At 50.0% G+C, this 271248-nt stretch overlaps 73 protein-coding genes and 3 non-coding genes across 76 annotated transcripts in view; 35 read left to right on the forward strand and 41 right to left on the reverse strand.

The window, feature by feature from the left end:
• Positions 1-5925: 5925 nt before the first annotated feature.
• Positions 5926-9997, reverse strand: PC9H_010843 (uncharacterized protein; the record flags this gene model as incomplete). Its single annotated transcript, XM_036780336.1, has 4 exons — positions 5926-8308; positions 8360-9434; positions 9547-9880; positions 9941-9997. The coding sequence occupies 4 exons, from the start codon at positions 9995-9997 to the stop codon at positions 5926-5928; spliced, it is 3849 nt and encodes a 1282-aa protein (XP_036627719.1).
• A 331-nt stretch (positions 9998-10328) lies between these two features.
• PC9H_010844 (uncharacterized protein) lies at positions 10329-11414 on the reverse strand (the record flags this gene model as incomplete). Its single annotated transcript, XM_036780337.1, has 4 exons — positions 10329-10880; positions 10937-11085; positions 11163-11226; positions 11283-11414. 4 exons carry the CDS (start codon positions 11412-11414, stop codon positions 10329-10331), a joined length of 897 nt encoding a protein of 298 aa, XP_036627720.1.
• A 131-nt stretch (positions 11415-11545) lies between these two features.
• Positions 11546-12705, forward strand: POR1 (Mitochondrial porin; the record flags this gene model as incomplete). Its single annotated transcript, XM_036780338.1, has 6 exons — positions 11546-11581; positions 11645-12019; positions 12076-12356; positions 12405-12466; positions 12522-12622; positions 12676-12705. The coding sequence occupies 6 exons, from the start codon at positions 11546-11548 to the stop codon at positions 12703-12705; spliced, it is 885 nt and encodes a 294-aa protein (XP_036627721.1).
• A 4696-nt stretch (positions 12706-17401) lies between these two features.
• On the forward strand, positions 17402-18376 carry PC9H_010846 (uncharacterized protein; the record flags this gene model as incomplete). Its single annotated transcript, XM_036780339.1, has 1 exon — positions 17402-18376. One exon carries the CDS (start codon positions 17402-17404, stop codon positions 18374-18376), a length of 975 nt encoding a protein of 324 aa, XP_036627722.1.
• A 933-nt stretch (positions 18377-19309) lies between these two features.
• COF1 (cofilin) lies at positions 19310-19913 on the reverse strand (the record flags this gene model as incomplete). The annotated part of the gene is made up of 4 exons (XM_036780340.1): positions 19310-19338; positions 19390-19520; positions 19606-19859; positions 19911-19913. 4 exons carry the CDS (start codon positions 19911-19913, stop codon positions 19310-19312), a joined length of 417 nt encoding a protein of 138 aa, XP_036627723.1.
• A 185-nt stretch (positions 19914-20098) lies between these two features.
• PC9H_010848 (uncharacterized protein) lies at positions 20099-22855 on the forward strand (the record flags this gene model as incomplete). The annotated part of the gene is made up of 17 exons (XM_036780341.1): positions 20099-20154; positions 20207-20297; positions 20383-20524; positions 20585-20663; positions 20711-20827; positions 20885-20942; positions 20993-21055; positions 21136-21235; positions 21290-21387; positions 21438-21668; positions 21717-21793; positions 21844-21949; positions 21997-22203; positions 22251-22397; positions 22451-22531; positions 22588-22659; positions 22709-22855. 17 exons carry the CDS (start codon positions 20099-20101, stop codon positions 22853-22855), a joined length of 1872 nt encoding a protein of 623 aa, XP_036627724.1.
• Positions 22856-23233: 378 nt separating this feature from the next.
• On the reverse strand, positions 23234-24509 carry PC9H_010849 (uncharacterized protein; the record flags this gene model as incomplete). Its single annotated transcript, XM_036780342.1, has 4 exons — positions 23234-23649; positions 23701-24164; positions 24213-24406; positions 24468-24509. 4 exons carry the CDS (start codon positions 24507-24509, stop codon positions 23234-23236), a joined length of 1116 nt encoding a protein of 371 aa, XP_036627725.1.
• A 1096-nt stretch (positions 24510-25605) lies between these two features.
• On the forward strand, positions 25606-26796 carry PC9H_010850 (uncharacterized protein; the record flags this gene model as incomplete). The annotated part of the gene is made up of 4 exons (XM_036780343.1): positions 25606-25635; positions 25687-25880; positions 25934-26397; positions 26453-26796. The coding sequence occupies 4 exons, from the start codon at positions 25606-25608 to the stop codon at positions 26794-26796; spliced, it is 1032 nt and encodes a 343-aa protein (XP_036627726.1).
• A 1761-nt stretch (positions 26797-28557) lies between these two features.
• On the forward strand, positions 28558-29420 carry PC9H_010851 (uncharacterized protein; the record flags this gene model as incomplete). Its single annotated transcript, XM_036780344.1, has 4 exons — positions 28558-28686; positions 28741-28835; positions 28887-28960; positions 29020-29420. 4 exons carry the CDS (start codon positions 28558-28560, stop codon positions 29418-29420), a joined length of 699 nt encoding a protein of 232 aa, XP_036627727.1.
• A 206-nt stretch (positions 29421-29626) lies between these two features.
• On the forward strand, positions 29627-31311 carry TIF34 (translation initiation factor eIF3 subunit; the record flags this gene model as incomplete). Its single annotated transcript, XM_036780345.1, has 7 exons — positions 29627-29685; positions 29992-30227; positions 30279-30500; positions 30538-30794; positions 30850-30939; positions 30992-31131; positions 31185-31311. The coding sequence occupies 7 exons, from the start codon at positions 29627-29629 to the stop codon at positions 31309-31311; spliced, it is 1131 nt and encodes a 376-aa protein (XP_036627728.1).
• A 1285-nt stretch (positions 31312-32596) lies between these two features.
• PC9H_010853 (uncharacterized protein) lies at positions 32597-35401 on the reverse strand (the record flags this gene model as incomplete). Its single annotated transcript, XM_036780346.1, has 9 exons — positions 32597-32759; positions 32818-33050; positions 33105-33260; positions 33318-33532; positions 33586-33676; positions 33725-34520; positions 34570-34766; positions 34819-35111; positions 35170-35401. 9 exons carry the CDS (start codon positions 35399-35401, stop codon positions 32597-32599), a joined length of 2376 nt encoding a protein of 791 aa, XP_036627729.1.
• Positions 35402-35640: 239 nt separating this feature from the next.
• On the forward strand, positions 35641-36950 carry PC9H_010854 (uncharacterized protein; the record flags this gene model as incomplete). Its single annotated transcript, XM_036780347.1, has 9 exons — positions 35641-35760; positions 35825-35911; positions 35963-36187; positions 36236-36251; positions 36307-36416; positions 36467-36544; positions 36598-36658; positions 36715-36824; positions 36885-36950. 9 exons carry the CDS (start codon positions 35641-35643, stop codon positions 36948-36950), a joined length of 873 nt encoding a protein of 290 aa, XP_036627730.1.
• A 335-nt stretch (positions 36951-37285) lies between these two features.
• PC9H_010855 (uncharacterized protein) lies at positions 37286-46241 on the forward strand (the record flags this gene model as incomplete). Its single annotated transcript, XM_036780348.1, has 31 exons — positions 37286-37330; positions 37383-37431; positions 37489-38646; positions 38703-39148; positions 39205-39307; positions 39360-39493; positions 39548-39838; positions 39893-40270; positions 40318-40659; positions 40716-40905; positions 40955-41029; positions 41282-41924; positions 41979-42129; positions 42182-42398; positions 42454-42791; positions 42847-42954; positions 43007-43089; positions 43143-43384; positions 43436-43628; positions 43699-43851; positions 43899-44068; positions 44124-44210; positions 44264-44489; positions 44540-44664; positions 44714-44836; positions 44889-44987; positions 45037-45139; positions 45192-45534; positions 45588-45721; positions 45770-46083; positions 46135-46241. The coding sequence occupies 31 exons, from the start codon at positions 37286-37288 to the stop codon at positions 46239-46241; spliced, it is 7170 nt and encodes a 2389-aa protein (XP_036627731.1).
• Positions 46242-46421: 180 nt separating this feature from the next.
• Positions 46422-47354, reverse strand: PC9H_010856 (uncharacterized protein; the record flags this gene model as incomplete). The annotated part of the gene is made up of 3 exons (XM_036780349.1): positions 46422-46621; positions 46677-46809; positions 46860-47354. The coding sequence occupies 3 exons, from the start codon at positions 47352-47354 to the stop codon at positions 46422-46424; spliced, it is 828 nt and encodes a 275-aa protein (XP_036627732.1).
• A 443-nt stretch (positions 47355-47797) lies between these two features.
• Positions 47798-48892, reverse strand: PC9H_010857 (uncharacterized protein; the record flags this gene model as incomplete). The annotated part of the gene is made up of 5 exons (XM_036780350.1): positions 47798-47983; positions 48060-48153; positions 48223-48257; positions 48315-48441; positions 48498-48892. 5 exons carry the CDS (start codon positions 48890-48892, stop codon positions 47798-47800), a joined length of 837 nt encoding a protein of 278 aa, XP_036627733.1.
• A 1250-nt stretch (positions 48893-50142) lies between these two features.
• On the reverse strand, positions 50143-52177 carry PC9H_010858 (uncharacterized protein; the record flags this gene model as incomplete). Its single annotated transcript, XM_036780351.1, has 7 exons — positions 50143-50811; positions 50865-51087; positions 51140-51579; positions 51648-51761; positions 51841-51900; positions 51958-52107; positions 52169-52177. 7 exons carry the CDS (start codon positions 52175-52177, stop codon positions 50143-50145), a joined length of 1665 nt encoding a protein of 554 aa, XP_036627734.1.
• A 1188-nt stretch (positions 52178-53365) lies between these two features.
• PC9H_010859 (uncharacterized protein) lies at positions 53366-56112 on the forward strand (the record flags this gene model as incomplete). The annotated part of the gene is made up of 6 exons (XM_036780352.1): positions 53366-55204; positions 55262-55354; positions 55407-55530; positions 55588-55710; positions 55763-55898; positions 55953-56112. 6 exons carry the CDS (start codon positions 53366-53368, stop codon positions 56110-56112), a joined length of 2475 nt encoding a protein of 824 aa, XP_036627735.1.
• A 920-nt stretch (positions 56113-57032) lies between these two features.
• Positions 57033-59775, reverse strand: PC9H_010860 (uncharacterized protein; the record flags this gene model as incomplete). The annotated part of the gene is made up of 17 exons (XM_036780353.1): positions 57033-57106; positions 57162-57243; positions 57303-57517; positions 57575-57645; positions 57708-57731; positions 57797-57998; positions 58063-58192; positions 58243-58276; positions 58330-58409; positions 58459-58482; positions 58535-58557; positions 58614-58755; positions 58807-59128; positions 59180-59209; positions 59261-59294; positions 59499-59553; positions 59608-59775. 17 exons carry the CDS (start codon positions 59773-59775, stop codon positions 57033-57035), a joined length of 1710 nt encoding a protein of 569 aa, XP_036627736.1.
• Positions 59776-60119: 344 nt separating this feature from the next.
• RPL17 (60S ribosomal protein L17) lies at positions 60120-60974 on the reverse strand (the record flags this gene model as incomplete). The annotated part of the gene is made up of 6 exons (XM_036780354.1): positions 60120-60314; positions 60366-60493; positions 60551-60679; positions 60738-60809; positions 60868-60909; positions 60971-60974. The coding sequence occupies 6 exons, from the start codon at positions 60972-60974 to the stop codon at positions 60120-60122; spliced, it is 570 nt and encodes a 189-aa protein (XP_036627737.1).
• A 697-nt stretch (positions 60975-61671) lies between these two features.
• Positions 61672-66927, forward strand: PC9H_010862 (uncharacterized protein; the record flags this gene model as incomplete). Its single annotated transcript, XM_036780355.1, has 27 exons — positions 61672-61824; positions 61875-61955; positions 62010-62229; positions 62284-62473; positions 62525-62656; positions 62711-62925; positions 62977-63143; positions 63194-63299; positions 63350-63432; positions 63488-63579; positions 63692-63758; positions 63811-63939; positions 63992-64137; positions 64191-64305; positions 64360-64539; positions 64596-64730; positions 64782-64897; positions 64946-65050; positions 65099-65150; positions 65198-65436; positions 65490-65568; positions 65623-65714; positions 65765-65945; positions 65994-66100; positions 66156-66300; positions 66350-66495; positions 66549-66927. The coding sequence occupies 27 exons, from the start codon at positions 61672-61674 to the stop codon at positions 66925-66927; spliced, it is 3852 nt and encodes a 1283-aa protein (XP_036627738.1).
• Positions 66928-67496: 569 nt separating this feature from the next.
• PC9H_010863 (uncharacterized protein) lies at positions 67497-70827 on the forward strand (the record flags this gene model as incomplete). Its single annotated transcript, XM_036780356.1, has 16 exons — positions 67497-67592; positions 67651-67704; positions 67763-67921; positions 67970-68100; positions 68153-68159; positions 68222-68345; positions 68399-68578; positions 68633-68788; positions 68836-69129; positions 69179-69385; positions 69440-69569; positions 69624-69668; positions 69726-70322; positions 70380-70633; positions 70683-70745; positions 70802-70827. The coding sequence occupies 16 exons, from the start codon at positions 67497-67499 to the stop codon at positions 70825-70827; spliced, it is 2523 nt and encodes an 840-aa protein (XP_036627739.1).
• A 1517-nt stretch (positions 70828-72344) lies between these two features.
• Positions 72345-72812, forward strand: PC9H_010864 (uncharacterized protein; the record flags this gene model as incomplete). The annotated part of the gene is made up of 1 exon (XM_036780357.1): positions 72345-72812. One exon carries the CDS (start codon positions 72345-72347, stop codon positions 72810-72812), a length of 468 nt encoding a protein of 155 aa, XP_036627740.1.
• Positions 72813-73388: 576 nt separating this feature from the next.
• TOC34 (Translocase of chloroplast) lies at positions 73389-75346 on the reverse strand (the record flags this gene model as incomplete). Its single annotated transcript, XM_036780358.1, has 7 exons — positions 73389-73430; positions 73491-74145; positions 74206-74402; positions 74455-74488; positions 74547-74903; positions 74955-75160; positions 75245-75346. 7 exons carry the CDS (start codon positions 75344-75346, stop codon positions 73389-73391), a joined length of 1593 nt encoding a protein of 530 aa, XP_036627741.1.
• An 894-nt stretch (positions 75347-76240) lies between these two features.
• On the forward strand, positions 76241-80188 carry PC9H_010866 (uncharacterized protein; the record flags this gene model as incomplete). The annotated part of the gene is made up of 3 exons (XM_036780359.1): positions 76241-76726; positions 76777-77664; positions 77723-80188. 3 exons carry the CDS (start codon positions 76241-76243, stop codon positions 80186-80188), a joined length of 3840 nt encoding a protein of 1279 aa, XP_036627742.1.
• Positions 80189-80799: 611 nt separating this feature from the next.
• STE7 (MAP kinase kinase (MEK)) lies at positions 80800-82339 on the forward strand (the record flags this gene model as incomplete). The annotated part of the gene is made up of 5 exons (XM_036780360.1): positions 80800-81234; positions 81282-81558; positions 81659-81783; positions 81848-82297; positions 82334-82339. 5 exons carry the CDS (start codon positions 80800-80802, stop codon positions 82337-82339), a joined length of 1293 nt encoding a protein of 430 aa, XP_036627743.1.
• Positions 82340-82679: 340 nt separating this feature from the next.
• PC9H_010868 (uncharacterized protein) lies at positions 82680-84464 on the reverse strand (the record flags this gene model as incomplete). The annotated part of the gene is made up of 8 exons (XM_036780361.1): positions 82680-82779; positions 82828-82885; positions 82945-82968; positions 83032-83295; positions 83345-83392; positions 83442-83684; positions 83739-84043; positions 84094-84464. 8 exons carry the CDS (start codon positions 84462-84464, stop codon positions 82680-82682), a joined length of 1413 nt encoding a protein of 470 aa, XP_036627744.1.
• Positions 84465-85029: 565 nt separating this feature from the next.
• PC9H_010869 (uncharacterized protein) lies at positions 85030-87324 on the reverse strand (the record flags this gene model as incomplete). Its single annotated transcript, XM_036780362.1, has 9 exons — positions 85030-85175; positions 85226-85321; positions 85378-86119; positions 86170-86329; positions 86386-86530; positions 86587-86597; positions 86652-86819; positions 86875-86972; positions 87028-87324. The coding sequence occupies 9 exons, from the start codon at positions 87322-87324 to the stop codon at positions 85030-85032; spliced, it is 1863 nt and encodes a 620-aa protein (XP_036627745.1).
• An 836-nt stretch (positions 87325-88160) lies between these two features.
• On the reverse strand, positions 88161-89069 carry PC9H_010870 (uncharacterized protein; the record flags this gene model as incomplete). The annotated part of the gene is made up of 5 exons (XM_036780363.1): positions 88161-88273; positions 88327-88416; positions 88475-88639; positions 88707-88818; positions 88875-89069. 5 exons carry the CDS (start codon positions 89067-89069, stop codon positions 88161-88163), a joined length of 675 nt encoding a protein of 224 aa, XP_036627746.1.
• A 1104-nt stretch (positions 89070-90173) lies between these two features.
• On the reverse strand, positions 90174-91930 carry PC9H_010871 (uncharacterized protein; the record flags this gene model as incomplete). The annotated part of the gene is made up of 6 exons (XM_036780364.1): positions 90174-90206; positions 90267-90544; positions 90607-90776; positions 90846-90906; positions 90966-91589; positions 91648-91930. The coding sequence occupies 6 exons, from the start codon at positions 91928-91930 to the stop codon at positions 90174-90176; spliced, it is 1449 nt and encodes a 482-aa protein (XP_036627747.1).
• A 1130-nt stretch (positions 91931-93060) lies between these two features.
• Positions 93061-94529, reverse strand: PC9H_010872 (uncharacterized protein; the record flags this gene model as incomplete). Its single annotated transcript, XM_036780365.1, has 5 exons — positions 93061-93198; positions 93252-93696; positions 93746-93902; positions 93958-94278; positions 94331-94529. 5 exons carry the CDS (start codon positions 94527-94529, stop codon positions 93061-93063), a joined length of 1260 nt encoding a protein of 419 aa, XP_036627748.1.
• Positions 94530-95571: 1042 nt separating this feature from the next.
• PC9H_010873 (uncharacterized protein) lies at positions 95572-97710 on the reverse strand (the record flags this gene model as incomplete). The annotated part of the gene is made up of 9 exons (XM_036780366.1): positions 95572-95987; positions 96044-96148; positions 96207-96391; positions 96441-96599; positions 96659-96926; positions 96984-97163; positions 97217-97276; positions 97331-97419; positions 97478-97710. 9 exons carry the CDS (start codon positions 97708-97710, stop codon positions 95572-95574), a joined length of 1695 nt encoding a protein of 564 aa, XP_036627749.1.
• Positions 97711-98064: 354 nt separating this feature from the next.
• On the reverse strand, positions 98065-98804 carry PC9H_010874 (uncharacterized protein; the record flags this gene model as incomplete). The annotated part of the gene is made up of 3 exons (XM_036780367.1): positions 98065-98435; positions 98507-98592; positions 98644-98804. The coding sequence occupies 3 exons, from the start codon at positions 98802-98804 to the stop codon at positions 98065-98067; spliced, it is 618 nt and encodes a 205-aa protein (XP_036627750.1).
• Positions 98805-100129: 1325 nt separating this feature from the next.
• On the forward strand, positions 100130-101107 carry PC9H_010875 (uncharacterized protein; the record flags this gene model as incomplete). Its single annotated transcript, XM_036780368.1, has 4 exons — positions 100130-100226; positions 100278-100502; positions 100588-100893; positions 100956-101107. 4 exons carry the CDS (start codon positions 100130-100132, stop codon positions 101105-101107), a joined length of 780 nt encoding a protein of 259 aa, XP_036627751.1.
• A 1631-nt stretch (positions 101108-102738) lies between these two features.
• On the forward strand, positions 102739-103890 carry PC9H_010876 (uncharacterized protein; the record flags this gene model as incomplete). Its single annotated transcript, XM_036780369.1, has 2 exons — positions 102739-103638; positions 103759-103890. 2 exons carry the CDS (start codon positions 102739-102741, stop codon positions 103888-103890), a joined length of 1032 nt encoding a protein of 343 aa, XP_036627752.1.
• Positions 103891-104800: 910 nt separating this feature from the next.
• On the forward strand, positions 104801-106225 carry PC9H_010877 (uncharacterized protein; the record flags this gene model as incomplete). The annotated part of the gene is made up of 4 exons (XM_036780370.1): positions 104801-104827; positions 105148-105303; positions 105373-105514; positions 105585-106225. The coding sequence occupies 4 exons, from the start codon at positions 104801-104803 to the stop codon at positions 106223-106225; spliced, it is 966 nt and encodes a 321-aa protein (XP_036627753.1).
• A 724-nt stretch (positions 106226-106949) lies between these two features.
• Positions 106950-107513, reverse strand: PC9H_010878 (uncharacterized protein; the record flags this gene model as incomplete). The annotated part of the gene is made up of 4 exons (XM_036780371.1): positions 106950-107017; positions 107073-107213; positions 107278-107445; positions 107501-107513. 4 exons carry the CDS (start codon positions 107511-107513, stop codon positions 106950-106952), a joined length of 390 nt encoding a protein of 129 aa, XP_036627754.1.
• Positions 107514-108603: 1090 nt separating this feature from the next.
• Positions 108604-109622, forward strand: PC9H_010879 (uncharacterized protein; the record flags this gene model as incomplete). Its single annotated transcript, XM_036780372.1, has 4 exons — positions 108604-108770; positions 108828-108983; positions 109032-109303; positions 109354-109622. 4 exons carry the CDS (start codon positions 108604-108606, stop codon positions 109620-109622), a joined length of 864 nt encoding a protein of 287 aa, XP_036627755.1.
• A 781-nt stretch (positions 109623-110403) lies between these two features.
• Positions 110404-112457, reverse strand: PC9H_010880 (uncharacterized protein; the record flags this gene model as incomplete). The annotated part of the gene is made up of 8 exons (XM_036780373.1): positions 110404-110894; positions 110951-111017; positions 111074-111283; positions 111388-111530; positions 111587-111904; positions 111956-112015; positions 112068-112162; positions 112225-112457. 8 exons carry the CDS (start codon positions 112455-112457, stop codon positions 110404-110406), a joined length of 1617 nt encoding a protein of 538 aa, XP_036627756.1.
• Positions 112458-112818: 361 nt separating this feature from the next.
• On the forward strand, positions 112819-128735 carry PC9H_010881 (uncharacterized protein; the record flags this gene model as incomplete). The annotated part of the gene is made up of 19 exons (XM_036780374.1): positions 112819-113114; positions 113165-113635; positions 113682-115238; positions 115291-115470; positions 115524-117963; positions 118016-118087; positions 118140-120524; positions 120581-120832; positions 120880-121195; positions 121246-121343; positions 121398-121505; positions 121554-121665; positions 121713-121786; positions 121840-121901; positions 121948-122092; positions 122140-125048; positions 125099-125430; positions 125482-127108; positions 127169-128735. The coding sequence occupies 19 exons, from the start codon at positions 112819-112821 to the stop codon at positions 128733-128735; spliced, it is 15003 nt and encodes a 5000-aa protein (XP_036627757.1).
• Positions 128736-129809: 1074 nt separating this feature from the next.
• PC9H_010882 (uncharacterized protein) lies at positions 129810-130999 on the forward strand (the record flags this gene model as incomplete). The annotated part of the gene is made up of 4 exons (XM_036780375.1): positions 129810-129961; positions 130020-130075; positions 130125-130319; positions 130368-130999. The coding sequence occupies 4 exons, from the start codon at positions 129810-129812 to the stop codon at positions 130997-130999; spliced, it is 1035 nt and encodes a 344-aa protein (XP_036627758.1).
• Positions 131000-131241: 242 nt separating this feature from the next.
• Positions 131242-132724, reverse strand: PC9H_010883 (uncharacterized protein; the record flags this gene model as incomplete). Its single annotated transcript, XM_036780376.1, has 13 exons — positions 131242-131250; positions 131319-131523; positions 131573-131597; positions 131658-131715; positions 131768-131795; positions 131864-131923; positions 131977-132077; positions 132130-132166; positions 132219-132234; positions 132295-132306; positions 132360-132384; positions 132440-132552; positions 132619-132724. The coding sequence occupies 13 exons, from the start codon at positions 132722-132724 to the stop codon at positions 131242-131244; spliced, it is 795 nt and encodes a 264-aa protein (XP_036627759.1).
• A 1767-nt stretch (positions 132725-134491) lies between these two features.
• PC9H_010884 (uncharacterized protein) lies at positions 134492-135509 on the forward strand (the record flags this gene model as incomplete). Its single annotated transcript, XM_036780377.1, has 4 exons — positions 134492-134663; positions 134721-134786; positions 134838-135170; positions 135226-135509. The coding sequence occupies 4 exons, from the start codon at positions 134492-134494 to the stop codon at positions 135507-135509; spliced, it is 855 nt and encodes a 284-aa protein (XP_036627760.1).
• Positions 135510-136193: 684 nt separating this feature from the next.
• PC9H_010885 lies at positions 136194-136274 on the reverse strand. Its single transcript has one exon. It is a non-coding gene; the product is annotated as a tRNA-Asn (tRNA).
• A 2591-nt stretch (positions 136275-138865) lies between these two features.
• Positions 138866-139305, reverse strand: PC9H_010886 (uncharacterized protein; the record flags this gene model as incomplete). The annotated part of the gene is made up of 3 exons (XM_036780378.1): positions 138866-139044; positions 139094-139186; positions 139251-139305. The coding sequence occupies 3 exons, from the start codon at positions 139303-139305 to the stop codon at positions 138866-138868; spliced, it is 327 nt and encodes a 108-aa protein (XP_036627761.1).
• A 4831-nt stretch (positions 139306-144136) lies between these two features.
• On the reverse strand, positions 144137-144611 carry ATP17 (ATP synthase f chain, mitochondrial precursor; the record flags this gene model as incomplete). Its single annotated transcript, XM_036780379.1, has 4 exons — positions 144137-144162; positions 144213-144221; positions 144283-144472; positions 144540-144611. The coding sequence occupies 4 exons, from the start codon at positions 144609-144611 to the stop codon at positions 144137-144139; spliced, it is 297 nt and encodes a 98-aa protein (XP_036627762.1).
• Positions 144612-145678: 1067 nt separating this feature from the next.
• PC9H_010888 (uncharacterized protein) lies at positions 145679-148403 on the reverse strand (the record flags this gene model as incomplete). Its single annotated transcript, XM_036780380.1, has 6 exons — positions 145679-145838; positions 145892-146027; positions 146080-146202; positions 146261-146384; positions 146443-146535; positions 146592-148403. 6 exons carry the CDS (start codon positions 148401-148403, stop codon positions 145679-145681), a joined length of 2448 nt encoding a protein of 815 aa, XP_036627763.1.
• Positions 148404-150132: 1729 nt separating this feature from the next.
• PC9H_010889 (uncharacterized protein) lies at positions 150133-152329 on the reverse strand (the record flags this gene model as incomplete). Its single annotated transcript, XM_036780381.1, has 12 exons — positions 150133-150411; positions 150464-150889; positions 150955-151016; positions 151071-151155; positions 151216-151273; positions 151328-151377; positions 151442-151528; positions 151580-151619; positions 151670-151687; positions 151745-151758; positions 151818-151908; positions 151962-152329. 12 exons carry the CDS (start codon positions 152327-152329, stop codon positions 150133-150135), a joined length of 1578 nt encoding a protein of 525 aa, XP_036627764.1.
• Positions 152330-156211: 3882 nt separating this feature from the next.
• Positions 156212-156751, forward strand: PC9H_010890 (uncharacterized protein; the record flags this gene model as incomplete). Its single annotated transcript, XM_036780382.1, has 2 exons — positions 156212-156321; positions 156376-156751. 2 exons carry the CDS (start codon positions 156212-156214, stop codon positions 156749-156751), a joined length of 486 nt encoding a protein of 161 aa, XP_036627765.1.
• Positions 156752-158302: 1551 nt separating this feature from the next.
• PC9H_010891 (uncharacterized protein) lies at positions 158303-160650 on the reverse strand (the record flags this gene model as incomplete). The annotated part of the gene is made up of 9 exons (XM_036780383.1): positions 158303-158555; positions 158608-158700; positions 158756-158832; positions 158895-159062; positions 159116-159286; positions 159365-159802; positions 159852-160063; positions 160120-160389; positions 160440-160650. The coding sequence occupies 9 exons, from the start codon at positions 160648-160650 to the stop codon at positions 158303-158305; spliced, it is 1893 nt and encodes a 630-aa protein (XP_036627766.1).
• Positions 160651-178335: 17685 nt separating this feature from the next.
• On the reverse strand, positions 178336-179021 carry PC9H_010892 (uncharacterized protein; the record flags this gene model as incomplete). Its single annotated transcript, XM_036780384.1, has 2 exons — positions 178336-178868; positions 178922-179021. 2 exons carry the CDS (start codon positions 179019-179021, stop codon positions 178336-178338), a joined length of 633 nt encoding a protein of 210 aa, XP_036627767.1.
• A 251-nt stretch (positions 179022-179272) lies between these two features.
• PC9H_010893 (uncharacterized protein) lies at positions 179273-181576 on the reverse strand (the record flags this gene model as incomplete). The annotated part of the gene is made up of 1 exon (XM_036780385.1): positions 179273-181576. One exon carries the CDS (start codon positions 181574-181576, stop codon positions 179273-179275), a length of 2304 nt encoding a protein of 767 aa, XP_036627768.1.
• A 67-nt stretch (positions 181577-181643) lies between these two features.
• On the reverse strand, positions 181644-181961 carry PC9H_010894 (uncharacterized protein; the record flags this gene model as incomplete). The annotated part of the gene is made up of 1 exon (XM_036780386.1): positions 181644-181961. One exon carries the CDS (start codon positions 181959-181961, stop codon positions 181644-181646), a length of 318 nt encoding a protein of 105 aa, XP_036627769.1.
• An 8586-nt stretch (positions 181962-190547) lies between these two features.
• PC9H_010895 (uncharacterized protein) lies at positions 190548-196163 on the forward strand (the record flags this gene model as incomplete). The annotated part of the gene is made up of 1 exon (XM_036780387.1): positions 190548-196163. The coding sequence occupies one exon, from the start codon at positions 190548-190550 to the stop codon at positions 196161-196163; it is 5616 nt and encodes a 1871-aa protein (XP_036627770.1).
• A 2162-nt stretch (positions 196164-198325) lies between these two features.
• Positions 198326-199082, forward strand: PC9H_010896 (uncharacterized protein; the record flags this gene model as incomplete). The annotated part of the gene is made up of 2 exons (XM_036780388.1): positions 198326-198883; positions 199077-199082. The coding sequence occupies 2 exons, from the start codon at positions 198326-198328 to the stop codon at positions 199080-199082; spliced, it is 564 nt and encodes a 187-aa protein (XP_036627771.1).
• Positions 199083-209873: 10791 nt separating this feature from the next.
• Positions 209874-213321, reverse strand: PC9H_010897 (uncharacterized protein; the record flags this gene model as incomplete). Its single annotated transcript, XM_036780389.1, has 15 exons — positions 209874-209928; positions 209985-210650; positions 210720-210856; positions 210907-211136; positions 211192-211315; positions 211380-211539; positions 211593-211661; positions 211708-211826; positions 211888-211935; positions 212002-212361; positions 212419-212754; positions 212806-212860; positions 212916-212956; positions 213011-213146; positions 213218-213321. 15 exons carry the CDS (start codon positions 213319-213321, stop codon positions 209874-209876), a joined length of 2640 nt encoding a protein of 879 aa, XP_036627772.1.
• A 164-nt stretch (positions 213322-213485) lies between these two features.
• PC9H_010898 (uncharacterized protein) lies at positions 213486-215649 on the forward strand (the record flags this gene model as incomplete). Its single annotated transcript, XM_036780390.1, has 11 exons — positions 213486-213835; positions 213887-213977; positions 214052-214116; positions 214165-214204; positions 214254-214340; positions 214397-214446; positions 214497-214554; positions 214609-214693; positions 214751-214812; positions 214881-215306; positions 215371-215649. 11 exons carry the CDS (start codon positions 213486-213488, stop codon positions 215647-215649), a joined length of 1593 nt encoding a protein of 530 aa, XP_036627773.1.
• Positions 215650-218046: 2397 nt separating this feature from the next.
• PC9H_010899 (uncharacterized protein) lies at positions 218047-218923 on the forward strand (the record flags this gene model as incomplete). Its single annotated transcript, XM_036780391.1, has 6 exons — positions 218047-218156; positions 218227-218265; positions 218322-218337; positions 218398-218567; positions 218631-218697; positions 218753-218923. The coding sequence occupies 6 exons, from the start codon at positions 218047-218049 to the stop codon at positions 218921-218923; spliced, it is 573 nt and encodes a 190-aa protein (XP_036627774.1).
• A 243-nt stretch (positions 218924-219166) lies between these two features.
• MOB2_1 (Maintenance of ploidy protein mob2) lies at positions 219167-219997 on the reverse strand (the record flags this gene model as incomplete). The annotated part of the gene is made up of 4 exons (XM_036780392.1): positions 219167-219438; positions 219489-219616; positions 219676-219769; positions 219823-219997. The coding sequence occupies 4 exons, from the start codon at positions 219995-219997 to the stop codon at positions 219167-219169; spliced, it is 669 nt and encodes a 222-aa protein (XP_036627775.1).
• A 312-nt stretch (positions 219998-220309) lies between these two features.
• PC9H_010901 (uncharacterized protein) lies at positions 220310-221736 on the forward strand (the record flags this gene model as incomplete). The annotated part of the gene is made up of 3 exons (XM_036780393.1): positions 220310-221096; positions 221147-221672; positions 221727-221736. 3 exons carry the CDS (start codon positions 220310-220312, stop codon positions 221734-221736), a joined length of 1323 nt encoding a protein of 440 aa, XP_036627776.1.
• Positions 221737-222636: 900 nt separating this feature from the next.
• On the forward strand, positions 222637-224030 carry PC9H_010902 (uncharacterized protein; the record flags this gene model as incomplete). The annotated part of the gene is made up of 2 exons (XM_036780394.1): positions 222637-222894; positions 222948-224030. 2 exons carry the CDS (start codon positions 222637-222639, stop codon positions 224028-224030), a joined length of 1341 nt encoding a protein of 446 aa, XP_036627777.1.
• A 382-nt stretch (positions 224031-224412) lies between these two features.
• On the forward strand, positions 224413-224990 carry PC9H_010903 (uncharacterized protein; the record flags this gene model as incomplete). Its single annotated transcript, XM_036780395.1, has 2 exons — positions 224413-224455; positions 224506-224990. 2 exons carry the CDS (start codon positions 224413-224415, stop codon positions 224988-224990), a joined length of 528 nt encoding a protein of 175 aa, XP_036627778.1.
• A 190-nt stretch (positions 224991-225180) lies between these two features.
• Positions 225181-226150, reverse strand: MOB2_2 (Maintenance of ploidy protein mob2; the record flags this gene model as incomplete). Its single annotated transcript, XM_036780396.1, has 5 exons — positions 225181-225452; positions 225511-225638; positions 225692-225785; positions 225838-226070; positions 226128-226150. 5 exons carry the CDS (start codon positions 226148-226150, stop codon positions 225181-225183), a joined length of 750 nt encoding a protein of 249 aa, XP_036627779.1.
• A 2073-nt stretch (positions 226151-228223) lies between these two features.
• PC9H_010905 (uncharacterized protein) lies at positions 228224-229613 on the forward strand (the record flags this gene model as incomplete). The annotated part of the gene is made up of 2 exons (XM_036780397.1): positions 228224-228381; positions 228434-229613. The coding sequence occupies 2 exons, from the start codon at positions 228224-228226 to the stop codon at positions 229611-229613; spliced, it is 1338 nt and encodes a 445-aa protein (XP_036627780.1).
• A 124-nt stretch (positions 229614-229737) lies between these two features.
• PC9H_010906 (uncharacterized protein) lies at positions 229738-236425 on the reverse strand (the record flags this gene model as incomplete). The annotated part of the gene is made up of 19 exons (XM_036780398.1): positions 229738-230748; positions 230799-230858; positions 230917-231069; positions 231122-231346; positions 231400-231528; positions 231576-231878; positions 231931-232228; positions 232280-232494; positions 232546-232779; positions 232828-232987; positions 233046-233266; positions 233322-233427; positions 233477-233559; positions 233695-233903; positions 233964-234801; positions 234850-235629; positions 235677-235780; positions 235830-236000; positions 236053-236425. The coding sequence occupies 19 exons, from the start codon at positions 236423-236425 to the stop codon at positions 229738-229740; spliced, it is 5673 nt and encodes a 1890-aa protein (XP_036627781.1).
• Positions 236426-238183: 1758 nt separating this feature from the next.
• On the reverse strand, positions 238184-238268 carry PC9H_010907. Its single transcript has one exon. It is a non-coding gene; the product is annotated as a tRNA-Lys (tRNA).
• A 388-nt stretch (positions 238269-238656) lies between these two features.
• On the forward strand, positions 238657-242404 carry PC9H_010908 (uncharacterized protein; the record flags this gene model as incomplete). Its single annotated transcript, XM_036780399.1, has 13 exons — positions 238657-238776; positions 238834-238994; positions 239050-239154; positions 239206-239328; positions 239376-239499; positions 239551-239875; positions 239927-240136; positions 240191-240808; positions 240858-240929; positions 240984-241082; positions 241137-241238; positions 241297-241755; positions 241809-242404. The coding sequence occupies 13 exons, from the start codon at positions 238657-238659 to the stop codon at positions 242402-242404; spliced, it is 3114 nt and encodes a 1037-aa protein (XP_036627782.1).
• Positions 242405-242809: 405 nt separating this feature from the next.
• Positions 242810-246693, reverse strand: PC9H_010909 (uncharacterized protein; the record flags this gene model as incomplete). Its single annotated transcript, XM_036780400.1, has 15 exons — positions 242810-242955; positions 243006-243675; positions 243730-243997; positions 244054-244666; positions 244865-244935; positions 244996-245202; positions 245249-245293; positions 245350-245425; positions 245479-245561; positions 245610-245686; positions 245893-245976; positions 246029-246146; positions 246195-246259; positions 246308-246459; positions 246519-246693. 15 exons carry the CDS (start codon positions 246691-246693, stop codon positions 242810-242812), a joined length of 2850 nt encoding a protein of 949 aa, XP_036627783.1.
• A 5844-nt stretch (positions 246694-252537) lies between these two features.
• Positions 252538-254573, forward strand: PC9H_010910 (uncharacterized protein; the record flags this gene model as incomplete). The annotated part of the gene is made up of 3 exons (XM_036780401.1): positions 252538-252867; positions 252941-253591; positions 253635-254573. 3 exons carry the CDS (start codon positions 252538-252540, stop codon positions 254571-254573), a joined length of 1920 nt encoding a protein of 639 aa, XP_036627784.1.
• A 2020-nt stretch (positions 254574-256593) lies between these two features.
• PC9H_010911 (uncharacterized protein) lies at positions 256594-259825 on the reverse strand (the record flags this gene model as incomplete). Its single annotated transcript, XM_036780402.1, has 16 exons — positions 256594-256623; positions 256679-256960; positions 257019-257048; positions 257110-257319; positions 257379-257579; positions 257701-257931; positions 257988-258040; positions 258097-258117; positions 258171-258517; positions 258672-258779; positions 258818-258982; positions 259208-259288; positions 259327-259376; positions 259488-259551; positions 259606-259705; positions 259774-259825. 16 exons carry the CDS (start codon positions 259823-259825, stop codon positions 256594-256596), a joined length of 2025 nt encoding a protein of 674 aa, XP_036627785.1.
• A 231-nt stretch (positions 259826-260056) lies between these two features.
• Positions 260057-260579, forward strand: TOM22 (mitochondrial import receptor protein; the record flags this gene model as incomplete). The annotated part of the gene is made up of 2 exons (XM_036780403.1): positions 260057-260425; positions 260511-260579. 2 exons carry the CDS (start codon positions 260057-260059, stop codon positions 260577-260579), a joined length of 438 nt encoding a protein of 145 aa, XP_036627786.1.
• A 343-nt stretch (positions 260580-260922) lies between these two features.
• Positions 260923-262436, reverse strand: PC9H_010913 (uncharacterized protein; the record flags this gene model as incomplete). The annotated part of the gene is made up of 8 exons (XM_036780404.1): positions 260923-260986; positions 261058-261401; positions 261455-261510; positions 261580-261824; positions 261888-261979; positions 262035-262129; positions 262185-262329; positions 262383-262436. 8 exons carry the CDS (start codon positions 262434-262436, stop codon positions 260923-260925), a joined length of 1095 nt encoding a protein of 364 aa, XP_036627787.1.
• A 1371-nt stretch (positions 262437-263807) lies between these two features.
• PC9H_010914 (uncharacterized protein) lies at positions 263808-265926 on the forward strand (the record flags this gene model as incomplete). The annotated part of the gene is made up of 11 exons (XM_036780405.1): positions 263808-264024; positions 264085-264220; positions 264278-264383; positions 264434-264519; positions 264588-264940; positions 265002-265205; positions 265261-265316; positions 265372-265397; positions 265453-265581; positions 265638-265781; positions 265848-265926. The coding sequence occupies 11 exons, from the start codon at positions 263808-263810 to the stop codon at positions 265924-265926; spliced, it is 1536 nt and encodes a 511-aa protein (XP_036627788.1).
• An 87-nt stretch (positions 265927-266013) lies between these two features.
• PC9H_010915 (uncharacterized protein) lies at positions 266014-267622 on the reverse strand (the record flags this gene model as incomplete). Its single annotated transcript, XM_036780406.1, has 5 exons — positions 266014-266172; positions 266227-266366; positions 266419-266685; positions 266737-267350; positions 267402-267622. The coding sequence occupies 5 exons, from the start codon at positions 267620-267622 to the stop codon at positions 266014-266016; spliced, it is 1401 nt and encodes a 466-aa protein (XP_036627789.1).
• A 140-nt stretch (positions 267623-267762) lies between these two features.
• On the forward strand, positions 267763-267843 carry PC9H_010916. The gene has a single exon. It is a non-coding gene; the product is annotated as a tRNA-Arg (tRNA).
• Positions 267844-268318: 475 nt separating this feature from the next.
• On the reverse strand, positions 268319-268826 carry PC9H_010917 (uncharacterized protein; the record flags this gene model as incomplete). The annotated part of the gene is made up of 2 exons (XM_036780407.1): positions 268319-268655; positions 268801-268826. The coding sequence occupies 2 exons, from the start codon at positions 268824-268826 to the stop codon at positions 268319-268321; spliced, it is 363 nt and encodes a 120-aa protein (XP_036627790.1).
• A 1712-nt stretch (positions 268827-270538) lies between these two features.
• The window catches only part of PC9H_010918 (uncharacterized protein), a gene marked incomplete at both ends in the record, with an annotated part of 1304 nt that continues 594 nt past the window's right edge, over positions 270539-271248 (reverse strand). Inside the window, 5 exons of the mRNA XM_036780408.1 lie at positions 270539-270752; positions 270803-270911; positions 270962-271016; positions 271075-271197; positions 271247-271248. The exon at positions 271247-271248 is cut by the window's right edge and continues 115 nt beyond it. Coding sequence (XP_036627791.1) covers positions 270539-270752; positions 270803-270911; positions 270962-271016; positions 271075-271197; positions 271247-271248 — 503 coding nt within the window. The remainder of the gene's footprint in view (positions 270753-270802; positions 270912-270961; positions 271017-271074; positions 271198-271246) is intronic.

Raw genomic sequence — 271248 nt, forward strand, 5'->3', positions numbered from 1 at the left:
CGCGTGAGCCTCACCCCAACACAAGAAACAGCCTTGGAAATGCAATTAAATTATCACAAGTTTCTTTAAGTCCATTGAGGAACGGGGAGAATGGTTTGCACAACCAGCAATAGCAGTTTGGTTAGTGATTTCAACCACACATTAGAGGCACCGGCAGTGCTTTGAATGTGGCTGTCGGTTGCAATGAAAGTATGCTGAACTTTGAAGCCTGCTGCTGAGTTGAGTATGCTTTATAGTACCTCAACTCAAGGCATTATGCAAGGAACACAATATATTGTGGAAGTAGCCCAAAGGCTAAACACTCAAGAACATAACACAGTGAATGGACCAAGCGTATGATATTCATGAGCAGAGGAAGTAGTGGTTGAGTACAAAGGAGGAAGTAAGTATTAGTAGTCAGGTTGCATGTATATATATGGGAGGACGTGTGATCAAGGGGGAGATACAGGGGAACAGGGGTGGAAGGTAAGCATGTGCTTACACTCACCCTCACCCGGAAGACTTTGTGTTAGGGCAACACTATACACAATAATGTGTACGCGGACCCGACAAGAATTAGAGTAAGTAAGTGTTGATAAAAGAGAAGATGCAGGGAGTTTATGAAGACACTGACTTAGGCACTAGTGTTAGTGGGATTCCCAAGAGAACGAGTTAACGTCTCTGGGTATAATATTCAGTCTTATTGTCATATACCAGTCCTCACGCCCCCTTAGGGGTCCCCCCTACGCCCCTTTCGGATACTCGGACCTTCGAAGTCCCTCAGGCTCCGCCCTTGTGGCCTATGCATGGTGCGCAGCACTTGGATTCACCTATTACATGTCTCATGAACATGTGTACTTGCATACTAAGCCTCACTACATACATGTGTTAGTTAGTATTTATAGTAGCACTAGTAGACATGTATTCTTCACTCTGAATCTTAGTTCCTATTTCGCCATCTTGCCTTCTAAGTCTTCGCTGTGGACTCCTCCGTGGAGCCCGCCTCTCACCTTGCTCTCTCTGAAATTGGGACACCGCAGGGCTAGGAGAGCGCAGCATCAAAGCTGAAGCCAAGTCCCGTGTGCTCCGCTTGTCCGCTTGTCCGCGCTCCTGCGCTCCCCACGCGTTCCCGCGCCCCTGTACGGACGAGTCAGGAGGCCCCTTGACACGGTCCTTAACACTTATATACTATGGTACATGCATAGTCCTCATGTCTATCTACACGCCGTAGCCTGTCGGCATTCCACGGAATGCTTAGCACATCAATGTGAGGCATGATGTCATGTACTGTGCCCATGCGCCTACAGTGAGGTTCTGACTAAGGTACTTAATAATACAGGCCGAAGGGCATAAGTGCAATCCTGTAAGGTACTACATGTCCAATCATGTGATATATAGGAGTAAATGAAAGGAAAAGTCAGACCATAACACTTTGAGGGGTTTCTCTCTTGTTTTTGTAGTGTGCGTGTCATAGGCCTATGTGTCAATATTGAACTTGTGTGTCCCATGTCATGTTCCGTTTCTCAAAGGTCCAGAGCTTCTAAATCCTCAATGTTGCATTGCTTCAAGCATCGGTTTTCTTCGTCACCATAACCTTGCCACTGCACCAAATATTCCGGACCACTCCGCCCACATTTCTCATTGATGATCTTCTCCACAAACCATTCTTCTTCGCCTGTCCCATCAATCTGCACAGCCTCCAGTTGCTTGAGTTCCCGTGAAGGGAAAAGGTCAGAGTCATTTGCAACAAAATGATGCAGCTGCGAAGCATGAATTATGGGGAAAACACCTGGGGAGTTAGGCATCAGCAAGGTGTATGTAGAACATTCAGGAAAACAGTGAATGATCTCGTAAGGTCCATCGAAGCATGGCATGAATTTTGCCACATGCCCATCACCAGAGTATGTATATTCCTTCCGCCGGTTTTGTAAGGGCAACCTCAAGATAGCCGCACAGTGCAAGCCTAGCAGTGTAAGGGGACACTCCTATTTTCTCCTATTCCCCCTGTCCCGCCCCCTTCCTCCTCGTTCCTTTTCCCTTTCCTTTTGTCCCCTTACCTTTCCGCTTCCCTTCCGTTCACTCCCTTCGCATCCGAGCCCCGTCCGGTGACTCCGAAGTCTTCCCGCACTTCGGACTCGCCTCGGACTCGCTCGGACGCTTCGGACTCGCTCGGACTCGTAGATACACTTCAGGGCTCGTCCGGGCTACCTCTATCCTCCTTTCCCACTCCATTACTCCTTGTCCCCACTTCCCCAGGTCGCTGGCACGACTCCTGTACATTCCCCTTCCACCTCATTATCACATGCCCCCTCGTACCTTGTGATATTCGTTCGTACCTGTGGCTGGTGTACTGTACAGTTACCCTTCATTCCTCCCACGCTACTACAGTATATACTTCGCTTCCTAGCATGGAGAATCCCCATCCTGTTCTCTTTGGATTCTCCCTCTGCTAGGTGAGCAGCTCTCTCATGTATTGTAGTTAGTCTTATTCATTTCTTTGGATTCTCCCTCTGCTAGGCTTGCACTGTGCGGCCATCTTGAGGTTGCCCTTACACTCTTGGGATCACCACTGGTATTAGTGCCTAAGTCATCGTCTTCAAACCTCATCTCTCATCTTTAACTCTTTCTCATCTCGTCTCACTTGTCGGGTCCGTGTACGCTTTCATAGTGTATTTGTAAGGGGACACTCCTATTTTCTCTCCCTTCCTTCATCCCATGGACTCTTACCTACATTCCCTTCGTTCCCCTTCGTTCCCTTTCGTTCCCACTTCCTTTCCGCCCACCCCTTACGCATCCGAGCCACGTGTTATAGGCGCGTCCAAGGAACCCCTTAGGGGCTACCAGGGGGCGCGCCCACGTGCGTTTCCCGACTATGGGCTCGGGCCGCGCTTACACGCGGCCACGCGGACTTCCCGGATTACGGACTAAGTACATACTCAAGCACATTGTAGTTACTACGACCGAACTCATTACTGTTTCGTGAACGCGCGGACGCCGCGTGTTCCTTAGTATATAGTCCTGTATCGTACATACAGCTACCTTAGTTCGAATATTAGTTCCTTCTCTGCACTCGCATCTCGCCCCTCTAGTGGGTTCTCCCCCCGTCGCACCCCTTCGCCTCCGCCCGTACCCTCGGTACCCGCGTAGGACTCCTCCCGGAAATACAGGGCACGCAAGAGTGTGGGAGGCGCAGCCAGTAGCTGAAGCCAAGCCCGTACGTCCTCGTTTCCCCCGTTCCCCCACGCGTCTACGTGGAACCGCGCACCCGCGGGTCCGCGTATCCCGAGCCCCCCTGCGAGTGTGGCTCTTAACACCACGTCCAATGACTCCGGAGTCTTCCCGCACTTTGGACACTTCGGACTTGCTCAGACTTGCTCGGACTTGCTCGGACTTGTCTGTACACTTAGGGGCTCGTCTGTAAGGGGACACTCCTATTTTCTCTCCTTTCCTTCATCACATGGACTCTTACCTACATTCCCTTCGTTCCCCTTCGTTCCTTTTCACTCCCTTTCCTTCCCACTTCCTCTCTGCCCACTCCTTTTGCATCCAAGCCGCGTCCGGTGACTCTGGAGTCTTCCCGCACTTCGAACACTTTGGACTCGCTCAGACTCGTCTATACTCTTCGGGGCTCGTCTGGGTTACCCCTATCCTCTTTCCCCACTTCATTACTCTTTGCCCTTACTTCCCCAAGTTGCTGGCACGGCTCCTGTGCATTTACCCTCCACTTCATTATCACATGTTTCCTTGTACCTTGTGATATTCGCTCGGACTTGTGGCTGGTGTACTGTACAGTTATCCTGCATTCCTCTCACGCTACTACAGTATATACTTTGCTTCCTAGCATGGAGAATCCTTATCCTGTTCTCTTTGGATTCTTCCTCTGCTAGGTGAGCAGCTCTCTCATGTATTGTAGCTAGTCCTATCCATATCTTTGGATTCTCCCTCTGCTAGGCCTGTGCTGTCAGCCATCTTGAGGTTGCCCTTACAACTGTGGCCCACTCTGTGTTTGTGAGAAGAGAAGGCAGGTGATCTCCTGTTTGCAGAAGTTTCAATAAATAAAAGATACTCGCTACTTTCACCTTTTTTCACTGCTTTCGGACAGTGTCTAAGGCCCAAACGGTATTGAAGAGGTGGGAATGGTACGGTAGTCGGAGATAAGACCTTTGAGTCTTCTGATGAATTTTTAGATGCAAAATTTACGATCACTTCAATCGAGGGCACCCAGTTGACTGGGATAGAATTCCGTAGAATCCAGGAACCTTGGCGCTCCTTGGTCCATTTCCCTCGTGAGAACCTGCCACATTGGTAGTCACATGGCCTGTGGCAATCAATCCTGTGCGCCATCTTCCGACCAAACCTTCGTGCTCGCCATTCTAGACAGCGAGCTCAAGTTCTTTGTCAGATTTAAGTATTTGAGCCTGCGTCTTTTGCTTAAAATCATGATAAAATTGATAGAAAGTGGATAGATACTCAGAGCTGATAAAAAGTAGCCACAAAGCGAAGTATGTCCAAACAATGTTTGAAATAATAATGAAAATAAAAGAATCTGAGGGATTATATCATAGAATATTAATGCATGGGTGATTCAGAGGCTGTGGTAGTTGCACCATATTCCTGCTTTGTGCATTTAATGTCAAATCATCAAGTTTTCCAGCATGTTCTACTTACATGATGGTCCATTCACTAGAGTATACATACAGAAACATAATTTGAATTTACTAGCAAAAACTTGAATCCTTAGGCTCAATATTGACTGATATCTTGAGCTCGCTGGCTGAGACAGTGAGTACGACGTCGCGATCGATGGGCGGGCAGTCAGCTACCCTTGATGGACCCTTCCGCAATCAGACGGGATGGCGATGTGGTCCACCCGTTTAGGACATCCCCATCAAGGGACTTGACAGAAGAGGATAGCAGCCAGCGCTAATCACGTCAGCGGCACTCCTGCCTAGCCAATCCCATTCTACCATTTTCTCCCGTGGAATTTCTACCCCAGTGAATTCGGATTTCTGCTTCACTGGCTATGAGAGGTAAACTCGAGATGTGCTCGGAATGCTGGCTTGTCCTCAAATATTTTCCTAGACATTCGTACAGTACTGATACGGTCTTGCAAAGTCAGTCGAGAAAGTATAAAACCTCAACCAACATCTACTACCCCACCCAATCGCCTCCTCCAAATTGAACGAATCCACAAGCGTTATGTGCTACATTCTTTGTATCGGTACAATCTATGCCTGTGGTCATCACATTATTCATCAACGCCAGAAGGTTCGCCGCCTTGGTAGCTAAGGACCCGTTAATTTACTCAACATGACGAACTATGGGCAGTTGGACTGTCATACTATCAATTGTGCCTTCAGCCAACGGCATGGGTTCGGGTTCGGCGACCATCCGTGCCAGACCACATGTGCGCAAAGGTGTGCGAGTAACCTCTGGGTTACTAGTCGCCATATCTCACGTTAGCAGCCTTCAAGACGAGCAGTCATACACAAACAAAGCCGTTGCGGGGCCCTGCGAAAGTTGTGTACCTGCTAGCCACGTTGGACAAAAGTGAGCCCTTCGGGGGCCCCGCATTGTGTTTGTGCTAAATTAGTTAGCCTTCCGGCCCGCGACTTGTAAAGCAAAATATGAGTGTGGAATATGGATGTTGGACATTTGAAGTACATACCGCTCCGTAAGGTTTCCCACCACTTGCTAAGAAGAAGCGTACCCTCGAGCGGCTCCGCAATACTCTTCGGTTTGAGAAAGCACTCGACGCCGTGAGAGGTATTGGTGTTGTCATATACTTAGCGCCCCATAATGGTGGCCGCGGGATACCCATCTATCTTCGTTCGTGACGAAGATATCTAAAGTCCCGAAACGTGAATAAAGATTTATGCCGAAATAGTACAGTTATGATGGAAGGAACAAATGTGACCATACTTTACAATCCGAGTCGTTATATTGCTAGAGCGACATACTAACAATTCCAAGGGATATTACCGAGCCGCGGCGTGATAGAGAGAGCGGTTTGGGTTCGATATCCACCGTAGGCCCTTGTTCTGTATCAGGAGCCGCGATCGCGCCGTCTATTTCCTTATCAAAGACGGACATCTGTTTTGAACTTCGTCGAGGTGGGGGGGACAATGGTGTTGCTTCTTGGAGTTGATCCGGAGGTAAGGAGACAACGTTACGCGGGACAGTATTAGGAAGAGTTGGCGTTAAGGGCGTGTACATTAGTGGATCGTCAAACTCGTTTTGTAAAAGCGTGATCTTCTCTGCTATGGGTGTAGCCGGTTGCGAATTAGATATATGGAGAGGTGGGACAGAAGCTGTCATCGATGTTATTATCGATGGAGGACTACCATTGAGAACTGCTTGGGACTGTGTTGGGGTGCTACGAATACGCAGTCGCTCTTTGATTGACGTGTGGCGTGCTGGCGGTGAAGACGAACCACCAATGGGCGTTGGAGGAAGTGGCCCTAAAGGTGGCGGGAAGGGGGGCGCGACCGAAATAGAAAGAGGAGAAGAAGGTATCGAGTACAATTCGGACGAAGCACGCCCACTCCCAACCGATGCCGTGCGACGATGACTTCGGCTAGATGGTGTCCGTACTTCGTCTGGACGAGGTGGTAAAGCAGTGGGTGGCGGGGGTGCTGGAGCTGTTCGTGAGATCCTGAAAGCTCGTTGAGCCACAGCATCTCTGAATGACGACTTGGTGGGAGGTGGGGTCGACGGCTTAGATACACCTTGATCAGGGGCAGGAGGTAGGGCGGAAGTCGGCGCTGGCCGAGGAGGGGGCATAGATGCCCTATGTGTATTGGCCACACGCGATATCGCACCCGTAAGGTATGAGTACCCTTGGGAAGGGCTACTCGACATATTAACGCTAGTAGCGGATGAAGTCGATGCTCGTTTTGAGTTTGAGAACGTGGGCAACCCCGAAACGACGCTCCGTTCGCTTGCTACAGAGTGATTAGAGGTCCGACTTGGTGGTCGATCGACGGTGCCACCTGCTGCATACGGATGCACCCTAGTATTCGTAGAGAATGAGGAAGAAGCAGAACCATGGGATGGTGCGTGCGGCATTGATGGCGGGGAGGGTACATTCAGCATCGAACTACCTTGTCGTGACCATCTTGAACTCCGCTTCGTACTCGTGCTTGAGCGTTCTACGTTTAGGCCAGTTTCACCGGTAGAGGCGAGGGTTGAAACGGATTGGAGAGATGGGGCCCGCTGTCTCTGCTCGGGAGTACCCAATGAGTGTCCACTGACAGTAGGACTAGAATCAGGCAGGACTTGAGTACCCGATCGATCCTGAGTCGAAAACCCCCCGAGACCGAAACTACCTGCAACAGAGCTATTGCCGTTCACATGATGATACAGTCGGGCGTGGTCTGTTATTGTTTCTGGCGGGTTCATCGCGCCGGCAGTCCACCGTTTCCTTGGTGGAGGGTTCAGCGATGGGGATCCGACAGACAAGGACTTCGTGGATCTGTCTTTACTTGAAGTAGCACGAGAGGGATTGTCTTGTGCACGCCACCCTATGGTTTGACGTTCTGCGTGTGGAACGATCTTGCGCTCTAATTCCTGGTCTGCAGAAGGTCTTATCATAGGTGATGCACCATTAAACACAGGACCCCCGGAGAATGGCAACATTGTATGATGTCTTTGGGGCGTAGCATGACCCGACGAAGACCCTAATCGCACGGTGCGTCCGTCTGGAGATTTGAGCATGTTCATCAGACTGTTGCCCATACTAGCGAAGGAGCCGTCGCCCGATTCTCGTTCCTCGACACTTGGTCCTATGACAATTTTGTCACCTTTCAAGCTCTCTCTCTCTAGGTCGAACGAAGTAGCGTGCGAGGCACGAGAGGGCGAACGAGGGCGGTTGAAGAGACCCTTGAGGGCGGTTACTGCGTTCCCGGAAACTAACGATATACGTCCCGAACCGGGCGTCGTGGTCTGAGATCGTATAGACTGTGATGAAACAGACGCTACATCATTAGTGCCGCTATTCTTGGAGTTGTATGTTCCCTTCCTAGACTCGTCATAGTAGCCCTTGCGAGGTGAGTCCTGTTCGGCGGTGGATGCGAAGGTTGTGCCGGTGGCTGGCGGGGTAGTTGGAGTGGAAGGGAGTGGAGAGGAATAAATTGGAGGGGAGGCGACGAAGGATGGTGAATGCAGAGGTGGCTGGACCTTGTCGAGGGGGGGTAGAATGGGGCGGAAAGAATCTGGGGGTGATGAAATGATGCCTTGTCTGCGCATCGTCAATTGAACATCCATGTCCCCTCGTGGCTCGCGGCTTATAAGCGACGGAGTCATAGGGGATATTCCAGCGCGTACAGTTCTGCATCACATTAGCGTAAGGTCAATGGAATAGTACAAAAGGCCAACGAACCTTTGTCCTAGGATCGCACTCTTGATGCCACTAATCCATTTCTGTGTCTCCGCTGGGTCCGTGATTTGCAAGAACCACATGGTTTTCCCGCCTTCCTCATAATTCAGCTCCTTCTTCAAAGCCCCCACATCGATGCCGCCGACCTTGACTACCTGCCTTCTACCAGCTACTTCTTCTTCTGCAACGAAGACAACACTCTCCTCATTGATTTCTAGCCGTTCGAGCTCTTTCTCCTCCAACCCGGATGACTTGAACAGATGAAGGTACGATGGACAAGGCGAAGGTCTTGATGATGAAGTGAAGGTTGTTGGGGAGGACAGAATCATATAGCGGGATTTCCAACTTTTGGATAACGCGAATATCCGTAATGAAGTTGACGGGTAATACTTCGGGAGTATGGACGAATCTTGCGAAAATTGCGATAACGCGGAAGGAGTCGATGGGAAGGAAGGGAACGAGGCGGGCGTCGTCGAGTTGTTGCGCGAATGAGACATCATAGAGCCTGAACGATACCGTGCTTTGGTAACGCTAATTGAACTACCGTTGAGGATATTGCTGATACTGGCCTGCGTAATTGATTGTACGTCTTCCTCTGCGGCGGACGCATCGTCATGGCTATGACCCTTCTCGTTGTCACCTTCATCCTCATCTAACGCATCGCTGCTCTCACGCATGGCGTTGCTGTTGTCCAGAAATGCAGGGCCCAAGATAGCCCTAGCAGCATCTTCCTTGAGCTTCTCTCGTTCCTCGACTTCCTCATCCCGACGCGGTGCGCTGATCTCTATGACCTCAGGAAGTATAACGGAGGGGACGTAGGGTTGTGGCAATATTGTGGGTCCTTGCGAAGTCTTCGTACGCCGCCGGCCGAGCTTGAAACTACCGAGGGCATCGGAGGCAGCGCCAAAGATGGTTCCCCTTGTGCGCTGCAGTAAGCTGGGCGGCGAATACGACGAAGGAGCACCGCTCGTCCCCGCTGTTGATGGACGCGATTGACTGTATGCGGTTGAATGCGTAGGTATATGGAGGACGTTTGACTCGTAGGAGGTGAACGAAGTAGAAGCATTGAAGTCTGCGTCTGTATATCTTTGTCAGTAGCACGAATGGTGGGTTAAGAAAGAGCTAATCCGTGCATATACTGCTCGGGAATGATTGTGGTGATGCCGAACGGCGATGAATCAAAGGCGTACCTGTTTCCGGGCTATTACTGCTACTCCCATTGGATGTTTTGCCATTGAAGAAGTCCCTTTCCTTCCCCTTGGACTCTGGAGGGTGGCCAAGCGACGTAGATGCTCTTCGGGTACGGTTCAGTATGGTATGACCGGTCTCCTTTGGTGACTTGGAATTTGCCACCAGAGGCTTCGGATTGAGTAGCGTCGCACGGAGGGCCGACTCAGGCTGTGTGTTGCGCCGAAACGGAAGGAGAGCGCCACTTTTTGGCGAAATAGCACCCCGCTCAGCGGTGGTAGTGGCCATCTGAGAGGTAGAGGTGGTGGTGGTGGTGTACTGGATATGGGGGAAGGCCTGCAATGGAGGGGATCAGGAAAACAGCGCTTCGACGTGACGGTCAGATCAAAACCTCACTTTTCCATCAACGGCCGGTGCTCTGGATGTCTCCGTCTGGGACATGGACGAGCTCATCGCCACTGACTTCTCAAGCAAGCCGCGACCTCCTCATGTCGTGTTTGTACCTTTTCATTTGGCAATGTGCCTAAATCCCCTTGCGGCGTGGGGACCCTGCAGCTTCATGAAGCGCTGGTCACTTGCTGACTTGGTTGCCATCGGGAAAGACTTGGGATGACTGATACTATCTTACAGCCAACTGACTTGGGAACAAGGTAACGGGCGATGATACTGATAGCTAGAATCCGCGTGACAAGAAGAATTGGGGACAGAAAAGTAAGAAAGAACATTCGAAAAAATCCAGGTGATCCATGTCTACAAAAAAACCCTCCCATGCACATATACGACTCTAACCACCGAAAGGTTTCCTTTTGAATGTGCCATATGGCCCGAGCGATCGCGCGGCCTGTCGTTGACCTCGAGACGGATCGTGGAGATGCTCTGAACTGCCTGTAAAGCCCTGTCCTTGATCGTGTAGCGCTTCATTGCTGCCATTGGAATCGTGGTCGGATCGGGTTTGTCGTCGCTGAAGCGGTGTCACTATTCCCAGCATCCTGCGTAATTCCTCGTTCTCTTTTTCCAGTCGAGCGAGTTCGATGTCCCTTTCCAGGGATTGCTCGGCAAATACGGCTGCCCTCCAAGGTTCCCGATCCTCTAGGTCAACGTCCGCTCCAATGCCAGGCTCAGCGAGGGATATAGTGGGGGCTTGGGATGGAAGAGGGGTGCTCGGTTCGCCACATTGCATCTTCAAGACTTGTCTTAGAACATGGGACAAACGTGCAAGGGACTCTGATATTGTGGTGCTATTAGCCAGCTCACGCTTTGAATTCTCTTCTTCAAGAAGCAGTAGTTTCGTTTCATAGTCTCTAATCAGCGAGAGTTCCCGTTCCTGCACATCTTTCTGTGTCGACCACCACAGATGTTAGTCCGAAATCGAGGTTAGGGAAAGCCACGTACAGCACGGTTACGGAATTTGCCCATCAAGGACTCGAGTGTTGTTTCGAAGTCTTTGATAAGTGAATTGAGCTGCTTGTTGTCATACTGAAGGCCTTGGTTCTCCAGTGATATCCCTGCGTTCATCCGAGACAACTCGGCATCATACGCTTCTGTATCCCACACAAATTTCTTGTAAGTTGGGCGTTATGATTGACATCTAGCAAGCAAGCGATAGGTCGAGACGCACCTTTGGATTTGTCCAAATTAAACCGTCGAAGTACAAATCCCGTCTGTGAATGAACCGCCTGCGACTAGAGATCGCGCGTCGTGAGTCACGCGGCATGGACAGGTTTCAGGGCACAAATACCTTCAAATCGTTCGCCTTTGTATGCAATTCATGGGCAATATTGCGATTTTGGTTCTGCTGTTCCCCAATCTCGGTCAAGAGCCCCCATAACTGATGCATAGGGTCTTGGTCGACATGGTCTGGGATGATCATCAGTATGCTGTAACCTTAACCCTAGCTCTTTGATCAACGTGCGCGCCACCCTTTCCCACGGTCCAGCTCCCCAAAATTCCTGCGAGTTCCGCTTTTTCGTCACCAACCAACCTTTACCTCCGATTTCTACCATGTCTCTCCCTCAGCCCGTTCCCCCATCCTGGAAGGTCAGTGGTGTCGTCGCGGTCGTGAACGACGAATATTTACCCATTTTACTGTCTTTTGTATAGGACCTCGGCAAGTCTTCCAATGACTTGCTTGGAAAGGACTACCACTTCTCCGGAACCTCACTTGAGGTGAAAACGAAGACCCCTTCCAATGTCACCTTCAAGGTTGCTGGCTCGCAGAACTCGCAGTCGAACGCTATCAACGGCGATATCGAGACGAAGTACACCAACCGCAAGCACGGTCTTACCTTCACTCAGGCTTGGACGACCGCGAACGCGCTCCGTTCCCAAGTTGAGGTAGAAAACACCATTGCAAACGGACTCAAGCTCGACCTCGCCACCACTCTTTTCCCTGATAAGGGAAGCAAGAGCGCCATTTTGAACGCGGCTTACAAGCAAAGTGGAGTCCACGGACGGGCAACCGTTGACATTCTCAAGGTTAGGATTCATGTGTTTCTATATGCTTTCTGATGTTCATTTTGGGAATTGTGCAGGGTCCCACTTTCACTGCTGATGCTGTTCTTGGCCGTGACGGCTTCCTCGTGGGCGGCGAAGCTGCCTACAACGTAACCGAAGGCAAAGTCACCCGATTCGCTACCGCTGTCGGTTACAATGCTCCCGAATATGCTATCACCCTGCACGGTCTCAATAACCTCAACACCTTCTCCGCCAGCTACTACCATCGCGTCAGCGTTGATGTTGAAGCTGGGGCTAAGGCCGTATACGACACCAAGGCCACTCACGGTGGCGTCGCCATTGAGGTTGGAACGAAGGCGTCAGTAGTGCTGCTTATTATACTCACGCCGATCTGACTCTATATTAGCTATCTTGACTCGGCTGCTTTTGTGAAGGCAAAGATCAACAACGCTGGTGTTATTGCTTTGGGTATGTATTTTTCGGCCCCATCCGTAGGAACATATGTTTTACATGCGGCATACAGGCTATACTCAGACCTTGCGTCCTGGTGTCAAGGCTTCCTTCGGCCTTGCTCTTGACACTCAAAAGCTCAACGAGGTCTCCCCGGCCGGTCCGTCGCATAAGGTTCGCCCCTTTGTAAAGTCTTCACACCCATAATTCAATCTCTTTCCCTATAGGTTGGTGCTAGCTTCACGTTCGAATCATGATTTGGGGGTGTACTATTTGTGATTTTGAACTTCTTAATGCAATCAACACGTTCTACGACTTGTTCCCAACTTCCTGCTTCTTTCCATTCCCGCGTTAAGTAGTTCAAATCCGCGCGCACCAGGCCGGTTGGTGGCGATGGTCTACAATGGTTTGATCAGATGGCTACAGCGTTTTAGAATGCTTCGCAATGGGTTAGTGATAGTCTCCTGCCTGTGAAGCAAGTTGTGCCCCCACTTCTCCACAAGCACAGGGATGTTTCGCCTTCGATCCCATTGATCTCCGTCCCACCATGCAGAGTTCCCGGTTCACTACGTTCTCACGATCGCCGCCAGGACCTTGGAAGAAAGAACATCTGTTACCTTCTGTGACGAGACAGTTGGTATCGGAAGTGCCCTTCTGGCATCGACTCCTACTTTCCGGAAAGGTGGGCGCAGTGAGCCATACACCTTCTACCGCCACGTCAAGGCCGCAAGCATTCCCATATGAGCCGGACTCCGATATATCACATCTAGAACCAAAAGGCAAAGTTAAGTCTCCACGTCTCCACATCTAACTCACTAAAGGACCGCATCGGAGCCACTGGGCCTCGTTTGTCCCTGCTGCATTGACATTGACAGTCCCTTGCGCCAGGACGTCGGGAACTCATACACATGCAGTCTACATCCAAGAAACGAGCGAACTTCACACTGTGACGGTCACTACCGAGATGTACCCCAAGTCTCTATGACTATGGTGTTGAATTGAGATAGCAAATAGTACTTAATACTTACTACTTATGATTAATGAGAAGTTGGACAAAGGTGAAAGTAGTGAAAGGATACGCAGTTCAAAGGTGCTCAGCTTCAATGTTTGGATGCTTCGTCTCCAGCTCTCGTTACTCCCTGTTTAAAACAATCATGGTGCTCGGAAAAGACTAATGTCACATTGCTGGCGTTGAACGAGATTCTTGAATTTCCCTGCCAGTGAGAGGGGTTTTGGTCACGCCCACGACATTACATGTGTGATAACGTTACACCGTATGTACAACGGGTAGTACAATAGCAATTGCCTGAAAATTTTCCAAGAAAACCGCATTGAGATTTAGCTGAAGACAACGCTACAAAACGCCCGGATCATTTCAGATTCGCGGAGAGGTGATGTCGACCGTGGAAAGGTGAAAACGTGATGCACTGTCGGTCAGCCACACTAATATTAGTGTTCAAACGCCACAAAACATTGGAGTCGCTGCAGTTCGAAAATAATCTGGGTTGGTGGAGAAAATATGCGATGTACGAGTAGGTGTCCGTTTGCGGGTTTCCTGTGGCCTGTGGGCATATAGGCCTGGTTAATCGTGCTGTCAGCGGAGATTATGTGCGGATCCACAAATTCTGGCGGACGTCGTTTACTCGTCTGTAACACCACGAACTTGAGACGGCGTGAGGGTGGCGACTTGACGACTTGGCGATGGCGCAACATTTTCGCCACTGGAAGGTGGGATAACTATAGGCCGAAGATGATTATACGAAGGTGCGCACCAGTTTTTTTGCCTCATGTGACTGGGGTCTGGTATGGGGAGACTTGTTGACAGTCATTTACCGTACAACGCCGTCCTCAACCATCAGACTTTGAGTGTCTGAGAGTTTTGCTAAGGCAAGGGGCTGGCAAAAACCCAACACCGACCAGCCAAGCGTTCGCCACAGAAGCTTCATCGCCGGCATACGTTCAACCAATGGACCGACCATCGCAGACCACGGGTAATGAGGGAAGATACGTGTCGAGCTGAGCAATATGGTCGAATTCATAGTGCACTATGCGCCTGATGCTCGTCGATTGGGTTAGCCACGTGAGCGTCGGCGCTTGAGCAAAGGTGTGGGCGGGAATGTCGAGCCCGCCATCTAGAACGATGGAGCGCCATCAGCCATTGCGGGCGGGCGGGCGTCGGCATGCAGGCCCCGTTTGAGGAATCCCCAAGGCGGCCGTGATGCCGGTGATGCGCTACGATATTGAGTGGGTAGGTGGTGGTGTATCGTTCTGCAACAAAGGTCCTGAAGCTGAAGATCTAAGTGCAAATATAGGAAACTTGGTTGGTCTATCCCTGGTAGCTTCGCTGATCGCTGGTGACCTGTGTCGGCACTGAAGTACTGGAGGTCCTCGTCTCCCTCCCGTCGTCTGGGACTCCGGCGATGGAAGTCGCAATCAATGCACTAATTGAGGGCATATTCAGGCGATTAGCGGCAATAGATCGAGGCGTCTTCGCTGCAGGCCCCGGGAATGATATCGTCGCCCCTCTGCCAATAGAGGAGATCAGAACAAGTCTTTGGAGAAGGAATGTGGTAGAATACCCAACTACCTCTGCCGCCAAATCACAGCCTACTAGTGCACTGCGTTGAAGGTGTTCGTCGTCTATAAGCATGGACTGCGCCCCTCCGCTATCGCCCTCCCTGCCCTCCTTCACCCGTCTCTAGCCTGGCAACCAGTCTAGTCGTCCCGCTTCCGTCTCCGTCTCCCCCCTTTCGTTGTGGCATCGGTTTTGAGCGGTGCTTTCCAGACCTCGAGTAGAATGCCAGATCTTCTCACCAGGCAGATAAAGGCAGTGTCCCCCCGCAAAGTTCGCTGGGGTTGCTACTAGGCTGTCGAGGCTTTTGAAAAAGTCGTCGTACTGTAGATCGTAAAATCCGACCGGTGGTCTCGTCTCTAGGAACATGCGGTGTTGATGGCGTGGTAGACGACTCTTCAGGACCATTGTCAGTGGATGTTGAGAAGGAAGTGTCTGAGTGTTCAACCAGACGCTGACACTCACAACACCATCGACCGCGGCCCCATCTTCCTAGGTCCAGGATAATCATCTAGGACGGGTGCTCTCCAGTCCCACGCGCGACAACGGTGCTGGGCACGACGTCAGATAGAATATTGGGGTGTACGAAAAAACCGCAAGACGCCGAGGGGAAAGGGTACCATATCGGGTGGGAGGGCAGGGGGGTAGCTTCGAACGAGTGCGACAGTATCCCAGCTGGAACGTGGCCCCATGGGTGACACGAGAAGGGGAGGAAAATTAATCGCGCGAAAGAAAGGACCAATCTCTGGGGCAGCCGAGCGGTAAACTGGTACTGTGCATCAAATTCATAATTCCCGCATTGCAGGAAGCATCCAGGGTACGAATTGTGCACAAGTGGTATTTCCATGCGGCGCTGGTCTATCTACTGCAATCCGTTGTGAAAGGTCAGCTGGCGAGGCTGTTTGGGGGTGTCACTGTAACAAACGCGTCTGATGTAAATATGTAGGGACACCTGAGATCAAGCTGTGGTGCAAACACTATGATGACCAGCAGTGGCTCATCACCGGCGCATCTATTCACACCTCCTCGTACCCAATGAAATGCAACGGCAGAACCTATCCATTTTGACTCACGCTCCAGAGTTTTCGAAGCATATTCGGCATCCCAGCATGGCGGAGAACCAAAATTCGTGGAATATTTTCGTCTATATAGGGCCTCCTCTCTGGGCATGTCTATGATTTTCAGCCGGGTGAAGACAAGACGAAACGAAATAGCGACATTAATGGATCTGATACTGATACAAAAAAAAAAAGAAATCCTGTCCACTTATCAATAAGCGCTCGATGTCGTTACACTGGCACCTCGTACTATTCTCAAACTATTCTCCGGAGTCCGTCCGGTACTTGAACTCAAAAGTACATCATCATGGACTCCATAATGGGTGGCAAGTTAATCCATTCTATTGATTTTCTCGTGCTCCGTGAGGCCACTCGTTCAGACGGTCCCGAGCGTCGATACACGGTGCACCTGCACACCCGTTCGAATGTGACAAGTCAATCCCACTGCAATCTGTCGGGCGGGTCACAGCTGACCGAAATAAGTCTCTTACATAAACTTAATCTATCCTCAACATTCTAGAGATCTTCTCCACACTTCGCCACTCTCGCTTGGGAACGCACTCTTGGAGCTGTTCTCCATCACGGCATATGGCTTACAAAAACGAGGTTCCCGCTCTGTTCATTGACCTGGCCGTGAACCACGACGGAAGCCTTGCGAACCAAACAAACTTACATAAACCGTTTACTTCTTGGTATACAACGTGTACGCCACTTTATTTATTCATTAAGGGGCGATTGCCTATCTCATCGCCACTGTGAGAGTCAAACGCAAGCTTCCGAGAGAGTTACAGTGTACTGGCCGAGGTACGTTTCCTCTTTCCTACAGAACTAGGCTAGGTCTGGAGACAACGTAAACAGGAGGGTGCCTCGTAAGCCGGGAATAACCTTCTCTATCGACAGTCTACACTTTCCCGGAGCGGCTACTTTCTGCTGCACAGTTCTCAGCCTTTCTCTTGACGAGGGGTATTTGAGGTACCTCAGGCCAACGAACCGGAGCCACATGGTCTATCTGATCTGTAGATAGTATAGATTTAACCCCATGCTGCTCAGAGATTGATCTTTGGGCTCCTCAGTTTTCCAGATCTTTGGTTCGTTCCCTCCGTCATGGTCTCGGTCCCTACTACCAAGTCCATCACCTCTTGGTGGTTCCATTTATTACTGAATCCTTTGGCGTGTTGATGTTCTCCGCCTTTCCGCTATGTGCATGTTCCTATCATCCACGGACAGCTCCGGCCTAATGGCTTCTTGAGACATGCCATAAGTAGAAGACAGTACTATAAGAACCCCAAGCTCAAACGCGGGGTATGTCAAAGTCACCCAGCCATGGCTTTACCCGGAGCACCCCCAGAGATATGGTCGGATATCTTCCGTCTTGCTTGCACGGACGGGGGCGAAACAGGTCGCTCTCTCTCCCTTGTCTCACAAGCCTGCTCTGAGTGCTCCAGAACCTTCAAGCTTCGCTCAATTGCTCTCACAGGCATCAGGCAGTTGTCTCGATTCGTAGACATGCTCCAGTCCATCGACCCTTACGACCGCACCACCGAAAACCTCTTCGTTTCAAATTATTCGATGCCCGTCGGTAGCAGCTCGGTAGAGGCGCTGCAGAACATTGAAATGCGAGATTGGCGGAGGCTGACACACTGGACGGCACCGAGTGATGAAGAAGCTAGATGGTCAGAGAAGCTCTCGTGTCTCTTCCGGATCCTCCGCCTCCACCTCCGTAATTTAGCTGTTCACGGCAACGTCCCTCGCACTTGCAACTTGTTCACGATTCAGTTCCCAAATCTCCTCGAACTCTCCATCCACACGCCCGTCGTTAATTTGTTCCCTACACCTTCCCTACCCTTACCCCAACTACGATACCTCAAAATGGCAATATACCCTGTCCAGCCGTTGTCACTTCTCCGTGACCTTCGCGGCCTTACTCCGAAGCTCAAGGGTCTGCTTTTGGCTGTCGTCGAAAAGCATAGCGAATTATACCATCCCGTTCAGGAGGCTCTTCAGCGTGACGTGCTCGGACTCCCCCATTGGGAACTGGAGGAGATCCATATTCAACCATCGATCCCTCTCAAGTCTCTGAACAATGCGGATACGCATCTCCGTAAGATGTCGTCCCTCATATTGTCCCGCACAGTGCCGGGCGTCGATGAGAGCAGAGTCAGCATTGAAAACTTCAAGCCTCGCTGGACGGTCGAAGAAGCTTTGGAAGACTGGTTAGGATCAATCACGGGGCCTGGCGGGCTCTACAAATGGGGGGAGCGTCCAAAACGTAAGCGAGGTTCAAGGTACAGATTCTGAATGTAAAACGAGCAAGACTGCTGCTGCGATCATTTGGTGAGACCTGCGCAGTCGCCGCCCATCGAACTTATACTGATGAATATTAGGTCCCCAACTAGAATTCCGCCTGATGTAGTAATCATTCTCCCGACCTTCTCTGTTTGACGACTCGGAGCTCTGGGCACCACAGGTGCTACGCGTAGGGCTCAATCAGTAACTCCTGTATGGTTCAGTATGATCTGTGTGCATGTATGATTCGAATTCTTGTACTTGTATTTGTGCTCGTGTATGATGTTGAAGAACTAGTCATTCAGGTGCTTCGGCAATAGCAACTCTTTTAGTCCCAAGAGCGATGAAATATTGGTCGCAGAATCAATAGATATTGTGTATGAAATAAATGAGGAGACGTACTGATGCCTATGGTAAATGCAAGTAGGCACGGTGACTGTTGACCAACGGTGACTCGGAGGCGTACTCCGTATCTCACGGTGTCTAAGCCTCAAGGCAAAGGCAACACGTCCCATCCCGTTTCTTCACCTTTTGTACTTTGTATACTTCATAATCATTTGTCGGCAGCGAAGTTTCGGGCAAGGACCAGGCAAACCTCCGATTTTGTGAAATGGTGAGGATTACAGCGAAGCGAACCTACGCCCCGCGTCTCAGAACCACAAAGTTGGAAGTGGTGGTTTTTCTACTATCATTGATCTCTGCGCAGCAAACAAGTTAGCAATCCGGCGACCAATTTCCAATCACGCAACTATTCTACAAAGGCCAGTACATGTCGATTCCGTGGGTGTTCATAAGGTGTCGAAGAAAGACGCACGTTGGTTGCTGAGTTCTTCAGAAGCAGTTACGACAACGCGAATTCCAAGAGAATTTATTCATAGCGTGGCTTAGAAATACCATGATTCAAGATATAGTAGTCCGAGAAGATTGAGAATGGAGGCATTGAAATCACGCCCCACGATTAGCCTTATCCAGCACTTTGGAATTGACGTGAGTAATTAATCTCGAGGCTGTTGTATTTCACTTACCAGCCTCGTAAGCAACCTCGCTATAGTCGGTGCCTTGGATCTCGAGGGCAATGCCGACTAGAGATCGCCGCAACGCGTCCTTTGAGGACGCGAACAGCATCTTGTTCTTGATCTTAGCATCATCGGGAGACCTAATCGCCCCAGATCAGCAACTGTCGCGCGTATTCTATAATTCACCCGGGAAGCTCAAGCATATCGCCAGGGGATTCCACTTACCAAGAGAAGAAAACAATCTTGTTCCTCTTTCCGGCACCTTCCTTCTCGAAGGCAAAGTCGTACACTGCCCAACGGCATTCAGCTTCCGGGAGATCAGCCAGAAAGTCATCGTAGGACTCCGCGTTAGATTGCTTCGTTACGATGATTTCAGTCTTGTCACTGTTGAGATCGAAGATAACGTATTTGGCCTTCTTGCCTAGCTTCAGACCTTGAAATGCTGAAAGGCATTCATCGCTGACACCGACGCCTGAAGACTTACATGCGCGTCAGCTGGGAATCCGAATTTAGTGATTGAGAGCACTCACCATGTTTCCTTGTTGATTGTACTGCGGAAGAAAGAGGTGGTCGCTCGACAGCAAGAGCTTTATACAATCGGAGTGGCTGTGATGATCACGATAATATGATTACCAAAAGTGGTAATCAACCAGTGCACACCACCGGCGTCTAAATCTCATCTTTCGCCACTACGCTTTGGCTAGCAACATTGAGCCCAATGGACACCTTAGAGACGCGTTCACGCGATGTACAGCAGCGGACGTTCTGCAAATGGTATGCCCACAACTTGGTCCATTTCTCTTTGCCGATCTCTCCACACAAACAGGCTCAACACTAAACTTGAAGCCAATGGGTACCCACCAATGACTTCCCTGGTCAAAGATCTGTCGGACGGTGTACGACTCATACAGTTGATGGTATGCCACACTGTCTTATTTCCCATAGCGCCCTCGACTAAAGTTACGCACAGGAAATAATGGGTACTTCATTACCAGTTGACAGCCAAGACGCGCACTGACTCAAATAGGGGATGTTTCTCTCGGGCGGTACAACAGGAACCCGCGGATGCGTGTACAGAAAGCTGAGAATGTGAACAAAGCCTTGGAATTCATTACTTCGAGAGGCGTCAAGTTGACAAACATTGGTCCAGAAGGCACGTACTTGCCGTGTTTTTTACATGTCGCTAATGATAATTTTTGCGCAGATATTATCGATGGCAACCTGAAGTTGATATTAGGCATGATATGGACCTTGATTCTTCGATTTACTATCGCCGACATTAGGTCTGTCCCCCGGGGTTTTGATTGACCAACCACTAAGCGCCCAACAGCGAGGAGGGACTGTCCGCGAAAGAAGGACTATTGCTGTGGTGTCAGCGGAAGACTGAACCGTACAAGGAAGTTGATGTACAAGATTTCTCCCTAAGTTGGTCGGACGGTCTTGCCTTGTTCGTTCCCCCTATTTTTACACCTCCGTTATTTACCTACTGATCAACGCCCAATAGATGCGCCCTCATCCATCGCCACCGGCCAGATCTCCTTGACTACGACAAGCTAGACAAGGTCCGCTAGCTACCAGTTGACCTTGATCAGCTGTCTCAAGTCGTCTTCAGTCAGATAGGTATGCGAATACTCGGTTAGCATTCCAGGTCGCCGCCGAACATTTAGGCATTCCGGTGAGTAGGCTTCTAACCATAGTGTTATCTGCTTGACAATGTAAATTGAAAGCAATGTCCCATGTACCCTTTTTTCTCAGCAACTTCTCGAAGTGGAGGACCTATGTGATTCCAGTCATCCCGACGAACGTAGCGTCATGACTTACATCGCATCCTTCTTCCATGCATTCTCAACGATAGGTTCGTAACCTATGGCTAGTATGTTGGTACACTGATCCTGATGATGTTTGCTAGACCAAGCCGAAACCGTCTCGCGACGAGTGGAGAAATTTGCTGAATTGATGCAATCCGTTTGGGTGTCTCGTAATGACTATGAACGCCGGGCATCAGAAGTCCGTTGCGTCCCAAGTATCAGACTGCGCTGAACTCACACTCCCGCCAGTTTCTTCATGCTTTAGAAGACATCCAGAACCAGTGGTCAGCCAGTCAGTTTGACGGCACCTACGTAGATGCAAAAGAACACTCGAGTTCTTTTGCCGTCTATAAGCAAACCGTGAAGCGAGGTTGGGTGATCGAAAAACAGGATCTTGCGACGCTTTTCGGCAATGTTCAGACAAAGCTCCGGACATACAGGTTGAAGGAATATATACCGCCTCCGAACCTATCTCTCTCTGTAAGTCCCTCTGCTTTCCATTGGTAGCCATTCTGAGAATTGTCGCAGGATATTGACAAGGCGTGGAGTACGTTGTTGGCATCAGAAGCGGGCAGGTCCCGCGCAATAAACGCTCAGATTCGACAGTAGGTCTTGCAAGGTCTTGTTGCAGCAAAATGACGCAATCCCTATGAAGGATTAAAGAAACGCTTCGCAAGCAATTCGCAGATCTGGCAAACAATTTCGAAAGTAGACTGCATGATATTTCCGTTGATCTCGCCCAGATCGAGGGACCGCTGGAGGTATGATCAATGGACAGACGACTGTGCGCTTGACAAATACTGTCTAGGCCCAACAGCAAGATGTCCAGAAAATCCAAGAGCGTCTCGGCGAGTTATCGCAAACCCTCGACGTTGTAGCGAAGGCCGAAGAAGAGTGCAACGCAGCGAATGTCGAAGAGAACGATTATACAGTACTCACCCATCAGGACCTAGTTTTTGAGGTTGAACTTGTCGTACAGTCTATAGCTAAGAAGATGGCGTTCATTGATAATCAGGTAATCACATTGTATTCCTCGTCCCTCTATCTACTAAGGCTCTTTAGATCGTTTCCCGGAACATGACAAACCTGACGCCTGCCCAACTAGAACAATTCGAAAGCACGTTTCGGTACTTCGATAGGGACGAATCCAACACGCTCAGCCAACCTGAAATGGGTGCAGCTCTTGCCAGCCTGAGCATCGTGTATTCTGTGAGTTGTCTTAGTGTTGGTAATGCCTTTCTACAGGGGCTGAAAACGCACAGGAGGAAGATATGGATTATATATACGACCGACTAGTGGAAGAATATGGCGCTGTGACATATGAAGCCTTCATCAATTTTCTGGTTAGTGTAGTGTTCTTTGGCCTCCTTAGGTGTTGCGATTGACGGCGTTCTCACAGGTTGACATCACAGAAGATCAAACCTCATTGGAACAACTTCGTGAATCATTCCGTGGGATCGCGTCCGATAAGGTGGAACAGTTTCGTATCTGGTTTCGATAACTGGCTGACATTCTTGCAGCCGTTTGTTACTGAGCTTGATCTACGGCTGGCACAGCTACCCCCTGGAGCCATTGACTACTTGCGCGAGGTCATGCCAAATACGACAACTGAAGGAGGCGAGCCCGAGTACGATTATGACCGTTGGCTGTACGATGTGTTTGCATAGATGTTTTTATCTATTTGTCATCAAGCGAGGACCTCGTAAACGTTCTAGGGCTCGGACGCTCGAAGTACATCATCGTGGCGCACGACATCCACGTCAATTCCCTATTGCTATGTTCTCGCACCTCGCACGCAGGGGTCCTCACTTGTCACTTCTTATCATCGATTTATGGGTTCTGCGAGCATTCGACGGCCATCTTCTTACGGTACTCTTCGAAAGGACAATCGATTTGTTTTAGACGCGGGAATAAGAACAGTCTCACCATCAAGCGTATGCACAGATGCCGCTGCATGATTGTCACGGTTATGAATGATATTCTTTCCGCTTTCCCAAACGCAACCTACACCACTATGAACATGAGTAAGGAGATCGGCAATCCAATCATCTAAAATTGGAAGATACAAGAGTTTTGAGTCCGAAGAGGAAGCCAAGGCTTCTCAACCTCAATTCTACGAAGAGTTTAGGTTGAGATCGGCGCTGAGCTGCCAGGGCCTCGGCATGTTGTTGTTGAAGACGATGTAAACTTTCGATCAACCGCGTTCTCCCCATGTCAGAGCCAGAGACCTCTTCACGACTCAGCCCATCAGTAATCCTCCTTCTGCGGTCTGCATTTTCGCCTTCGCTTTGTTGGCAGTCAGCTTTCGATGTTTGCAACCGCCGTTCAAGCCTTTCTTTCTCCTCAGAGTAGGAGGATATCATGCATTCCGAATCGATTTGCACACGCATCATCTCGCTGTTCAGCTGAGCGGTCGCTTGCTCGAGTTCTTCTCGAGCCTCTTCGTCTTTCTGCTCTAACGCTGTTGATACCTTTAGTGACGATACAGAGTTGCAAGATAAGGGAGGAAAACCTTCATTCAGCTCGTCCTGCAGCCGCCGCCTTTCTGCCTGGTATCTCATCGCCTGTTCATGCAACTCACGACCCAGTTCGGCACCAGCGGCGGTCTCTGCGATGTCCTTTCGCTCGTCCACTAGCTCCCTTTGAATGCACAGGGCGAGAGGGTCCTTGGATGCGATGCAGTGTATGATAGCCTGCGCCGACGTGGAAGTGTTGTCATGGCGCCAGATCTGCGCCCCTTTGCCTAGAGCAGGCTTGAAGAATATGTCCCGACTCTTCAACTGTTCCTCACGGGCTTCGCCGATGTCGAGGGAGACTTCGCTCCACATGTTCGTGACGATGGCGACGTTCTGCAGCGCAGTGTCACCACATAGTTCCCTGAACATATTAAAATTGCGGGTGGACGTGCCGCCCATGCGAAAGTCTGAGATGCGGTGCATGTAAATCGCGCCGGAAAGCTTCACCCTATTCAAATACCTGTATCATTAATGTAAGAAAGAAATCGCTACGAAGGCATATACTCACATGCTAGAAAGAGAGGCAGCGATCATAGTCAGCACCTCGGTGTCGGTTTTCGTTGTATCATCGAAACCAGGCGTGTCTACGAGTATAACTGTTCGACCCTCAAGGATAAAGGGCTTGGACGTCTGCACAGCGTCCGTGCACGACATAAGTCCTGTCCCCACACGTAGCGAAGACCCGCTAGCAATATTGATGAACTATCGTTTCAATTAGTGAACCAAGCCATATTCCATATCCTGCAAAGAATGTTATATTTACGCTGGTTTTGCCGCTGCCGGTGGCTCCCATCACGCTGCGCATAATGAGCGATAGCATATGAAATACAGGTGGGCGCTTACACAATATAGACGTCCTCAGATTTCTTGATATCTGGTCCTTGCTCGCGAAAGGATGGATCAAAACTGGTATGGCTAGGTGGCGACGAAGTCATCCTGACGTCGCTGGGATGGCTTGTGGACTCAGACTTCAAAATATAGTAGATTGACCCATCCCCAACTGCGCGACGATGGTTTTTGTGCTTCGCACATCGCGCTGTGTGGTTGCTGTGCAATGAACTATAGAAGTGATGCTGCGCAACCCAATCAGCTTGAGAAGCACTAGCGCAGCTTTGAGGAAGCAGACACACGCTTGATACTTGAGGCCTATTGGATGACTGCGACAGCGTGTTCTTGTGAATAGCACGAGTACCTTCAACCGTAGTAATTCTTGAGTTTGAAGTGATAGTACTAGAAATTCCTGACTAGGAATAGCTAAGAACAGGGTCAGAGGAAGCATGTAGCTAACGAAAGGCTGCGCACCGCATCGAGCAGCATCGATGATTTGAACTTCATGAAGGTGAAGGTTAACAAGTTCGAGCGGGCCGGCACCACTGTTACCACTCACGTGCTCACACACCTTTGAACTAAGACGTAACTCAACTCAAACTTGACTTCGACCTGCACGAAGACCAGAGACTGGGAAGAGACCTCACAAACTTGTTCCCGTTGACTCGATCCCATAATGGTGATGCTATAATTTGCCTTCATTTCTTATCGGCACAAACCTTTCAAGAATGAAGCGCTTTCGCTCGCAGTCGACCTCCACATGCGCGTACGACTTGCAACTGCGCAATACGTAGTCGAAGCTTCTGCGCAGCTTCTGTATATGAAAGCTTGCTTGCAGAAATCACATCAAAGCAGTAGTTTCTATTGTCACATACGAAGAAGTCAGCATACTCATAAACCAGAACGGCAGGGCGGTTAGCGTTCTCCATCCCATCCAAGCCCCCAAGCCCGGCATTCAGCATGCAAAGGCCTCATATAGGTGCCACTGGAGGTCAACCAGATGTCGTTATTGCGTAGGTCAAGTCTTATTACCCTCTAGTATCTGGCGATACTCACCTCTAACTTCCAGCATTATGGGGGCCACGGGTAGTGGCAAGACAACCGTTCGTTATCCCTTCGTTGTTTCAACTCCAATTTGCTAATAACGCTGCTAGTTTGTCAACATGGCAAGCGGCGACAACCTCGCCGTTGGGGGGGACCTTGAGTCATGTACAAGTGTCGTCCAGATGTGCAAACCATTTGGACTTGACGGACGAAGGGTGATACTGGTGGACACGCCTGGATTCGACGATACAAGAACAAAAGATATAGATATTCTTGCTATGATAGCGGCGTTCCTTACCACGACGTTAGTCAAGTTTCTTCGCATCTACTCTGATTTTTTACTGACGACACGCGTAGGTACGAAGAAGGAAAGCTACTAGCCGGTGTCATTTATATGCATCGTATATCAGACGTCAGAATGGGCGGTTTGTCCGTAAGAAACTTCAGATTGCTCCGCCGCCTGTGCGGAGAGAAGACGCTGAAGAATTTAGCCATCGTCACGAATATGTGGGGAGAAGTTTCCCATTCCGTTGGAGAAGCTCGGGAGGCAGAGCTTGCTTCGAAGGAGAATTTCTTCAAACCAGCTTTAGACAAAGGGGCAATGCTGCTACGACACACCAACACCTTCGACAGTGCAGCGAATATACTTCGCCACTTTATCCGTAGCGAACCACTCCCCCTCCAGATCCAAGACGAAATAGTACACAAACACATGGATCTTCCTGAAACCGCCGCTGGGGTCGAGCTCCACTCCGAGCTGCAGGCGTTGATGAGGAAGCATGAACAAGAGATTCGCATGCTGAAGGCTGAGATGAGCGAAGGTGTTTATTACATTCACTTAACTCTTCCCTCGTGCTAATGCTCAGTTGCACGTAGCTTTGCGTCTCAAAGAAAACGAACTACGGGACGAGATTCGTACTGAGATACATCAGCTACAGGGCGAATCGAATCGATTTCGGCGTGACGCGCAAGAAATGGCCTCCAAGTACGAATCGGAGAAGAGCAGGCTCGAGTCCCAGATACGGGAGAGTGCAGAGGCCGCCAAGAGGGAACAAGCGAAGCTAATAAACGAGTATGAAGGCAAGTTATCGGAGTTCGAGAAGAAGATACAAGAAGGGGCACCCGCTTGGGAGGTCGTGGAGTTGCGTATGAAGATCATAGCGCTTGAGAAGGAAATGGCGGACATGCACCCTAACAATGGGGGCTGCACAATCTGTTAGCTACGATGATGCTAGCTTGGCGTGGGTGATTATTTTGCAGTTGCTGTACAACCGAGTCTGCCGACGTTCAACTTTGCCTCGTAGAGACTTCGTATATAGAGTACATACCAGCGGAAAGTTCAACTGTATATGATACTAATGATTGCTTTAGGGCAAGAGGATAAATGCGGCAAACGCATCATTTCTAACCACTACCATCGTCCAATACGACAGATCGGGCACACATTATGCTATATGAGTTCACCTCGACCGAGTAGGAACGACAAACCAGACTGCTGAAGATCAAACAACTCTCCAGACGAGACTTTGGATACGGGGACAATCAGTATATCGTACGCAGAAGATCGAACCTACGTCAAAACGTGAGTTGATGGAGGAAGGTGTCTTAAGCCACGAGCTCGGTCATTCAGATATTCAAGCGGTGGCAAACTGTCGCTCTCGAATTGTGCTATACTTCGCAAATTTTTTCTTATTGACCGTGAGAACTTACTGACTACTAACGAAGAGAAACCTTTTTCGTCACAGTGTGTCACGCGTCACGGATTTCAAGCTCAGGAGCCCAGCCCAGCCGCTTGTGTTCGGCATACCGGCAACGATCAGAACGAGCGGTAGATCTGCAAAAACAGGGCAAATAGGAGCTTCTGTGTATACAAGCGAGCAGTGATGCACACTCAATTGAATACTACTATACTGTATACTAAGGAATTTCCAAGCTCGTAGGCTTCGCATAACCGCCATAACGCTCAAGTCAATCAGACTACCTAATTCAACTACGGTCGCCGCCGCGGTGTCTCGAAGTTCTGGCTCCGATGCGAAGGAGAAACACGATAGTGAATTGATATCGATGTGGTCGCCGCGCCGATTCTCGAACGTGAGGTCGTCGAAAACGCCTTGACTTGCTGTGTCAAAAAGAAACGGACTTCAAGAGGTCCGAGTGAGTTTGGTGCGTTGTACAAGCTTTAAAAGCGTAACACTGATCATGCTGATAACGGTGGTTCAGGCAAGAATACGCAAGAATAGGCCACAGAAAGAATATACGCGTTCGCCGTCGGCTCGAAACTCCGTTCTCCTACGTGCACTCCCGTCCACCGCCCCTGTCAGCTATATTATGGGCCCGTTCAGTGTTCTCAACGTTCATTTCAGTGCCCCCACTACGTTGCTGATTTATCGCTACATGGAGTTCGGGAGGAACCACTAGAGGCTTCATGACTATTGTCCTAGCCTAGGCCTTTCCATTTGCTATTCAATGGGATACACTGTCACGTCTCTTCGCCTCAGATACCGGTCAAAATGAAAGCTGTAGAGCTCTCTGTACCTATCCACCTGCACGAGCGAACGCCACTGATGGACACCGTGACCCCGTGGCTCAACACGACGCTGGCTTATCGCTGGAGATAGCACAGGGCACACCGCCGATGCTCAGAAGAAGTACGTTGCGAACAACGCTCAAGCTCCCTCATGTGACTGTCAACCTTTGGGGCGTGGTCCTGCGGGTCCAGGCCCTCACTTCATCCAACTATTCGCTTCCATTCTTTCATTCTAGTCATGACGCGAGCGTGTTACGTGACTTCTGGTCTCTGGAAGAACCGCCTTATCGACGTTCATCTGTATCTATCAGCCCCATCTTTGACAGGTGAGCGTTCCAGTGTCACTATGTCGTACCCTTGAGCAAATGTTGGCTCATCTAGTTAAATAGGTTGGCGTAAGGTGGTATAGTTCAGTAAATACCTACGATCTTCCACCCATTTACGCCGCCCTACAATGTCCGAACTTACTCATAAACTCACCGAATCTGACCTCGTCAGTGGAAATCAGGAGTGGGAGAAGCACAAGCATGAAATTGAACCTGACTTCTTTCGTGCACAAGTCGCCCCTTCTCAAGCCCCAACTGTGAGTGACGTTGTCTCGATTATTTCTGCCTCATTCTCACGCACTTTACAACAGTTCCTCTGGTTTGGTTGCTCCGACTCGCGGGTAGCCGAGGCAACTATAACGGGTCTCGGACCAGGCGTCATCTTCGTTCAAAGAAACATAGCAAAGTCAGTTGATATCATTCAAACAAGTGTTGCTCGATACTCAACCCATGACAGCCAATTTCTGCCTGATGACATCAATGCGCTTTCTGTCCTCGCCTACGCGGTTGACGTGCTGAAAGTCCCGCATGGTGCGCTACAGCCCAATCATCTTACCTCCTTATATGTAACCTGACCGAGTGCCCTATAGTCGTTGTTGTCGGCCACACAGATTGTGGCGGGGCCAGAGCTTCCCTAGGAGCAGCGCGAAGAGAGGATTTCGATCCTGCCGACCGTCCTGTCGTGACATTGCCAAATGAGGACCCAGAAGCGCCACTCAATCGTTGGCTAGCATCGCAAACTCTTTTAGCTCACTCCCTGCAAGTCTCCAGCAAGCCTCACAATCACTCCGATCCACTCGCCAGGCTGACGGAGGCAAACGTTCTCATGCAAATTGACAATATATGCAACACTGAAACAGTCAAAAAGGCATGGGCGAAACGAAACTCGGGGCATGCACATACCCTCGAAAGCATATCTGGCTATATTTACGACATTGAGGCGGGAAAGCTGCTCAGGATTGAGGGTAGTTTGCGGCACCCACCCCACTAGTAGTTCCAGAGTATCGCATAGTATTCGTTCGTCAATAGCAATGCTCAGTCTGTAAACGGAAAGCGAAATAGACGCCGTTCGATCATGATCGGCGGCCATCGATCGAGACAGGCGGTCACAAAGGGAGGAGGAAGATTACCGTCATGGACGAAGGGCGCATTTTGCCGCAGTTTTGATATACCTTTGATTGCGTATCATCCCCGGTCATGGCTGTCCAAATGCTTGGTCAAAATAAGAAACTTGGAGAAGTTGTCACTTATGGCACGTAAGCAACGAGTAAGGCCGAGGGACTCACACAGTGTTTTGCGAGAGGTTATGAATCACGCTGCACAATCTTTGAGGGTCCGTAAAACCTCCATTTTGCTGCATCTTTTTTATCGCGGCTCATGCATCCGAGCAGGTCTGCAGGTCTTATTTCTTGTTTGTCCTTGCTTCGTCCCGATGACAATGGCCTCTTCCAAATTGGGACGTCCAAATTTCTTCAGCCGCGACTTGCATTGCACAAGTCATCAACATGGTGAGTCTTTAAACTGGCTGGGATTGACCTTGCTCTCAACCGAAGGATTCCCAGAGACCTATTCTTCTACAAGGTGACGCTCTGGCGAGTACACTTTGCCTCATCGGCTCATATCACCCCCGAGACAGGTCACGAACGGTCACTCACTCAGATCAAATTCAACAGAGAGGGCGATCTCTTGTTCACATGCTCGAAGGATCTCGTCATCAACGTATGGTTTTCGCACAACGGAGAGCGGCTTGGGACATACGATGGTCATAATGGAACTGTTTGGACCGTAGACGTTGACTGTAAGTCGTTCATAGTTATGTTGATCTACTTCACAATCATTATTCTCATAGCTGAATCAAGATTCATGGTATCGGGCTCCGCCGACAACATGCTCAAGCTATGGTCAGTTGCAACAGGCAAATGTCTACACACTTGGGAGTTCCCGACTGCTGTGAAACGGGTAGCGTTCAGCGAGGACGACCGACAGGTCGTATGCATCACCGAGCAGAGAATGGGGTACCAATGCGCAATTCGCGTGTTCGACATCAACAGAGAGGGCGATGGAACAAAACGTATGAGCTCGAACAATTAATTAACTGCGGTTTGGAGCTAATAATGAAACAGAATCGAAGGAACCATTGTACATGTTCAACCCCATAGGTTCAAAAGCAACAGTGTGCGCCTTTACTCCGACGCCCAATGTCATCGTTACCGGCCACGAATCCGGCAAGGTCGCTTTATTCAACGTAAAATCAGGAGAGGAAATCGAAAACAACGAACGAGCTCATATGGATGTTGTGACCGACCTACAACTCAGCAAGGATGGCACTTACTTCATTACATCGAGCAAAGATAAAACTGCACGTGTGAGTACTGCTTGTATTATCTTATCAGGGTTCTGTTGCTGAGATATCACCCTAGATACACGACATCAAAAGCCTCATGGTCATCAAGACGTTTTCAACTGAGACCCCACTGAATAGTGCAGCCCTCGCACCCAACCTTCCTTATGTATTTTACCCTCTTTCCTGGGTACGGTGTAACTTCTGACACGATGACCTAGGTGCTTCTAGGGGGTGGTCAAGAGGCCATGAGCGTAACGACTACCTCGCTTCGTCAGGGAAAGTTTGAGACAAGGTTCTGGCACAAGGTCTTCGAAGAGGAAGTTGGCCGTGTAAAGGGTCATTTCGGTCCTGTAAACACGTATGCCCAGTCCCTTGATTCCTGTGACAAACTCACTGATTCCCTGGTTATAGAATTGCCGTGCATCCAGCCGGGACATCTTATGCATCCGGAGGAGAAGACGGATTTGTTCGAGTGCATCATTTCGACGAGTCGTATTTCAGAGCGAAGCCATATGGAGATCTTGTAATAGAAGACTGATGTTAGTGTATCATTACCGTCACCTGCCTCGACTCCTGCTCTGTCAATGACCATCAGACAACATCCCCGCAAAACGCTCGTCATGGGTCTATTTTACTGCGAAACTGTTCCAAGGGCTTCCTTCGATCTTTCCATAGGTGAGACCCAGATCACGATCTATGTGGACATGATTTAGCTGCTGGAAGATGAAATGCTCGTGGAGGCTGCACTCCGCTGCGTCGCGGGAAGGCAACGTGTCCTTTCAACGCCGTTTCCATAACTTATCGTTCCGCCGACATTCCACGGACCCTTGACAAGGAAAAACTATGGAGCAACTTAGGGCCCCTTCGAGACATGGATGTTCTATAACCTCGTCGGCACAGTTCTGGAAATGATAGTCGAGCCCTTTAGATGGGAGGGGCTACTACGAGCCCCTGCATCCATTCGCACCCCAAAATAACCCGGAGACGCAGCAAGGACACATGTGAGGCCATACTCCCCTCCTTCCTGATCATGAAGATGTTATAACCCCACTCAGTCCTGTCTTTGTTGGTATTTTTAAGTGTAAGAGCCATTCGAGGCTCGCGGGAGAAGTGGGAAAATATGTACTTGCCCCCGATGTACTTCGTAGAACGCTTCCATGAAATCACCACCCGGCTTCCGACCAACGGTAGAACCATGACGCAGTCTGTTAGAGTTCGGAATTGCCAATTTTACTTCTGGGAAGGAGTCCACACCGCACAATCATAGCAAGTCTTGAATACGGAATGCCCTTGATTCCAGGCTTCTACTTCATCCGTAAGACAAGTCATATTACACTCTTTCATTACCGTTAGAAATAGAACCGCCGACTTGCTAATGACTGCGCCGCGTGGTCACTGGTAGTTGAGTCACGCTACGCTGATCAACCTTGATTAACCCCAGCGAGAAAAGTCCATCATCGTTCTAAGCGGGGAGTCTCGCAACTATAAAACGTACTCGAACCCAGAGGTCGAACCTATGATATACCCACTCCTCAATGGGCCGACACAAGCGGCTTCATACAAAATGCTCCTCTATATGGCATCTTGGAAGTAAGTGCTCTGGAACACTGTCTACAGTTTCCCCTACCCATTACTGTGTATTGCTGCTGCACTGTCCCATTTTATGAGATGGTGTACAAAATACACATTACATGGGAATGGAGGAAATTGTAGACAACTCACCCAGCGCTGGCTCCGGAATGACCAATTATCAATTACTCGCTATATTCATACACACAATTGTAAATGTCGGGTGTCCAATATGTCTGTATTACACAGAGCGGCTACGGGCCACTCCCAAGCATATTTGTCCAGTCAAACTTGTCATACTTCTGTTTTATTTGTGCGACCCGTTCTTTGTTTCCTCGGGAGTCTATCCGTCGCGGCCGTCGCCACTTTCGAGGTTCAACCTCCAAGACATTGCCGATGATCTCCCCCGCAAAGTACCTACCAAGGGAGCACATGTCAGCCTCTATGTAAGTACGAATGATGGGAATGAACCTACGGAGGGAATTCACCGCCACCCTTTGCACCTTCGTCGTAGTCATCTTCGTTTTCCACGCCTTCCCCCTCGCCTTCTATAACATGGCCGTAACCTTTCTCGCCCTTGTAGTCAAACTGAACCATGAAGTACGGTAGATTGGGGACCATGGCTCGTCTGAACCCACCAGGGCGCGCGGAGAAATCGATAAGCTTCTTGTGCTGGGACCACTCAGCCTCAGAGGCCAAGATAGACTCCTACAGTAGCATCATGTTAGGCATCGTCATCAACGATGGAAGAGATCGCCTGACTTTGAAGTATCCTGGAATTAGTTCAAACGACTCCCATGGCATTGGCACACACTCGATGAACGTATGCCTTTGCTGCTTGAACGAAATGACGGATTCATAGAAAACAACACCAGAATCTTCCTCCGCAAACATACGCATAAGACACTTCATGAAGTTCTGCAGATGCAAAAGTCAACTCAAGAGGACGGGTCAGGCTTTACTCGGATTACTTACTCGAACTTCATCCCATAGATCGTCATCGCCTTCAAGCATGGCGAGGTGATGTTGAATGGGGACGATGAGACAGTGGCCAGGGACAAGCTCTTCGGTAAGGGTACATGAAAGGTAGGCACGAGTTCCCATGGCTATGACAGGAGCTTTGGGAAGGCTATCGTCTTCTCCATAACAAAATTGACAAGACGATAAAGCTTTCTGTGTCCGTTTATAATCTAAGAGCAGATTTGTCAGAGTTACGATACATAGAATAGATGTATAGCCGTACCATGAATAGCAAACTGGCGCTTCAGAGCATCCGAACGCATTTTTTGGCGGCCGAGTTTATCCGCATTATCGTCCATGTAATCAAGATCATTCTACTGAAGAATTAGACATGTAACAGGCTTGAGGAAGGGCACGCTTACCTTAAATCCGCCGTCTGTAGCTATGGCCCGAGCAAACTGGGCGTTGAGATTTTTCTGGTCGGCCATCCCGGCCGACAGCTTCTCTTGACGCAGCATTTCTCCCAGTGTCATCGAATCATCATCAGCGTTGTACCGAACGATATCGCCCGTCTTGGGATCTCGTGTCTCCACCTTCTCTTTCTTCTTTCGATTACCAGGCATTTGTGTAGTGTCGGCAGCACCATGTCCAACATCGTACATACGCCCTCTACCGTCCAGTGTAGGGAGTAACTCCACCTTTGTCCGGTTACCCTCTCCGTCCTCAACGATGCCTTGTGACCGTCGAAGCTCGGTCTGATACTGCTTCTCCAGCGTATCTGCGTCAGATGCATTCATTAGCTTGGCGCGTAAGACTTTGGCTTGAAGGCGATTCAATGACGATGGGGACAATGCACGACTTTGTCCTTTCCCAAGTGCAGGGGGAGTCATTGTGGTCGGTATAGGAGTATGGGATTGGGCTAGAGGAGACGCAGCCTGTGATGGCAATCGTAAAGAATCCAGTCTCTTGTTAGCAGCTTGACCCATTGGTGCGGGCGTTGATGGAGCACTGTCGTCTCGTCCACCTGGGCGACGGAAGGAGGAACTGCGGCTTGACCCGCCGCTGACACCGACATCGTTGAACAGGAACCGCTTTTCTCCTTCAGAACCTCTGGACCGAGGCTCTGAGTCTCTCCCCCTTTGACCCCGTTTCCCTTCCCTTTCGTCAAGAATCCGTCTTTCTTCTTTCGCTTCTTCGAAAGCCTCAAGAGAGCCGAACCTACAAATGCTACGTCAACCGTCTTCCATGAGGCTAGTAGGTTGCCCACCTCTCAAGCGCAACCTGTTCGATAGGCGTGCCATCTTCCTCAGCGGACTCGTAAACACGTCTTAAACGCATCATTCGCCACTGCGAGCCAGGGCCGCCTGGTGTGATAGCTTGTTTGGGGGGCGGTAGTGGTGCGCCGGATTTCACCGGTGTCCCACTAATCATTTCCTGGTTGAGCTCCCTGGAACTGATCACAAGCTGACGACTCTCGTCAATTTGGCAGGCTCGTTGGGGACTTCGGGCAACACACCTTGTCTGGATCAGGTCTGTTTTCTTTAGGATTCTTCTTCTTACGCTCTGTACCCAGGCTTGAGAAGAAATCCACACCACCACTCGTGGTTCTCTGTCCGGAGGATGACTCTCCGTATCCGTCGTACGGGTCGTCTACTGACATGTTTGTCGACGGTTCGGATGGCATCAGCATCCACTCGTCTCGTTTCATTTTTGACTCTGTCGGCAAATTAGAAGGTAGTGGAGGTGTGGATTCATTTGGCATAGCACTCGAAGTAATCTTCAGAGATTCGGCAGTTGGGATATCAGTCGCTAAAGGCTGTTAAAGATACTTCAATAATAAGACAGTTGGGAGCTGGGCTACCTACACGTTCGCCGCCCATACCAATATCCTTCTCCACCCACATGTCGTCGCCGTCGTCGTCGTCTACGACGCGAACGCCATCCGTCTTGGCCTCCGAGTCCCTCTTCGTCTTCTTGTGGTGCCGTCGATTTCCGTCTTCATCTCTATCTTTGTGACGCTTCTTAGAACGGCGGTCGGGGTCTTTGTGTTCTTTGCGCTTTGACTTGTGCTTGTGGCCTTCAGCGGGGTTGACTTCCATGCTGACAGCGAGTCCTGAACGAAGCACTGCCAGTGTAACTTGAAGCTCGACCTAACTTTACATCACGTGAGAGACATTCCCATTTGCGGCAGTCACTTTCAGTCGCAGTTAAGTACCAGCTAGCGGCAATGCGTCTCCTTCCAGCGAGAAGTCTTGCTCGAGTCCGATGTCTTCACTCCGGTGCCTCAACCGCATCGCTGAACCGGTCGTATCTTTACGTTCCATGTTCATCCGACAAGATGCTCGAGAAGTCGCTAAATGTAAAGTCGGATGTTGTTATATACGACCTCGAGGATAGCGTGCCACCATCCCCCGCGGATAAGGACGGTGCGCGTCGTAGATTGAAGCAGTTTCTCCAGGTGCGCTGCGCAGTTGGATCACAGTGGATACTCTCCAGACAACCAGCATCGGTTCCGTCGACAGAGAGCAGACCTTCCTGAGCCTTCTAGAGTCGCTGTGCGTATCAACGACCTGAGCACACCTTTCTTTGCGGAGGACGTCGCTGAAATAGTGGGTCTCACTTCATCCAAGCCCGCAATCGAGTCCCTGAGTTGTTCGTAGTTGGCGAGCTCTGCGATCCAAACTCTAGTTCTTCCAAAAATTCATTCGGCTCAGGATCTGCACCATGTGTCGAGGGCCCTCGTCACGACAAGTCTTGAGCGCAAGTCCCCTCTTAAGATTATTCCCAGCATAGAGAGTGCGAGAGCCCTTTGGAACATTGGCTCTATCGCCTCATGGGAGTCCGAGTACTCGGTCGCTCGGAGCGGCATTGTTAGTGCATTGCTGGTACGTGCGTCATAGAGCATCAATACTGCAGTGTCTAAACGACTCTAGTTTGCTGCCGAAGACTGTGAGTGCCCTACCCACTTACATACATTGTCCGACTTTTGAACAGACATACTAAGATTGTGCTGACACCTCGATCCTCCGTTCCCGGTCTCGGCGTGAGCTCCTTTATACGCGCTCGCAGATTGTCATCGCTGCTCGAGCGTTCGGACTGGAGGCCATAGATATGGTCGGTGATCCTTGCCCGTTCGCGGAACGCGTCTCATCAGCCATGATTAGGTATGCGTCAATTATAAGGACCTAGATTACTTGAGGGAAGAGTGCGAAGACGGAAGAGCTTTGGGCTTTACAGGAAAGGTCAGTAAATCGTGTTGTTACCTCGGTGTTGAGGGGACTTGACATCACAACAGCAAGCTATCCATCCAACGCAAGTAGATGTCATACAGTCAACATTCGTCCCAACATCGCACGGTAATTTCTCGCACAATATGAATTCATGATGCTCTTACATTCGGGGTTTCATCCAGAGATTTTGCGGGCAGCTAAGATAGTCCACGCGATGAAAGCAGCGCATGCCTCGCAGCAGGGTGCTGTGGGCCTGGAAGGAGAGATGATCGATGCACCAATGATCAAACAGGTATGTGTACTATAGACCTATGCCGCGAGACACGGTTGATTGAGCCCTGCTTCAACTTAGGCAGAGCAGACGCTCCGAATAGCCGCAGCCGCAGGCTTGGAGATACCTACTGTTACCACGGATTAAACCTTAGCGATTGAGTTTCAATAACACCCATCAACTATGTAACAACTGTGGCTGAGTCCGCAAGCGCGTAGTGCATATATGTATGGTGCCATCATCCTGGGGCCTACCAACTAAATAGAGAACAAGACCAAGGATTTCTGGGTACGCTAAAGCTGTACTCAGAGAAACATGCTAGTTGAGCTTCATAACTGATACCCACTCACCGAACTTCCAACCATCTTGTGTACAACTGTGGACTGAAGCTCCTAGCCCCTGCTAAGCCCCCTGATCCACAGAGAGCCGTAGACGCCCACGGCACGGACTCATTCCGAACCTCCTCAGTCAGTACCCATGATATGGCGTCCGAGCTAGAACAATATATCAGCGACAATTCACTTCGAGTAAGTTGAACTTGCATGTTCTCTTCCCCCTACTGACTAGACTATCCGATAGCTCTTTGGTGTATCTAACAAAACCATAATCGACTATGTCATAGCGTCAGGTACTTGTTCATCTTGGGTCGTATGCATCACCACGCCACTGAAAGATTATATTATAGCAACGTCTTCCAAGTCTCCTGATGCTCTCTTTTCGTCGCTTAACTCCTACGGTTTACCAGATACTCCAGATGCCCACGAATTCATTAACGAAGTTTACTCAAGAGCGCCTAGGAAACACAAGCACAAGTCTAAAGCTGCGAGCTCAAGTAAGCAAGCGGAGAAAGAGACGAAAAACCTCCTCACTCAGAAGTTTGGGCTTCTTCTGGATGAAGACCCCAGCGTCGATGTCGTTGAACGGCCGAAGTCGAAAAAGAAGAAGGACGAGAAGGGGACCAAGGATCGGGATAGGCACACGAGGAAGAGAGAGCATGACGAAAAGGATTGGATGAGTGATGAGGAGGACAAGGCTCGGAAGCGGCGCAGAGGGGAGGATGAGGGGGGTGATGAGCAGGTTGGCGAAGGGATGGAGATTGAAGGGGACGAGGACGAGGACGTCAGAAGGGAGCGGGAACGGGCAGAGGACCTTCGGGACCGTGATGCTTTTGCGGAACGTGTTAGAGAGCGCGATAAAGAACGGACGAAGAAAGTCGTAGAGGATCGGTCATCGAAGAACGCAGGTGCTGCAGCCGAGGCCGCTCGCCGACGCGAGCTAGCGGACGACGAGGAGGCGCGGAGTCATGCTTTACCCTCTCTTCGCATTCACTCTCGGCAGGAGTACCTCACGAAACGTGAAATCCAGCAAATCGAGCTACTGCGCAAGGAAATCGCTGATGACGAAGCCCTTTTCCATGGGATGAAGATATCGAAGCGGGAACGCAAGGAATTGGACCGTAAGAAGGAACTTCTGAAGCTGGTGGAAGAACGGCTCAAGATCAATGACACTTGGGATGGCTACCAGCTTCCTGAAGACTACATCACGGAGCAGGGGAAGATCGACAAGAAGAAGAAGGAAAACGCATTGTATAAACGGTACGAAGAAGCCAAGCCGAAGGACGACCAGTTCGTTACCGATGTCGACCAGTGGGAGGCAAGTCAGACTATGCACAGTACCTTCAAGGTCGGAGCGATGGACAAACACGAAGCAATGGAAGACTATGAATACGTCTTCGACGAGAGTCAAGCTATCCAGTTTGTTATGGAGTCGTCGTTGGAGGGTGTGGGCATGAGTGCTGCAGATCGATTGATACAGGCACAGGTTGAAGAAGCTGAGAAACGCGGTCAGTTGTTTCCCTTTCTTTATGTCTGCGTTTGGCTGATTTCGACGACTTTACAGCGAAGACTATTGACGAAACTCGGAAGTCTCTCCCTATCTACACCTTCCGTGGGGACCTCCTCGAGGCCATTAAGCAGCACCAAGTTCTAATCGTTGTTGCCGAAACCGGCTCGGGGAAAACAACCCAACTCCCACAATACCTTCATGAAGCGGGATACACCGAGAACGGGCAGAAGGTCGGCTGCACTCAACCCCGTCGTGTTGCTGCGATGTCAGTGGCTGCTCGTGTCGCTGAGGAAATGGGAACGAAGGTTGGCTACGAAGTCGGCTACTCTATCCGTTTCGAAGACTGTACCAGCGATAAAACTGTGATCAAGTACATGACCGACGGGATGCTGCTCCGCGAGTTCCTGACTGAACCTGATTTGGCGGGCTATTCAGCGTTGATCATCGACGAGGCTCACGAAAGGACACTCAGTACGGATATTTTGTTTGCTCTTGTCAAGGTGCGTGACCTCTATTTTCCAGACAGACCCATTGAAACGAGATGTGGATAATGTAGGATATCGCTCGTTTCCGGCCAGAATTACGACTGCTCATTTCCAGCGCGACGATGGATGCCGAGAAATTCGCAGCGTACTTTGACGACGCACCGATTTTCTATGGTATGTTGTCGAGTACAGTACCCGCCCCCTCGTCATGCTGAGCTGCCTTTAGTCCCTGGACGTCGCTATCCTGTCGATATTCATTACACCCCGCAACCGGAAGCTAATTACCTCCACGCTGCCATCACAACCGTCTTCCAGATCCATACAACACAGCCCAAGGGCGACATCCTGGTGTTTCTGACGGTAGGACCTGTGTACTGCCAAACTATCGAATCTTGCTAATTTCCTCTGACACAGGGGCAAGACGAAATTGAAGCTGCTCACGAGAATCTGCAGGAAACGGCGCGAGCTCTGGGTAATAAAATTAAGGAACTCATTATTTGCCCGATCTATGCAAACCTCCCCAGCGACATGCAGGCAAAGATCTTCGAGCCTACCCCGGATGGCGCCAGGAAAGTCGTCCTCGCAACGAATATTGCGGAAACGTCGATTACAATCGACGGCGTAGTGTTCGTAATCGATCCCGGTTTTGTGAAGCAAAACTCGTACAACCCTCGTACGGGTATGTCGTCCCTAATCGTCGTGCCAGTGAGTATATTAGTGAATATTTTGTAGTCCCTGTTAACAACCATTTCCTTTCAGTGTTCTCGTGCATCTGCTAATCAGAGAGCTGGACGAGCTGGACGAGTGGGTCCGGGTAAAGCCTTCCGACTCTATACGAAGTGGGCGTTCTCCAACGAACTCGAAGAAAACACAGTTCCGGAAATTCAGAGAACCAACTTGGGAATGGTCGTCTTGCTACTCAAATCGCTAGGTATAAACGACCTCATTGGCTTCGAGTTTTTGGATCCTCCTCCCGGAGAAACGCTAATGCGAGCACTCGAGATGTTGTACGCCCTTGGCGCTCTCAATGACAGGGGTGAGCTCACGAAACTGGGGCGGCGAATGGCGGAATTCCCTGTGGATCCCATGTTATCCAAAGCTATCATCTCTAGCGAGAAGTACTCGTGTACTGACGAAGTATGTGTTCCGACTCCCCATCAATGTCGGTGACTGACCTGTTTTAGGTGCTCACCATTATATCAATGCTTTCAGAATCCTCGTCGCTGTTTTACCGGCCTAAAGACAAGAAATTGCATGCGGATCAAGCTCGGCAGAACTTTGTGCGCTCAGGCGGCGATCACTTCACTCTTTTGAACGTATGGGAACAATGGGCGGAGACAAACTATTCGCAGCAATTCTGCTATGAGCAGTTCCTTCAGTTCAAGAGTTTAAGTCGTGCGCGCGATATCCGGGACCAGTTGGCTGGCCTTTGCGAGCGTGTAGAAGTGGTTATACAGTCAAACCCAAATTCCAATGACATTACACCGATACAGAAGGCAATCACTGCAGGGTATTTCTACAATACGGTGCGTTCGGCTTGTGATCTGTTGGTTCATCGACTTACGCAACGTTGGGGTGATAGGCCCAACTACAAAAGAGCGGTGACTCTTACCGGACACTGAAGACCAACCACACGGTGTATATTCACCCGTCCTCGAGCCTTTTCCAACATCAGCCTCCGGTGAAGACCGTCCTCTACTATGAACTGGTGATGACTTCGAAATCGTACATGAGGCAAATCATGGAGATAAAGCCTACGTGGTTGATGGAAGGTGTGTCTTCAACCTAACGCGAGGTCCATCGTCTAATTCATCTTTCCAGTGGCTCCGCATTACTTCAAGCCTGCGGACCTGGAGCAGTTGGCGATTGGTGACAAAAAGATGCCAAAGGCTGTTGGTGCTCCCGCCAAAAATTGATCTATATCACTAGTCTATCTATTTGCTGTTTCTCTTTACTTTCTGCAATCTGCAATGTAGTGTACACTAAATCCAGGATAAGATTAATGCGATCTTATCAGTCGTGGACACGATCACGCACGGCGCTTCATGCCTTCCTCCTTCACTTTACCTATCACGTTCGCCCATGTATCGCAGTTGCCTCAAAACGATGCCACGAACTGCCACAGTATCATATCTGATAGTTGCATAGCATGCAAACCTTCGGCTATCGTGTCCTGGGCTCCGGAGAACGAGCAACGTGCAGTCGCTTTGGGCTGCCGCGACGGTAGCATATTTGTGTTTGGCCCTCAGAATTCCAAGGAAACAGGGAACGAGCGAGGAGAGAAGCGGGCTGGATCTGGGTCCTTAAGTTCGCCCTCTACACTTCGTGGTTCACATCCGACGTCTCGCTCTACTTCCCCGTCGGGATCGTCCATAGTATCTCAGACACCATTCAATATCTCTTCCCGCTCTCGCGTCGTATCGGGGATCACTGCCGCAGCTGTGGAGGCGCCAAAGAACTACGTCGATTTCGATGATGAACCGAGTAAACTCAAAGAGATGCTCAAGGGTCGGCCACCGAAGGATCGCTCAAGCCATGCGCCCACAGTCGATGCAGTAGCTTCGGACGTTCGTGGTGACGATACCCACCGTTCTAGCCGAAAGGTTTCCGCATCCTTAAAGTCGCCTGGATCACCAGCTCCACTCTCTCCGATTCCGACTCCATCGTCTACTCCCAAAGGGTTGGCCCTTCGCTATCACATCGTCCCCCGCCATTCTGGATCGGGGCAGGCAGTATCCGGAATTCTGCTGGTTGGATCGAACGGTATTCTTGTATCTTTGCATGAGCAAGGGTGAGGCGTTGCGTCTCAGCTTCAACTCGATATTCTTAATCATCACATATGTAGCGATATATATGCTTTCGCGATGCAGGACGGAAGATGCCTTTCGACCATCAACGCGACTGATCGGTTCTTGGACTCTGTACAGAGCAAACCCAAGGATATTCCTCGGCAGTCCTGGTTGTGGCAATCGTTGCGCACAGTTCAGTATGGAGAGGTGCGACCCTTCCAATCCCGTGCCCATCATGTAGCATAACCTCCTTTCCTAGTCAACGTTACTAATCGCTACCTCTATCGTTGATTCCACGGCCCCATCGGCCTCTCTCGAAGACTCTGCTGGAACTGAAGCGAACAAATGTCGTGTGGTTGTAATTGAGATTCAATCAACGGAAAGGAGTGGTTCCTTCCATGCAACATTCGTTAAACTTGGCGATTGGATTGAAAATGGTACGACTCATGTTGACGTAGCAGATAATTTTGGCGAAGGTAGGAACTTGCTCCATCTACTAGTAGCGGAAACATACTTAGTGGGGTCAATAAGACAGCTTGTTTATCTACGTTGTCGACGAAAATGGCCGCCTGATCATCAAGTCAATCCGCATTGTGGAAAACTACGAGTTAAAGCCGACCACGCCTGAACTGGCCGTAAGTGATGGGGACACAAGACTCAACCTGCCCAATCCATTCAAAGCTCTGCGAAGTCGATCCACCGAGCATCTGATTCAAGAGGAACACGAATCCAATGGGAGACGTGTCATCGTGCATGAAGGTATCCAAGCGGGGGTGGTGAATAAGCCTGATCGCACAGGATTTGGGCTTCATTTACATGTCACTGGTAGCTCCACCAGGGGTCTCCTTTGGACGACTGAAGAAGTCCAGGTGATACACCTTCTGGTACATGCCGCTTGCGTGGCACTTATCCCATTTTCTTCAGACGTTTGAGTTAGGCGCCGGCAACATCAACACTGTATATACCGAATCTGCATCCGGTTTATTAGATGCAAAATGGGTTGACCATGAATCATATGTCCTGATTTTCAACGTAAGGGATTGTTGTATCCCCACCACCACTCGCCACTCACAGTCGCATCCAGGATAGATTTGTGTTATACGGGTATCATCTAGTAGATGGCGACAATAACCGCCTGCGTGCTTCCCCGAGCGAAGGAATTATGCAGTACGTCTTCGTTGTTGAATAGAGTCATGCGTCTAATCAATTGCACTTCTCAGGCCGTACCAGCTTCACTCCACCCCTTTGCCACCATTTCAGAAAGCCTTCTCTCTCTCTAGGACTGACCTACTCGTTTACACCAGTGACAAGGCGAAGGGAGTCCGGCTTCAAGTTATTTCGGCACATTCTACTTCGGCAAGCACGATTTGGCAACCATCACCTTCTACGACACCTGGCAAGGTGGAAACTTACCTCACGGCTACGCTCCCATTGGACCAGGAGTCAGTAATCCTCGGTTACAGTACGTCATATTCCAATGGATGCGGACACCCAACGAATTCATCTCCTACAGGTGATGGCCTCATTCGACAAACCCCTTGGACGCATATGTCAGGGGAAGCTGCGAAAGAAAGCTTCGATAAAGTGTCCGACGTGCCCCTCGATGGATACATCGCTTCACTATTCCTCGTTGACAATCGCCGAACTAAAGAGCGTTTCATCGTTGGCGGAGCTGACGATGGGTCACTTGCAGTTTGGGCATCAGAGTGAGCCACTCCCATGAGCCGTCTCAAGGTGCGATTCATGGGGTAACATGGATTTATTGTGTTTGTGCAGTTCCCTTAAGTTGTGTGCACGTTGGACGATATTCACAACGTCATTGATGAATGTTCTGCGATTCCCCGACGATCGGGGAGTTTTGGGCGGATGTATCCTTTGTGTGGCGGAAGACGGCACGATAGCTGTCGTGGTGGTCGACGGGCTACAGTTGTGCGTTATCATTTTTAGATCTGCAATCGTTTCTTTGACTACCGCAGTTTGTATATGATCCCAGGCGCGCCAGCCACACTGGAGCGACTGTGTCTCGGAGAAGATAACCTCTTGCTCTACTATGCGAACCACATGGTCCGCCTTTGGGATGTCAAGACGAAGGAATTCTGGCGATCAATGGTTGCTGGGAAGGCCGACGAGTTAATGCAAGAAGGGGGTTGGGCTCAGTTGTGAGGTCTTCAGCTACATTCGCCTACACCTTCCCTCAACAGTTTTACGTAGGTCCGCAAATGATCTTAATCACCCACCTCACCCTACATTGAGGCGTTTTGCGAGCAGAAGCCGGTCGTTAGATTTCAGTGGGTCTGTTCACTACGCTCATGATGCACCCCGATGTGATCCCTTCCTGTAGCATCCACTCTCTTGTTTGACGTTGACCAATTCCTTTCCATTTCAAACTCTGTCACAAGGTCCATCAATACAGGCCTAGAGCAAACTCGGGCCATTTACTCTACACTCGATAGGCTCCGCTCCATATTATCCATCCTCCTTACATGGGGAGTGAGTCAGGACATTGACGCCATATGCCGTACTCAGCTAGGTATTTCGTCGTCCGTCTCTTCACATGGCATTATCAGGTACGGCTGCCGCAGAAGGGACATACATGAATTAACCGCTTGCTCTTAAGCCAAGAGAGCGCCGTACTGTTTGCTGGCGCAGCACCCACAGATCTCTGGTGCATCTCCGGTGTTGTGTCTGCTACGAAGTGCATAGCAATCGCCGCCACCTTGAGGGCATTAGCCCTTCACGAGGGTTCGTCTCTCCTCGAAGGGGTTGTTGTGTTACTGAATAAAACCCTTAGAGTATGCGGATGCTGCGAACACGATCATAACCTTTTATACAACTTCGCTTGCGTCTGCCGTTGGTAGTCGCTTCCAACCACCCGATCTTCCACTTCTGGCTTCGAAATCATTATATGGCTCAGGTGCATCCGTCTGATGGAAAGTCTAGCGAAGGGACTCATTCACACATTATAGGTGAAATTCGGCACGCCGCTAAACTGGTTTTCGATGCTACCATTATGCAACTCCTGGAGGAAGACACGATTAAACTTTGCGATGATTGGCATAGATTTTGTGAGTTCGCCGCTGTTCGCCATTACTTCCTTTGATTATGTTCACATAGTACCCGTCTCGAGCGCGAACCCAGAAAATGACGAAACGAGCGCATTGGCACTATTTTTGTGTGGCCATTCTGCCGCGGGGCAACACAGCCTACTGCCGGAAAGGTGGGCTATTTTGACTTATATATATTTAGCGGCTCAGTGATTCATTTCGTAGCGTCCTGACCAATATTGCAAAATCCATCTCCTTGTACATGCATGCCGAGGATCCCATACACCGTGCTCTTGCTATTGATTTGTGTTCTCGCGGCTTCCAGATTTGGCAACACTATGTCGATGCTATGGAGATGCTGAGGGCGCTGTTCACTCTATCCACGACCTCGCGGAAAGACTCGATCAATGTACATAACACTGCAGCGCAAGCACGGGCTGCAGTCCTCTCGATAGCATCTTCTAATACCCCTCTCTTCATGACAACGCTGGCCCTCGACATCCTTAACCCTTCGAATCTCGAATACCGCAAGTCCGTCATGCAGATGGTTGCATTCCTCATTCGCAAGGTATTTCACTACATAATGGGGCCAACTTTCCTCCCAACTTGACATGCCGTTAGCGTCCTTTAGTTCTCTACCCTAATCTGCCCCGATTGATGGAAGCAGTAGTGAAGTCTCTCGACCCGAACTCGACTTCACATCGTGATGCTGTTCTTGATACTGCTACGCAGATAATCGGGGACGTGGTCAAAACGTAGGCTTCTTGTGTTTGTGGAGGTTACGCAGGCTGACGAAGACTTAGTTTCCCCACTGTCGATTTTCATATGGGCTCACAGCGACTTGCTGTTGGAACAAGTGAAGGCGCCATCGTTATGTATGATTTGAAGACTGCAATCAGGCTGTATGTTCTCGAGGGGCATAAGAAGCGCCTCGCCGCGTGCAGCTTCTCGCCTGATGGGCGCAGACTCGTCTCGGTGTCATTGGAGGAGAATGTTGTACTGGTCTGGAAGGTTGGGACTAGTTTCTCCAGCTTTTTCAACCCAGGCGCCCCGCCTCGACAAGGCCACGGTGGGTCGGAGCCTTACAAAACGCTGCCATTCAACGTTGGTCAAGAAGGTGAGTTATTAGCAGGCTTCGCACAATTAAAAAGATGGTATCCCTCTGTAGCAGATATGACAATCGCCGCCACCTTGGAATGGGTTCGCTTCAATTGGATTTCGGACCGTAGTGTGAAGCTTGATATTCGCGAGAGTGTTCTCACGTTTAGCACGTAGTATTACTGCGTCTCATTGAATCGTTGGTGTATGTTATGCAGAGGATGTCTATTTTACATTCGTTCCCTAGCCTCAACATTTGAATGGCTAATAAAAGTACATAAATAAGATCTGGTTATATATACATAATAAACCGTATGAAAGAGGCATTATACGAGTAACGGCAAATTTACGGATAAGTCAATGAACAGAGTCAACTTCCATACCGTGGTTTGTCAGGTGTGATAGGTCTTCCTCGGCGTCACTCCAAGCCAACAGCTCGTCTATGTCGAGGTCCTGGAAATCAGCAAGAGCGGCTTGCTCTTCAGCGTATGCCGAGATTTCCTCATCTAAGAGGTCATTCGGCGATAGTGCGGGGAAGTCGGGCAACCGCTCTGATGCTAAGTTGAACGCTTTCAGTACAGACAATAGCTGGGAGGAACTAGATATGCGTACTGTGCAGTTCTTGCTCCCATGCAGCAACATCTTCCATGTCAGGATCGAAAGACGAGCCAACATCCTGCGCATAAGAGACACGATACGAATGTTGAGATTTCCTAGCAGCGTTATTCATGATGCGTCTGAAGAGCTGGGCAAGACGGCTTAAGTAGGATATAGCCAAGTATGCTAGTGACTTACTTCGTCCTGCAGGATATCTTCGTCGTCGTCGTCGTCGCCCTCGTCCTCATCCATCACCGTGTCATCACTCCCCGCTATGCTATCACTGGAGTTGTATTCGTAACGCTTCTGCTTGATCGACCTATCTCGAGCTTCCTTGGCTCTTTGCAAACAACGCGCCTTAAACCGCTCTCTTATCATGTCCCTATGTGCATCTTCCACAATGGGGGATGCAATACCACCGCCGCTCCCCCCACTGCCAAACACTGAGCCTCCACTGAGACTAGCAGATCTCACAACACCGTGGAAACGCGAAGAGGAAGCTAAAGGTGTGGCTGGCGACTTTGCCTTATACTGAGAGCGTCGGCGAGACTGTGCCGCTGAAACAGGTGAGGACGTGGGACTTGAAGGGGACGCGAGTGGTGAGGGACGCATTGGCCGATGAGTAGAATCTCCAGGGTTATTCCATGAGTAAACGCGCTGGGGAGAAGGGGTCGACGGGAAAGCGGTGGACATTCGGGTGGTGGTGAGAGGGAATGAAACGCGAGATGTCACACGCCGACATGGAGGTGTCACACCATGTCACACCGCGTCTAAGTAATCCAAGTCACCTTAATCGAACCAAGTTACAGTTACTTACTCGTGGACCGTCATTCACTAACTGACGCAAGGACAGGCATCTCTCAAAAGAATGCCATTCTTTCAACGAAAATACTGAAGCGATATGGCGCGCTAGCCCATCAATTATACAGGGCACCTGTCGCTCTCCCTTTCTATTCCACCAATTATAGACACATCGTTACTAATTTCCACCTGGCCGCGTCCCTCAGTCAGCGAAGACGCCACGTTCGAGACTGTCGCGAACGAAGAATCCATGAACCCCTTCTCCAGGGATAGCGCATCGAAGCCATTCACGTGTGTGCTCGTAGTGATCCGTTGAGAGGTCGAAGGCTCTACGTTTAGCCTCGGCGACTTCGTCGCGACATCGGTGCGCTCCTCCATGACCGAGACCCAATTACGATAGCTAGTAGCGAAAAGCAGTCAGAGTTCAATGCGAGAAAGATGAGGAGCCAAGGGACGTACTGCTTGAGAAGGGTGTAGAACCCAGAGCCAAGCAGGGAACCTAACAATGGGCCGACCCAGTACTATGCAAGATGGAATCAGTGGGAAATGATTACACCAAGAGCCTTGAAGCTAATGGATTGATTAATGGGGACTCACCACCCAGTGATGTGAATCAGGAAACCCAGTGACGACGGCTGGCCCAAAAGACCTCGCAGTGTTCATTGAAGCACCGGTATAATACACGGCGAAACTGAGCACAACCGCAATTACCAATCAGGGGGATCTTGCCGGAGGGATAGGAAAACCTAAAACTACGCACAGGTGACCAGAAAACAAGGTCAACCCAACTCCGACCTACGGAGCACCAAGAGGTTCAACAGATGGGTCATGTAGCAAGAGATGATGCCATACCGGAGCAAAGGATGTAGCTTGATGCTTCTCTGTTGCTAACATCAACACAGAGAGAACCAAGGCTGCGGTTATGAACATTTCGATGAAGACACCTTCAGCAGGAGATGTCCGGGGCGACAAAGTCGTGCTGCAATCACCATCAGTCACGATTGTTCGTCGTGTATCTAGTGAAAGTATACTGACTTCACCCTCAAAGTCCCGTCTGTTAAACCTAGCACGACTGCCGCCGCCGCGATCCCACCTGCTAATTGCGCGATGCAAAACAGGGCGCACCTCACTGGCCGGATGGCGCCTACCAACATCAATGAAAGAGAGATGTTGGGGTTGAACACCCCTCCAGTTATTCTGAGAAACGGCCACGCAGAGACAAGGAGCGACAGCCCCATAGATGTGGAAATGTATAGGTAGCGTTGAGTGTCTGAAGCCGCTGAAGTGTCAAGTACAGAGAGCGTCTGGGCCGTTTGAATTCCCCCCAGGCCGAGTAGGAGGAACAAAAATGTGCCTACGAATTCGAGGAAGGCGGCATGGAAGTCATTCGTGAGCGTGGAGAAATGCGAGGACGATTGGAGGTGCATCATCGATTGGTAGCGCTAGCGCTATATCTAATATTGTCGGTGACAGCGGCTGCCAATGCAGTACTGCTAGGCAGTGGATTGTGACGATGCGAGTAATGGCCACAAGCAATGACTACCCATACTTATACAGGTCCAATTCTCCAGGGTACGCGGGTCCCGTTGTCCAGTCCTTTGGGTATATGAAATAGCTACAGTCGAGGTCATTAGTGATATACCCGTGTATGTAGCCACCATACGGTCCATTATTTAGAAATAAGTCTTACCAGATACATGGTCCCCGCGCCTCCTTTTGCCCCACGTCCCGCCCGAGCGGGGCGCTCCATGCTTCTGCTTCTTTAAAGTCCAGATCACTGCAGGCCCTATGGCATATCAATAACACCATGGTTTTGGCCTTATTTAGTGTTGCAGCCACTCAGAATGCGATAGAGGGTAGTAGTTAACACCCTTGCATTGATGTGGAACCAGGCTCCAAGTTAAATTACTTAGAACATATTTGAAACTTACTGATTGTATCGCTTGATATGTATCCACGGTTGGAGGGTATCTGAGGAGTCCAACGCTCAACCTACTCTTTAGAGACGACCTTCTGTTGAACGAATGGGGGCAGGAAGGGGCTGTGAGCCCCCAGATCCCAAGGCAGAGGTTCTCAGTCGGGTCGCGGACCATGGGTATGGTTGACAAAGAATTTATGGCAAATATTTGGGCAGTTGAACCGTAGTGAGTGTCTTAGTGAAAGCATGTATCTGAGTACTGGGCAGCTCACATACTACATTGGCAGTGGGAGTGATCTCTGCACCATTAAGAAATGAATCTCATACCGTTCGAGATATTGATAAAGTGCTCATCATCTACACGCGTCGTTATCCGTAAATGGGAAGCCCCAACATGGAACCAGGCGAAGGGAATTTAAGAAAAGACAGTTACAGTCAGCCCAAACTCTTATCAACTTCTATCTCTATATGGGGGTGTATGCGTTGGATATCAGAAAAGTTACCGGTATCCGTACCAACCGTGGACGAAATTTCGAATTTTGCCGCTCTAGGGGGTACTTGATAGTCATTGATGTGAGCACCGATTCTAACGTATGCGCGTGCTGTCATGGCAGCCAGGAAAAGATGTACGGTAAGGGCGCCCCCCCCCCCGAAATAGCAAAGAACCTCACGTCTCTATAAGCCTCTATATCGGGCATCTTTTGCAGGACGATTTCAATATTGTTGTACATTTACCGGCTTCCTATGGTGATCACAAGGTTGCTATCCTACGAAATCAAAGAAAGCCATCCTGCAATTATGAGAACCCCAAGTGGCGATGCAGAAACGCCCGGTCGCATCATCGAAGTTGAGACAACTCAACCCACCTTCTACAGGCACAACTTCAACTTGATCTGGAGTGGAAAATCTACGAAGTTCAAGAATATGACCACCTTCCGATGTATCAACGACGCTACAGAACCCCCGCCGGCCAGAACGGCAAAGGACGACACGAGCGAATTTGTTGAGTCTAGTGCTGAGGAATATTGTATCACCAGCGGGTCGCAGCCCTTGGCCGTCGACGAAAAAGTGCTTGAACGACAAATGATTCCCGCTGCAGTGCTGGACTACGGTCAATTTATGATGCGCGTCCATGGTCACGTCGAGGTGAACATCATCGGATGGCTGAGCCTGAAAATGGGGGGACTGAAAACGGTATATCGGCTCAAGGGCCACTCCCTCAGGCAACGGTGGAACATTGTCTGCGTCTTCGAGCGTCAGGATAGACTGGGTGGGCATGTTTCCGCCGGTTTCCAACACGTGCAAGGGAAGCTTCAGGAAGTGTATAACCTGTGCAGGCTCAACGTCCCCCGCCGTCCAGCTCCCAGTCGTCACCACAAGAGAACCCAATTCGACGTCAATCAGGGCAATGGGTACGTCGGCACTTGCAAACTAGAATGTAGCTCAAATGCGATGATCGGAGTAAATGCAAAGAATGTACTGACTATAGGGTCAAGTTGTGCATGGAAGCATCGCTTCGTAATTAAATTCAAGATCCAAACATAAGCGACGCCTTGAGCTTTGGTGCACCAGGCGACCATGTAGTCGCAGATATGTGGAGTGAACCAATATTTAGCGTTTAATGCACCTGGGACGTTGTCGAGAGTGTGGACTTGGCCAAACATCCAAACACCCTGCTGAAGGTATATCGAGTGGACTTGAATCGAACTAAAGGAGGAAGAGTTAGCCAATGGTACTGGAACTTGGGATACTTGCCTACTACTGGTTGTTGGTGTATATGTATGCAACAATCACTACTTGGTTGATACTTTTCCGCCACGCAGCAACGACAGCATAACAATGTGGAACGATGTCAAGGGAACAAACAGCGCGGACGCTGTGAACATCCTCAAGCGACCAAAGCGTAATCCGCCCTCCGATATCCTGAAACTCCATAGAGCCGAATGTCAACAACCATCGAGCAGTGAGGAAATGTACGCTATGCAGAATGACTGGAGTTATAGTCTCGCCGACCTTGAATATCGCATGATTATCCCCCCACATGGATTCCAGTTTGAGGGACTTGGCAAATAATCTGCAGAGATTGCTGCCATCCAAGTCGTTTTCGACTTGGCCGGGGGGTAGGTCCAACGGCCACTCGGAGTAGGCTTGATGCCAGACAACGTCCTCAGAGAAGACGCTGCGTAAACCGCGAGAAGTCTGATGGACGCGGATTTGTATGTAAGATGATAACGACGACACCTGGCAGGACGTAGGATGTTACCCACTGCGGTAAGGGATAACAGATCCTGGGGGCGAAGAAACCACGCTATTTCTAGGAGTATATCATTTGGTAAGTCAGTGAGGCGAGTGTCGTCGCTGCCCATAATCGACAATATCGACTTGATTGATCTGAGTGAGGCCAAGTTCAAAAGATCGTGAGTCAACTCACCGGCCCGGTAGCTCCGCCTTGTCCGATACCATAGGCGCCCTTTGCCTTTGTGTCGGACACACCATGGCACCAAAGCAAACTTGGCGTATCTGCAAGGAATAGACTTCAGTTCATCTGAATTGATGTACGCGAGCACGGGAACACACCCTGCTGCCGGAGATACGACGAGACGGGAGGGGAAGGGGCGATACAGGGTACATACGGATTGTTTTCTCTCCAATGTTTCCTGACAGCGTCCTCAGTTTCTCGTTGAGACCCGACGCAAACGCCTTCGCAGGAAGGAAGAATACTCTTGGCTAAGTTATTTGACCAGTGTATGGTCAAAGTGTACTCTCGCAGGCAGAAGGATCTACTCACTATATTCATTAGATGTCTATTTAGATGACCCATCCATTTGCTATGTCCTGGAGCACGGCAACCCCCATGCATACGCGCCACCCTGGTCGATCAATCAAATAGTGCGCGCGACTGAAAGTATTCCATGGTTGCCATCTACTGTTCGTCGCTCAGTGTTTTCGAGGTGGAGAGGCAATGTAATATGTGTGCGGGGGGGCGGGACGTTGATGGGCATTCTTATGCTGTCCTAACGATAGTTAAAATTGCTACGTATATCGCAAGTCCCTGTGCAGCGGCGTTCTTGGTACGTGATCAGATCGAACCGCTAGATTACACTGAACGAAAGCATCAGAGGGGAAATAGTAACCGGCTAGTTGAACCACCGACTTTGCTCGGTCGCTGACGAGCACGATGAGCAACAGCCGCCGTTTCTCTATCTCCATTTTGGTCTCCGTAACATGGCACGATGAGCGCAACTAGCGTGTCAGTTGGTGCAGTAAACCTTCGTATGCCTATTCATCAGCAAGTATTCATCGTCTGTTGATAGTTGCCTAGGTGTGATGAAGCTCTTCGTTCTAGCCAAGGCAGCAGTCGTGATGCAGCAGTGACCAATTCCAGTTCGCTTCATGCATATACATCATGCTCTCGGTGCGCAAAATGGGCGGGGTCATTCATCTAGAAACATGCGTCAGTGATGAAGAGTGGCCAATAAACTGGCCACTTACCCGACGGCTGCATAGTACAACGGCCAGCGTTTCCCCCGCAAAGACGGTGAAGTACTTGCAAAGTGTCACAGCGAACGCAACGCAGAAGTCATTCTGGACGAACGACCTATCGTAAGTCTATATTCTTCGGAGGTGTCGATCGTCCATTCAATATTTTGCTTTGTGTAATGAAGCCCTCCGTCCCGGCCAAAGGCAAGCACTGGCGACGTTTAGCTTTTATCAAACAGAAGAAGAATCTCTCTCAAGGCAGTATAACTTCAAGGCGAGACTTATAATGCAATGTCTTGCCAGTGGCAATTCGCAGTGAACGCGGTCACGACTGTGCCACAGGGCCAAATACCATTGTTCGACCCTGCATTTAAGCAGATATTGCCTCTTTTGGTCTAAAGAGGTTATGACATCGCTTGCACTTTCCGTCCACTCCTCTTGTTCTTGAACATCCACCTCCGGTTTCACCGCCCTTGTTATCCCCCACATTATTTTCCATCTAGCCATGTCTACAAATACCAAACACAACCCACCACATCCAAATCCAAATTCAAACCCACATCCGAAACCAGTCGCGAACGACGATGCAGCTCTAAGCTCGTCCTCCTCTTTGGCTGGCGACGACCTGGATACGTCCGTTGGCATCCTTGGTCTCAGCACCGCCATCTCCAACACCTATCCCCTGACAGTCGAAGGGACCTTCCCTTCCCTCGTGTTCCCTCATCGTCTCGTCAATGTCGCGGCTAAGAAGTGCGACGTCGACGGCATCGAAGGACCCGCCACCACCTTCCACCGCAACATGATATCGGTGTATACACATCTAAACTTATCTTCGCCGGACATTCGCGACGACGTCCGCTTCATGCTTGGCAAGTTTCTGGTCCGCTTGTGCATCGACGGTCTGAAGCAGCACCTTGGGTACCGCCTCCCAAAGACCCAGAAAACACAAGAGTGCAAAGAATACATCGACAAGATGGTGCACTGCGTCAATTCTGCGATGCAAAGCCTCAAGGTCTTTCTGTGCGACTTGAATGACATTGTTGCCGAAGGGGCAGCATCGAAGGCTTCGGTGGTATCAAAGGCTCCTGTAGTACCGAAGGGTCCGGTAACACCTTTTCTTACCAGGAAGGCGAAACCATCCAAATTATCACTGGCAACGTCGATATCTCCTACCTTGGTCCCATCGATCCCCGCACGCCACAAGGACGTGTCCTCTGTCGGTCTCCCTATCCTTCCGTGCATGAACAATAAATATATCGCGCATCGCGAGACCCCTAGCTCCAAGTTCTTTCGCAATCTTTTCAAGAGATTCCGTAAATCCGTTACCTTCCCATTTACCCCTTCGTCCGTCACCCTCGTACTGCCGCCTATCAGCGATACATCAGCAATCAAGGACGCTCTACTCCCAGATAAACCGAAGCCGCTTCCAGAGATACCTTACGAAAATCGTCGCTCGGCGATATACTTCCAAGACGGCAAGCATTCCTGTAGCGTGGACATGGAACGCCTGATGCCTACCCACGATGATTCTAGCATCCGTCTCACGTCAGATGGTGCACTCAAATCCGCATCCCTTACTTCTCTCATTCGCATCCTCACGTCCCCGGAGGCGGATCGAATGCCCGGATTCACCCACACATTCTTCATGTGTTTCATATTCTTCGCCTCGCCCCAGGACCTCTTGGATGGTCTTGTAGCACGGTTCCAAGTCGGCAAAAAATGGCAGCGGCCTGATCTTTCCAAGGAAGACGCTGACGCTGTAGCGGCTGAGGTGCTGGCCGTACGTGTCAGCGTGGTCAGAACGTTGACCACTTGGCTATGGGAGTACTGGCGCCCAGAGACCGACCAAGTGTTGTTGCAGCAGATCATGGACTTTGCCTCTCAAGATATTGCTGATGCTGTCCCAAATTTGCTTCTGGTGTGGGGCCTAGCCCAAGCAGTCTGGAACATCGATGACAAGAAGCACTATCGAGGTATCAAGATGGAATCGCTGCTCCAAGTCCCTGTCGAAAGAACCCTCCCCATTCCAACCTGCTTCTGTATTTGGAACTACGGCGACAACACCCCGACAATGTGCAAAGTCCTTGAAACTGAGAGAGGGAGGGAGGAGTTCGTCAGACAGATCACCATCAAGGCTTCCAAAATGTTCGCTGCCATCAACCCAAGTGATGCCATTCGATATTGGGAAGCAGGGAAGCGGGGGTTCGACCGTGTTCGGCGCCAGATCGAAACATTCAAGACTTTCGAGCGAGGGGTCACCGCAGCGGTTGTAGCATCCATCCTTGAGAGTGAGAAGGTTGTAGATCGTACCATCATGTTGGAGTATTGGCTAGACGTCGCGTCGGTGAGTGAATTCACCTCGCCATCCACCTATTCTACTAATCACGTTGGGTTCAATCAGCGATGCGTTACTTGGAGGAACTATTGTGTAGCGAACTGCATCTCCTCTGCTGTTCAGACTTCGTCTGTGCTTCGTTTGAAGACCACCATTGCAGTATGTCTTGGCCACATCGAGTACAGTTCGTCCCTCACCTTCTTTGACATAGTTGGCCAGTGAGGAGTCCAAGCAGAAGTATATCGATTTAGTGGCCCTGTTTGACGGCGCCGCAAACTTTGCATCTCACCGTGCCGCAATTGCGGCAGAAAAGAAGCCTGCGGTACCACCAATGTGTACGTCTTATGACCCTGATGCTCACTCATTCAGATTCTTATTGCAAACCATTTCAGTTCACTTCGAACATGATGTTTCTGCCATCCGAGGGATATCTACAACAACCGTTGACGGTGATGGACGGAAGACCGTGTTGATCAATTTCATCCCAGTAAGGAATATCATGAAAGTCCTGGCTTGTATGTCCTCCTGCCTCCCCTTGACAAGTGTCGTTGCTGAGACTCTTCATAGCTATGGAGGAATACCGTATCGACTACTGTCTGGATTTCGACGGGGACTTTCAAGACTGGCTGAAGGGCAGCATAGACACGTTGCAGGTCACCCAAAAGAAGGAGAAGGAGCTGCTCGAGACCCACTACGCCCTCAGGTCTGTTACACGAAGTCGATAATTCTTTATTCCAACCTAACACCATCTACACAGCAAATCAAGGGAATCGGCATGCCTCCGGCTGCAACAGAAACACGTCGATGTATGGTCTCATCCTATCACATATTACTGGGCAGATTACCCTGGACCATTCCCAACCAAGCGAGCAGCTCCGTCTGCCCGATTCTCTCATTCTAGTCCATCCAAACGCTAGCCATTTCACCCGTCGAGGCGACCTCGACCCGTGACATAAAACACAAAACACAAACAAATGTTGTCTGGATTATCGCGCTCCCTTTCCCATCGCACCATCACCATGTTCAGTTCTCCTCAGCCTGCATCCCCACCACTGCTCTTTCTACTGCTGCTTTATCATCGCGCAACATCAGTTATTCGTTCTGCGTTATCTGTCTCGTATTGAGGCTGTCGTCACCAGTATTATCGCACTATCATTATACGCTTCGCATTATGTATACTTTGTGTATACTCATCGTCGCCTAGCTGACACCTGCGACCCACACTCCTTCTACCGTTGTATCGTCTAACATCCAAGTCGCTCTCGTCAACATCAATATCTAGCATGTACACTCATTACCTTTCGCCATATTCTCGCTTTGTTTTTGTTCGTATGCAGTTTGTTGTCCGTGACGCTTTCGTTTTGTATATCGCAATAAAATGATATGTGTAATATGTTTGTCTTCTACTCGGAACATCCTCTGACTTGGGACTTGTTTGTGATGACATAGGTTTGAGACGGTGACATATACCAAACGGGTGCTGATATGATATATTTACCAGCCCCGGCCCAGCGCGACTCCTCGCTGGAACGGGATCCTGCTTCTCGCTCTCTCGTGCTATATGCCACCTCCCAAGTTGCATCGATCCAAACCCCGTGAAGCCTGGCTAGGGATAGTTTCTGATACGATGACCTCTGCGCAAATGTGGCCCCAGCATCTTCTACCCGATCTAAGTGTTGCCTTCAGTCCTGTCACTCCTGTAGTCGTCACCCCGAGTCGTCAGGACAAGCAACGTAAACCAAACACGTTCAAATCGACGTCTAACTGTATTCTAAACAAATGGGCAGTACACAATATTCAGCTTCTGGGCAGGTTTAGACACCGAGATGCGTTAGATCTAGAGTTTAGCCAGAGCTCGCGACTTCTGTAGATGTTTAGCTTTGTCTCGTAATACTCTCCGTAACAATTTTCCTGCAGGAAATGATCAAGGGAACCGTAATAGGCAACCAAGTCTCTGAGCACTTACCGCTAGGGTTCTTGGGAATGATGTCTATGAACTCAACGCCACCAGCGAGATGCTTGTATTTGACCTTGTTATCAGCGACGTGCTATGGGGATTATGGTCGGTCAATCAGCGAGTACGCTATGATACGAAGCAACCACGCACTTGAATTATGGATGTCTTGATCTGTCCAGCGACTTTCTTGTCGTTTTGCATACGTTTAGCTGAGTCGGGAGCGGGAACCACGAAGGCCATGGGAACCTCTCCGCTGAAGTCATCGGGTATGCCAACAACACATGCATCGGATACGTCGGGATGATCAAGGAGGCAACCTTCTAACTCGGCAGGGGCTACTTGGAAGCCTCTGACTTTCATGATCTCTGGATATCCGACTAAGGGCTCAGCGAGTCACAGCCCCATCAAAGTTGTCGACAGACCTTTCAGTCGGTCGAGTACCCACACTTCTTTGTTTGAGTCGATACGTACTTCATCGCCCGTACGTACCCACCTACGTATGGAGATGAGGAGAAGTCATCTGATGGACGCACAGATTCAGAACCACCGACTTACCCATCAACGAAGGTTTCCTTTGTCCTAGAAGAGACATAGCGGGAAGTAAGCCACCTCCTCGCAGGAGGGTTGATAGTGAGCGAACTCACGCTTCTTCGTTGTCCGCGTAACCTAACGTAACTGAAGGTGTTTTGATTACAAGGTGACCTGGTTCGTCGAAGCCGGCGAGTGTCCCGTCTTGCTTTTCAACGCGGGCCACAATGCCTGGCATAAGTTGTCCACCTGAGCCAAAGGCGCCCCGTTTGTGCTCAATAGGCCACATCGTCGTTGCGGTGCATGTTTCAGTCATCCCTATCACGAGATACATAATCGTTAGTAAGAATACCGAGGGATATAGAGTACTAGTTTGCATCACCATAAGCTTGGCCGATATGTGCATTAGGGAAAATGCGAATAAGTTGTTCGGTGACTTCATAGGTGAGAGGCGCTGCGCCAACCATTATGAACCTCACACTGCTAACATCCGCAGTTGCCATTGCTGGGTGCTACGAAGGTGTGGGTGGAGATATTCTGACCGGCGACGAACTATACGTACTTTACACAACAACACGACTTGCGGGGGTACGAGCCTAGGTCGACGGATGGTCATTGGGAAAGGTCATTCCGGGGAGTGAAAGCTTACATTAGGTGTGTAACCCTGTGCTTCGCGATACTATTGAGCATGCCAACAAAATTGAAACGAGGAATGACGACGATCGACATCTAGTCAATGCCTTCAATTTGATACCCTCAGCTGTGACTGTATACGTACCGAAGCAAACAATATGAAATGCAGCTAGCGCGTATGTTAGTCAAGCACTTCGCGCAAGAACGGATTATGGACAAACATTGATAACCAATCCATAAATATCTGGACGTAAATGAGAAGTGAGCTTATGCTTGTCAGACAGACAATGAAGAGCCTACGATAAAAAGGGAGCACGCCAATGCAGACATCGCTAGGCCTGAATCGACGTTCCTCCCAGGTTGTGTACGCCTCGTTTATTCTGTTGTGTACGGCTAATTGAATGACATTCGCGATTAACGAGAAATGTGGGATTGCAACGGCCTGGAAAGCAGTCAATCGATGTATTTGCATATCACTAAGACGCATCACTACCTTGGGCTTTCCGGTGGTACCCGAAGAGAAGCTCAAGAAAGCCAACTTAGTCTTTCCTTCGCCCGGGGCAAGTCTTCTCTCCACAAAGGTTTCCCTGGAGAGTAAACCTTGCCGGGCGAGTTCGTCTACAGTTGCGCTCTCGGGCGATAATTCGGATGCAGCGCCGAATAGAACGACGCGGCTGAGAGGGATATTGACGCGTCTGGCTGCAGCGACAGCGGTTCCAACGGCCTGGGCGTCGGAATATACAAACATGAATGTAGCCTTGGTGGCTTCCAGTTGATATGCCAACTCATCGACCGTAAAGTCTGGATTTGCGCCTCTGAAGGAGAAACGTTGAGTAACACTGGTGGCTGGTAACAATTAAACGTACGAGATGACACCGCCGATTCTGTGCACGGCCCTGCATCATGGTGAGTAGACTGCAAAGCAGACCGTAAAGAGAAGAATAGACCATATTGCAACGGGGTAATCTGGTTGTACCAATACTTGTCAGCGGTGGCATTGGGGAACGTCAATCTGACAATACCCACCACAATGGTTCCTGCTGAAGATGAGAACTGCATGAGGGCGTCAAATCAAACCCTCAAGTTCTCGACACCCCGTCGATCACATACCGACATCGCTATCGCCTGCATACTGTTCAATCAGCAATCATTCCCCCTGATACGAATTTGGTCCAGATGACCCACGAATATTGTATTTTGTCCACAATGAATTGGCTAGACCGTGTGTCCGAGCCCGTAGCTGTTTCCGAGGTTCAACAACTCACGCAGTGTGCTGATCAATACGGCATCTCACCTCTTCCTTTCCAAACGTTGCCCCCGACGTATCATCAATTAACCAGGGTGTGCCCACGCTTGGGGGCTGGGGTCGCGTAGGATGGTTTACATCCAAGAGGAATTGTGGAACAGTCAAGTTGTCCGGGATTTTGGGAAAGTCTTGTACGGGGGCGTAGATTTCAGACATGGGCGACTGTGAAGGCGAAAGGTAGGCTACAGTAAGCACCCATTACCGGACAAAACACGTTCCCGGCCGGGATTGGGTTACATTACACAAATAGATGATATGATGGTGAGAGTAGAGTTGACCTCGTGATGGCTTATCTGCTCACGCACTCGTAATTCTTGGCCAAATAGATGGTATTCGCCAAATAAAGTTTGGGTCCGTAGATGACCCACAGATGGTGGGCAAAGCACCGCGACCGACTTCTGATGTAAAACATACGCTGAAATACATAGATTCATGGGTGTGGTGGCATGACAATCATAGAGTGTTGCAAGGGCACGGTACATGGCGAAAACATAATGCAATTATGATCGGGCTGCCTCGATTCTCTTTCTGGCCACTTGTCTGCGGTTGAGGCCTGCGAATTGCTTGACAACGTCCTTGTCGTGGCTCTTCTCGACCTCAACATCGGAAGCGGCAAGGATGATTTCGACGTGGCAAGGGTGGCCTTGGTAGGGGTTAATGCGACCGTGGGCGCGGTAGGTGCGGCGGCGGGTTTTCTACTCAGGATTAGGACCAAAAGGTGACGATGCACAGAGACAGAAACATACAGGGGCCTGGTTAACAACAATGTTCTTAATCGTAAGATCCTCAACATCAATGTTTTTGGCATCGGCATTCGACTCGGCGTTCTTCAAGAGGCGGAGGAGGAATTTGATGGACTTTTCGGGCCAACGACCTGATACATTCCGTTTGAGAATATATCTATTAGTCTCAGTATTTGTAAGTCACGCACCTTGCGTTGTCTTGAACTCCTTAGCCTGACCCGTACGCCCAACACCACCAGAGAATCGTCGGAAAGGAATGCAGCGGTTGTGCTCCTGTACGTCGCCCAAGTAAGAGTACGCCTTCGTGAGCTTGAAGCCTGTAGTTTCGATCTTGTATTAGATATCACATCGGGTCCACGCAGCTATTCCACCAACCCGTAACGGCGGCCGCGACTTCCCGCATGTTCTTGAAGTGGGTTCTGAGGTACTCGCCCCGTGCGCGAGCAGCTATGAGTGGGATCGCGGTCTTAGTACTTCATCACCAATAGTTTAGATCATGGCGTACTTTTTTCCGGGTTGTTGATGACGGCGGCGGAGGCGTATCTTACTGTAACAGAGCGATTGAGTATACAACCTCGCCAACGCAGCAGACGACCAGCATAACTCACCCATTTTGACTTGAAACTTTTGGCGGCGACGTTGGTACCTGTGCCCACCTTACCGATCTCTGTGGCTTGGAGCAACGATACAGTTCTTCGGCATTTCCCGAGTACCCAGAATTGGCGTCAGGCGCCTGTTCTTCTTAATTCCTTTACCTCCAAGTTCGATGTGTTGGATATATCGCTGCGACTGCCTAACGCCTCTCAGTTACTTATACCGGTGTGCGAACATCTCACTTAATTGCGGTCTGTTGCCCGTTTTCTATCACAACGGTGACATAAAATGATCGCCTTATCATCGACCCGTCGAAGGATAAGCAAGGAGACTTTCGCCCGCAGTATTCCCCGGCTCGAGTGCATGACTCGTATGACAGTCGGCACGCGATATACTTCAAAAACATTGTAGCCAGCTGTGAGCGTTCGCCTGAGACCGTGGGAGCTTGAACATGACTGTGAGAAAGCAAAACCCCATTAGCGAGAGCTCACATTGTCTAGCACATTCACACTCACCCATCGACGATCCCTCCGTAGACGTGTGATACGCGCTCTCTACGCGCTCGTTCAGGATTTTCTGCTCCAAGTGCAGCGGCGGCTAGCATACCTCATAGTGGATTCGCTGCCGCGATCTAGCGTTCAAGAATCTCATTCATGCTATAAGCTTAAGGTCCGACACTGCACGACAACTTACCAAGTGAACCTACATAATCGCTATGGCCTCGCTGCTGAAGCTTCCTGGAACTAGCCCTGGCATAAACTCATTTGTGTCTCAGACCTCGACTCTAGTAAACTCAAGCCCGGATGTTGTCGTCGCTAGAAGGTCATTCTCATTCGACGAATTGGAAGGGCTAGATGACACAGAGCAGGTGAGATTGCCCCTTTGGTGGCATGCATTGGATATCAATATAATTCTCAGTTAGACATCCTGCGCAATCAACTGTCCACGGAGAAAAGCATCATTGAAGGGGCGGAGGACTTTCTGAACAGGGACTTACCCGTGCGTCGCGTATATATACTACTCCCACTAATACACTGACAACATGATCTTCAGGATTCGTTGAGGCAACCAGTGCAATCCGAGCTGTTGGCGGCCAAGAAAAAGATCGAGGCCCTTAACAAACGTATTGTTGTACTGGAAAACCTGGCCGCGTCGGACAGCAACCTGAACAATTCACTTGCCCCAAATGCCATGGGAAATGGAACTGGCTCGAGTCTGAGTGTCAACCAGGCATTGCAGAATCTTGCTCCTTACGGCGATGCAAAAGAGCGAGGTATATCATGAACTACGTTCAGTCATATCGTAGCCCTTACAGTAACTTCTTCAGTTGACGTCTCACGAGTGGCCTTGAGGAATGCTAAAAGCTGCCTCTCGCAACTTCTTAAACTGAACATACCTTCTTTGCCTTCATCCGACTCTAATGCCGAGAGGATCGACAAAATGCAGCAGATTGTTTCGATTCTTCAGCGCCATTTTCGGGTGCGGTATGAACTTGACATCTCTGAAGTGGTGAAGGTGTGAGTCATTTATACACACGAGCATATGCGTACGTCGCTGAACGTTCTCAGTGTTGTTCCAGCGCTCGCCGATAACTATACGAAACAATGTCGTGCCCATGCGTACCGCCTCATGCGATACATGCTTGTGGATGTTGAATCCGTGCAGAGGATAGGGCAATCCCTCGATTGGTATATCGTCAAGTAAGTCGCTTCGACGCTAACTAAACTCTAGATGTGTGTAGACCATTATCCTAGGTCATTGTCACGGGACAACAAATGTACTGTCGAGAAAGAACAGGTCATCAAGCTTATACGATCGATCGTTGAAGTGGGCTCGATACGAAGGGACTCTGCTGGCCGCCGGGGCAGTGTCCCTCTATCGGAGGCGGTAATGCGCGCGGTCGTCGCCGTCGCCGAATATGCAGAGGACCCTTTCAGATCAGTCTGTGTACAAACGCTAGCGGAAATTCGTGTGTGACCTTCTACCTATGTCTGTATGCCCGCCGCTGATCGCTTGATAGTCCTTATCGATATTGACCTCGTCTCCAAGACTGGGGGGATACGATTCCTGCTTCATGCGCTAGGAGACGGGCCCTTGGAGCTGGCCCCGATCTTAGCGTCTGTCTTCCTCCATATCGCCGACTCCCCTCGTACGCGGGCATATCTTCGTTTGGGGTCTGATCTTGAGGTTTGGCGTGTTTGGGAATGATCAAGTCACACTTCTAACGCGTAGAACAGCTTGCCCTCTCAGCCGTCACTGATGCATATGGGAAGCCACCCGACCACATAACGCGGATGAGGGGTTGCATCAAGATCATACAGTTGATGTTGCGAACATGGAGTGGTATGCCTTTTTACCTACTCCATGCAGACTCCCAAATGACAATTTGGCAGGGCTCATGTATTTTTGCATGAACGACCTCATGGCTATACGTTCGTTAGTCAATACCCTCCGTATACCCTCACTTGAAGCTCGAGTCAGTGTAATCTACCAGACGATAACCTGTATCCTGACATCTAGATTACTTTCAGGATGTTGTATTGGACATGTTCTTCGATCTTCTCAATATCAAAATACCCGAATGGCACAAAGTTTTCGTCGATGGTCGCCGACTGACGAGTGCGTTATCATCATCTTCTCCGCCGCGCAGTCCCTCATTATGTTCAAGGGGTTGACAACTTCCAGACGCCGTCAGAACCAAATACCCAACCCGACGTTCATGAGCGCTCTAGTAGATTGAAGCTCACCGATCAGTACATCGCTTTGCTCATTCTTATCTTCAATAATGCTGGATTACTCGACGTACGTGTGTCCAACGCAGGGTTTCACCGCGTAGTTGATATGTTTTTCAAAGGCCTTAACATCGATTTTAGAGGAATCAGTCACCGGGTCGAATCTATCTCGGAAAGCTACTCTTCTGATGGCGGAAATGCTGCAACTGAGCAACCGCGTTTTGCCACTCTCAATCGCTGCCAAATTTCAAGTACATCCAGTACGAATTGATCCGGGACCTGACTGACCTCCGTTCCTTCCAGACGATATCTCATATATTTGATCTCGCTTCGAATTACGGTCAAGGAGAGAATAGAATCATCGGAACGTTGGCTCTGTCTAGTATCGACAGCTTTAATCGAAATCGGTCAAGGTTGGATCCCATTATGATTAAGAACGCACGCCCAAGGTGAATTATGATCGAACATGGTTACAGCAAATGTTGACACATTCATCATCAAGGGCAAACTCAGTGGATGATGCTGCTCGTCGACAGAGACAGATTGAACAGGTCAAGATCAAGCTGGGGATGCAGATGGACGAAAAGACCTTCCTAGCGGCGTTGAATGAATCTCAGGTGAGTTATGCCTCGAGTTGCAGATCGACGTGTTTTATCCTGGCTTCGTTGCAGATTTCGTCCACGAAGGAACATGCACGGTGGCAATTCGATGTTCTGATTGAACTTGTGGAAGGACCTTTGCGAAATCCGTCCCGACTAGAAGAAGCCATCAAGGCCTCCAGAATTATTCGACGTTTGATGTCGTTCTTCCATCCGCGCAGCCATCGATTCTCCGATATACCCCGAACGAAGGTGAGTTCTTATATATCATCTTCGTGTCCACGGGTTACTAATATAAACACCTGCAGTCCAACATGAAGTGGGTTCGATTAGGGTGTGCTTTGTTGACTACTCTGGTGGCGAGTCCAGACGGCGTCCGATATCTTTCAACGGAAGACGTCTTTTTGCAGCAAATTGTGTGGGGGTTCTCACAACTTGACCCAGTAAGAACCTGTGTTGTTTTATTCTAACGTGATATTGAGGTCTACGCATAGTTCAACGGACCGCCAGATTCAGATCCCATATTCTCGAAAGCTCGTGTGAACGACACTCTCACCTATGGATACTTCGAAATGTTGGGGACTCTGAGCAAGCACAAGGAAGGCATCGAGTGAGTGGTTCGCAAGCTCTTTTGCCCGTTGGCTGCATATCTATACAGGCTCTTGGAGAAGTTCAAAGTATTCACGGCTTTCTACCACTTGAGCGAGCTCAGAAGCCGCGAGGATCTGATCAAAGGCATCATCGAAAACCTCGATTATAATATGTGAGTCTGTTCCGTATCAGGCTCAACGACACGCGCTCAAGCTACTAGCGATGGCCATCCTCGTATTATCCTTTCCAAGGCTCTGACTTCTAGCTACAAGGTTATATCTAGTATAACACCTTGTTAAAATACTAACCTACCGTCTAGCATATTCGACTCTATACTACTCGCCATCTAGGCGATCTGATAAGAGTTTCATCCAGTGTCAACGCTTGGACACTGCGATTACTGGTTACTCAACTTTACGACCCAGCCCCAGAAGTATGTGAATTAGCCGCCCACTTCCTCAAGGATGCCTGCGAATCCAAAGAAGCGTTGCAACTAGTGGTAGAGATGCAGCCGATGATGGATCATCTAGGAGACATTGGGCATCCGTTGTTGATGAGGTAGCTTTATTCAGGTCCCTTTGGGTGGTCCGGTCTTGCTCATTTTTACCAAGGTTCACATCAACACTCATGGGTTTCCGATACTTATATGATACCGGCTACATTGATAGGGAGATGGACATTTGGTACCATGTAAGTGAAAATCATCTCTCACTTGACACGCCCATAAATACCAGTACGGGACAGGAACGTAATATTGATTATGTGGTACAAGTTGAGGTCTTTCTCGCCAAGGTGTTCAAGGCTACAAACTCCGGAGACGACAACGAAGAGACCCTGTAAGTTTTTCCGGTTCAATTTGTGATGAGCTTGGCTCATACGTGGACAGAGCGTTTGATGGTACGGTGCCTCCGCATTTCTATGGTGAAATGGCGAAAACAGAGCTCGGGTGCCAAGTTTTTCAAGACAAGGGGCACTTCGCCGACTTCGCACATTTCATCAGGCAACACAGTCATGAGAGCGAAGACTCGGAATTAATCCTGAAGTTGAAAAGCATCCTTTGGGCGGTGGTCAGTCGAATATGATAATGTTGTTGCTTCCACTAATCGATCGTTCAGGGAAACATAGGCGCTACGGAAGGAGGACTCCCATTTTTAGAAGAACAAGAAGTAATCCCTACCATTCTGGAGATAGCGGAGGAATCACCAATTCCTTCAGTCCGAGGGTATGTCATATAATCCTTCCCTTGTTCGAGTGTGAGCATACTGACGTGCGTCTAGAACATGTTTCTTTGTCCTCGGGCTCATCTCATCAACATCTCAAGGCGCCGAGATATTAGATGATTATCAGTGGGAGGCTACGTTGTCTCCTCTTGGACTTCCCACAGGCCTTTGCATCCCCGTTGACTTGGAGAAATTTATCTCAGTAAATGATCAAAAATTTCCCCGCATAACCACTCTAAACGCGTCGATAGCTCCCTCCTTGGCAGGAACATGCATCAGAACCATGCGTAAATAGACTGAATCCGCCCACAGCAGAAGCAGAAGTAGAAGTGATGACTGCTATTCAAAATCTTGCGAATACAGTCATCGCGAATGCAGCCTCACGGTCACTAACAAAGTACGGTCCCATTGACAACAGTTAATGATCTAACTCTAATATACTCTCCGAAGGATGAAATCTCGCGCGGAGTATAAGCAGTTGTTTTCATCCCCGACTATGCTTTATCGTGCTTTGTACACGATCTCGACTCAACGATTCCGGCTGCCCGTCCGGCGCTATATATTGGATCTCTTCAATGTTGAGTTAAACAGCGAAACAGCGGCGGCCATGGAGAAATGTTCCGAAGCGCTTCAGACAAAGAGCCCATCTCAACCTACTACGAAGGAAGCTAATCGTATCAGTATATTTGGTCGTTTGGGACGTCACGATTCTGAAAGTGACGATGAAGAAGACGATCTAGATATCAGGGGAAAGGTTGGCACCATGGCTGAAGGCCAACCTGTCATCAACCTGCGCCCCGTTAGCAAAATCATTGGGTTTTCGCTTTAGCATGACAGTATATAGGACCATCACGTTCGTTTTATTTATTGTAGATAATCTCATCCTTCGGACGCTATATGTGAAGACAAGGTGCCAGTGACCGCACTAATTCGATCCCCGAAACATGTCTTAGCGCGGTCGCACAGCCTGAGGGACGAGACGACCGACCGCTGGCAGCGAAACATAGGGCGCTCAATCGTTGACGTGTCAGAGGTACCTGTAAAGAGGGATGTCTAAGCAGTTCCTGCCAAGATGAAGCATCTGCAACTTCGGTAAATCAGTATTGACGTCCATCTAGGTGGTAAAGGCCCAAGGGTGAGTTCGATGTCTTTCTCTGGCACTAGTATCCCTCATGAACGATGCTAGCTGGAGGCGAGCGGTGGTCCAGCGAACAACGGGGGATCTGTCGAAAGTACTCTATCAGACGTCGCTACAAACAACTTACTCGGAGGCTGCTAAATTCTCGGGTCGTAAAATCTATTTCTCCGCTGTATCACCCGAAGGACCAGCAACGAATTCGTATAAATCTGTCACAGGCTAATACATAGGAAACGTGAATCCTCCCCATTTGGACAACAATGAGGGCAAGCTTTCTACTGACGGTGACGGTGGCTACCTTCAGTCGGTTGGCATGCGCGGTCAACTCTCAGGCTTATAACTGGAAGAATGTCAGGGTTAGTAAATACTTCACGATGACTTCCTCTCCGCTATATTAATGTCGCTTTTGAATAGATTGGTGGTGGTGGCGGGTTCATTCCCGGTATCGTGTTCAACGAAAAGCAACAGGTGCACATGTCTGAACATGGTTTGTTTTGTCACTGCCTAGTGCTCACTGATCTTCAAGGGACTCGCATACGCCCGAACGGATATCGGAGGGGCATACAGGCTCAACGCTGACCATTCCTGGAAACCACTCCTCGATTCTGTGGATAGCGACAACTGGAACCACTGGGGCATTGACGCGTTGGCGACTGATCCTGTCGATCCCAACCGCCTTTATCTTGTAACTTCTCCTCCCTTTTCATGATGCTAGGATTTTGACCTTCTATAGGCTGTTGGAATGTACACGAACTCCTGGGACCCCAACAATGGGGCCATCTTAATTTCCAATGACTATGGTGACACTTTCACCTCGTCACCTTTGCCCTTCAAAGTCGGGGGTAACATGGCTGGTCGTGGGATGTACGTCCGACGCTCGTTTCTCTGGTGGGTTGTTCAAACTGACTTGACATAGGGGCGAGGTAAGCTTCTCCTGTCGCGTTGTCCTAAGGGATAGTGTGCTCCGATTCTAACCAATATCAAGCGAATCGCTGTCGACCCCCACAGCAATAATATTTTATACTACGGCGCCCGCAGCGGAAACGGCCTCTACAAGTCAGTCAACTTCGGAGCGACTTGGACGAAGGTTACCAATTTCCCCAGCGCCGGTAATGCCAATTTTTGACTTGCTTGGGTTCTTCATCTAACGCGGTCCTGTCAGGTACATTCATTCCGGATCCAAATGACGTCTACGAATACAACAACATCATTATTGGCTTCTCTTGGATCACTTTCGACTCTACCACGGGTACAAATGGGTCTCCTACTCCTCGTATCTTTGTCGGTGTTGCCAATAAAGGCGAAAGTAATATCTTTGTTTCAGAGAATGCCGGTGCCACCTGTGCGTTTGCATGGCTTCCTGATGTTGGAGGCCTAGCTTAACGAGTAATCATAGGGACCGCGGTCGCGGGTCAAGACACGACTTTCCTCCCCCATAAAGGAGTTCTCTCTCCATCTGAGAACACTCTATACGTCACATACAGTGACGGAGCAGGCCCGTATGACGGGACCGCCGGGGCTGTATGGAAGTATCATATCCCCACCTCTACCTGTAAGTCGACCTCATACAATTGATGAGCTATTCTCATCGTCGACTAGGGACTAATATTACACCCGTGTCTGGCGGTGATCTTTACTTCGGCTTTGGCGGTTTGGCCGTGGATTTACAGGTACCGGGAACAATTATGGTCGCTGCACTGAACAGCTGGTGGCCCGATGGGCAAATATTCCGCTCAACTGATAGCGGTGCTACATGGAGCCCTCTATGGAGCTGGAATGGGTATCCCAACCTTCAGAAGCACTACTCATACGACAACTCAGGCGCTCCTTGGACTGGTCCCAACTATCCGAATACCAACCCCGGTACCTTACAGATCGGCTGGATGATGGAAGGTAGACATTTGATGGCCCTATAGCTGATATTACTCATAATGCTGTCTAGCATTGGTCATTGATCCCTTCAACTCCAACCACTGGCTCTACGGAACTGGTGCTACCATGTATGGTGGCTTTGATTTGAAGAAATGGGATACTATACACAACGTAACGCTTGAGGTATTGGCTGACGGGATTGAAGAGACCTCGGTTCGTGGGCTCATCTCCCCGCCAACTGGGGCAAACCTTTTGTCCGGCGTGGCCGACTGCAATGGTCAGTGTTTTCACATCCCTGTACTGACGTTTGCTGAATTCAGTTTGACGTAAGGCTTCGTTCATGACAACCTCGATACACCTAGACCCGCAAGTTACAGCAACCCTACATGGATGACAAGTCAAGACCTCGACTATGCTGGCAATCAACCGATGAACATCGTTCGTGTTGGTGCTGGCGACGAGTGGGTCTCCTGTTTCTCCTGCAGTGCATCCTATACTCACTGACTCGGTGCCAGGGAAACGAAACAAGTTGCGATTTCGTCAAACTCGGGCGCTTCATGGTATGTGTGACTAGTCTGATGTCAAGCTAATCAATGGTTAATATCTATATATAATAGGTCTATCCATTATGGCGCACCTGATGGTGTTCATGGTGGAAAGGTTGCTTTATCCGCCAACGCCGATACGATCCTCTGGCGTACTGAGGGCAATGGTGTGATGGTCTCACAGTACCAAAGTACCTTTACTGCCGTGGCATCATTGCCTTCGGATGCCGCTATTGCCTCAGACAAGAAAGCAAACGCAATATTCTATGGTGCTTCCGGTAGCACCTTTTACATCTCAACCAACTCGGGTCAGACCTTCACCTCACAGGGCACTCTTGGGTCGTCCACGACTGCTCGAGACGTTCTGGTTAACCCAGGCGTTACTGGCGATGTCTGGGTCTCCACCGATGCTGGTCTTTTCCACTCGACTAACTCAGGTGCCACTTTCACCTCTATTTCTGGAGTAGCAGAGGCTTGGAGCATAGGATTTGGAGCCCCCGCCTCTACTGGTGGTTACCCTGCCCTTTTTGCCGCAGCAGATATCCAAGGCAAAGGATACTTCAGGTCAGATGATGCTGGTGTCAACTGGGTGAAGATCAACGATGCTGCCCACGGTTTCGGCGTCATCAGCGCAAACGTCCTCACCGGCGACCCAAGAATCTACGGAAGGTATGGTTTTATTCTACGAAACGGCGCTCTGTAGCAGTGACTCACAAAGAGCTGAAGAGTATACCTTGGTACCAATGGACGTGGCATATTCTACGGCGATGCGACAGGAACCCAACCTCCTAACACTGCAACCGCAACACCAACCTCATCTATACCCCCCATCACGTCGAACCCTCCAGTCACCTCAAACCCTCCGGTCACCTCAAACCCTCCAATCACCTCGAATCCGCCTGTTACCTCAAACCCTCCCCCCGTGACCAGTAGCGCGCCGCCTTCCACGCCAACAGTGGGTCCCTGGGGACAATGCGGAGGTAAGGACTAAATCCCTACCTCGCAGGATTATTCTAACACTGTCTTCAGGCCAAGGTTACACTGGGCCAACCGTCTGTGCAGCTGGTTCTACTTGCACCGTAAACAACCCCTGTAAGTCCAAGCTCTAACTCAGCTCAGGAATAGCCATATTCACCACCATCCTGCAGGGTATTCTCAATGTTTACCCAACTAAACACAGGCCCTTCGCTGCGTTCTCCGCGCACAATGTAAAATGTTAATACACTCTTGTGATCTATCTGTGATCAGCTCCCTTACTCTTTTAATCAATCCTCGTTGAGACAAAAAATATCGAAGCCCTGTCTTATCCCCGCCATACCAGCACATTCCTGCGTTCGCGGCAGGGTAGGAGGACACACTTCAGGGGTGTCACAGGGGTAATCTTACACTGTGACCAATTTTTTGAACTGCCAGGATTTTTTTGGGCTGGTGTGGTTTCAGTTGTGGTACACAATAAGCGTGCAAGGTCTACACAGCTTGAATTTGAAGCCTGAGGTTCTTCTTCAGACTCAAGGTGGCATCTGGCTGGGCCGACACTTACCAGGCATTCCAGAGGTAACTAGTGTAGATCTAGAATTCCCAACTAGTAGGCTGACCAATACTACAGTGTTCTGCTGGTTCGCTACCACAGAATGCCGTCATGATTCCCTTCCTTGTGTCGTCACCTAGCACCAGAAAGCGAAAGACACACTGAGGTAATGGAAGGCATTGAGGGATACGAAGAACGTGGGGCTTCCAGCGTACTCAAATGCGTCCGACGGCTGGTGGTTGGTGCCCAAAAAATCTTGAATGTGGGGTGAATACCTTGGGTTCTAGAATCTAGATGATGCCTGGTAATACCTGTATTTGCATTGGTCCAACTTGCTCGTCCAGTCGCGTGGTCGCCAGCCCACTACATAGACTTCTAGCGCAATGTAACACGCTCCTCGAGTACTCAAACAGTACTGAAAGGGATCCTGCGTGGCTGATCGGCGGATAACCTTGGCTTGAAGTAGTAAAGGGAGTCGAACCAGAAGGATCTACATTATCGCGGGCTTTGAATTATCCGTTACATGGTCAACTGGGATGTAAATCCCCCCTATCTCGTCGCAGTGCTAGCGACGTTACCTTTCTGCTAGCTCATCGACGGTATTCGTGTGGGATAATCTGATGCATGATGAATGACTCCCTTTAAGGAAGCACCGAGAGTCCCGTACCAGTGTTATGGGTATGAGACTGATGAACAGCCTGTGTGATTTGCCGCAACGGGTACAGGTGCCGATATATTAAGAAGCTCGCTAGCTCGATGTATTAAAGGCAAAGACTTCCTTCCATGCCCAGCCTACCAGTACTGCAGGCCGTTTAACAGACTCATGGTCCGGAAAAAGTAATTTGGCTCACATCGGCTTAACCGGCGCGTCCTCGAGCAATCCCGTCAGTTTTCTGGACCCGAATGGTACTAAGGTATCACTCCTTTTAGTTCCTCTGCGAGGTCTGATACACGCAACGGCGGTAGTAACCTTGTTCAGGGGAAATGCAGGGGGTACTACTGGATCAGTGTCGGCACCGGTAATCATTTTGCTTGCCGGATCCGTAGGCGGGTCGGCCATGGAGATAAGTGGCTGCTCTTCTGGCCGAGGCAATGACCGTTATATAAGTTTGAACCATGCGCCCGCGCTCTCTTTCTCCCAACGACTACAGCAATCGCCCACAATGCAGCAGACAATGACCTCCTGCATCCCCCTACGCTACAACATCCTCTGGACTTCAGACCAGCTACGCGTCGTCGCAGACGCTTTCTTCGCAGATCTCAAAGTTTCCCCGTCCAAGGTCGTCTTGCGCCACTTTTCCACGACAGAAGTCGTTGTGTTTGACCACTCGCCTCGTTCCTCATACAATTCCACGCTCTTCGGGCTGAATGCTGTCAGATCATACTTGGATCTATTGGCAACACACTGGACATGTCATGATCTGCGTAAGCATCGGATGGATGTTTCCTTGGATGCAAGGAGGGTGGTGGCGACGGCGAGCGTTATATGGAAGTGGAAGAAGTCGGGCAAAAGCTGGCAGGAGGACTTTACATGCACCCTCGACTACGACGAGGCCATGAAGATTAAGAGCTTCGTGATAAAGACAGATTCAGCCCCGGAGACCTGTGTTATGCGCGCCGTTGACCCATAGGTACTTCTGGATTTTCTGGCCAGAGACGAACAAACCCTTGACGTCTTGTAGAGCCACCCGTGCCATTGACCCCAGCCGAACAATGGGAGGGAACAGTTAATTTACCCACAAATCGGAATTTGATCGCAACGGAGAAAGTGGATGAACTTTCTCTACCTACTACACTAGATAGCCCCTGCGCTACTATAATGTGTCCTCACTTCGGCACCTTAATTGTGAAGCATTGTATTCATTACTCCTACGGTTCTACCAAGTTAACTTCGAGGAGAAAATCAGCATCCCAAGTGGGTTTAGCAAGAATCCCTCGGGCACATTGACCGACTGGTGAGGGCTTGTGCATCACTAAAGTAGCAGATCACGCTCGGCCTTCGGGTTTCGGGCGAGAAAATGAAACCCTTCCCGAGGGAGGGTTCTAAGGGTTACCACCGCTGTGATCCGTTGGTATCTGTACATTATTACACCGATGCGGGGTAGTTGTTGATAAATAATCCCGATATAACATGGAGAAAGCAAGCAAAAACGAACACCATGCATCACGACGGGCAGGGCAGCCCTGCCCGATGCCCTTCATCGCAATCATGATATGTAAGTGGGCTTGACCTCTTCTCCAGGGAGGATCTATCAAACATATCAATATCTCAACGGGTTGAATATCTTGGCTCCCAAATCATTACTCACCAAAGTTGCCCTCCCTTCCGGATGTGAATAAGATGAAGATATTCTACCAACGTGTTGTCCGATAGATACGCCGAGAAGCTTCGCCTCCTCCACGGTGCTGTGGACCTGCCGCCGCAGCACCATCTGGGAGTATCTTAACGCCAGAAGGTCGCCGTCTTTCGCCCCATGTCTGGTTAAGGCTCGGATATGGCGCATGGTCCCCCGCTCCTTGTTCACGAACACCCACAACTTCGCAAACAGCTCAGTGCCTTTTGCACTATCTACACAACCACCATTACCCTCACCCTGACACAGCATTTTCCTCAGCCGCACCATCTCCCTCTGCAGTTCCCGGTCGTACTTCTCACCACCACGGACGCAGAACGCGTCCATGATATCCCAAGCAGACTCCTCCGACCCTGTATACCTGTACGTCTTGCAGCCCTTGTCGATAAGGGGTTTCCAGTGCCGCGATAGGATGTCCTTTTCCCATTGATCGGTAGGGTGCATCGCGGAGGAGTATTCATCCCACATAGTAGTAACGAATGCCAAATTATGAATCGCCTTTTCAGCGCATGCGCGTTTGAAGTAAATGGGGATCTGCTCAGGATTGAACCAGTTATCGACGATACGGTGGAGCCAGAGTACGCCGGTAGGTTTGACATTCCTTTTGTAGCTTTAATACATTGAGGGTTATGAATTGCTACCGACACATGATGCACATATGAAGACATACCAGGTCTTGAGCCATACAGAGACTTTGTCGAGTACTTGCCTGACTTCTTCCACACTGTCGCAGCCGGGCGTGTCGATAAATATAAAATCCAGGTCGCTTTGATCGCAGCGAAATTTCACGATGCCCAGATCTTTTGTTCCTGAGTGCAAACCGTCGCTGACGTTCATGAAATTACTTGAAGTCACGGTGTTGATGAACTTCCGAGGGTGTTAAGTCACCTCGGACAGCGTGGAATATGGAAGGACTTACAGAACTCTTCCCTGCCCCATGCTGCCCCATCACGCTATGGTAGGCGCACGTAAGTATAGTTTGACCGGTGATGATAATGCTTGGTTGCTTACGCGATGATGATATGCTCCTCCGTGACATCGCCAATGTCAGGACTCCTCGACATGACACTGCACAATTTTGGGTGCCGGCCTAACATAGTATCCACGACCTTCCAGGCACTTTCGATTGTTTGGTCAAACCTCTCCATATGGAAGCCCCACTTCATCTTACTCTCTCGTTTGAGGCATTCCTCCATTTCGTTGGGATTCCACATCGTCGTTACGAGCATGAGTTTCTTCATGTAGTCGTGGCCCAGGAGGGCTTCAAAGATTCGAGTGTATGTTAAGGGAGACATTGTCTCGGTTGCTCGTGTGGCCGAGATTTTGTACAGAAAGAGGATGCCGTCTACGTGCGTGCGTCTGGGATAACTGGAGGCCAACGGTAAGAGATACATTGATAGAGGGTCAGGATATACTGACGTTCGGGCCAACCATTTATGAATTTGGGCCTCCGCGTTAGCTGCTGTAGAGCTGTCGTAGTCGAGGCTCGGCGTGTCGACGAAGACTATACAGCGCCCTTCTTCGTCGCCAGGGTACGTGCATTCAATGCTGCTGATGTATTGGCTGTGAGCGCCGAGAGAGTGCTCGACGGGCATCTTGTTGGCATTCGTGGCGGTATTGATGAACTACACACCATGGACATAGAATGAGTTGCCATCGATCGGCCGATCGCGGACAGAGTCGAGACGGGCAGCCAGCGAATGACATACCGTGCTCTTCCCTGCGCCCGCAGGGCCCATGACGCTGGCAACCACCCGAACACAAGGAAAGTCAGCCGGTGCGCAGGCCCCCTGATATTCCGCGCAGTACATACACAATAACGATGTCGTTACCCACTTCTTCTGGGCATATGAGACGAGCGAACATGTGCAAGAAGCGCTGCAGCATTTTCTGGCTCATCGTACGGCTAAAAAAATAGGAGAGTTGGGTAGAATGAGTGGTAGGTCCAACCTTGGGTTCATTTCGTGTATAGCGAGCGCATATACTCCGAGCGAAGCATGAGGACGCCTCGTGGCAATAGCTATTTGAAGCACGGGATTGCGAATGCAAGGCAGAAGTTGGCTCCACGAGTCTCGATGTGACGGTCCCACCAGCCAAACGGCGTCTGAGAAGACGCAGTTTCCCAACATATCGGAGAGGGATCCTTTGGGATCCGGCGATTGCTACTGAGGGCTAAAGCCACGCATTTCTGTTTGAGAAGCTTGCTGCAGAAATGCGATTGGAGCCGTCTCCTTTCTTTGTCTCAATGCAAGACCGCGACAAGGTCTATAGAACGTGTTCGAGGACAAGTCTGACTGAGTCGCGTACGACAAGAAATATGTCGTCGACTGGAAAATTCTGGGCTACAAAACAAAGCTGAGGAAAATCAGTACACAGTTCTCTGCACAGTATAGTTTGAGAAGCGCACTGCAGCAGCAACGTTTCAGCCTCGTTCAGCCTTTGAAACATATTGTCTGCCAATTTGAATATCGCGGCGTGGGCAGTCTGGCAGACAACAAGTTGCTTGCCGTGGGAAATTCAGCAAGTTCCCTTCCTCGTCGTTCTTTGCCTTCGCACCTTCAACCGTCTTCTTTCCCGCTGGTCGCTGTGGTCGACGACGTGCTCAGGTCAAGTTCCATTTCTTCATGATCACTTAAGAGAGAACCTCCACTACGGCGCCGACCCTTCTGGCTTCAACAATCGACCACAATATCACCTCGCGCGGAATGACGACTCGCCCCGGATATCTCAGGGCAAAGGAACGACCTTCTTCGGCGATCTACATCGGAGCAGACATTCCAGTGCTCTCACCTCCAAGCCTTCCAGATCTCCCAGAACCACCGAGCCCCGTTTCTAGCGTGGGCTCACGAGGATCTGGTTTACCTTCGCCACCAGCAACTAATTCTACCGGGAGTGGAAGCACTGGCGGCGACAACGACCGTAGGACCACTCACGAAGACGACTTCCACTCTCGGCGGCGCCCTTTTTCCATGAACTCGCTCAACGAGACCAATATAAAGGCTTTCCAAGATGCGATGGCTGCAAACCTCGATCGAGACGGAATTGACGATGACGAAGATGATGACCACAACGACGGCGAGGGCGAGGAGGACAATACAGCAAGGCTGGACCGTATGCTTTCAATCCGTTCCAGCAATCAGGAAGAATCCGCTTTGCAACGTGTAAAGTCTCTCACCGAACGCAATCGCATGGTGGGTCATGCTCGCCTCCTACTTGATTATTGATTTTACCGCTATCTTAGACATTAAACAAAATCACGGCTTTTTCACGGCTTTCGTCACCATCCCCAGCACCCTCGCAAAGGCGGCGGTCTCCACCACCAGCAAACTCCGTTTCTTCATCTTCATCTTCTTCGCATACCGCCTCCACACGTCAGTCTGCATCAGCCTCAACATCATCCTTAACACGCTCGTCTACGAACCGCCCACGTACATCTGACTCTTCGACCCTTCACGGTCGCTCGCAGTCATACGCATACGACCTTACCCCCGAACATCTCTCTGGGTCCGAAACTGAGCGCGAGTCGACCTCCCAGTATACTCAGTCCTCCTCTTCCTCACGGCAGGCCCAGATTGATAATCTTGCGTCTGCGGGCTCAACATCCCGAGCCCAGCTCCCACCGCCCTCATCGCGGCCCCATACTCCCCCACCCACTCAACGCAGACGCCTAACGTCAGCACCTTCGTCACCTGCCCGAGTACGCGATCTTGCAACTTCATCGTCTAATATCGGGTTGTCCTCTCGTACGCGCTCACCACGGAAGCGAACATCCATGGCACTCACAGCTCCTGACCCAGACAACAACTACAACGACAATTATTATGAGCGAGATGATGACAACCTCAGAGGATCTCGAACCAACTCCAGGGTTGGCTTTGTTGACCATGACAATCCCATGTATGACGACACTGGACAACGACTCGGTGGTAGGGTTCCATCTCGCACTTCTACCTTTGGACGGCGGACTTCGAGGCAGCCCCTTCCAAGGGAGTTTCGTGACAATGCATACGATATTTCGCAAGAGGATGATACTCGCATGAGTAGACAGCATAGCTTAGATGGGAGCATTGCTAACGACAGTGGCGTGGATGTTAGCAGTGGCAGATCTGCTTCGAGGGCCAATGGGCAGGTGCGTTTAGTTGTCTCCAAAGTCTCAGAAACCTTTTTTACTCTCTTGTCACGAATAGCTTCCTCCCGAACCCCCGACACCCCATCGGTCCCATTACCCCTCGCGGCATGTCCAGCAGTCTCCTCGTCGGGCAACGAATCAGTCAAGTATGCGAGACCCACAGAGACGACAACAAACAAGGTGGCTCCCAGGCGATGTCAGCTTTGCTGATGATCAGGGTGACCTCACGACGGATATCCAAACCCAACATGGTAGACGCCAGAGTCTCCGAGGTGGAAGTGCTGAGAGTGCACTTGGACTTGGTTCAGGGCGGAGTCTTGTTGGAGAGGGCCTGAGAGCGGCGGGTTTGACTAAGAGAGATGTACCGGAACCTGTTCAGAGGCGCACGACAAGGGAATCACACGAGATAGATTCAGCAGTTGATCGCGGAGGCCGACCGCAGAGTCGCCTCAGTGGTAGCACGAGTTCAAATCGTTACAGCGACAGCTTTCGACCTTCCTCTCGTGCACATGGACAACTGTACAATGACAACGACTTTCGTACACCAGAGCATCCCTCTGGCGCTGATAACGCCAGGAGAGTTGCCACAGCCCCCAGAGCAGCAACGTCGATGGCATCATACCGCGCTTCGTTTGACGGCACGAGTTCTGCCAATCATGTCGAAGATGATTACGAAGAAGAACCGAGGACAGCGCCTCTACTACGGACATATAGGAGTAGCCTTGGTCTGGAGAATTCGAGGGCAGGATCTGCGCTTGGTCGCGCTCACCCAGAGAGGTATTCGAGTCCGTTTGGGAGTACACGGAGAAGAGAGGATGGAGGGCGAACGATGGGTGGTACTTCATCAAGAGAACTCGGGAAACATGCCGAATTGATGAAACATAGCTTGGATGTTTTTGCTTCGAACTTGGAGCGTTTGGGGCTTACTGAGACTAGCGGACCCGCGGCCGACCTCGTGAAGAGTGCGCAGGATATCGTTGGGGCCTCTGAACGATTGAACGAGTTGATGAAGAGCGGGACCAACAGGGCATTGACGGAGCAAATCGATGCTGAAGTTGGTGGGAACAGTAGTAGCGACGTTGATTTGGTGGAAGTGTGGAGGAGCGTTGGCGGTCAGTGGAGAGATGGGTTGAGAGTTAGTGATGAGTTGGTAAGGAGTGTAACCAGCTTCTTGCTCGGTGTTGGAAGGGTGGTGAAGGAGCTTGGTGGCGAAACCGGAGGAGGGTATGCCGGTGATACGACGCATGGGAGGAGTGTGAGTCTGGATGAGGAAGCACTTGCGAGGGCCGCGATGGATTCAGAGGCCACTACTTCAAGTGGTGCCAGTGGACGCCGTAGTGTAGGATCAAGTAGGCAGAGCTGGGAACCTCCGCCGAGGGATAGGGAATGGGAGCGGGAAGAGACCCTGAAGAAGCTAGCTGGTGGGGACTCCACGCATCGCGAGTCACCGATGCCTCGTCCTGGTTCAGGTCTCCGTAACGCACGGACACAAAGGGAGTCCCCCTTACCCCAGCGACCATCTGTCTTGCGCGTTTTCAACACGGATAGACAGGAAGTCGCTGCTACCCCAGTTCGTGCGCCGGCGGGAGCAAGGAAAGTGGGGCTAGAACGACAGGCCCCTTCCATGGTCCCTTCATCATCAATGCGCCGGGTAAGTAATTCTCAAGATAGCCCCATGATAGGCACCAGCGAATCTCTGGAGACCGTTCAAGGATATGAGCCTTCTCCTACACCCGCCTCCCGTACCCAAAATCCGAGCGATCGCATACAACCCCTCACCCACCGCGCATTGACGGCGAGCGCGCTCAATGCCCTCAACAATTCTGAGCGCAACACCCGTGCCGGATTATCCCCGCTGGCAATCCCTCCTCCCCTTCCGAAGCTCAAGTCTGAATCTCCGTTGCAACGCAGTCATACCATTGCTACAGATCGCTCTTTCACGAAGCCAGAACGTGAACGACGACATAAGCAGGCTACTGCTTCAACTTCAACTATCCGCCCCCAATTCCCCGTAACCCACACAAATCCTACGACTGCACTGAGTACGCACAGTTTGACCGCCTCGCCCGAAGACCAGCTGTTTCCTATATCGCGGAGCAACTCTGAACGTTCAGGAAGATCTGATGCAGCACGGCCCCATGCCTCGGCGACTTTTTCACGACCTTCCACAGGGTCGACCGCTCTGACTGGTTTGCGAGATATAGATCAGAGACAGAGGACCATATCGAACTCGGAGGAGGTAACAGACGAGCCGAAGGCCAACGGTACCACTGGGCCTTCTACGCGTGCCGTGAAGGCCGTCGCTAGGGCGTATGGTCCCATGACACCCTTATCCGGGTCTGAGACGGAACGCGACACAAGGCGGAAGACTATTGGGACTCGTCAAGGTGGACGCCCATCACTTGAGGGTGATATAGGGCCAGGTTGGCGGTCTGGACAATCCACCATTGGGCAAGGCACTTTACCCGCAACAACAGGAAGGGCAAGAAGACAGACCGTTACTTCCCTTTTCGACCAAAGCTAATTGACGAAGCTTGTAATGATATGTTGCCCTCGTAAGTGTTTCCTTTGCTTGACTGGGTATTCGTTCGTTGATGATTGCTATCTCGTAGGTTTTCTAGTTCTCCTTACAACATTTTCGGGCTTTTCTCGCATGATTTGGACAATTTCCTTATGTTTCCGATGATTCTCTAGCAGCTTTTCCTTCCGCCTATTAGTGGGCCAGGTGCCGCACCATGCTCTTCATCCCAACCTCCGATCTCTATCGATTCACTCTCTTGATATGTTTTGACGTTCCCATACGTATGACTATGCAGCAAGGCATTGCTCAAGCTTCCGCTTGAAGCACACAAAGTATATTATGCATCAGCAATACTAGTTCATTGTATTAATGAATCTGTTTCAATAGTCTTGTAGAGCTACGAATATACCCTTTCATGTTTTCTACTTTGAGCCACCGATGATCAATGTATTGTAACCGTGGTAATATTCTAATGACTGTGGGAATGGACTCCCTACCCACGTGGTCGACGCGTCTGGGGTATCACTCGCGTGAACATCTCTTGCACTCGAACATCGACATCACTGATACCCTTATTGACCCTTCGCATATCCGGATTTTCTCTCTTAATATCAATGGCGACCCCGATTCGAAAGAAACGCAACTTCAAAGCGCTGCAGCTGGCTGTTTCAGACACTCCCGCTCCTGCACCTGTGCCGCTGGAACCAGTGCCCACTCGACTTGCGCCTGCGGCAGGGGGAAAGAAGCGGCCACCGCCAATGACCCTCAAGGATCCCAAAATTCCATCTAGCTCTAATCCAATAGACTCGGAGGGCACCATACTATCCACGAATCCAGCTCTTTCATCATCAAACACATCGCCATCCGCCCGGCGAAATACCTACCATGCAACGCTCTCGAGCACACTCGCAAAACTAGACATGAACGCTGAAATGAACTTTGAGCTCCGTAATGAGGATTTGAAGGATCTCCAGGAACTAGGACAGGGGAATGGAGGCAGCGTGAAGAAAGTTGAGCACACACCTACAGGTACTATGATGGCTAAGAAGGTGAGTTTATGTCAGATCTTGCTTTGACCTGAATTCACTGGACGTAGATCGTTCTAATTGACGCTAAACCGTCCGTCCGAAAGCAAATCCTACGGGAGCTGCACATAATGCACGACTGCAATTCCAAATACATCGTTTCTTTCTTCGGCGCTTTCCTGGCCGATCCCAACATATGCATATGTATGGAGTTCATGGACAAGGGCTCTCTCCATAGCATCTACAAGAAGATTGGCCCCATTGATATCGATGTCGTCGGTCAGGTCGCCCTCTCTGTGCTTGAAGGTTTGACGTATCTCTACGACGTCCACCGCATCATCCATCGAGGTGAGCCCGCAGCTCTATCTCTCACGAACGTCTCTTGCTGTCGTTTCATCCGTTATGGAACTGCATCGCTGACTCACGCCGCGTATCATTGTCTCACTAGACATCAAACCATCAAATATCCTATGCAATTCAGCTGGCCAGATCAAGATATGTGACTTCGGCGTCTCAGGAGAACTCATCAACTCAATTGCGGACACTTTTGTTGGCACGTCAACATACATGAGCGTGCGTGTCGTTGCGTCCCAACGTGCTCGGTACCCCAGATTAACCTTTTCGAACCCTTAACTAGCCCGAACGTATACAGGGCGCCCAATATACCGTCAAGTCAGATGTTTGGTCGTTGGGCATATCACTTATCGAACTTGCTCTTGGTCGCTTCCCCTTCTCAGAATCAGAGTCGGATGACAACGACTCGGACCTATCGGATCTCGAGGGTACACTTTCCCCAAACCGTCCCTTATCAATGGGCCTGCCTCCACCTCGATCCTCTCGAACTCCCAAGACTCCTACTGACAAAAATACACCTACCGATAAAAAGAAGGACAGAAGGAAGAGCAAGGGCGTCAGCTTGCAAGGTGGCAGCATGACGATGAGTATCCTAGAACTACTGCAACACATTGTGAACGAGCCGGCGCCGAGATTAACGCCAGAGGGACGATTCCCTAAAGAAGCAGAGGACTTTGTGGATAGCTGTCTGTGGAAAGATCCTGAGATACGGAAAACCCCCAAAGACCTTCTCGTGAGTAGTCATCTTTGTGTCCTTGTCCTGATGTAGGTATAACATCGTCGTAGAAACATCCATGGATAGACCAAGCTAGAGTGTCGACAGTAGATGTTGAGGTTTGGGCAAGTACGTTTTGAGACTGCTGTCTCTGTGCGTCCCCCCATAAAGGTTGTGTTGAATTTTTCTATGTTTCTTGCTGTGGACCAATCCTATTGTTTTCATATACGAATCGAATTAGCAGATGGTAATATATGTAATTTTAACGGTCAAGCGCCTGGCCTTGTTCTCCATCTGGTAGACCATCATTGTGTAGGCGTGCGCGCAGTTTTATTAGACTGTAAGGAGGACGCTAGATATTTATATATTTATACGGCTCAGAAAACTGTTCCAATATCTCCTAAATCCCAATGCTCAAATCGGTTTTATTCAGTTCAGATGCCAGGCCCAGTGTCCGGTGTCCGGTGTTAGGGATCGCCTCTGGTAGGATCGCAGAGGTGCTTTATTGATGGTTAGTAAACGGGTATTCAACCGTAGGACATACGCACGTTGAGTTTATCAGCATGGGCTCTGTTGTGGACTTGCGTTCGGCAATTATAGCCATACCTTTTTGTACAGATCAAATCAGGATGGCTTAAAGATTGAGGGGGCGTAGACTTACCAACAGTCTTCGTGGATTACCTTACCCTCTAATTGCGCGGGCGGACGTCAGCAAGGAAACGAAGCTTAAGAAAGAAGAGAGACGGACGGACCTTTCCTGCGGGTTTCACGCAGCCAATAGTGGAGATACCCTGAGACAAACTCACACACGCATGAGAAGCAAAGCCAATGCGTCCGCTCAGTCGTATCTTCAACAGACTTGATCTCATCAAATATTTCGCTGATAATTTCGTCTATGGTGGTGTTCGTGTTGAGGCGATTTACGAGGTCGATGGCGCTTTGAGCAAGCCTCAATCGCCCCTTAAAGAGTCCTACCACTTCGTGGGGTCGCATGATGCCCTGAAGGAGATCCCAGTCTACTACAGTAAGAATCGATTACTTGGGAGAATAATGCGGTGAATTTACTATGTTCATTGTAGAGTGCCATACCACAAACACTTTGACAGCGTTCACCTAGGGAAAGTCTCAGCCCCAAACACCTCAAGAAGGCAAACCGTCGTACACTGATCATTTTCGCCCTTGATTTCATGTAACAGTGCGCGCCAGGTTTCATTCGAGGGTGGAATAGGGATTCGCCTCTTCTGGAGTAAGGTCGTTAGCGGGTCTTCTAGGAACCCAGGGTGTAGAGTCGCCGGGACGTTCTCAGGTGTGTATGTCTCTGCTTCTTGGAGTGGGCCTGTCGACCGAGTAAGGACGGACTCGAGGATGGCCTCCGGTCCAACCATGAGAGCAAATCCTCGAGATGCTGCGGATATACCTTTCAGTGCTGGGGGCTTGTAATTGTCAGCACTCGACATACCTACGCCCAGCCCCGCTGGATGTCCCACCACTTTAATCTGACTAACTAACTCCGAGAAGAACAACATCACTGCCCGAATTTCCAAAAGCTCGGGGTCCAGCATTTCATCAAGGAATGCGATACACTGCTGCAGGAGATCTTCATTTCTCTCAGTAGAATCGTCTGAATCCGTCTCGTCATCTTCCAAATAAGCGAACCTTGGTCCAAAGTGCGCAGAGAAAAGTATGATCCTGTATACCGCACAACGAAACCGCCACGATTCGAGTGTTGTCAACGAGCTCGTTCGTGAGCAACGGTCCTTATGTCTGGCGGCTTGCGATAGGTTGTTGTTTCACAAGAGAGGTACACTACCCACATGCGGCTGAATATATCCTCGAGACCAGTAGCAGCCTTTGCGATTCTCGCGAGCTGATGCGCTGCGTCGGTGGAGATATGCTTCACAGTGGTTGATTCTTCAGGAAGGTCGACGGACTTCGTCTCATCGTCCTGGTTTCTGGCGTCTTCCAGCTTGCGCCTGTATTCAACCAATTGCATGGCCTGAGGCAAAGCAGGTCCTGCAACATTGTATGCCACATTTCGGACGATTGATTCTGGATACCTCAGGTAGACTTGATAAATGGACTTGGAGGTTAGGAGAAAGGCCTGCAGTGCGTCGAAAGTCGGCAGAAAGGTGAATACACGGTCAACGAGATCATCGTCTAGCGGTAATCTGTTGAGGCTCCGCATTTTGTGATGGTACGAGCGAGAGATATTTCGTCCAGATGAAAGAACTAGTCAGAGCGCGAGTCAGAGCCCCTGATTGGAAGGACATACTCGGCAATAGCCGCCAAGTATCACGTGCATGGAGCCGACAGCCGATAGGAGGCCATAAATAAAACTGAGTGACCATACCAAAAGCCTCCAATCCTGGTGTCGGTGCTTCCCCTTTTAAAGGACCAACATGAGCAAGAGTCTACTATAGAGTAGTATTACTATCTCCCTAGAGTAAGATTCATTTCAGGGTGCTACCTCACAGGCACGAACCACGTTGGATGTAAACGTGGCTCCAAAAATAGCTCGCGCGCCGTCCTGGGCGACTTCGAGCTTGATGAGATCCTAACGCATAGAGTTCGCACTCATCCATCCTCCTCCACTAGATATCGGAGGTCCATCACACGTTAACCCTTCGTTTACCACTAATATCAGTATTGGCGAGGGTAATTCTATCTCAAACCTTGACATTATCAACAAATTTGGGTGTGTGGTAAACGTATCAAGACGTCGCATACGACGCCGTCAAATATTTTTTGTATCAACGCCACTCATCGGATACGTTAGTGCTTTTGGTGGATGTCTCAAGGAAGCGATTGCTGCCCTGTTCCCAAGAGACAGCGCCAGTGTCAGCCTTGCGAATGTATTTATACTCCAAGGCTGATTCAACGGGAACATCAAGGCTTCCTATAAGTGCGATCAGCTCGCTGTACCCAGAGACAATAACATCAACGGACCACTCCATATAGGATATCTGTCCGCGGAAAGCTTGATGGCATTGTCCGTTGACCAATGGCTGAGTGCCTCGCTCGAACCAGTCACAAAGATAGCCTCTGCGAGTAAGGTTTGCTTATTGTATATCAAAAGGAGATGATGATGGGAAGCTTACCTCCGGGCTGAGTTTCCGCATGGACGGAGAATGTCACCGAGACTAATCGAGGCGGATTTGGCTCGCACACGGAGGGAACAACAAGGCCTTTCGCACCCCAACCACCCGGTACAAGTGCTCCCGCTCTGGCATTAAAAGCGGTAATCGATGCCGCATAGCTCCACGTCAGATCGCGTGCACTCAATGGTTGGCCATTGTCCCGATGATACTGCTCGGCGAGAGAACCATCCCACGGCGTATACTTGGCATTAACAGCAATGAATCCGTCCGCGAACTTCTTGACTTCGGCGAGGAGTTCATGGTATTCCAGACGAGCTGAGGTGTATGTTCCGGGCCGTATTCTTGGAGAGACCACGCGGAAGAAAGAGAGGGATATGCGGGTGATCTCGATGTAGCCCTGAGATTTCCAGACATACAGGGCATCGTAAAGCTGTTCAGCAACGGCTGCTGTTGTAAGATACCAAGGGTGGCCGCCCATATAAACATCTTCAGGATAGCGACCCACTGCTACCGCGTCGGAGTAAGCTGTCCCCCTGTTAATTTGATAGAGACCACGGAAAGCGTCGATGCAGGCATATAGCGTGGCTAGGGCTTTGTCAGAGCAAGGCTGGAACGTAGCTGCGTCGCAGCCCGCTGTGGGATCAAAGGTATGGATGGAAGCTAAGATGCTGTTTGCATCTTTGCCTGAGCGGCCGCCTCCCGTATTCGAGACGACGTAGTAGATATCCGCGTTCCAATACGACTGGAAGACTTTCAGACAAAGTAAAACAACAAGGGAGAGTTGAATCGCACCTGCAAGAAACACAGTGTATTGTCTGCTTGCGCAGAATATATTTGTGCAATCTCGGTCTTGTTGAGATTACGGGCAAGAGCAGCTCCTTCTCGGAGGGCTCGATGCTGAACCGCTGTCGTGAAGAATGAAGAAGAAGATACTTCCTCCCATAAATCGAATCTAGGAGACGTTGTAAATCATCGTACACCGGCGTACTGATGGTATGTAATATGTACCCCGTGCGGTTCCAATATTTGACAACATAATCAAGGTCCTTCTCGAGGACTGGCCAAAGGGATTGCTGTACACTCTCCCTATCTGACTGCTTCAATAGAGTTTTCGCATATGAGAGAAGCGTTGTTGCACGAAGGGCAGGCCCATCTTCGAAAATTCAAGCAGTTTATTCGATCTATGATGGGGAATGTCATGACACATACCGTGTTGAGGTCTGCAACGCAATACGGTCGGAACTCTACTCGTTGGGATTGAGGAAACGAATTACCTTCCCCAGGGCTCAGTGAACGCGGTATGATCAATGTTGTATTTTGGCTCCCCCAAACCGCCCGTTAGCATTCCTCCACTTGGGGTTCGGACTTTCTGCAAGGCTGCCTGAGCAGCCGCGTACTCGTCTATAATTCCTTTGAGCGACACGTCTTGGTTATGGGTGTATCTTTTCGTGAAATTAGCAAGGGATATCGGGCATCGACGTGTGGCGCATCACATACTGGTCAACAAGTAATTTCACAACAAGAGCAGCGTCCCTCGTCCATGTATACATATAGTCAGGATCATGCGTACTTGGACTCGCTATGACTGTACCAGACTAGAAAATTACCGTCACGAACGGTCCAAACATTGTACTTAAATGGATTGCTCACCTTCGCACCCCCACACCTGGACCCATTCGGTCCAATATTGGCTAGTATGCCGTCCTGGGCGATCGGTGTTTGCCTTTTAATGTACGCATCCACCAGTCCTTCTTCTGTGAGGCCCGCATCCACAGGCAAGTCGTAGTGCTGCGAAATATGATACAGCGCCCATTTTAGCTCGTGATATACATTCGTTGGCTTTAGCAGCCGATTGTTCCCAGTTACTGAGAGGTATAACGACACCCCTGTGATCGCGACAAGCGTCGGCAGGATTCGCCAAATAACCCAATGCTGGATGGCCCGCATGGAGCAGGTACAGACTATCGAGTTTTCGTGACGTGTCAAGAAATTAATTGATCCACCACGTTCCACCGAGCTTCAGCGCTCAGTGGCTAGTACTGCCGAAGATGCTCTAAATGGCAGTCTTACTTTACCTGGACGGCTTGTTATAGCAGATTCTCCAATGACATACGGCTTTCTCGGAATACTACTTTCCCATTTGGTCGATTCACTAGGATGAAAGCTCAAGTTTGGTAGTTAAATAATTATTTATTACTCCTGCATGATAAATATGTACATATGTAGTAACTCATTTTCCTCCACCACAGTACTGTGTGCTTGAGTTACCGGTTTCTGTCACTGAAGTCAGTTTGTGCAGGTGGGTGAGGGAATGAAGAATAAATCACTTATCCCGAACAACATGCTATGTTGTTTAACGTTCAAAGGACTAACAATAACTGGAAGGGACTTCGGTCAAGCAAAGTAGATATGATACGAGAAGTCACGCTTACCAGGCGTATTGTTGCAATCCTTATCTGTGGTCTCGTCCTTGTCCTCACCGTACTGGCACATCACTACGTTTTGGGAGGAGGCTGACCCAAGGACGTCAGGGCGTTTCAGGGGTGCTTCAGGGGAACCACTTACCAGGTTCTTTGAATTGCCAGTATTCATTCGGGCTATTGAATATCGTGAGTCGTGCGACACACGAGCGGCTGGAGTAGATTAAACCTACAAGTGTCGATAACCAAGCAAAAGAGGTGGCATAAATGAAACCGGATCTATTTCTTGATCTGAGCAGCGATACGAATTGCGTCCGCGAAAAGTCTACCTTGTTGGTTAACTCCTACGTGATTCATGAGCGTTTAGTTTCCAATAACATTCAGGGAATGGCGCAACATGCCTCTGAAGATATTGCTGATCCCTACAACCGATTGCAATTTCTTCGCGAATGAAAGATTCCCAACCCTCGGCGCTCCTATTGTTTGGATGAACAACTCATCCTCGAAGTAAATAATCGAGGTCACGAACCATAGCTGAATAGACGCAGATTCAGTTTAGGGAACGCCGTCTTGATTTCCAGAGATGCCAAAGCTGCTATGGCACCTCCTAGCGAGTGACCTGTCCATGAAACAAGTACATCAATTTATACGTAGAGCTGCGCGTCGGTGAAACTTACCAGTCACAACGAGAGCGAAGGTTGGCTTCGACTTAAGCTCCTTCTTCAGACTCAATATAACGTCCGCGTTGACATATTTCCAAGCCTTCTGGAAACCAGTGTGGACCTGCAAATCTGAACCAGTCACTCCGGGGATAGCCAAGGGGGTTTTGCAGATCTGAGCATCTAAGCAGACAGCGACAGCAATTCGGTTCGGCGGCGAATAACGAGATATCAGGATGGAAGGACTGACCGATACTGCAATCCCCGTCGCCTTTGGTAGGTTCGGTACCACGGAATGCCAATACGAACTCCTTCCGCTTATCATCTCGGACCAAAATTGCTTGGGTAGACTTTTTGTCGTACTAGAGACATCCAACTCAGCTAACATAGTCCCCACCACTATAACGATACTACGTACCCTAGCCACGGCAGTGTTGTTAAGCGGCTTGATGCACTCCTGCTGGTCTCGGTATGCCACAGCCGAGTACTTTGCATACAGCTGTAACTCCGAGAATACCTTGCTTGAGACCGGCTTCGGTTTCCCAGCGGGCAATGGTTTGGCGAATGACCCGGCAACGAGTAAAAGGAATGTGAGGGGGGCGAATGACTTCATCTCCGTTGCTCGTTCCGGGCCTACCTGTCAGAATACAGGTCTGGGGCACTCCTATGAGGACCCATCGAGGGTGAAACAGTGATGATAGAACTCACCCCAGTCTCGGTATATCGGACTGAGGTGATATAATGGTATCTTGACCCTGATATACACATTGTGGGGCAGGATGAATGCACCAACAGAGACCGATATACGAGGACCATACATGCCGTCAGCACGGGGGCCCGAAGTTTGAATGCTAAACCAGCCTATTTCCTTCCATTTTCTTGCTTAGCGCGGAGGCGCGTGGCGGTCAGTGTTGTTCAACTTTACGCCTCGATTGGTGCGGTTATCATCGACGGTATTGTCAAGTTTCTTTGTTCAGGTCGGCGCGGACATCGCACGAGAATCGGTCCATCCTTCCTTTGGCTGTCACCGTGAATAACGCTGCACGTTGTTGTACCTGGAGTCCTTCACCAGCTTCTTGCATAGTCGCGTGAGCCTAGAGTTGAGCCTTCGGTTGTCATGCGTGCCACTAAAAGTGCAGCCGCCACCAGCCAGTCAGCTGTCCAATATTCAGCCGCTACTAGTAGAAATATAGGGACAGTACCTAGTATCCACGTACTGCAAATCGCTGGGGGGCTGCGTCCCATTAGCCGGCACTTCAATGTGTCTCTGATCTCGCAGTGAGACATGGTTTTCGTAGATTAGATCTTAGTATAGCGCTGTGGCTTTGATGATCCAGGTCGAGCGTCACCGCTGGCACGGCGCCACCGACTCCTTGTCGACGATGGTGGTAGTAGCGGAGTTACCCGACGGCGGATAGTAGACGGGCGAAAATTGGGTATTTAGAGGCTGACCTAAATAATTGTCCCATCGTCTACTTCGGTGCTATACTGATGCTGACTAGTAAATATTACGACAGAAATCATGAAGCCACGACGAGTTAGCGAATTGTGGCACCGAAGTATATTTAATGAACGAACGAAGATATACAGCTACTATTTATAGGAAGATGAATGATAGAAATACAACATGTGAGTTGCGCGACTCGTATAGTCTAGAGCTGGAGTTACCAAGAAACGTAGAAGCATCTATATTTATGTAGTACAATCCCGTTGGCGATCAAAGTACAGCAGGAGATTCGGCTGAGAAGAGCTATCGTCGCATTCCAGTCAGTGCCTAGCCGCAATCCCCAGTACGAGTGACGCCACTCACAGACATAATGTTTGTGTAGTGAGTAGCGCTTGGTGTTGGTGGTGTAGAGGTTGGCCTAAACTTTGGCGTCATCTTTGTCGGAGTGGTTGCATTGTCATTGGGCGGCCGTAGTGAGACAGGCGGAAGGGACGATACATCCAGCTTCAGTGGGGTAGCACTGGCCTTATTTTTTCTACTCAGCGATGAAGGAATATCAGCTGGTCGAGCTATGTGACCCAAAGGTTCGGATACATCTTCTCGGGAACTGGATGTAGAACCTGAAGAAACAGAGGATGCGCCTGAAGCGATGTGAATTCAGTGTTCCGTTGTATTCAAGGGGCTAGGGGAGAAATCATCTCACTGGGATCCTGGCTCAAAGGTACCCCGCCTCCAATGATCCTCCAGGATACAGGGAAGTAACCCTTCTGTGCATTCGCTTCTTGAAGCGTGGTAGGCTTTGGAGGAAGCGGTAAACCTGCGCTCTTCGCAGTAGGGAGCTGTTTCTCTGCGAAGTCAGAGTCACCGTGAATGCTGTTTGCAATATATATGAGCGAAATCGATAATATCGACGTGAACGGTTCCAGGATAAACAGTACTTACAAAGTGCAATCCTCACCATTTGGGCACGGTCTGTTCGAGAGAAAAAATCGGCACGGTTTTGCTGTCCACACTTAGGGTCAGCAATATGTTCATCGACGGCCAATCGGACGCCGTACATACTTTTGTAGTTAGCAGCTTTTGCTTTGGGCAATCCAGGAGGCGGAGAGACTCCAGAACGCTGAATGTGTTCTTGTGCCCAATGACCATCAAAACCGTCGTTAAGGAGGCCAGGCGACGTTACTGGATACGTAGGAGCTGGGAGTGGGCTGGGAGTCAGGCCGTATGCCTGATGTATGGACGGCAAAACGGGCGAGAGCTCCGACGAAACACTCGATGGATATATTGGGTTACGCCCGCGGCTATCCTTGGGAGCATTGTCCGAGGCGAAACTCGTTGGGGACAACGCAAGATTCGAGAATAGTTCTGATATGTGTCTACTATTGGGCGAGCCGCCTGATTCAGCCCGACTGCGTGAAGAGATATGTGGCGAATCTACCACTGGGCTCCACATGGAAAAGTTCAGCCCGTACTCTTCAATGGGAGAACGAGGAGAAACGGGGCCACGGTAATGGAGGGATTGAGATTCAGATGAGGGTGATGTTGGGAACGAAGTTCGGCTGTCTGGCGAACGGTCAGTATGTCTGGGGTTCGTTGGCTTGCCTGCATGTCTGCGAAGGGCTTGTTGTGTGAGTTCAGGTTGTATGTCCCTGATGTCGGGTGAACGGAGAACTCGTGGGTCGTTGACTGCAGAGATTCAATTAGTATACTGCAATGTCAGGTAATTCCATGACGTGTTACCCACTGTCTGATCCTCTTTCCAAAGAGTGTTTATATCTACACCATAGCCCGTTACTGCAGTGTCCTTTGATGTAAAATCGACATGGCGTCGCATTCTGGAATGTAGGTTCCCCCGTCAGAATATGGGCAAAGTCGCATTCCTCCTGTGGGTATGGACAATTATTCATTTGATAGAATTTACACGGCTTCGCTGTGAGGAGGAATGAGTCGCCTCCCGATGAACGTGAAGAGAGACATGGTGACTTACTGTGTCTCTTCTTGTTTTGTATTCGATTGAGAGGCTCCATTATTGCCATGGGGCCATCAATATGGATGGCCTAACGATGGAGCAAAGCAGGGAAGGAAGGATCAGGAAAGAGAGCACTTCCTATGGATAAGCACTGGTAATAAGCAGGCCACCAGGGAAGTTGGCGCTGGGCTCCAATATATTTCTAGCCGTCATAGATTCCAGGACGGAGGTTCCGGCGATTTAAATACTCTTCCCCGGAACTGAATGTAGCGTAATCGAGGAATTCCTCCGCATCGACCCCCGGTGCAAGTCCGCTGTTATTGTAGGCTACCTCGGGGTCTGCAGCATTGCATGAGAGAATCTGCGGCGAACAATGAGGACGTCTTCAATCTGTAGATAGAACGCTAAGAATGAAGTAGATTTTCATCTGCACACAAGCTGCGCCCTCTCCGGGGCTTCAAAAGGTAACTTGATCTTCCTTAACAAAGCCTTTCCGGGACGCCGAGACGGTATGAGACATATTGGTTTCCTGGTCGGCGGTGGGGTGAGACCAGATTGATAGGGTCTGGTGTAAGGATATCCATTTCTCCCGAAGAGATCCGGCGCGTGTTCACAAAACAATAAGGTCGAATGATGTGACGATACCACCTGTCTGATTGAAGTGAGATATGGGTTATTTCCTGAATAATCCCTGCGTACCTAGCGGACTAATTGTCTCAGCTCTTGAGTAGAAGGGTATAAGAGCTGGAGCTCCCACACGGTTCCTAGTCTTATTGTCTTCAAACTCGAGGGTTGAAAACGTTGAACGTCGAATGCCCAAATCGGGTAAGAATCTTCCCTTCGCGGTAGATAGAGTTTACCAGTGTAGAGACAAACCTGTGCTAGCTGACGTTACTGAGTGCACGTCCCAACACGCCTCAGACGAGGTCAGGACTAAGCCCAAACCTACCCCAATTTGCCCTTGACTTGGACATTGTGCCGGCGCATTTTTAGCGACGGAGACATCGGCTGACTCTTGCTTGATCGGTCCTGCATCATGCACGATGCATCGAACCGTTAGAAGAGTGATCTCAGCGGACCATCTGGAGTACAGGGAGTCATCTCTGGGAATGATAATAACCAGAGCCAATAAAGTAGTTTACACGGACACCGACACAAAATGTTACCAGCTTCAGTACACAAGCATCATCAAGACCGATCATTAATAAGAGGAGTTCGTTCTGTTGGGGGAGGTTCCTGAGCTTCTGGCTCGGTAGCTGATGTGGCATGTGGATGAACCTCATGGTCTGGCGGTGGTTTCGTTACGTCGGCTTTACATACGGGACACTGGATATGATTTAAATCCTGACAGAAGGCATCCGAATTAAATGGGCACGCACTAATTTCTTCCGTTGAATCAGCCATTCATCGACCTCCTCGAGGTGGAATATATGATGGCAAGGCAATACGCGTACTCGATCGCCCTTCTCAAATTGGGACAAACAAATAGCACACTCCATTTGTTGTTCAAACCAAGGTTGGTTGGCTTGATTCGACGTGCTGGAAGAAGCTCCAGTCGCTTCCTCCGCTGCTTCCTCAGACGTGACTGTGGTGGCAACGCCTGCGGGAGGTTTCGAAGGGGGGGCGGATTGTGACGAGTCTATGGAACCTTCATGCTTCTCCCAGCCATTCCCAGTCCAAACTTTCCAAGGAAGGTTCAGAACTACTTCTTCGGGTGCACGATCAAGTTGGGCGGCTCTGGCGGCCCGAATACGATGGACGAGGAGTGTGATGAAAGTGAGTATGGAAGGAAGAAGTAGGATGATGACGAATGTTATTACTGGTCTTTTGCCGGCCGTCAGTATATATAAGACTATGATGTTGACGAACTTACGAGTACCACTCCCATGCGGAGTATTCCGCAGTTATCAGTAGCGAGAGAGTCTGTAGGCCGGAATGTGAAGTGTTCGAAGAAGCTATTAATGAGGAGAGTTCCATGTACGCTGAGTGCTTGATGAAGGTCGATGCAATCTTGATATCAGACGCATCTTCTAAGCGCCAGCCGCTCAGCAAATGGACAGCAGTGGCAGATACAAATGCACCCACCTTGACTATACATATTGACGAGGGTATCGGGATATCCTGAGACATCAGGATCATTACCTCCTACCACCACGGCTTTCGCACCCAACCGCTGGGCCTCTCGGACTTTGTGAACGAATTCACATCCGCCCCTTTGCACGAGTGCAATCCACGTTTCTGCTGGCTCAGGCTGGTGAGGTCCTGTCACACACAGGCTGGGGCAGCCCCAATTCAACTCCTTGGGGGTTTCATGATATGATTCGTTGGCAGCGCACGGCTCGGTGAACGAAGAGATAGGGATCACGTAACCCAGTAGTGGGTTTCCCAGTTCAGCACCAAATGCGGCTGTATGCGAGCTATTAGGGCTTTAGCAAGTAGACAAGTCTAGGATGCGCACCAGGTCTTGAGATCCAAGAAACGACTGGAGTCCTATCCACCACTGAAACTGTGCTTTCCGACCCCCATGCCCAACCCCATAACCACGTTCTGTCCGACTTCGAAGAAAACGGGACGACCGATGCGGTCGCGATAGATGCAGACCGCGCCCGGAGAAAGAGGGCGCCAGCCAAGGACATTAAGGCGAGTATTCGGAACATATTCAATGTCTGAAAAGTGTTGTAGACGATGTGGTCGTCCTCTTCATCGAGTGCGAGCTGATCCATCTCGACCGACCTCGATCATGTCACGGATGTATTGACGGCACGTGTTGTATTCGGATAGTGCCGACCCTGGCTGGCCCCTTTTTATTCCATTCTTGCAGACTACTATCACGTGTACTGTAGTGCAAACACACATAGATATGCAAAACCAATTTTAAGTTGTTGTAGATTCCATGTCCTATGCTCGGACATGAAGTATGTTTGAGAAATAAACTTCATTGAGCTACTGTAAAAATCTCAAGGCATTTGAGAAGTTGCAAGCCCATTTCCGCGGGCAAAATGTGACGTGCAAATAGTCATTTCAAATTTGACTTGAATGCTGTGGAAGTAATAACAATCCTACAGACTTCTGATTTTTTTCTTAGCTAGTATAGTAGTGCTAGAGTCTGAATCTAGAGTCCCTTGCACTCGTACCTACTGGTTCATGCACAGGAAAACCAGCAACATTTTGCGTGACAAAGAAGCTCCTATTTGCCCCTTGTTTTGCAGATCCATGTGTTGCCGAGCGAGCGGCCGAATGCATACGGCGGCACACGGCTGCGTGCTGGGTCTGAATGACGCGTGACACACTGTGACGAAAAGTTTGCAAATCTATGTTTTTGGGTACTTGTCGTACCGGCATCGTCATTGCTCTACTACTCGGAAAGGGATTCACTCAAAAAGTTGATAGGTATTTAGCCAAGATGAGCGACAACCTCTCGTAGCATGCCGGGAGTTGTAGGGACATCCAATCTGGAGCACCAGGTCGAATTGTCCAAAATTTTGCAAATCTGTCTAAGTGATAGTAGCACTTTGAGCGCAATAGAACTGTTTTTCCAATCACAGCGAGTACCCCAAGCGAGAACAGAGTGCACAAAGTCCATGAGTATGCAAATAACAACAAGTATATATAATAGTAGTCGACAGTCCATACTAATAACGAGTGCAAGATCTTACATTGAAGTTCAGATATTTGATGGAGAGACGAGAGGTGCTAGTGCTAGTATCGATGATCCCAGGGGTTTGAATACTGATTTGGAGGAGGGCCTTGGCTGTACTGAGGAGGCTGCTGATTGTACTGGGGGTTTGGTGCCTGGTACTGACTTTGCTGGTACGGATCGTACTGGGTGTTGGGGTTGTAGTACTGTTGCATCCCCGCAGCATTCGTGGGTGCGTTTGTCTGATCACCAAGAGAGTGGTACGCGGTCTTGCGATTTCTCGCTTGGCGAACCTTGTTGAAGATGAGGAAGCCAACGACGATGAGGAAGGCAAGACCGATGAGGACACCAGCCAAGATATAATAGAGCGTCCTCTTGCTGCCTGAAGAGGCCGTATTATTGTTATGCGAACTTGCAAGTGTTCGGTCGGTCGTGGTGTCATTGCCCCCCAAACGAACACGAACAAATTCAGAATGTCCTGTGAGACATGGATTGGTCGGTCTTCGATAAACGGAAATGCAGACTTAGACCCACCATCTGAAAGGCCGGTAGTAGAAAGGAATTGGATGTACGGGTCCCCTTTGCCTTTGGATTCGGCCAAGAAGTCCCCGAAGTCAATCAAGGTATAGGCGTTACGAACTGACATCAAGATGGTGAGTAAACATGAACTTCGGGGGGAGAGAAGGTATAAACCCACGGAAAGACATTCCCAGGATCATATCAAAGTTGGGGCTCTTGCCAAGGTTGAACAGAATAGGTTGGAACTTCAATATACGCTTCAGGAAGATGAAAAGGGATACATGAAGGAGAACTGACATACCAATACAGCAATCCTGTCCCTGGGCATTTCTAATGCTATCGATACCGATGAGGGAAGGTTCTCTGCAACGTATTTGACGATGGTCTACAAATATTATATGGTTGCACTCACAAGGCAGCGTCAAGGGGGTGGATGCGGTAAGACTGGCCTGCAAATTTGAAAGTGATGTTGACTTCTTCAGTGCAAGGCACGATCCATGTTCTCCCTATACCAGAAACATTTGCAAACTGGGCGCCTGGGATGTCTCCATAGAAGGCATCGGCAACAGCCCTTAGAAAACACGTAGAATTAGCACAGAACACAAAAATGCAACATCGACTTGTACACACCTTGGGACCTGACTGAGACTGAATCCTGTGTCCACAATGGCCGTAACTTGCTTCTTGTTCTTCGTCTCATCTACAGCCGTCTTCACTTTCACGGGTTGACCAGTAGGCCCAATGATTCCATCTGCATCCAACAGTACTTGAAAGTGCTGGTCACCGACTTCCCAGATAGGCACGTCGGTTACTGTGAGCTTGGGCTGCGATGTGATGTTCTCGAAGCCAGGTAAAATTTCGCCAATGGTGAGGTCGCCAGGAAACGTATCGACGGGATCTATATGGATGGCCAACACATAAGATTAGAAGGGATCAGTGGAAGCCAGGTACTAACCTTCCGAACGTCCAAGAAGCACAGTCATGAAGTTGGGCGTAGAGGTGTTCTGAAGGAAAATACGATCGAGGACCGCATGTCCGTCTGAGCTGTTGAGAGTACGGAAGATATTCGAGCCGCTATTAGGACCAAGACCAATCAGGCCAGTTCCTGCTGGCTCATCACCCGGTGTGATCTCAACTAGTTCGAGAACCTCAACACCAGCAGGGTATACAGTCGACCGGGAGACTCACGATACGCCTGGTTGAGTACTGTGTGTCCAGCAAAATCCAAATGTGCTTTCTTGATAGGGCCTTATATGACAGAGTAAGTGCCTGGCGCATATAACAGCAGTTTTGAGCGCGCACCTTTTACCTCGCCAATGGCGTACGTGACGCCACTGGCCTTGCCTGTGTCCTGACTTTCTGGGACTTTGCCAGCTACCCAGAGATCCGTGCTGCAGGTAACGCACTCAGCTGCCGCCCCGCCGACTCTCATTTCAGGCGCATGCGTACCTTCCTGTGTCAATGAGGACAGTGAACTCGGCTCCCCCTAGCGTGATGTTCGTGTAATAGCTAACGTCTCCTTTGTTCGTCAAGGGTGAAACGTTTCCCCGTCGTCCCAGCAAAACACCGTCGCTTGAGGTCGGGTGTCTGCGCCCGTGCATAGTCAGCTTGATGGCATTGACGACGTCTCCGAACGCAATGAATGAGCTGAGCGCGCCGACACAGAAGTGGCCTAACCGCATCGCACGAAGAACCCTGGAGGACGGGGAGAAAAGAAAGATGTGAGGAAGGTGAAGAAAGAGGAGAGAGAAAGAGAAAAAGATGGGATAGTTGTGTTTCTGTCGTGCATCTATAGAGACAGTGGCGGTGTCTGATCCCCGTTCGGCGTGTGCGGCCTTGGGCGCTGATTGGCCCCGCGCCTTCCGCGAGGCAATGGTGTACGAGGGCGCCTATCTTACCCTGTTGTTTCGACCACAGGAAGGCAATGCACGCATCTGGGAATCATTCATGTTGAGCATCAGGTATGCATCAATGCAAGTCACGCTGTCTGATACAAGCATAGCCGCCATAACTTAGAAGTACACGAAATAGTCCATTCAATGAGAAGGTGGTGACCACGGTGTCGCATAAGGAACGTTAGGATCATAATGTGGCTGCTGGAAGGTACCTGCTGGACGGTCGACTGGCTCCGGGTCTGGTAACCTCGCGTACACACCACCTGACGCAGGACCTCCACCCTTCGACTTTGACTTTGGCATCGACATCGATATGGAAGCAACCTTGCTTTGCATCCGATGCTTCCTAAAACAGTGGCACGACACCGCAATCATAGCAATCAAGAAGATCAAGCCAGCGACCGCCCCAATGACAATTGCATATCCAACATTTCGCGGATGTGCAGGCTTCTCCTTGCCCTCTGCTTTGTTTCGCGGCACTAGGTGATGGAACACCTGAGCAGCAGTGAGCTCTGTAGGATCCGTGGTGAAGTGCGTGGGTTAGAGGACAAGTAGTGTGCAGTTAAGATTCGATACCACTTACCTGACCGCGTAATGTCAGATGAATAGCGAACTACTACACTTCCCCCTACTTCCACGCCTTGGGGGATCCGTACATCTGCATTGGCTCTGATCCACCGGATCAGAAAATATTCCTAGACTACTTGGGGTTGCACTCACGAAGAAACATCCACAGCAAACGCATGCTCTGACGTCCCCATGCCATGTGCGATCCCGGCGTAATTTTCAGGCGTCTTCCAATTGGAGCTGATGGCCGCAGCTTTGATCGACTGGACGAGTGCGAAACAAAAGAAGAGGCTTGAGCTTGCCTTGGTTCTCATCGAGATTCCGTAGGTAGAAGAAGGAAAAACAGGGCGTAACCAGCCATCACAACAAACCCGTATTTGAGTGGATTAGGGTCCAGGGATACAAGGATAACAGTGAGTCGACCCTTCACGCATCAGGAGTAATTCCGCACAAGATCGGAGTTTCGCCATCGTCGCAAAGAGCGCCGGCGAGGCAAGGCGATATAGATGTTGTTCTATACTCCAAGCAAGATGTCCGAGATGTCTGTAAGGGACGAAGGAGACTAACAGTTCCAATGGTACGCGTTGTCACCGACGGCGTACTCGAGTTTTAAGACACATTAGGCGCTCAATTTAATCGCCCCTGTGACTTAAACGTGACCGCGCGCCTCCCGGCACCGAACTGTACCGACAAGTAAGTTCCCCCCCGCTCTCATCGCGTTTTTATGGCTAAACTATCTTTTCAGATATACGTTATGTTTGCTCTGGATCTGCAATAGGAATTACCCTGGTCCGTTGTAAATCATCTCCTTGAAAGGCTGGGTTGATGAATTCCCTAGCCTCTTATAGTGCCTCTGTCGTAACCGACTGTGCAACGCGGTCGTCCAAAGACATGCACAGGTTTATCGGCGACCTCGCGCGGTATCTCCTCTGATCTGCTTCGGTGTCAGACCTTCTGAAGCTACAGATACGGAGCGCTCAGAGTAGACTTCGCGACAGAAACGAAGCCCCCGAATTAAACGCAACTCTATCGGATAGTACTCCTTAGTTATGGATCTTTCCTCCACCACTGGCGGTACATAAAAACTATTAGTAAACACTTAAACTGCACCAGGTCTGGGGCTTTGTAACTCACATGTACAACCAACAGCCCTCGAACTTCAAGGCCGCGCTCCGACTTTTCGAGGTTTCTTTCTCATCTTGCAGCGGAAGTGCGTGATGATCGAATAATTCAAATTCTCCCAGCATGCTCTGCCGCCAGCTACCTGGAATATGCATAGGTTCATGTGACGCCATTCCACAGCCGTCAATTTAAGACCAACCTAACGGGATGTTTCAAGTCAAGCACATCCGTACGAATTTTCGCATGCCTATCATGTGGCTAACTTGCTGTAATTCTTCTCACTGGAGTATGCACCCAGCCACGTAGCCATTCTTCCGCAGTGATCGTGGAGCGTTGAAACCGTTCCTGCTAGACATCGTTGAACGCTTAAAGCGAACAACTCATTCGGCCACCGTGGGCAGACTCCATTGGCCGACGCTACGATCTTGGTAAGTACATTCTCAAAGCACTGTAAATATTGACCTATAAAGCATGGTTTTTGACATTCACCAGCCTGCACTAGAGGCGAAAATACCAGATGGAACGTCCCAACGGCTCACATTTTCAGGATGGACACTACCAGATAAATACCTACCATCAAGGAAGCTATCGAGTGGCTGACACCATTGTGTCGAGTACGTCGTCATTCACCAAAGTCCTCCACCTATTCTAACGTATAATCATAGGCAACTCTGTCGAGAATCTAGGTCTTCCGTACGCCTGGAGCCAGCCGGCCATCCCACAAATGATGGATAGGCATGTTAATGACACCGGTCACATACAGCAACATCCACAATTCCATCATAGTACTGCTTCCAGTCAATACCTTCAGCACTTCCATGGCGAACAGGCGTACGTGGCGCCTTCAGGCTCGCTCTTCCAAAGTCCGGCATTTTATTCCACCGATAACTGTGGGTGGACCCCGCCTTGAATTATTGCTCAGAAGCTGAAGTCTCTTTGGAGGTATAGCAAATAATTTTAATAGCTATTATTCAGCTGTCCAACCGTTCAACGATACTTCAGACGGTCACATTTACTTGGCACCCCGCGATATACCGCGAACGGATTATCGTAATTCCCTCCACCTCGTTCCCCGGACAGTCGCTGACTACATCACTGCGACAGTATCCAATATTCCGCCTGGCTCGTCGGAGCCTGGACCATCTATGATCAGCTTGCCTGCCTCTAGGCAGCTAGCTACCGATGCCGTGTCCGACGCTGCTGAGAAGCGGCGTGTCAACCCGCACCGATTCTTTTGCCAATACTGCGACAGAGGCTTCACAGCCAGGCACAATTATTATCGTATGTCTCGAGCACAGCATTCTCCGTGGCGTCTACTGACTTGTTGCTATCATGATGTCAAGGTCATTTAGGCGCCCACAATGATGAACGTCCGTTCAGCTGTGAATGCGGGTCCGCCTTCACCACCAAGTCAGACCTCAAACGTCACATGTTCAAGTCAAAGAAGCACGGTAACGGACAGTTCCATTCGACGGAATGCAATGAAGCTGGATAGTTCTCCCTCGTTACACCGCTGTAATGCTTATCCCGGGTATGGAATACAAGGTTCAGCTTGGTGATATCATTTTGGCTGTCCGAGAGATTAAGTTCTTGATCGCATAGTGTTTCCGCTTCTGCCACTTTGGCCGGTACAAGATGGGCACCGGATATGGTTTGTTATCTATTTCCTGGAGATGCCGTGTGCAATGTACGGAAACAAAATCTTCTAGGCACTTAATCGGTATATACTTGAATAAGCGTCACAAATGAAGTAAGGGGCTAACGGTAGCATCACAGAAAATTCTGACATGGGAAGTAGGCTAAAGTGGGAGGTAGATAATGCCGTAGATTGTGTCAGAGGTCTTGGTGCACATCGGCAGCTTATCTGATAGCATGAAGCACGTATGTTGAAGTATATATTTGCATCGAAAGCTGTAGTAGGCCTCAACGCCTCGGTCGGACCCTACAACAGCCCCAAGGTGATAATTATGATTTTGTGATAGGCCAGCGTCGTTAGCAGAATTAAGTGATTTGTCCACGGACAAGTAGTCAGTTCCCGGCATAGAACCCTGATAGTAATGGAACGTTGGTTGAACTTACATAACTCTTGAGAAAACAAGCCTTTAAACAACCATGAAATTGTCATGACTGTGGCGGTAAAGTTCCCTGGCACCGTTAGTGGATGATTGCACGTCGAACAGTCTGCTCGGCCCTCGACCTCTACTGAAGGAAGATCGTACAGAGAGCCCCATTGGTGGGGGTAGCCGAAAGTCGGTACGCATACTCTCTCAGGGGGGCTATATTGCCCGCAAGGCTAAGAATAGGCGTACAGCACAATTTCCTGCCCGGATGGAATTTCGCAGTGACGCGGAGTGTAGCGCCACGCACTTAAGACTCCGACACTTGCGTCGCACCGTGGCGGTTCTCGCTAGATCCATTCAGCAGTATTATGGCCTAATCAGTGGCTGAGAGCTTGCCATTAGCGTTGGCGTGACCTAGAGGTGACTCTTCTCTACTTCTGAATGATTTTCTGACTGGTGTCTGATGTCGGGATCATTTACTAGTACTTACTGGGATGGCCAGTAATTGTCCAACATTTCAAAGAATACCTTCGCATTACCGATCAGCCGAACCGCTGGAAAAACATGCCTGGGTCTGAAGGATCAGCGGCGCTCAACAAGCAGGAAGGTCTGAATTGAATCTCAAAGATTGCATCGCTTAGCCCACCCATTGGTACCCCTCGACCTAACGTCTCCGCGAATCCGCATGGAATCCTCACGCATGCGCTGTTTCGGTATGCAGACATGAAGCTCGGAGAACAATTTACCCGAGTGGTAGTTGATCTTAAGTCCAGCACTTCGGCGAATACAGCGCGATCACCCCAACGGAAGGAGGTTACGAACTTGCGGATAATTAGTGGAAACAAGTTTCTCAATTATTTACCTAGAAACCCCAACACCCTGTTGATCTGACTCTTGGCTGATTCGAATATTTGCAGACTCGGACAAGAAGTCACAACATTGCTTAGTCATACGGGCGCTTAATACTGCGATCTCGCAGATGAGTGGGTTTGAGCCAAAAAATACCGCTTTTCAGGTCATTTCGTTTCTGCTTTATTGGTATCTCATTGACGACGCTACGAACAGCATGGACGGTTATACTATAGCGCAAGGGGACCCCCGTTACAACCACCAAGAACAGCGACCACCAACAAACTGGGCACCGCATTTGTTGTCGACGACCCACACAGGCCAGTCGTTTCCGACGCCAGTCACCCCGTCCGGAGTGCCAGACCATGGGCAGCACTATCCCTTCTACCCCACGCAGGGATCTGCAACAGGACAGCAGCAGCCTCAAAATACGAACCAGCCTGGTAACGGTGGTTCTGGAGACCACGCTCACCCTCATCCAATGAGTAGGACCACTTCGTCGCTGTCGTTGAATCTATCGTCGCTGACCGTGACATCGCCCACGAACCTGTCGCCAATTAACCCACCCCAGTCGAGTCATGGATTGTCGCCCGTGGCCTCTCTGGGTCCATCCAATAACCACCCGTACCACCATTCTCATCACAATATAGCTTCCCAATTCCAATATAACGTTCCTGAAACTACCTTAGCCCCTTCGCAACAGCAGCAGCAGCCTCAGGGAGCGCCTGTGCAAGTCCCTGGAAGTAGCCACGGTAGTGGAACATCGACGCCCTACGACGAGAGCACGCCCCAGCAGTTTCACGATAGGCGCATGGCAGCGACGCCCACCACGGCATCCCGCTCATCATCCGCGTCAAGTATGGGGCTCCTCCGTAAGCGGAGTTTCAGTTCGAATGGGGCAAGCACGGACACGCTGGTTGAAGTTGATGAAGTCTACGACGATTCGATGGACACGACGACTCCAGGCTCGACAGCCTATGATGATGGAATGGACATGCGCTACACTCCTGGTCCGGGAACGGGCACAGGAAACGCGAGCCCCGTCGATGGCAGTGGGAGCGGCGGTGAGGACGATAACGGAGGCGGTACTCCGGTCGCGTCAGGAGCGGAGAGGGAGGTGGGTTGGCGATGGGCTTGAATATGAATGTCCTTGGGAAGCCGATGGCCACGAACAACTTCGTGACAAAACTGTATCAGTGAGTGTCTTTCGTATCACCTTCATTTTCTGTGGATGTAGTTAGCTCGAGGGGCTGGGAAGGCAGCGTCGCCTTTCCAACAGACTGTCATCCTTCATATACTGTGGCACGCCAGTGGACTCGCTGTCACCACCCCTGGCCTAGAGGTACCGCCGGCAGCCCTTCTTCGGTAGCCCCATCCGCCTACTCTCCACCATGCACACTTGCTCCCTTCGACATCCTTGCCCTTGATTAGCGATGCGTCACGCGCCAACCTTCTAGTTGGCTTAGAACTCTCTAGCCACGTTGTGTCAGCCGATTCTCTGCGATCATACGTTTCAGCTGCCCACATGTCACTTGTGTTGAACAACTACACCCGCACTTCTACCGAATGTTGACCGACGGAGCTTTGGCTTCGATCGTCGAGTAGATTTGACATGAACTCGTGGTTTTACACGAGTCGGACCCAGACTTGTTGAACCCCCCGCGAATGTTATGGTCGAGTGTTGAAGAGAGGAAGATGCTTGTGAGGATGCATGCCCACAGAATTGCAGTGGGAGAGCTCGTTGCCATGGTTCGACCCTGTTGATCACAGAGGCTTCTCAAAACATCCGCCAATCGTATCAGGCAGGCCGATTCCATGTTATCGTTCATACTCCCGGGAAGCCGAACCCATAGCCGCTCTTCCTCAAATTAGCTGCCTCGCCTCGCGCTTCATTTCCCACTTACCATTTAATTATTCCATTCATACTAAGTTCTGATTATTTACTGACTCCCGTGGTCACATGTAGGATGATCAGTGACCCAAAGTCAACGCAGTTCATCGCTTGGACAGAACATGGGACTTCGTTCGTCGTCTCGAATGTTGGCGAGTTCAGCAGGACTATCCTGGGTTCTCACTTCAAGCACAACAACGTGGGTCTTTTTTCGTCCGCTGTAAATTATCCAGGAGCCATTTAGCCATCCAGCCCCTTCTATGCTCTTCCTGTTTCATAACCAACTCCGCATATGGGCCATTCGCCGGTTGACGTTGTTGTGCCCCCTCGTGGAGTTGAATTACTAACTTATACCGTACAGTTTTCGAGTTTTGTGAGGCAGCTCAACATGTACGGCTTCCATAAAATCAACAGGGTTCGTGCTCTGTCCTTGTCTTCCTCCATAAGAACTCATTTCGCATCTCCATTTTCTGTGACTATCCCACCCGTGGCAATCCCGATGCCAATCCGTCACCCCTCTTCGTCTACCCCTGACGCCTTCCTCGTTCCACCTTACCCATTTACGGACAAAATGACCTTCACACCATCACTCCCAACTGATCTTGGTATTGACGACGATGCTGGTACCTTGACCCTACGACCCATCTTTCTGGCCATCTATGATGCTGATGTTGATTCGTAATCATCATCTCATATATTGCATGCGACGCCAACGTATGTTCGTCGCACATACAGACACCCCGGGCCCAACGTACCTCCACGGATGCCCAGACTTGGGAATTCTCCCATCTGAAGTTCCTTCGAAATCGCCCAGACTTACTGGACGAGATTAAGCGCAAAGCCCTTGAACCTGATCCAGCCGTCAAGCATCGTGTTGAACTGCCTGGCGAAGTAAGTTCACACAAACTTAGGTGACCCACGATTGTACGTACACTGATACCGCAAATTGCTTCCTTTCAGGTTGCAGCCCAACTCGGCGCCATGCGTGATGAAAACCGCCGAGTATGGGAACAACTCAATATTGAGCGTAGGCGTACCGAAAGGCTTGTCAATGTAGTTGCTCGTTTGTGGGATGTAGCGAGTAAAGGATTTCCTGGCAGCGGTGAGTAACCTAATCATGGCGAGGGGGACCAAGTTATCTATGTTCGCATGCCTGATCACTTCAACCACAGTGCCGCCTTTCCCTAACGATCTTCTCGACTCTGCTGATAACCCAGACATCTATGTTACATCGCCGGCACCTGGCGCTTCCCGCTACCCACCCCCGCTGACCATGAATATGGGGAATCCACCAATGCATTCCATGCACCACAATCTCAGTTCACCGAACTCCAGCCCAACAAACTCTGAATCCCCTTCACATGTTCATCAAAGCCAACAACGACCTCAGTCTCTCTCTAGGCAGCATAGCTTTCAGCACGTCTCTTTCTCGCGAGGCGATGGGGCCAACTCTCCAGGATCCATATCTATGGAACTTTATGATAACAGCGACGTGGGGGATGTCGGACGCATCAGCACGAAAAGACAACGGATGGCGGTCGATGACAGCGGACTCGTCACATCCAGTGGGGGAGATCCTCTTTCGAGCCTCTCGACGTCAAATGGAAGTAACGTTGCTGTTAAGAAGTCCTCTAGAGCCCGGAGTGACTCGGCACCTCTGGGCTACGGCCTTAACTCGTGGCAAGGCACCACAAGGCCCCGCAGTGGCAGCAATCTGTCTGGCCAGCGTGGGGTTCCCAATATAGGTAACTTCACAAGGGGGAACACTACTCCCTTGCTGTCGATGGCCTCCAGCACCAATCCTCCTCGATAGTCCGTAGAAAAACAGGAGTTATCTACCCCGTCTTCTATTTATCTATTTATCACACTCAGGAAAAGACTAAAACCCATGACACCCGGACATTGTTCTATATATCCACTCGCCTTCCTCCGTCTCCCCCAACAACATAGACTTCTGCTGCTGATATCAGTTTCCCCAGCAAAAAAATCGAGCAGTCACCCACGCTCCCCTCGTTACTTCCCCTTCCACCCGTTTACTCTTTGCCATATTATCGCCGTGTTGCTTTATCTCATTCATCTTTCTTGCTATGTACAAAGTTGTGCCCGCTTTCTTCCTGCTTGCACTCCTGCAGCTCGTCGTCGTCGTCCTGCCCCATCTGTATCAACATTGTCCGTTCAAGCGGACCAGGATTCCCGTGTACATCCATCTATTACACCATGTATCCCGCTCTCTGCTGCACTTGACTACTCTGGATTGGAACGGAACCAGTATACCTATATCCTTTGGTTCTCTATCCGCTTTACAACGCCCTACCCATGTTTGCACAATACTAGATGTGTATGACGCTCAAGGAATATATCTTGACCCGATGTGCCCCTCTGTGGTCAAGGTTATACCCGTAGTGCAGTTGATGACTGTTATCCTGGAGATCTCCATCCGAATTCTGCTGTGACCAAAAATGATACATATCTGCAAGACTAATGATACAGGCTGGTACGGTACCAATGTCCAATGAACGTCCTATCGACTAACTCGTTCAGGCAGCTCCGTGCTTGTTCAAGTACGCTTGGGCATGCGCTTTGGCTTCCTTGGAAACATGAGGATCTGAGAAGGGTAAGTCGTTAGCCACTGACGGAAGCGATGCCGAAAACACACTTACTGCTCAATGCAGCCTTGTAACCAGCAAGAACGCGAGTCTGATGCTCATCATGCGTACTCTCAGCAGGTTTTTCGATGCTGTACCCTACCGCCTCCAATATTTCGCGGGCGTAAGCAATGTCTTGTTGCGTAATGGATTCGCCTATTTTGGGCAACAGATAAATTCAACCGTTGTTATATACATAGACACTGACGGCGAGACGTACTGTCACTATATCCTGTCAGATTTTGCGGGGTACTTTGATTCTGATTGTCGGCGCCCATCTCGTGGAGACGTTCCGCAGCGCGTTCTTTAGCCTCCTCAGAGACATTTGGGTTGTGAATGGCTGCTTTCAAGCCACCAGCAACGTTGATAGGGTTTTTGTCTGTGTATCCTAGCGAAATCTAGCGTCAATTATGGGAAAGGCTAAACAAATCAACTCAACTCACGGGTAGTGGACATGTTGTAATCTACGACGACTCGGCGAGATTTGAATATGATTTAGTATATGAGTAGGATGCTTTTGGCTGTTAGACCTCGAGCTTATATACCTCTGAATGGACCGTCACTACGTATTATTGTCTCCAAATTATGCGTCACTTACGTTGGAGTGGTCCTGGTCCAAGTGGAAAAGTGGCGCGAGGAGGAGCATGCTCCCATGTTACCAGCCGATCACACGAGAAACGGCCGCCCCACAACTTCAAACGTTAAACGGTTTGCTGTAGATTTAACTAGCTAATAATGTCAAAGAATAAAATCGAGTGGAGATAATCAACATCCCGGGGACAATCATTTGTAGCCCCACTGTACTCCAGAGTGGAGGATCGGTGCGACATGTTATATCTCCTGATGACCCCTAAGGAGTGAGGGGTATTAACCAGTACATTAGCAATATTCTACCTCTTCAATCTTATGCGAGTGTAGATATGGAAGGTATGCAGCTGGGTCTCAGACAGTACTAAATTCTGGACCTATCTAATCTTGGCAGTAGTAAATGAGGAGCTAGCGGTAGTTGTTATAATGACTGAGCTGACATTTATGATGAGTTACCAACTGTATTAGACTTGGGATACCTCAGAGTATATTCACCTAAGAATATTTTTACCTTGGACTTACAATTGATTATTTCATAATGCATAAATGGATTTTGTGATTTTCTCGACGAGGGCACAACCTCTCCCCAAATCTATTAGTCAGATATCCAAGATGTCTATTACATATATATTTTGGTATTTTATTCGAAGCCAGCACATGTGAGTGTACGATTTATACTGAGTCCATTAGTGTCCAAAAATATTATGCATTATGAGGTACGACTAAGGAAATTTGAAGCGGTAAAGAACATTAAGCGCCGGACGGATTGCGCGTAACAGCCCGGCTTCGGCTATCAGATAAGATCAGAAAATCGACGTATACGTCGAAGTGACTGCCACTGCCTAGATACAGCACGCCATCACCTCTCATCACCTCCAGGACCGCCACATAAATCCAGAGCCGACGGCGCTCTGCTCTCCCTCCTTGTTCTCTTACCACCACCATTCCCTTCACCACAATGGCCACTGTCGACCTCAATCTTCCGATCTCTGAAATTCTTCACAAAGGCACCGTGAAGAGTCACGACGAGGTCGCAAAGAGTCCCGGTGCCGCTGCCTTGGTGAACGCTGCACTCCCCCGCGAGGAGTACGTACGCTTCCTCATGATATTGTGGCACATCTATGGGTATTGTTCCTTCTTTTCCCTTTTAGACACTGTGGGACTGACCATTGCCGTTATCAGCGCCATCGAAGAAGCACTTGAACGCCATGCGGCTAACACGGTTCTGCAACCTACATATAACCCTATCCTCCTCGCCAGGAAGTCCAGTCTTTCTGCAGACATTTCGGCCGTCCTCCAGGTTCCTGAATCATCATGGCAGGCCCACCCCATCTACACGTCGCTCATGGCCTCCCCCCCACCCGCACTCACCGCCTACACCTCCAGAATCACAGACATAGAATCCACAGACCCGTCGCTACTACTAGCGCATTCTTATGCTCGCTATCTTGGTGATTTGAGCGGTGGTCAGGTCATCAAGCACCGAACAGCCAAGGCCTACGGACTCGATGAACAGTCGAATATCGGGCTTTCATTCTACACATTCCGCCAATTAGGATCGTCTGTGCCGGCCACGAGCCAAGGGGACATGAAGAAGATCAAAGTCTGGTTCAAGGCCGGGATGGACGCTGGAGTGGGAGATGATACGAAACTCAAAGGTACATTCCCTTTCGTTCCCATCCAACATTGTCATACTGATGTCATGCAGAGGCATTGCTGCGTGAGGCGAATACTGCGTTTGAGCTTAATGCTGGCCTTTTGAATGACCTTTCTATCGATGAGAAGCTGCAACAGCCTGTTGTCCCCATACTCCAGCCCGTGCCTGCGGAGAAGACATACTCAATAGCCACCGTCTTTTCAGTCATCACCGCCATTTGCTTGGCCCACTTTTTGTTGGTAATTGGGGGATTCACAGGGGCCAAGGGCTACTCGAAGCTGCTCGCTGCCGAGCAGTGGGTGGCATCGCTTTTGTCGTGATCGACATGTTTGGGCATATGTTACGAATTTTACGACGGTTAATGGTGTTTCGGAGTACATACGTTGCGGAACTATATCACAATTTAGAAGAGAACTCGTTCATTCATCCTACATTCAATGCTTGTCTGAATTCGATCTATGAAATAAAGATGTATTGTGGCTTTCTGAATAGGAGGAGCTCTGCAAGCATCTCGTCAGAGACCGACAAAAGGGAGTTAATTGCGTGCAGGGCCTGTTCAGTGAGTCGGTAGGACTCATGTTTGAGGGGATAGGAATCTTCGTTAATATCTTGTTCGATGATCGGGGTCATCCAGGATGCAGGCCCGCTAGCCTACATATATGCGTAACAGAATAAGGTATTGAATATTGAGCACTTGTGTGCTTATTGATTTATTGGTAACCGGGACCTCGTTCGACTCAATACAATGCGAGGAACATACATACTCGTTGGGAACGATCCTTTCCTAAGCCTAGAAGCCTCAAACAAAGTGACGTGGCACGCTTACTGCACTCACATCCTTGATTTATTATGTGGGCTGTCAAGAACTCTTCGGCGAGGGCGTCTACTTACCCTTGGCTTCATCAACAACTCACCTGTGGACAGCAGTGGTATAGTAGCGTATTGCCAGCCCCCTCCGCCCCCTCGAAATGACTCCAGAACTAAGTACTAAGCGCCAAGGGATGCACGCATCCGATGATTCGATGCCGTCTATGAGCAGTATTTACAACAACATCGCTTGTCCGTTGTAGGGAAGATAGAATAAAGATAAATCGATAGCGACTAGCGACCCGGGAAACCATGCCCTCCTGCGCCGTAGGGACTATGCAAGCTAACTTGGCTCCCTTGATCCTGCAAGGGAAGGTATGACGAAGGCTTGCCCTCCCCTTCTCCGAAACCACCTTTCGCGGCCTTAGCAGCTTTGGCTTTAGCCTTTCGCTTACGGCAGCAGCAATGCCACACAATGCATCCCGTCACCAAAAGAACGAGAGCCAAACATCCCAGAAGGATGTAAGGCCACTGACTCAGCACGGCTTCCTGGTATTTCTTCTTCTTCTCTTCCTCTGAGACGGGAGAATGTTGCATCTGATCTTGGGGGAGAAGCGACCATTTGTCCTCGCCTGTTGAATCGGTGCCGCCGAGGCGCATTTGAATGAAGTCAGCCTTGGCGAGGGCGGTGCTGGTGAGAGGGAGCATCTGAATGTATGGGTCGACGTCATCTTGGGTGTTCTTGACCCAATTGCCGTAGTCGAGTAGCGTGTAGGCGTTTCGTACTGAGTATGCATGAGATCAGAAACGTATGGGTCAAAATGCATCCACGTGTACTCACGGAAGCTCATGCCAAGGATCATGTCGTAGTTACCGAGGAGACTGAATGCTGAAGTGATGGGTTGGAACTAGAACACGAATATGTAATTATGCCAATACTGAGACGGAACGATCAACTACTCACGGCACCAATGCAAACACGGTTCCCCATCTTATCGGTAATGGCGAAATCGTCGTTGACAATATCCATGGGATGGACGGGATACTCGACGCCTCCAAATCGGAAGCTGAGGGAGAGGTATTGTCCGCAAGGGACGGTCCAATATTCATTCTCAGTGTCGTAGACGGCCCCGCGAACACGGCCGTAGATTGCGTCAGAGATATCTCGCGGAACCTACAACATCTACTTTAGTTCCACCAGCATGTTCACAAGCGCGAGACCATACTTGACTAGAAAGAACGTCAGCACTTGAGGCATGGTCACCATTACTAGATCACTGACCTGAATGTGAATCCGGAATCGATAACGGCAACAAATTTGCCTTTAGGTGCTTTGGGTACAAGGGATTTCATCTTCAGAACGGACCCATCTGGACCAATAACACCATTATCGGAGTCCGTGACTGCTTGCCAGTGTTGGTCTGTTCCTCAATCAGCACGCCGTCACACAGCGAACAGAGTACTGATGGTATCTCACCTGAGTCTATCAACTTCAGTAACATCTTGACGTCTAGCTTTGGCATAGTGGTGATGTTCTCAAACGTTGGAACAAGCTCGGAGATGGTCATCTGCCCGGTGAATGCCTCCCGAGGATCACCTTTGCGATCCAGAAGCATGGTAATGTAGTTCTGCTGAGTCTGGTTCTGTTGGAATATGTTCGTGAGAAGGGTGTCTCCTGCGTCTCCCTTCAACTTGTCTTGGATTACAGAGCCGTCATTCGGCCCGAAGCCAATGAGTCCGTCATATCCTTGGGCATGGATATCGCCAGAGAATGTTGTTGTGTCGGTGACCATCACTAACGTGCGAACTTAGAGAATGGAATGGTCAAGCACACCGCGATGCTCACAAAACGCTTGGTTATCAATGGTGAAATTTCCAATGGTCACTGGTGCAGTGCGAATGTGGCCTGTTGTCACGTCAGAAGGCTCTACAGAGTCGAGTCGGGTCGACAAGGGCACCTTGGGCTTTCCCAACAGCATATCTCAGTGTGATTTCAGTCCCCGTATCTGTTGTTTGAGGCGTAGTCTTCGGGAAGCTGACCCACATGTCAGAGCTGTAGGAAACCAGCCGTAAGTGAGTGAAGCTCAGTGACCCGCAGTGTGCCTCAGTACTTACCTCCCAGTATCCAGCATGAGTGCTACCTGCTGATCCCCGATGGTGATATTGCTAACGTATTGGGCATTGTGAATATTCTTGATAGGTATGTTGTTCGTGGGGGCACGGCGGCCTAGCCGGTCAACGGAGGTCCAGGAGTTTTCAACAAGCGTCCGGACTTGAAATGGTATTCTGACTGCATGGACATGGTCGAAAATTGAAAGAAGCACAGAGAAGGGTAACAAGGGATGCATGAAGAACTTCAATCAATCCAGAGCGAGAGACAAATAACGAGCGAGATCAAAAGAATGAGTGTCGGTGCCAGGTAAAGGCTTGGAGGATGGACTTGAAGATTTGGCGGGAAACCTGGTAACGTTTCACTGTATTCACGGACCGGGATTGCTTTCCCACGACATATAGCACGTGACTATACTCGGTAATTTTTGTTTGCTTCATTAACTCTTCGTGCGCCCCGGATTCAGTATCTAGGCAGAAGAGACTGTGAGTATTACGCACCCAAATTCATTGCAGGGCTAACTTGGCTTCTCTAGCTTTCTACCATCCACAACTTGGATGTATCACTCTACAATATATTTGTTTCAAAACTAGTCTTCCATGGACCGCGTTCAAAACCCACTGGCCATCGATTTAACGAAGCAGACGCGCATTCTCGTCGAAGAATTAGCTTCTTCTGACTTTACAGCATCTATCCAAGCATGCCGCGACGCCGGGGAGCTCTTGGCAACCCTATCAAAACTACTGGCCACCCCGACTCTGACACTATTGATTGCCCGACTTTTCCGACCGATACTCATTGACCTCTGCGCACGATGGCTTGAGCCATCTAATGAACGCGAACATCAGCTTGTAGCACTATGCTTGCTCATCGGATTCCACGAAGAACTCTTTCCGTGCGTGCCTCCGATCTGAGTGTGCTATTTTACATCTGACTGTCCTGCAGCATCTTGTACCGTATTCTCCGCGAAACACCCTTCGAAAACGGACCGCTACAATGTATCCCGACGGATCCGTCGACCATTCCCGTAGATCGCTTGCACAGACTGCTACTGGCTTACTACCGCATCCTACAGGCCAACCGCGAGCTGGCGGACGAGCTATGCTGGCCGCTGCACTATCTGTCTCGTCTGATGTGGACGAATGGCCTCGATGCCGGGGCGCGTCTGCTGGCGATCCAATGCTATGCCCAGCAGAGTGAGATGGGGGAGGCTGAACGGCTGGTGATTGAGGGTGAGGCGCTGGGGCCTCCGTGTGAGAAGGACTGCTGGATAGATTGTGGGAGTGAGGTGAGGGTGGATGGGTGGATACTGCCGCTTGTCGAAGCAACACGTGTGCAAAACGCCAGGCGCGACATTGCGAACGACCAGCAGTATTTCTATTCTAGAGACGAAACGATATCACTGTCACAACTTAGGTATAAACCCTTCTCTTGTGGCATTGCACCTCCTAACAATTTGCAGCCCTTATACTGCCAATGTGCATGGCATACTGCTTGTCCGTGACGCTTGTAACGACCAACCTCAATCAAACCTCGTTTCAACTGACACGGCGATCCGATCACTGCAAACGCTCGCCATTCACATGTCCCTCCGAGTTCCCGTGCTACTTACCTCACCGCCATCTTGTGGTAAATCACTCCTCCTATCCCACCTAGCGAGCATCCTGTACCCCAAGGCGCAAAACCAAATTATCACCATCCATTTCGCCGACACTTCCCTCGATCCACGGTCTCTCTTGGGATCCTACATTTCTTCCCCAACGCAGCCTGGTACCTTCGAGTGGAAGGACGGCACCCTCGTCCGCGCCATGAAGCAAGGCAAGTGGGTCGTGCTGGAGGACATCGACCGCGGCAGCAGCGAGGTGCTCGGCGTCATCAAGCCTCTCGCAAAATCCCTGCGCCTCGACAAATGGATTGGCGGGCGCGGCGCCATCGACGTCCCCGGTCACGGCCGCGTCGTCGCTGCGCACGACTTCGCGCTCTTCGCCACGCGCTCCGTGCCGCTCTCCAAAAACGGCGCCTTCCCGCCCGCCGCCTTCTTCGGGGCGCACAAGTTCCACGAGGTGCAGGTCCCGGCGCCGACCGCCGACGAGCTGCAGCTGATCATCGACACGCGGTTCCCGCGGCTTGCTGGGGCGCTCGCGAAGTCTCTCATACACCTGTGGCAGGCGGTCGTCGCGCTTGGGTCCACTGCCTCGGTGCGGGATATTGGGATGCGCGAGCTGGAGAAGTACTGCCAGCGCGTTTCGGACCTCCTGCCGTCGTCCTTCGCTTCTGCGCCTGCGTCCGACTTAGTGTCCCTAGAAAGCATGTTCCCGAACTCGTCGCTGCGGGAAGACATGTACGCCGAGGCCCGCGACGTGTTCTTTGGCTCTGGCTGCATATCCGCGATGGCGCGCTCCCACCTCGACGCCATCGCCGCCGTCATCGCGCAGCACCTCGGGTTGGACCCCGAACGGCAGCGATGGGTGCTCAACGGCGTCTCGCCCTACTTCGACACAGAAAAAGACGCGAACGGATTCGTCGTTGCCGTCCACGCCGGCCGCACACGCCTGCCTGCCCGCCCGTCCAAAAACACTATGGACACGCTCCAGTCGCGGCCGTTTGCGCTGCACAAGCCCGCTGTCTCCCTGTTATCGCGGATCGCCACAGCAGTGTCTCTGTCCGAACCTATCCTGCTCACCGGCGAAACCGGCACTGGCAAAACCAGCGTCATCTCCTACCTCGCCGCCCTCCTCCGGCGCCCGCTCATCTCACTCAATCTCAGCCACCAGACCGAATCCGCGGATCTGCTGGGCGGGTTTAAGCCTATTGATGCGCGCATGCCCGCCTCTTCGCTGTACTCGCGGTTCCTCGATCTTTTTGGTACTACATTCAGTAGGAAGAAGGAGAAGAACATACAATTTGAGGAATTTGTAAGGAAGGCGGTCGCGGAGGAAAATTGGAAAAGGTGCGCGGCGCTGTGGGGAGAGGCGATCAGGCTGGCGAAAGAGCGAATCATCAAAGTTCAGCAGGAGACGTAGGCGCTTGCTGTTTCATTATGTGTCGAAGCAGCACTGACGTTTCGTTAGTGCGAATAATCCGGAAGCTCCGCGAAAGCGCCGAAAGCTCGCGGGGGACGAACTCAGCCAATGGACATCCTTTGCTGATGACGTTGCTCAATTCGAGATGCAATACGTAACAAGTCAAGGTAGATTTGCGTTCGGCTTCGTGGAGGGCCCGTTAGTGAGCGCAATCAAGAATGGCGAGTGGTACGTCGACTATTTTCCTTGCTCATTCAATGCACCCTGCTGATCAACGATAGGGTCCTACTTGACGAGGTTAACCTTGCAAGCCCCGAAACCCTGGAATGCATAGCTGGCCTGCTACACGGACCGACATCGTCGATCACGCTAACAGAGCAAGGCGCCCTCGAGCCCGTGCCCCGCCATCCCGATTTCCGACTCTTCGCGTGCATGAACCCCGCGACCGACGTGGGTAAGAAAGACCTCCCGCCGAACATCCGCGCGCGCTTCACCGAGTTCGACGTGCCCGCGCCCGACGCCGACCGCGAGACGCTCCTCACCATCGTCAACCAGTACATCGGGCACGCCGCGGTCGGCGACAAGGCGGCCGTCATGAACATCGCGGAGTTCTACATCGCGGTGAAGCAGCTCGTGGAGGCCGGGCAGATCGCCGACGGCGCGAACCACCGCCCGCATTTCAGCATGCGGACGCTCGCGCGCGCGCTGACGTTTGCGGCGGACATCACGAGGGTGTATGGGCTCAGGCGCGCGATTTGGGAGGGCTGCTTGATGGCGTTCACGATGGTGTTGGATGCACCCAGTGCGCAGACCGTCATTGCCCTCGCTCATAAACATTTATTGGCGGGGGTAAGGAATCCGCGATCACTGCTGACCAACGAGCCCTCCGACATGGAATACACTCGCAGCGATAGATATGTGAAGTTCGGGCCGTTCTACCTGGAAAAGGGCCCATTCCCTGAAGATCCCATGGAAGAATACATCATGACCCCCTCCGTCGAGACCAAGTTGATCGATCTCGCCCGTATCATTCTTACTCGCCGGTTCCCGGTCCTGATTGAAGGTCCTACCTCCAGTGGGAAGACTAGCTCTGTGGAATACCTGGCGCGTAGGACGGGGCATCGGTTCATTCGCATTAACAACCATGAACACACGGACATTCAGGAGTATATAGGGTCCTATGTTTCTGATCCTGTTACAGGAAAATTCGTCTTCAAAGATGGGCTACTCGTCCAGGCCTTGCGTCATGGTGACTGGATCGTCCTCGACGAGCTCAACCTTGCGCCGACCGACGTTTTGGAGGCGCTGAATCGCCTGCTGGACGACAATCGCGAGCTCGTCATCCCGGAGACGCATGAGGTTGTGAAGCCGCATCCACATTTCATGCTCTTCGCAGCCCAAAACCCCCCTGGCTTATACGGAGGCCGAAAGGTTCTGTCACGGGCGTTCCGCAATCGCTTTCTGGAAGTCCATTACGAGGACGTCCCTCGGGCTGAACTCGAAACCATTCTGTGTCAGCGCTGCAAGATTGCGCCATCATACGGCAAGAAGATCGTGGCCGTTTTCCGGGAGCTCCAGAAAAAGAGGCAGGGCAGCCGCGTCTTCGATAGCAAGGAGGGATTTGCCACGCTGCGCGACTTGTTTCGGTGGGCGGGGCGAGACGCTGTAGGCTATCAGGAACTCGCAGAGAACGGCTATATGCTGTTGGCGGAGCGCGCGAGGCGGGACGATGAGAAAGCTGTAGTCAAGGAAGTCATCGAGTCGATAATGGGGGTCAAGATTGACGAGAAAGCCATGTACCGGTTCGATCGCATGGACCGCGATATCGTCAACTATCTTGGATGTCCTCTCCCCGACCCATACCAAATCATATGGACTTCGGCCATGCAGCGCATGTTCATACTCATCGCTCGCGCCCTGCGATTCAACGAACCTGTTCTGCTTGTAGGAGAAACCGGCTCTGGTAAGACCTCGATTTGCCAGCTCTATGCCGACACGCTTTCTAGGGAGCTGCAAACCTTGAACTGTCACCAGAACACAGAATCATCCGACCTCATTGGTGGCCTGCGCCCCGTACGCAATCGGGCGGCAGCTGAAGCGGAGGTGTTGCAGGATGTTGCGCTGAGCTTGAGCGGAATGAACATACCCGCAGAGCCTTTGACCCGTGACTCGCTTCTCGCCAGAATAAATGATGTACTTTCTTCTGCGAATGCTCTTGATCCTAGAAACGTTGCTATTCTGGAAGATGCTCGGCACGGGCTCCTTCGACTGGGTCGAATATTCGAGTGGAGAGACGGGCCCCTTATACAGGCAATGCGACAAGGGACTACTTTCCTGCTGGACGAGATATCACTTGCAGACGACTCAGTCCTTGAGCGCCTGAACAGCGTACTTGAACCAGCGCGCACGATTGTTCTCGCTGAGCGTGGCGGCGATCATTCCGAACCTCCATTTATCAAGGCTGTGGACAACTTCAAGCTGGTAGCTACCATGAATCCGGGAGGGGATTACGGGAAGAAAGAGCTTTCTCCTGCACTGCGCAACCGCTTCACAGAAATATGGGTACCCGCCGTGGAGGATCGAAGTGACCTTGAACTGATCATCAGCAACCGCTGGGAGTTCGAGATGCTGAGGCCTTTTACGACAAAGGTGCTGGACTTCACGGAATGGTTGTGCCACCAAGTGGGGGACACGACTCTGACTAGTCTTCGAGACGTTCTTGTACGCTCGAAAACTGCTTAACCCCTTGATCTACCCTAACTAATGAACACAGGCATGGGTTGCATTCTCAAATTCTATCTATCGACAAGCAAGCGACAATGGAATGACACCGAACGCGATATTTGTACGCTTACCTTTCCTCTGATACGCTGTCGGCGCCGCTGACCTATCCTCAGCATCATGCTGCCCAAATGACGCTTCTAGATGGATTAGGTTCTTTGCCTCAGCTAATGACCTATTCTGGGGATGCAATCAACAGCCTCCGGAGCAAAGCATTGGCTCAACTACAGGATCTCGCGCCTGTCCATCATCCAGTTTCTAACCATCCTACATCTGATCCTACGTCGTCTATATGGTTCGGTCCATTCTGCTTCCCCATCGGCCCCAACGGATCAAACTCACCAGCATTCAATCTGGAGACCCCTACCACGCAAATGAATGCCATGAGGGTGGTAAGAGCGTGCCAAGTGCCCAAACCTATCCTTTTGGAAGGTAGCCCAGGCGTGGGCAAAACGACACTCATTGCCGCTCTGGCCTCGCTCACGGGTCATACACTATGCCGAATCAACCTTTCTGACCAGACGGACCTTATCGACCTATTTGGATCCGACCTTCCCGTCGAGGGCGGCAATCCGGGCGATTTTGCGTGGAAGGATGCGGAGTTCCTTCGGGCACTCCAAGAGGGTCATTGGGTCTTGTTAGATGAAATGAATTTAGCGCCTCAACCAGTTCTCGAGGGCCTCAATGCAGTCTTAGATCACCGAGGAACGGTATTCATCCCCGAACTTGGTCGCTCATTTAATAGGCACCCAGAATTCCGAATCTTTGCTGCACAAAATCCCCTCAGTCAAGGTGGAGGGAGGAAGGGGCTCCCGAAGTCGTTCATCAATCGCTTCACCAAGGTTTACATTGAAGAACACACACCACAGGACCTCCTCATGGTTTGCCAGCAACTGTTTCCATCCTGCGAGCAGGATACATTGAAGTCGATGATATCGTACAATACTCAACTCAGCATGGAAGCAACCGTGAAGCGAACATTCGCTCGAGACGGTGCCCCTTGGGAATTCAATTTGCGTGATATCCTTCGATGGTGTTCGTTATCCATGTCCGCTGATCGGCACCTGCACCCTATCCAGTACCTACGGGCCGTTTATTTGCAACGGTTTCGCACTAAGAGCGATGAGGAATTTGCACTACGTGTGTTTGAGAAGGCATTCCACACGCCCGCAGCGGGAGTCGTGGAACGAAGGCCCCATCATTCCGTCACTCCAACACATTTCCAAGTTGGCCAGTTTCATCATTCCCGCAGTAACTTGCTGCCACATCGTCGCCCAGGGCAATTTCTTCATCCACACCTTCCGATTCTCGAAACCTTGGGTCATTGCATTCGGCAAAATTGGCTCTCCATTCTTAGCGGTCCACAGGAATGTGGGAAATCAGAAGTCGTAAAGCTCCTAGCGACATATACGGGGAATGTCCTCCATGAACTCTCGTTCAGCAGCGCCACCGATACCATGGACATTCTGGGTAGCTTCGAGCAACTCGACGATGAAGCTAGTGTCAGAATACTTCTAGATTCGGTGGCCAATACCCTCCGCACGCAAATACGATCAAGGGCAGGCTCAACAGAATCTCATGTACTCTGTTATCATCGCATAAGGGAAATCGTCGGATCGCTTCGAACCAATGATGCGGTGTCTAGTCTTCAACAAACTGTATCTCTGTTGGATCAGGTCCCAACGAATGATCGCATTCGCAACCACAAACATGCGGTTATGGAACTTCTACAGAAAAGAATGGCTTCTCTTACCTCTGCTGGGCAGTTTGTCTGGGTAGATGGTCCTTTGATACGCGCTGCCAATGAAGGACACTGGCTGCTAATTGATGGTGCTAATCTTTGCAATCCCTCCGTGTTAGATCGTCTTAATTCCCTCTGCGAACCCAACGGAGAGTTGGTGCTTAGTGAGCGAGGATTCGTTAATGGAGCCGTCCAAATTATCAGACCTCATCCAAATTTCCGTCTCTTTATGTCTGTCGACCCTCAGTTTGGCGAGTTATCAAGAGCTATGCGTAATCGTGGCGTGGAGATCAATGTTCCTTCCATCGATGAAGACTGCACGGGAATTATACAAGATCACAAACGTCTGCCACGGTTCGGCGTCACTACGGGGCGTTTGAAGGAGCAGGGGCTCTTTTTCGACATGATGCGTCGTGGAGTCTTTCTGCCCTCTTGTCTGGCTCTGCCCTCACAATATGGATCGGGGGTAGTGCTCGATCATCATTCCTCGCTCGCGACGTTGAAAGATCCTTTGTCAATTGAGCAAAGCACGCCTAGCGACTGTTATGAACACCTCTTAGACTTTCGCGCTGAGACACATTCGCCGGCTCATGTCCGACATTTATCTCGCATACTTGGGACGACGGAGCGCCGGGGTCCATGCGATATCTCCTCATTACTGGGCAGTCTCCATCGCCCGCGTTTGAATGCCTACGTACATGACATACGACAGCTCTACGTTGACACCTGGGGGGTACCCTCCTCACTAGCTTCCTTTCAGGTGAGCATAACCTTTCCACTATACTTGTATGTTGCTAACCAATGTCTGCTTTCTAGCGCATGGACATTCTTCTCAATACGTCGGTACTAAATGGGACGAAGACCACAGCATCAATTGCAAGTCTGCTTTTCCACGGGTTGGAGATATGTGTCCGCCTCTGGCAGCTTGGAGTAGCTAAACAACACAAAGTCGCCGTCGATCCCAACTCACCTATTTTGAACGAGGTAGACCAAGCGGTTTCGACTGTCACTTCTGCTGGCGAAGAGTTCATGTCTCATGTAGATAAAGGTTATGACGCAGAAGCCCCAGTACGTCCCTTCTTCCCGTATGTTGCTAGGATTTTTATTTTCTTCAGGGTGACACGCAAGCTATGGAAGAACTCTTGCGACACGCAATGCGTCTACGAAAGATCATGCAACAGTCATTCTTCGACCACTCAGCAGCCCAGGCAACTGTGACATGGATGATGAAAGTGCTTTTGAGTCGTTCCCCACGTTTTCAAGCATTATCCGAGGTTATCCGAAACGTGAACAAAAAATTATCTCCTTCGTCTGGCCTCGGGATCATGGAGATCTGGTCTTCCTTGCTTGACACAATCCCGGAAGTAGAGATGTCGAACAGATTAGCAGAATTAGGTGCCCTGGCCTCACGGCTCGGCGTTGAACACAAAGGTAGTTGCTCATTAACGTGCATGTGCAAGGTGGTTAAATTTGTCGAGTAGGCCTTCGTCGAGAGACTTTTAATCTCGTGGCCCTCTGCTCAATTCGAAAGGATCATCACGATAGTTCTCTGGCCGAGACCGTCTCCCAATTCAAGAACGTAGGTCTGGGTAGCTAGGCTGTCCTTATCTGTTAACTAATCTGTGCTGCTCAGCATCTTCTGGAGCGCGTAAGCGAAGGCGCGGCGGCACGAATGGGTGGTCCTAGTATATCCACCCTGATTTGCGAGCTCCGATTTCAGTGCACCTGGCCTCATGATAAAGTAGGGAAAAAGTCTGACTGGAGGTCGCCACTGATGTATTTTGCAAAGGTCGTAAATGACATAGGGAAGCTAATACAGGTGCAGTTCGGCTCGAGGAATCAAATCCTTGACAGATATGTTCCCTACCAGCACCTTATATGGGTTGCAGAGACCGATAAATGTGGGTCATCATCCTGAAATGCTTAAATGTAACCTAATATACAACAGCTACTTTGCCTGTGTTGGCACGCCTACGGGTTGACTGGCGTCAGCAAATATGGAGCGTCGTTCCGCCTCAGGGGGTACGTATCATGATTCAATAGGGGTTCTCCTACTGAACACGTCGGTATACTAGACCACAGAGGGTCCTACTTTCTTGCTCATACCCTCCCTTCTCGCTTCGACGTTTGGGTTATGGTATGTCTCCGGTTTTGAAGGAAACACCAAAGCTGACTTGCACCAGCTACTGGGATTCTTTCTCCCTCGGGAGTTTCGCGGAATACAAATCTAGGCTTGACGCGGAGTTGCAGTTATTACTCATGAGTTTTGACGATCACCCATCACGCTTACCTCAAATCAGAGAGGCTCTATGTGTCGAATTAGTGCTAGTGAGTCGCGTTCCAGAGTGGAGACGCCAAGTCCTTACGTGTCACAGATCTGTCGATGCTTTGCTACTTCATACCTGGCAGAAACCTTGGCAGAGGTCAATCAGCTCCTGACCTCTTCTAGACCACTGGATCCTCGATATCTCATCGATCTTTTGGGACGAACAAATAACCAGATACTCGGGCAAGCATTGAATGCACTTATCCGTCCTAGTTTCTCCGAAATTGGGCTGTTGAGCTCTGATCAAATGTCGAAAGAAGTTCTTGCTTCTCTTGGGGCAGGTTGGATTGCGATAGGCAGGCTGACTCTTCACTTATTTGTACCAGACGTGCCGCTTGATCCCGCTGGGATACACGAGTTCACAGCTCGATCATGGCGCGAGGATCTGGACAATATCGCGCAGCAAATTTCCCTTCACAAGAGGCTGGAGGCAATAACGACTGGCAACCCTACTAATGCCTGTATCGATATCCTGACGGAACGTGGGGACAGGGCATCGCAGGGACTTGCTACTGTCAGGGACTACCCCATCAGGAGTGACTCAACTCAAATCGCAATATATTGGTCCGAAGTCTCTCAATTTTATCGCCAGGTCTTACCAGCGGCAAAGCTCGATCCCCTTATACACGGTATACGGACAGGGAATCAGGGCGCTCTGGACGCTGAGAACGTTGTACAGCAGTCGATCGCTGGCTTTTCCCAAAGGCTGCATTCAGCTTATCCAGACTACGCAGACCTCACACTCATCCTCCAGATGGCATTTGGTGATGTCAGACTTGGATTGCGCCTGATCTCTCACTCCGGCATGAAGATTGGGACGGACCCCCGTTTGGACACCTTGGCGTCCGCCCTTGTAGCTTTTCCGACTGTGAAGTCTGCAGCCACCATCATCGCATCAACCTCTGAAAGAGGGGCTGCCGGGCTCAATAGCTTCCAGCAAGTCTTGCTTAACTTAGCCGCGCTCTCCTTCGAGAGCAATCTTGGTATCCCTACTAAGCTTTCGTTAGAGAGCCTTCGAGGCTCCTGCTCTCAAGCCCTCCATTTATGGTTGATCGACCGTGCACGCGAAGAAGAGGCAGAGAGAACCTCCCAGTCCCTTTATCGCTCGAAACTAGAAGTACACGAAGCATCCTCTGAGGCAACGGCAGAGGAAGAGGAATTCTTAGCACTCTTTCCCTCGTTTGAGGACGCGTTCACGCCGACCACTGCGCCTTGCGTCAATGTATCCTCGACAGTCCATGTTACCCCCGCCGACGCCCATCAATTCGTCAGCCTCTATGAAACCGTCGTGTGTCCAACGGCCCCTACTCATGGTTCCCTCGAGGCCTTTGACTCGATAAGACTATCAGCCTTGACCGACCTGCTTCGCTCCCAACTCGCTTCCCTATCAGAAAGCATGGACCATGACAGCCGTGTCTTGCGGTTGAAGCTTCTCCATGAACGCAGCAAGCCGACTTCCACTTCCTCGAGGATGTATAACTTCTACGCGGACCCTAACACTTCTGAGGTCAGCAAAGCTACTGCTATAGTCTGTTCCCTGCAGCAACGAGTACAAGACTTGCGAAGAGAATGGCCCGAGCAAGTAGTCCTCCAAGACCTCGAGTCACGGTGCGGACTTCTCTTGGAACTTCACTTACAGTCTCCGGTGGCCAAAATTCTGTCAGCCTTGGAGCAACTACTCATACAAAGCGAAGACTGGGAAGCCTACGCGAGTCGAGATACCTCCTTGAAGACACATCAGCAAGCTATCACGACATTAATCGTTGAATGGCGCCGATTGGAGCTAGCATCCTGGCAGGCACTGCTTGAGGCTGAAGCTGCGGCATCTTCGAAGAGTTCGGCTGTCTGGTGGTTTCGCTTGTATAATGCCCTAATACACGGAACCGACGACATTGCCACAAGGCTAGCTAGCGAAGGCGAGGAACCCTTAGTCGTATATCTCCGCGACCTTATCCCTCTCCTCGAGGACTTCCTTCGCTCCGCTCCTTTGGGTCAGTTTCAAGCTAGGATGCAACTTCTCAAAGGCTTCAGGGTTCTGGCTTCGCAACTTGCGTCGACCTCTGACGAGACACACCAAGCCGCATTCGAACGCGTTGGTCGCATACTATACCACGTCGAGAATTATTTCGGCCTCTATGCTGAGAATCTTGAAGACGGGATATTGTCTCAGAGAGTCGGTCTCGAAAAAGAAATCAAGGACTTGATCAAGCTCGCCAGCTGGAAGGACGTCAATATTCATGCTTTGAAAGAGAGTGCCCGCCGATCTCATTATCAGCTATTCAAGCTTGTACGCAAGTTCCGAGAAATACTACGACAGCCCATTAGTGATAGGCTCCTCCCTATGATGGCTAGTGTCTCCGGGATAGACGACGGTGCCGTACTCCCTCTCAAGCTTTCTGTAATGCCAAAACAGGCGTTTGCTTCCTTGGAGGCCCCCGCCTTGCCTCACTTACAAAACCTCGACCGAACGTTTGCTAAATTCCAAGCCCTGCTCCATGGGAAGATCCTACCTCGTATCAATGCTCACGCAGCAGACCCAGTAAATGATTTTGCCACCGAGATAATCACTACATCCGCCCGTCTAGCGTCGACCCAGCTACCAGCAGCAGACAAGTCAGACAAGCGGCTTAAATTTCAGAAGGCGCTCCTAGTACGAAAGCGCAAGGCCTGGAGTGATCTTTTGAAGGAACTCAAGCGCGCAGGATTTTCTTCGGCTGTCAGAGCAGACGTACTTCAGAATCACTCAGATGTTCTTTGGATCCGCAGCCAGCCTGTTTTCCCCGCCGTGATACATGCCACCAACGACTGCGAGAAATATTTCTGGCGCCTATCCTCTTGCTTGCCTGAGCTTAGGAGGTCACTTTCAAATCATCACGCGGATGTGAGTACTCGCGACCTGCAGCGTAGCCTAATGTTGGTGGAGTCCGGATTCTCGTTAGCACTCGAAACAAGGAAAAGGTCAGCGTCATGGATTCAGTGTCTCCAACTATCCTTATTCATGCCTTCAGACTTGTCAATGCTTGTACCTCCTTTGCGCTACTCAAAAACGTTCTGCGGCGGCTTCAAATGCTCAAAGGATGCCCATCCATAGCAAACTATGGATCGACCATCTCCGGGGTCATCGTCGCTTGGCAGAGCCATCTGCTGAGGGTGCACTCCTCCCTTGTGGAAATGATGGATGCCCTTAGTATGATCCAAAATCTCGACGCTGCTTCTGATACTATTTCATCCATCATAAGCGACTCTCGTCTCCTTGCCGATTCCACAAAGGATCATTGTCGCCACATAGCACTGGTCGTCGAAGCGGTTCAATCTACGCCAGTGCCGGTCCTTCTAGAAGGTATTGGTCTCTTTGCGCTGATTGAACGTCGCTGACTTAGGCATCTATCAGATGAGGCTATTTTTTTGACTACTCTTAGCAACCATCTCCTTACCGTCCGCGATACAATCGTCAAGTGGAGCGCAGAACACCCGAGGCTGTTCCACATCTTTCATGCTGTGTCGGGATGGCTCGATTCTCAATGTATACCGCCGCTCCCTCCGATGCCTATCTCTCCTCAATCAGTTACCACAACGGACAGCGTCATTAATTCCCTACTAATCGTCGTTCAGGACGTTTTGTCCAATTATCCACAAATGGTTGATCAGGAAAAGGAGGACAGGGATCGCTACATCCTTGATGATATCATTTCCACCCAAACTCTTAGCAGTTTACTCGACATCGTTGGCACAGCTGATCGCCTTAACACTTGTTTAGTCTCTTTGGCCTCACGTGACCGCGACAGCGTCTTGACGGATTTGGATCGTCTCCTTCCGTTCGTCAACCTATACGCCGACATCACCGAGATTCAATTAAAGAGCCATTCTCAATGGCTCAGATCCTTACTCAAATTAGACTACGTCGTCTGCTCTGTCACTTACACAATCGCCACCCAGGGATTCTGCAAGCCGCCTGATGCAGAGGAAAGTGGTGACGGAAGCGAGTCTTCGCAGGTCGAAGGGGGAGTCGGTATGGGCGAAGGGACAGGGACTGAGAATGTAAGCAAGGAGATCGATGAGGAACACCAAGTCGAGGGTTTGAAAGGGGACGAATCAAACGATGCTGAGCAAAGGGACACCTCTGATGATCCCAACGCTATCGAGATGAGTGAAGACATAGGCGGTGATATGGAAGACGTTCCTGATACTGGCTCTCAAGAGGGCGACGAGGGATCTGATGAGGACGATTCGAAGGAAGACCTGGAAGAGCAGATCGGCCAATTAGACAAGTCAGATCCTTCAGCGGTAGACGAAAAGCTCTGGGGGGACGAAGAGGGAGATGATTCCAACCAAGACGACGACAAGATAAACGAAGATCGCGCTCAACATACCTCCAGTGAATCGGAAGTTGTCGCAAAAGAGGGCAAACAAGGGAAGCATGATGCATCATCGAAAGAGGAGGAACAAGCCAAACCAGAAGAGTCCAACGATAGTCAAAAGGAGGATGCGCCAGAGAAAGATGACGTGGACGATGATCAAGCACAAGGCGAACCTCCTGGAGCAGAGGGTGCTCCTATGGATGACTTCGTTCAGGATGCTAACACCCTCGACCTTCCAGATGATATCAACATGGGGCCCGAGGAAATTGAAGACGATGGGATGGATATTGACGACGAGAACGGCAATGAGATGCCTGAGCCTGCAGACGATGCATCGATCAATGAGGACGAAGCTGCAACGGAAGCACCCGAAACAAATGAAGGGAACAATCCTCAAGACACTGATACGGTCGACCTTGCACGAGAGGATGTATCACAGCCCGAACCTGACGGTGAAGAGGATCCTCCTAGGGAAGATGAAGCTCAAGACAATCAAGCCGTCGCAGCCGCTGATGTTTCTTCGGGTGATGGGTACGCAAATGAAGAGGAGTCCCACGCCGTAAACAAAGGTGACGCTTCGTCTTCCCGACAGACGGGTAGAGGCAAAGGCGGAATAGGTCATGATGATGCGCAACAGGATCAAACAGCGCCTCCGGATCGGTAAGATATTCCACAAGACATGCGCATGCGTTGTATTCAGGCTGTTGACATTTTGATCAGTGAACCAAGTGGCGTAGACCAAGATTTGCTAGAAGCCGATGAGTCTCAAGCTGCCGGCGATGCATCTTCAGGCTCACAACAAGGCCCGGCACCTTCACAATCGCGACCCGGAGACGATAAGGAACTCCCCAACCCGCTTCGCAGCCTGTCTGATGCATTGGAAGAGATTCATCGGCGATTGGGACCCATCCTTGAAAGCGCAGAAACGGATGCACCCATGCCAAAACTCGGCGGTTCTTCCGAAACTAAGCCAATTGAGTATGTACGGCCTGGGGAGGAGGACCACGATATGGACGCATTGGGTCCTGCAGGAGAGGAGCAAGTTGCGCAGCTGGACAAACTGAAATTGATCGATGACGATGAAGGTGGCCAAGGCGACGGTGAAGGCGACCACAACATGGATGTGGATGTGGATGCACAGACTGAAGAGGAACCAAATGTCCAGGACAGTCAAGCGTTCGACTCGGCTCAAGAGTCAAGCACCGCCCCTGGTGTTGGTGTCGAGTCAGCCATCGTTAACCCCTCCAAGAAATATGGTCAGGGCGGCCCCTCGAGACCTCCGGAACATACAGACGCCGAAACAGAAGCGCTGCGTGAGGAGCCTCCTGACGTAGAAACTCAACTTCGCGAATGGCAATCGCTCGGTCAACCCGAGCAAGCAGCACCACAATTGTGGCGACTCTATGAAAGCCTGACATCCGACCTCTCTAACACATTGTGCGAACAACTCCGCCTCATTCTGGAACCCACTCTCGCAACCCGTCTCAAAGGCGACTATCGAACGGGAAAACGTCTGAATATGAAGAAAGTCATTTCCTATATCGCCAGCGACTATACAAAGGATAAAATTTGGCTTCGCCGTACTCGACCAAGTCAGCGCGAATTCCAGATCCTCCTTGCCCTGGATGATTCCCGGTCCATGGCTGAATCCCATTCCGTTCATCTGGCTTTCCAGACGCTAGCTCTGGTGTCCAAAGCCCTCACGCGATTAGAAGCCGGAGACATTGCCGTCGCTAGATTCGGCGAAGCGTTTGATCTATTGCATGGGTTCGGTGAGCAGGGGCCTTTCAACGATCAAACAGGTTCCCGTGTCATCAGTTCTTTCAAATTCGACCAAAAGTCCACCAATGTTCTCTCCCTGCTCCAAAGAAGTTTGCAGGCACTAGAGCAGGCACGGGAGCGGCGCTCGTCATCCGCTGCGGATCTGTGGCAGCTGGAGATCATCGTCTCGGACGGAATATGTCAGGATCATGAACAACTGCGCAACGTTCTTCGGAAGGCGATTGAACAGAAGGTTATGATTGTTTTCATCATAATAGACTCGCTGCACCCCCCTACGACTCAATCTCACTCTCGCGGAGGAGCAGAGAAGACGGCCGCCCATTCGATTATGTCAATGGAGAAAGTCACTTTCAAGTCAGTCGATGGCAGAATGGAGCTGCAACGTGAGATGTACTTGGATTCCTTCCCTTTCGAATACTACGTCGTCCTCAGAAACGTCGAGGCCCTTCCCGATGTTCTTTCTAGCACGCTGAAGCAATTTTTCGAGCGAATTTCCGGACAGTAGACTATCATTATTCATTTACTTTTGATCTTTGAGTGTATCAACTATTAGAAACACCATGCACATATATTTTCCCTGATCACTTCCTTGCGGACTGAAAGCTCTCGAGTCGAAGGCAAATTCTACCTGCTGCAGCGATGTCATGAATAACAAATAGTGAATAATCTGAGTGCTTAAGAGGTGGCTAAATGGAGAATAGGAGGTCCTGCCACTCGTTGAAAGTGTCCGTCTAGAAACGTGAAGGTCTCAACAAGGCCAGAAGTTGAACGTAAATTTGATACACCATTACTTGTCTATCATACACGATAGTACACCTTAACTCGAGCGAATTCGACGGCGTTGCTCCAACTAGGGAACTACAGCATACACAAATCGGTAGTCTGGGGAGCTGAGCGTGGCGCCCGTACCCGCGATATGGGAAGTAATGATGTCTAATTGGCCTTAACGTTGACGAAGCTACGCCCAGCTTCTGCATGTGCCCTTCGTTCCGTCATCTTCATCGCTGTCTTCCGTCAATCAACCTAGTAGAACTCTTTGCATGCGCGCACATTAATTCGAACGTGAAAGCGCTGGCTGCCATCGATACTGATTTCGAAGTATACATCAGTATCTTTGTTCGATCGAGAGTCTAAACAAGGGAAAGTTGAAGGTTGATCGCTCAGGCCTCAGGTAATATCCACCCTAGCCCAGATCATGATCTTGAGTCACGGTCGATTGAGCCAATTGAATGAAGTGAGGGTTTCAGCGGAATATGCCATGATCACGGTCGCTTTCACAGACTTGGCAGAGCCCGTTGTGATATATACATGATTTGTTTGTGATTTGTGTTAGTGGAAAGCACCCTTAGCCAATATCGCGCCACAGAGGTCCACCAGTTCACTAAGCGTGAAGGATTTTCTGCAGCCGGGCTACATCAGCTACGCTTGGGTGGTGGTTCATGAGTCCTACCAATTTGCTTCCAGAAGTAGATAAACCGATTGAGCAGCCACCCGGTTATTGATCAAGCGACCGCATGATCGATCGAATGTGTTCAGAGAGGGTCACGCTCTGTCGCGCCAAGGTGTGACTTCAACCAGCATGTCCCGATCCTGGAAACCCCACTCTCGTTCTCGATCTGGACATCCTAGAGGCTACGGGAGGGGTGGGCACAGGGACAGAGATGCCAAAACGCCCATGGAACTTATTGCTTCTGTTAGCAGAAGTAGCGGTCTAGAGAAAGATGGCGACACGTAAGTAGGATTTCTGGACAAATGGCATTGAACGTTCAACTGTCGTTGAGTTCGTTAGGTTGAAAGACTTCAAAATTCAAGACGATTATTTGCAGTTTATTCTGAAGAAAGTAGGTAAGTAACATTTCCCCATTTTGGGCGTTAGTTAACTCGGTGCTTTCAGCCCAACTCTCACCGCTCGGCATTGCCGAGCGGACAGATAAGCGAAGGAACGAGGAGGAGAATGTTTTGATACTCTTTAGTGAGCCGCAGTGTAACACATCGCGTGGTCTCGCTCCTGACCGGGTGTATCTATCACCAGGGAAGTTGCGAGAGGGAATCTCATCGTCGAACCGGCAAGATGCATTCACATTGAAGGGTTCGTGATCGACATTCAAGTGTGGGCATGTCTTGACGTTGGTACCAGTTTACGAGACTTCTCTTTTCATGGCCGCTATATTTGACTCTCAAAAACAACTCAACTCGATCGTTCCCCAACTCCCTTCACTTCACGACTCTGTTTCAACAACGGCGCATCTGATATCTCTCGTTCACTATCTAACAGACCAGTATCCGCGGCAGGGGGTATTTCAGCAGCATCTCGATCTGTTACCGTCGTCGTTCTTGCCTAGGGGTTCAGAGGCGCGAAAGTGGATTACATCCGTGTCTGCCAGCCTACGGACGCACAACTACGTGAAGTTCGCCGAGCTCACCCATCCTGACGCTTTCTCGCACTTCGTAGTTGGAGAAGGAGACCCTTCACCCTCCGCCAACGATTCAGCAGCAAGACTTGCTCTACAAGCGGTAGTTGATTCGTTGAGGAGAAAATCGCGGGATGATACTTGGAGCATTCTTCGAACGTCATATCGGGAGTGGTCGTGCCAAGATGGCTTTGATTGGACGCGAACGTGGCTTGAAAAATGTCTCGTGCTAAGATCGGTATCTCCTCATGGTCAAAATATGACCGCGGAGCAGTGGTTAGAAGGGCACGCAAAGGATGACCATGTTCGTCCTAGAGAAGGAATTGACGGTAGATGGATCGTTTGCAAGCCAAGATAGTCAGTGACTACATTATGTAAAAAGTTCATTATGGGGGTCCGCTAATGATAGATGAATCAAGGAACTTTAATAATTAGTGTTTGTTCGTAGGATAATATGATGGAATGATCAAGATTGTCCAAAGAATTCTCAAAATGCGGGCGGCGTATTTGTCAGTAAATGTCATGTTTACAGAATCCAAGGGCTCCTAGACTCTCAAGATCTCAAGGGTCTAGAGATTGTCGTGGATTGTTCTCGCTGGATTACAACTTCTACAATTCCAGCCTGATCGGGGTCAACAAAATTGGGGAATGAGATGAAACACATAGTAGGGGCTCACTTGATTCCCAATCAAAGTAGGGGTTTTATCGAACTGTAGGAGCCCCGCCTCGTTGATGGTGGGCGTCCGCTCCTTATCGGCGGTAGTAGGCCTTCGACGCGATGCGTACACCTGACCGCCTTGTGACACGGTCAGACGTGCGTCGTGTGATTGTAGAATGACGGTTGCTGGTGTTTCCTTTTGGAAGTAGTGTCGCGCGTTCAGCCTAGGAGATATATGTCAGGTCATTGTCATGCCCGCGGCGCGCCACGCACATAGCCACCAGAGAGTTGATATGCACTGGAAAGATTAATGTCAGCGTCGATGGATGCGAGCAAGGAGGAATCTTAGTAATGATACCTGTAGATAGGATGACACGTATGCCTAAGAAGGCATACGAACGCCGATCTATAGCATACTGAAGGGAAGTTTCCGTCACTGCTTCGGAGCGCAAAGTCGAAGGGACGTACAGCAATGATGGAAGCCGTTGAGATAACGCTACCACAGGGACGCATCATTATTAGATCAGTATATCGTTGCTGATGTTTGAGACGGCGGTAACATACCCATTGCAAAGCCCCGTGTTGAGAGCGTATGATGCAAGCACAATAGCCGTCGAGTCCGTCCTGAATATGAAGATGGTTCAGAAACATCTTTCTGGCTGTCTGGTCGTACTCACCAAGATGTACCTTTTGGTTGCCTTGCTAGAAGCATGACAAGGATTGTTGAGATCGAGAAATCGATGATACAAGTAGAAATAAGACATGAAAACACCTCCCACTGAAGAATCGGGATGAATTGCGTGCGGGGTGCATGGAAAGCAATGACTTACTGCCAGGACTTCGAATCGGGCTCCCTGAGTAAGTGAGCTAGGTGTGATTGAGCGATTGGCTCGGAATCGGACGGGGAAGAAGAACGCACAGTCTGTAGGTTGTATCTGAGAGAAAAAGAGAAACAACATTCAGCCTTGGGTGGCATTGCTGGGTGCGTAACGTACATAATCCTAACACTGCGTCACAGAATCAGTAAAAATACGCTCAATGATGCAAGCAAATATCATACCCAGGCTGCCCAGAGAGGCGAACACCTGTATTGAAGCAAAGTTCAGATAACGTAGGAGGTGCAGGAGACCCTGTGCGCACCAGTGCTCCTGTCAGGACCAGCCGTCGCTTGATCATGTTCACATTGGCGACTACGGGGCTGAAGTCAATCTTCCATACGACTGCGAGCAGCAATATACCAACGTCTCCATATCCTTAAGATATACAACCTAACCATTGGTGAGTACCTGGTTTACGGTAACATGGGGAGATATACTTACGATTGCGCCCATGCGATAATGATCGACTTGGATCCAATAATTTAAACACTATCCCTCGTTTTAGAAATACACTCACCTCCATGGCCCAAAGTGCCTGTGAGGACATGGGTTAAGGTATCGGTTATGTACGACGTATGTCAAGCCTTACTTTGCAGCTCCAGAAGAAGTGCGACAAAGCGATGGGCCCGCGAATGGTGACTAGGAAGTGATATAACGTATTTTCAAGGAATACGGTACTCAATAAATCCAGGAGCCTGACGGCCTAGGTCAATAATGTAAGGGCACTCCTCCGCGTAAACATACCATAGCCCAGCGACCTTGAGGGCACTCGGTTAGATCAGACGTAAATGACCCAGCGAGGGATATGGGCTTACAGCAAACTTATGGAGAAACGGCTCCCCTTGACGTTTCGAGAGAAACGCTGCGCTTTGGACCGTCGTTATACCGAAGAGGCTAGATTTTACGCCAAATGAACGTTTACCAGAAGCTTGGCATAGGAATTACTGACACTGCAGAGACTACGAGTCCAATAGATAAAGGCCCGAATCGCTGTTCTCTAAGGCTCACCTCTGCAGCGATGGCTTCGGGCGAGGGGCAGGCGGGGTGCATAGTAAGACGGGCGCGGGGGTTCTGCAGAATTTGCACGCTGAGCATACGGTCATATATTGCCCATGCATTGCCTCTGATGGCCTGCAACCTGCGATTGGATGCAGTCACTCACCTCTCTATGATGATCACAGGATCAGCCGTATTGGTCTAAGTTTAACCCCAGACCGACGGATCGCATCATACTTCTGCTTCTAGATATGTAAGTACATGGGAGCATGCGGTTTGGGAGGGTACTAACGGGAGTTCCATTCAGTCACAGGAAGCAGTGACTCCTGTCGGTTGCATGAGTCCGCTAACAGCATCGAATGACTGGAGATCGTATTGCAGAATTATGAATAGCAACCGATAATAACGGCAGAATCTCTTGGGAATAACATATCTCTTGGCAACGAAATCACTGACCAAGCTACGTCTCGTTACCCGCTCCCGATGATATATCCTCGATCGATGCGTCTGACCAATACGAGGAAATTGAATTGGATGACCGCCTCATCAATGTGTCACCTCAGGTCGTAGTTGTACTGCTGATGGCGTCCGCAAGGCCGGCATAATCAGTATGACTGTAGAGAGATTGGCTTCCTTCACATCCGTTGGTGCTCTTGAGAACGACTCAGAAGAAGGCGATTTGCTTCCATCAGTGATTGAATACTCCTTGATGCGGCAAACTCCACGCCCCGCGGCCAACGCGTGCTCTACAGACAACCATTGCATGGCCTTGAGATGCATGATGGATCTTGAGCGTCCCTCCGACATAGAGAGTTGCAAGTATGCGCTATTCCAACTCTCACCGTTCGTCTCGACCATCGACTCGGAGTCATGATTTCTGATCAGAGGTACTCTTTCGCTTCTTTCGGTACCAACTTGAAACTCGCTATACAATCAGTGCAGCTGAGGTCGATGGCAGGTAATGTCTTGGGAGCAAACCTAGTAGGAGAATGAAGACCTTGGTGGAGATCTCAGCTACAACGTATCGTGCAGGCTCTACGAAGTTCAGTATATCACAAAATAAATAAGAATCTCAGAGCAGATCATCATACGCTCACCTGGATCACTACACAAAATGAAAAGCTAACATGAGAATAATCAGGATACGGTAGCAATTATTTTGTAATGATTAGCTTACTGAGACGAGTGTGGAGTAAGAATATTGTGGTCCGAGGTGCAACTAGAAGGAAGTCATAAAGAAGGAAGTGTGCCGCCACGTGATCAATAATCTTTCTCTTCTGAATCACTCTCTGCAGCACAAATCCCGAGTCAACTCAGCATGTCGATGCTTGACAAATTTCGCAAGGGTGCCCAAAAAGCCGGTATCCAAGCCACTGCGTTCCTGCAAGATAGCTCTAGCAAGGTCGTCAGTGGCTCAAGAGAGTTTGCCCATGGGTTCAGTCTTCCAGGAGAGGCCGAAAAGGCGGCCAATATCCTGGACAGTTTCTTAGGTGAGATTCTTTTGCTCAGTCCTCGGATTGGATCCCGAGTATCATCGACCTATACAGCCGACCCGCAACAGCCACAATCTGCGTTAAACTCCATTCCCAAAGCTGTTCTGCAACGAGCAAGGGGTATGATTTCCGGATAATGTACTCATTGAGGCGTCGCTGAACACTCCACAGGGCTGGCTATCTTCCAGGTCCTCAAAGCTGGCTTCGTATTCTCCGGGAAGGCTGGCTCTGGCATTGTCATCGCTCGACTGCCCGACGGCTCGTGGTCAGCGCCGTCATGCATCGCGACGGGCGGCCTAGGGTGGGGCCTGCAAATTGGCGCCGACATCACCGACTTCGTGATCGTACTCAACAGCGAAGACGCAGTCCGAGCATTCTCTATGGGTGGGAATGTTACCATTGGTGGAAATATCAGTGCAAGTGCTGGCCCGATCGGGACTGGGGGGAGTGTTCAAGCATCGTTAGCACACCCAGCGCCAATGTTCTCCTACTCAAAGTCCAAAGGTATGAGGCCCTTTCTGGGTTATGGGAGATGGTTTCCCTTACTTCACTGCTTTAGGATTGTTCGCCGGGCTTTCTCTGGAGGGTACTGCACTCATAGAGCGTAAGGACGCCAACAGGGAGTTCTACGGATCCCCAGTCCCTGCACGCGATATCCTTGGTGGACGAGTGCCCCCGCCCGAGGTTGCGTCCCGCCTGTACGAGATCATCGAAGCAGCGGAGGGTCTAGACGAGACAGACGTACCCGAAGCAGCGTACATCCCTACCGCAACAGGCGAGCATATCCAAGTCGGAAGAAACGACCACAATCAAATGGTTTTCGACGCCGACGTCCATCACTGAGCCCATTTGATGGCCACCTTTTCCTTTACGACTTTCCATCCCTTCGTTCACCCCGGAAACATTCAGCGACTAGTTACTTATCCCTTTTCTCTTTGTATTATTAGCATCGCATAATTCAATCGACGGCCTTTTCACTACAGCAAGCGAGTTCTACGCCGTAGTCGCGAAGACTTTCACCCATGCCTCCAAATTGGCACAAGCGATGGTCGTACACGGCTGAAAATGGAACCCCGTCAGGGCTCCCGTTTGTAGGACACTGGGGATCGGCTTAGACAGACGTGCTCCATTATGTATTGATGCATTGAACGGCAGCGCGGGGGCATGTGCCCTCTTCTTCCCGCCAGTCTCGAAACGGCGGGCGCTTCAGGCGTAGTACCTGTTCACTAGCACCTCTTATTCTGCTCGGGTACATCATAATCAATTTGGACCGTCGAGATGAAAAACAAGCGGCAAATCAAAGCTTGTCCATTGTTAACCAGACTTCCCATTTGGCGTCTTCATAAATCTTGGTAATGAACGGGACTAGTACTGAAACGAATCCGCGTCTCCCTGTGTTTTGAATTTCTAGGATAGCTACTTATTGCTGACATGGATGTTAAGTAAAACGGTCCTCTCAGATGATTTAACACTAATAGTAACACATCGTTGGCAGCACGTAATTACTTGCCAAAAAGGTGCAAAAGACTGCCCCGGAGAGACTTGAACTCTCGATCTTCCGATGCCAACATAACAGTCGGACGCCGTAACCAACTAAGCCACGGGGCAGACGTTAACAGAATGTCTTGAGTAGCTAACATACTTTTCACCCTACAAGTGGACTGGCATGATTGCCCCCATATGGAACTCCGAACTAAGAACATCTTTATCAGACGGGAGCTTGGTAAATTCATGAGCTTATTCCATATACATGCTCGACATTCACCTCATTAGGTTCGCGTCGGGGCTAACACGAGCAAACCGCCGGTATATCGCCAGCGTATGAGGCGAAGATACTCAGTCCGGGTGCCTGGGCGGCTCCAATCGATATCTTTATCTTACCGTATATCAATTCACTAGCGCTGAGCGCCTGACAGTCACCCACCATGGCTGTAGAGCTTCTATCACCTACGAATTGGCTACGAAGTCGACTGGATCTTCCCAAAAGTACGGGAGGGGCGTTTGGCAAGGCCAGTGGCTTAGTTCAAACAACTCCTTTAGTACATGTGAATGCAATCGCTTCAGAGATATCGGACGGAAACGACTTTGTGAGTTGTCAGCGCCTCGCCTTCTTTCAGACTCTCACTCATCTAGGACTCCGGCTGTTAAGCCTTGACGATCGTTCACACCGATGCGAAGGATGTCCCGGGCTTGGTAAGCTTTAGTACATATATGGTCTCAGTGAACCAACACATCTAACGACTTCGGTTCTTCGCTAGGAGTAATGATCTGGCATATCAAGTTGACTAAGACATCCCGCGCGCTCGTTGGCGCTTGGTTCGAGCTTGCTACAGGTCCGAGGCGTAGTATGAGGAGGGCGGATATCTTGTAATGGGATAGATTCCGGACACATCCAAACGACATGAAGAGATGGAAAATCATGGTGGAAGCAACAAAATAAAGGATTCGACGGCCACCCAAAAGATTCTAAAAAGTTTGCGAGACAAGTTGGTGCACAGTCTCGGTTTATCTTTGTTTGTCCGTCCCTGAACCTTCTCGATCACCTGGGGTTACATCTAGGATTGGCGCGCCTTCCACCTTCCCCCCGCAGTGCGGCAGAACTTCTAACTTTATCAGTGCTAATTTACAAAGACAAGCCCTCCTGACTCGGAGCCAGCTTTGTGCCGTCCTTTTCCCCGATCTGAAGCCCTTCTTCAGCACATTGGCGGGAAAGATATTGACAGATAAGTCCCGACATGGTTAGATGAGCTTCTTGACAAGCGATAGGATCGGAGAATACGCCGTTTTCTGAGCGCTTGCCCCAGCTCGCCGATGAGAATGTTTAGTGGAGTGAACGGCTTGATTCCACACAATCGTCCCAGACTTGGATGTGGCCGAGTTGTATGTCCTGGGTCGCCAGTTCCAGCCAACCAACTTTGTCCAAACTTCGCTGTACACGTATTCACCAAGATCCTTTGCTCAAGACGTTCTAGCGTTGGGTAAGACGCGGTCAGTTCATTTCAACCACTAGCGTCTGCCGATCAACTTGTGCGGCCCTCGTTCTCCGTTTACACCGCCATTGCGATCCCACCGCATTGGTATGTGTTCATTTTCACATGTGTCAAATAGTAGCTTACGGAGAAAGTCTATAGCTATTTCGCACACGAACGAGGGATCAAGCTTATCTACTTCCTGCTTCCCTTTGTTTGATGATCTTTATTGGCTGATTCTACTACTACATGCCGAACCCACTTGCTCCAGTGAGGCTCAAATGACCACGATACTAGATGTACAGTGCGAACTCAGTATGCTTTTGGGCTATCGTAATAGGTATGATTGCACGTCGACTGACTCCTGTCGTTCTCTAGTAGTACTGATGATCGGCCTGGCCTGGCCTATAAACTTGACAGAGGCATGCGGCGTGTTCGCTGGCTCTGGGTCGGAACCTGCCGAATCGATCGGGGGCCGGGGCATGCTGTAGAAGAAGGTTGCCTACGAGGGTCTCTCGCAACCGCTCGCACCTCAACAATGGAGCGTCAAGGGGGTACGTGAAGTGAGTAAGGCGGCATAGTCACGCACCATCCCCTTTCTAACTCCAAACCCGGGTCAAAGAGGGTGCCGTCGTCACAATCTCAACGACTATGCTTGAACCCAGTTGTGGCTTGTTCTGAGGAAAGCAGGCACCCTTTTTGTCCCCTCATCGCAGCGCGGCTATGGCTGCTCCGACCGCATGTCCTAGAAGCGAGCTGCCTATGGGAAGTGCCATTAATAACCTAACTATACTCTCAACAACATTCCCACCAGCTTTCCATGATTGTCACGGGAGCCATCCGTTGGCTTGGCCCGGCCGGCTGTGCGCTTCGCGCACGAAACCTTCCGTTCAAGGTATGTCCTCAGAATCAAGGTCTGTACGGCAACTCCAAAACGACCGTGTTATAGAAGTGAAATTCACACTCGAAGCTGCCCTTACAGGATTGTATCTTCTAGTGGGGGGGGGGAGACTTACGCCGTACGCGGTCGTTGAGATGGAAATCAAGACATTGTTTTCACTGTAGTTGTACACGCAATTGCTTCTCTGAATACTTCCTGAATCAACTGATCTCCGCCTTCAACACTATCCCAAGTGACAGGTAACCTCTTCGTCTGTTCGGTTGCTCATTCTCTACATGCGGGTCAATTTCTTGCACAAATGCAATACACATATATGAACTCACCTGGATTCACTCGTTCATGTCCTTCATATCCTGTTCAATTTGGGCTTCCAAAGCGTTCCGCAGTTTCCGCATCTCTTCGATCGGCTCTTTCATCCCAAACAATTCACCGAGTGCTTGATGAGCGGCCGCCTTGTCCGTGTATGGCAAAGTTCCCTTGATGATCCTCAGCCTTTCCTGGAAACTGGCTGCTTGACATGTCAAAAGTGATCATTCACGATGAGGAGATGGTCCCACTCTCTTTCGTGTTATAGATGTGGTTGTGGTTTGCTCTGCCCCCTGTATTTCCACCTCTGCCATCGACTCTGTCGTAGAAATCACCGGCCCTTTCTTCACATCGACCATTTCGCAGAATCAGCAATCAATGTTGGGTTGATAAAAAAGTAGTAAGTACCCAAGCCCTTGTCGCCTTTATTTGGTTTGTCGTTTGAGGGGTTGTCGTTTGGCATTGTGTAGAGGGCAGACTTGAGTGAATGCTATAGTCTGGGACCTACAGGGATCTGATACTTCACGATTTTATACTCGAGTACAGTGAGGGAATCCTAAACATAGCCTAACCTCGCGACAACATACTTTGTCCTTTGGTTCCCTATCAGGCGCGCAGTCAAGACACCGTTGTTTTACATTCCTATCTCCTTTTGGTTGCTGTATGCTGTCAACGAGAAGCAGAAATTATGGTGCTGCTGCCGTCAGTCCGAGCGTCTGACTGTCTGTTATCGTGTTCATTCATTGTGTCTGCTTCGTGATGGCCTCCTCTTGGAGGATGAATAAGCAGTGAGCACCAGCGGAATGTGGATCTTTACTTGGGCACCAAGTATGTAGGTTTGTAGTTAGCATGCTTTTTAGGCTGTGGAGTAAATCCTGAAATTGAACAAACACATACCCTTTATGGCTTGCGTAAACACCTTCCACTCGAGATCAAGTTCTATCTCTTTCACTTGGAGGAAGATTTATCACCATAGGTGCTAACTAATTTTCTTCCTCGCTCCCTTGAGCGCTCAGTGATACCGATGCCGTGGAACTAATTTCATCTATACTATCAAGGCCGTAAACACAACCATAGGATCGTGGACTCAGGGTGGGTGGCCAGATTGATTCTTTCTGCACCAGATACACCCCCAGTGACTCAGCAAGAGCAGTGACCGTTGTTACGTTGTAGAATTTCGACACCGTGGCTGTTCCTCATGCCAGTGCATCAAGCCCCTGTGCCGCCACATTTATAGACCCAGGAGCTCTCAGCGGGTCATGATACTGAGACGCCGACTACAAATGGTCAAATCCTGCGGGCCAACATCAGTGTCCTTGATTTGACGCACCTTCCATTCTCCATTGCTGTTGTATAGTATCACAGGTTTCGCCCCATTCACTTGTGCCGCACATGTGAGTCCACTAAACAGAAGCGGCCCGTGCGTCACGGTTGCTCAGGCCCGGGTCCAGGAGACAGGAGATGAGCATGTCAATCTCATTAAAGCTAGCGTTCGTTTCCCATAAGGCACTTAGGGTTTCATCTACCATATAGGTATCGTATGGAGAAAGTTGACAGTGATGCCACAGATGCGTACGAAATAGACCAAACTCTCATCAGGGCTGTTGAGGGTTTCGTTTCCATTTTGTGAGCTTCTTCTCCCTATGCATTGTTTCCCACCTACTTTGGCTGCTTCCTCTACATCGAGAACACGGAGCAATATCCAGACAGGCTTTAGCAGGTGTCGGTGGGAGACTAGGCTGGTAAACGATTTTTATCGCCGTTCGGTTTACTTATATCTTTGCCACTTTCTGTAGCGCCGCTTCCCCAAACCTCATAGATTGCATAAGAATTGACCACACTAGCGCGCGCACACTCGCCGCAAAACCTCCCCAATTATTCGCACCGCTGGCAAGGAACCCTGGGCCTGGTAATCATATATATGGTTTCTATGAACCAACACAAAGCCATCGGCCGGTCGTTCAGCAGTGGCACATGATGATGATGATAGTTTGACCTATGGTCAGTCTATCAAATTTATCAAGGGAGCCTATATGCTCGTTGGCTCTGGGTTTGGGCCTGCCTATCAAGTCGAACCCCACTGGTGTGATGCAGAGGAAAGTCCCCTCAACATCCTTAACGATCGTGGGTCAACTACCTCAAATCCAGGATCAAGAAGGGGTTTCCTTTCTGACCGATTTATACAACGGTGTTGAGGCATTCACCTTACGCGAAGCGTACTTCTTGCGCTGCTATGAATGCCCCGATTGCACTTCTTAAAAATATACAACACAGGTACCTGATGGCTCATGTGCTTCAGAATCGCCTACGGACTATGATAACAAAAATACATATAGCAGTGACGCTCTAGGGCTCTTCTCATGGAACCACCTTTTGAATCTGCGAAGCTGGCCGTGTCCTTCGCGCTCAAGAGACTGCAGTCACTTACGTTACCTATGGCATTCCATTGGTACGACTTGCCTGCTTTTGCTGTATGCACCTATTTGTTCCTTCAGAATCTTGCAAGAGGTCGCCAACTTCCGGGCAAGCATCACCTTAGCCTCCTGCCAGCAGTAATTGTTCAAAAGATACCAAATAACTTATAAGTGACCACAGAGGGTTATCATTCTTCAACCGAAGAAAGTCAATGAACTACCTGGCTGTCGTATTTTACTACTTTGATTGACAAATTGTTGCGAGGGACAGAACTCCTCTGATGAAGAGATGAGACAAAATTATCTACAGCAACCAGTGAGTCCCAATCGTCGACGGTACATTGGATACTCCACGGCGTAGTGGGCATGGTCCTTATGGTGCTCACACACTTGAGTGTAACACCTAGTGTTTCTCTGTTGTGTGGTGATGGATCGGCAAAATTTCGCGATGAACGCTACACCGAAGTTCGTATGTCTATCCTTCATAGGTATTCGCCGTTCGTTCAAACTAAGTGTGTCGAGGCTCTCCGTCCTGGCTGACTCCAGGCATCGCTTCTGTGCGGCGGCGGAGCAGCTACTACAGCAGCACTGGCAGCCTCGATACTGCGAGGTCTTTTCTTACCTCTATCACTGCGGCCGAAATGGGCAACACGGTGCCCCGTTCCATTCGCCTTCCTATCTCAAAACCGTAAGACTCTTATTACATTCTGACTCTGACACGTTGGCACCCGCACACCTCAATACCGACTTCCCTAGGAAAATGATGTACCCTCTGACTTCAACACCATGCCAAGTGACAGGTAACCTCTTCGTCTGTTCGGTTGCTCATTCTCTGCACGCGGGTCAATTCCTTGCGCAAATGCAATATACATATATGAACTCACCTGGATTCACTTGTTCATGTCCTTCATATCCTGTTCAATTTGGGCTTCCAAAGTGTTTCGCAGTTTCAGCATCTCTTCAATCGGCTCTTTCATCACGAACAATTCACCGAGTGCTTGATGAGCGGCCGCCTTGTCCGTGTATGGCCTCATTGCCTTGATGGTCCTCAGCTTATCCTGGAAACTGGCTGCCTGACATGTCAAAAGTGATCATTCACGATGAGGAGATGGCCCCACCCTCTTGCGTGTTATGGATGGGGTTGTTATTTGCTCTGCCCCCAATATTTCCACCTCTACCGTCGACTGTTCCCTGATAGACATCACCGGCCCTTTCTTCACGTCGACCATTTCGCAGAATCAGCAATCAATGCTGGGTCAATTGGAGAGGCAGTACGTACCACGGGGTGAATCTATCGAGGATTGGGTACTTCTGCGGGGGGATCCAGAGTTGTTATCGCCAGCATTGTTATCATGACCCTTGCTATTATTCTCCCCATCGCGATTCTTCTTACGATGAGGGCTTGGCGCAGGGCAGGGCGGATCAATGTCATTCCGTGTGATTCAGAGGATTGAGTAAGGACATACCGTTGGTTAGCCAAGATTTCACTGAACGCATACTTCCGGATTGCGATATTTGTATAGAGATCAAATACTCGGCCAGTGATCACTGAGAAGTTATAAGTGGAAATGCACATAGAACCATATTGTTAAGAGGCTTTATATGTCGAGGAATTCCTACAACGTAGCTTACCAGATATCATTAGTAGACGGGCCGTCATTTTGGACTGGCACGAACGGAGTCAGGGACACACTTGATTGTGACTTAAAGGGCTTTTGCTTCTGTGGGCCAGGGGATGCACAAACTTCGCCTCATGGGGCTTTCTGAGGATGCCTGTCCAGGAGACAAAATACGAAGAAGTCAATTTCATCAAATCCGGAGACCATTGATTCATTTCGCATGCGTGTCTTCTTACGGCGAGCCCAAACCTACAGCGATGTCACGAGCACGTACGAGATTGATCGAATTCTCTTTGCTGAGAGTGTCTGCGCTCGTAAGCCCTAGTCCCTGCTGGATTTGTCGTTAGTAGCTTAACAGCTTGTAGTCGAATACGGTCTCGTCACTTGTGCATGCGTTTTCTCACTTGCCCCGTCCACAAAACCTCCGCAACCATCCTCGCAAGTGACCATAGGCATATACCTGGATTCTATGGCCCAGCGCAACCTATTGAACGGTCGTTCGCCGGCAGTCCATGATAGTGGGTAAACCTGTGGGTAAACTTAATCGAGGCGTTCTGTGCGCTCGTTTGCGTCGGGCTCGTGCCTTGGGACTGATTTAAACGACTATGAGATTCGTACCCACTTACACGAGGCTTCCAGCACCCTGTTCTAAAGTAAGCAAGCGCCTCTGATACTTTCTTGCTTTCTTCTTCGTCCTCTTATGTATTGGTGCGATGGATGCTCCGGCCACGCATCTTGGAAGCAAAATGTCTACGGGAAATGCTGATGATAACCCTACTCGACACAAGGATACAACTAGCGCACCAGGTTCTCGTGGGATCAATCCTCTAGGTTTGCGAAGCGTGCTTCGCGCACCAGGGCCTCAAAGCAGTCGTTCGTAGAGGTGAACTTCACACTTAAGTTTGGGCTTCAACCCCCAAAGGCCATCCGCTAGAGAGACGACAAGCTTGGCCCGGCGTATGTAAATCCCACTGAAGGAACCAGCAATTCGACTTAAATGATACTCCATTTCTTCGGCCTCGCATTCAGTGCCCGAGAGTTTGCTTTTGTGGATCGTGACTCGTTGAAAGCCGGCCCATTAAGGACGTATACCAATTCACTTGATGAACGATTGCGGGTTTAGAAGAGGTAGAGCTCGGTGCTCAAAGCCATGAATCGGTAGCGAGGAGAATGTGCGATAGAAGACCAAACCGAATTATCTATTGCAACCCTAATAACATACGAGCTCCGGCCGCCAACATCAGATTGGATACTCCATGATTTAGTGGGCGTGATTCTTGTGGTGCTCTGCGTAGCGGATATAAGTATTAGCGGTCGGGGAGAGCGTTGACACGTACTCAAGTGCACTGTAAGACGAGTAAGTGTAAGTTACATTCCAAACAAGCCTGAAATTGGTGCTTTGCTCACTCTGATAGTCGATTGTGTATCCTAAAGCAAAGATCCCGAAAATGGTGGCAACGATTGGGGCACCAGACGCATTGCTACCGCTAAAGAACTTGGCTTTGAGGCCACGACCAGTAGAAGCAGGTGCTGGTCCCTTCGGCAGCTTGGAGTAGAAGTTTACGAGTGGCGAAAGGCCATCGCCAGAACCTCCCGACTATTATAGAAAATCATGAGATTTAGCAGTCGCTTTGCAGGTTGGGTTTCGGATAGACAGAACGAACCAGGAGGCCCGGAGAAGCGATTTTGGGAGGAATCAATCCACCAAGTTGTCGGCGTACGAGGGAGGCGTGCATGGTTGTGGTTAACGTTGAGGTGCTCGGACAGAGTCGTAACCAGAAGAGGTTTGCTTGGCAATGTTTGCGGTGGGCGCCAGTGTTGCTTAGGAGGCTATGAAAGGGGCCTAGGAGTTTTTCAACGAATCACGGTCTCCCCGTCTGCTCGAGGGAGGACTCCGAGGATACATCGACCGGGTGCACACATTACATGGAGATATGTAGTCCTGCACTTTTACCGACAAATAGCTGAGAGTAACCATCGAAGGAACGAAAGTATAGGTTGATACTCAGGCAGAACGAGCTCTAATAGGGCCTAAGTAAGAATTGGCCTTGGGATAAAACTTCTCTGTCGCCTTGTTCTGGGCCAACTCTTTCCAGTATGCCCAAGGTCGCGTCTCAGATGTCCGAACTCCCTTATCTGGCCAAAAAGAGTCGAAGTTCTGCTGCAGGCCTATCGATAGGAAAAGGGCATTGCTGTAGGCAAATTACCAAATACATAACGCGTAATAGGAAGAAGGATGCGCCATCAAATAACTTGCCTCTTAATACCAGAATCGAGGTTAGACTGACCTCATAGGTCATGTTAGGCCATATTTCACCTTCACGATTTCGAGCAGAGTGCATCTGAATATAAACACATCAATTTGATACATAGTACAAAACAGATACGGAAGCAATGCAATGAGCGACGGTAAAGAAACAGCGGGATAAGGAGTGTACATGGGCCCTATTGGGGACACCTAGAGCAGGTTGACGAATGGGTGGTGTATACGTTAGACGATACGGATGATTCGATAATGACGATGGAAGGAACGTGAGTCACTGGTGCCAGCCAGGGGATGATAAGCGCATAAGATAGCGGATAACGGGGGTGACGACGGCCGTAATCACAGTCCGAGGAATTGATGGTGTACGATGAGAATGCGATGGCAAAAGGAGTGACGGCAGCCTCAGTACTCAATAGGAGGCGAGGTGTCGAGGTTGACTTAGTGATAACGAGATGGCAAAAGCAGTGTGATAGAGGTGGAAGAACATAGACTGAAGGATTGTTGTATTGTGGGTGGCGAGTCGGGACTGTGTTCAGGCTAGCGTTTGTGTGTGGTGGAACGGGAGGATCGGACGGACGGAGCTGTCCGCTCAGTTCGGAAGGGTCCAGGGTAGTCTGCCCAGTAAAATGTGATAGGGTGGGACCATACATCGACACCTTTCTGCTGCAGCTGGGGACACGAAGTCTCCCTCAATTTGCTGCGTAGATGAGATTAGCTTGGACTAAAGGATTACTGACTCCGTAGACTAACCTAAGGGCGTAGTGTTCGTTCATGAGGTCCTGTTCGCTTTGCGGGGTGAGCTGGAGCTTGTCTATGTGGCGCTTTAGCCAATCTTGGAAATTGTCGTCGGTACGTAGACAGTAGTCGATGCGGCACTCCTGCATAGCTATGAAAAGTGTCAGCGGCGGCACTTGTCACGAAGAAGTAGGAGGACATACAAGCCAAGACTTTCATGATGGTCCTTACTTGGTTGAACTTGATCAACACAGCCTTCTGACCATCACCGTCAACGGCCGTCTCAGAAATGCCTTCGATGGCGGAAATGTCGTGCTCGAAGTGGACTGAAACGGGTCGCCATAAGAACTCGGATTGCCGAACATCAAGGTGCAGAAAACATACATATAGGGGGCACTGCAGGCTTCTTTTCTGCCGCAACTGCGGCACGATACGATGCAAAGTTTCCATCGCGGACAAACAGGGCCGCTAGTTCAGTAAACTTCCGCTTGGACTCTTCGCTGGCCAGCTATATGTCATAGAAGATGAGTGACCGACCGCATTTGATTAATGAGACTAAAACATACAGCGATGGTGGTTTTCAGACGAAACACGGACGTACTTTGGATTGCAGAGGAGATGCAATTCGCTACACAATAGTTTCTCCAAGTAATGCATCGCTAATAAAATTCGACGCGATTAACAGAGGACGGGGATGATGGATAAATCTACTCACCGACGCAACGTCCAGCCAGTGTTCCAACATGATGGTACGCTCTACGGTCTTCTCGCTCTCAAGGATGGATGTCACAACTGCCGCTATGACCCCCCGCTCGAAAGTTTTGAACTCGTCGATTTTGCGCCGAACACGGTCGAAACCTCGCTTTCCTGCCTCCCAATATCGAATAGCGTCACTCGGGTTGATGTCAGCGAACATCTGGGAAGCTTTGACCGTGATCTGTCTAACGAACTCCTCCCTCCCATTCGCCGTTTCAAAGACTTTGCAGATTGGAGGCGTGTTTTCGCTGCCATCCCAAATACAGAAGCAGGTCGGTGCGGGGAGGGTTCTTTCGATAGGGACTTCAAGCGGCGATTCGAGTTTGATACCACGGTAATGCTTCTTGCTATCGATATTCCATACCGCTTGAGCCAGGCCCCACACCAAGAACAAATCAGGGACAACTTCAGCGACCTCTTGCGAGGCAAAGTCCATGATTTGTTGCAGCAACACTTTGTCGGTTTCTGGACGCCAATACTCCCATAGCCAAGTCGTCAACGTTCTAACCACGCTGACGCGGACCGCCTGTGCTTGAGCCTCCATCAACTTAGATTCGTCGCTGGAAAGGCTGGCTCGTTGCCATTTTTTGCCGACGTGGAACCGTTCAATGAGGCCGTCCAGGAATTCTTGGGGTGAGGTAAAGAATCCGAAACACACGAAGAATGTGTGGGTAAAGTCAGGGAATCGACCCGCTTCTGGGGAGGTGAGGATACGGATGAGAGAAGTAAGGGATGCGGATTTGAGTGCACCGTCCACAGTGAGGTGGATGCTTGAATCATCGTAGGTAGGCATTAGGCGCTGCATATCTATGTTAGAGAAATCCATGCCGGTTGGGAAGTATATCGCTGAATTCCGACATTCATAAGGTATCTCTGGAAGCTGCTTCGGTTTACCTGGGAGAAGAGCGTCCTTGATGGCCGACGTACCGCTGATTGGTGGCAGTGTGACGAGGGTGACGGATGAAGACGTGACTGGCAAGATGACTTTAGATTTGCGGAATCTCCTCAATAAATTGCGAAGGAACTGGGAGCTAGAGGTCTTGCGGTGCGCGATATCTTTATTCTCCATGCACGCAAGGATAGGAAGACCGGTGACAGAGGATGCGTCCTTGCCCCGCGCGGGGGTTGATGACACCAATGTGGCAGACGTCGACGTCGCCAACGATATTTTGGACGGTTTCGCCACCTTCCTGAAAAGAAAAGGCGCTACTGGAGCCTTCGATGCCACATTTCTTTCGGCAACAATTTCATTCAAGTCGCGGAGAAAGACCTTGAGGCTCTGCATCGCAGATTTGACGTAGTACACCATCTTGTCGATGTAATCTTGGCAGTCCTCTGTGCGGCTGGACTTTGGACGAGGCCGCCCGATGTGCTGCTCCAAACCGTCCATGCATAGGCTGACCAGAAACTTGCTAATCATGAAGCGAACGTCGTCAAGAACGTACTGCGGGGATGACTTCAAGCACGTGTACACCGATAGCATGCCTCGGTGGAAGGCGGTAGCGGGCCCTGTGATGAGGCCGACGCTGCCCTTCTTAGCCGCCGCCTCGACGAGATGTTGAGTGGAAACGAGGGAAGGGAAGGTTCCTTCGACCGTCAGGGGATGGACGGTTGGGATGGTGCTGCTGAGGCCAAGGACACTGATACAGGTATCGAGGTCGTCGGCATCTGAAGAGGAGGATGAGCTTGAAGCTGCGTCGTCCTTTGCACCTGGTTTTGAATGTGGGGGTGGGTTTGGGCGAGGTGTGCGGTATTTGGTATTTGTAGACATGGCTGGATTGCAAATGATGGGGGAATAACAAGGGCGGTGAAACTGGAGGTGGATGTTCAAGAACAAGAGGGGTGGATGGAAAGTGCAAGTGATGTCACGACTCTATAAACCAAAAGCGGCAACATGTACTTAAACGCAGGGTCGAACAATGGTATTTGGTCCTGTGGCATAACCGTGACCGCGTTGAGTCCGAATGCCACTCTGGATCTGCTCCTGACATGAGCAAACAAGTCATTGCATTGTGGTAGGTCTGACTTTATACGTGCGGCGTCCCGAGGGTCCATCGCCTCCGTCTCTTGAGGTCGTTGCATAGAAGCTAAACCGCAACCAAGTCTGGCATTAGCCTGAATCAAGGGGCCTCATCGCACTTAGCAAGATATTAAACGGACGATAAATATATCTGAAGGATTTACCTACGAATGGCGATTTGTCCATACCGACCATCAAGCCGCGTTCACCGCACATACCTTACCGCCTTTGCAAGAGACATGCTGGCTGTTAAACTCAGGTGCGTACATGCAGCTAAATCGTTTTGCTAGTTAGTGACGCGCAGCGCAGGTAAGTAGCCCTGTTATCAGCTATCTTAACTCGTTAATCATCCCGTCGTTCGCAATAACGCACCAAGATCACGCCGTGACAATCACAGGTCATTACAGGATCGTTTGCGTCGCGACCCAGTAGGATATCTGTAAGTCGACCGGGTTCACGCCTGTACCTCCTACATCTGGTATGTTCATCTAGTTATCCGGTCTCTAGATGTGGGTACTGTTACTCACCATGTTGAATTCAACTCTGACCATTATCTCGAACAGAATACGTTCACAGGCACATCGGCCGCCTAACCCAGCGATATAAAATGGGCGAGTCAACGGACTTACGAACGCGGAACGGCGAGCATGTAATCGTTGTCGTGTGCCGATATTATGTCGCAGACGATCCCGCATAACGATAACTTGCAGAGAGGATTGTTGACCACTTTCGAAAGTCCATCTGGATTCTGCGATTATCATGGGAGGTACGCTCACTGGTCGACAAAAGACTCCATTCACGAAGGTTTAGTTATCCGCAGCGTAGGCCGTGTTCATTGTTTGAACTCACTCGGGTACCACAATGTCAATGCTACTAGAATACCCATCAGTGTGTATGTGATCTATCTGCTTATATGGCCTTTCATTTTGTTCGCTCAGCATGATGAGGATCCCGTCTGTGACAAACACGCACTGAGCTGATTGCACCACAACAACCTGGGTCGGGGTGTTTGTCGATGCGTACTGCCTGCGATGGTATACAGCCATGATGTCGCCTGAAGGTCCCCGTACCATTGGCGGTCTAGTGTATGAGTGCGAACGTTTTGACCCGTTTCAATTGCTTTGCAGGATAGATGTCACTCTGGCATGGTTGAGAAGAATTGGGCTCCATGGAACTACAGGCTCATGAGATCGGTTACTGGATGGGTCGGGCAGCAGGCTAGCTGCGATTACTGACGCTCGGAATCCGGATGATCCCGATTTGAGTTTGAATGCTTAAGCGCTTAAGCCTCCTTGAGGAGCGTTTCAGCCAAACGACGGGTCCTAACTTCTAAGACCCCACGCCCGAAAACACGGAGGATATCGCGTAGGGCACCCATAGTAGAGATTCCATTAGTCGAGGTGATTAGAGATAAAGAGATATTCATAGTAAATACAGCGCTCTATTGCAAGAAAGCAAAGACAGTCCAAAATCCGAATCATCAAAAGTACCTATCCCAGAACCCAATCGTTCCGTTGTTCTTCGCCGCGTACCGCTGGATACCAAGCAACTTCATAACAAGGTTATACAGCTCGACGTTCTGGAAGCCGTCCATGATGTATGTATCGTCTGATGCTGAGTGCCATCCCTTGTTGGGGCGCGACAAGAAATGAGCGGAAGAGGACGCGGAGTGGTGAAGGACCTTGGCCACGGCGGAGAATGGACCGTGTGCTACAAACATAGCGCGCATCGAAGGTTCCATGTTATCGTAACCATGGTTCTGCAAAAGTAACGATGAGCTGAAAAATGTTGAGCATAGCCAGAAGACGTACTCCTTTGCTCATCCCGACATTGCCCTGTTCATAAGTTGTAAGGGCATACCCCATCTTTGGTACGACGTAGATTGGTGCAATCCTATCGTTGTGCGAAAAATGATATCTCTCCGGCATGGTCTCGTGTGTATATACATCGAATTTATGACCGTTCGCTTCCGAAGCTTGAATCAACTTCTCGAGATAATAGGAGGCGTTGGCCTGCGGGCGGAATCGTAAACCCATCGAAGGCCACCCGTCTTCGTGCTCAATCATTTTCAGACCGTCAGAACCAAGGATATCGTCCATAAATATGAGCTCAGGGTGGCTGGTGTCGGTCATGCCGTGATCGCTGACGAAAACAATATCGACGATGTCAGTGAGGTTGCGAGCCTGTAGTTGTGTGTGAAGATCCTTCGCAAAAACGTCGACTTGTCGTAGGGTTTGCTGGAAAGGTACAATAGATAAACGAGTTAGCGATGACGAAAGCTCACATGCACGCAATTACTGACATTTACAAGAGCAGACATTGGACCAGTGGCATGTCCAGCTTGGTCAAGAGACGGCTCATACGCTAGAAAGAAGACATGTCACGATACCTTTATGTAGCATGAAGATTGTGTCCCACCTAGAATTAGCTGGGGCCGCTCTTGAAGCGGGAGGTCTATCCATGAGATTATTTGGTCGAGTTTCGCTTTCAAGGGAACCTTGTCCTATGGCAAAGGGAATGAGACATTATATCTCAGTGCTATGATACGTAGGCGAGGACCGACCTTCCACGGAACGAAGAATGTCGACTCGGCACCAGAACTTGTCTTGGGCGGACCGGGCCTGTTGTGGTCTCGGCATCTAGTCAGAGGCTACAAGGTCAACTATTACACATACCACATGAGGTTAGCCGTGATCATTCCCGCTCGACGAGCAGTCTCCCACATCTACGCAGAGGAGAATCCGGGTCAGAAACCGCTGATACGCACTGCATACAGAAACGAGACTTACTGGCTCACCGGACCACCAAGAAGAGTTCCAACATGACTTCACTTGATTGTAATGAAATTCGGTACGGCTGGCGGGGTCCCAGAAATTCTGATTCGATATTGACCAGAGTCATTAGTGGTTGGCGGGAGAATGACTCACATTGGCGACGATGCCATGAGATTCGGCGTAAAGACCCGTCCTATCGCAAAGTGAGTTCACCAGGGAAACCGGAGGTAAGAGTGGCCCTACATGAGAGACCAGTGGTTCCTAAGAAGTGTATTAGATTCCAGCGAATAAAGGGGCTTGCTCTACGGAGTGACTCACGGGAACGTTAGAGTCTGCGCTCGCGATTTCTGTGAAAGCTTCTTGTTGCGAAGAAGTAGGAAGTTGGACGTACTGGAAATATGGGGCGCATGAACTTGGCTCTAATTCCTTGCTTGCTTATATCGAGCAGATGAGGCGTAAACCCTCTATCCAGGTAGTCCGCTCTGGTACAACCGTAAAATGACATCCGAACAACTCGGAACCCGATGCAACATACCGCAAGCCGTCTATGGAGACAAGCACAACCGTTCGCCTGAAATCATGTGTCCCATTGGACCTTAGCTTCTCCCCAACAAACGCCTGATTCGGATGAGGAGGGATTAGTAGTGTCCGAACAAACGTTCCTGATACTAGAAGCGCTATGAATCCAGTCGCTATCCATATGATTTGTTTCCGGGACAAGGAGCGGGGTGTCTGGTCTTCAAGGTCATAGTAATCTCGGGCTTCTTTGTTGAGAGTAACAGGGTGCGCGGTGAGCAGGCCCTTGCGCTCCTCCTCATCTGGGGATAATTCCCTCCCAGGATATGGTCTAGAAGATTTGTGGGAGTAGTGGGACCCGCTACTAGCACCAGGCGAGTACGACATGATGAATGTCACTAGTAAAGGAGACAACGCGGTGTTGGGAAGAATAGGCGCCTATCTATATTCGGCACAACGACACGCTGTACTTCTGCCACAACTCTTGCCTATCTCTTCTATCGAAAATTCGTCCAGCTCTCAGTATCTGGGTAGACGTCAACCCCGATGATGAGGAGGTCTATGGTGCCACGGACGGCGATGTTATTGGTCTCCGCGGTTCTTGCGGTATCAGACGTGGCGTGGAAGGCGACAAAGCTCCGCTATGGCCTTTCCATTGCAAGCCCACGGCCAAGAATCCGTTGACTCTCCCTAACTCTGAGCTTAAGGGTGCGGAGGCGACGCCATTAGAGAGTTTGCGAAAGCCACCGGGTGGCTTTTCCGGAGCTTGCGGAACTCGGTGGCTTCCCAGTCAAAAAACCCGAAATTCACCGGCTGGTGGCTTTGGGCGTCTACTTAGAATTCGCTGGTACAGTTGATTAGCTCATGATGCATATTTCTCGTAATGCATTGACTTTCCATGGGGACCACGTCGGGAGGCGGGGAATATAGTGCATAATGCATAATGCATAATGCATTGCTTCACAAATGAGGATTTGCATTATTACATCGCCGGATGAAGGGTCGGGGGACACCGGCACCATTGTAGCACACCCTTTTTAGACTAAATTAGGGTGTACAGCGCCACCTCAATGACGACTCGGTAGCACAAATTTATTACAGAAAACAAACCACTAAACAAAGACCCCATGCCTCCATCTGAACCCACTCGAAAGGTGCGGCCCAAGCCCCAGCCGTACAATCGCAAGCCAAAGGCACCTGCAGCAAAAGCAGACCATGCAACAACAGCAAAGCCGATTGCTGAGCGTAAACGGCAGAACCTAACACTTGGTGACTGGATGACAGTCTTCAATTACATGGACAAGCACCCAGACACGGCGCAAGCAGATATCGTTGAACACTTCAAGACACGAAGGGAGGGTGTGTTAACATTTGACCAGTCGACACTTTCACGTAAGATCCGTGACCGTGCAAAGTTGGAGGAGCGTGTCAACTCAACACCAAATGCATTGTTGTCGAAACACCCTCGTACGGTCACAAGACCAGATGTTGAGAGGGCTTTGATTGTTTGGGTACGGCACATGGAAACCAAGGGTGAGACGGTAACCGGGCCAATGCTTTGAGAGAAGCGCAAGCGTTACGAGGAGATGCTTGAAGTGCCTAAAGAAGAATGCCTAACAGGCGAAGGATGGGTTGCTCCATTCTGCAAAGCGTGAGTGATTATCTCCGTAGGCTAAACCCATTCTGATGTCTTACCTAGGTACAAAATTAAGGAGATCCGGCGCCATGGGGAGGCTGCATCAGTGGATTTGGCGGCAGTCGAGGCAGAGCGGGTCCGGATGGCTGCAATTCTGAGCAAATATTCTCCGCAGGACCAGCTCAACTTTGATGAGACGAGCTTATTTGCCTTCGCACCTCCTGATCGTGGCCTAGCAACAAAGCAAATGAGCGGCAAAAAGAAGGACAAGTTTTGTATCACAGTCGGATTTCTGTGCAGTGCCGTAGGGGAGAAATTTCCTCCCTTCTTCATTGGCAAGTCAAAACAGCCTCGCTGCTTCAACAAGAAGAAGCCTGAAACCTTGGGATTTTATTACCGTAACAACAAGAAGGCTTGGATGACATCGTATTTCTTTGAGGAGTACGTCAGGATATTTCTCATCACTGGGAAAGCTCAATGCTAACGAAACGAGGCATTAGATACATCAAGAAGCTTGATTTACAGTTCCGCTTACAGAATCGTCATGTCGTCTTGTCACTGGACAATTTCTCAGGCCACTTCATCACATACGAGCCGCGCAACATTGAACTGGCCTTCTTTGAGCCAAATCTCATGTCATTTGTTCAACCTCTTGACGCGGGAATCATCCGCTGCTTCAAGGCGCACTATAGGCGATCATTTTGTTTACGTGCAATTGACCTTGACGAAGCGGGCGAGGTAGAAATTTACAGGCTAACATTATTGGAGGGCATGCAGATGGCTCGTGATGCGTGGAACGCAGTGGACAAGACAACAATTATAAACTGCTGGAGACATACAAGAATCCAGGACTCGCGAGGGGCCACAGCATCTATTGAAGCCCAGGGGCCTACTTCCGATAGCCCATCTACTCATGCAGATGCAGCGGACATACTTCGCCAGTTTGCTACTTCAAGTACCATGTCACTCCCTCAAGCTGAGCAGCTGCTCCAAGAGAGGCTTGGTGAGAAATATCACGACGAAGATTACCGGGAGGTATTCAAGGCTGTAATGGATGCTGAGGATGATACGGACGCTGCGCTAGCAGCTGTAGAGAAGTTCGTAACAACAGATGCAAAACTCACGATCACGATCCCACCACGCACCAAGCTGATGATCAAAATCCCGCCTCGCTATCCTCCTGACTCAGATCGCGAGAACACTGAAAAGGAGTTAATGGAGGCCGTTCAAACGCTCAAACAGCGCTACCGGATTTCTGGCGAACCACCCAAGTTGGAGGAGTTGGTCAATCCAAAGGAGGAACACATCATCGAGGAGGTTGATGAAGAATTTGATGGACCGGCTGGCGATAAGGCAATCATTGATACAGCGCGACATCAGCTTGCTGACGAGGGGGGAGATGTGGTTGTGGTGGAGTCAGATGATTCCGATGATGAAGAAGAGCCAGTCGTACCAAAGGCTGACCTTCTACATCTGTGCGAGCAGTTGGAGAAGTCTTGTATCCACCCTGCCCTTGCATCAGAACGAAGCTCGTTTCTTGCACAAGAGCTCCGAAAATTCCGGGGACATTTACGGAGTGAGATCAGAGCTGGACTCAAGCAGAGTACCTTAGAGGGTTTCCTCGACGCGGCGATGGACAAGAATGGTGGGGCATAGATGATTCTGCCGGATATAGTAACTGTCACATATTATATCAGCTGATATCACACAATGTGACAATTTCGCATTGCATATTTCTCATAATGCATTGGCCCAGGACGTCTCCCGACGGTATGCAATATGAGATAATCAACTGTAGCCTCTCCTCCAAGCAGCAGGCTAGCTGTATTGTACTGCGCATTCACAGCTGCACTTATGAGCTTATTATGCCACAGAAATTAAATTTGTGCTCCAACAACTGAAGGAGTAAGTGCTTGTCAAACCAGCCACCAGTTTGCGCAAGCCGAAAATCGCTCGATTTGGGCATTCGGTGGCTGACAAAGCCACCTGGGTGGCTTTCGCAAACTCTCTATTGAAGAGGACACGGCTTAGCGTGGACAAAAGACTAGCGATTACCAACTTAAATGACCTGGCCCCTCGTCGAGGAACCAGGCCTAGTACCCGTTAATCACATCCAGAATGTAATGCCTATATGGTCTTCATGGGTTCCCGGCGGCGAGAAATTGAAGACCGTACAACGTGCAACTTGGACGCCACAACTATGAGGTCCCCCCATGGTTCCGAAACTTAGTCTGGGGCCTGGGCTGCGGTATAATATATAATCGTAAGCCAGGGTGGCTATGTGGTGTTAATGGTATTCTGATTTGCATCTTCATCAGATCAAGCCTTCCTCGGCCGTTGCTTTCCGGTATGCGGCGACTTAGCAAGCTCGCACTTTGAAATGAGGTGAGGTCCTCTTGAGCACGTCTATCTGGGGGAGTCTGTGAGCAAAGCCCAGCAGGAGAAGGAACAATTCCTGGTAATGAGGTGCTGCTGCTTGTAGTTCCTACATTCCTGAATGCACATATTTCACCAGTCCATTTTACGTCGGACTACCTGTTTCAACTCACAATAGCAATGGCAAGTATAAGGAGCCCAGGGGGACGGCACAACGTCAACAACTCCTCTGCGCTCAAGCTACACTGGCTGGTCCGATGCCCTCTCTTACCACTACTATTGACGACCCCAGTCCCCTAATCTCATATTCTGACAACGGTAACTGGTTCCAGCCCACCGCTGAGATAGACTCTACGGGGATATCAATGTCAGTTCACCAATAATCCTCCGTGACGCGACAAGCACTTTACCATCGTTGTAGGAGCGCGGGACATAGCTTTACTGTAACCTCGACAACAGGCACGAATATGACATTCTCCTTCAATGGGACCGGGGTACAAATTTTCGGGTCGCGGAAAGAGGAACGCGGGAACTACGATGTTGCGATCAATGGCACTGCATATACTTCGGTCAACAGTCCTGTCAATTACCAGTACCGGCAGAGCTTGTTCGCTCTGTCAAAATTGCCGCAAGCACTGCATACAATCACCCTTACACACCAACCTTTGGACAAGTCACAAGTCTGGTTAGACATAGACTCCGTAGGTATTCCACGTCGTGGAGACCCCACACACATATTCTTTGGAGAGGATCCGGGCGCTCACCACCGGTGTCCGACAGATTACTTGGATTTCTGAGATAGGTACGGAAGGGGACCAGTTGATATTCACAACCTATCAGGATACAGACCCTTCATTCGTATACAATCCGCCCTCTGCTTGGTCAACTCTGCCCGACCAACTAGGCACATTTAATGGAGGCTCCGGACAGTCAGTGACGCTGATCCTCCTCCACTACATTACTCACTTGACTCTTCAGTGCAATAAGCGGCCCCTCAAGCGGTGGGTTCACCTATACATTTGAAGTGTGTTTAGTCTTGTCGACGCTTGAGTGAAACTCATCACTAACTAGGATATTCAGGGTCTCTGAGTCGCAGTCACTCTTACATCCGAGATTTCATAGTTCCTTACATCATTATGTTCTTTCAGGCGATGGCATCCAGTTATTTGGGCCCATTAATCCGTTGGGTGCACCATACACCGTTCAAATAGACGAAGGTCCATTACGGCTATTTTCATCCGCCAGGGCCTTTTATACACCACAAATGTTGCTGTTCCATGCCGATTCTCTAGGATACGGAACCCATACCCTGGACCTTCAATATTTACCAACATCGGACAACCATACCTTCGCGATTGACTACGTAAATGTCATTGGCTTAACACGGACCATAAGCTCAGGTAGGCCGAGCCACCCTTCCAATACCTGTGCAAATGGGAACTCCGGATCCTTTCCAACGTAGGGTCCGCCCATACGCTTTAATCCCATACTTAACTTACAACTTACAACAGGCAGAAACTGAGTGTAGGGCTCATCGCCGCCATCACTATCCCCTATGCAGTGCTCCTCGCATCTCTCATCGTCATTGTTGTCATACTTAGAGGAAGGCGATTGTGTTCTCCCAAGCCGCGAGGTAGTAGCAGCGCGCTGGAACCTCAACCCTACTATAGCTCCGCACAAGAAATACGTACTACATCAGCAAATCCGTCAACCAAATTCAATCTCATCAGGAAAAACCCCCTGGGCTTTGAAGCCCGACAGAAGCTGCCCAGAGCATAAATAAGCTGACAGGAGCCATTAAACCTCTGCAAGCCAACTAAGATTTCAAACAAAGGTTCAACTGGATATCAAAATGTTAAAGCAATCAGAACATAAATGTTGACTCTTTCCCTGAGCTAATCCTAATGTATGGTTTGTTTGACGTCGTTTGTCACCTACGAAAGACCCAAAGATTGGAAAGACCCAAAACCTTTCAAATCCTTGAAAGCCACCGAAGCCCTCAAAGCAATCAAACCTGTCCAACCTATCAAAAGATTTCATAGCCATCATTCAACATAGAAATCCATTGCAAGACATGTGAAGAACTTAGTCCAAATCAAAATCTGCCTTTAGTCACCAGAGATCATATCCTGTATGCAAGAGGTTGAAGATGTTGAAGCTTGGAAGTATACCCAAAGAGTAGTATTAGAGCAATACAGAAATAATTCACATTGATTTCATAAAATCACCACCAAATTGGTGTTGGCATTTGCATACTGGAGCAGGGCAGAATGGGTATTAGATGACTTTGTATAGTAAGGTAGGTATAGTATGTATGTATGCTGGAAGGAACAGAAATGAAGTGATATCTACGATGCACTAGGGACTGGAGTTGGACTTCTGGAGAGTGTTTGTGAAGCTAGTCCAGAAGCAGAGACAGGGGCAGGTGTAGACGAGGTAGCGGCAGAGGCAGGCACAGATGAAGTACATGATGCAGTACTAGACTTGGAGGTTGACCGGCCAGGGCCTGCCTCTAGGGCGTCAAAATCCACCTCATCAAAATCGTCCGCTGGATCTTCACCGTAGTCATGAGCATGCAAGAATCCTGGCTTGGAAATATTCCTGATATGCAAAGGTCATTTGAAATGAAGGGATGGACGAAAGATGGACAAACATTATATCACGCCATAAAGACTCTTGAAACTTCTTGAACCAGTTTGGCGACTTCTGCTCGACATAATTAAGCCTGGCCATATAATGCTCGTAACTGCAATCACCCTCAGTCAAATCAGAACAGATAACCAGAGTACTATATTACTCACATAGGCCTGACAATGTTTGTCTTGAATTTGACCTCCGTACGGTATCCATCACGATATTCGTTAACTGCATGATGAAGCTTGAACAAAAAATAATCAGTATACGTAGTACTAAAGAGACGAGGTCGGGAAGGGAACTCACAGCTGCGATTACCAAGGCGAGCAGGGCCTTCGGTATGGCCTTAAGCTGCAGCATTTTGCCAAAGGCCATCTGGGTTGTCAGACTGCCTGAGCCGTCAAAGAATACCCTTCGAATAACATCAGCTATGGCACTGTTGCCAAAAGGAGCTTGAGCGTCAAAGCTTCGCTTCTAAATGAAAGTTGTGATTCTCATATCCAAGTGAGAATAAGAAACAAACTCACCAGAGCGTTCACTTCAGCGTAATGAAGGTGACCCTTTTCCAACAGAAAGGCTACCTTTGATTTAATGCTGGATGCGTCTGAACCTGGGCCAAGAAACCGATAGTTCCCAGGCGCCAACAAGGTGGCACGATCCTTCACGGCATTCCTCATCAATGGTCCCACGTAGCTGATCTAAGCATCAGAGGGACGGTGAAGAGGGAAAGATAAGCTGGAAGGTTTCTGAAGGGAGAGAGACGACATTGAACTTACATAGGTAATCAACATGGCTTTGATATCTTCATCATCATCGCCGTCATCCAGCTCAGCCTCTTCCAGACCGTCGAGGTACTTGATCTCATTGGGAGAATCACATGTACTACGTACTAGGTCCCAGATGAAGTTATTGATGTTGCGTGGGAAGGCTTCTTGAAGACAGATGTGACATCGCATGGCTTCCCTAGCCTTGATTGCAATGCGTCGTGCTTCAGGATAAGGTTTGAAGTCTTCAATGTTGATTTTAGGACCACGACGTCCCTTCCGACGGCCTGTACCACGCTTCCTCTTTAGAACCCGTCTGCGACCAACTAGCTCATCGTCGCCATCCTCTGCTACAGTCTGCCAAATGTTGGTTAGCTTCATCTCTAGTGAAAGAGAAAGGGAAGTGACCTGGGCGCTTCTCTTGTGAGGTTTCTTCTTCAACGGGAACATCTGGTTGAAGAGTCATTAGCTTGGTTAGCACGCAAAGCAGTGAAACAACCTCTATGTCGTAGTCCTCCTCAACTTGGCTCTTCTTCGACTTACGCCTCTTGGATTTGACATCAAGATCTGACTCCTCGTCCTCCATGGAACTGCTACTGCCTGAGCCACTGGTCTTGTCGGATGGCTCGTCCACGTCCACGTCCTCCTCGTCCTCGTCCTCGTCCTCGTCCTCCTCAGGCTTCTTAGACTTGAATTCCACAGGTGGTTCATCTGCTCAAAAGGCCATGATTTAGCAATCAAGGGAGAACCAGTTCATTGATTGTCACCGTCTTCAGAATATATGGTCTTAGCCGCATTCTTGGGAGCCAAGCCCCTCAATCTGGCCGCAAGACCATCACCAGCAGTATCGCTAGCACTAGCCTCATCATCTTGAAGACCATCTATCTCGTCAGCGTTAGGGACACCCTCCTCTGTTTTCCGCTTCTTGGGCAACACTCTGTCAGGTGCTGATGATATGGAACGCTTTCCGAGACTAGTCTGGCCCGTCTCCTGTGAGTTCTCTCGGGATAAGACATCTGCATTTCGCTTTTGGATTTCTGCCATCAAGAAAGCATGAGCTAAGACTGCCTGAGCATGATGCACGTACCACTGCTTTTGGCTTCTTGCTCTGCCTTTTTAGCTTTCTTAGCCTTGACCTTTGCGGCGGTAGCCTGTGCTTTCATCTTGGCCTTGGACTTTACGCCCGAGTCATCCACATCCTCATCCTGGGCCTCAGCCTTGCCTTTGCCCTTCTTCGCCTTCTTTGTCGGGGGTGGTGAAGAGACAGCAGCTGTGTTAGACCTTGTCACTCTGGCCATAGTGGGCGGTGAGGTGGAAGATGGATGGAGGAAGGAGAGAGAGGTCAACGTTGAAAAGAGGTACGGTATGCCAAAGACGTAAGGAAAAGTCTCCCTGAATATCGTTGAAAATATCGGTGAATTTAAAGTTTGTCCGCTCTCTTGAAATCTATTACTTCAAAAATAAGTACTATGTATCTACATGAAACTAGAGTTGTTAATCCAACCGTTACGGTTCTTAATCCAGCTTTCTCCAGCTTTGTCTGAGTGCAGGACAAAAGACGCCCTCTCACCTACATAAGGCATGTTAAAATGAGTTATGTTTTTCGAGTCAAAGACAAGCCAGTCCCCATTCCTGAGCTGCAATCGCAAGCCAGCCTCCCGTAGACATATGTCTCCATCCCTGAAGCTTCCTATAGCAAGAACAAGACACATCAGAGTGTCCATGCCATCACGGTGCTCAATAGTTTGAACGTTGAGATTGACCACGACACCACTGAAGGGAAATACAGGGGAGACTTCATCGCCTGGTAGAAACTCTGCAAAGATCTTCTCTATGTTGTATTCCTTGGGTACCAAGGTTTGCAGCTATGAAAATTAGGGCGTCAGACTTGGGGCATTCAGCAAATTGTGGAAGGGAAGGTACTATATCTCTTATTTCCTCAAAAGCCAGGGCAAAGTTGTCCTTGAGTGCCTCGTACGCCTTTGGAAACCTCTTCATTTCTTCCGACGGTTGCGGCACAAACAGGGAGAATGTCGATCGCCTTTTGAGACCCTGCTTGCTAAGCTCAGCTGGGTGAATATCGTCAGGTGCATCGTCTCCCTGTAAAACAAACACTTAGCCAGTAAATTATTCAGAGAGGTATTAAACCTACGTACATTGGTGCTGTAACGATTGTACCAGTCAAAGTGGAGACCAAGGAAAGGGACTTTTAGTTCTTTCTCTCCCCCGTTGATAGGTTGGATTCGGTTGCTGAGGTCGCCAAATATGCCCATCAACTTTGTGAGGAGGTTCTTCTTGAGGCCCTCTGATAAAGTGCCGCGCAGAAGAACAAGATTTCCCTTGCAATCAGGACTTTTAGAACGAATTAGCAGGGGTTTGTTGCTAGGATGTAAATAAGGTAAGCGTAATGAATAAGGAAATAAAGCATGATGATCTTACTCTGGCTGGATGTCTTTGAAAGACAGGTATAGATACTCATTGTCATGAACCTTTTTACCCATGCTGTAAAAGCTAGAGAGCTGAAAGGTGAAACGAGTAAGGCATGTTTCCTGGTTGTCTGGTAATGCCAAAGAATCATACCTTCTTTCGCAGATCAGTCAGGCTACGTACCAAAAGAGCCCTGGATGCCTTCGACCTTTGTTTGACTGTATTAGCAACTCTTTTGCAACGGTCGGAGTTTAACTGGACTTTGTTGGCAGTGGCATCGAAATCGACCTCAATGATGTCACAGGTATGGGCTGCTGGCAGACGAGCCACCGCCTGGAAAACTTTTACCTGGGCCTCGTAGAATGCTGAAGGTGGGGGAGAGCATCCTTGGCCGCCTAGTGATCTGGCCGTGACAGAGTAAAGATCGACCTCAAGGAGTGCGTCCAACTTAGAGAGAAATGGTAGCCATGCATCTCTGCATCTGGGGAGAGGCGCGAAGTCGCTGAAGTTCTAACGTCAACAAAAGCCTCAATGAACTACAGGAAAACATGAACGTACTTCGATTTCAATGCGTCAAGAACCTTCTCCGTGGCCATCAGGTCAGTGAAGTCCAAATCCGTTTCGCCTGCTTGCAAAAACTCTGGCCCGAAGACGTTGGTGAGGCGAAGAGGGTGAGATTTTCGCAAGCTAGACATTGCTGGAATGATTGTCCCTCTCACCGACTTTCCGTATTTGCTTTCTGTAATCGTTGAGCTCCTTGGATGCGAAGAGGACACACGAACACACCTTGACTTGGGTTTCGTAGCAAATTACTAAGGCAATTGATTTCCTGCATAGGGAGAGTCTGAGTGGCAGTGACGAGTTGCTTTGACGCGATCACCCAAAGGATGTATAGGGAGCCTGTATCTCCGATCGTATCAACGACCACTAGAGTTAGGAAAGGTTAAGACCCACTAGCCGCTGCCAAAGAGGCATATTTCCTGCCGAAGGACACCCAATCCTGGAAAGTTCGTGCAACGATGCCCAGGTGTGAAATACTTGGACTTTGGCAAGAAATCCGGGCTATGTCGGCTACGGAGGAAGGGGCCCTAGATGTAGTTCCTTCCCGCAATCTACGTCTTGCTCAGGTATGGGTTTCTCAAAAGAAAGGAAATAATACATACACGTCGACGTATCCGGCCAGCTGGATCAATCTAAGCATGCGCACCACGCTAGCCCCTTGACTGTTACCCTCAATCTTGTGAATGTTGACAACTAGCCCGTCCAGAGTAGAAAGGCGATCTGAGGCCGAGGCCGATTGAGAACCAGAATAGTCCAATAGATAGCCTGCAATCCGAAAGCCCCAATTTGATGCATCCAGGGGTCTAAGCTCTTCAGCTGCGGTAATGATGTTGTTAAAGACGTTCAGAGCATTTTGCGACAGACGGACTCCAGCGACGGCAGTGGGAGCCCAGTTAGTGTTGCTGTTCCTATTGCATGCGGCGTTAGCCCGCTTGGGAGGACGACCTGGGTCCGACGACGATGAGGGTTCCTGGCTAGCCACCAAGGTCTGTGCTCGCTTGCGGTTAGGCGTTGATAGAGCAGGGCTCAGAGAATCTGAGGGGAAATTGAACCCATAGGAACTTTCCGCGCCGACGCTCGCAGGGGAAACTAATCTCTGCCGGAGATTTCAAACCTGACGGAACTGGAGGTGCGGGGCCAAAAGACATACCTCCTGGGCTTCAGGACTAGGCGACGGTGTTGGCCAGGGAGCCGAAACCGAAGTCTGTGGTGCTCCCACCCCATGCTCAACAGGCTCGACAGCGAGTGGATTGTCGGTCGCGCGCCCTTGCTCCGTCGCGTGTTCGTGTTCTGCTGGGTCCGACAGCGCGCTGAGTCGTTGCCGAATTAGTGGAAGGGAAGTGTATTGGCTGGGAGATCTTTGTAGGAACGCCAGAAGCTCAGAAACCTCATGCTCCTCGAGCGGCAGGCACAGCATGTCGACTGGAAAGGATGAGAGAAGCGCGGAGTCCCGCGGTTCGGACTCACGTGGGGTAAATGAGATTCCTGCCCATTATGGAAAGGTCAGCGGTTAGAAGCCTACTATAAAAGGGAAACATAGCGCCAGCTTTCGTGCCGGAGGCGCATACTCCAGTCCTCCCGAGTTAGCGTTGAGTGTCCGATGTATTAGGGAATGTAAACGAAAATAGCACTACTTGGAGGCGAAAAATCTGAAAATCAATGTAATGAAGTTGGCTAAAGTGATCTCCGCGACGATCTTTGCCTGACGACGTCCGCGCGGGGTAGATCCCTCATCTTGCAAAGTATTCAAGGCATCGTCAATTGTGTCACGGAGTTGCTGAACTGATGTCAGTAAGAAACACACACAATATCGAGTGACTCACCTGTATTTCGAGCGATGCTAACTCCTTCGGTGGCGGGTTGGGGCCTTCAGTGTATACCTTAAGAGTGTGGTCGCCCACCGCTACCATCCTTCCCTTGGTGACTTAAAGAAGGAGTGTGTTAGCATGAGGACAAAGTAAATGATCCTTTCATACCTGGCCAAGATTTGGATCGACCGCTGGAGGCGAGGGCAATTACGGTCCCCTCCACAAGGTCGTATACACTGCAGTAATCTCCAACATCATAAAAGATAATGTCGATGTCAGCCTCAACACTTTGGACGTGTTCAAGGGTAGCAAAGGCCTAGTGGGGTAGTTAGAAGATGAGTTGAGTACGGGTCATTGGTTACTCACCTCCTCTTTATACAGCATGATAACGGTGAAGGTTGCACCGTGTTCGCGCCGAATTGTGACACAACTTTCGCCATCTCCTGATGATACCGCTAACCAGGTCGAGCCCCGATCTGGACGACCGTGAACGTTGGAGGCGCTCGGATTTGCGAGGAATATAACCTGGGCTTCGTCAAAAAGAGTGCCAGACATCAGGGAGGTAGTTGATGGTAGGGAATGAAAGGAGGGTGACGGACAGTGGCTATTTAATGCCTTCACGCAGTCGCTCACAAGGGCTTGGCACCTGCCGTTAATTTCCTCCCTGCGCTTGCTCGCCTGGTTTATGACTAGAATAGACTGGCATGTAAAGGGTGAAGGAACATTTGTTATGCCAAAACCGCGGTAATTGCAAGGTCTCTGTAGCATGCCCCCAAGAGGTGCAACATGGTTGGGGTCGCGTGAGGGAGCGACGGCGCCCTAGGTGACACATAGCCCCAATTGCCTCACCAAACGTGCTTGAGTGTGCAGCTTCTCCTCGAGGCTCCAGATGGCCGCGACGGCCGTCTATGGCACACAGCAGACATCCGACTAAGTACCTCATGGGCACATTGCTACGCTGCACACGCAGCCGTAGCCGGTATGGTTGACGTCTTATTGCTGCGATGTTGGAGGGTCAAAAGAGAAGGGGGAAAGGATGCTGTTGCAACGTTTATCGAGCCCAAGGGCGAAGCGACGGAAGGGTCAACCACCCTAATTGAAAATGAGACTGCGAGGTGGGCAAAAATTGGTTTGTTACGGCGTACCTTTGATACCAAGATCGAATATGAATGAATCAAGGTATGAAATGCTTCAATTCGACTGCTCTAGGTCGGCGCGTACATTATCTAGCGGTGAGAGCACCCTTAGTAAGGCTGATAACAGAATGGAATGCGGATCTCTCTTCATTTCGACAGAAATTGGAGAAATTCAAGAGCGAGGCAAAGAGCGATTGATTACTGTGTTCGTTCAGTAGCACTGAGAGCGCCGGTTGTGAGGCTGATAACGGAATGGAATGCGAGTCTCCTCGACTGCTGTAATCGAAGGTGGGTTTACTAGGATGGGGAGTGATTTGCCGCAGTGTGTATTTGACAGTTGAACAAGCGTTCAAACGAGTGTTTCGAGCATTAGTGGGCCAAAGAAGTTCTTTCAAGCAGCTTCATCGTTTCGGTACATGAGAATAAGTTCTTGCGTACGTCGGTTCTTGCGTACGTCGTATATCCAGTGCTTAGGGTGACGTTAGGGCGGTCGGTGAAAGAAACTATGGTATGTGCAGAGTACAAAGCTATGGACACTATCTACACATTTACGGAACACGACTGACAACATACATGAGGACGCGAGACGAGACGAGAGAACGCAAGACGAGACGACCGGCAGCAGGATACGGCAATGGGAGCCAGCCTTCAGCTCCTCCTGGAGGGGCCTGATAGAAATGAGTACTTCAGCACGAGGATGTTATCTATGTACTCACCTTGGCTGGCCTGCCGCTCATCCCTGGCGTCATGTCTGGATTCAAAACCGGGCGCGAAAGACGTCGAGGGTGGTTTAGCACCCATGCCAATGGCAATGCCTGTGGACACGGCGTTGGACATGACGCGGGTCAGCATCAGTTCCATTTGGGCCAGATATCCAGCGGTCAACTGAATAGACGGTTAGTACGCCCGATGATCACATAAGGAGAATTGCAGGCATACTGTTGACAGGTTTTCGATGAGGGCGCCAGGGATGGTGGCGACGGACTCCCTGATGGCGCGGAGCTCCGCACGGTGAATCCTCTCTTGCTCGTATCTAGCTTCAAAAAGTTCAGCCATGTGGATGTCGAGCTGCTGAGTCGTGTGTCGAAGAAGATCGTGGGTCGCCTGCGTGGATTGAATGAGCTGACTCATTTGCAGAGTCAGCGGATCTAACTGTAGGTGAGTACTATGGTTGATGTGGAGAGATGTGGCTTACTGGTGTAGGTGCGCCTGGCGCCTCGAGTGTAGAAGTTGGCAAAAGGGTGACCCTGTGATGCGGGCGGCGGCTCATCGCCGTCATCGGCGGGAATCTCATCCGCGAACTCGGTCTCGGTTGCGCCTTGGCCAGCAGCAGGAGCTGCCTGGGACTGAGACTGAGTGGAGGGGTAATCGATATGAGTGACGGTGGGAGCGGGAACGGGGTCGTGCAACGCAGCCGGAGCTGTATGCGCCTGGCTGGGAGCCCTAAAGTCAGAGGATACAGAAGTTACCCCGCTGAGTTCTGTGCGAGTGTAGCCGCCTAGACGGCTTTGGGTCTGCGCGCTGTCTGTGTGGGTAGGCATCGGGAAAGGGGCTTGATGAGGGGACGAATGAAGAGGAAGGAGCACAACTTAAGTACAGGCAGGCCTGTTCTCACGCTTCTTTCAGCCCGCTTTGGTGGGTCAACTGATTTTGCTGGCTTGGGGCAAACGTCGACGCTTATGAAGTGCTTCTATGGCATCCTGACAAAATGTTCTGGGGTACTTTCCTTAGGAAACAATAAGGCAGAGTTCTTCATGTGCACAAGAAGCGTTATACCTCGAGAGAAGCTCAGATATCTATTGATTGGGGGGTTCCTGGAAATGTTATTCATCATGTTATTCATTGTGATATTTCATGGTCTACAGTAGAGTGCTAGGCGAAGTCAAAGGGACGGATGAGAAGGTATATAGGATTAATTGTGGCGGCGGGCCTCTGCTCGACGTGAAATCCTTCGCCATTGTAATTGATGAATGGATCACAATCAGCGTCCTCAGGCCCCTCAACCATGGTTATCTTTGAAGACTCGTGCTCGTTTTGATCGTGTGTCAGAAGAAATTGGTTGCCTGCGGAGAACGTGCCGAAGCGATTGCAGACTTCTGTGTAGGCAAAGTGAATGTAAGTCTTCGCCAGATCTGGCAAGAATGGAGCCCAGTGTTTCCACAGGGCGTGGATCTTCTGAGGGTCGTCGTTGTGGTTGCCTTCAAATGGTTCTCGAGAGTCGTCCAATATGAAATAAGGCGTCTGGAAGGAGAAGACTTCTAGGGCAGGGAAAGTATCCCTGCAGCCCAGGAGCCACTGGCAGTCTTCGTCCAGCCAGATGCGGTCCTGCGTTACATGAATCAGACCAATCATAAGAGACAAAGGAAGTCCACTGAACAAAACATACCAATGGTTCCTCTTCGGGATTTTCATACGCATCCACTTTTATTCGTAGGTGTCTGAGTGACTGAAAAGAACCTCTCAGACGGAGAAGAGGTATGAGGTAGTCTACGTGGTCCCTTTCATCCCCTGCTTCGCACTTCACATCTGCCTCCCATTGAACAGAGACTCTGGCATTGAGCTCTTCAAGGTGGAGGTACTGCAGGATGGCCTGTATTCTTGTCGCTGACATGCGGAGGAGCTGAGGAAGAAGAAATATTGGATCCAGTTCCAAGCAGTACACCGCCTTGAAGGGAGTGGCCAGACGACCCCAGGCAGTGTGGAAGGCTTCCGCAGCAAGCAGAAAGGACCTGACCTGAAAGAATGGTTAAAAAGGAAAAAGAGAACAAGGAAATACGGCGTACTTGGCGGATTGATGTGAAAACAAAAGCATTGTCGTAGCGGCGAGGCCAGTGATGAACTCGAATGACTTTGTCCATGGAAAGGGCCCGGAATGTGTCCTCGGGCACAAACTCCATGAGTGCACCTAAGAGCGCATCCTGCACATGAAAGTTGGAACGCCGAATACGTTCCTCAATGGTGATGCAATGGTGAGAATGGGCTGCTTCCATTGTGTTGAGAGCAGCAGGGATCGTTGAACAAGAAGCTGAAAGTCGAAAGTGAAGCGTGAGGGAAGCCAAGTCAGCCCGGAGTCCACGCCCAGAGCATGCCATTTGCGAGGTCCAGCAACTAAACCGTGTACATCTTACTGTACCAGCCTCACTTCCTTGCAAGATCTGAGAAGCCAAAGCCTCTCACTTATACAACAAGAATTAGATTGACAAGCGGCGATCTAACCAATGGGTAACATTGAGACTAAGATATGGAACTAAGATACGGATAGACGACTGATAGGGAGCACATTGTTGGCCGAGAAAGGGCGGTACTTAGGGCGCAGAGGGTGATGGTGGGACAAGGGGAGGCCTTGCGCAGGCAGCGGGGTCGTTGTCGGGTCATTGTGGGGCGGGATAAGGCCCGGGGTCGGGGTCGTTGTCAGGTCGTTGCGGGGCGAGATAAGGCCGTGCGCGAGAGCAGAGGGCGATGGTGGGACAAGGGGAGGCCTTGCGCAGGCAGCGGGGTCGTTGTTGGCCGAGAAAGGGCGGTACTTAGGGCGCAGAGGGCGATGGTGGGACAAGGGGAGGCCTTGCGCAGGCAGCGGGGTCGTTGTTGGCCGAGAAAGGGCGGTACTTAGGGCGCAGAGGGCGACGGTGGGACAAGGGGAGGCCTTGCGCAAGGCGCGGAGCACATTGTTGGCCAAGAAAGGGCGGTACTTAGGGCGCAGAGGGCGATGGTGGGACAAGGGGAGGCCTTGCGCAAGGCAGCGGGGTCGTTGTCGGGTCATTGTGGGGCGGGATAAGGCCCGGGGTCGGGGTCGTTGTCAGGTCGTTGCGGGGCGAGATAAGGCCGTGCGCGAGAGCAGAGGGCGAAGGTGGGACAAGAGGAGGCCGTGGGTAAGGGCGGAGGGCAATCCTGGAGTTGGTGTGTATGTTGCAGTCCACCACATGTTCATCTGACATTCAGGTGATGTTCGGGTATTCAGGTATTGTTCAGATACTGTTCAGGTGAATTTCACCAAATGTTCAGATAATGTTCAGATTCTGTTTGTAGCCTTTGTTCAGGTTCAGATAATGTTCAGATGGTGTCCAGGTGATGTTCAGGTGATGTTCAGGTGTTGTTCGGCCATTCAGGTGAACTTCACCCGAACATGTGGGAGAGCGTAACGTGCTCGAGTTGGTAGGGTCCTCCTCGGGGTAGAGGACGTGCACACATTCCGGAGCTGGTTGGGGGTTATACTCCTCAGTAGGGCCCATACTCTGAGGTATCTGGCCGAACTCACCATTCATTTCTCCTGCGGGAAGCTGCGGAATACGTTGAGGGTGTCTTCAGGGCTCAACGTAACACTGTACGCATGGCGCCGAGGTCGTTGTTGGGCGAGATACGGCTCGGGCGATGGAGGGAGGCGGCGGGGCCAAGGGCAAGCACAGAGGGCGTTGCGGGTTGAGACGAGGCCGCGCACAAAAGCAAAGGGCGAGGGTGGACAAGGTGAGGCCGGGTAAGGCCTTGTGCAGGCAGCGACGAGGTCGTGTGGGACGAGATAAGGCTGTCCGCTGGGCGCAGAGGGCATCGCGCATAGCGAAGACACCTTGTGCAGGTGAAGAGTGCGCAGATGTGGCTGATATAGACCAGGCTAGAGGTTAAGCTCTTCGCGAAGCCCGTTATTCTGTGTCGTCTAGACCAACTCACCATTCGTATCTCACATTCTTCCTGCAGCAAGGAACGAGGGCAAGCACTGGTGTGCAAAGGCGGTCTGCGCAGCTCGAAGGACGAAGGAGGAGGGGAAGAAGGGCGAAGGCGAGGGGTGGGGGAAGAGGGTTGGTGCTCTGGAAAGGCAGATGCTGGCCGCGGGGTCCCGCGCTCCGCATGGCTGTCTGAAAAGGGAAAGCTTGGGTCAAGCCTTCCTAATTTGGTTCACTCAGCAGGCTAAGCTTTCCTTCTCAGGATCCCAACCTCCCTTCACCCGCGGCTGCTCAGATATACCTCCCGGCTCACAACATGGATTCTATGTTGATTGGGTGGAAGACGGATAGCCCCGCCACAAGCTACACCCTTAATACCAAGGGCACAAGGCTTTCCAACGCGCCTCCGGCAAAATCAACCCTTCGACACAAGAAAAAGATGGATACGTTGGGGTGCGTCGATTGAATCTTCCATATTTAATTGGAAACTCAAGTGTAAACATCGTTAGTCCTGAGGAGAGAAAACAATACTGGAAAACCCAGTATGGGAAGAAGCGCAAGCGGAATGAGTTGGTCTTTGAATCCTTGTCTTCGGTTCTTTCTCCCAGACGTCCGCACCCTTTAGGAAGCCTCGGGAGACCGGAACGGCTGATACTTCGGCCATGGGATGTCTCGATTTCGTCACCTTACCAGCCCCGTCTTCCCCACATCCCACACGTATTTGCCCAACGGCCGCAGCTATTATTGGCGATCCTCATGGCATCAATTCTTCCTTGGTTCCTTCTCTGTCGCCTATTCCTCCGTCTACATCGCCTGTCGTTCGGTCGCCTGTTCTTGTTCCTGTAGGGAATGGTCATTCTACTGATCACCACCCCTCCACGTCTCCATCCCCAGCTCCCTCGTCCACCTTGACTCGGGTGTCCGTGGAAGTCGAGTCCACCAGTATCCTCCTGGAGTTTGCTGCTTCTCAGGCAGATCTGCTTCTTCATCGCATAGATCAATGGTCGAATGCCTTTCATGTTAAGAGCCTTTTAGCGACGCAATTGGAACAGGCAGAGAGACTTCTACGCCCTTCCACCCCAGCTCGCGGGCAGACTTTTCTTCGGCATCTAGAACGAATCAGCAGTACTATGATTGCTCTTGAAAATGCCTATGTGGCAAGTGCTGATTTCTACGCCCATTTCCAGTCTCTTGTCCTGCACATACCTAAGGACCGCCTCCTAGAAGTCACTAGCACCATCAAAGACACTGTGGATACTCGCAGCAAGATTCTTGTTGGACTGACAAGTCTGCTGAACAGTGTACGATCCTGGCTCTCCGAGCCGTCGCCTAATTTATCAGGAACCCTGAACCTTGTAGTGTTGCCCACCACGCTCCTTTCCCCCCTTAGCGCTCATTTTCTTTTACAGCTCATCGACATGACAACTAACGATTACAAGCATGGCTTCTTGACCAGTGCTCAAGTTGCTAAGCTCAAATCCGGGGCATGGCTCAGCGATGATGTATTGAACTACGGTCTGGGTAGGATCTTCTCAATTGAATTCCCTGGTGCCCCTAGTGATTATAGACGTTGTCCAGGTAATCCTTACTGTTCTGACGCCATTCTCAGAGGAGATCATGAGGACATCCTGGTTTGCTCAGTGATGCTCATGCCACGTATCCAGCAATTGAAAGCCTCTGATGTCGACTCAAAGACTGAGCGTAATTTGTTTGGGTTGAAGACCGTAAGTCCATCGCTTATCATTCCTTAGCAACGGCTAAGGAGACATCTTTCAAGATTTTCAACAGAGATGTCCTCCAAAAAATCAAAAAGATACTGTTACCTGTCAATCACGACGGACACCACTGGATTCTTCTCCATTGCCATCTAGGTGATCAGTTTATTGAAATTCTGGACAGTAGATCGAACAAAGTCACCAGCAATAAGCGTAAGAGGGAATCTTATTATGACGCGCATATTCAGGTATTTTTGCCTCTTTTTCTGCTTCTTCTCTCAATCCAGACTTCCTGTTACTAGGCTGTTTCTTTGTGGCTTCAAATGCTCATCGATAAATTTGATCTGGCCCCGGAGGATCCGATTTCCAACCCGGATATGTGGACCGTTAAATACCCGTTTTCAAGAGACGAAAGAAACAGAAATGTTACAGCGGAGGTAAAGCCTTTCTCCGTTCCCATCGTGAAACCTCCTGATGGCGTGTAACACTTTAGTTCCCATATCAGCAAAATGATGATGACTGCGGGCTATATGTGATTAAATTCGCTGAGCACATGGTCTACGGCAGTTCGATCAACAACTCTCGTGTTCCCAGCCGTGACCGGCTCTCTCCCACTTTCTCGTCCCTTGACCACGTTCGATTGAAATTATGGATGGATCTTCCAAAGGGAGAGAACGACTGGATATTCGCTCCGCGCGTTCTCCGTGATTTCTCTTCATATGCCAAGTACATGTAGAGACTTTTTTTTGGTTCCTTCACAGTTTATTTAGGTATCTGCCAATCAGATTCGTCGTTAAAGATCTTTGATCCCTTGTTGCTGTACTTCAACTGCCAAAACACGGACACGTCTACTTGAGAGCACTTACCACATTCAACGCCAGCATTCTTGGAGAGACTACAGGACGCTTAGCTGTCACCTTTACGATCATATCCTGGTGAGTTCAGTCGATTTCACTCTTATATTCAGCCCTTTGATGAAGAAACCTTGAGGTGTGAAGTGTAATGCCAAAGGTTTCCTCAAAAGACCCAGGGCAAATGTTGGACGTGGATGTCGACATCATGACCAGGTATCCAATGTATTGCCCTGCATGCCACAAAGTATGTCAATCCTGCTGTTACGTGCGGGTCAACAGATTAAATAGTGAATATAGAACTTTAAATCCTCTGGCGGCACTGCCTCGCACTTGGCCCAGGCAGCTAATTGTCAGTGGTGGCTTACAGAGCAAAAGCTACGAGAGAACCGCCAAGAAGAGAAGGGGAAAGAGAAGATGTACGATCCAGCTAGCGCTGACGACTACAGTATGATCTCTGTGCCTCAGATCCTTGTTGAGGATGATCCTGAGCTGGAGGAGGATGATTATGAACCTGACGAAGCGCTGGATGAGTTTGATGAGGAAGAACTTTTCCATCTTCTGCCTGGTATCCCACCGGAGCCATTCTCCTTACTCGGTGTCGACCAAGGTCCAGCAGCAGGGCCTGGTTGTTCTTCCACAATCCCACCCACTTTTTCCAGTCCCAGAAAGACGAACCTGACTCTGGATGACAGCGCAGACTCCAGGCACAGCATACCTCATCCCGATTCAGCATTCGTCATTGCCACAGACAAAAAGCTCCATGCCAAGTGGGCCGCCGCTTTCGGTCACACCGTCGATTCAGAGGGCGACGTTGACATGACTTCTGTCGATGGTGATACACCAAATCCCTATCTTCCCTTTGCATCTGAGCTGGATTGGCAAATTGCCAAGTGGTTTGTGAAGGAGGACCCTGGGCACGCTGCTTTTGACAGGCTGCTGAAGATACCTGGGGTGGTGGAAAAGCTGGGTTTGTCCTTCAAGAACGTTCGACAAATTCACAAAACTCTTGATGACATTCCTGAGAGGAGTGGCCGGTGGAAGGCCAAAATCCTGCGCTACCCTGATCGCCCAAACGAGAAGTTCATCATACGATACCGAAATCCCATCGAGGTCATCAAAAGTCTCTGGGCAGATCCTTCTCTCAGTAACGACCTTGTCTTTGCCCCTTGTAAGGTCTACTCCAACATGAGCAGGAAGGAAAGGGTGTACTCAGAGATGTGGACCGGTAACTGGTGGAACACATTGCAGGTATGAACTTTTATGCGCATTTTGGGACACAGATTAAAACTAAATATCTTCCCTTCTGGCAGGGGAAACTGGCGAAGGGAGCCACGATCGCTTCAGTCATCATCGCTACGGACAAAACTCATCTCACCCAGTTTTCTGGGAGTAAATCTGCATATCCTGTTTATCTAACTATTGGCAACATTCCCAAGGCCATCCGCCGAAAGCCCACTCGACATGCATGCATTCTCCTGGGTTACCTTTCCCCCGATAAAATTAATCCTGATGGCCTCACCAAAAAAGAACTCAAGTGTCGAGGGCAGAGGCTATTTCACGACTCTATGCGCCACATTCTTTCTCCTCTCATCGAAGCTGGCACCAAGGGAGTGAAGATGACTGATGGAAAAGGAGACGTTCGCAGAGTCTTCCCTATTCTGGCTTCCTATGTCGCGGACTACCCTGAACAATGCCTGCTAGCATGTGCAAAGAATACAACATGCCCGAAGTGCCAAGCCGAGCAGCAGGAACTTCAGTCCCTTGAAAAGTCGGCCGATCGTACTTCTCAGTGGACTCTGGAGAGACTGGCGGATGCTGAGAAATCCACCCCCGGAGGGAGGCAGTTTCACGACTACTGCTTACAGATGAAGGTTGCCGGAGGGGTGTATGAGCCCTTCTGGAAGGGCTTTCCCTACGCAGATATTCATATGGCCATCACACCAGACGTATTGCACCAGTTGTACCAAGGGGTGCTGAGCATGCTGACGGAATGGTGCCAATCTGCTATGTCAGAGAAGGAGCTGGATCGTCGAATGCAAAAGCTACCTCCTTGCTACGGAGTACGTCACTTTGGCAAGGGCATCTCAGTGTTGTCCCAGGTTTCTGGTTCAGAACACAAAAGCATTGGCCGAATCCTTCTCGCATGCTTGCTTGGCAAAATGTCCAAGGAAGCGTTACTTGCGGCACGTCACCTCCTTGATTTCATCTACCTTGCCCAGTACCAGACCCATGACGACGACACTCTACAATATCTTCAAGACGCTCTACAGGGCTTTCATGACCACAGGCAAATCTTCATAGAGATTGGCTGTCGAGAACACTTCAACATTCCCAAATATCATTCCATGACCCATTATGTGGAATCAATCAAGAGATTTGGCACCACCGACAACTACAACACAGAGATGTTCGAGCGCCTGCATATAGATTTTGCCAAGGAGGCCTGGAGAGCCAGCAATAAACGCAATGAATTTCCCCAAATGATCGACTGGCTCTCAAGGCAGGAAAAACTACAGGTGTTCGATAACTACGTTAAGGAGATCGTCACATTCCCATCCAAAGATAAAAAACCTACACTTGCCATCTCTCTTGCAAAATTTCCAAACGCTTCCAGATCCATGGATTTCATCATCCAGCAGCACCGATCTCCAAACTTTACCTACCACCTACGGGATTATCTGAACAGTCTGGCCCCCAGAGGTTCAAGAAAGCCTAAATCAACTGTGCCAGACCTGGCACTGCCCTTTGATACCCTTAATGTTTGGCACATGGTCAGAATGGTTCATGAGGGGATCGCTGATGATGCTGTGGAGGAGAAGGATCATATAAAGGCCATTCCTGCAACTGACCATCCTCCTCATGGGCGCTTTGACCCTGCCATTGTTTTGTCCACTGCACAGGCTGAGTCCACGGGCCTGCCAGGTACTAAGATTGCTCGAGTCAAGGTTATCTTTGCCTTGCCTTCCACCATCTCTGCCAAAGGTACAACAATCTCGTCGCCTGCCTTCTGGCCCAAAGAGCCTTTGGCCTATGTGGAATGGTACTCGCCTCCTTCAGGCCCCAATCCAACTACACTTTTCTATCAAGTTCATCCTCAGCAACGGACAACCGGAGGCAAAAGCTTTGGGAGATTGGGAGGCATTGTTCCACTTTCTACCATCAGACAGAGCTGCATGCTGACCCCAAAATGGGATGCCATTGACGATACTTCCTTCACTTCTGATACTGTTCTAGACCAGGACATTCCTTTGATTATTAATAACTTCAGTACAAACTTTGCTTATCAGTCAATTTGGTAGCACTTGTACTATTCTATCTATACATTCATGGAGTAGTAGTAATGATATCCATCTTGATACAAGAAGCTGAGAAAAGAAAAGAAAAGTCATCAGGTTACTTCCTTCTGTGAGAATACACTCAGAAGATGGATAAAGCCAAAAAAAGAACCACCTAATAAAGACTTGACCAAAAGGGGGACCAAGAAAGTTACAGGAAGATCAATGTGTGTACAAATACTAAGACTGATTATCCTTTGGGGGACTGGTTACCATGAGTTGGGAGGCTAAAGACAATGAAAGCCAGTAGAAGACATTCAAAGCTTACAAGGGGCTAGCCCCTGTTCTCAAAGCCACAGATACTGGTTTGATCTACTTTGAGCTTCTCTGGCAGGCTTCTCCAAATGATCATTTGTCTGACAAGCTTTTGTTGTCCTCAAAGCTACAGGGCTTTTCCTGATGCTTGTGCCTCTCAGATTCGCAGGGCCAGCATTACCACCACATCGCAACACAGATAACACCCCTTCTCTTGACCACACTGGCATGTTTTCAGCTTGCGCCGGATCAGAAGCAACCCCGACTGTAGGTCCTATATCTTGACGTGGTATACAACGCGGAAAGCTAATCCACCTGCTTTTGATCAGCAGTGTCTCCATTCCACTGACCTGGGTCCCTCCGTTGACGCAGGCCCTCCATCCTACCAACCATAATCATATTATATATTTCGTTCTCCGCGTCGAGACTCCTGCGTTCCACCGCACTCAAACGCTAGCCCGAACACAGCCCCGACCCGTAACGCCACCCACAATACACAATAAACCTTCAGTCTATATTCTTCCGCCTCTGTCACACCGCTTTTGCCATCACATTATCATCAAGTCAACCTCTACACCTCGCCTCCTATTGAGGCTGCCGTCACTCTTTTTGCCATCACATTTTCATCCTACGCCATCAATTCCTGATTCCCTTGTAGGGCAATTATCTGACTCTTAATGCGGCCGTCGTCACCCCCATTGTTGCGCTATCTTATGCGCTTATCATCCCCTGGCTGGCACCAGTGACCCACATTCCTTTCATTGTCATTATTGAACCATCCATATTGGCTAACACATACACCACACATTCGTCAATCTGCATTAGGCGTCCCCAAGAGGGCTCATGTATACCCCTGTTTCTTTACCGTCGTTCATTGCATCGCTTCCGTATTTGTTTTGTATCAAGTAAACATCTGTGGACAGTTGGAAAGGTTCCTGAGAGGTCGGTGGCTCGCTGAGATCTAACTTTATCGTGCTGAGTTGTATTTAGTCGCACTGCTGGGTGTTGTAAGGGCGCTGATTGAACCCTTGGCACAATCATCAGCAAACCAACAGCAATGGTCATATTCTGAAGACAGCCGGAGATATGGTAGAGTGATTCTTGCTTGCATGTGCTATGTATCAGGCCTCGTTTTGAAATTTGTTGTCTGCTTTTAGACCAAGAACTTCCCTGCTCGGCGATACTGATGCTGTAAGGGGACACTCCTATTTTCTCCTATCCCCCTGTCCCTTCCTCCTTGTTCCTTTCTCTTTTCCTTCATCCCACGGACTATTACATACATCCCCTTTCTTCCCTCTCCTTTCCACTTCCCTTCCACTCGCTCCCTTCGCATCTGAGCCATGTCCGGTGACTCCGACGCCTTCCTGCACTTCAGACTCACCTCGGACTCGCTCGGACACTCTGGACTCGCTCGGACTCGTAGATACACTCCGGGGCTCGTCCGGGCTACCTCCATCCTCCTTTCCCACTTTGTTATTCCTTGTTCCCACTTCCCCAGGTCGCTGGCACGACTCCTGTACATTCCCCTTCCACTTCATTATCACATGCCCCCTTGTACCTTGTGATATTCGTTTGGACTTGTGGCTGGTGTACTGTACAGTCATCCTTCATTCCTCTCACACTACTACTGTAAGGGCAACCTCAAGATGGCCGCACAGTGCAAGCCTAGCAGAGGGAGAATCCAAAGTAATGAATAAGACTAACTACAATACATGAGAGAGCTGCTCACCTAGCAGAGGGAGAATCCAAAGAGAACAGGATAAGGATTCTCCATGCTAGGAAGCGAAGTATATACTGTAGTAGCGTGGGAGGAATGAAGGGTAACTGTACAGTACACCAGCCACAGGTCCAAACGAATATCACAAGGTACGAGGGGGGGCATGTGATAACGAAGTGGAAGGGGAATGTACAGGAGTCGTGCCAGCGACCTGGGGAAGTGGGAACAAGGAATAACAAAGTGGGAAAGGAGGATGGAGGTAGCCCGGACGAGCCCCGGAGTGTATCTACGAGTCCGAGCGAGTCCAGAGTGTCCGAGCGAGTCCGAGGTGAGTCTGAAGTGCAGGAAGGCGTCAGAGTCACCGGATGTGGCTCGGATGCAAAAGGAGCGAGTGGAAAGGAAGTGGAAAGGAAAGGGAACAAAGGGGATATATGTAAGAGTCCGTGGGATGAAGGAAGAGAGAAAGGAACGAGGAGGAAGGGAGGGGGACAGGGGAATGGGAGAAAATAGGAGTGTCCCCTTACATCACCCCCCCCTTCAAGGTTGCGGCGACCCGACGCGAAGATTCCTGCCTGCCGTGCCATGAATTCACCAACCCCGAAACTCCGGATTGCTGCGAGAAGATGTCGAAGTATGACTGCGCAGAGCCCGGAGCCTTCCGACTGCGCCAACGCTCCCAGGACTGGTCCAGTGCTGCAGGAGTCATCCGGAGAGGTAGAGCAGTCGTCGGACTCATCGGACTTGTCCAGAGTACGCGTACTGCGTCCGGATGACGATCATGGAAGTCCTTGACCTTCCGGGGGTTGCTCGCGGGCTCCCAGGAGTCGTGCTCAATACCGTAGCCTCGCCAGCGCACCAGATACTTCAGGACCCGACCAAACCGTCTGCTATTCCGGACCTCTTCTACCTCATGCTCCTCTTCTCTGTCAACGAGCTGCGGAGGTGGCGGAGCGACAGGGCGTCTACCCGAGATGGGGTCCGGAACGAAGGGAGAGAGTTTGACCACGGGTGTAACGACCTTCCGTGTGAATGTCAAATCGTACAGCAAGGAGCCTGTGTGCCTGGCTGAGGCTCCAGTAACCCTAGGAATGGGGATCGCCTGTCACCCGGGCTACGGGGAGGGTTGACCCGCTCGGGGACGGGCGAGGTCGAGTACGCAAGATGGTCAGGAAGAGTAAGTATATATTTTTGGGGCTCCGCTACCATACTAAGTATACTAGCGTGATAGCTACTTCTAAATAGGGTAAGTGTATCCTCGTCACAGTGCCCCCCAGTCGCTATCACGATTGTATGTATAGAATATATTGTAAGAGGAAGTCTAAGCAAGAAAATGGAGTTCGACGGAAATTCGGCAGCGGTAGGTGGCACGGAAAGATAAGAGAGAGAGAGAGAGAGAGAGAGAAAAGAAGAAAAAGAAAGAAAGAAAGGAAAAAAGTTTTCCCTAGGGAATTCGAGAGTTAACGGCGATGATACCGTGGTCGGTTATGAGAGTAACGGCTTTCGGAGCCTTTCTGGCGTGTTTGTTCGTTGGGTTCTTGGTGAGAAGGTGCATCTGAGGTGATTCTTTCGGATAGTGATTTGTGCTTTTGTGCTGGCGCGGAAGCGGTAGTTACTTGGATGGCTCTTGTAGAGCGGGAGGCGACAAACTGTCGCGGCGGCGAATTGATGCGAGTTTTCTTGCGCGAACGCGTCGCGCTGGGTGAAGGCGGCGAACGTTGGCTCGCGCCAGTGTGGTCTGGGGTAATTAATTTTCTTTGATAATTTGGCTGGACCGCTTCGACGTATTGCGCGGATTGCGTCTGAGGTTCAGCCTTCGTTAAAGATTCGGAGTGTTCACGGAATCGCGGGTCGAGATCTATGGGGAGATTCCAATATCCAGTCGGCGAAGCAGGTCGCTCCTCTGGCTCGCGGACTTCTTCCATTGCCAGGAGGTATGTAGATTCGGTCACTAGAGGACCGTCACAGCCGTCTGCCCCAGAGACGCTGGCGCGCGACAAGTAGCCCCTTACGCGCAGCGCTTGGTCCCTATCGCCAAACCGTACCCAGTATACGTCCCGACGCTCCTTCCATGTTCGAAGCATTTGCGGAATAGCGAAGGGAATCTCTTTCGAAGTTTCTTGGAGCAGCTTCAGAAGCTCCTTGGGGGTCGTCACGTCGCGTGGCAAGCTGTCGATCCTCCAGAATTCCGAGATCACTCTAGTGTAGGCGGCATAGAGCTCCTTAGCTCTGTCTGAGACGGCCGCAGAGAAGTTCGGGGACTGCGCCTCTGAGACGACATCCACTCGTGACATCGATGCTCCTTGGGCCGCGTGCACCGATGCTTCGAGCTCGCGAGCGACAGTTGTCGCTATCGCCGAGGCAACAGCAGGTTCGGCTTCCGATTTCGACTCGTAGTCGGGCAATGGTGAGGTCGATTCGCGCCTTTTGCCTTTCCCTTTCCGATTACTAACCAAAGGGGCAATTACAGGTTCAGACGCCTCTGCTTCTCCCGAAGGCTTCCGCTCATTGCGCGGGACCCGGACTACTGGTAGACTTGCGACTCGCGGCGCATCTGCTTCCAGCCCGTCCATGTCGTGCCAGAATTTCACTGGCGTCCGCGGGCGCGAAGCTAGCTCTGCTAATTCTTTCGCGGCTGGCAGCGGACGCTCGTCACGCAATGAAGGCAATCGATAGCCCTGCCGATTAGATAGCGAGAGGGATCCCGGCGCTGGGAATGAGTGCGGCAACCTTTTTACACGTCCTACGGATTCCCCTTCTTCCAATGCCAGAGCACGCAGCTTCGATCGTCTCACGGCATACCGCCAGGGACCGTCCTCGTCTGATACAAGCACGTAGTTTTGCATGGCGGCGTCGGGATAGTACGCGTGCGTGCGATGATGGAAAGTTGCTTCCTGTGCGGTATATTCGTGCAGGAAGAAGCAAGCGACTCCTGATCGTGTCATGTAGAGTAGCGCATCTTCATACGCTTCGTCGGACATCCATATACCCATGTACTGTTCATTCCCTTCCACGGCGAAGGCATATGCGAGGTCTGCTGGGTCCCATGGGGCTAGATTCTTGAGCCGTACATAGTTAATCCATGCTTCCCGCATTTTAATGCCTCTCTGCATCTCGGTAACGGTGTCCAGTGCCTCTTCGAACGATACAATGTCTAGGAGTGCTTCAATATGCATGTTGCTGGGGTACAGAGGGTGGTTCTGCCACAAAAGCCGGTCTCTTTCGGAGTATGACTCTCGCAGACCGTCCCTCAAGAGTTTCGCATCCTGGAGGAGTGACGTGTTACGCTTCTTCAGTCGCTTCACGTACGACTCGGTGATACGCCCTTCTCCTGTTACCGATCCCGCGAGAGGGCTCCACGCTTCGGAGTTATCGAAGAGCGACACAAATTCGGGAAAGAGACTAGACGGATTCAGGTGACTATGCCGTCGTATGAACGGGAGATAAGGTCGACGCGGCTGATAGTGCTGCGGATGGTAGGTCGGGTCCAGTGGTCCTAGATGCCCATCGTATCGCCTTTTCCCTTTAGCTAGATCCTCCAAATCTACTCCGGGGGCCTTGATGCCAGGGTAGAACGGCAGTCTCCTTGAGTTAGGGGACCAAATTTCGAAACGCCTTCCTGCGATCGTGACGTCTCGGGCCACTTTAGGATAGTCCCCCGGAATGATAAGCTTAGAAAGAAAGGGAATAGGACCTGGATCGTCTGAATACCCCGCATTCGGCATCAATCTCGGTGAAAGGAAACGGCGCGAGTCTATGTTCATGTCTAAAGAGTGGTAAAGAGTGGTACCGATAACAGATGCGATTGTGATGAACGTAGAGGGACGACTATCACGTGTTCCGCTTAGCGCGCCCTTTAGGGGCTTCTATGCTGCGCAAATATTCTCTCCTGAGCTCAGGCGCGTTGCGGAGTTCGTGTTCAGACAGCCATGAATCCTTGGTAGCGTCGAGACCCTTCCATCTCACTAGGTAGAGGCGTTTCCGTCCCGTCTTTCGCGAGGAAATTTTGTGACCTAGGATAGCCTCAACTTCCCATTCTTCGGTTGCTGGCAGTAAGTCTCGAGTAGCGGGGAGCTGGCCGCGTTCGCCGAATCGATGTTCTGACGGGGTGTAGCGCTTGAGATGTGATAGATTGATTACGGGGTGCATAGGGTAGTTAGCGGGCAACCGTAGTCGGTAGACCAGTGGATTAATCCTTTCTATGACTTCGAATGGTCCAATCATGCGCTGTATCAGCTTTCGCCCTGTGCCTTCGGCTTCTACGAGCTGCAAGGTATGCGGGTTGACTAGTACTAGGTCGCCCGGCTGTATAGACTCCACGGGTCACCGCTTCGCATTAAACGCGCGGGCTTGCTTTTCCTGAGCTAGAATTAAGGCATCTCGGGCGGCGGCGCGGAATTCTTCCAAATTCTGCGTGAATTCCTCTGCCCGCTGGCTAGGAAGGAAAGGGCGATTGGCGTCGTCGCGGTTGGGGACCAACAAGGCGGCTGACTGCCGCGGTTTATAGCCTAGTAACAGAAAATCTGGTCGATGCCCCGTGGACGAGTGCACTGAAGAGTTGTACGCGAACGCTAGGTCGCTCAGGTAATCGGACCAGGCGGACCTATCCTTAGCTACGTATGCCCGCAACATCGTTTCCAACGTTGCATTGAGCACCTCCGTCTGGCCGTCTGTTTGGGGGTGATGCGCCGAGGATAGCGCCAAGTGGCAGCCATAGCGTGCTACGACTGACCGCCAGAACGCGGAGGTCCAGCGCTTGTCGCGATCACATATTACTCGCGTCGGCAGCCCATACACGTTAACTACGTGTTTGACGAACATTCTGGCGAAACCTTGTTGATCGAGCGTGTCGTGTGTCGGTAGGAATAATGCGAACTTGGTCAATTTGTCGACTATAACCAGTACGGCCGTGAACATTTCCTCGCCTGACGCCGGCAGACCCGTAATGAGGTCGAGTGATACCGTTTCGTACGGATAGGCCGGTACATGTGCTGGGCGTAGGCCCCCCATCTTCCTAGTACGGTCTACCTTGGTCTTCTGGCAGACGTCACACGATCGCGCGTACTCCGTGGCATCCTTGACTAGATTAGGCCAGAAGAATAATTCCCTGAGTCTGCTCGCGAACTTCCTGGCGCCTTCATGAGCACTCTCGTACGATGATTCGTGAATCTGTCTAAGCACGAAAGGAACCTGCCCCTGCGGTACACATAGCCTGTAGCGCCAGTCCGCGTCCACGAAGTAGAGCAGCTCGTTCGCTCCTTTCCTGAATCGCGAGGGTGTAAGGAGCTTCTCCGGATCTCTCAGCTCAGACGCCTCGAATTTCTCTTTAAAGTACGTGTCTTTGGCATAGGATTCTTTCCATTCTTCTAGAGCTTTCGGCGTAAATGCCACTAAAAGATGCGCTTTCGAGAGCATTTCCTCATCGACGAACTCAGGAGGACGGATCCCCTCTGGATAAGTCCAATAGTTGACTAAATCCTCGTAGGCTCCGTCCCATTCACAAGGAAAGGGTGAGCTGGAGCCCTGCGAGGGCGCGTCCTGTACGGGAGTCCTCGTAGCGCGACCTGTACTTTCCACCGATCATGAAATAGTGGGCAACGCTTTACTAGTTTTCGCCATCCGTCGGGTCTGAACAGCGTAGACGTCTCTTCTCCTTTCTTCCGTCTCCTCTTGCCGGTCGTCTAGAGCCTCGTGAAGCCACCAGGAGGAGAAGGCCGCCTTGCTTGCCGCGTTTTTCCTGCCCTCGGCGTTCTGAGCTAATCGTTGCTTATCTTCGTCTGGGATGATAGCATCGATGGTGTCCTGCGTGGGAGACGTATGCGGTGGAATACGCGGGAGGCGGGATAAGGGATCGACGTTTGAATGCACGCGGCCCTGTCGATGTACTACGGTTAGCTTGGGGTAGGCGGCGAATACAGCCCCCCAGGCGGCTAGCCTCCGGTTGGAGTTCTCATACACTTTAGCCCATTGCAAAGCGGCGTGGTCGGTTATCAAGGTGATAGTTTCTCCTTCGATGAATGGTTGGAACTTGACCAGAGCTTCCTTAGCACCCAGCGCTTCTTGCTCTGTGGCGCTATAATTCCGTTCGGCGGGCTTAAGAGTCCTACTCCAGTACGCGATGACTCGCTCGATGTCTACGATAGTCTCGTCGAAGGAGGATGCCCAGGTTCGAGATTTCCCCGAAGGGCGGTCGCTCCCTTCCGGCAATTTCAACACTAGTGAGGGTATGTCCATTCCAGCGTCAAACGCGCGACGCAGTCGTCCATAGGCCGGGGATCCGGCTAGATCCTTGACCTTTATACTCTGCACCTGCTGCAGGCTAGCGCCTAGCGCGTAATCCGAAGCGTCGGTGTACAAGCGGTATGGCGAACCTTGTTCGGGGTGCCCTAGGACTGGGGCTCGGGCTAAAGCGTCACGAGTATTCTGGAACGCTATGTCGTGCTCGGTCTGCCAACTCCACTTCACTCCCTTTTTGAGCAAGGCGAACAAGGGGGCTGCCATGTGCGAGTAGTGAGGGATGTAGGCGGAAAAGTAAACTATCATGCCCAAGTAACGCTGCAACTCCTGCACGGAACTCGGACGAGCTAGATCCATGATCGCCGCGACCTTTTCTTTGTGCGTAGATAGTCCTAGACGAGAGACTTTTTGCCCTAATAACAGGATCGACGAGTACCCTATGAAGCACTTAGATGGTGCTAGCGTGACGCCGGCCTTCGCGATTGCCCCGAGAACTGCGTCCAGGTGCCTCAGGTGTTCGGCCCAGGATCGAGAGTAGACGACAATATCATCTATGTATACGAGAGCGAATATCCATAGGAAAGGGGACAGAACTTCCTGCATAAACCGTTGGAATATGGAAGGCCCGTTGCGCAAGCCGAACGGCATTCTTTTGAACTGGAATAGTCCTCGATGTGACCTGAAAGCCGTCTTGGGCCGCGAAGATTCCTCTATTTCCATTTGATTAAATCCGGCCAGCGCATCGAAGGAAGAGATGACTTGGGAACCGGAGAGCGACTGTATAATTTCCGACTGTCTTGGAATAGGGAATTCGTCCGCTACCGTCAGCGCGTTCAGTTTCCGGTAGTCCACGCATAATCGCGGCTTGCCGTTCCGGTAGATAACCAAGCAAGGAAAGCCCCAAGGGCTGATCGAGGGTTCGATCACGTCGTTCTCGAACCACTTCTTGAGCTGCTCGTCGATAACCTCTTTTTTAGCTGGAGACGTGCCGTACATAGGCAGGGATATAGGTTTAGCGTCCTGTACCAACGGGATCGTGGCCTTCGTGGCGACTTTGCCTAATCGCCCTCCGAGGCCGAAGGCCAGGGAGTTCTTCCTTAGAACTTCCTCTAGGTGCGGGCGTACCTCCTCAGGTATGTCGGCCCCAAGATTTACAGCCTCCAATACGTCTTCGCTGACAGCTTCTTCTGGGATGGCGGCTGTTTTGGGTCCCCAGTTCTCTGACTCTTCTTCGCTTGATTTCGGCGGCCGCGACTCTAGCTCTGTGCTCAAGATGGACTTGAGGGCTACAGCTGCTGACGACCACTTCTCGAATGTCGCCGCGTCACGCGGCGCGTCCAGATAGGTTTGCGGGTCGTAGAGGTGGCCCACTACGTCTCCCTTACGCACCATTACTGGCCGACTTGTGGGGTTAGCCAAGGGTATGTAGGGATTGTTAGCCGTGATTACTGTAGTCAGTGCCGAGATAAATTCGCTACATTCGTCTGATATGAGCAGCTTCTCCACTAGCCAGATTTCGCGGTCCTCGAAGGGTCCGTCTACTAGGATATTCGCGACGCAACCTGGTTGTATATGCGTAGTGTGACGAGCGAGAACGGGGGGCGCGTCTTTGGGAGGTCCTCGCACTTGTCATCTTGAACGTACTCTATGCTTTCCTTTCAGGAAGGATTGTCCCGTAAAGGCCTTGCGGTCTTTGAATCCCCAGTCATTGTCGTCGCTCGCAGATGCGCTCAGCCGATACGATCGATCCAGGGGGAGTATTTCGCACTGTCCTGAAGCCTTTCGCGCTACTCCAAGCTCATAAGTGGTCTGAAAATCCTCCCCTAAAAGTAGGGGCACCCTCATGCCTCTGACTATATACGCCTCCAGCTCGAATTGCACGATGTCGCCAGAGATGGTCGGGACCAGTAGCTTCGTGCGCACGTAACCCAGTACTTTTGCCGAGCCGGTCAACTGATACAGCCGCATCCTTATCCCCTCCTTGATGTCTGGGGGTTCGTCTAGCGTTGATAAGAAGTCTTCTGACATCAAAGAGACGTCTGCTCCGGAGTCCAGTCGCGCGTCGATCATAGGTGATCGTGGCGAACCAACACGGGCTTGCATGCGCAGGGCTCGTATCCCTACCGACCCGCAACCCTCCGGAAATCGACGACGCCTGATGGCTTGGATTAGCTTAGGGCCGCTCACTGAATGAGGCTGATCAAAAGGGATTCTGCTATTCCTACGCGCGTCGAATGGGTTGCTAAGACTCTCGGCTAGATGCACCTCGTTTACGAAGTCCTCGTGCGGGTCTTCATCTGTCGAAGGGGTTTCGCTAGAATGGGTAGAGGGAGAGGAATAGCTCAAGGACACATCTTCCTGTTCGAATTCGAGGGATGGAGACGATCACTCTTTACTGCACGCACGAGTCGAACGGGGGATATTGTCATCATTACCGACTTCGACTGTCTTAGCTACACGCGTTCGAATATCGCTTCTTCGTTCATTCTTTCCCCGTCCTAGCCAAGCGTCCCTCATGCCGAGCCATTTCGCGAAGTGCGGGCAGTCCCTATGCACATGCTTTGGACTCGTGCAGATCCAACACACGTCTTTAGGGGGCTGTTCGCTAGTCCTCGAGTCATCTCGCGTGAATGAGTAGTTGTCCCAGGATCCTCCTCGAGGCCACTTGTTACGTGTCTCTTCGTTTCGTCGGAAGTCGACGGCGAAAGCTTCTTGAGTCGGCGAAGGTGATCGAGATTCATCACTTAAGTCCTCCCCTTCCACGTTGTGAGCCGAAATTCTTCGAGAGTAGTAACGACGCGATGGGGTGGAGCTGTCGTAACGCTGGGAGCGCGGCTGCCTGCGACTCTCAGATCTTTCCCAGTCTGCTATCAAGCCGTCATTCATGCTTTTCAGTTTACGAATGAGCTCGACCACGGATCGACAGGTTTCCACATTGAGGTGTATGGCCCAGCACGCAGGTTGAGTGCGCAAGACTCGCTGCACCATGCCTACATCGTTGTCGTCGTTTTCCGAGTTCAGAAACCTAGTGTATTTCAAACGTCTCTGCACGAACTGAAGGGGCGTCTCACGCTTGTGCCCCTCCTGCCTGAAGCGCATTTCCTCGTACTCTATTGTGCGTTCATCTATCCAGTGCGCGTCCATGAAATGTTCGCGTATACAGAGAACGAACTGGAGGTAGGATGAGGTCGCGATCCGCCTTACTTCTGAGGGGAGAGTAGTGAACCAGTCCTTGGCTGCGTCCGTGAACCGGGATGAAGCTATCTGCGCTATGTCGGCCTCCATCAGTTCTCCCAAGTCACTGAAGGTCGCCAAGTCGGTTAGGTAGTCGATCAAAGTCCTGCCATCACCATTCCATTCGGGCAGGGAGCTTAAGGGAATCTTATGATTGACTTGCCATCGTTCAGCTGCGCGTAGAGGTGAACTATCAGGGCGAGGACCTCGACCCGGACCGTCAGGATCGTCAGGGTCTCGCGGAGGGCTAGCTCTTCTAGGCCTCCGCCTTCTTCCTCCACCGTTCTCTGGATCGCCCCGGTCAGGTGGTCCGCCAGGCGGCCCTGGGGGGGGCTGCCAAGGGGGAATACGCCTACGCCTATCGTCGTCTGAGCTATCGCTGCTACCACTAGGAGGTCCTCCTGGTCTTCTTTCCCGTCGTTGAAATAGGTTATCCTCTCTCCTAGGGAGTTGGTGGTCAGGTTCCCTTTCCCTCGGGGACGCGATGTAGGGCTGCCCCGCGCCTGGACGAGTCGACGAGGTTAAATGCGCGGGCGGTTCTCGCCAGGACTCTCTTTCTCCGGACGGAGGTCGTGACAATGGCCCCCCACTCTTGAAGGTAGGCGACGGGAGCCCAGGGAGGCGAGATATAGGATGCGCTGGTATAACCGCTGTAACCGGCGCGAACTGAATTTGCTTCTGAGAGGGTCGTCGTGATGATGCCGAAGAAAGGGGAGGAGGAGAACGTTCTCGGTAGGAAGGAACGCGATACCCGTCAGCCTTAAGATTCACTACGAGCTCTTCAGCGGGAGAGCGGAGGTGGGATGGTAGCGACTGGCGCAGCTTCTCAGGGTACCAGTACTTAGCTAATTCCGTCCGGGGGGACTGCGTACCGTACTGGAGTCAGGCGCCCTCCGACGTAGAATCGAAGGAGACTTGTGATAGTCGAGCGTCCGAATCAGTAAAGTAACGACGCAAGGATCGAATCTGGGCTTCAATATTGTCATGTGCTCGGCTCAGTCGGTGCAGAAGCATTTCCCAGGTCAGTTCTAAGCGAGCCTTGTCTAGGGAGTATTCGAGTGACCGTACAAATGTGTATTGAGGGTCAATGGAGAAGGCGCGGCTGGCAGGTATGCTTCGAAGCTCGCTCAAAGCGACCAAGATCTGTTGCACGGCTAGTATTACGTGCCCCATGCGTTCTAGGATCGCGACGCGCAGACAGAACCTCGGCACGACCTTTGAGTCGTTCGACTGAACTGCTATCATAGTGTCGGCGTCTAGTGTGAATTCCTTGGTGAGGAACTGGGGCAAATCTGCAGATAAGTCGTTCCAGATTAGAAATCGATGCGGCGACCTCCATCGCAGCAGTACAGCTCGCATTAGCGCTGCTGTCCTTTCGGATTGGTCGGGTATTATCCCGGCCTCCCCTCCAACCTCCTTCAAGGGATCCTCTGACGCGTGTACGTCGGGGATCGCATGCCACCGTTCTACCGAATCGGCTATGGGTTCTATCAATATGTTGAACATGGCCGCCGTTTCACGGAATAAGTTCTCTGGCTCCGACCCTAACAGCAATGATTCGACGGTCTCTGGTTGAGCAGGGATAAGAGAGCGAAGGGAAGGCGTGGGTGAGGCAGAGGGAGGACGAGAAACGCTTGCTCCAGCTCGAGGCAGCCCCGCGGGCATACGTGACGTGGGCTTCAGTAGATCGTACGACAAGTCCACGACTCCTTGCGCGTGCGGAGTTTGCGGGTAGGAGCTTACATAGGGAGAGGATTCAAGCGAGCTTAACTGAGGCAACGGGACCTCTTTACTTTTGCCCTTGCCGGTGTCATACTCCAAATTGGGATTTGTAGTAAGTGACATGAATATTAGTGTTTTATACCTTCCTTCATACACTGCTATAATCCATAGACATCACCTCGCAAGTTGAATCAAGTCCTATGGATCTTGTGTTATGGTCATAGACTTTATTTTACTTTACATTACCCTTTTCCAAAGCCCCTTTAATTCCCTTTACTCCTATCCTTCACTCCTACATCAGGATTATTCAACCAATTACTACACTTCACTCAGACAAGCTGAAGAAGATTATAGGAGACTGTAGGACAATACGGTAACCTGTAGAACTTGGAAGAATATTCTGGAACGTAGAAGAATTTGATTTCTTCCTTACTAAGCAATTATAAAGCAAGTACTTGGTTTTAGGCTCGGCACTGATGAAATAGGTTTTGAGCACTGCCTTAGCATAGCTTTAGCACTGCCTTGGCATAGCTTTAGCACAGCCTTGCACAGCCTACTACTCTTGATCCTTGCACAGCCTTAGTATTCGTAGAGTATAAATACCCCCCAAATTGTAGTAGATAGATAGGCAACGCAGCGCAATGCAACACAATGCAATGCAATGCAATGCGAAGTGAAGTTCAATTTATTAGTTCTCTTTGATCTAGCTGTTCCCTGAGAATGAATTCCTTCAGCATAGTAGGATAAAGTTTGTCCTTATCCTAGCCTCTATATAGAACTTCTGTATAGTCTCATTGTATTAGTAGTCTTGATTATATTGATAATTGAGTACTCAGATCAGTGAAAGCATTCTTTACTAGCAAACAGAGTAATTTGGTAGCTTGTGTCTACATTATTCTGGATACCTGTGTATTGATTCCACCGCATATTGTTTTGTCGTAACCTGGACATTTAGACTGTAGAACAATTCTGCAGGGTGTCTTATTGTTATTTCAGTTTCGGAAGTGATCTAGCAGAAACGTCTGATCTAGAGCTTCATAGTTTTGTCTCATTGCGGAGTCATACAATGTATCCTAGGGAAAGAATATTTCCTCATCATAGTCTTATTGTCATACTTCATTTCAACTTATCTTTAGTACTGTATAGTATTCTATCCTTCTTCCTCATCCTCGTGAAGCCATTATTGACTTCTAGCCTACACTCTTTTTCTACCCCTATCCCTATCCATCCCCTATTTCCCTTTCTACTACCTTGTAGAATCCCAGTGAATATTCTTTCAATAACACACCTCAGCCTGCAGCAACTTGGGTGACTGTCCGATCTATCTAGACTGATCCGACTACATCCAAAACATTTCAGTGAAACCCCACTGAGTGTGACAAGAATTTGGTGACCACTGCAGGACGAGGTTTTACTTTTGTCAGAACTATTCATTCCCATTTCAACAAATATTGTTGAATATTCCGTCTACTATCCATTACTCCATTGCATTCCCCATTCCCATTCCACATCACATCCCGACATCTCGTAGATATCTCTTCAATGAGAAACTCCTCTCGTATAGTTGATTCATCTAGAGGATCCCACTATATGTCCCCGTCCCATTCACCACATCATTATGATAATCACACGGGATATGACAGAACCCCAGATATGATGCCTACTCTTGGTGAGAAAGGTGCTCCCAAATGTTTTCATGGTGATTATGATACTGTTAAACAGTTCATTCGAAAGTATAAGTGTCTGTGTACAGCTTATAATCTTATGGATTCTCATGATAAATGTGATCGTGTTCTTGAATATTGTAGCAGAAAAGTAAAATTATTCATAGAATCACTCGCTAGCTATCAGAACGGTGATTGGTTGCAATTAGAATATGACATTCTTCACTACTACGATGCAGATCTAGATGATACTCGGTATACGCCAGATCAGTTAGTAAAGCTAGTAGCGAAATGGCAAAGTGTAAAGATATCAGAACTTGCTACTTGGAAAAGATACCAACGAGAATTCTTCACTAAGGCTGGATGGCTTATGTCCCAAGGCCTGATAAATGAAGATATGCAAGCTGGATACTTTTGGCATGGAATTGACCGTAAATTTCAAAAGACTATAGAAACGCGTCTTCTTGCACATGTCCCACATTATGGTGCCGACAAGGCATATCCATTACAACTAGTTACTCAAATAGCTGAAGAACTGTTGGAACGAAATCGTTTTGAACATGACCTAGTCGGACCTAGTCTGAAAAGATCAGATTGGTATGATATGCCAGAATCGGAATCAGAACTGGATGCTGATGAGTGTTATGATAATCAGAATAGTTACAAGAATTGTGAATCCTCTGATAAACATACAGTACTCAATAAAGTTGACCAACTTATGACCAGAATGAGTCGTATGGCAGTGTCAGATCCAGTCTACGCATTGTTATATCATAAAGCGGCAGAATTGGATCCAACTATTATGAATATTGTGCGCACACCTGCTGCAGAGTACCAAGTGCAACAGAATCAGCCAGTCTCAGTATTACCAGTTCAGCCTCCAGAACAACCATCAGTCTATCATGTAGAAAAGACTCAGGATATTCCGTACCCGCATAGATCACTGGAAGATAAAGCAGTAGCTATATTGAAACCATGCAGAGGCTGTGGACTCACAGATCATAAGACACGGTTTTGCGCTCAGATAATGAGACTCATAAGAATAGGCACCTTAACTCGCAATGGCGATGGAAAATTTGTCTATCTGAATGGATCCAAAATACAGCGAAATCATGGCGAAACTATTATTCAAGCAGTCCAGCGTGCTCAAATGGTGTTACGAAGTCATTCCGAAGGCCTGAGAGCGGATAGAGTATTACAGTTATCCGAAGAACACATCATTTCTGATCCAGTCTTATCGCAATCCTATGCTAGAATTACCCCGGAGCCTGCAATTATCAGTCACACCATACCGATGGAAACAAATAGAGCCGACGAGCCTGCTATAAAGGATACCAGCACCGTGAAAGCTATTATACCGATTAGGGAAGAACTTATTATCCCTGAGATCGGAGATTACTTAGTCTCTCCGCCGATTGACGAGGACCCTGACCAGCTGTTGAACGGAAGCAAACCTTATTTTGTCCCAATGGAGAACAAAGTACCTCCATTAGTAACAAATATAGTAGTAAACTCACAACCGATAGACTCATTATCCCCGTCAGCACTCAATCACATAGACAGGCACACAACCAGTTTCCATCAGTCATTACCAACTATGGAAAGATCAGACAGACCTCTAGAAGATATTACGTCAATGAATTCGACACCTAGTAGTACCCGAAAGGACACCAGATATTCCCCTACCCCCTGGCAGGAGAACCCCTATAGACTCGATATGCGAATTGTAGAGGATTCCGTGGCTGGAAAAATTCTAGAATATGCCAAATACTTGGCAGATCATATCAGAGTACATATGGAAGACATTCTAGGAAGTATTGGATCATCAGTCAATCATATCTGCCGAGTTAACTACGAAACGACATTCTATGACATATATCGAAGTTGGTACCTACCTCCGCGATGTCTGGGCATGTCTAAAGCGACACTCATGGACACATCTCCACAGGAACTGCATAATATAGGCAAAAATTACCTTAATAATATGACAGATCTAGTCCTCAGGGTAGTATTTCTGATGAAGTTCGCTATTTTCGATGTTTTACCCGTATTGTTCTGCATACCAAGTATGGTAAAGCCTAGCTATACATGCCACGAAGTATTCACAATTTTTCTACGAATTATAGAGATTTATTTCATATATAAACGAGCCAAAATGACCATCAGGAGGATATACCAGCTATATCATCACTTACACCCCGCACCACGTCATATTCCCCAGAACGATCGATCAGGACACATGGCAGAACCGTCGGTGCCGCCGGCATTGAACTCCGGTCCGATCCACGCTGTCCCTGGCCATCAAAGTTACCCCGCGACTGATCGAGCCGACGACCAACTAGCTTCGCAAGCGCTGACACGCATCGCCGCCCAAATTCCCTCTTGGCCTCCTGCACCCAACGGCGTCTACCCAGGTAGATCCCCCACATTCCTTCCTCGCTATGTATCTCCCAACTTCAACAACGCACGCATCGCCCTTCACTGGACCGATGAGACAGCCCGACACTTTGGGAACCGTCCCATAAACGAGCGTATTCTCTCCCTCATCTCCTCCAGTAACTCAATTGAATTAGCTTCAATGTATCTTGACTCAGTAAACGTTAACGCTGGCGTACTTCTTAACACATCGTTCGTTACCCACACACTCCGCGATCCCTCTAACGTTGCAATTGAAAACGGTCACCTCTACTATCTATTCGTACAACACCCTGGCCTTAGAGGATTCGATCCACTTTACCCTCGCGCTCATTATCCCACTGCCTCGACACTTGGACTCACACAGTCACCGCCATATCTACGATACGCCATTGCGGCCCCGCCAACCGAAGATCTTGATACCATTAGTATCGTCGAAGAGCCAGAAATAGAGGAATGCACTGACGATGAAGAATTAGATGAGAACGACGAGCTTCAGTACCCTGACAACTCCTTGGATGGTTCAGACAATGAAGGCGCTAGTATACGCGCTCAGTACGCATCTTCCAACGTCTCGGAGAGTCAGGATGGTTCGTCTAGTGTTTCCAGTTTAATTGCGCTGTTAACTCACTATTTTATAGTGGAACCTACCTTAGATCCCCGGGAGCCTCGTACCGACATTCCCTACATCTCCTCCATCGACGAACAGCTCGACAACCCGCATATCATGTACTACCCGTCACCCAGATCGCCTACCTCGCCCCTCCTCACGTTAACTCTCATTGACGAAGCCTGTCAGGCAGACGATCAGGCAGTCACCCTTGACGAGATCAATTCCGAAAACGAAACCGACTCTCCTTGTATGCAGTATCCGCGTTCATTCAGGACTCGTGCAGATGAATTATACGGCTCAAAAATTATATTGGACAATGACGATATAGCTCGTACAATAGCCTCAGAATATGAGCATGGAATGCGACGCGCCGCCCAAGCACCTGCGCCCCATGCAAAAGTATGTTTACGCCACGGCCTAACCTACGTTCAGCACATCATCCTCCGCGAATCAGGTGTATCCGATAACGAGCTCGATATGTTGACCTACCCCGAGATCCTGAAACGAATACGCCATATCTTTGACACCATCAGACCACCCACGATTTATCTTGAGAAGAGAATCACTATGAGTGAACTTCGTGAGTACATCGTCATGATCTATTTCGTTTTGAACTCACTGTCAGTAGGTGCGATGATTCAATCAGCCAAACACGAGATGTTGATTACAGACATTTCGGACGAAGAAACAGATATGGGACACCGTCGAATCGTAACGATGCTCGCCTGCCCAGATCAGACTGCTGAAGAAGTCCACGCACTGAACGATAAGATAATTAGTGAAGCCAGCACACCTTGTGACGTCGAAGAGCTACACTATAGCTCCGATGATTCGTTCGAGATCGTGAATACTGCTACTGGAACTCAAACGACTACTATTGACCCCAGACTCCTCGCCCTTCCTCCTCCTACACGTCCACCCACTCCGTATCCGTCTCCAGCCATTCCCAGTCAACGTTATACTGCACCCAGTCATCTACGACCATTACCCTTACCTCGATTCATGCTTACCAGGCCGGACGAAGATAGCGACTATGTTATGGATGAAGACTCGGACTCTGAGAACGAGATGCGCCTACATCATACCACTACGCCTCCCCCTGCCTCGTCCGATTCATCCAGCGACGAACATTCGCAACCATTTCGCATCCTATCTAGAATGATCACGCAGGTTCCCTCACGATTTCATGAATCCCATGACAAGTCACCAACCGACCAGGAATTATATTCGTTACCCGCAGAGATACCAACGAACCAAACTGGCGTCTTTACCTGCCCAAATCAACTCGTCGAGAATGCGAAAATGTATGAACTCTCTACCGACGAACCCGATCCTTGGGGATATAACGATGCGACAACGACTATAGTACGCCTTATGGACGCACCCATCAAGATCACAGTCACTGAGCCTCGTTTCACTAAGGAACCACCATACCATCACCCATATTGGCGCGAAGACCATTCCCACTTTGAACGACTTCGAACTTGGACTCGATATGACGGCTATTGTGACAACCATCCCCTTCGCGTTTGGGGTAACCAATTCACCATTCCAGACGACTCACTCTGCGAGAGATGGCTAGACGACGGCGATCTTGATATATCGCAATCTGTCGTTGACATATGTGAGGCCGCCCGCCAGACTCTGCTCAAACCACAGTATTGGGACGACGTCGAAGGACCAATTAATCTCATATCTTACGCACGAGAACACGTCCAGACTACCTATAACCACCTCTACCCACATATCGAAAACTTAACCAATTGTCTGGCCTGCGAAATCAATCACGAAGACGTACCACTTGAAGCAAACGATGGGAATCCAATGTTGTGTTTCGATATACCAACGGGACCTCAAGATTACCTCGAAAACTCGGCGAACTTATACTACATCGATAACTATAAGAATCCATGGCAAGCCCGCGACCCTTTTATCTCCTACAACCCATGGAACGTCAAGATAGTTATGCTGCGCCGTATCCGACTCGAAATAATGGTATTTATTCGAGGACTTATCGACTACACTATGGGTAGCTCATTCCGCGATTTTATCGATGACTCAGAAACACGCGACGATACCCGCCACTTCTTTTACCATCACTGCGCCTTCTTCCGCTTCCTCGACCCCGCTACCCCTCTTATCTTTCAAGGTTTCTCCCGCAAATGTATACACCAAGATTACGGACGACCCGACTCTCTCATTGAACGCGAACCCGCACCACCTCGAAATCCGTTACTAACAACCGACGAAGACGAGTTCCTCCACCATATCAGCTCATTCTACCACATGTTAGGTCGCGTCCAGTTCGCTAACTCAATTCGTCACCTTCGCGAAGTCACCTACTTCCTCTCATCCCATGTTCGTACTCTATTCACTGCAGGATACCTCGACCCCGACTATATGTTCGATGGTCAAGGCAATCGCCGTGCAATCTCCTGGCGCGACGACCAATTGGAAGATCTTTAGGTGCAGTCACCCTTTCGAACCCCCTATTTATTGTTTCCCCTGTTCTTGCCCCTTTACTTCGTCTCAGTTCCACTCTAACTTCCTCTCTAACTTCATAAAACCTTCAAAAAATATTCCTCTGTTGTTATTTATCTCCTTCCTCTTTTATTTACTCTACTATTGGTATGGACTACTCCTTCTCCTCCTCTTCTTGATATATGTATGGACATTTGCCTCTGTCTCCCACTATATACAGCATGCACATACCATGTTGGACTATTATTTATATTTCTTCTTCTTCATATACAACAGATACATACCCTGTTGGACTATCACTTATATTTCTTCTCCCTTCTTACCTATTTTTTTGTTTCCATCTTACCTACCCATTGAGCTTAGATATCATGTCTTAGTTCTCTAATGGTATGAGTGTTTGACTGGAATATTGTCTGAAGTCAGATGGCATAAGAATGATATTGATATCTTGGAAAGATATTAATAAAATAATGACACCATTGATGAGATTATATCCAAGTTAACACTCAGCCTCAGTCCAGTCATCCTAGGATAAGCCGTCATTATGCCGAATACTATTCAGCTATTGAATATCCCATGGATCTACCGTTTATTATCATTCAGAGTCCGTCAGCTTTGCATATATAAAGATGATAGTATCAGAATGAGACCAGAACTCATCCTCCACTCTTTCACTGCGACTACTACGATTGTGAAGACTGTGTATTCCCCAGTCATATAATAATGACTAGGTATTAGGAAATGCATAGTAGAAGCACTACCAGACTACTTTTCAATTTGGTAGCTTGCGAGCAATGTACTAGGACCCTGTTCGGCTATGGAAATTGAACCATATAATTTTCTTTCCATCACCATCTCAATACGCTGCCATCCTCATACCAGCAATGTCGTCCTATTCGCACGATTCAATCAGTGAAACAGACATCACTATAATCACTACCACCCATCTTAAAGACATACCGCCCACTCGTTTAAACCGCACTCATTTGATATCAATACCACCAGCACCAACGATTCTGCCGCCACCCCCACCAGTTTATCGACCCACGCCGGTACACTCTCAGCATATGGATGAGCCCACCTTTCCAGAAATTCCAAATAATCCACACACCTTTCCTCCTGCTTCGAGAAAGGAATCCAAATCCCTCACTATTGTATACCCTCAGTTAGTGGTAACAATGCGACACGGTGAACATCAGCATCTTTTCATTCCTGACAGAAGAGTCAGAATTGGAGATTCGATTTGGGTGGAAGGAATGGGATTAGGTCATATCATCAGGCATAAAGTAATGTGTGGAAAGTATGTGTCAGTCGCTGTTCGTCTTCATCGATCATTACATGAAGAATACGAAAACCCTGTTACAGAGATACAGGTATGGTTTATTACCTGGCACTTGATTCTACCATGGCACGTTCGTCTTCAAAGTCTCAAGGAATGGATTTTACGTAGGAAATTTATACTATATGATGTATAAGGTTTCTACCGTCACATAGAATTTCCACGTAATCCCCTTCTTTCGTCATATGCCTTTCCTCGTTATATGTTTCTTCGGATTGATATAGATAGTTCCTATTTGATGTTGCCTGCACTGACGTTTATGAAAATGTTGCCTGCAAATGTGACATTACGCCTATCAGTCAGTTCAAGAAGATATGATCAGATTGAATTGTCTTCATCTAGAACAAATAGAGAAACACCGAAAAGAAATACGGAAAGTCTAGTTAGAGATATTAATAACCGAGACACACCAACTAGCAGAAGATGATAGAAAATTGCCCACGTTACTATCTTCATAGTCCCATATGAATAAAGACGTATAAGTACCCTAGCCTGGCATGCTCCAGAAATCGTCCTGCACCTCTCGAGTCATTCTACCACCATTAGTAGAAAAATCTAATCTCACTACTTCCGACTCTATGCCGCTATAATGAAGCAGGTCTTGTCATAAATTCCCGAATACCACTGATCAGCCAGAAGAAGTAACATTAAATAGATAAATTCAAGATAATCAAGGAACACGATCTGCAATTAGATGCAACCCCTATGACCAGAAGAGCCATGTGCTACCTCACGTGATAACTGCCACGTAGTATCCCAGTTCAACAGACAAGTCTTCAAAACGAACCACGATATTACTCCGCGAACAATGGCTACCACCTCGATTACGCAGAACCTTCCCCTCTCTATCATTCCTGCCGTCCTCACCAGAAATGGAGCCTTCTTTCGGTCACGATACATCGCCACCTACGACCCCAGCCTCTCGTCAGATCCATTTTCCCTAAATTCCGACGATGCCCTCCTCTCAGAACTTAGAAGTTATTGCGACTTCACTCTTCTCGACAATCTCCCCAGCAACTTCGATGTTCAGTATGATCTTAACGTGGAGAAGTGGGTACAATTGGTGAACCCACCATCGCATCTCAACACCATTCTCATCGAAACCATGCAAAATACCGTCACTCGATCAATTTATAAAGTCATCATTGAAGCAAAGAGAGCTCCAATATCTGCTAGCGACCTTCTCTTTCATCCCCGCCTAGGCGTAGGAATTGCGCAGGGAGTAATCAATCAGATTGGACACTTTCTCCAGATATTGATTTCGTTCCGAAGTCATGAAGATAAATGTGGACTTATAACTTTTGTCGCAGTATGGGTTCATTACTCTCATGTCGTCCTTCATGATATTGCTGCCTTATTTGTACAGGTAGGAGTAGATGAAGCTCCGGAGACAGACTTCGAGCTTGCACGAAGTTTAGTTACTAGAGTAACTAATACCGAGTATACAGTAGATGTTGTTTATACGACTGACAAGTAGTTTGTGCATGTTTTGTTGTTTTTTATGCTATCTTATGACTGCTATTTGTACTCTATTTCATCTTGTGGACAAGATAAATAAGAGTTAGTTGGCAATCGGGGACGATTGATTTAATGTTGCCTGCAGATGTCATACTCCAAATTGGGATTTGTAGTAAGTGACATGAATATTAGTGTTTTATACCTTCCTTCATACACTGCTATAATCCATAGACATCACCTCGCAAGTTGAATCAAGTCCTATGGATCTTGTGTTATGGTCATAGACTTTATTTTACTTTACATTACCCTTTTCCAAAGCCCCTTTAATTCCCTTTACTCCTATCCTTCACTCCTACATCAGGATTATTCAACCAATTACTACACTTCACTCAGACAAGCTGAAGAAGATTATAGGAGACTGTAGGACAATACGGTAACCTGTAGAACTTGGAAGAATATTCTGGAACGTAGAAGAATTTGATTTCTTCCTTACTAAGCAATTATAAAGCAAGTACTTGGTTTTAGGCTCGGCACTGATGAAATAGGTTTTGAGCACTGCCTTAGCATAGCTTTAGCACTGCCTTGGCATAGCTTTAGCACAGCCTTGCACAGCCTACTACTCTTGATCCTTGCACAGCCTTAGTATTCGTAGAGTATAAATACCCCCCAAATTGTAGTAGATAGATAGGCAACGCAGCGCAATGCAACACAATGCAATGCAATGCAATGCGAAGTGAAGTTCAATTTATTAGTTCTCTTTGATCTAGCTGTTCCCTGAGAATGAATTCCTTCAGCATAGTAGGATAAAGTTTGTCCTTATCCTAGCCTCTATATAGAACTTCTGTATAGTCTCATTGTATTAGTAGTCTTGATTATATTGATAATTGAGTACTCAGATCAGTGAAAGCATTCTTTACTAGCAAACAGAGTAATTTGGTAGCTTGTGTCTACATTATTCTGGATACCTGTGTATTGATTCCACCGCATATTGTTTTGTCGTAACCTGGACATTTAGACTGTAGAACAATTCTGCAGGGTGTCTTATTGTTATTTCAGTTTCGGAAGTGATCTAGCAGAAACGTCTGATCTAGAGCTTCATAGTTTTGTCTCATTGCGGAGTCATACAATGTATCCTAGGGAAAGAATATTTCCTCATCATAGTCTTATTGTCATACTTCATTTCAACTTATCTTTAGTACTGTATAGTATTCTATCCTTCTTCCTCATCCTCGTGAAGCCATTATTGACTTCTAGCCTACACTCTTTTTCTACCCCTATCCCTATCCATCCCCTATTTCCCTTTCTACTACCTTGTAGAATCCCAGTGAATATTCTTTCAATAACACACCTCAGCCTGCAGCAACTTGGGTGACTGTCCGATCTATCTAGACTGATCCGACTACATCCAAAACATTTCAGTGAAACCCCACTGAGTGTGACACCGGAGACAGAGATCGCAGTGGCGGGTGTAGGATCCGACGTACCGGGACATGTTGGGCCACCAGTAGCTGCGCGAAACGAGCTCTAGGGTCTTCCATCTGCCGGCGTGTCCTGCGACCTTGGTGTCGTGGTGCTGAGCTACAATAGTCCGGCGCAACTCCGGTGAGTCCGGAACGTAGATCTTACCCCGGAACATCAGGAGTCCGTCCGATTGAGACCATTCCGCGCTCCGGACTGTCTTGCGACTGCCCTGGGCCTTCTTCAACTCCTCTGCTGCCTTTGCCACTGCATCTTCGAACTTCGCATTCCGCACTCCAGTCCGGATAGCCGTGAGGATATCCTTCTCCTCCCCTTCAAGAGTGACACCCGTGGCACAGACGGCAAAGTAGGACGGTTTAAGTAAAACCACATCCTTGTTGTCGTCCTTACCATTCGTAGTTCCGCTCTGCAGCCTGTAGACTTTTAGAGTAGAATGTGACAGGATGCCATTTACCATCATCCAGATCCAGCTGCAACAAGACCGCACCCGTAGTGTAGTCCGACGAGTCCGCCTCAACCCGGTACGGCTGATCCTCCTTCGGAAAGACAAGAACAGGTTCCGAAGTGATCAGCTCTTTGATCCGAAGAAATGCGGATTGAGCGGAGTCGTTCCACTGCCATTCCTTCGCGCAAGTGAGGTCAAAGAGAGGCCGGGCGATATGCGAGTAGTCCTTGATGAAGCGGCGGTAGAAGTTGACGAACCCAAGGAAGGATTGGAGTTCAGTCCAAGTCCGAGGGGTCGGCCAGTCCGCGACTCTGGAGACCTTCACAGGGTCCATCTTGATCTTACCCTCGGAGATGACGACTCCGAGATACTCCACCTTGGTCTGCTCGAAGTCGCACTTGTCTGCCCGGAGGAAGAGCTTGTTATGCTGGAGGATCTCTAGGACTCGTTTGAGGACCCGGTGATGCTCTTCGCGTGTCTTGGTGTAGATCAGAATGTCATCCAGATAGATAATGACCACACCTTCTGTAATGAGCTCCCGGAAGAGGTCGTTCATCATGGTCTGGAAGGTGGATGGGCTATTCGTCAGTCCAAAAAACATTACCAACGGTTTGAAGAGTCCGCGCGTAGTCCGGAACGCAGCCTTCCACTCATCACCCTCCTTGATCCGGACATTGTTGAAACCCCACCGGACGTCGAGCTTGGAGAAGTAGCGAGTGTTCCGGAGTTTGTCTACCAAGTCCGAGATGAGCGGGAGCGGGTACCGGTTCTTGATCGTCATGTTGTTGAGCTTCCGGTAGTCCTGGACCAAGCGGAGCGATCCGTCCTTCTTCTTGACAAAGAACACTGGGGCAGCCATGGGCGACTTGCTGGGGCGGATCCGACCAGTCCGGAGATTTTCTTCCAGAAACTCGTCCAGCTGTTTCTGCTCCGCAGGGGACAGCGGGTAGCACTTGGTAGAGGTCGGTTCCGCTCCATCCAGTAGCTCAATGGCGTGGTCCCACTGACGCGGCATGGGCAGTTCATCAAAGGACTCCTTCACAAAGACGTCCTCAAATTCCTGAAGGAAGTCTGGGACTGCGCTGTTCCGAGGATCGTGGGGTTTGTTGCACTGGAAAGCCAATGCGAGGCGCTGCGAGACCGTCTCCGAAGCTCGGACGTGTTCTTCCCGAAGACTCCAAAGGTACTCTGGAGCCGGAGGAGGAATGGCTGCGAAGATACGGTCACCCTTCTCAAGTCCGGAGTCATCCGGAGTTGTAGCCTCATCGTCCTCATCATTGTCCTCGCAGTCCTGAAGCTGCAGGAGATCGTCCGAGTGCAGTTCCTTGACCATTGGCATCGGACCCGTACGACACTCCCGGAGCCGCACGGACTCCTTGCGTCGGGTCAGCTTGTCATGGCGGAACTCCTTCCGACAGGTATCGCATCCGGACGGACAGCGGCTCATGGTCACCTCCTTCGTCTGCCAGTCGATCTCGGGGTTGTGCTTCCGAAGCCAGGTGTATCCGAGGATGATGTCCTGCCGACCAATGTTAGTGACCGCAAAAAGCATCCGTTCCGTGTGATCCTTGAACCGGAGTACAAGGTCCACGACTTCGGAAATGGATCTGTTTTCGTTTGGTGATCCATCAACATTGAAGACCGGGATTGGAGCGGACAGCCTGTGTCAGGTGAAACCATGAGCATCAGCGAAGCACGGATGCATGAAGACTCCGGTGGCTCCGCAGTCCACCAGGGCCTGCAGGGTGCATCGGTGTTGTGTATCCGTGCTCTGCACTTCAACAGGTATATCTAGCAAAAGCTTGCCGGGCAGCGTGGAGATCTTATAGCTACTGGGTAGCCGCCATTCCCACTGCAGGCGAAACCTTCGGAGTGTGCGGATTGTAACCGGAGTTGCTTGCTTAACGTTGGACGAATCATTGGAGTGATTGGAATCGTCTATTTCGTCTACGCTAAGACAAGCAAATCGGTTATTTACCAACGAGGTCGCACTGATCACTCGTTGGTCCAGACAAAATCCACCGTGTCCGATTCCTCAACCGGGGCCATTCCCTCATCGTCTATTCCTTCCAAAGTCCCCGCACTTTCTACAACATCTGCCGCGGTCAAGAGATCTTCGATGGCGGACATCCGCTCCTTGGTGGTCATGAACCAGACATCGTACCGGAGTGGGCACTCACGGGACATGTGGCCAGGCTTTCCGCATCGGTAGCAGAGCTGCGAAGCGGCGGGCTGGGAGCGGGTGTGGTCAACGTCCATGGGGACGCCGGGTGAGAGAGCCTTCGGAGGGGGCGGAGGTTGGAAACGGGGTTGCAGAGGCGGGAGCTGAGTCTGATGCGCGGGGAGTACACCCGCAGGAGTCCGAGCGACTCCGGAGTTGGCTGCTGGTTGGACAAGGGGTCCCGAGTGTCCGGAGTTTCCGGAGTGCACGCCGAAGTGAAAGGACTGGTTGGCAGTGCGGTTGTCAGCAACCCGCTGCGCTGCCTTGTACCATTCCTCGAAGTCATCCTCGTCCGGACAGTCTGCGGACTCGGCAACACGGCTCTGGATGATGGAGTCCAATCCGCGGCGGAACTTCATCGTGATGTTGGAGCCCTCGGTGTATCCGGACTGGTCTACAAGGTCCCGGAACTCGTCGAGGTACTCCTGGAAAGTCCAACGGCCTTGGTGGTACCGGGTGGACTCCAGCTTGAGCATGGCGGCTTTGCGTTCCCGATCCGGAAGGAAGCGAGTCCGTAATTCGGTCGCAAAGGCAGCCCAGGATTCGAAGTACGGATCCTTCGGACTCCGGAGCACCATGTCCGCGTACTCCTTGGCGCGATCCTTCTGGAAGAAGGAGAGACACCAGAGGATTTTGGCCTGCTCGGTCGGAAAGTGGTCCGGACAGAGCTGGAAGTAGATGGAGCACGTGTTGTAGAATGCGCGACCATCCTTGCGGTTTCTGTCGAAGATTGGGGGAGAGGCGGGCTTCAAACGGGAACACGGGGTGATTTCGGATCGACTCGGGGCGTGCTGGGAGGCTTTGGTGCCCCTCAGCTCGGAGTCCAGAGTCATTTTTGGATTAGTCGGATGGGGTGTTAAGAGGAGTCCTTCGATCCGGGCGAGTGTATTGTGGATGGAGCTGATTTGGGTTTGGTGTTCGTACGTCTGAGCCCACAAGGTCTGCAAAGTCTCGGAGTCCGGTCCTGAAGCGACTGGCTCGGATGGCGGGATCTGGCTGGAAGTGCCCGGCATTTCGGAGTCGTCAGGGGGGCAAGGGATGGAGTTCCTTGGGTCCTCAGAGGTGGGTGGGAGTAGCAGGAGAGCGTCCGGAATGTCTGCAAAACCGGAGGGACGTCGGGAGCGAGTCCAGAGTGGCGCACAACGTTTTCCGTAGGGCTCTGGTGCCAGGATGGGAGATCCTGTTCTGCTGTAAGGGCAACCTCAAGATGGCCGCACAGTGCAAGCCTAGCAGAGGGAGAATCCAAAGTAATGAATAAGACTAACTACAATACATGAGAGAGCTGCTCACCTAGCAGAGGGAGAATCCAAAGAGAACAGGATAAGGATTCTCCATGCTAGGAAGCGAAGTATATACTGTAGTAGCGTGGGAGGAATGAAGGGTAACTGTACAGTACACCAGCCACAGGTCCAAACGAATATCACAAGGTACGAGGGGGGGCATGTGATAACGAAGTGGAAGGGGAATGTACAGGAGTCGTGCCAGCGACCTGGGGAAGTGGGAACAAGGAATAACAAAGTGGGAAAGGAGGATGGAGGTAGCCCGGACGAGCCCCGGAGTGTATCTACGAGTCCGAGCGAGTCCAGAGTGTCCGAGCGAGTCCGAGGTGAGTCTGAAGTGCAGGAAGGCGTCAGAGTCACCGGATGTGGCTCGGATGCAAAAGGAGCGAGTGGAAAGGAAGTGGAAAGGAAAGGGAACAAAGGGGATATATGTAAGAGTCCGTGGGATGAAGGAAGAGAGAAAGGAACGAGGAGGAAGGGAGGGGGACAGGGGAATGGGAGAAAATAGGAGTGTCCCCTTACAACTACAGTATACGCTTCCTAGCATGGAGAATCCTTATCCTGTTCTCTTTGGATTCTCCCTCTGCTAGGTGAGCAGCTCTCTCATGTATTCTAGTTAGTCTTATTCATATCTTTGGATTCTCCCTCTGCTAGGCTTGCGCTGTGCGGCCATCTTGAGGTTGCCCTTACATGAACGACAAAGATCGCATTGTGCTATGCATCCCCAAGGTCAGCCACAAAGGGTGCAACATCCGAGAAATTGTAATATCTGAAGCACATTCTGTGTTAGCGCACCTCAGCACGACCAAAACAGTGGACTACCTCCAGGATAGTGTCTGGTGGAAAGACTTGGTTTCTGACACCCGCCACTTCTGTGAATCATGCGTCACCTGTCGATGCAGCAAGCCGAATAACCAGAAACCGTATGGAATGCTAAACCCACTGCCTGTAGCGTCCCACCCTTGGGAAGCAATTGGAATTGACTTCGTTGGGCCACTTCCAGAGTCCAGCGATCAGGACGCTTCGTACAACTCAATCACCGTGGTCATAGATCTACTAACCGCAATGGTCCATCTGGTGCCTAGCCGAACCACATACACGGCCAAGAATATTGCTGAACTCATATTCTCAGAAGTATACAAACTGCATGGCCTACCAAAACGGATTATCAGTGACCGCGAGGAAACTATTACGGGTCCTGGAATGAAATGAAAGGATCCGTTCTTACCTTTAGTTGGGACGCTTGGGCGCTACAGAAAGAGGGTGGCTATTGTGATAGCCGGATGCCGGTGATCGGGAAATTTGGATCTCATCAAACTTTAAGTTGGAATTAAATTAGCGCTGGGGGATTGAATTGACATTGGCACCAATTCATTGTCTTCCCATGTTTATTGCACTTCTCTTCTCCCTTTTTACTTCATCTTGTCATTTTATTTGTCTATATCTTTAAATCTATTAAATCTATATTATTAGAATAGAATGGCCCAAATTGTTATGGTATCAAGATTAATGTTACATAATCAGAAATGAGCACTCACTTCAGGGTCACCCAGGGAAACAGGGGATGGATAGGTAATAGGGAATAGAGACTACCAGACTGAACTCTGAACTATCAATGCTGCCAGATTATGTCAAGGGTGGCCATAAAGGTATCATGTCTTTCCTCATTCTGCATAATATACTTCAACAAATAGGCTTCAAGTACTCAAATCAAGCAAATCATCAAAACACTGAAGTAAAATATCAACAAATGTAGCATGTAAACTGTAGGATTATACATTTAGTATTGAGTTGACACATCTTAGCTGCTACTATTATAAGAGTAACAGAATGATCTCATGTCTGTAAGGACAAGAAAAGATATCACAGTAGCAAAGTGAGCTACAGGGCTATAAGTAAAAGGGTGTGGTACACTTTTACATGTCTGCTGTTAAGGACCGTGTCGAGGGGCCTCCTGACTTGTCCGCACAGGGGCGCGGGAGCGCGGACGAGCGGACGAGCGGAGCACACAGGACTTGGCTCCAGCTTTGATGCTGCGCCCTCCTAGCCCTGCGGTGTCCCGATTTCGGAGAGAGCAAGGTGAGAGGCGGGCTCCGTGGAGGAGCCCGCAGCGAAGACTTAGAAGGACAAGTGACGGAAAAGGAACTAAGATTCAGAGTGAGGAATACATGTCTACTAGTGCTACTATAAATACTAACTAACACATGTATGTAGTGAGGCTTAGTATGTAAGTACACATGTAGGTGAAACATGTAACAAGTGAATCCAAGTACTGCGCACCATGCATGGGCCGCAAGGGCGGAGCCTGAGGGGCTCCGAGGGTCCGAGTATCCGAAAGGGGCGTAGGGGGGGACCCCTAAGGGGGCGTGAGGACTGGTATATGACATCTGCTAATTAATTAAGTATGGATCTTTCAGATAGATGGATGTCATGGAGATCGGGACAGTGACTTAATTGGAATTAGTAAGGGGGCAAAGGGATAATTATGGAATAGGGAACAAAGGGGCCATCAGACTCTAAATGCCCTCAATGTTATGGTCCAGTTTATTCCAAAGATCATCTCTTCTCACTATCATATCTAAATGTGGATGTCATGTCCTCTTACTAATCATTATTCTGATATCCTTAGTAATAACCTCACCAGTAACACATGTCTGCAGTACATAGGGTACCACATGTATTACAGTATTTAAAGACTAGTAAAATTCCAGGGAATGCCAGCTCATTCTCTTGGGATTCTGCTAATTCTAGTGTGATATCTAAAGTCAACTAAGCTATCTTTTGTATCTTTTTTCTTTAGTATTCTTGTAGGAGCCATGTTATACCTTTGGATTAGTGTTGGCCTAACACACAAGTCATGGTTAGGGTGCAATAAAGACACCATTGCTTCATTAGAACACTCAAGTAGCAGACTTCAGATAGCCAAGTCCAGATGTGACATCCATTAAATCATTGTAGTGATACACAAGGGAGTATGGCATAGACATTTACAGATTAACTCACTTCCTTCAGTGTCATGACTCATGATAAATAAGCTGTATACATAGCAGAACATCTTTAAGATAGTCAGAAAACAAGGGAATAGGGGAAAGTGTTACTGAGCAAACAGAATGGGTAAACATCAACCACATGAACTTATATATATTGCTTGTATATCTTGTCACTGTTAAGGACGGTCCTTGCAAGTACGAGGGCCTCATGTTCGCCGCAGGTACGCGGCCTGCAAGGAAGAGAAAATAAGGACCGAGTATGTACAGGCTTGGCTTCAGCTACTACTGCGCCTCCCACACTCTTGCATGCCCTGTATTTCAATAGGTGAGGATAGAAGAGAGAGAGACTACAACAAAGTAGTCGAGGGATGCAAAGAGGGTAAGAACAAACTAATATTCAGACTGAGGTACGAGTAGCTATGAGTAGAAACTAGCTACTCGTACAAACTAAATACTGAAGGGCACGTGGTATCTGTGTGCCCATGAAACCTACATGAGTCTGGTAACAGTATATGTATATGTATTAGTAAGTAACTAGTACAAAAGTCTGAGTATCCGCGCATACACGCAGACCAAAAGTCCCAATCTTGTATCATGTGAGCATGCCCCTAGTAGCCCCTAAGGAGCTTCCTGATCGTGCCCATAACAGTCACTAGAGCCCCCCAGAGTTTTTATGAACATCAGAGAACATGTGGGAAGCAAGTAATGTGCAAGCCTTGAGCTAAGGCTCTTTCTCTCTCTATACCTATGTACTCCATGGCCTGCAGTTCCTTCATGTCAACTGACCTATGTTGGGCCATTCTCAGCATGGGAATGCCTCTAGACATCAACTCAATTGTCCGCTACACTGGTTGCAAGCTACAGATTGTTCAATGTGTACTCCAGAGTTTCTCATGCTGCTGGGTTGATGCTTTGCTGCAGTTTTGTTCAAACCCATTCAGAGTATGTGTCACCATTGTAGTTCAGTGGTAGTAAGAATATAGAAAAAATCACCCAAAAATCAGATCATAAAAGTCTGCCTGGAAACTGTTGGGGGACTCCAGCAACGGTATATACAAGCAATATATGTAGATGTAAGGCTGCTAAGCCCGTGTTCCAAAGTTATCATTCACCGAAGATGTGCACACCCAAGTGTGCATTTTTCTACAAAAGGGTGCCAGTGCCAACTGTTTTGTAAACAGCAATAATACTCAAAATAGGCCTCTCACAATCTGGTTTTTCTGTACTATATCTATCATTGAATGAGTCCATGTAAGACAAAGTCACAGGTCGGAAGTTTGTTATTTGTTGATGCTCACCACTATTCATTCTGCTACTGTCTACTCCACAGTTTCCATCTGTTATCTTCTTTTACAATGTGGATCTCATCTCCATATCCTATCCTAACTTCAATGATTCAATGACTATCTATTTTACCAAGTACTATTATAGATCAATAGGACCCGTACAGGCCATGCATTGCAGTGGCTACAGCCCCAAGTCAACAGATGACGAGTAAGTGAACAATTGCCCACATACTGACAGCCCGCTCTCCGTTTGCCATAGTACGTCCACATGCTGCAGGGTGTCGGCTCGTTGGCGATGCCGTACGTGTATTTGTAGGTCCGTCGATCGATTAGATTAGAGGGAGGTATTGCGTACGACCACCACGACAAATTTGAAGATATCTCGCTATCTTTGTGCAGTGTCGGCTTCCTCTCCCCCTCCTCTTTTCCTCTCCTTTCCTCCCGCCCCATCCATTTCCATGTTCACTCGATCAGCGTCCTCTGCTACCATTCCCTTTCGTTGCCTTCGTCGTCGTTCGCGGACACCCCGTCTCTTCCCTTTTGTTTCTAGCTCACTCGCATCAAAGTTTGCCGTTCTGACCCTCGTCGAGTGCATACGAGGGATCGAGGGGACATCTTCTCTTTGTCTTGCTTGCGATCTCGCAATCTGGTGGATCATCGTGTACTAACCTCGTCACTTTCTCAGTAGACGGGGAACGGGCACGGCGACGTGCTCACCAACGTCAACGTTATGTCCGTGTGGGTGGTTTCGAGGCGCCTTTGAAGTCGTCGTTTGAGTTCTTAGGATAAGTATGCCGGTTTCTTTCACTCGTATCCATGTTCTCTCTCTCCGTCAGGTGTACCCACCACCATCGTGGCTGCGGCTCGCTATTGTGTTCGCGCCACCATCTTCACGTTATCATCGTGCCATCGTGTCATCGGGGCCCTGCAGGCGTCGTAGGTGAGGCTCTGCCTCCTCGCGTCTATCCCTTTGCTGGCCTATGCACCCGTTCGCGTATTTGGTGCTAGTGGCCCCGCGTGAAACCCCATGATAGCGTCAATACAAGCGTGTTATATGTCTACTTACAAATCAGACGAAAGCTACACAGAGGAGCCCATACGAAGATATTTAGCTTTTAGCGCGCCACTTTGTGCGTGAGGAGACGAGACGAGAGTGGAGCAGAGGCGTACATAATGTTGCCCAAGGGCTCAACGCAATCAAACAAAAGGGTTTGCATCGAAACTAGCGAGATACCCATTCCATACATCCAGGCTATGCGAAATGCAGGTGTCAGTTCCCTTACAACGAACGGATAGAGAGTCACGTACTCGAATCCGCCTATGGCGGAGGCCCAGAGCTCTCCGCCCCCGGCAGTACCGTCGAACAGATGGAACGGCTCTGAGGCGACTTTGGCTTGGTTCTGGGGAGAAATATCATACACTGTAGTCGGCATCATTGGACGAGACGCCTGCCGCAGGGCCTGCGAATTAGGAGTCTCGTCTGGTGATACAGCTAGTGCAGGGTACGCAGCAACAGGGGTGTTGAGGAAATATTCATCTTGGTATACCTGTGGTCGCGGCTGGGAGCTCAAATGGCTGGCGTAGGAGTACTGTCCAGCGTGCGAGGGGACCTGGCCGGTAACGGCATCTGAAGTCAGCCATCGAGGAAGCGTGATAGAATTGAAAACAGGTAATCGAGCCAGTTCATCGGAGGAAAAGACGTTGGAATCGGCATGAGAATGGGTCTGTGGTGTGCCTAACAGAGGTGTCGGAACATCGATGTGAGAGTTTTCGGCTGAACTGAGGGTTGGGGTCGGAGAGCCTAGCAAGTCTGCTATGGTAAAGATGCCGTCATCAGTAACAGGCGTTGTGTAGGAGGCTTGTTGAGCAGGCGGCGGGCGCTTGTTGGAGCGAGTGTTAGATTCGGGGAAGGGTAACTGGTCCATTTTAGCAAGGACGTTTATCTTATCCCACAATCTTCCTGAGACCCGCCATCTAGGAAGCGGTGGGCATCACATTAGATCGGAAAGGACGCGTCTTAACTACAATCTAAAAGTGACTCACCGTGTCTCGTACACTTTGAGGACATGCATCAGTTTATATACGTCTGCCATTTCTTTGTCCGTATTGAACGATATATGTGACTTCTTAGCACCCCATATATTTATGAGGAGCACGATGCTTGCAGTGAAGGCAACAATCTAACAGGTCAGAAAGAGGTAATGGAGGGGCGGACAGACTTGTGAATCACCTGGCATGTAGGTGCAGGGATACCAAATCCAAACGACATGTATGAATCAAGTAGATGGGCGCATGAGCGAGCGGCGTTGACGCAAATGGAGAGTGAAGGGAACGAAAGGCCTGAGGCCTTAGCCGAAATGAAAGGTCGATGCACCAAGATCTGGATGTAGTAGTAGGTGCAGAACAAATGTGCAGACAACGAGTGAATGTCGGGGTCATCGCTCTGGGGCTTCCATCGGACTGATGGTGGGCAATAAGTCTCGGATAATGCCCCGCTGGAAGTAAGAGGCCTTACGTAGTTCTGGGACGGAGTCTAACCACTTGTTCAATTGCGAGTCAAGCTCCGCGACAATTTTTCGTTCCGTATTAACACCCATTCCTGACACACCCATCCACAATTTCGACTTGTTCGTAGGATACTAGCGGAGAAAGGTAGTAATCAGAAAGGGATATACTCATGCATAACGGGATAAAGATGCGTACTAGGAGCCGCAAGACAGTACCAAGAATCTCGCCTAGTTTGATGAGTAGATTGAACGCAGTTATGCTAGATAATTTTCCTGGGGGCTGCATAAAAGCCAACTCTGGGTCTGGATTCGTCCAGTACTCGTCATCGACTTCAACCGGGTATTCGACATCGTAGCTACGGGCCAATCCATCAGCCATATAGTAAGTAGAATAAGCACCGCGACATACTCTTCCGCGTGAATGGTACACGGCCGCCCGACATAAGCGCAGAGCAGTCGATCCGAGAAAAAAAGCGACCTATAATGAGCGTCGGCTCAGAGGTTCGAAAACTCTTCGGCGAGACAAAACCTGCCAGAAAGCCCGCTTCCACAGCTCGTCCTGTACTGTGGGTCTATCTACCTTCGATGTCCGTCTATGTGCACCAACTTCTTGAGCATATCGCATCCCGATGCCAGTCATGAGCTAGTATGAAGGAATATCATCAGTGCCCGAGCGCAAGTAACAAGAGAGACCTGCAACTTACCCAACATGCTTGAGGATTCGCAGTTCCTTGATAGTACAAAACAGCAAGCTAGACGTACATATAAGGGATCAATATATTGAAGCGTGATGGTAAGATCATTGGGCCTCGACTTACGGAATAGAATTGTAACTCGTACAAAGACGGCGCTTCGGACATCGTGAAGGACTGGCGCACCACGGGGATTTGTGAGAACCATTTCTCGCCAGTAGAGAGCGACGGATCCATTCCTTCTTCGTCGATAACACGGGGGTCATCCGAATAGCGCGATGCAATTGCACATACAGCTAATACGACGGAACCGAACCAATGATCTTGCAAGTGAAGCTTTGCCGCAAGTTGAGATTCAAACATTGGTCTGTGCAGCAAAGGTATAGTGAGGTTGATGGTGTCGAAGTAGGTTTCGACAAGGCTGTCTAAGAGACTTGGCTCAGGAAACTGATAACTAGTGGTGGTATGCGTCTTCTCTGCAGCATCCTACGCAAAATCAGCGACACATATGACGGGGTAAAGGCCTGGTTAACTTGCATAAACGTTCGCAGCGCGCGATATGTCAGGTTTATTATCGCTGGTTAAATTGGTATATTCTTGTTTGACACCCATCGCAATGTTCAGCAGGGCATAACCACTGGACTTCCCAAAGAACCGTGCCACCGGAAGTATGTGCAATTGCTTCAGCTCGTCGGCCAATTCATCAACGTCTAGGCCGTCGGAGTCTTGGCTTGGAGGGGAGGCGGAGGAAGTTTTCTCGAATACTGGACGGGGTAAACATTCGCTACCGAGCATCATTACACCTTCCGCAGGTGGCTCCTCTTGCAGGTCCGCATTGTCAGGCTCGAATTCTTGAACAGAGTTTGATTCCCTGCGAAGCTGAGCATATATTACGCCTGTGTGGCATGAGAAGAGGGGAAACCGGCGTACCTCTTGGATAGTACGCTCCAAGGCCTTCACGCGCTCTTCGAGGCCCGTAACATAACTAAAACAATCGACGTAAGTACCATTGGGGCATAAAGTGAACATGCAAGCCTCACGACTGGTTGGATGCTGATAGTATATTGTTCCCCGGTCCCTGCTGTTCGAACGATAAAAACACAATGCAGATGCGCAGTCAGTATGTAGAAGGTACCTTTTTCGAGAGGTTGTGAGTACATTCTGAATCGAACGCAATACAGTTCGAGCACCGATTCCCCGGCATAAGGGCACTATCACCTGTCAAAATGAGCATCTGAGCATCCATCTCAATCTCGAACGCCTGGGCATCACTATTCACATTTTACTGATCATGGAGATCTTTGGATCAGCACTGTGCACTCGAGCTGATTCGGAAGACTACTGACTCTTCTTATGGCGACATATGTCACAGGCTCCTTGTAATCTTCGCCTCTTGGAGCCAGGGAAAGGCGCAAAGGTCGAATCGCGGTGTGTCGTAGAAGACATCGTGGGTCATCGACAGTGGTCTATATGCATGATATTTATGATGGTCGTCGTGAAGGAGTTCGACCGCTCGGCAGTCTCTGCGCTTCACTCGCCGTGAATGTCCGCCATAAACGGATCAGGCTCAGGCCGAAACGACTTACTCATTCCCTTGCTGAACGTCGATCATGCCGGGTTCGTGTGGCGGCGCCTATGTCCACGAATCTTCGATGTGGAGTACGAGGGAAGACTCGGCGCGGAACGGGGAGGAAGCCAAATGTCTGCTCGATGTGCACGGTGCCGACTACAGCAATAAGGCAGTTCGAAGCCCCGACTACAACCAAACGCCACCCACCTTATGCTGGAAGAAGACCAAATGGATAGTGGTGGTGCTCATAACACTGCTCGTGTTCGTTCGGAGACTCTTCATCCCGCTGCCACCTCACCCAAACCAGACGTTCGTTGGAGAGAAGTTGAGGTCAAATGGCACGCATGACTTCAAGCGGACGGTTGTACTCATTTCTATCGATGGCTTTCGGTGCATTCTTTTTGTTTGAGTTCTCTGGTCGTACACTCACGGGAGTTTCAGCGCGGACTACCTGGATAGAGGGCTTACGCCTCATTTACTCAATATCAGCAAGCAGGGAATCAGAGCGAAGTTCATGCGCCCTATATTTCCTGTATGTTCACCTTTTTAACTGTTTAGAAGTGTCAATTAACGTAGATTGTGTGAAGACGCTAACGTTTCCGTAAGTCACCATCAAATGGCCTTGACGTCTTTAACCCGAATGTGTCGCGCAGGAATCACTGGACGCTCATGTATGTCCCTGCCTCCTCTCTAGTTTCTGAACTGACTTGACCTTGTAGGACAGGGCTTTACGCTGAATCTCACGGGATCGTTGCCAATGTTCGTCCACTATTCACTAATGAATTAGGCGAGATGCTAATTAAGTTAGAATTTCTGGGACCCAGCAAGCCGAAGTGAGTTCCACTACAGTAATGTAAAGTCGTGGCGGAATGCTTCTTGGTGGTTCGGTGAACCGGTGCGTGTATAGTGCGACCTTAAGCTTCCTGACTTGGTTTTTGACCCGCTACGTAGATGTGGGAGACTGCTCGTCGGGCTGGGTTGATCACAGCGAACCTCATGTGGTACGTATGCACAACATACATATCCTTTCTCTAACCTAGAACTGAACCAGGCTTGGTCCAACCAAGACAAGCTCGGGTGTTGAGTCCACCTACTTTGTTCCATGGAAGGTGAGCACTGATTTCCATCAGTATGCAATGGTATGGAGTATCACATCCCTGCAGGACAATGTTCCGTTGAAAGAGAAACTCGACCAGATTATTTCCTGGGTAGATCTCCCGCTCCTCAAGCGACCTCAGCTCATTCTTGGTTCGTCGGCAACTTCCTCCAGTACCAACAAGTCGCTAAGGCGCCCTCTTTCTTTAGCATATGACCAATCTCTTGATCATGCCGGGCATACCAACGGCCCGATGTCCGTCGCTGTAAACGTGAGTCGCTTCGCCGTCATATTCGAGGACCATCGCCGACCTCTACTCAATTACACGAATCCTCCCAGCGAACGCTGCAACAGATCGACGGCTTCGCGAGAGATCTACACGCAGAACTCCAGGCTCGCAACCTTACTGACATAGTCGATACCATTTTCGTCAGCGATCATGGCATGGCGGATACGAGCCAACCGGAGTTCATATATATGGACGACATCCTCGGAGCTGACGGCGTAAAAATGATCGAACACGAAGACGGCTGGCCTTCGATGGGTTTACGATTCCGCCCACAGGCCAACGAGACACATTACCTGCAAACCTTGATTCAAGCGTCGGAAGCGAACGGTCATAAATTCGACGTGTACACCCACAAGACGATGCCGAAGAGATACCACTTTTCGAATAGCGATAGGATTGCGCCGATCTACGTCGTGCCGAAACTTGGGTATGCACTCACGACCTATGAGCAAGGGACTGCTGGGATGAGTGCAGGGGTATGCAACCATACTGTGTTATAGGCAAATCAAACAACCTGCTAACTTGTTCGTTGCTGCTTAGAATCACGGGTACGATAATATGGAACCCTCGATGCGTGCTGTCTTCATCGCACAAGGCCCCTTCTCCACGGTCGCGAAGGCTTTGCAGCGCTCTGGATTGTCGGCGTATCACTTCCTCTCATGCCTCGATGCTGTATGGCGAGCGGTACCAGATGATACGCATATCATCGAAGGCTTCCGGAACGTCGAGCTGTACAACTTGGTCACAAAGTTGTTGGGTATACAGCAGTATGCGGCGAAGAATAACGGGACTTCGGGGTTTTGGGATAAGTACTTTTAACTGTCAGAGCTTAGATCTGCCCCGCTAGAGCAAGATGATGGAAGACGATACATTTTTCATGATAGAGCCACCATTTGGGCATTGTCAATATAAGAACCTCACGAGGGCGTTGTCAATGAGTAGTAGACCCACCTCGCCGTTGCGTGCTTTTCTTTGGCAACGGCAACAGAAGGCGCATTCGAACTTGGTACATGAGCTACTGATATGCGAACTCGGATTGACGGCGATTCTGTAGTAATGTGAACGTCATTTCTCCACGAGGGTACGGTGGCAGGTGCCAGGAATGCAGTGACTGACAAGAAATACAGGCATGGAAATAAGCGTCATTCACGCTGAACGGCATCATCTTCTGTAGTCTAGAGTACTTCACCGTGGCATCCGTCGGCTGGGACCGCATCATACTCTGCCTCCCAGTCCTCCCACCACTGTGACGGCGATGGATGTCTATGACGGTAGCGGAGCCTCACCACTGGAATCGTCCGAAAGAAAAAATCGTAGTCGAGAGGGGGACGAGGAACATTCGCGTTGAATCTTCTGCTAATGCTAATGCAGGAAAGACCTGGCATAGCGTCGAAGGTGCTCCTGACCCCATCGTGGTAACGAGATGGGTCGCTCCGGCAAGCGTTCCATTGGGCATCAAAACGAAGGTAACGGAGCCTCGGTGCTGTGAGTGTAGCAACCTTCCTTGATGCGGTCTAATTCGGGTCAATGCATCATGATCATGTTCTGCGCGCATCAAATACGACTCACGGAGGGGGTCGATTGCGGGCGTTCTAGGTTCTGCGGCCAACCAACTTTACCAAGTCGTCGAATTTGATGAAGTCCACAGCGAAGACCACCACATTTCGAAGTGCTTTTAAGTCAATGTTTGGTAGGTTCGACCAATGGATCGCATTGGGCGTTCGAGTTGATCCTCAGATGTGTGATATGTCGTCCTAGTATGATACTTGACGCGGAATGGAGAGAGCTTCTGAAGGCTTTCACGATGGATGTGCAGACCCCCCACGAACCGTAGACTAAGAGTCAAGTGCTCGATTAGGAGCTGAGACTCCATGAATCGAGCGACACTCGTATAGTCTGCTGTGATATTCTCAGCGAAAATAAAGTCTTCTTCGTATAAGAAGGGTGATGTTCTATATCCTCCCCTACCGATATCCAAATATCGCACGTTGGGAAGTCGTTGGCGTATGAGTTCGTAGATGCCCCGATATTTGTCCCCCATGAAGCTGGAGGGTGCTAGTGTAATCCTCTGCACGAGACGCCCGATTCGGTTACCAAGGGATTCTGTTATCGTACGCGCAAGAAGATGGGATACTCGTGAAGTGAATATCAGCATAGAAAAATTGCTCCGCAATTAGATGCAGCTCCCGAGACACGAATAGCACCCTGACGGTCGACGAGCGCGACTATGAGGTGCAGAAGTTTGGCAGGTAGCTGGGCATCGATATCCCGACGCGATCAAGCAGCGATGAGGCTGGCAATGAGTTCCAGCAGAAAGCGGCCTTTGCCCATGCTGACGAGCTTGATTTCAAACAGTGTCAAACTGACAAAACGCGTCGCGTCTCCCCATCGTACACTTTATTTCTTCTCCTGCATCTTTCCCCCGCCGCCGTTTTCGCTAATGTGCTGAACCTCTTTATCTACATGCATTGCCTGATAATGCACCGTCATGAAAGAATGTTCATGCACGAAGATGAGGGAAGGGTGTTCGGAATCTAGATATGCAAGGCAGGGTTGTCTAGCTATCGACGAAGCATCCCACCCCCTACGCGCGAGGGATATTAGCTGGGATTCTTGAGTGCAGCGGGTCATGTACAGGCTGGGAGTAGATGCCAAGCATCAAGTGATATGAGGTCTCAGACTCTCGCCTTCGTTTTCGGACTGAGCACTCTTCTATTGTTCTCGGCATCTCTACCACCTGACCACCATCGTCGATGGCCGACGACGCATTCCCAAAGACCGTCAAAGGCGCACAATAGTGAAGTAGAATTCTTGGTTGATCTTGCCGTCCTCCGGGCCCTTCTCGTTCTAGAGTCGGACACATTGAGCATTGTGTTTCGTAACACTCGCAACAGACATGCCCTCACCTCAAGGGGCTTGACTACTTTAGACAATACCACCGGGGCTCAGCGTAGATGGGGGAAGCGCCATTTATGCTGAACTCAGGGCATGCTTGCCAGTGGCTTCCAGACCAAATAACCTGCTCCGATAAAAGAAGGCACAGCCACGTAGACTGATCCTCGTTCTATTCTTATTCCTCTGATTCCCCATCAACGAGCAGCGTGAGTGCTTTCACCATTGTGAAGTCAACATCCAGTTATTGATTCAGATCCATGTTCTACTAGGCTCGATTGTATTCCTTCCCATTTCCTTCGTTTCGAAATTCTCATCTTGAAAATGCGTTTCTTTGTCGCTATCGCTCTTTTCGCTTCTTTCACTGCTGTGCTTGCGGAGCAGTTCACCGTCATTGTGGGCAAAGATAACGGGCTGGCTTACGACCCACCCTTGTGAGAATTGACTTCAAAGTCTACCCCCAGGATTTTGGAGCGTTGCACTGATTCTTTCTGCCTATCACAGTGTCACGGCTAAGAATGGAGATGTCGTCGCTTTCCAATTGTGAGTGGTTTTCTGGTCCTCGTTTATCTAAAAGCAATATTCAACGACGATTTCAGTGTGTCGAAGAACCATGTAAGAGCATTTTCGCCGACTCTACATCCTTAGCCCCAGCTTAAACCCCGCCCCTACCAGACGGTTACCCAATCTACATTCGCCAACCCCTGTCAAAGGATGACCACCCCCACCCAGGGTGTCGATTCCGGGTACATGCCTGTTGCAGCTGGGGCCACTGCCTTCCCGCAATGGAGCATCACAATCAACAACGCCTCCAACCCTCTTTGGTTTTACTGTGCACAACAACCGTAAGTATCTCCATCGCAACGAGAATTGAGCAGGGAATTTACTCCTTTTCTTTCGCTTCCAAGACATTGCACACGAGGCATGGTTTTCGCTATCAACCCGACGGCTGATAAGACATTCGACCAGTTCAAGGTGAGTCCGATGTTCCGGTTGTTGGGTTGTCTATATTGAGTCGGCTCCTTTACAGGCTGCTGCAACTGGCGGTGCCGCAACTGGATCTGCCGCAACCGGGTCAGCTACCAGTGCTGGTACTTCACCGTCAGCGTCTGCACCTGCCGGCAATAGTGCTTCCTCCATCGATCGCAGTGCTGTCAGCGTACTTGCTTGCATCACCCTGGCATTGGCTATGTTCCTATAAGTGAATCCCCTCGATGGGCGACGACATTGAAACTGTATTTTGACCACTTTCGTTAAATTTGGGCTCTGGCTAGCCTTAGGGATGGGTTTAGGAAATATACTTGACGTTGGAATCATGAAATGAGGGACGAGTAATATCTGGTATCCAAAATGTGGTAACTACGTAGGTAAATGTGGTAACTACGTAGGTAAATGTGTATCCATGGTGAGTAAGGGAAATATTCGGGTATCGATGTACACGTTATCACGCGGCGAGGATACCCATCTCCGTCCATCGTTCCCAGAGCGCGCCAACGCCAACGGGAGTATTTGGATCGCCTCTGATGTCCTTGACTTCCAGAAGCTCGTACTCGCGACCAAAGGCCAGGAAATGCGCGAAGAGGGAGTTGAAGTGAGGTTCCGCGCGTAGGTGCAGGATCTGTGGGTAATGTGCGTGATATATGTGCGCGAAGACGCGGAGGAGTTGGCGGTAGATATGCTTGACTGTCGTCGGGAAAGACTGGTGGAATTCCTGGTCTAGTCGCAGTGTGAGCGGGTAGGATGAGAAGAAGGGAAGAATGGTTTACTTGTCTTGGTGGGGAAGACGTTCTCATCGTCTATCAGATTTTGAATGGAGGTCATGACATAGTCGATATATGTAGGCGCGGGGAGGGATACTTGTCTTCGATCTTGGTTGATCCAAGTATAATTGAGTCTTCAGTAGCCACAACTCGTCAGACGACCAGCGCGTCGATTGAAGGGGAAATATAATACCTAGGGCCACCCGACATCGTGGCGCAAGATTGCTGTGTGCAGCATTCCGTCAGAACACCATAGAACTCGTTCAAGTTCGTGTAGAAATCATAGACTGACATCAAGCAAACATCAGCAATCGCATTGTGGCACGAGACTGAGACTTACTGTTAACAGCCACCCATTCCATTATGTCCACGTATTTCGGTAATCTGACGATGGTCTTGAAGTTCCCCTTCACCAACGCTGCGTCTACAAATGGTCGAGACATGTACAAGGGTTTCTGGTTCGCACTGTCCCCTGGCGATCCCCCAGGCGAAGCAAGAACTGGCGAAGGCAGCATGCTGTTCTGGTTGGGCGAAAGGGGGATGTTCAGCGTTGGAGACGGTCGTCTACGCCCGCGATTGCCACTGTTCAGATTCGGTCGGCTACTGGTTGGTTGTTATCAACGACTGCGGTTCTCATATAATGAATCGGTCGTACCTGAACATGATAATTTGCTGAATGAGAGCTGGTTTTGCACTGAGATGATATAGACGTCAGGCAGCCTGCACGTGGAGGCTGTGGGAGAAATCACGTCTCCATAATTTCTCGGAGGTATTTGAGCTGAGCGACCATAGGCGCTGGTCGCCTTGGTCTTTCTCCGTTCTCGCCAATGACAACCACTGAACCCGAGAATCCTTGCATCTCGTCCAAACCCGAACTACTCCCTGTTGAACTGATTGCCAAAATCATCAGTTTTGCTGCGGATGCTCATCGCTCAAAGGGGGACCGACGCTGCCCATCGATATCCTCGACTCTTACTGCTGGTTCTCTGGTGTCTCACACTTGGAACACCATCTGCCGCTCGCACATCTTCCACACGATTTGCATAATCGATTTCAGCAACCCCGCCGCCCCACTCTCTTTCCTTCACTTCCAAGCTCCCCACCTCAGCGAGTATATACGTAAACTTCACTTTGAGTGGGATCCTTGCTGCACCGCTGCAGATTGGTTACCAGAGTGTTTCGGGCGGCTGAAGAACTTGTGTGAGTTGCACCTTGATGCTTGGCTCCCGGATCGAGTGGCCTTGGCGCCACTTGGAATCGCCTCTCTGCTTGCCGCCCCTCGCCTTCGCAAGTTGGTTTTACGTGATTGCCTCTTTGCTACGGATGCCTCTGATCTCCTCAGCGTGCTCCCTGCGACCATCGAGGAACTGATACTCGAGGAGATCGATTTGCGAGATTTGCGAGATTCGAGGGTGAACGCACCATCAAATAACAGCAAATGTTTGGCGTATCTTCGAAGTGTGGACTTGATATATGCGCTCCACCCAATGTTCCAATCCAAGGCTTTCATCGAGTGCCCCAATCTCGAACGATTGTGTGTCGAATATGAAGATTCCGAACCTTGGGTATTGCCGCCATGGGTCCCCGCCAGTTTATCAGAACTCGAAGTGCGAGGTATGTCTTGATCAGACCATCTGATCATCTTACTTATACTACTTGTTTAGTCGGATCGGACGGCTGTATCCCTGACTTCGGTACAACTATTCAGCCATCTGCGGTGACAATCCGTCTAACAGCGGAGTCCGTTGACTCGTACTATGAACCTTTTACTTGGGTTAAAGATTGCATCAACCGCCTCCCGTCTCCCCGTTCCATACAGGCGCTTACAATCAACATTGTGAACCAAAACTACATGCCAGAAGATGACTTGTCAGATGGACTGTATCCGACACTATCGGACTACGAAATGCTTTCTCATTTCCTACAAAAGCTACGGGTCTGCGAACATGGAAACCTAAAGAACATCACCTTGAACGTCACGGTGGAAATGGAAGCAGGCGCAATTGTCAAGGGTTTGTCCGATGTCAATGAATCGCGTGCTGCTGAAGGACGAGAGGTGGCGAATCTGGAGAAGGGGTTTGCTGAGTTGTTGAAAGCAAATGTGCTCGATGTGGACTTCACCCTGAAGCGAATTCTGGATCATGAGGACGACCTTTCCGAAACACTCGTGCATTCCAGCATACATACAAGGTGAATATATCTGCTACGCCACTTATTGGAACTGACGCCTCGTTTTCTGTACAGAGGTTTGTGACGATTTTGTAATCCAAGGTTTGCCCGCGTTGTATCAAGTACAACAAACGACCCACGCGTTGGAAGACCCACTCCACAGCTAGGATGGAAGAGAAGCCAGCATCGCAAAGTTTCGTGGCGACAACGTCGGTCACGACTTGAACGTTTATGCGGGAACGCCATTACTTAATGATACAAGGAGGAGCTGGAAATGCGGAAATTTTGGTAGTGGATCATCACGACAAACACTGGCTAATGTTTAGAACTTACCCAATAAACACCGATCAGTGAACACCGTTGAAGGTTGACGTTGAATGTTGAAGGCACTGAGCCTAATCGGGCTAAGGTTTAAACTCCGGATCAGATTTCTTCTCCGCCACACACCAGTTGACGCTGAAGGCTGAAGCCAGCCCTTGGTGCGTGTTACTGACGTACGGCTGTGCTATACGACTAGTAGCTGCACGACGGTCTGAGCACTGATCTCTTACTAGCCTCTCATGATCTCAAGTTTCGACTCATCAGATCTTCCTCTCCGTGTCATATGGTCACTGTTGATCGCTACAGACGGTTCGAACACTCCGAGTCCCCCGGAATTCAATTCAGTTGCTATATACGGGATCCATAGAAAGGCAACTTGGGCACATAAAGTTATTTCGACATGAGTATCCACCCACGGCGAGGTTCCACCCCCGACTCTTTTTCGCTTCTCCACAACAGCATCGCTCAAGGGTGCTGTATATTCCAAGCGCACCTTGTCGCACGTATGCGCTTCTCGTTCAACCCATTCAAAACACATAAAGAGTCTTGTCTTCCAGCCTAGCCATACAGCAAACATTCCACAAGCTTTCTCTCGGTTAGTCACTCAACCTGTTGTGCTTGAAATCTAACTGACGCGACTCACTTTCAGAACTACCCCTTACCGATGTCTCGTCATCTTGTTCGTAATCGCGTCGGCCAATTCGGAGGATGGATGCCCCAAGACAAGCATGTCCTAGCATCGTGGCTCACCAAGAAGTTAGCGCAAGCTGGTGATCCTGAGGCTAACTCGGGCAGCTGGAACTCAGTCATCTGCGAATTCCGTCGATTAATCGAAGACACCCCCGAGATTTATAAAGGATTCCACGAGATGTTCGCTCAGATTCCCCCTGACTACGAGAATGACCCCACGGGCACGCCCCAGGTGAGCCCACACTGCTATTCGCCGCCCCGCTCGCACTGAATTCAACTGTGCAGATCAAGGACTACATGACGATGTTGAACCTTCTCAATGTCATCATCAGCGAAGCGCCAGAATGGCATTACGATCCCGAGAACCCATCGGCAAATGACCTTGTCGGTTTCCCCATCAACGCAGTCCTCGACTGGCCGATGGGAACTGACGCGGGATATGCAATGTTCATCAGCCCTGCAGTCAATGCTCAGTTCAAGAAGATGTTCGATGTTTGGACTACATACCTGACTTCCTACGCATCCACCGCCGTTCTTACCAACGCCGAGAACGGGTGGTTCGGCCCATCTGCCCTCGAACAGTTTCCAAACTTTGCCCAGACATATGTCTGCGACCCCGACGACCCTTCAGGGCATTACGGATTCACGTCGTGGGATGGATTTTTCACCAGGCTTTTCCAGCCTGGCCAGAGAGAGATCGATGCCGAGCTTGTTGATAACGACGCTATCGTCCACAGCGCTTGCGAGTCATCGGTCTACCGTGTCGCTACCCATGTCCAAGCTCGCGACCGATTCTGGCTCAAGGGACAACCATACTCTGTCATCCACATGCTGAATAATGACCCATACGCGTCTCAGTTCGTCGGTGGGACCATCTACCAAGCGTTCTTGAGCGCCACCAAGTATCATCGCTGGCACAGTCCCGTAAACGGAGTTGTAGTGAAAACCGTCTTGGTCCCGGGGACGTACTACGCCGAGTCTCCTACTGAGAGCTTTGAAGGTGATATAGACGGCGACGGCCCGGACCCCGCTGGTCCTAACCTTTCCCAGGCATTCATCACGTCCATGGCTACCCGCTGCCTTATTTTCATTCGCGCGAAAGACCCTCGAATCGGGTTAATCTGCTTCATAGGTGTTGGGATGGCGGAGGTTTCCACTTGCGAGATGACGGTGAAGGAAGGAGATGCAGTTTCCAAAGGCCAGGAAATCGGGATGTTCCACTTTGGTGGATCTACGCATTGTCTCTTGTTCAGGCCGGAGACTGATATTCAGATCGACGATGCCTATATTCCGAAGAACGACACCGATAGCCCAGAAGTGCATGTCAAGGCTCCCATCGCTTGGGTAGGAGACAAACCCTACAACTGAGGAACGGCGCTATGAAGTACGAGATGAGTTGCAGCAAACAGGATTAGCAGTGGTTTTGCGTAGATATAATGATATATATGAGTATATGACTTTCTATCCAGGCGCCTACCTAATCATCCAATAAAACGAACATGCCAGAGATCTCACACTGGACCGCATTCGTGAGTTACTGATAGTTCATACTAATATGGATCACGTTCGGTGAATACACTTACCATTAGTACAAGGGGCTTCGGAAGCAATATTTTCAGAGTCTAGAGATCATTGGACTGGCGATCACGACTAGGTAGCCCACTATTCCAAGCTACAGCCTGTACCAGGGAATTAGTTAGAGTGACCCCGCTGGCAATGACCAGCGACGAATCATCATAAAGGAAGTGCTATGGCCAGTGTTGCTCCCTCATACATCAGCTACTGTCTCCTCGGTGAGTACAGGACCGTCATAGCATACTCAACCGTAGCTGACTCAAATCAGTTCACAAGATGCGCACAATGATCTTGACTGTAGTTTTTGCCTGCGCTATGTCCGCTGCTGCACTTCCAACGCCGGAGGGCACTGCCCCTCCCTCACTGCCCCCCGGCTTCACTCTCCCGCCGGAGATGGTTGCGAAGATCAATGCCGGACTACCACCAGTTCCCAAACCCAAGCCCCCCGCGCCCCCTCCGCTGCCCCCCGGCTTCACTCTCCCGCCGAAGATAGTTGCGCAAATCAATGCCGGACTACCACCAGTTCCCAAACCCAAGCCCCCCGCTCCCCCTCCGCTGCCCCCAGGCTTCACTCTCCCGCCGAAGATAGTTGCGCAAATCAATGCCGGACTACCTCCGGCACCCAAACCCAAGCCCCCCGCGCCCCCTTCGCTGCCCCCAGGCTTCACTCTCTCGCCAGAGATGGTTGCGAAGATCAATGCCGGACTACCGCAGCCAAAGAAAGCGAAGACGCCCGCGGACAAGAAAAACTAGAGCACTGAGAAGGCTGACCCAAGGATCAGCAGTCCAGATGTATGTAGGATACCAAGCCAATAGAACGAGATTTACGCGGGCTTACCGCTTGGTTCAGAACCAATGCAATACGAATACACGAGATACAAAAGCGTCGGGCGAAGATACCACAGATAACCAGATCCGGTGTGGCAAGTGTAGATAGCAGACGTTAACCTTCTAGAATGCCCATTTCCTTCCAGCGTTCCCATAGTGCGCCTATGCCGACGGGTGCGGATGCCGATCCTTTCAAGTCCTTCACTTCGAGTAGCTCGTATTCACGCCCGAAGGCTAGGAAGTGTGCAAACAGAGAGTTGAAGTGGGGCTCAGACCTGAGGTGTAGTATCTGGGGATAATGGGCGTGATATATGTGCGCAATGACTCTAAGAAGCTGGCGATAGACGTGCTTAATGGTCGACGGGAAGGATTGGGGGAAGTCACGGCCTGGCACAATTTGGCATTGATGAAGTAGCGCGACAATCATGATCAGCGTTAGACGCACCTGACTTCGTGGGGAATGTATTTTCATCATCCAAGAGATTCTGAACCCATGTCATGACATAGTCGATGTAAGTAGGCGCAGGGAGGTTGACACTTTTGCGATCATTGTTGATCCATGTATAGTTCAAGCTAGATCCAGCTAAACACCGAGATCATTGACATCCACGATCACAACGACGTACCTAGGGCCGGCAGACATCGTAGGACAAGTCTGTTGTGTACAGCACTCAGCAATAACGCCATAGAATTCGTTTATGTTCGTGTAGAAGTCGAACACTGGTGTCAAGCATCAGCCTAGAGGGGAACGAACAAATATGAGGGCTCGTACTATTCACAGCTACCCATTCCATTATATCCACATATTTCGGCAGCATAACGATCGTCTTGAATTGGCCCTTCACAAGTGTTGCCTCGACGAAAGGACTTGCCAGATACAAAGGCCGTGAGACCGGGGCAGGGGAAACAGGGTTCGGGGGATGCGGGTCAGCTGGGGGAAACGTTGCAGATGTCGGCGTTGGGGATCTTTTAGGCCCCCTCGGGGCATTGCGAGTCATAGAACGCCTGCAGAACGTGCGATCTCAAGAAAATGAGTAGCTGATGAGTATGCCAAAGACTTACCCAATCGAATTGAAGAAAGACATGGTTTCTTAAGGAGGAAGATATGAAAACAAAGGAAAGCGAATGAGAAAATGAGAATTATGAACAATTCTACAGATGCTGTTGGATGTCGGTGAACTGGTCGCGGTCTCGCAGTTGTTGGACTTCAAGAATGCACGTGATACATAATTCATAACGCGTTACTGCTACGCGCAGTCTGGGTAGCGCGCAACTTACCCTGCAGATCGGAAACATGGTTATCACTGAGGTTCCCGCAGCATCTACTGCTCTTATTTCCTGCTCACTGCCTGGGACCTCTAAACAATTGCTGAAATGTACGCAGACTCATGTCGTTGCAGTCTCACACTCGCTGATATCTCCCCGCCAGGTTGAACGTTGGTCAGACGCGTCAGAGTCAAACATATTCAACATATGACACAGATGGCGATGAGACGCACCACCTCATCGGACCCCTGGACAAGGACAAGGAAGACTATGAGCTCGGAATAAACATCAAGAAGGCCATTAAGCCAGAAGAGACTGCGCCCAAACAGGTATACGTCCGCAGTAAGATTCGTCGATATCATTCTGGAGTGGACTGCGGGTACAACCTATATTGGCAAACGAAGTACAGACATTCAAAGCTTTGGTTACGGTTCACAAAGTGCTGCAAGAGGGACACCCAGTTGTGAGTCTCCAATTGACTTTGCATTGTAACACAGCTCGGTCTTCTACTTGAGACCATGAAGAGGCGCATGGCCAGACGGATGGCTAACGTGTGCATGGACAGTCGGTACTGATAGCCAGCAAGGTCTATTGATCTTATCCACGTTGATACTCATATCTGACGCTACTCACAAGGATATGGGCCTCTGATACAATGTTACGTTCAACTAATACTAGCCAAGCTGAAGTTCCATCATCTACGACCATGGTTCAAGGGACTTTCTGAATACGAGGAATACATGACACATTGATGATTCTAATGAAGGGTATGTAGATTAGATACCCTACCTGCGAGCGAACGGTGAGTTCCATAAGTATGAAACTATATCAGACCTGATGTCCCTCCAGGATCAGGTCGAATCATTCCGAGCCATGATATTCTCTCACTTCCAATAATCGACCAACAACCTGTGCCGGATCTCCGCTTTGCTCCCATTGGTAAAAGAAAGTTGGGGATCTATCGTTTCATCACAAGTGCGCAGTAAGTTCTCCGTTAGATATTAATACTTTGCGCCGAGTCTGACTAGGTATGTATCTAGGCACGAACGATGCCTTGGAGACCCTACGGGAGCGATATGACAGCATCATAATCTCAGAAAGTTCTGCGACGAAAGGTCCGAACTCAAGTACTTGACCGGGTTGATCAATTGGGATATGTACGTACTACCCGTAATGTATGATTCCGAAGGCTCACACCATCACTAGGAACCACCTGCGCTTCTGGTTGTCGATGACGCGGCTTTGCTATATGTGGAGTAAGGCGGTGGGCTTGTCCAGTCACAGAGGAGGAGGACTTGCGCGCTCAAACATATCGGTCGCACAACGCGCAGTCTTTTATGTGCTGATATTCAACTCGTACCAACGAGGATAGCGTACGCGCCGTACATGCTTCGAATACAGGCATCGAAGTCATCTCGCCGTAGGGACACCTAATGTTGCTCTACAAAGCCTTCGAACTGTGCAGTGTCATCTCTACGGAGGGGGCTGCCTTATGATCCAACCTTCGCGCAGTACTGCCCCCTTCATCTTCACTGGGCGATGCCCTTTAGCTTACATTCACTCGTTGACATTGATAACTAGGGCCTGCATTCTGACCTTCTCCTTGAAATGACTGACAGTTTTGTGTCTATGTTTACGGCTTACCGTTCGAATCAGAGTGCGCTTGGTTCCAAAGTAACGGAAATTCGCTTCCACGCTTTCCAGAGAGCTCTCTCTGGATTTACTCTAAGAGGAGAGTTCACCTAGACGTGTCTACAAATTGGTGTTCACCGATCTGTGTCGAGGACAGGAAGGAACCTCGATTCAGCCATGATCACATGACACAAACTGATAACATCAGGTGTGTAGGCGCGCCTATTCATTTACCTCTTGGATCAGAACCACCACCAATAATGTCGACAACGGACGAGAGTCTCCTTCAGACAGCGCTAAAGCCCCGTACACGCGCATCTAACGACCAAGCAAAAATACTTCGCGCTGCATACAAGTACCAGTTCGACACGTTTACGAGCAAACAAGTGTTGTCGACATTAGAAGAGCAAACGGGGCTGTATGTATGCGCCAAATTTCAGGTCGATGCCGTTTGTCTGAGTCGATTATAGCCCGAGCAAATGGATTGCCGACTGGTTCTCTCGCGAACGACGCAAAACGGCAAGGAAAGAAAAGACTCAGATTCAGAACGCTGCGCAATCAATATCAACTCCTACCCTGGAAGCGAAGGCAGAGCCCCAGGATGCACTCATCAACCCTGCGATTGGTGACTTAACTCCTGTCCGTAACGACTCTCTGGAAAAGAAGCAGCTCAAGTCAAAAGCCAAGGCACGAAAGGCGAAACGTAGCTTACTCAAGACGCTTATGGAGTCGGACCCCAATCTACCCAAGTCAAACAAGGGTACCGGTTCCCCTTCTCTAACGTTGATTAAGGAGGAGTACGCCGAATGCATGAGCTTATTATCATCGCCCATCACCATTGACCCCACTCCCCTGCCTGCGCAGCAACAATACTGTAACGCAGAATCTATGTCCAGTTCCTCGGCGTCATCAAGGCCTCTGCGAACGTTACAAAACTCTCATGCGCATAACCTACTCTTACAAACGGCTGGCCTGGGTCACGAACATGCTGCTAATTCTGAACCGGACGCTCGTCAGGCTTCTATTGCTAATGTCCAACTTACTCTGCCCTCGGTCACAACGCTTCTAAGCAGCCTCTTCTCCGAGTTCAATTTGCGTATGCATCGTCAGAATCAGTCCATGAACAATCAGCTCGCCGAAAACCAGCACCCAAACTGGGGGACCGCTAAGATTACCTTACAAGGCCCTAGAGATCCGGGGTTGAGCTTACTACCTTCTCAAACTGATCGGGAGATTGGAACTGGACATTCGAACCTGGAGTGCCACGACTCACGCCAACTATTCCCTCATGACCAATCTGCATCTGGCGCGTCACAATCGTACTCGTCTCTAGCCTTTTCAAGTCCGGGGCTGCGCTTTCCGGGCCCTCCTCAGTTTGATAACTCATCAGCACAAGAAATTTACGGCTTCGAAGACATTTTAGACGCTAAAAGGGCTCCGCTCAAGCACTTAACTGTTATCCACGACATTCTCTCCGCGTACCACCGCTCTCCTAACACGCCATTCGAGCTCATTGGTAGCGAAGGTCAAGTTACACCAATCGGACACCTCGTCATTGACCGCCTGACAGACGCAACTCTTGCGGACACGGACCCATTCCAAGCATCCATGGGCTTAGTCTTCCTCTCCCGGCTCGGTCTGAAATTCTAACAAAACAACAAAGCAAAGAGCTGTGTCGTCTAACCATAATCACGACGAGTGTATACGATAGCTAATGTACGATAAATGCAAACAAGTCCATGAAATAGGAATACAGAAATCCAAGTACAATACACTATGAAGGAGCAGGACGTCGAATTTGCACTGGAGGGGTCGCCCTCGCCGATGGCGTGCTATCAGCGGGCTTTAGTCGCTTAGCCAGAGAATCGTCACCCGACACTTCGCCCTCTTCCCGAGTCCGTTTCCCTGCCCCCTGTATAGAGATCTGTTCTTTCGCAGGTGCTGCTGTCGCTGCTGCTGCAGGTGGTGGGCGCGCAGGACCATTGCCAGCGCCACGGCCACGAGCAGGAGCGCCCCCACGGCCTCGCACGGCTGATACAGCGGTCTGTAGCGCTCGCCCGCGACCTGCGCCTGGTGCCGTCGCGCCTGCCGCCGGCTTTCGAGGCAACGCGTTCTGAGCGGGCGCTGTTGATGTGGACGCGACAGGGGCGGTGGATGCGGGAGGGACGGTTTTGGCTGGGCCAGGTGCCGGAGGTTTCTGTGTTGTCGCCACAGGGGTGGGTGGCGGGGCGGCGGCGCCGGTGGCAGCCACGGGGGTGGTGGGTGGAGCGTCGGGCAGCACGCCGGCCTGTTTCCACGAGAGAATCTGGGCTTCTAGGTCCTTCACTCGCTTTTGGGCCTTGATAAGCTGAGCGTCCTTAAGTTTAGATTTCGCCGCCAGCTCTAGTCGGCCTCGTTCTACAGCTTGAGTGATTTCTTCAGCGTGCTTCGCTTGCAGCTCTTTGTCGTGTTCAGAAATAGCAGCGGCGATGGCGTCCTTTGTGGCGGCCTCGTTAGTGCTGGATTCGGCGGGCATTTCTTTCTTCGCGGCTTCGGCCGCGGCTAATGCAGTTTTCAGTTCTTCCTGGTGCTTCGACACAAGACGTTCTTCCAGCGCTTTGAGTTCTGCAGAGTGTTGCTTAGCCAGCTCTTCTGAGGGCTGCGAGCTTCCGGATCCGGATGCCTGCGCTTCCGCCTTAGCCTTCTCCACAGCTGCGGCCACCGCGGCGGCCTGCTGAGCTTGCATTCGTTCACTCTCTGCAGCTCGGGCCTTCGCCATCTCTTGAATCCTAGCCTGGAATTTTTCCTATCGAAATATTGAGGAAGATATCACAAGCGAAAATGCCAGAAACTCACATTAGAACGGCGGAAACCAACGAGCTCTGCCTGAGCCTTCTGGGCCTGTTCAGTCGCTTCCTGTTGAGGAATTCAATCTCTTGTAACATAAAGCGCCTCATTCACCGAGAACACATACCTTAAGTTTAAGAAGCGCCTCATCACGGGCTTTAATGATTTCCGCTTTCTCTGCGTCTGAGAGATGGTCAATCGCAGCAGGGGCAGCAGGAGGGTTAGCTGTAGCTGCGTCTAGAGCAGCTTTGAGCTTATCTCGCTCGGCGCGTAACTCCGCCTATCGTTCAGAAATCAGCCACAAAGGCGAGCATTGGAAAAGGAAGGCTGACAATTATACTGGCTTGATCGGATGAATCGGAAGATGCTTGAGCACCAGATGCTAGCATTTCATTCAAGGAGGTCTGCAGGGTCGCCCTTTCAGCTTCCAGCGCCGTGGATTTCTCCCGGAAGGTGTTTCGTTCACTAGTCAACGTGGCTAGCCTTGCCCTGGCACTGTCAACCGTCGCTTTATGCCTCTCTTTATGTGCCTTGAGATTATCCTCCAGTGTAGTGGTCTGACAGAAGGGCGTGTAAATCGTCAGTCACAGAAGTTGGTACCTATACACACTTTCTGGACTTGGTCTTGCAGCGCTTTGTCATGTTCCCCAGCGGCTTCCTCGAGTTGCGCTTTCGCAATCTTGAGTTGCTCAATCTCGTCTTTCAAGGCTTGAACTTCAGCTGGATCAATCCGGTCATACTAGAACAAGGTCAACGATGGAGCGCGTCAGGGTCGAATATACGAACCTTGCTAAGTAGCTGCGAGTTTCGTTCCTTCCACTTGCCACTCTCTTCTTGGAGACGTTTGACGTGTGCTTCGGAGGCCTCCAATTCAGCTCGTGCGATGCGTGCTTGCTCTTTGGCAGGATCAAGCTCAGACGACAGCTTCTGTAACTTCGCTTCAAGGTCGCGAGACCGCTTTGCATGAGCCTCGCAATCCGCACGAAGAGTAGCGTTGCTCTCCCTTAGGATATTGAGTTGGTTGATCCGCTCAACAAGCTCAGCATGTTGACTAGCGGAAGCTGTTGCCTCCAGAGCACGCTCTCTTTCCTAGGAAATTGAGTTAGAACGAAGACGAAGACCAGGTGGACCACGTGATTACCTCAGATAACGTCTTGCGAGTCTCGCCAAGATTCTGAGAAAGATGGTCGATCTGGGTCTTGAGGCGAGCGTTCTCTTGCTTGCTCAACTCCAGCTGAAGATCTACAATCTCCTTCTCCTTCCGCAGGTATGCAACAACGGACCGTAACTCAGAGAGTTTCGCATCCGCATCGTCACCGGCTTCGCCTTCATTAGATGACGGTGCAGCATCGGCAGTCTGTCGGATTCGAGCCGCTTGGGAGCTAACAGATTCAAGATGTTGATGTAGGATTGCATTTTGTGAAGAAAGATCTTCACAGCTAAGGTGGAGACGTTTAATGTTTGTTGGCAACATATGGCTGAACACATACCGTGCTTTGAGACCGGCGACCTCCTTGTCCAGGGCGCCTTTCTGATGCTTCCAACTTTCCTCAGAAGCCTTCAAGTTAGCTTTCGCTGTCTCAGCAAGAGTTGCGTTTTCTCTGGCAGTTCCTTGGGCAGTTGACAATTCTTTGCGGAGGTTATCAATGGCCTTGATGGATTCGGCATGAGCGACCACCTCATTGGAGTATCTTTCTTCGGCAGCCTGCATCGCATAATTGAGTCGACCTACTTAGATAGCCAGACGATTGCTCACCTTGGCTCGCTGTTCTTGTTGCCTGTACTCGTTCTCTCTCGAAGTTCTATCACTCTCAGAGCTCTTTTCGGAAGTCGACATGTCTACGATAGTGTCTTCGAGCGTTTTCTTGTCATTGAGCCAAGCGGTTCGTTCGCTTTCGAGCGTCTTTTGAAGCTCAGCGTATGTCGCACGCAGCTGCAAGAGTTCCTCTTGGGCAATCTTCAGCTTCTCCTCCAACGCAGCACGTTCAGACTGATAATGGAGTCAGTGTAAGCAAGGATAGTGAACAAAGTGACGAACATCTTGTCTAGCGATTTGTGCTTCTGTAGAGGCCCTGTAATCGTCGTATGTGCCATTCAAAGAAGCCAGAGCCGCTTCGTTGGCCTCTGAGATTTCTTGGAACTGTTGAACATGGCTTCGGGCGGTCGCAAGATCGACTTCGACGATCTTAAGGGATGAGCTACGAGGGGCAAATATCAGCTCCAAGTTAAAAGACTATATTGGTGATGCAAACGCACCGAAGCTCGGCTACTTCCACTTCGAGTTGTTGTTCACGACTGAGACTGGGGTCCACGTTCGGAGCGGTTCCATCAGTGGTGGTCGTACGACGTTCATAAACTGAAAGTTTCTCGACGCTGCCTTGAAGGTTCTTGGTCAGTTCTTCTACACGCTCTTCCAGATGTTTCTTGCTAGTTTCCGCGCCAACTAATGATTCGCGAGTCTTAGACAATTCCAAGACCTATGAAGGGCAGTTCTCAGTAACAGATCACGTATAAGATGTAGGGAATACTTACGGATCTGTCAATTCGATTGTGCAGTTCCTTCAGCTCGATATCTTTCTGAAGCGTGATATGTCGGACGGTGTCCCTCTCTTGGTTGACTTGCGTTCGGAGATCTTGGCTAAACCTAGGTTTAGATACGGTCATAAACCGAAGAAGATAGGACCCACGTCTGAGACTCAAGATGCTGTAGCTGGCTCTCAAGGCGTCGTCTATCGTTTTCACCAGATCTTTCCAAGTCGTTGTGCATTTTCTGCACATTGGTCATCAAATCCGACAGGTGCGAGCGTTCCATGGCCAGCGTTTTGTTCTCTTGAAGTAACCGAGATTGTACACTCTGCGCTCGGATATTGGGTCACGTTGGGATGCCATGGAAAGTACGACTTACCTCCCAGATCTTCTTCTCTGCGCGAAGGTTGGCACATTCGGTTCGAAGCTGTTCAAGGTGGCCGTGAGCAATCTGGAGGTCTTCAGTTGCTCTTGCACATTCGATATCCATTCGCGTCCATTGGTCATACAGCTGTTGATTGCGCTTCGTGGCCGTTTCCAGTTCCCGACTATGCATGGCAGATTGTTCTTGGCTCATACGTTGACGATCTATATCCCGAAGAAGAATAAGTGAGGGTACCGAAAAGGCCGCACGTAACGCGTACGTACCAGTTAAGAACTCAATCTTCGCGTGGGCTTTAGCCAATTCCGCACCAAGGCGTCCAGATTCCCGTTGAGCCTCAACGACCTCTTCCCTAAGTCGCACAGAGTCGACACTCATTTCTGTCCGGTAAGCTTCGAATTGGTGCTGAACCTCTTCCAATTCCTTCGCCGCATTAGAGTCGCCAGACATATCTGGGACGCCTTCGTGGAGACCATTGATGCCTGCACTAACCCCATTAACGGATCCCGTACGGGCTTCAGCCTTCGCAAGCATGATCCTTAGCGTGTCGCGCTCCTTCACGTAGGCTTGGATGATATTCTCGCTCGACTTCTTCTGGACCTCAAGTTGCTTCATAAGATCTTTCATAGCCTCGTGTGCCTCGGCGACCGCTTCTTGCTGCTCCTTCTGCATCGATTCCTTGTAATCCCGTTCTTCCGACTCAAGTTTGTCACCGAGTTCCCGGACAATGCGGAGAAGCTTTTGGTTCTGTGATTGGAGGGAATGAATTGAACGGAACAGGACGAGGTTGTTGGTGATGACAGCTTCAATGTTCGCCGCTGGTTCCAAAGGTGTTTGTTCCAGTTCTTCGTCCGAAGGAATCATGGGGTCGTCTCGTCGAGCAATTTCTTTGAGTAGAATTTGAACTTGCCGACCAAGGTCATCAAGCTGCTTCTGGAGGAGATCGTTCTCGCGAGTAGACTTGGTGAGTTTCTGGGAAGTTTCCTGTGCGAAAGCCGCCTTCGCGTCCCGCTCCGAAAGGGCTTGAGATAGTTGAGACGAGAGTTGAGCAGCCTCAGATTGCAAGCGTTCGTATTCTGCGCGTTGTTGCGACAGGATAGGTGCCTACAAGCAATGTCAAAACTGACGAGTCTCAGAAAGGATACAACCTACCCTCTCTTCAATCTGGGCGAGTACGGCAGAGAGTGTACGGTCCATATGATCATACTCAGAGCACTTCTGCGCGAACTGCTCCTGCAGGCGAACGTAGTCGGCATAGACCTCTGTGAATGTCTTGCCGCTCCTCTGGGCCTTGCTAGCCATTGCAACGGTGGGACTGAGTCCCATCATACTTTGCGTAAGTGGATCAGTAGGACCTCCAGGGGTCCGCATTGGGGTCCCTGGAGAACCACCGAGAATCGGCAATTCTCCTCTGTTCATGCGATCCAGCACGGTTTCCAGTTCATCGACCCTCTTCTCTGCAGCTTCCCTCGACTTTCTCTCTCGCTCAATCTCCTCCTTCAGTGTAGCCTCCCTCTTCTCTGCCTTCTCTCCGACATCAGCCCATTCACTCTCGATACCTTCGACAATTGCCTTCGCTTGCTTCTCCCTCTCCTCCATCATCGCAACGAGACGACGCAGACCACTTGCTTCGCTGGCGTAGGTTGCCTCCTGCTCAGCAAGCTGCCCAGTAAGGTCTTGGACACGAGCGAGCGTCTGCGTAAGTTGGTGAGATTGCGACGAGTGAGAAGATTGCAGAGCTTTGAGTGTCGTTTGCGCAGATAGGTTACTCTGTGTCAGCGAATCACATTGTGCTTGAAGAGAAACGATTTCGGTATGCTTTTCGCGACGGTATTTGGCAAATTCCTCTGATTTGGTGGAAAGCTCGGCGTTCGTACGTTCCACCTCGCTTTGAGCCAGATCCAATTGTTGGCTGAGAGTTTCGAGTTTGAACTGAAAGAACGTGAGATATAGCGTGAAGAGCCGTGCGTGCCACGCACCTTGGTCGAAGTCTCGGACGAGCGCAGTTCCCGCACCGTTGCCTCCAACGTCTGGTGTTCCTGTCTGGCTTCCTTGAGGTTCGAGCGAAGATTCTGAATCTCCTCTAAACAAATGTAAGCGCGAAGCACCTTGCGCACACCATTACGACATACCCTCTTGTTGGGTGCCCTCTTGCTTGAGGCGACTAATGACATTCACCAGATCACGTTTCTCGCGCTCCGTGTCCTCGACGCGACTCTTCAGAGACTCGAGTTCAGACGAAGAAACGGATTGCGAACTCGTCAATGTCTTGAGCTGCTCCCGAAGTGCCGCGTTTGACGTAGCTATTGCCACCAGTCAATACGGAAGGCACAAGAGGAAGTCATAAGGACATACCAAGTTTATCTCGTTCATCTTGCATTTGATTTAGACCGTTCTGTACGTCCTCCAGCGACACCTCCAAGTCTTTGGATATAGTCTCGCGGTCCTGGAGCGCCTGATCCAGCTCAACATCCTTCCTCTCCACCTCAGCGCGTGCCTGGTCAAGTTCCCTCTGAGCAGCATCCAACTCGGACGTGTGTAGAAGGAGAGCACGGTAGATTGATATTACTGTTTCAGACGTCACGGTGGCGATATTGGTGTCCGGGAGCAGAGCGGAAAGAGTGTCTTGGTCGAGGTCTTCTGGTAATTCAACCTCGAGACCATGCTCGCTAAATGGCGGGGACGAGCGAGCAGCATTGGCTCTGCTTTTTCGGCGTGTTTCCACCATACGAGTGGAGTTGCCGTCGGGAGAATGGATGTCGGAAACGACTTGAAGTGAAAGTGCAGTATAAACAATGGAAATACTGAGGGTTTCGTCGAAAATGCCTTACGTAATAAAGACCATTGTTCCCCCTGACGCCGGGCGCACTACTCACTCAATTACTCCAGACAATGAGACAAGGTTACACTTCGATGATTATATATTCGTCGCATCCATTATCTGAATATACACTGATAATTACTATACACGACACTATGAAGGAAGTAACAGGCTGATGGGCTGATAACTTAAAAACAGGCAAGTCGTAAGGTATGAACATGTAAGGAATGGCCCTGAGTGCAAATGATATGGTCCTTCATTTAGGTGGATCTTATACGGTCAATGGCCACCACGATATTCTTATGACGCCCCTCCAAGGCCCGTGGTCCAGTGACCATATTGCATCCTGCGGAAAGTTGTCAAATAGGCATACGAGAGGGGCAGGTCGAGGGTCAGTATATCAGCCTCGCGAGTCGGTGCAGGCAGAACGACTTCACCACCATTGGAAGTCTATATGTGTAAGTTGGGCGGGGATAAATGGTAATTGCATGCAGGTATGGCTCTTGCCTGATTACTGTGAAGGCCCTAAGACACTCGACCCTCAGGGAACTTGATGGAAGGTGCCAGTCACAGGAAGCGACGAACTGGATTCCTATGCTACACCCAGCAGGAAACATTAGTCAAGGATGACCTTGTACAAGGGAGACTTACCTTGTGAATCTCCTTGACTCGCAATAGCCACAAAGGTTCTTACATAGGGGCTCTTCTGGCAGCTCTGGCTGGCCCGAGTCCATCGCCTTTCGACACAGGGCGCTGTCGCGAAATAGCGAAAATCTTGTACATTGAACGGAGACGGTCCACGCTAATTTTCAACGCAGCATGTATTTCCGTCATAACTGGGGTCGTAGTGGTTGAATAAAATATATCGCTCATAACCTTTGGCTCACAACTCCAGCCTTCCCATCACAGAAACGCTTGAGAGATAATTCAATAAATAAGCGATGCTCCTGAAGAGCCCGAAGGATGAAGCGGTCAAGCAACTCGGCTCCTACCCATTTTGATCAGAATCTAGGATTCGTCCTCATGCTTCCTAAGAACTTTCGAGGAAAGTATTCGACGTACCATAATCAAACAGAGCCCTCCTTTCCCTTTGCGCTTGCCGCTAATAACATCGATGTGATCTTCTCATGTATTGATTTTATTTGCTCAGTGTCCCATTTGGGGGGATGTATCAGCGGTTGCGTTGACGGAACAAGGGGCGTAGCGTGAGGATTTGGAGGTGTGATTTCCAAATGTGAATCTAATGTACCGGTGTGAGGTGTTGGACGTGCTGCGGCGAGCACAGCGAGGGCACCAGCGGCCATGAAGATGGGAAACCACATTTTAACGAGTACTAGGACAACTGAGCGAGAACATGAGTCAGTGGGGTTACAATAACTTCAACGATGTGGGGATAAGGTCTCACCTAAGGAAACCTAGTAAATTAAGCTATAGAAACATTGCGAGCAGAGCCCGTTCTTTTATGATGACTGGGAGGGGTTGCCTGTCAAGGCGTGGCCACCCTAGTCAGTAGGCTCACTGCATAATATCTAATTTAGTACTGGAGATATCCCATTGACGTGTCTTTGTGAAGAGTTTCACCGTCACAGTGCCAGCAGCAAGCCAAAGCGCCAAGAATGCTTTCTGTCGAGTGCAAAAGCAAAAAGAAGACATATTTCTCCCAGTAGCCTCTCGCGAGGGTCGAACTCGCAGCCTTCAGATTCACCTCTCTGTAAAAGTCTGACGCTCTATCCGATTGAGCTAGAAAGGCGACGAGGGAGGCGTCAATAGATGTGGATATGAGCTACAAAGCCTTCTTGGAGTAACTAGTTGCGGCTCTGAATATTGTTTTCTGTACTGTGATGTTGAGGAGTTATTGGATATAATACAGCTTGCAACCAGAGCTTCAACAAGAGGCCGTTGGGCGAGAGGGATACTGAATTGAACCCCTATTTTGACTTCTCGGTGTCGTGATGAAAAAGTTCGGCTTCATTAGTTAGGGACGCGACGTTCTCACGGTCAACTGGCGTGTTATTTTGTGTTGTGTGTGTTGTGTTCGAGTTTGAACCGTTGGCCTCGTTTCCTTGTTTCGTGTGGGGTCGACGCTGTCTTGCTTTCTTCTTGCTCTCGCTGTACTATTAGCTATCCTTTCTTTTGCCATGGAGCTCTCACCGCAACCACCATCATCGTCTTCAACAACGCCGCCTCCTCAGGAGCACACGGACATCTTCTCGCTAACCGACAATGTTCTGGCCGACAAGCTGACCTTCATAGAAGAGGTGGGTCTTGCAGAGCTATAGAGGAGAGAGCTCATTGACCAGCGAGCGTGCTTGTAGATTGGATTTGGCAACTGGGGCAGCGTCTGGTTGTGCCGGCCAAAGGCCAACCCACACTCGCCGAATGCAGACGACGTGACAAGAATTCAGGAGAACAAGATCGCGGTGAAACTCGTGCACAGGTCGAAGACACCCACGACAGCAGCAAGAGTGCGATCGTTGTGAGTCGATTCACCTGGTGCAGTGACATTGACGTGAATTCGACGCGTCTGGCAGATGGAACGAGATGAAGATCGTTCGCGAATTCAAGTCTGACCCGCACCCGTCAATAATACCTTTCCATTCCTTTATAATAACGCCTTCCTACGCGATGATTACCATGTACGTCCCCTTCCAAGCCCAAGGGACACGGACTAACTTTCGATTTCGCAGGGCGTACCTTCCTACCTTGATTACAGTCGAAGTTGATGAGTCGAGAGCACGAACATGGTTCCGATTCCTTCTCTCTGGCGTAGAGTTTCTTCACAAGCGCGGAGTCGTACATAATGATATTAAGTGAGCTTAACTCAACTTTATATTTGCTCTGTTTAACTCTTTTCCAGGCCAGCGAACATCCTACTATCACATAAGAACGTACCAGTTCTGGTCGATTTTGGATTCGCTGAGAGGTACGACGCGAAGTCGAGCAAGGCATTCCTCAGTAACCTCTCCTACGGTACACCCGAGGTCCGTTTGATTTACTTGCTATTACGTTGGGTCAACTAACATATCCCGTAGTACCTCTCCCCCGAGCGAGCTCGCGGCCTTCCTCACGATACCCGCAAATCAGATGTCTGGTCCCTCGGCGTCACCTTCTTTGAAATCATCAACGGTAGAACGCCCTTTGAACTCTATGACGGCGAACAATTTGCCACAAAAGACGATTTGGAGCGTTATTGGTCTCGGACTCTCCGTGGAAAATGGGTCGGGACTTGGACAATGTCTAAGCCTGCAGAACAGCTTCTGCGGAGGATGTTGGCACCCAATGCCGATTTGAGGTGTACGGCCTCGGAGGCAATGGCTGACCTATATTGGGCCCAGAAGCCATCCGAAGTGTCTCACAGTGAGTGCCCTTCTCAACTTTAAGCCCACTAACTTACGCATCGTGTCTAAGGACGTTCAACGAGTTACAACTCATCACTTGCCTTCGAGAAGGACCTTTCACGAGTTTTAGCTACGCCATCCAGAAGCACGAAGGAGAACACCGACCTTTCGAGCCCCCCAGGGCTTGGGTCTCCGCTCTCCCGAAAGGTTGACAATAAGCTTGCTGCTCCTCATGTCCTGCTCAAGTCGAAGTCACAGCCCAAAGTGAACGCTACCAAGGGTAAGCCTCGTTGCAGAGAAGTGGCGTATTTATATACTGATCTGATAATCATAGTTCCTACGGTCAGGAAACGAGTACCAGTGGACCTCTCCCCCATCAAAGCGTCACCTCCTACGACACCACTTTCAAACGTGAAGTCCCGCCGTATCGCTAACATCCCTACGTTCGGTACAACAAGTGGACGGAGACCTCTTGGTGCTGTCTCAAACCAGAATGGGAAAGAAAACCCAGCGGCATCACCCGCGTACCAGCCCGCCAAGAAGTCGCAGGTCGACTCCAAGGATACCCCCAAGGCTCAGCGTCGGGCTTTGGGTGATGTTACATGCTCGAAACGGAACGCAGAGAATATGTCTCCAACCATCAAGGGCGCCCATAACAAGGCCGTCAAACCGAAGGACCGTGTCAAAGAACGCGTCAGGGATTGGGAGCGAGAACGGGAGCGGCTGCGTGAGATGCAGAGGTTGGAGGAGATTGAGAAGGAGAGGGACGAGGAGCTTGAGCGGGAACGAGAACTGGCACGGGAACGAGAGCTAGAACCCGCGAAGGTGGAAGATGATGAGATTAAGGGGAGCGAAGCAGTGGGGGGTGGCAGTGACACGGAGAATGCAAGCCCCGTTGGGAGTCAATTCACAATCATCACGGACAGTGTGGGGTCGTCTTCCACTTCACCTGGTATGATTATTGTACTGTGCTTCCATTCTTTGGCTAACATGCCATGCAGATTGTCCCTCCCCACAAACACCGTACGATTCCGGCTTGAGTGGATTCAAGCACACCATCCAGCGATCCATTGGTACGTTGATGGCTTTTTATCGCGTTGCTTGCAGTCTTACGGTCCTTGGTATAGATAAAACTCTGCATCTGTATAGCTCCGTGGGCGGCAGGTCCCCAGTGACCGTAACCGATATGGGTCGGGAGTCCTGGGAGGTCGAAGTCCTGCAAGCTGGTATGTTGTCCCTCCAATGACATAATCACCGCAATAGCTGATCTCGAATGACAGCCAAGTCATCGCTGCCTGTCGTTCGACAAGCCGCTCGCAGCGAGAGGATCGCAGCTGACAACCAAGCAGATAGACTGTCAGTCTGGATGCGGAATGTTGAGAGTAAGCGCTGGCTCTATCCGAGTTTTGTAACATAATGCTGACTTCCATTCCGTTGCAGAGGTAGTTGAAGAGACCCGCCAAACTTTTGCCTCGTCTGTTCCCAACGTCAACGCTCCACTTCCTCCCCTCCCACTAGCACCAGTGTCTCGTCGGACGTCTCAAGTCTACAGCAATAGGTCTTCTCGTCTGCCACGCCGCGTACCCGCTACCCAGATCTTTGACCAACACGGAAATTCGATAGGCGACCAAACCACGACCTCATTCGAGAAAGTGTCACTTCCACCCGTCGCCGATCCAACCACAGACGTTTTCAAACTATCGCCTCACACTGCTGCCCACTCACCCAATAGACAACGTCGCGCCACCGTTTCGACTCGCTCGCCCGAACCCGCGGATAAACAAACCACCAACGAGAATATGTCACCTTCAAAGAGAAGAGAGAAAAGCAAATCTCACGGAAATCTATTACAGTTACGTATTACACCTGTTTCTGCTTTGGAATCTGAACTACAGAAATGTGCGTGCATTCTGTTTAGTAATTTCCTCGCTGTTTGCTGACGTTGCTTGTAGCTAACACACCATCTCCTACGACATCCAAACGCTTGTCAGCGCTGGTTGACAGGAGTCTATTTGTTTCTACTCCAGGACCAAGTCGCACCGACACGGATTTGCCCCGTATATATATTGATGACGAAGAACGTTCGCTGGATGAGTTGACGTCGTCTCCATTGCACGTCGAGCCCTACCAAGTTCGACGAACCGTAAATCTTGACGAACCCGAACCCGACCCCAAGGTCCAACGACGCATCGAAGGCGTTTACGACCGTTTCCTTATGGCTACTTCCGGGGTGAAGCGAGTTGGCCGCGGATACCAATCAGACAACGCAGGTCCCGTTGGAAACAGCGCGAGCTACGACATGCATAAAGACAAGTCGCAGAGCCATAGGGCCTTCTACTCCGCACGCAAGCCGATGCCCCCGCCCGTGTCTAGCGCTGATATGGAAAATGTGATCGTCGATGAAATGGGGATTATGACTCGTTCGGGAGGTGCTGGTTCGCCTACAGCTAAAGACGAGGGCAACACGACGGTTACGCTTATGCGACGAGCCATCAAGGCCATCGTACCAGGGAAGACGATGTCCCGTAGACTCTCTCGCGTCTACTGAATGGCGGGTTCATCAAATCTGAAGTCTAACGATCCAATTGTATATTCTGGACAAGCATTATCGGATCACATTCGTCCGTTTCGTCTTTCATATCTCCCGCAACCGCTCTTTGCATATCTGACCCTTTCGCATTCGATTCGCTTTTCCAGCTTTGTTATTTTGCTATGTATGTTATTTGTCGCGTCCTTTCGCAATTGTTGTCAGTATTCCAGTCACGCTCTTCGATGTCAAATGATTTCACGTACGAATGTTATGACGAATGTATTCTCGGAGAATCATAAAATTTCATGATCTTCAAAACAATCGCCCTAAGCGCATGCTAGAGACCGAGGAATGTCCATATTGTGCATCTGAACAAGTCTCTATACAAAGTTTTATTATACAAGAATAATAACAATAATAGTTCTATATTGATCTCGCCGAGAGACGAGCTATAAGGTCATCCATGCGGTCCCACTGACGAATTGCGGGTATCAAAAATATGTTGCCGGCACGATTCGCGAAGGCAATCCGACCGCTTGCCTCCGCCAACGCACAGCAGGTCACATCGTCTGTATAGTGGTTCAAGGAGGGATACACACAAGGAGGCTAGAGAACTCACCTCTCAAGTCATACGATCCAATTGTGTGGATGACTCTCCGCATTATCTCTATAGTACGAGGCTGTTCCAAAGGATCGATCGCCTTGCTCCACACAATGAAGTCCCTTGTCGTACTTCCTCTGCTCCTCTCGATCCAAATTGCGCGTCGTCCTTGGGTGCCCAGCGCATACGAGCTAATGAACCCTCTAGCAGCTTGGGATACACTATATCCGAACGACGTCTGGGTAGGGGTAGGGGTGGGTGCGCCACGCGAGGGGCTAGTGTTCGGGGATGAAGTAGGGTAGGGGGCCAGATGCGCCATAGTCGGAGGTGTCATGGCATTAATGATGTGTGCGAGAGGATATACGCCTATAAGAGTTAAATCCACCATAGGTGTTATGGAGTAATCCGACGTGGCTCGTATGCAAACTTCATACATGAACAGGCCTTGGAGGACATCGTACGCCAGGAAAGTGAATTGTATACGGAGGTCAAAAGGCTCGGCCGTTTCGCTGACAATCTCGACGGTGGAGATACAGATGTTCTTGAAAGCGTTCAGAGAGAACATGTGTTTGTACAGAAGGTGATCCGCGTCCCCCTGTCGGAGAGGCAAGGCGTATACCCCGAGACTACGGACTCTGAAGGCCAAGAGGTAAGGACCAAAGATGCGAACTGTCACTAGTCCATCTAACTAGAATTGTGCCGCTAAGTTCCCCACAGCGAAAGCAAAGCATCGCACCCTTACCAAATCTTCCGTAGTATCATTGTAAGCAATGGATAGGCGTGCCATCCTGGGTGCCTCTGCTTGGGAGAGTGGACTAGACCCATCGAAGTCACCCCAATAGACAACTTTCACCCGATTTGATCGCACGAAGACGGTAAGAGAACGGTCAGCGTCGATGGTCTTCAAAAGAAACTGTCTTCGTCCTTCAAAGCTACGTAGTAGTTCTGCAGGACCCGGTTGTTCCTCTACAGATTTGGGCAAGGGTATTCGGTATATCCGGAAATGTAACCTGAACACGGTATAAGGGTAGGGAGTTCGTAATTTATAACCCTTGGGCTGACTCACCCATCCTGAGCACTGATAACCGAGATGATACTATGTGATTTCACATCGTATTGCGAGGTCGAAATGTCCCAACCTCTTGAATTGAGGCTAAAATTTAAAATGGGTGAAGGGCTCCCTCTGGCCGAGGAATCCCAGAGATATACAAGCCCTTCTAGATGGATGGAAAGTAACCATCTATCCAAGAAAAAATCCAAGCTGACGACGGTGGATGCTTCCAAGTGATTGTATATTAGCGGCCGGGGCAGTCGTGGTCTCGCCCAGAGGTTCGCAGTGCTCTGCGTAGAATGCACAATCAACTCCAGATCTTCTACAGATAGATCATCTTCATATGTGCTGATGAGTTGGGGTAAGGGTTGTTGAGATTTCTTTATGGATTGGAAAAGGTGCAGCCATATAGTGCGATCCCTCGTCAGTAAATTGGCGGCAATAGACGTCTGCCCCGTAGAGGCGAAATATTTAGAGGTGGGGCTGTCGGGATGATCGAAATGTGTACCTCTCACCTTACTAAGGGCAACAATTTCGGGGAGGTCTAGTTGGTATGTGATGGCGAGAAGTATCTCTGTGGGCAGGCCGAGCAGACCACTGCAAGCGATGGTGCTCATGATCGTCGCGACTGAGCGTCGCAAGTCACGAGTCGGAATCAAATCCCCCACGTCAGGGGAAAGGAGCCGCCCCTAGCTGACGCTAACCAGAATTTATTCTCAAACTACGCGTTCGTACTATATATGTGCAATACCTATTAGTACAGGGAGGTACAATAATAATCTAATTGAGTTGTGGTTAGGTGGAAGAGGTCTCCTTCAATTACTACCTTTCTGCTTTTCTTGAAGATATAGATCATGAGATTCCTGGACATATTTCTCCGACTCCGAACGCTCGAATCTAGCACCACATGTTGTCAATATTTCATCTGAAGGACATCTTTCCTAGCGAATCACTGACCCAATCTTGTTCCCTTTAACATGCATATCCGGTTCCCTGAATGCAAAAGGATTGACGTCCGTTGTTGTATTCAGGTCGGCAAGACTGTGGTTGACGAATCGATGTGTCGTTTCATCGGATCGAACAGCGTAGAGAACATCGAGTAATTTGGCATCGGGGCGCAGGCGCCAGTAATCGATGGCAATCTCGGGTGCAGGTTCATTCTCCCTATTCACTCTTCAGCGCAAGTCACGGCGAGAAACATGTAACAAACCATTCAGGGATTCGGCCTGCTTCCAGGTCCTGTATGCAGCGAGTACTGAGGGGCCGATGTCAATCAAAGGAAGGGGTGCCATGGATCAACGGAACACTGACTAAGTGATGACAGCTTCCTCCTCAAGATATCCGACGAAGCGATGGCAAGCTCGAGGTGAGACGATGTATGTCATAACTGTAAAACAGATTACGTCAATATATCTAAAAGGTCGGATAAGTCTAACTCACAAAGCAAGTTGTAGAAAACACCCTGTGCACCGAGAACTAATGCCCTAAAGAATGGTGTAGGCCGCCTCAAAGTCATGAAAGTCCTAAACATTTGGTCAACGGACAAGTATTGACACATGAGTCATACATACATCAAGTGCATCCGCTCGTTTTCCGATTCCGATAAAAGAGTGTGGATCTGTGGAGGATATGGTTTGCTACCAATCAGCTAGCGAAGAGATAAATACATACCCACTAGATAATCATGGATAGCTCGACATCAGCAAGACCAGGTCGGAAAGATCAAACATACCCCATTGTCTATATTAAGTCGAACATGAGTTGAGGACACACAGTCTACAGGAATTCACTCACCACGCCGCTAGATAAGCATGAGTGAGAGATACTCAATGAACGACTTATCACCACACTTACCATTAAACGTAGGCTTTGTAGATGCCGCAAGGTCGCACCTACCATACCGGGCACGCCTGCGATCGTCTCCAAGAATAGAATTCGCTAAAAAGGGATGAAGGGCGACATACATGCGGCAGATATGTCGGAAACTTACGTTGAGCCATGCATTCTGATCCAGGAGGTAACCTTCGTTGCGAAGCTCTTGCAGGGTCATGTTATGGCTAGGAGGAAGGGGTTTGTGCTTATATCTCGAAACGAAATCAAACCCAGCCCTAGGCGCATTGTGAGCCGAGCGACAAACGGAGTATGTAGTTGCAAACCTGGCCAATCTGACAAGACCGTATGCAATCTTATCTGTCATGGTTTTTGTCTCTTTGTGTAGAATCTAGACGACAATGAACAACGATAAGAAGTGGCCTCAAGTAAAGCGTACCTGCACCGCCTTCAATTCTTCGGGCGTATAAACAGGGTGAAAGAGGACCCAATCGCCTCTGATCATAGTGGGCACCGTGGTGACCGGCGTTGACTGCGTTATTGCTCCGTCTGCGGAACTCTCTCGTTGTGGCGTCTGGCCCTTCCCAACAGCTTGTAATTGTCATAGATGAGTAGATCTGTCTATATCGTAGACTCTTTTTAACTCTTACTTGGATGCGGAGTTGCAGCAGCTTTCGCAGCATCGCTTGTCAACGCGTTAAAGGGGTTCGGTGTGGTGGAAAAGGTTCGGCGAGTAGTCGCGAGGGGCGTAGCCAGAGAGACCAGGACAGAGGACCGTCCTGCGACCTGTCTACATATTTGTTGGTGGAGTTGCGCGCGAAGCATGATTCTCTAGTACTATACGCCGGATCCAATCAGGCCACCTGCCTGCTCCGACTGGTTCCGACATTCCATCCGATCGCGACCGTACGAGTCATTGTTTCAAGTCGGTGACTGTTTCAACCGTGAACGCCAGCGATAATCAACATTTAAGTACGCTCCGCCGCCCAGCGTTCCTTCTTCAACGGAGGGTAAGACGGGAAAGCGAGTGGGAACTTCAACGTGATTCTCAGGCACTTCGAGTTCGCGGTATTTTCAAACTCCGTGAAGCTTTCAAGGTTGTTCAGAGCGGAACCAAATTCGGCCAAAGCCAGGACTATTGAAAGCTGCAAAGTACTCGATTGTGTTTGTCGAACGCAGGAGCCTCCTTTGAAGGGTGACTCTATGCTCGTGGTGTATTTGTATTGCTTCTCATAGGAACAATCAGGGGAGCCCCATCATGGACAGAACAAATACCAGTACTCCAAGTAACTCGGCGTTGTCAATGTGGTTCTGGGCCTGGGCTCGTAGATAATCTAATCGTTTCTGACGGCGAGCTTGCTCACTGAGCAGCGTCGCTGGGTGTTTACTCTTTCACTGTCGTGGGCACTCATCGTTAGTATCGTACACCAAAGTACTTATATTCGCAATACTCGTGGTGAAAGACGATCGATCTAACAGCACTACGACGCGCAAGGCATCAACCATGGGAACATGTAGTTGCTATCATCGGATAGAATAAACGAGGACTTTTCGTACGTCGATTTTACGGTCCACAATACCATCAGTAGCAAGCGGACTACGTCAATCGTTGTATGCTTGAGTTGTTCATTGGTAACCGTAGTGCGGGACAACTCACCCTTAAACGCATGCCGAATTGAGCCGACACCTCGCCGGATTGCGAGGGAAGATTTTCATTTCAATCCGACATCCGTTTTCCATCAGATTCCATACCATTACAATGTCCACATGCCCCGCGGTCGGTGGGCGAGGGGACATTTTTACTTGATCATAGCATTGTATTTAGAAGGCTCAGTCATGGTTCTTGCCAGCAGAGTTTCCCTTGAGCAGCACAACAGATACCGCCGCAAACAAATCATGCGATCACCACCAGGGGTTTTGAACAGCCCTCTTGTTGCATGAGAAGCTTCTTCGCTGCGCCACAATCGGAGGGATATACTTGTAGACGAAGGAAGCATAATTAGACACACATAACAGTGTGGGTTCAATCGTTGTCCTAGGGCCACACGAAACGTCAGGATGTTTCCGTTCCTATAGATGAATGGTTCCCACCGATCCATTATGAGAACACTGGAGCTGTCTTGGAGGAACCATCACGCCTCGAGTGCGTATACTATAGGTTGAACGGCCAATACAACGCACCAGCTCGCGATTGCTGCAATCGAAACACGGAGTGGAATCGCGGCCCAAGTAAACCTCACGTGGGATAAGAGCAAGGCCATGGATAGCTCAACACGCGGTCGCCTTCTTATGCAGAGTAGACAGCGCTAGAGGACGGACACACCTTGCCGGCGCATCTACACCTTATTTGCACCAACGGCCGATCCCGCCACGCCAGCATATGATACACGCGCTTTCTCCAGGTTGTGGGTGTGGGAGGGTTGATGATGACTGAGATAATCAACATCCTCGTTGAGGTTTATTGGATAGACCTACGTAATCGAGCCAATTTATGTCCTTATTCGGTACGCCGGGTACTTGAAGACGTAGAAACAGCCCCATAGATCATGATGATCTGTCCATAGGAGACGCAACCTGAGGTTGGGAACTAGGAAGTCGAAATATGCCTGAATACGGGATAAGAATAGAGTACATTAGACTGATAGAAGCTAGGCTGCAGAGAAGCCGCGAGTTTGGGAACCCTACCGTGAGGGGAGGGATAGCTGTAGCGATCGCATAGAAGGATGACAAGCTTCTGACTGGAATTCTGGCAAGTAGTCTATCTACCATGTTGCCCCCAGCCTAGTGCACGTAGTTTTCGTGTACTGAACACCCCGTTGGTTCGATACAGATGAGCGGAGGAATTGAGTTAAAGGCGTCTGCACACGTGGCTCGAGGAAAGCGCGAAGTCCCGTGTGTGTTCATCTGCCTTCTGGCGTTAGACGGTGCCCACGCGCCCCCAAAAACCTCCGAAAATAAAAAAGAAGCGACACACCACGGAAGTCTCGTGTTAAACTATCAAAACATGCAACCCTATGCACAAGTGACTCATGTCAGCGGGAAATCGCACCGCCCTCTCTGTATAAACCGTGTAGCTGGTGTGTCGGCGGTTGGTGGTAACGATCCTCAACGTTCGCACCTGCCGGTGGCGCCTTTCCCACCAGCCACGTTAGTAACCGCAAGGCATCCATATAAGGCGACGACGACCTAGGCCTCTGTAATATTGGCTATTAGTATAGCAGGAGTACAAGAGAGGATAGTAGCTCCAAGCCACGTCTTGATGGGATGACCTAGAAGATAGGCATAAGAAGTACTAGACGAAATAGAGAATAGGGAGCATAGAACGTAATCTAATGCACGAGGGCGGCGGAACCCGCTGCGTGGGTTGAATATGGTCAGCATAGTCAACATACCCGACGACACCATGCAAGATTTAATTATACTTGACTGGTAAAGAGCTGTAAGGAGTCTCTAGTAACCAAATTACGGGACATAATAGACAGGGGTATTCGCACTGACATGTCAAAAGCTAGGAAGCCCCCGGTAAGAGCTGATACATAATTTTAAAACGTTTGTACTCACTCCAAGTGACGGCACCCTTCTGCGGCACAATATTTTAGAGTACTCCGGTGGGTACAAAGATTTGCGGTGTACACGACTTGTTTCGTTGGGCGCTCGTCAGGCGCTTAGGCAACTTTACTTCGAGGAACGGGGCGGCACCAACTACGGAGAATGAGGTATAACGAAGAATGAAGAATGAAGAAGTACATCATCACAATTCGGGATTGATGGTATAGAGTGCCTGAATTCATAGAACTCTGAGCAAATATCCGTCGGTGAGGAGTGGGTGTGGGCTCAAAGGTTCACGCCCGATGATCCCCGATGTGGTACTGACCAGTTCGCACCTACTGCAATAAAAGAAGCGTTAAACAAACGAACACAATCAACAGGAATGGATGTCTCCTTTTGATTTTGATTTACTTCCATAGGTCCTTAGAATGCCGCCCTTTACTAAACTTGATACTATTTTCCCGTGTTCCAATACCAGAGGTCGTCCGGGTTACTATGAATTTAATTTCGCGCAATTAGAGAGCGCGGATGCTGTTGATGGCGGTCGAAAGGAGGGTTGCGCTCAGCGAGAAGAGGGTTCGCCATGGAAAATCTAAGAACGCATTACTTAGTTCCCATGCACCAGCCGATAAGCAACCCACGGTGATAAATCGCTCAGTCAATTATTTGAGCATCCGTCCGCCTGCATGCATGATGGATGTTGTTATTGCTGCCCGTGTTGATTAATAACGGACCTCGACTCGCATCAGAGTTCGAACGGCGCTCCGAACCTGAACTTCGTGTCCCCGATAGTGGAATCCTTGTCGTCTACTTCATCGGAAAGAATAACCATCCTAGGTAAGGCGGGAAGGAAGGAAAATCGTTCATCATTGAAGTCTTCACATTAACGGCAGCCTATTGGCAATTAAGTTCACCGGAGGGCGTCCACAAGAAATGAATCTTAACCTTCATAAGCGACGGTAAGGATACCAAGAGGTCGAGATCTAGGCAGGATGACGCGAACTTGCACCAGAGGGGCCTTTTATTCCGTTCGGTGGGTTACCCTGAGCCAACATGTTCCGGCAGTCTCAGACATACGTCGATGATTAGGCAAGAAGTTGTTGAATCAGAAGGAAGAAGTTGCTAGCGATGAACTAAGATTCTTGATGCTATACGGCAGTTCGTAAGAGATGGCAAAATCCAGCAGCATGGTTCTTGAAGTAACCATACCACGAGCCACGGTGGATATAGCCGGAGGAGATTGTCCGCAGGGTAGGTTCCACCCTCCATTCCCCGCCGCTAGATACGAGGGATTATCCCAGCTACAAGTCTAACCGGTTTACCCCCACCAGCTAATGTCCTACTGTCCTGAGATTTGAAGGTTAGGTGGTGCCGTGGTGCCGATAACCTCATGTAGAGTCGTGTTGAAGCCCGAATTGGATTATGAGGCGGTCGAAGTCGAAGCAGAAGCGTTGGAAGCCACGGCTAGTCGATCAGGGAGCCCTTCACCATCTCTTCACCCGTCCAAAGTGGACAGGGCATTAGAAGGTCCGGGGTCAATACGCGTATACAGCTGTATGTGCTCAGCCACAGCGATCCGGGGTGCTCGACCTAGCTCTGGGGTGGATGCCAGTGAGGGTCATGCGGCGTACGGAACGCCGACCACCGCGCGACGAGCGGGAGACGTTGCAGACCCTTGCAGACCGCGTGCATCAGTGTTTGTCGAACGTTTGGATTAGGCGCTTAATGGCGTGATCGGGCGCCTAAAGGAGGTATTTACTTCCAGACTCCAGACTTCTTCAGTCTTGAACATTCGTGGCTTATCGCGATGAATCTTATACAAACGAGCATATACATGTCGCACTTTGTGCGCAGCTACCACGAGTATCGTGTACCGTGATGCATCTTGTGACGCAGCACGAGTTGGGGTGCTAGACCAACTCACCTGAGTCGCCTCAAGCTATCTTCATGTTTCCTGCCTGCGGCACGGTAGACTCGTTGTTCGAAAGGAACGGTACTGAAGCTGTTGGTGCGTATAAGCTTTGATCTACATGTGCCTGAAGGGATGGCCGGCGGAGGTGCAACGGGTGTTGGTGGCGACGACGACCCCACTACCCCGATGTGTGGACGAGTGGCGTTTGGAGACGCGCCTAGGAAGGTGTAATCCTTGCGGCCTACACATACAGAGAGACGTCCTGGTATTCAGTCTCGGACTGAAGGTGTCTGATCGAGTCGCAGTAACTGTGCGTGGTCAGGATAGAGTTTAATACGACGAAGGTACTCTCCAATGGCTCCACGTGAATGCGGTAGCTATCCCAGGGAGTCAGCAGTGTTATCCAGCTCGCGGTGCGGTTCTTCTCCCTGTCATAAAGGAGCAGGCTACACTCACAGTAGGAAAGAGCTTCGACGATTCGGTCAGCAGGCGCTGTTGAGCTGCAGGACTCGCTTGTGAGCTGCGGAAAAGCAGAGCAGCTAAGGCTTATCATTGAATGTGAGGGGCCCAAGCGTGACTAGGATTATCAGAGACCAGAAGAGACGACAAGGTGTGCTACGCGTGCATTGGTCCAAAGTCCAAGCCATCGAGGACCCAATCCACCAAAGACTCTATGGTTCGGAAAATGTGACGTGACCCTGTGGTGAGAACGGAATAGAGTTAAGGATTTCCGGGGGGTCTGGGAGGGGGTTCTCCAGTAGTACGAGGGAAGCCTCCAGGGGCCTAGCAGAAATGGACCTGACGGGGCAAAAAATCGATAACATAGAAATTTTGAGAGAGCCGGATCGTGTGAGCCATCGATTTAGTTTCAGATAGCAGACCAGCGAGAGAAGAATGTTCTGAGGAGAACAGCAGTGAGGCCCAGAAATGGAAGAAGCAGTGACATTAAGTTGGTCGGTGGAGGAAGCGTGGAGTCGCCAGATTCAACAAGATCTCGCAGGCCAGTTCTGTTGCCCATGCTTGAGCTGCGAGACTGTGCATGAGTTTTGTTTTCATTTCCGAGGCAAACAACAAAGGAAACAAGTCCAACAACAGCGTCGTCAAGCCCATACAACCGGTTCCATAAAAGGAAATCGCGTCTGGGCTTATTACAAGTCAAATCGTCGAGTGCTGGGCTCGTTTCAGCCTCAGTCCTGGTTCTGACCATCATGGACCACGACCACCACGACCACCACGACCACCACCAGCACCACCCGCACCAGTGGCCGACGCTCGACTTCACAAGACACGCCGACCTCAACAACCACGAATACCCTTCACCTGCATCACCCGCCTACTCTCTGACATACCCCCACGCGCAGGACTTTCACGACCCTTCCTCCTCGACCGCGACTGGTGCGCAGTTTGATCAAATACCAGCCAGCACCGGGCCACATCGATACCGTACTCGCTACAGCCAACGCGCTGCAGAGGGCAATCAGCCACAAAATGCTCCCCGGAGATACCCTGAGCAGCCATCTGAATCGTCTCGAGACTCGGTGAGTACTTGTCTTGCGTGAATCTGGGCAAATCACTAATATATCCACAAAACTTTGCTCGCCCATTCATCAGAGACAGGCGACATCGAATATGTACTACAATATGATGTTGCCAGGTCCATCACGGCCTCAGACGCCTAGCGGAGCTCAGCCTTCGCTTGAGCCTCTTAACCCACCACCTTCTGCGTCGGATAACACGTCCACACCGTTCCCTGAGCGCGAATCGCTGTCGCTAGCTATTGGCGCCAGTGGCCTCCAGGATCCCATGCGGTCACCACAATTCCCCCTGACGCCGGCTTCTACGTCTTCATCGTCTTCATCATCTGGATTCAACTCTCGAGTACCTTCCCATCTCCTACCAAATCATCATTCTCGCTCTGACTCGAGTTCGACGTCAAATCCACGTTCCGCATCGCCAGCCCTCAGCGTCGCGTCAGCGTTGACTTCCGTATCTTCTTCTACCTCTGCGCCGCCGTCATCAGCGTCCGGCTTCCCGGCCTTGTCAAACCTAGGGTCTAATGGCGGCGTACCGCAACCTATTCCTTCGTTGGCTCCACCTCGTGCTAAGCAGCGTAAGCAACGTCTGTTCAACGTTGATCGCAAAGCCATATGCCAATATCATCGTGACAACCCAAACGCACGTCAAGAAGATATTGCTGCTCGTTATGGTGTCGAGCGAAGCACGATTAGCAAGATCCTTAAGCATAGGTCTAAATGGCTCAACGTCGGTGAACATGAAGGTTTGAGAGTGGCTAAACATCGGCAAGTACCTAAAGCCCTCTCAATTACGCGTAACTGATATCCTTCCTCCTGTGATTAGGCCCTCCAAATTCCCACTCATCGAACTGGAGCTCGTTGCATGGCTTGCGGAGGCTACTGCTTCAAACACGTCTTTGTCAGACGCGATGATCCGTTCCAAAGCTCGAGACATCGCTCGCGAGCTGAATATTGGCGAGGACAAATTCAAAGCAAGCAGCGGCTGGGTAGAGAACTTCAAACATCGAAATGGCATTCGCGGTGGCAAATGGCATAAACTCGCCAAGTTCGGAAGACTCATTCCCAAAGAACCCACTAACACGGGGATGAACATGATGGGTGGTGGAATGGGACGCAATAACGGCATGGGGCACAATGTAGGGATGTCTCATCAAAGTATCCACAGGGACGATCCTATGGACGGAGACGAACCGTCCAGCGCGATGACGGACCACATTTCACTTGCCCTGCAGCCGGCGTGGCCGACTGCTTCTGAACGCCAGCACCATTCCTCTCAGCAAAGCTCGTCTTCTGATCTAGATGGATATCACCATCATCACGGCGTGGAAAATCAACATGACCCACCTCAGCACGTACATCATTCTCAGGACGACATGCACATGCACCAATCGGTCATCGACCCCCAGCTTCAACACATACAACATGATCCACCAGCAGTGACCATGCCCGTGCTTATCCAGGGTGCGCCTGCTGTCTACATACAGACCCAGTCTGGACAGGAAATATATCATACGGATGGTCCGCGTTTGCCGACCGCCCCTCGTCAACCAACATTAGCGGACGCAGAAGAAGCAATAGATACGTTGATAACATTCCTGGAGACGGCTGGTAAAGGGATCGTCAACCCCGATGAACGGGACGCTTTGACTCAGGTCAAGTGCGCCCTCTTCCAAGCCGGCAGTGGCGTTCCCTACGATCGAGGTGGATGAGGCCCCCTACCTCCCGTTTGTGATATTGATGTTCTTTCTAACTCTCCCCGCCTCCGGCGATCTTGTCCCCTTTCCCACTGGCTTTCTTCTTTTTCCAGCTATTTGGGATCTGGTTGTTGTACTTCTTGCTCTCCCATTGGTGTTCATTTTTCTCGGCATTTCCTTTCATGAACCATTTACCACATTGTTCATCGACATCCATTGTTCATCATCTCCCATCCCTCCATGTCCACCTCCATCAGACAACTTTACATGCATGCATCGTTCAATTCATAAAAACTCTAGCACCCCCACCCCCACTGCGCGACGCGCAGTTATGCCATCATAGCCCCTACTCACCTTTCTCATAACCATACGATCTCCAATATTTAGCCGTTACCGCATTTTCTAGTCATCTTTTAACTTGCAAGCGTCTTCTTTAGTTCAGGACGTCTTGGTGGGCGCATTAAGTCTTGTGTGCTCAACCGCCGTAGGCTTTTCCCGACAAATTTGTCAAATTCAATGTCGCCAGCCGTTCCTTTTCCACTTTCATTCAACGACCCAACATACACCCTTCCCTCTCTCCCTGCTCTCCATTACCGTTCGCACGTTTCATATCCTCCCCGTCTTTCGAGCCATTGGGCAGACGTCTGGCGCAATGTGGCCTTTACGACCTACCAATCAAGGTACGCAATTCTTAGTACCGTATCATCTGCGACTCCCCGCTTACCGACCGTCCGCAGACATCTTTGCTCTTCCTCGCATTGCTCTCGAATAGACCACGCTGTCAACAGCCTACATGACATTCCATTGTACTTCCCTACTTGTCCATTCTTATTGTAGCCCCCGACTCGTCCGCTGCTTTGCCCGTCGACTATACAAGTTCCCTTCCCCCTGTCATTCCTTAGTGCCTACGCTACAAGAACAGTTGTATTTAATGACGAACATATACAATATACGTATACGTCGTTCTCGAGATCAATGCTGAGACGAGTCCTCGAGTACCTTCGCGATCGATCCACTCACCAGGCCATATATTCGTAATATACGGCGCCGTCCACTTCGCACCCGCTGGTACGTCAGTCGACTCCTTCGTGCAGTACCAACAACGATAGCCTTTATAGCAATACCACCACGAATCTATCGTATAACGGCACTCCGCACTAACTTCGCATTAATGAATAGCAGTCACACTTCGGTAGGAGACCCGAAATTAAGTCATTCATTTGGAGTTGATTTGAGTTACCCGGGCCCATCAACATGATTTTGCGTTCCTTTTCTACGAGACGCATTTCTTGTAGTACACATTTCCAAGCTAAGCTACATAGTATAAGTAGTACTATACTTAGGGTATCGCGTCGTCATGACAAGGGACACCGACTGGCTTGTAATTGTGGGCGTTCGGTATGTCTAGCATCTACTAAGTTTAGTTGCGTATATATTTGAAGTTATGTAACACGAAGAGAACCAAAGAAGAACATCAGAAACAATTGGGAGGTTAAATACAGCAACTGAGCGCGCTCTGGGCTCCAGTCAACTGATCAAAAACAATAGGGTTGACCGCTATTCACGTTGCGGCCGCCCTATGTTCATTATAAAATTTGATTTCATTACAAGTTCATTCATTTACCGCAGAGCTATACATACATTGAAGCCATGCCTGTTATATCGGTCTTATCAGCAATACTAAGCCTGTGCCGTAGCATTCTTCTTCTCTTGTGTTCTCGTGAGGCTTGAGCATATCGATTATCAGTATGCCCAGGTAAGGTTACGATCATCACCACTATGCATTGGATCTGTCCGAGTCATGGGTACATTTATGAGTACAACATAACGAGAGGGGATCATGAACAACAAGGAAAAATCCATACCCGCGAGGGAGTAGCTAATCTAAGTAAATCGATCTGCACGATAAGTAAAACCTGCAGCAAGTAGAACACTAAGCTACAAGTAAATGACTGACAGGAATGATGCACGAGGTAACAGTATTGCTACTTGCTTGATGTTGGTCTTTTTTGACAAGCACCGTGCCGTGGGCGTGTCATCTCCCACCAAAAGGCGCAGGGGCAAACTATAGCGTCCGTTAAGTCCGATGATTTCAGTCAGCAGGACTAGCCAAGACTTACGCTGGAACCATGAAGTGTGTCAATCGCCATAGAATGGTTAGCGGTTGCATCCACCGCTAGTCCACGCTGAACGGTTGAATGCATGTGAGCTAAATCTGAGTGACCGTTGGTGGCATCCTTGTACATTCGTTTGAGCTCGGAGGCCTGCTCCCCAGCCTCTTCATATGAATGACTGTACTGTTCGAGGCCAGCGATGCAGTTGGATACTTCGGGTCGCCCTAGTCGAGCTAGGAGAGTGCCAGCGTGTATACAGCTAACGTGCATCACCGCTGGATCAAGGCGCTAGAAGAACATACGGAACTCAATCGCGATTAATGACCCTAGTTTACGAGGGAAATACCAGGTAGCCGTTTGATGTCAAGACGCCAGCCTGCCAAGAAACATAGATCAAGTCAATGGCGCGGAGGAAGTAAGCCAAGAAGTTTACTTACCAAACCGGCTATTCGCAATGCGCCATGGAGGGCTTCGTCCATCACCTTACGCTTGACACTCTCCACATCGGCTTCGTTAGGTAGTACAGCGGCTGGGCTTCCAGCGCGTTGAAGTTCGTTGACCTCGCGAATCCCAAACTCGTCTAAGGCGCTGAAAAGGATAATCCACATGACATGGAATGTAGCATCGCTTGCACATGATGAAACGGCCTGCACGATTGTGGGGAAAGTCAAACGTCAACGAGGCAAGGGACGACCACTCTGCTTACAGACACAAAGTCCCATTCGCCCTCGAAATTGCTTGGGACCCCCACTGCGTTCAGGTACGTATCTCTCCATTCAACTAGCGAGTGCGAGAATCGGGAGAGTTCGCTAAGCGGAATCCCATCGGCTTCTGTGACCGGTCGCCAAAGCTGCCGGGACATTTGTCGGGAGATTCGGGCTAAGGCATGAGCTGCGCGGTAGTAACCCTGTCAGAAACGCAAGATCGTCATCCTCCAGACCGAACCTCCATAGTGCTGCTGCTTACAAGAAACTGAAGCACGAGATGAGTATATGAATCAATGGTGGTAGAAAACCCATGATAGGCACCTCAAGTTGCTCCCGAGGAGAGGGCAGTGGCGAATGGGGCTCTGCGGCTTCTAGGTGGACAGGATCCGCGGTGTAGAAGTCAATATCGTAATCGTCATCGTCAAGGACAGGCTTTCGACGGTAATACGCCGAAGCATACGCATCACATATACACGCCATCCACCATGCGAATATCATCGTCCCCCGAGCCTCAGGGTCTTGAATCGTTGACATCACGGATTTATGGTTGATCTGACAATCGGGCCAAAATGAAGACGGTGTCGCTCCAGTAAAGTCCGGGCACTGACCTGTAAATCCAGAAGATGACGAGTAGCTGCCGTCAGCCAGAAGCCGTGATAACCTGTGGTCTATCTATGAGGAAGGCAGTCTCGGCCACATGGTGGTTCAGCCACTTACCGTTGGCATCCTCAGGATTTTCTATTCATCAAGCTTACTACGAGTTGTCATGGATATATAGGAGATGAACTCACGACTTTGCAACGGCTCAATGAGGAGACCAATGACTACATGGTCAGCATGTGGAACCCTATGCACCTTTAATGCCTCGGCGAACTCTCTTGCGCGGTCAATTAGGATTCTGGCTAAATGACTTTGTCCACTCGGTCGTTTGCGATCGGCCACCAGTAAGGGATGCTCGGAGAACTTCGCGCCCCATGCTAACACCGTTGCTACAAGTGCCGGATGCAACGGCTTCTCCGAAGCTCTGGCACCGGAAGCATCATGTAGGTAAAGACGCTCTCTAAACAACGCGGGGTTGAGAAGCGGTAGTCGACTGTGAACAATTTGGAAGAAAACTTCCACGAGATCAAGAGCAAATCTATTTGTTCTCAGTCAGCATTCGCCAAATCGCCAGGAAATAAACAACGCCGGTTGAGACGCGCGTGCTGCTGGCGATAAAATATCCAATCAACCATATAAGGTGTGGATCTTCACATGGTACATTAATGTTGGTGGATATTAAAAACACGCACTCTGTTCTGAAAGCTTCGTTCTCGAGTTTGATTGCTTGTTCGCCCCAGTCGGCGTATGGCGACTTGACCATCGTTTGCCCAAAAGGAGTGTGATCACTGGTTCCATTACTCAGCAGTAAGTACCTATGAGGAAGCAACCAATATACCTGGCAATTTCCGGTGGCGAGAATAAGTACAACAGAACTTCTCTAGTGGGGGTATCGAGCGTTATGGGGGGGTAGAAGCCGAACTTGATAGGGATAGGACCAGTATGGAAAGTTGGGAATTTTGGGAAGGCAGCGGGGTATCCATTCTCGATGATGGGAGAGGCGCTAATCAAGCCACAAAGCCGTCGACGTTAGAGTTATCGTAGTTGTCATTGGAGCAGAGGAGACGTACAGTTTGGAAGGTCCGGGAGATGAAGAGCTAAAATATTTCTAGAATCAATGGATGCTCTATGAATTGGGAGCGAAGGAGATACCTGGCGTTGTTGAAGGCAGCGAATACCGGACAGATGAGAATCTGTTTCATAAGTGAAACCTAATCAGAGGGCATACCTTGAACTAGTAGAAGTATTTCGTGGTCTTCGGGGCACTCCGACGCGCTTCCTCTCGGATGTCGCTTGCTGAACGTAATGGCTATTTGTCACAGGCAACTATGAGCGGTCATAGAACACGCCCTCGATGAAGATACTGACGTGCATGGATAATTTTTGGAGAGACAGTGCTATCGGTCATATACCATGTGAATCTCCGCAACCATGAAATCGGCCAATGGAACGGCGGGCATTACATACCTGGCACTGAAATCGACAGCAGTTTAGTTGCATTCGAGCACAGGGATGGCGATGTACTGCACCTTCTCCTGCCCTTGCACCCGGTTGCACTTGACCTTCCTCGACCTGGGCTGAACTTTACTTGATGTAATACATCATGGGTGGATGGAACGAGCGGACCTGCAAGCGTCGCAAGCTGTGTTCTGTTTACGCGGGGGCGGCAGCGTCTTTGCGAGTTCATGGATGTGATTCTGCACTGATTGCGATGGTAGCGCTAAGCCTGGAACCGATCACAACGCAGGATTCGTTCAGCACGTCGACAGGCAAGAAACGATGGGAACTGCCAACCAGGCTGTGAGAGCGAGCTGGAAAAATTGGAGGAATGGGTATCCTTGGGCATGATGGTGGTAAGAAAGCAAGATGGTTGAGGGAGGGGCACCAACTTGTAATTGAAGTACTGGTCCGATCTTATATGTAGATCTCGTTTAGGAAATCTGCCCAAACAGGGCCAAGCACAAGGAACGCCGCCACTAACTGTCACCTTGTCGGTACCGACCCAAGTTTTCTTGTCAGACCCTCACCAAGCCGCCGCCGGTTCCTTCTCACCAACTGACTCAACTCGAAAAAAACAATGGTCAAGGTCGAAATCGTCGATGAGAAGGATGCGGGAAATTCCCCGTATGCCTCCACTGCCTCATCACGCACTTCTTCATCAATATCCTTGTCGTCCGTTGTTTCGGAAGACCCCCAAGAGTCCTTTTTCGACCGTGTGGCAGCGCTCGTCGACATAGTACCGCCGACGACCAGACACAATATCGCTACGCGCGTCTCCAAAACGGCGTCGTTCATCAAACGCGGTGGGAAGTTGGCGGGGAATATCGTGTGGATTGTCACGACATCGGCTTTGCTCGTAGCTCTGCCGTTGGCACTGACACTGGAGGATGAAGCCAAAATTGTAGCCCAGGAAAAAGAGCTGCTTGAGCAGCAGCAAGGCCAGCAGGTACATATCGCTCCTCTTCCTCAACCATGCTTTACCGTGCCGTAGACAACGCCGGCTCACTGTCCCTCTTTTTTCAAATTTTCAGATGCTTGCTCAGGCTGGAGCCTACCCGCCAGCCAGCCAGCCAAAATCTCTTGTTCCCCCAGGATTCTAATCGTTGGGGTTTAACCTCTCCCGAAGAGAAGTTTCCCAGCTCTCCTGCTCTCCCACACCCACGGGCTTGCACGCCCATCCTTTGACATTTGGCAAGTTGCATAACGGCAATGGCCTGCGAGGACATCTTGCTAGTATATTTCTCGTAAACCATGTTGCGAATATATCCCCACTTCTTTGCTATGGCGAAAACTTCCGTTGTTTGCTCCACTGTGCACCTCCGACAGCCGCTGGAAACCGGTGAGACGTCATTGTCAAAGAAACTCAAGCAAAATCCCCATCTAGTTCAAAATTCGATGGATTACGACCGTGCAGTGCCTACAAAGTATCTATGGAAGAAAGTTTCATGACGACAATTGTGCGGCTTCAGGGCGAGACGGGAAAACTGCCGGACGAACATAGTTCTCCCTGCAAAATGTACATGGTCGTTAGGGATCATCAATTCATTCCTCGGAGTGTCACCAAATGAAACAACGTACGCGGTTCTGTATCGTCTAAGATAAGTGATTGCATTGCTCTCAATTTCCGATGGGGTCACGCCAACGAGATCCCAATCGCCTGGCGTGTCAACATCGTCGATGTACCGTCGGATCACTTCATCCGGGCTAAGAGCAGGCCACCAAACTGCCTGAGCAGCTCTCGCGAGAGCAAGAGCGACTTTCTTGGGAAGAACTGGAGCTCCGCTCGGTGGGCGCATCGTCACGGAAGCAACTAGCTCCAATAGGTACTCATGCGTTAGCGTTGACGGACCAGGCAGTGCGATCGTCCTCGCTAACTCCGGCATCCTCATGAGATTCGCCAAGGCTTGTGCGACATCCATGACCTATGTAGTGTTAATTTGGTAAGATATACCAGCTATCTGACAGGGAGACTCACATGGACGGGACGCGTCTTCGTCTGTGCCTGGTTCAATTTCCACCAGATAGACCATGCTGCGGAAAAAAGTGTGTATAGACTGTGAGTTCTTAGGCGCGTCGGATTTGTCAATGGGAAAGACGCACTGGCCATATTGTTGAGGAGCTTATCTTCAGACCCGTACATTGTGCCAGGTTTGACAATAGTGGCGCGAGGGAACGCAGCTTTTACACGGTCTTCACCTTCGGCCTTCGTCCGGTAGAACGTGGAGGGGGATGTGTGTGAAGCATTCAGGTGAGACACATGAACAAGTCTCGAAACGCCTGATTCCGCAGCAATCTTAGCAATCCTCTCTGCACCCGCAACATGGACTGAGGCCATGTCAAAGTTCCTACGTAGCGCGGTGCCGTCGGGTTAGTACTCAATCATACGGCCTGGTGGTGGTTATACACACTTGGTATCGAAGTTCCGTCCCGTCAGGTTGTAGACAAGGTCTGAATGCCGGAGACATTCCGCGATTTGTTGCTCGCTACGAATGTCCCATTCCTAAAGTGCCTGAATTAACGAGAGGTTCCCAGCACGAACATAGGCCAACGCTCACCATTGGTACGACCTGACCCAAGTCTCCCATGAGCTTCAGATGTCTCTTCTCATCTTCGTCACGATATGGTATGATAACTTGAGTGCCCATCTTGGCTTTTCGAAGAACATCAGAACGCGGAATATAACGATGAATATCACCCTCACGAACCTAGTTTCGCCACAACATATCGTCCGAGAAAGCCAGTACATCCAAAGACAGTGACTACATGTCCAGTCACCGCACTGTAACCAGGAGGTCCAGCGGACACGGCGGCTCTCTTGCTTGGAAGGGTGATAAGGTCATGGTAGGCTCGCTATACAAATTTCATAACATGTCCCGCAACGCAGACAACTCGTAAAGGCATACCTTCGAAGGGTGAGCTAGCGATCGCAGTGCTCTTGATGATGAGGCAGTGAGCATCCTCGAGTCCTTGCCTCTTCTAGAGGTGAATTGCGGGCGAAGTTGAGGGTGTCGGCGGAAACGTCGGGAGTCTTCACGTGATCAAACGTTGAACAGGGGTCAACAGGAGTTGAGGACAATAGAAAAGTCTAGCTTATGCGACTCGAGCAGCTGCTGGATTCGAGGTATATTCATCAACTTTTTCTTGATATCTCGATATATCAAGACACTTGTAACTCCGAAGTCTATTCGAAGTGGTCATGAAGCGGAAAACAGCGCTGGTGTATAGTCACAGATGTTAACCAGATTCGCCGTTTATTAGTACACCACAATACTCATAACACTCAGCATCCCACAGTAGCAACAACGTCCAGATTCACCGAAAGTCAAAACCCAAGAATTTGTGTGGAGTGACCAGCGCTTGAATTTTGAGAGTCGGCGCTGACGGTCCGTCACCTCTTCATCAAACTTCTTGCTCCCTCTTGCTGCTTAATGAAGACATTTGCCTACCACTCTGCACCCCGGCGTCCATGACTTCCGGGGGGTATGGTACGTGCCGCCGAGCTTCGTAAGAGAATGTGTGCTAACTTTGGTCAGCCTTGAGGCCACACCTTGACAGTGCCAATTGAACTTGCAATTAGATGGATAGCAGTTTGTCTTTTCGTTGAACATCTCTACGGCGACAGAGCTGGTAACTTGGTCGGCTGTAATTTGATAAGACTCATTTCTCTTTGCATTCATACGCCCCAGCGCAGCCACAGATAAGGAAAATTGTCCGGACTCAAGAAATCTCGAACATCCATCTTTATTCTCGCTGCCAGCACTTGAATCCCGATGAGTTGGCGCTCCGTTTCTTCATCAAAGCTTAATCGCACCACCATGTGTGTCCGATGTTCATTGCTTCGGAACGTATTGTGTATATTTCCGCGCTTCTTAGGAAAACATATACTAACTTTGGTCAACGTCGAGGTCACACTTTGACAGATGAACCAGACCGCTAGTGTCTACCGTCGAAAAAGAAGTTGATTCGTTCCAAAATACATGATGGGCTCCCAAACACTCGATAAGTGATCCCCAACGCGCCCCTGCCATTGGCTGCGGGCCATTGCAGAACCCACACTGAGGGTCATGCCGCCGCAAAAGTGGTGCACCTTGCAGCGCTATGGGAAGCTGGAATCAACAAACAACGTAGCCTCGAGTCGCACGTCGATAAGAAGTAGATTTCAGTGGTTATCCACACGTTCCATTGACTAATGATAAGACGCGTAAAGGTCATAGGATGTCCGGACCACACTCTGGCGACGATTTGATCCCAGCCCCAGCAGCCGAGGCCCCACTGGTGGGCTTAAAAGCAGCCGATATCCCAGAAGCCTGTGTCAGTAAATCCCCGCCATGATCCCCCAACCATACGACGCGATTCGTGTAGCGTTAGGCGACCCGATTATTTTAATTTTGCTCGGTGCTTTCGTAGTTCTATGGTCTACCAGATCTTCCGGCTACAAGTACAAGAGAATCCCAGGGCCAAAGGGACTACCATTAATTGGCAATCTCCTTCAATGGCCCACCACCAGGCCATGGCTGGTCCTAGATAAATGGCACAAAGAATACCGTAGGTTTCCGTATCATACGACGATTCATGTCCGTTCATACAGGTCTGTTTGCAACTCAGAGTCCGACATCATCTCAGTCAACCTCGCTGGGCTACAAATCGTCGTTTTGGGATCGATGAAGCGGGCATCCGACCTTCACGAGAAGCGATCAGCTGTCTATGCAAACCGACCGCACATGACTGCATTGGTAGAAATGTAAGCGGCGCCCTTCGTGCTGAGACTACCCTCGAAACTCATGCTCTTCTGACATAGCATGAACTTCGAGGACTGTCTCTTCGCATTTCACCAATATGGTCCCCAATGGAGGCAACACCGGAAGCTATTCAACGACCACTTCCAAGCCCATGCCATCCCGAGAGTAATAATACACCGCTTAATTTCACCTCGTTGGGCTGACCCTGCCTTTAGTACCATCCATCCATGGTTCGTGAAGCCCACATCTTAGCACAGCAAATACTCCGTGCTCCTGAGAAAATCTTGCAGCACCTTCGGCAGTATGTAACCCATCCCACTTTTCTCCCCTCTCAGGATTTGTTTTGATACTGAACATTAACCCGCCCAGCGTGTATCCAGCTATACTCATGGACGTCACGTATGGAATCCGGTTGGCACCAGATGACAACTATTTCGTTTCTTTGGCGGAGGAGGCGATGTCTGGCCTCAGCGTATCTACTATCAATGGGACCACATACCTTGACATATTCCCTTTCATGAAGTACATCCCGGGGTGGGTACCTGGCGCCGGGTTTAAACGAGCCGCGGAGCATGCGCGGAACGTGAATATAGCTGCTGCTATAGAACCATGGGCGATGGCGAAAAAAATGTTGGCACCCGATTCAGTCCTCGCTAAACTCTTGGATACAACGAACAACGATGATGTACTCTCACGGAACACCGCTTCTGCTGCGTACCTAGGTGTGTATCGTGGGGCAGTCGTTGGCTTCGTGCTGAATGGCTGTTTTCTGATCTGATATAGCCGGCTCCGATACAACTGTCTCCACGGCTCATACTCTTGTCCTCGCCCTGGCTATGCACCCAGAGGTGCAGAGAAAAGCCCAAAAGGAGTTGGACGAAGTGGTCGGAGTCAATCGCTTACCAACGTTCGAGGACCGCAACCAACTGCCGTATATCAACGCGATATTCAAAGAGGCATCAAGGTGGCAGACTGTGACCCCCCTTGGTTTGTCTTTCTCACTTGCTCTAGGGACATCTCAGGTAACAACGGCCAATCCTAGGGAATTCGCGCAGAAGTCTCGTAGACGATGTGTATGAAGGTTATTTTATCCCGAAGGTGAGCGAAACCTCTCCGCACTCTGGGTAACAAAGAATTGATGTGCGGACCGAAGGGAACAATTGTGTCAATTAATATGTGGTAGGTCCTTTCAGTAGTCTGGAGACTTTGGAACCTTAGCTGTTATTATGTACAGGTCAATCCACCACGACCCAGAAAACTATCCCAACCCGTTTGCCTTCGACCCTGATCGTTTCATGAAGGACGGGAAGCTCAACCCAGATGTTCTTGATCCAACCAGTGTAGCTTTTGGGCTTGGTAGGAGGTGGGTTCCGCCATTTCCGATGGAGCCTCGTCAAAAAGCTAACACTTGCGTTGAAGGGTATGCCCCGGTAGATTCTTCAGCAACGACGCTCTCTATATAACCTTCGCAACTTTGCTGTCCCTTTTCAATTTCGCTCCTCCTCTTGACGCCGATGGAAAGCCTATCGCTTTGAAGGCAGAGATGATGACGGGCTTAATTTCGTGAGTACCCTCTCGAGTGGAGTACCGTCAGGAAGTAGTACTGATATAGCATGCTTGAACTCCAAGACAATGCACGCCCTATAAGTGCAGAGTCACCCCTCGATCAGCCAATGTTGCCAAGCTGCTCTCTGATTTGGACGTGTAGGAACAAAGGCGAAGAAGAATAGAGCTCAAACAACGTCGGCATATAATGTTGTATAGGGTTGTCTACTCGGAATAAAGAAGCACGTGTTTAGAACGAGAGGCTTTCGACGTTTATGACCTTCAGATTGGGAATACACCGTTGCAGGACGGGGGCGATAGCTTTGGGAGACTCGGAGAGTCTAAGTCTGAGTTTCAAGTTTATTACAGAGACGTGCCAATCTGGATAATGTCGCTCGACAAGGGCATCCTGAGAGGATAACACGAGTAAGCATATATGCGGGATGATGCGAGCAGGACGTACTGAGTCGAATTCAGATGTCAAAGTATTAACAGATTCGGTGCTTAAGTCGAGCGTGTGGAGAACAGGAAAAAGACCGAGAAAGGCAATCGAAGGTATTTCCCGAAACAAGATAGAACTCGGACAATCTAAGTCGAGTGATACTAGAGCTCGCGAAGAACTTGCATATCGCGTCCACTGTGTCACTGTACAAACACGCATTGCTGATATTTAGTTCCTCGAGTTGGCGATATCCGGATGGTTCGAAGAAGGAGGCGTCGCGTATATCCGAGAGCGACAGTGTGAGACTACGCAGTCCGGAAAGCCGAAGACACCCGAGTGGGAGTGCCGGAGCTATTCTCGGACTCCACGGGTACAGTTTCAATGCGGAGAGGCATGGGTACCTCGAACCCATACTCTGAATTGCGCCAAGATCATCGAATATAAGAGGAGTCCCGAGCTCCCGAACGTTGGGCATGGTGACTGAAACTCGAGTAAGCAAACAGACTAATTCACGATTGCGAGAACAATTACTTGAGTGTAGCGATGAGGCCAGCTGCTTGACGATGTCGAAGTCTGGTGTGGCAAAGGACAAGTCCTCGACTGAGGGAGCAATGCGTTCAAGAAACTGATGGAGCGCAGAAAAAGCGTCGGCGGACAGGGGGGAAGGGTTCAACGGCGGAAGAAGAGTCAAGGACACTTTTCTCAAACCAATGAATGGTGTTAACGGCAAGACCAAAGATAGTTTGTAGTCGTAAAATTGTAGGCTCAGTGCCTGAATATTTCGACTGACAAACAAGCAGTACAGCTTGCGCAGAAAGTCAAGCTCGAAGTCGAGATTCCCGGCGTGGTCTAGTATGATTTCCAGTTCGGAAACGTTCTTCAGTTGATCGAGTACTACATCCAGCAATGGAAGTAGTGATTCGGCGCTCATCGACGTTGCATCCGACTGAATGTCGTCAATTACTTCCACTGGAACGTTAGTCACCCAGCGGCGAACCACACTTGGTAGGAACGACGCCAGGATATCCGAGTAGCCTAGGCGGTTCTTCGGTTTTGGCAGCGCCAGGCGCGAGGCATCCACTCGAGCACCCACGGCTCCAGTGGCCAAATATAATGACTTGACCCGCTTTGCAAGCCAAGGATCCCTAGAGGCTTTATGAGAAATATTATAGAGTGTTTACTTCCGTGCCACTCACTTCAAGCTTTGGATCAGGAGAATTTTAGTATCCGAGAGATAGCCGAGCCAGAGATGTCTGTGACGATGGTCCAAAGCAACATCACGGAAAACATGGTTCACCCCGCAAATAGGAAGGAGGAGGGAGCTGTCGATGTAAGACAAAATGTGTCTCCAAAGTTCAGGAGGCAGTGTTGGGGGAGTGGGCATCTCAAACCAGAGTCCAGTACCGATCGGTTCCATCACGGTATATAAACCAGCAAGTTCAGCTCACTCAACGTGGTCCTGATCACAAATACGTGGTCGCAGGACAAAAGCATAGCCCCACCCGACGCTTCGTTAAACAGGTGGTCTATCGAGGCTAGGTCTCCAATCAACCACATGGCCGCCTGGCGAAATGGCATCGCGTCTGACTACGATTAGTTGTGATCAGGAGATTGCAGGTTCGACCCCTGCGGTGGTCATTACCTTTTGTACTTTCCAAACTTTTGGATCCTGCCGCGAATGATGTGAGTAGCAGTTCATCCCTGTATACCCATCTGTAATGACATATCACTGACTCGTGAAGATGCATATACAACTCGCCTTAGCCATTTCATTTTGATCTATGTACTCGGAGACAAAGGAAAGCGATTAGGAAAGCGATTCGGAAAGCCTTGATCAGCCCCATACTTCTTTCGCAGGCCCGGCGGTGGCGGCGATGAGAGGGATACAAATTACGCCCAGTAATCCAACGGGCACACCACTTGTCAGAGAACTAGTAAATTGCTGGAGTTAGGTATTAACATGCAGATATCGATTGGAGATATCATGTACTAAACAAGATCTATCAGGTTGCCGAGCGAGAGGGGAATGTGAATGTCGAGGCCGGTGAAGGGCACCATGAAGCAATTCCTGAAACCTGCTTCGATTGGGCAGCCTGCAAGGGGTGTAGAAACATTAAGGGGTGAACTTCTGAACTGCGGGCGACTCGGAGAAGGGCTTTCCCCGGAAGTCCATCGGGGAACGCTGAACAAGCTTTGTTGCCAGAGCCACTCGGGGTGTTCCAAGCTCTGTTATTCCTGCTTGCGAATGGTGTGGGGGTCGGGTATTGGTCGGAAGCAAGAAGTAACCAGAGCCTACCAGAGCCCATTTCCTCCACAGGTTGATAAGGGCTAGACGTGCATCAGACCCCGTTGCATAGCGGTCTATATCGGTTGAAGTTACAGTGTTTACATCCTGATTGGCAGTTTCGTGGGCGCCAACGTACATTACTGGCGGACTGGTAGCACGTAAACTAGACGATATTAGGAAATCGAGCATATTTGAGGATGGATCGGTGGTCCTCTGGATTGGGTACAATTATTATGTGGCGAGGGGCGCTATGAAGCGGGCATCATTGTGATGCTGTGATGCATGCATGAGTGCTTGAGTATACGTACGTCGCGGCCACCAATGCAAAGTCCATGATGGGAGTAACGGTGATGCGAAGTGACGCTACTGTGTTGCAGTTTGGAGAGAGTAGTATCATTGCTGATATTTATGATTGTGTTGAAGGGGTCGTAAATGACGGTGCTGGCACTCGCGCACGAGTGGCAACGGCTCGGCTTCGGAAGCCGGACGGAGGCTTTGTTAGAGCTGACAAGCCAGGGCCAACTATACCATACCGACTCTTATGCGCAGGTGCGGCCGCACGAGGATTATGTGACCGGGACAGAGAAGTAACCTTGTTCCACTGCGTGGTCTCATTACCTTTAGGCTTTGAATACCATGTTTTGAGAATCATCCATGACGGACATTAATGCCTCGAGGTGTGTCTATCGCTGGTGCAGGCCTGATCTATGCATACTGGGGAAAGTCATCCACAGTGCTACTGAACACCGGGTCAAGTGAACACCTATTGACGGAAGGTCCTGAGGGTGGTCGATAGGAAGAAAGAATCATACCAGTATACTCAACTGACGCCTTGCCAAAAAATCAGTAGAGACACTGTCCGGGTAGAGTTCCTCCCTGAGGTGGACTTTACTAGTCCTTCAGAGCGGATGCAGCAGTTCCAACAGCGGGAGTGCAAGAGTGTACCCGCTTCACGAAGGAAGCAAATCGATAGCATTGCATCCCCGAATCACTTGCAGCAAGATTCGTCGCCGTCTCTTTTATTTGGGTGTCGGCAGAGGAGGCTCTAACGCAGTCCCAATCAATACCTGGGCTGAAGAGATTGGTAATCGTGTTTATGGCATGATAAATGATACACGTTACTTGTGAGGGATTATTGCTGGTGAGACCTTGAGGGATTAACGCTATGGAAGTCACGTAAGAATCGCGGTCACGATGAGCAAGTTTCGGGGGTACGAACCAATCAAGTTCACAGATAAGCCGGAGGCCAAGCGCTAATCGCTGGAGTTCCGCCCTTCTAAACATTGTCAAAGCTAAAAGCGAGGAGGTATAAAGGGGAGAGTCCTTTGGATTCTACTTTACAACAAGCAAATTCCAACCCATCTACGCCATCTAACCCGCAAATCAAATATGTTCGCTGTACGTATTCGTACTGGCTCACCTCTTACTCTTGCTGAATCATTTTCGTGCCCAGCACATCGAAATCCCCATCGTTCAGGCCAACTGCACCTGCGTCAAGTGCGACGGCAACGCTTGCAGCTGCGACAAATGCAACGGACACGCATGCAAATGCGCCGGCAGGTTAGTCCGCTATTTGGTGTGTTGAGGACGCGAATGACACCCACCGTTCAGCTGCGCCTGCAAGCCTGGTGAATGCAACTGCTAAATGGCTAGACCAGTACAGACAAGTAATATGAACCGTATATATGAAAGGCCAGAGGTCAAATAAATGTGTGCATGCCCTCGACTTTTGCAGTGACACTGTACGAGAACCTAGGGGGTCCCCTATGATTCCTAAGAAGCGTTGAACATCGCCGATCAGTACACTGTCTGCGCTTCATTTATTGAACTTAACTTCCCTCACGACTCCATAAACAACCTATGGTCAAACGTCGACGACCGGGCTCTAGATAGCGGCAAGGAAACAAGGCAGGAAGTCGTGAATAGGGGACATACATAAAGACCGGGGTTATGCTCTGATTAGCAGCTTTAAAGACAATATAGATACATCACCAAGTAGTGTACACGCGTTATGTTCCTCCTTCGCGACCGTCATACTAGCGCGAATCAATCGACAACCTCGTCTGCATCACTATCATCCGCCCTCCTTTGTTGGCGCCTAAGAACACCTTTGACTTTCTTCGCCAGATCAGCGTCAGCTTTGCACTGTGCGAGCGTGAAAGACCGATTGCAGCCAGCGGCAGGACACTTCTTCGCTCCATGATTACCCCTGAAATAGTCCCTGATAGCATCCCCAGAGAAGGAATGCCCGCACACGGAGCTGATGAAGTTTTGTTAGTTCATGAACGAGGCGCTTTGGACGGCACTTACGATGTCCAAGGATCTTGGAGCGGCATCAAACTGAGAGGACACTTGAAGTCCTGGGTGACACCGCCGACCTCGATTTCATCGTCGTCGTCATCGCTATCATCGCCATCCTCTGTGTCACGATAAGGGCAACGGCTATGAAGAAGGGCTAAACAACCGTACCTTTAGGCACCAACTCGCTCAGCGCCGGCATTGGTGTGTCAGGATTCTGAGCGTCCTAACATGTCACAAGACAGCTTAATTATCTAGACATTCGGTGGAATGAAGCGACGCACCCAGATACTCTGCTTGAATTGTATATATTGTGGGTTCTTGACATATTTCTGACGGGTGGTTTTCTGCTCGTATTCCATCAGGCCGCTGTGGATTCCGGCAGTATAGCGGTTGACCGCTTCGTTCTGGAGACACAGGGTCAGCGACGAAGATAATTGGGGCAGTGATACGCACAA

This window comes from Pleurotus ostreatus, assembly GCF_014466165.1.
Source record: "Pleurotus ostreatus strain PC9 chromosome Unknown scaffold_8, whole genome shotgun sequence".
Taxonomy (NCBI): Eukaryota; Fungi; Basidiomycota; class Agaricomycetes; order Agaricales; family Pleurotaceae; genus Pleurotus; species Pleurotus ostreatus.